The sequence below is a fragment of the Pithys albifrons genome, chromosome 6 (assembly GCF_047495875.1).
Source record: "Pithys albifrons albifrons isolate INPA30051 chromosome 6, PitAlb_v1, whole genome shotgun sequence".
Lineage (NCBI taxonomy): Eukaryota > Metazoa > Chordata > Aves > Passeriformes > Thamnophilidae > Pithys > Pithys albifrons.
Genome location: NC_092463.1, coordinates 51559899 through 51848256, shown reverse-complemented (window position 1 = coordinate 51848256; position 288358 = coordinate 51559899). Strand labels below are relative to the sequence as shown.

Sequence of the window (288358 nt, the reverse complement as noted above, 5' to 3'; positions counted from 1 at the left end):
ATAAGTTGTTTAAGTTCATGTACAAAAATTAAGAGATAATTATATAAAAAAATTGCAAAGTGGCTCAATGCCAACAAGAGAGTCTCCCATCAATCATATGTGATTCTTCCTGATATGTCTCCCTGCCTGGAGAAGCAGCTGTGCTCTACAGCAAGTCCCAACAATTTTCAAAATCTGACTTCTGCAGACACAAGAAGAGGGTCTGAAAATATAACCAGTTAGACCATTGTGATTTTGTTCACTGTTATATGGCAATAGAAGTAGCAGGATTCTTGCATTTTAGAAAACTCAAATATAACAGTTGCACAAGTCCAATCCTACAGAAACCAAAGTATTTGCATGATATAAATGATGGCTATATTTGGCCTCATTATCTCAACTATGCTTCATCCAAGATGTATTTCAACAAACCGACCCCGTGATCACTCTACAGTCAGTGGCGAAACTTTCAATTATTTCAATGACAATAACAACCACAGTTTCACACAAGGGTAATAGTACTTGTGTGTAAAAACTGGAAACAAATATTACCATCACTAGATTCTCTAACATCACAAGGATTTAGCAAACATATACAAATGCAAAACCAAAAAAATCATAGGCAGAACACTTCATTCAAATACATACAAAGTCCTCTGTGATTACAGCACACAAATTACTGCCATGCTGTTACTAAGCTTGACTGGAAGATATTTAAATTAAAAGTCAAATTTTAACATTGCAGAAACAAATCAATCAATGCTTCAAACTTCAATTGACTTACTTGATGAAATCAAGCAACTGTGGGAGAAGTGTTCTGTGTGATCTGCTCTTTAATTTTTTTAGATTCTTTACTCTAAATGTGGCCTGTCCAAATTCCTCCAGTAGGAAAGTTTTCTAAAAGAACAGACCCCTCTTGAGCCATTGCAGACTAAATGTGGAAAATAAATAACACTGCTATACACCTGAACCCAAAATGTAGGATATATTCATGTCATAGGAGAATTACACACTAACAGCACACTGTGAAAACGGAGCATGCTGTGAAAATATCAAGCTACTTGAACAAAACCACTATTATTCATAATACAGTTTTTCCACTTTGGAAACATATCTTGGCACCCTCTCTATTAGGCCCAAGTAGTCTGAGTTTCAGATACTCCTGCAGAGAAGCTAAGTGGGTTTTACTCAGCTGCATGCAAAGAAATATTCAGTTACTTCTTTTGTGTGTCTGAAAATAACTTGTCCACTCCAATAAAAAGTATGCTGCTAGAGAGGTTGATAATTAAGCCTTTGGAGTTTACCATCCATTAAAACTTGATGATCCCACCCAAAGCGCTTCATCATCAGAACCATCTGGTGTTCTTTCTGCACAATTACCAAAATACAGAACATATTTTGACTTGGCACTTGCATTTGGTAGACACTTTAGTCATTTTATAAGCAACAAGGCAGCATCTTGCCAAAGCACGGCCTCAAAAGGAAATTCCAACACACCAGAATCTGACTTTTATCCTAAGAAGTTCTATCAGGATAGAAAGAAGGAATGTCTTCACTTTCAGCTAATGTCCTCATCTTCACATAAAAGATACCTCTTACCAAATTCATTGTTCTATGTTACCTTTATATGTTGATTATTCAAAGCATTATCTGGCAGATTAGGGGTAAAGTGAACTTCCTCCAGTTTGAAAATCAGGTTCTTTGAAGAAGCCTGGCTCTGAAATCCAGCTAATGAACCATCACAAATTGAATTATTAGAAGTGAAAGGAATCAAAGGCATTTCAAAATAACACTCTGAAGAACAATATCAAGAATATTTCACCTAAGGTTCTCCCTCCAGTACCTGCACATATTGTATGAGCACAGCTCGAAATGTTGGAAAGTTTGAAAGACAATGGGAATATGGACTACTCTTGAATGACATGAGACCTCTTTTTTGCTGATAGTTTCCAAGACCTATATAAAAGAAAACACAATGACAGCATGGAACATACTTCCAAGAGCACGAACAAAAGTCTTTTGCAGATTGCCTTTACTTCACTTATTTTAGTCATTTCTGTCAGAAAGATCGTGACAAAAGGTGGAAATTCTCATGAGGTAACAAATGTTGTTCTCAGCTTTCTCAGGACAGTATGCATAGCATGAAAAAAAAAACCAACAAAAAAACCAAAAACAGAGAGCTCAGTTGAAGTTATTTTCAAATCTAGATATTTCAGCTACTTTTAGGAAATCTGAGGATAGGTCTACATTTAATGTTCCTCACCTATGAGCATTGCATATGCAAGGACACAAAACAATGCAAACCTATTGGAACATATACTCTAAGGTATTCACTTTATATATTATCCTAAGTTGAAACAAATGCTTCTTTTAAAGGCTTTTATTTTTTGAATATACATATTATTAACCTGGTTGGTGTCAAAATGGGTAAAATGCTTCCCAATTGGTGAAAATATAGCAAAAAACAACAAGCAAGTGTTTTTTAAAATAGTGCAGCATAGAAATGCATCCCAAGTGACAATTACAAGTTCCACAGCAAACAAATAAGCTGCTGCACTCCATACGGCAGGAAAACCACAAAAATATATAAACAAGAAGTCATGGGTTTTCAAATCAAATGATTGGACCACAACATGGATTTGTACCCATCAAAACTTTCACACATACAAATTAGACAGACAGAAAACCCCAGAAATAACAGATAAAAGATAATTGATTGCTAATTGACAGGTAAAGGGATAACAGATTGAATTATTTTGGACACAGAGAACTGAACAAAAAATTACAAAAAAATAGTAAGAAAGTTATATAAGGCATTTGGATGGAAATTAAAGAAGCTACTATTAAAAGTTATATTGCAAGGTTAGTCCCTCAACTAAACAACATTTTGAAGAAACAGGTCTAATGAAATTATAGTAGCAAAAAGCAAAGAAGAGGTGGATAAAATAAGTAATCACACAAAAATATATCTGCACAACAGTAAAAGGCAGTGGAACTAATGAAAGTGAGAAATTAGAAACAGTCAATTTGGCAAAGAGTTCTATGAGGGCACATGGCAATCTGAGGCATCACAATCACATTCATCCTTATTAGACAAGCTATCAGATAGACAAAATGTAATATATGAGGAAGTAAATAAACATTTGACTACACAGAATGTCATTCTCATTGGGTGACACTCCAAATAGTATATATCTCCCTGTTGGCAAAAATAAATTGCACATTACATCCTTATTTTTATACAGGATCTCGGAGCAGATTTCCTAATATCGGAGATTAAAACAAACAAACAAACAAACAAACAAACTGGTTTATTTATTTCCCCCAGCTTTTTCCCCCTTTAATTTTACCATAGCTAACAATACTCTAACAAGTAGCAAATTGCCATCAAGTCATAGTCTCATATTTTTGGAGACTCAGCCTGGCTTTCTTAAGTCTCTACCAACAAGTGAAAAGAACAAAAGTATTTACTTTCAGGAAGGTTCATCAGATTACTACCACCTTAAAAAAGCATTATTGGGTGGCTCTGTTGTTTCAACTACTGTCAGCAGTGATGTGTGACAACCACAATGTGATGATAATGTATAAACCCCAAAAGGAACAATCAAATCAAAATACATAACAATTAAGAGAGAAATTGCTCAACTTACACCTTAGAATCTTGAGCAACTGCTACAACATCAGAAAAGCTTTGACAGGGAAAGATGTTGGTGCTTTCAGGGCAGTGGAATAAATATTTTGTTTTAAATTTCACAGCATCTAGAAAAGGCCAAACACAATGGAGCAGATTCACTAATATGTTACTTCAGTTTTATTATTTCTCAGATACAGTGGAGCCTCATTTGTTTTGGTACAAAGTAATTAAATATAATGTCCACATTAAAAAAGAGGCATCCTAACATCTCCATCTCACTTTAAAAATTAAAAAAGTATATATGCTAGGTCCATGCTTTATTTTTTCTAATAAAAGTAGCAGTTTAACATTTATAAAGTGACATATTCTAGTATATTTTTGATGCAAATTCTGTACAAGCAATGATATGAGATAGTAGTAGACCTAAATTCCTTGAACACATCAAGAGTGAGTTGCTAGCTTTAAAAAAAAAGGCTTTTTTTGCAAAGCAGATGAGCTTGTCATGAGCCCAGAGCACAGTTGTTTCCACAACTGCACTCTAATGCAAGTGAGAAGGTGGTGGATATAAACAGAGCAAGATATTTCATCTGGTCCTATTCTTACCTACCCAAACAGGAACAAGCCCAGCTGAGATTTCCCCAGTCCTTCCCATGCACAAATACATGCATTTCTATATGTTTTAGCCTTCACAGCTGTGAATCAGAAACCAGGATCAGAGCAGAAATAACTACAGTCTGCTTTTCACAGAAACGCAGTTTTCTTGTTATGCCTTGCTATAGTTATCTACTTTGTGATGTTATTCTTGTCACATCCTAAAAATCTGCATCACTTTTTTTTCCACTTCAGTATGAATTCTGCCTTTATCTGTAAACCAGGAGTTCCCACAGAAGCCGCAGTGGTTGCACACTAGTGTACCAGGAAAAAACAGAACTTCCACTTCCAGCTAATCATATCCTAGATATCAACATACTATTATAGTAATATAATACACACAGTTTATGTTGTGATTTAAGAAGTAAAATTAATCATATGTAAAATTAGGTCATTCAAGAAATAATTGCCAAATAAGTTGGAATTAGAGCTGTATATGAATCATTCGATGCTTCCACTTGCATCAGTGAACTGGAAAAGCTCAGTAAACCAGCAAGGCTTAGGTATGGAAGCTGACACTTGAGCAGCATCCACAATACCCTCTCCTTAAAACAATTAAAACTGTCCTGCCATTTAATGGCTAGGAACAGAGAAGAAGCAAAGAGAAAAAAAAAAAAGGAATGAAAGGACAAGGAAATAAATCATTAAAAGTATAGCCCATAGGAATCATATTTGTTAGGGTCTGTTCAAAAATTATTCCATACTTTTCAACTCTGAATGCATCTTAAGTTCCTCCTTGACTAATAATTAAGTATAATACAAAATTAAACACAAGAAAACACCTTTTCTAAATTCTAAAAAAACCCCTGAAGTCTTCTAATAACAAAATATGCGATTCTCAACTTCCTGTATACTTATTAGGGAGCATTTCTATCACTCTGTCTGAAAAATGCCTGTACTGAACTAAATATGCTATTTTTCACTGAACGCCATGTAGATATTTTCCTGGAATTTAGAACTGCAAGTCAGTCCCATGACAAATTAATCTGAAATATCATCAATTGATCCATATATGATCAGGTTACAGCCAGGCATATTAGTCTTAGCAAATTATTGTGTTGCTGATGTTCTGGCATCAGCAGTCTTTAGCTTATTTTTCTAGCTACTTGGTTGTCAGTTAGAATGAAATTTTCATTGGTTCTTTTGATGAACAGCAGGTATAAAAGCTGAGCTATATCATCTATGACAGGCCAACTGCTTTTGGGGCTATTATTTTAGTTAACAGACAATAAAACTTCAAATTATAAAACATGTTTATACACATATATTTACATTCACAGCTAGACAGATATGCACAAAATACTCCTGAATTGAGAGATATTCAAGAAAAATGAGAACATGATTGTTTACCCCTTTTCAACTTTTAAAATCCTAAGGGAATATATAAGTTCAAGGTGGTGGGTGGTGGGGGAGGGGAAGGAGAGGTGAAAGGAGTGGTTTTGTCCCTTTTTTTTCCTCTCTCCTTTTTATTAACAGAAATTTTGTCATATCAAAATGGTTTTGGCCAGACTGCTGCATTAAAAATGCCCTTTTGACTTTTCAATACTGCTTCTAATACAGAACAAATATGATAGGATGAACAGGACTCTGTACCCGTGAAAAGGAGAAGACAATGCAGAGAATCAGGGACGTGGGGAATCCTGAATATGCAAAAAGAAAAAAAAAGCCAAGTCTTTCAAGGAATAGAAAGCTGACATGAGATTATACATAAATGAACTAAACTGCAGCAGCTATTTAAAAGTACTTAAGGTAAACCTACTCTTAAAGTAGGTACTAATTATGAAAGCCTCCATTTTGAGATGACCCTGATTTTCCTGAAGATGGTACCAAAACAGATTCAACAGAGTCTCAATTCTAACCCTAAAAACAAAAGCACACACAGCTGCTTTTGCATCAAAAATGCTGACATTTCGTAGCCTATAAACTGCTGGAAATATATTGAACAATTTCCCTGAACTTGTAAGCTAGATAATACGTATAAGGAACAATCAACCACTATCAAATGAATTCATGTATGCATTTTTAACATAGCTTTAAAGAGAGAAAAATGTAACCTCTTACAAAGAGTGGGGAAAAAACATATAGCTGACACTAAAGTAAATAGCATGGTTATGTAAGAAGCCTAAGAAATAGCAACAGGCAACAGGCCTGTTTCAGGCCCTTGACAAAGGTTTTCACCCTCTAAAAAGGAATGGAAATTCCCAAATTCAGGCAGAGACTAAATATATTCTATATATCTTTTTACAGATGCAGATATGTGGAATAAAGTACCTAAATATCTCTTTAATTATGGAGGAGAGAGCAAAGGGTACTTGACAAATTGGAAAAAATCAAAATCTTATTGAAAACCCTGTTCTTAGTGGAAATCTGGACTAGCCAGATGCTGCTGCATAAATGGATTAGCTGTTTGTTTATGCTACACAGTTTGGGATGGTCTGGCAGAGTAACAGGGTTGGTAGGGCCACAGACCTGAGGAGAGGTCATTGGTGAGGACCAACACCTTTGGTACCTGGAAAAGCATTAGAGCTTCTATATAGGCTGCAAGAGACAGTAGAAACATACCACAGCACATCCTCCAATTCTGTTCTTGCCAGGAATGTCATGGAAATTCATTTGCACAGTTCCTGGCAAGTCTACTCTTATTTGCAAAGCAAATCTGTACCAGTGTTGCTTCTGGGAAGAGTCAGAATTCATGCAGGTGAAGAATTTGACTTTCCACCCTTAAATGCATGCAGCTGGATTTGCACCAGTGAGGTGCCTGAATGAATCACTCACCAAAACAAGCTTAAGCAGCAAGTCTGTTGCCTCACCTATATGCAAACGCAGATGAGAAGTATCCACACATGTGGGAGATGCATCAGAACTCTAAGCTAACACTTTCACAAGGCACCTCTGGTTTTGTTTAGTCTTACCTAAAGCTGTACCACAACTGTCACTTAATGCCTAATTTGTAAAAGACTTCTGAAACACCCTTAATTTACACAGCACATCATGAGTACTCAAATAACCAGGGAAAAAATATTTTCACAGTAAAAGACCAGTAATATCAGACAAAGTGATGCCTCAAATCAAAACATTGATCCTTACTATTTCAGTCCAATAAAATTAAAGACTAAATGGCTGATAGCAGTCAAATACAGGAGTGCTTTATTTTCAGACTTAAAGCATGCAAAATTTCTCTACCATAAAAACTGCAAGTAGAACATTTGTGAATTATGAAGGTCCTTCCTTTTTAAACAAATTTAGAAAATGTAATCATCCTTCACAGGTGAGATATTCTGTTTATTCTATGGAGAATCATTTCAGTCTAAATTAAACTCTTCAAATGGTTTTGATGATTGCTGCAATAAGGACACAACAGGGAAAAGATCTGGGAAGAGAATAACACATCTTAGATGAATGGCTGACAGAAATATTTCTAATATATGAAAACCACTGGTGTTTTTTTAACCAAATATCAGTATTATTTTTTCAAAGCATAAATGCTACTTAATCAGTTCTAAATAAAAATGTCAATTTGTACTCTCCTCTTTAATTATCTTTAAAATGTACTGAGTATATCTAAGAAAAATTAAACATACAGGTCTTTCCAGTATTCAAAAAACCCTACTAGTGCTACAAAGACACCTTCTAGATATCAGTGTCAGAAAACTCTGCCCATTCACCATTTAAAATATGAGGCCCTTTCAGGTCTCTTGACCTTGAGTGACTAGATACAGGGTAAAAATAGATAGTTTGTTAACAATCTAAAATATGAATCCTAAAATATGAATACAGATTGTTTAGAATTTAAGCAACTCAAAATCTAAATTAGAGTTTTGTAAGATAAGTAATGAAAAAAATCAAGTATGTTAAAAGCACAACAGAAATATCTTGCATTCTCTGTTTATGCTGACCTTAACCTCAAACCTTACAGAGATAACATAATCAAATAAATGCTCATAAAAAACTTGTGGAAAGGATTATTTCATATGTTCCTCTCTTCCAGGCTGTCTCTAAATTCATAGCTGTTTAACAGTGTGATTAACACCACTACTGCCAGCAGTCATGGAAAACTCAAATATGAAGTCACAGAGCTACACAATTACTGAAACACAAGTGCAAGACATCCGACTAGTTCATGGCTTAAATTATCTCAACAGCAAAGATTTTTTTTAACAGAAATCTCAAAAGAATAGCCAAGAATACTGACATCCAGGTGACTTAAAAACAGATGTGTGAAGCACCCTATAATCTGCCTTTTCAACCTATAACTTGACTATCCTGCTGCTAACACTCTTATTACCAAGGAAGACTCAGTGATCCTTTTACGTACTGCTCAAGGTGAACTGTGCTAAAATTCTGTTTGTTAAGTATCTTCTGCAAGAATCATTTGTCTTCCTTGGCAATGTACCTCCTGGTTTCTTGTATACACCAAGCAGTCAACAAATGGACTGAAGAAGATAGAGAAGGCCAACACAGGCTCATTTCACCTCCCTGGAGAATGTTTCCATAGAGACTCTTTACAAAAGCCAATGCAGCTCCAGGCTGCACCACTTGCACTCTTTAGCCCACTCACTAATGAAGAAGCCTCACTGAAACCAAACTGTTCTTGCTATTGAAGTTGAAAAAGGCACACTGACAAAGATCATATCCATAAATGGTTTCTGCATAGCGACACTCAATCTGCTGCTGGAGGTCCTGAGAGCTTTGCCATGTTTATGGACAAGATTTGAGATTTATTGTACAGTGTGGTCCCTGTCCTTTTCTTTGCAGTAAAATAGTGGGGAACGCAAGGTACGAGCTCACTGGCAAACTCAGAACAGAAGAGCTGAACTGCAGCTTAGGGTTAGATCCTTAAGGCAAGAGAAGGAACTACGGAAATGGACCTGGGATGTTGCTCTTGCTAGTGAGTCAGTTTGCAGCATGGAGCTTTTGGGAGACAAGAAGTTCAACCTACATAAGGGTCACAGGTCTAAAGTTACCATTGTACATAATTAGGAAATAAGAAGCTTATATACATACCCTCATAATTAAGGGCTTGTTCCAAACCCTGTTTAAGTCAATAGGAATCTTTTTATTGACTTCAAAGGGGCTTTTGATCAAGCCCTGCCTACTTAGTAGGATACCTCTCTCACCATGTCATAACTTAGCAGTTGCCATCAGGAGGCACTCAAACTGACAGTCTCGTGGCTTAACTATAAATGTGCCGCTGAAAGGACACTTTCACTTAAGGACTTTTGATCCCATTTTGTAACTTCAGCCAACTGCTCATCTTCAGGACCTGGGACATTTACTTCGTAAAAAGAGAAAACATCACTGATATGGCTTGGGGGAAAGGATGGTACTGAGGGACCTCCTGTGTTCACTGGAGGTTCACTGGGTCTGGTTTTTGTTAATGCATGTACAGACACAGACTATTGCCACAGAATGCAGAATTTACACACACATTTCTCAATCCAAACAAAAGAAAGGGAGAATGAGAAAGCTCCCTCTAATACATGAAAGACATTATTTCTATACTTCCCTGACCATTAGACAGCATTACATAATAATCATTTATAAAGTTTCATATTTCTGTACATATATTAATTCTGAAAATGCATACCGTGTGTCCACACTGTAACTTGTCACTGACAGACATTGTGGAAATCCCCCTTATTTCATGGATCATTGATCCAATGTGTAAATCCTTCTTAGCTTGCAAGTCATTGACCAGATAACCCATAAGGGCTCCAAAGGGAAAGAGCCTTTCTGGTCTGTTAAGCAAATTCAGCAGTAGCACATGTACTTCAAACCCACATATGAAAACCTCTTTGAAATTAGGGTCCTGATCCTGCAAACCCTTATCTATAACCTAGAAGTTATCTCAATACAAGTCTGATGCACTTATCAGGCACCCTCAAAAAAAGAACATTGTACTATTTGTGTTAAATATTTGTATACAAAATCAAGATCTGAATATAATTAGAAAAATAATGTCTAGAATAATTCAGCCTTTTAATATTTTACACTCAGAATAATTAAATGCTAGGTACTACATGAAAGGGAGGAGGGGTGGGGGTGGGGGGGAAGAATAGTAATTTTTTTAATTAAAAAGTGGGAAAACTTGCATCTATATATAATGACTTTTTTAATTTGTATACTCTCCTAAGTTTCAAAAGAGCTAACTGGACTTTCCCACCATCTTTGATGCTATAAATCACAGATTTTAAGCCAATTCTGCAGATTTACAGCTGTAATCTAGCAGCTGAATTTCTTTAAAAACATATCTCCTAGAATAAAGACAATATTCTTACAATAATATTTTGCCTTTTAAGTATTTTGTTAGATAACTTATATTTTTTCCTAATTTCAGTTCTGAGGAAAATACAAATTCAAAGTACAGAAACACAAATGAAGTTTTCTGTGGTGCTGGTACACTGCTATTTTCCAGATCACCCTAACATGAGGTAACTATTATCGATTATGAAAGTACAACAGGTGGGTCACATGAAAGGTCACATTAGTTTTGTTCACAGGGCCAAACAGAAGGTTTTCATTATCCTTAATAAAAACAGAAGCAAGTAATAAAATATATCATTGCAATAACATATCTCTCCATTCATATGCAATAACCTCATACATTAGATTCTACCATTTCAAAATACTGCTGTTGGCTCCAGAAGCATGATTATTTCTGCGGTTGCTACTTATAAAAATAATATTATAAATCATAGTTTGACCTGCAAATTTCCACACTGTTCTTTTGAACCACTTTTTGAAATGTTTTTCTGGACAAACCTTGTCAAAGCATGAGCTCACTTAGAAATATTAAGTAATTTAAATGGTCAATAAGGCAGCAAAGATTTTTAGTAATTCCTGTCAATAGTGTAATAGCAAAACATGGTACCTAAAAGTAGTCAAGCACTTTGTTCAAATTCTCATGGTAAGTTGTAGTGGAGTCATAACTCAGACGTAGTGTAAAAAAGTCAAAGCATATGAGACCCTTTCACAGCAGACTTCAGGATAAACTGATTGAGCAGCTCACACACACATGTATGTACACACACACACCTATGTGCTCCCATCAGTGCACCAGCATGGACAACAAAGATTTATGGTTTAAAGTGAATGTGATATATTCATGCACCTACTGAAAGCATGTTTTATTTTTGTCACTTTCAACATGAATTCCAGAAGGCCTGTATTTAAAAAGGCATCAGTTTGTCACTTTCAGCATCTATTTCAGAGAAATAATTAATACTTTCTGTTTCTTTACAGGTGTATGTATATATTTAACTCAAATTTTACTTTATTTTAAATGATGCCTAAGTATTTCTAGGCTGAATGATGAGCAGTACATTGGCCTTTCTCTCCTGCTTTTTCTTAATAAACTATTCTCCAATGCCTTCTTGTGCTGCTATGTCCACTTCATGACAAATATACCTGCATATTACAAAGAATTGAAACCAATAAAGTCTAACAGAAACTTGTATTTGCCTAAAACATTATTTCCCAAAATAGGCATCAGCAATAACAGTCCAGGGCCTTTCCACTGATTCTGTAGCAACAAAGGGACAGCCTGTTCTTGAAAGCAGTAACTTGTTATCAGAGACCAACATGTGTTATTGGAAACAGCAAATGTATAGAACAATGTATAGATATCTGCAAACGCAAAATACCCTTGGGAGAATGACTTTTGTTCCAAAAAAGCAGACTTCTTATCAGTCTGTCACCTGACCATACAAAGCTCATCGTGGGGCATGTTGTGTCTGCACAGTGCCCGGCATTCCGACGGCGTCCCCACAGCCTCCCAGTCCCACCAGTTCCAGAACAATGCTTTTCTTTTCACAGCCACACCTGCTGCCACTTCTGACCAGCTATTCTGTCACGTGCTTCCTTAAGAGGTTTCAAAGTCTTACACACGATTTGAAAATACAGAGTTGCAACTACCCGCTATTTCACACCTTATTTCTCCCCCCTCACAGCTTGATGTGCTAATATTAAAAATCCTAGAACATAAATCAGTAAGTGTATTTCCACAATGGGCAGGGCAAGGGTGTAGACCATCTCAAGCATTTTAGGTCAGGAAAAAAGTTTCTTTAGTTACCATCCATCTGATAAAGACACACACTGTGTGGTATTCCTCAGTTTACAGGGTATGCCAAAACCTTTATCTAGAAAGTGCCAGAGTAAAAGTAGTGGCAGGTAAATAATTTAGTCATTAAAAACATGCATCTTGAAAGCATAGTTTAACCAAACAGAACATGTTTTATTCTCTTTCTGCTTAAGCTAAGAATTCCAAGGGGTTACTGGAATTATTCCAATCAATTTAGATAACCAAATTTGTATTTCAGTTTTTGCTTGCCTTTCTGTGTGTACTGTACTGAAAGCAGTTTTCAAAAGGAAATATAATTACAAAAAAAATAACCTCCTCTGATTGTCTCTCTGAACTTTAGAATAAATTATTACTTTTTGAGAAATCATCTAAAAGTAACACCTATAAAGTGATAAAAAGACTTTTTGCCTCCCATATCCTAGGGAAGTGTAAAGTCAAGTGAATCCAATCTAAAACTTGCTATGTAGCTGACATTTTGTAGAGAAAACTTACTGTAAAAATGAAAACATTGGAGAAAAATTTTCAATGACGATAACATGATTTATATGATTTACAAAAGGTCAATCATTTCTACACAGTGTTTTTAAATATTTACAATATTTACAATTCAGTCATTCCTACATCTTTCATGGTATCAGCACACTAAATTGAATAATTATCTCCACCAGGGTTCATATCAAATCATTACCTATGTTGCAGTTAAAATGGGAGCCTCTGTATAAACAACATACAGTCAGGGACAGTCCCACCTGCACAAGGAACACTCCCCTGAGAATCCATGAGTGAGCAGCTTTGTTACAAGTGCACAGTGAATTAAAGATCCTGCTGTGGTAAGGCTGGCACCCATGGGAGCTGTTTCTAAAATATACCTGGTAAAAGCAGCTGAAACAGAAGGACCTTAAGCAAGACTCCTAAATTCATATTGTGGCCACCAAGTCAAAGGTGGGTTGATTTTGAAAGACATTTGGCAAACACCTATGATGCTGGGGCAAACAACTTTCAGAAGACTACCACATCTACACTTTAGAGTGTTAGAGTGAATCAGAATTCTAACTTTAGACATGCCTACTCTGGAAACATTATCCCAGCGTCCATGGGATCATGCATTTGGTCAAAAGTTGGGCTTCATGTTCTTGCAGGTCTTTTGCAACCTTAATGATTCTATGACTTCAGTAAGACTTCCCTAATCAGCATTTTAAGCCTGTGATTCTTTTCCACCCTGAGACCTTCCCTGATCAATATGTATCATGGCAGCCTCATTTCTGCTACCATTCCAACCTTCCCTAATCTCATACAGGAGTTTACACACCCCTGTACTTAGCATGTTTCCGATCTGACACTAACTGGGGTTTTTGGTTCACCTTTGAAAGCTATTGTCTAACAACAAACATAGCATTTCCCTCAGGTTCACACAAATATGCATGCACTCATGCAGATATTTTTTAATGCATATGTACTATTTACCCCTTTGTAGGGAGAAAGGCCAACTCCCTCCAAAAACACATGAGAACAGATGACAGACACCTGTTGCATTCAGTCCTTCTGTAGTATATAATATATAGACTGAAGTGCTTCTTTATTGTTCCTATTTGTCTGCCTCACGACACACTGAGAGCTACAGGCATGAATGGTTAGCTTCGGAAATAAACATTGTTTTTCATCTAACAAAGGGAACTGGCAGTTTTCACAAAGGTCGTGAAAGTCTGGAAGGAAGCCAATGCATTCTGTATTTCAAAATTGCAAAGCCCATCTCATAACTGTATCCTCCTCCCTCTCACTTAAGTGTTCTTATTAGGTCTTAAATGTGTTTCTACAAAAGCAATGAAAGTATACGTTAACACAACTTTGTTCAGCCGGAAAAGCCACATATTAACAATGAGACCAAATCAGAAGCTTAACCTTTTGATTTTATTTGTGTGATTAACCTACAGTGTCTATAACCTTGATAGCATAGCAGTCATATACTATTAATTAATTCCACTAATTCAGGTAGCCTACCCACTGACTTGAGGAAATTTCTGACTTTGGTCAGTATAAGAAATTATATTACATCCTGTGGATGATGAAAAAAAGGAAGGAAAAACCTTTGTACCTACCAAATTGAGCTGTTGTGATTTCAAATCAGTTGTTTTGCACGTACGGATATAATGACAGGAAAAAAAGTAATTATAATTAGGTGTCTATTTTGATTTTTCTCTTCATAGTATCCGTACTGAATGTCATTTGATTTTAACAAACTCTGAAGTCATTTCAGGCAGGCACTGTATACTCTTGCTGCTATGGGTATACTTAGAGTCTCTAGTTTATTTCTATAAAATTTTCATATGCAAATATTTAAACATTTTTATTATTAAAAAGAAAAAAAATAAAGCAAACTTAAAAAACATGGTGATAATCCAGAAAGGCAAAATAAAAGGTCACTGATCTGAGCAATATATTAACAACTGTTTTTGAGGTAAAGAAAAAAAAAGAAAATAAAGAAAAAGGCAGGGTGGAAGAAAACCAGGAATGAGTGAGACAGCTCAATTAACAACCTGATTTTTTAATTTGAGCTACACTACAACAGAACACCTAAAAAAAGTCTTGTTTGACTTTGATGGGACTCCATAATGTGCCTGAGAGCCCATAACATTCTCAAGGAATGAGTCCTTCATTTTCAACTTATGTGTTCATTTCCATGACTAAGATACCCATTTTGATATCCTTACTTGCCTGGAAATTTTCACTAACATCAACTTCATTTTCAGCAATAAAACTACTCTCACACTACTGTTAAAAAGAAACTGATAAATCAGATAAAATGATAAATCTTGTCAGGGAATATGTACACCACATCACTTCAGAAATCTAGTGTAAATGCCTACATGAGTAGCTAGGGCTTTCCATACAGTTACCAATGACATAAAAGCAACATGAATAAGAGGCCTTTCTCTACTCTGCATAAAAGAGTTTGAAGTGAGACAAACTCTGTGCACTACACAGAGAACACTTTCATTCATGAGGCAACAAGGCTTCTCCAGGATAAAAAAAAATTACCTCAGGTTAAACAAATGGAATATTTATACAAAAAGCAAATCTAGAACAAATTAACAGATTTCAGGACATGTCTAAGAATTAAACTTCAGAAGGAGTTAGTCTTAGTAGTTTCTGCAAGTTTTAAATACAGATCCTTACCACAGGATGTTCCAATTATTACTGAAGATTCATCACTGGAAAAAAAGTTAGGTAAAGTAAATTAATTGATTATTGATTAAATACATTCTGATAATAAATCCATTAATATAAGGAATGTTTTCCCACAGACAGCAGTTAAAGTTAAAAAAAAAATCCGTGGAATATTTAATAATATACTAAAGGTGATTTTAAAAAATATGTTAATTTTGGTATTGCAATAATGAAGAAACATTTGTATTAATAGTTGTAGAATATTTAAAAACTTCCATTTATTATAGTAACAAAAAGGGGGGGGGGCATGGGAGGGGGACACAAACGTTTCTTTAGCAATAGTATTGCAATAGTATCCAAATAGTAAAAAAGTAGTAGGCCATCTTGTTGGAAATAAAAGCTATTTTCAATTCCGTATGCATACAAAATGCCATAATTTGTAATCTGTACCAGGCTTTCTGATAGCTTTGTCCAGAAATTAATCCAAAACTTTCAGAGGTAATAGCTCTGAAGGGAGTACTGGAGTTTCTTCTGTGGTCCAAATCACATTCAACACTTCTGTGCCTGCATTCTTCACAAAACCAGAAAACTATACAACATAACCTGAGTTATCTGTAATTAATCCTTCTTTATGTAGATCTGAAAATTAAAATTAGGATGACAGTATTAGCTTTATATCAAGGCCAGTTGTAAATGACACCACCTTCTAAGTAGATGCTGTTCACAAAAAGCTGTTTCAGAAACACAGGTTTAGAAATTGGGCATTTTATTAAAAAAAAAGTTATCGTGTCAAGATATAACCTTACTCCCTATTCCTCTGCTCTGTTTGTTCAAGTTAAAGACTTTGCTTGTGTTTACTTTTGTACTCTATCATAATCTCTCTTTAAAATACATAGTGTCAGAAATTTCCTAATCCATGAGAGACTTCCAGGGCAGTAATAGTGCATCTTAAAGTGACGAGCTTGCATTTATTGAAAAGTATTTCCACCACAGTTTTGCTTCCCATCCCACCTACAGTCTGATATCACCTTCATTTGTTTTTCCACACCAAACCAATCATTTCCTAAACGCGATGCCTCATTTTTTTTACAGGCAGTTTCCAAGAGTCTCCAGCATGGAATGAGCTGTGAAACTGCACTGAAGACTCAGAGCCAATGCCTTAGCAACTGGATGTTCTCTGCTTTTTGACCTCACAGAAGTAAGCTTCTACCTTATGCTTTCTGAATGACTAAATGTTTTTAGATGAGAAATAGTGAGCAGAAACTTACAACCATTCTTTTTAAGTTTATGTCCTATAATGGTCTCTTTACCAAAGACAGATTATCTGACCAACATGTTTCCTCTTTCATTTGTCTGGCCTATTCTAACAAAGAAAATAAAGCTGGCATAGTTAAGTGTTTTTTTGCTCTCCCTGTTTGGACACTGCCTACCCCTGTCCAAGAGAAAAAGTAGTTAGAGTAATCCTAACCTACTTTTCTCCACTACTCTGGCACATGGGCACCAACTAAAATATTGAATGTATGACTTAAACAGGAGGTGCCTCATTCAACATCAACGACAACCTCCCATCAGGCAAAACCTAAAAGTTGTGCATGTCCTAAAAAAAATTTTTTTAACAAAATTGTTTTTAATATAAGTAAGCATGTTAATTGAGGTAAAATGAACAATACTGAAATTGTTTGAAGATGGAATTAAATTTAATGAAATTCACAAACAGACCCCTTTTATAAAGTAACAACAGTTTTTTGAACATTAAAGAGAAACTCATTATATCAAGACAACTCCAATGTAAAAGGCAACCCGACTTCAATCACTGCATATCTGCATGTTAATGAACTTGCTGTGTGCAGCAGGGACTGAACTAAGTAATGGGAAGACTGTCTTAAGGCATACAGTACACTGCAAAAAAAAAAAAAACACGCCACCTTTAATCAATGAAACGCCTTTTCATTCGTACCTTAATAGCAGCTGAAATGATTTCAAACATAACACAAAGGGAAGATGATACTCAGTAAAGGTTTCTTTAAGACATAACATTTCTTGCACATTCTTGCAGCATTCACATGCTGTCAGCATCACTGTGGCAAAGACTTTCAAGTTTCAGCAGACAGATACCGCCTAGTACAAAGTCTTTGTCATAATAATTTCATTGCAGCCCCCTGATCAAACATCTAGACAAATCTGAGACTGAAAACTGAGAGCTAACCAGTGACCTTTGATTAGAACCACAAGCACCGGTTTTAATAAAATGCCTCATTCATTGCCTTCCACTGCCAACAAGGAAGGTGTGTTTGAGCCTGAAAAATGTAGTCAATATACCATTTACACCCATATAATGATTCCTATTATTCACAGTTAGAATTTGTTACTGTAGCAAGTGAAACACAGACATCTTAAAATAGCTAAATGAAAACACATTGACAACATTCTACCTTTAAAATATATTCAGGAGCCTGCCTCTGCCTTTCTGTTGCCTGCTGCCGGCTTTCATGTCTTGCTGATTGTATTGTAATAGGTTTGGCTTTCCCCCCCCCCCACATATCTCCATTTACCCAATGTTTGGTTTGTTACTATTTTTCAGAAATCTATGACTGTTGGCAAAGTCCACTTTTAAGGGGCCTTTAAATTTGTACTTCACTTAAGAAACAGTGCCCCATTCAAATATAAGTTTATAAAGCTGCCTTTTTGTATATTATACATTAATATTTATATATTAAATTTTGAAAATGCGACACATTTTTGGAGCTGAACTTCCTACCTAACTTTGAGGGAAGGTTGTAAAAAGACTTGGCAAACTTTGCAGTTGTTCAACACATATTTTTGCTCAAAAACATCCAAGTTGCTGGCCTCTAATACAGAAGTTCAAGGAAATACAATTAAAATCCATTTCACATATTTGTGCTTTAGCATATCAGACAAGAGGACAGAAAGGGGGTCTTATCACATTTATTTCCCACTTGAAAAGCGAAAGTCTTAAGAAGGGTAATAAATATTCAAATGACTTTGCACCACTGAGCTACCATATCAAGCTAATGATCTGTAGTCTGGAGCTCTATAAAAAGAAAGCTTACTGCCTGCCGTCACCTAGAGGTGTTGCTGTAAACACTGTGGGGGGATATTCTCCTCTCAGTGTGTGTGCATGTAACTACACTTAATGTTGTTTTCAAGACAGAATATATTGCTGAGTCGTAAAACAGAAAGACAGGATGAAACAAATGCAGAAAAAATGCAAAGACAAAATGAATTAAAAAAAAGTTTCTGGAAATTTAGCTTAACTTCTTTCTTCACCATGCTCTGAAGGAGTGGGTTTGTATTTCAGGCCTCACTTGTCTAGCCACAAATAGGAGAGATACAGTTGTTCAGTCATACATATGATGGAAGCTCATGGCTAGTTAACTAAGAGCAAGATGGGTGAACTCCATGGCCTGTCAGAGCCTGCTATAATCTTAAATCCACTGTAACAGAACTACTGATGTTCCAAAGTTGAATGATCCACTGCATGAGAGAACAGCACTCTTCAGGCAGGAAGAAAACAGGAATAAATGACAGATTTGTTATGAACAGTCTACATCCCTGCTAGAGCATGGATCAAACAGGCATATGCTCCATCAAAAGCCATGGAGAAAAGGCAGCTCCCAGCTCCAAGTACCTAAAGAAGTATTTCTAACCACATATGTAATGTTATAAAAAGTCTTATCTTTATTAGAAAAAATTGTGTAAGAAAGAAAGAGAGATGGTCTGCAATTAAAGCACAGGCCAGGAAATGAGCCATATCTTCCAAGTTTGAATTCTGGCTAGGACACAAACCATCTTAAAACCTTCCTGCTTCAGTTTCCCAACTGGAAAAGTGAGAATAAACATACTTGCCTACATTATTTCTCACTCAAGAGTAGAGGACAAATTAAACTCAAGAGTACTAGTATCTTGTCTATTCAAAATCTCCAATGTCCTTTATCACCTCTAAATAAACATAAAAGACAAATTGCCAGTGTGCATCTTCTGTCTGGTATGCAGTCACTTTCTATCATGCAATAGAGTTTAATAACAGTTATGTAGGTTATTGAGAGAGACTGAAAGAAAACTGCATGGAAAAGACATAGAATCAAAAGTAAAGTTCCTCCAAGGTTCATATTTATTTTCTTCTGAGTCTTACTCTTATAAAAGCACTAACCTTCTTCTAAACCTGGAGGAAAATGCTTGTCATCAGAATCCCTCAGGTGCCTCTCACCAAAGCCAGCAGGGCTTTAAATGACAAGTAACCTGGAACTGGATAGAAAGAGAGGGTGAAAGAGTTTGTCTCTCTCCCAACACAGTGATCTAAGCCAGGCTTTTTCTTTCTCTGCTTTTTGTTCTTATAGGTTGTATGGCAATCTATGATGGCCTAAAGGTAGCTAATGCCACCTTCTTGTATAATATACATAGTAAGCAGTCCTTTGCCAGTTCTTTGGACTTTTAAATCAGTTGGAAGAGGCAAAGTTCTATTCAGTTATAAAAATAATGTATTATCAGAGACCAACTTTTGACCTATCATGACTCCATCAGGGCTGAACTAATCAAGTTTACTCAACAGCCATTCAAAGTCTAAGACCTGAATCAGCCACAGTGTCTCCCTTACCTGGATACAGGGAAAGGTCCCTTGGTGCTGACAGATGGTGTACATAGGATTTCACAGTGTCCTTCCAGGATCTGCGTACAATATCTCCAGCATTGCTGACATCTCCAAAAAAGGGGACCCTTAATTGGTCACTCTTTATAGACTTCTCATTTCTGGGAAACAGCTCTGAAAGCCAAACTGCGAGAAAGGGAGGCCTGACACTGAACATGTGTGAGATGCTCAACAAGAACAAGACACTAAGACAGCTAAGTCTTCTGTCGCACCTAAATATCATTTTGAAAGGGGGAGGGGGGAGGGGGGGGGGGAAGGGAAGGGAAAAAAAAGACCCTTGTTGTTGTCTTTTATTTGAAGGGTAAAAATAGCACCCCAATAGCACCCCAAAAGAGACCTTCTGAACTGCCTAAGCACACAAATCTAGCTCATGCACAACAGGCATGTAAAACACTTTGCAACAACAGAATCAGGCTCAAGGAATTTGATTCTGTTTACACTCTAGACCTAAATGATCCCTGAATATACAATACAGGTTTAACATCCTGATTCATTATCTGTTTACCAAAGAAAAACTGAATGGCTGAGAAGAAACTTTATCACGTTCTACTGATGTTCTCCTCATTGTATTTATACATTTTGGGGCGGTACCATGTGTGCTGGTTTAAAGGTAAACCAGCAGGAGAAATGGACCCACCACAAGACAGATTATAAGTCAGAGTTACAATTTAATGAAAGATATTACCATAAATACACTGACACAAAGAGAAATTGCTTTCAACTCACAAACTCTAGCAGTACAACCCAGTGTCCTGGGGCACAAACTCAAAGGGGTTTGTTAGCCCTTGTGCTGAGACCCGCATGGTTCCCCCAAGTCCAAAGCAAAAGGAAGTGAGAAACCTGTTGGTGCAGGTGATGGCTGTAGTCTGGTCGAGAGTGGCGGTCATAGTCTAGTCAAGAGCAGTGATCTCCTCCTGTTGAGGTCCTGCTGCTCCTCTGGATCCAACAAGTGGTTCCTGAGATCTTCTTAACCACCACTTATGTATCCTCAGGGAGCACCCAGTCCCTCCCCCAGAGCAGGGACTCACACAATGGGTGATTAACTCTGGGAGTCATGGGGTGTCCCTGAACTGTTGATGGCCCATTAGCAGCCACCTCCCCGCAGGCTGGGTGTGAAGGTGCTAATGACTCCCTGGACAGCTACTGCTAATGGTCCATTGTCCTTGGGAAATGAATAGAGGGAGTAGAATACACAGCTTTGATCACCCCCACACAGTGATAGCTGGTCCCACCTGCTGAACTAGGACACCGTGGTGTAAAGGAGAGCACTTTGGACTCTGAATCCCAAGGACCTGAGTTCGAGTCTCAGTGGGGACCATCCCCTGGCAGTTCAATGCCTCCCTGCCATCCCATCCTGTCACATCTCAGATGCTGAGCAGGGTCAGCCCCAGTTAGTACCGGGTGCTGTAGACAGTCCCAAGGACTTCACTGTCACTGTCCAAGCTTGCTCAGCCGTGGCAGATGGACCTCAGGAGTTAAAGGGTGGGGCCAGTTCTGCGCACACTGTGCCTCACCTAAAAAATCCACTGCGCGGGCTGGAAGGGCACACCCACGTGGGGAGAGCCCTTCCCAAATCTTCACTTATGAATTCTGGCCATACAAATTTATACATTTTAAACATGCAAGAAGAGACAAAGACAACTTCTCAGAAGTGCTTTAAGTGCTGTGGAGTCTAACAAAAGCCAGAAAAATCTGAAGCTATCTATCTGAAACTGCCAGGGGATACTGTCTCTGTGTGTATATCCTACACCTTTAATGACTAGGCAAATTTCTTGCATTCTAAAACAGAAAAAGCTAGATGGACTGACCTATATCAGAAGACTAAATTTCCTACTTTTTGTTATATGGATTCCATGCAATCATGGATTTTAAACATATTTTAAATTTAGAATAGAATTAGCCTTCGTTTCCCCTAGGTAATTTAAAAATTGTTTAATGTCCATTCGCACACTAGACATTTTTACAAGTTTTCCCTTTAAGATAACCAAATATAATTACCGGTGTAATACAATATAATACTACTGTTTGTTTCTTTCCTGGAACTGCCTGAAATTACATGACTATTGCCACCAAAATGGAGCAAAACAGACTGTTAAGCATTAGCTCTAAGTTAAGTGGTAACATGATCTATTTAGTGGCACACTTATCAAGTCAGTTCTACTGCTGTTTATTTAAATAGAAATTGAAATATTAGCTGTTCAAGAAACTCCAGGCATTCTGTGCAGGAAATTGAGAGCACTCTAGATTTTCCAGTAAGTAGAGAATTTTTGACAAGCCTTCCCTAAACAGTTTCCTATTCTGAAGTACAGTAACATCTCTAATAGTCAAGGGGAAAAAAATCATAACAAAGCTGCAGGAAGAAAGATGTAGTCAGGATAGACACAGTGCAGACACATTCATGTAATGATGCTTACCAGGGTAACAGTCCTTAGGCTCTGACATTACAGGCTAAGTGAAAGGAGACTCTGTCCAAAATCATCAAATAGTCAGATGGATTCCTGATAGTACATATGGTTGGCTAAAAACTTGTTTTAAAAGGTTTACATCATACCTTTCAATTCATGGAAGAAAGGAAGAAAAATATAGCTACAATCTCATGCTCTTGAGGGCATTAGAACTATCCAACAAATACTTTAGCCAGCTAACCAGATTTTGTCATGTAGCTTTGTAATCACTTAAAAAATTCTCTCTACTACCCATATTTTCATTCTTTATATATAGTTTCAATGTTGTGATTTGAGATTATAGAGCTGAAGGATAATTTTGCATTCCACTGTTGCCACCTGTCAGTGGGTATTTCCTAAGGGTAGTGCCACTATTCCCAGAGCTTCCCACATCCACATAAAGGGTTCACTTTTCATTCTAAACTATCTGGCTCTGAATGTGCAGCCATAGAGATTTTGATTTGCTGATAAGAGTGTTGCAATGCAGGAAAACCAAAGGAGAAGACAAGCAATGTTATCTAAACAAACTAAAATCATTATGCCTGATCAAAGCTACCATACAGCTAGTTTTGGTCAATCAGTATAGCAAAACAGCATATTTTCTACTGAAAGCTTTTAGTGAGGAGAACAGCTCCAAAATAATTAAATCACCTGAGCAAGAACCTAATAATTGTACACAAAGACCTCCAAATCACAGAGAGAAAGAGAGAGAGAATAAGGGAGAAAGAAAGAAGAAAAAAAGGATTGAAAGGAGAAAAGGAAAGAAAAGAGGAAGGAAAGTAGAAAGAAAAGGAAGGGAGGAAGAAGAAAGGAAAGAAAAGAGGAAGGAAAGTAGAAAGAAAAGGAAGGGAGGAAGAAGAAAGGAAAGAAAGGAGGAAGGAAAGGGAGAAAGGGAGAGACAAAGAGGGAAGGGAAGGGAAGGGAAGGGAAGGGAAGGGAAGGGAAGGGAAGGGAAGGGAAGGGAAGGGAAGGGAAGGGAAGGGAAGGGAAGGGAAGGGAAGGGAAGGGAAGGGAAGGGAAGGGAAAGGAAGGGAAGGGAAGGGAAGGGAAGGGAAGGGAAGGGAAGGGAAGGGAAGGGAAGGGAAGGGAAGGGAAGGGAAGGGAAGGGAAGGGAAGGGAAGGGAAGGGAAGGGAAGGGAAGGGAAGGGAAGGGAAGGGAAGGGAAGGGAAGGGAAGGGAAGGGAAGGGAAGGGAAGGGAAGGGAAGGGAAGGGAAGGGAAGGGAAGGGAAGGGAAGGGAAGGGAAGGGAAGGGAAGGGAAGGGAAGGGAAGGGAAGGGAAGGGAAGGGAGGGAAGGGAGGGGAAAGGCAGGAAGGAGGAAAAGAAAGAAAAAGGAAAAGAAAGAAAAAGGAAAAGAAAGAAAAAGGAAAAGAAAGAAAAAGGAAAAGAAAGAAAAAGGAAAAGAAAGAAAAAGGAAAAGAAAGAAGGAAAATCGCACTACAAAGAAAGAGGTGTATTCTTTATGTAATTTTTCTCAAGTATGGAAGTATTAAATATATAGCAAAATTTACACTGGTGTCCCGTGTGTTGTGACTAAACAGTATTGTTCGACTTCTTAGTTGGGGCGGGTGGGGGTGGGGAGGGGGCCTTACTGGCAAAATACTACTCTATTGTACACATTTTCATTTTTAATAGATGATTCACTTGCTTGATCCTAAATGGAACAAATGCCTTAGTAACGTAATCAAAAATATGCAGGCATGTGTTTCCAAAATTAATTTTGATATTTCCTGTCACTGAACTTGCCTCATCAGAGCATAATAGCAATTTTATAGTTGTAGCAATGCTGATTTCACCGCATAAGAATCTACAGGAACATTTGAAGTTGTGCATGTTCAAGTTTGTTTTTTTTTTATCCTGAATAGCTACATAGACAGTAAATTTCAAATGCCTATCATCTTCCCTTTAAGTCACACAGAAACTGGATTCAGAATTTCCAAAAGACAATAGTTGAAATTGCAATTTATGCATAGGCACAGCGTCTCTCTTACAAAAAAAATGCACGCCTAAGTAATCACTAGTAAGCCTTTGCTCACCATTTAAATTGCTTTCTTACTATTTAAAAGGTACATTTTGATCCTTATAAGTAATTAGTTGATCAGTAAAAAAAGATTTTGGGCTATCACAATAATTGTTCAAGGGTTAATCTACATAAGCACTGCAGGGGCTATATTGAACACTTATTTTATAAAAGACCTTTTCCTCCTGTTTCACACAACACTTTTCAGAAAATAAGCAGTTGCACAAAAATGTTAACATATGGCAGTATTTTTGGAACTGCTGTAGAAATTAAAGGCAATAAAATTGCCTTGGACAAGAAAGGACAAATAGGCCAAAACAAATAATTATTCTTGCAGCTTTCTTAAACCATTAACTCCATTTTATATGCAGTTTCCAATCTCTCATATTGAATCTGATCATATATATTTCATTCCATTCTTAAAAATTTCAGTAGACAACTTCAGTGCTAACCTACAACTGCCCTGTCAGACAATCTTTGATGTCACAGCATAATAGCTCCTGAAAGAACAGCGCTAATACTAATGTAACATGAAACCAGGGCCCTGCAGTGGGGCTGTCTGCTGTCAGGAACAAACAGTTTCACTGCTGTTCCCCAGAAGTGACAAGATTGAGAACTAACAGGGCAGCACCTCCTTAGTGCTACAGGAGACCTGTGCACCACAGTCATTGACAAATACAATTTCTTAAATATGACACCACTACTAAAAACTTTTAAAAATAAATAAATAAAACCACTAAATAAAAATGCCCTGCGTTGCAGTCATAGTTCATATGAGATGTGCTCTTCATCTGTTGTAAATACAATGGTTCTTATGTGAAGAAAAATTCTTTTCTAAAAATTCCTATTTTGCTTGATATGACTTTTGGAGTTCTGGTTGAAATTTTAAATTTGAAAGTATTGCTGGTTGGCCTTCAGCAGAAAACACAAGATACTTTTCTCTATAGCTAACACAGGTGCTTACAGGCCTGCCTATGAACTTATTATCAGATTTTGACTAATGAAAACCACTGCACCTGGCAAAAAGCATTGGAAATATTGGATTCCAAAATCTTAAATATCCCCTGTTCCGAATGTTTCTGAATGTCACTTGCTCAGTGCCCCTTTCAACAAAGCTAAAGGGTCCCATGGGAGAGATGAGATACTCACAGAATCAGGTCCCATACGTCTCTGCTTTGTGTTCCATATTTTCACCTTTTTCAAAACATTTTTAAGATTCATGTGTAACACTGCTTTAGGTCAAAATATATTATTATACATGAGTACCAAGCTCCCATGGAAATCAGTTCCATTGCTGGATTTATTTTTCTCTCTTGGAAAGCTGACTAGTCTATTTTATAAACTAGCAATAGCTGTATTTTTAAAGTTTATAAAACCTGGCCTCTGGCTAACTTGTAAACATAGGATATATTATCCTTTTGTTTGTAAAGCTTAATCCTACAACTGTCAAGCTGAATAAACCTTTGGAATAACAGTAAAAATACCCCCCCCCAAAAAAAAAAAAAAAGAAATAGTCATCACTAACAGAAAATTGAACTCAGATTGAGATAAAAATGTCGGTGGTACATTTTTTTATGTATTTGGCACTACTCACAGAACAGGGAACATTTTTATCATTCAAACTTCTTAAAAGCATTCTTGGACCATCTGATTTTGAAAATCATAAAGTGATATTTTTTTTAAAAGTATGTATGCTTCACCATCCTCCTTCAATGAATCTCTGGTAGCTGGCAAAAAATAAGTCATAGTAGTTTAATCATGTAGGACCTTACTGACACTGAATTGGAAATTAGATTCTTCTGGTAGATTTGGAGCACAAGTCCATACAGCAGCACTAAAAGCTATCTGCTCATATCTTTGCAACTCTCATCATTTGTTCCCAGAATATACTTAACATGATAACCATGGTGCAAACACTGAGTTAGATACATTCTTTATACCTTGTAGTCTAAGCAGATTACACAAGAGGAAAGAAGGGTAGTGCGCGTAAAGTAACATGTTAGTAATCATAGTCTGTGGCAGCATCAAAACAATAGATAATGCCAAATTCTCCTCCCTTGCCCTAAGTACTGGCGCCCACTGCTCCCTGAGCTCCATCAGAGGCGTATGTCTTTCCTCCTCTTATGAATGCAATCAGAACTGTTTAAGAAGCCACTGCTCTCACTACTAGAACTCACTGTCCCCCCACTTAGACACTGTATAGTTTGAGCTATGGTTTCAACTAACTCCCTTTGCCACACAGTGACATTACATTTGAAGCATTCAGAGTCATTTACTGCACCTCAGTTAAGAGACAGGAAAGAGGAGCAAAACGTATGATTTCTTCTGTCCCTCCAGCTAGACGTGCAACAACATGCCTGTCTACACTCTAATCTAGGCTATATAAATACTTTACCTCAGCTATTTTAAAGACAGAGCATAAAAAGAAAGACAAACAGTCAAGATTTAAGCTAGCACTTAACTGTACCCCTATTCCATCTCAGTGGAAGCAGTAAAAACTCTAACAGAGACAATGAAAGTCTCTTTCCTCAGTGGTTTGAAAAGACCAAACTTTGTTCTTGCTGAGGAGAAATGGCATCCATTACCTTTGCTTGAGACATCTAGGATTTTCCTCAAGCATTTTTTTTTCAATTCAGTTTGTTCACTTGATCCTTTGTGATGTTTCTCAGGAATTTAGAGGTTGATGGACAAATATTTATTTAAAATTAATATATAATTGACAATAATCATACAATAACAGAAAAAGATTCTCTGGCTTCTGTAACACTACTGAAATAGTGCCAAGATTATGCTTTGTAGCAGAACAGGTGAGAGAAGGAGGAAAACAATTAGAGCCATTACCTTATGTGGCCAAGACATTTTGAGTCAAGACCAAATATCTGACAGGACTGCTTAGAGATTTCAGTTCAGATAAGTCCACTGTTAATTATTATATGAAGAACATTCTTTCAGAAAGAAGGGGGGGAAAGTGGTAGAAAGCAGAGAGAACTTGGAAACAGAATAAGTCAATATAAACAAATATAATTTATTTTCAGAATTTTATATACTATCTGTAGACAAGCATTATTAATTTCTGCAGATAACATAGTTCAAACAAGGAAGAAATAAAATCTGGGTCAAATGTTGGTCTCCTGATCAAAAATCTTAGCAATTTCACATTAAACATAAGTTGATTATAAAGAACATATTTATTTAGCATTAGCAATTACGTAAAATGAGCCATTCCCTCTAGAGCTTATCCATAGCCCTCTAGACAAAACAAGCCCCAGAAGTTTTTAATCCTGACCATGTTGCGGGCTGACCATTAAACAAGGGAGCAGGTCAGTGGGGAAATTCATAAGCCAAAATAATATATAAACCACCACTAGTGAATAAGGATTCAGTCCTCCAAAGTGCTAAGCACATTGGCCCCAATCCAATAAAGTACTTAAATACATGCTGAATTTTAAGCACATACATAGTCTCATTCCCACTGAGATTATTCATGGGCTTTAAAGCTCACCATGTGCTTATATAGTCTTTTGAACCAGGACCAGAGCATTTGGTACCTTCCAGGACTTGAACCCAGAGTGTTATGAGCTGGACCTGAAAGAGTTCAGGCAAGTGATTTTTCTTCCTACCTTAGTCAATAAATCTGAATTTTATTCAAAAGGTGTGAAGCATTCAGGAATTATGAGTTCAGATTTTTGACACTCAAACAAAAAAAAAAAATTTCCCTAGGTCTAGACAAAGGAACAAAGCCCAACAATTCCTCTGCTGAGAAGACACGTGCTGCTGAGTTCAGTTGTAAGAATCATCATTGCCTGAATTATTGGAAATAAATGCCAACTACCCAATTCATTATTGCTATTTATTTTAATACAACCATTGTGACAAGAGACAAACTCTGCTTCACACATCGGATCGTACTCGTTACGGCTCCAACACCAGAGAACAAGCAGCTTGTGACTGTCAACGGCTTCTAGAAAATGAGATTCTCTTTACCCATCCATTGACTTCACCACAGCTCTAAAATTCACCAAGAGAAGAGTGAGGCACAAACGTGACACTGAGCATGCTTTTGGACAGGCAAAATAGCAGAAAAGCAAAATGCAAATAAATTTATTTTGCACATCAAACAAATCATGGCTAATATTAAACAGCCTTTTATCTGTGTGCAAAAGAGGTTGTTTGTTTTATGTTTTGCCCCTTTTTTTTTCCCTTTTCAGGGACCTATTCATTAAAAAAAAGGGCAAAAAAAGAAGAAAAAAGACCTGGTATACCAAATGTTTTTAAACACAAGCAAAGTCATTTCATGAGAATCTTAACTTTTAAAAAGCCTCATAAATACTGACACATTAATCAAGTGAATACTTGCACAGAGAAACTTAGAATAGAAAGAACCACATGCACCTTGATGTCAGAAACATGATTTGAAACAAAGTGTGAAAGGCTATTTTCTGCAGTGGCTGCTGTGCCTCATTTGGACAACTGTATTACACTGTGCCACAGAAATTAAATAGTGAACATGCATAACCAGTCATAAAGTGATCCTAAAATAATCAGACAGTTGGCTACCATGACCTAGAGGCTTTAACTAGGTGGAACACTGCTGTGGAGATCCATTTGCTGGTCTACAGCATTCACCAAGAAAAAGCCTTAACATGCACCATGGTGTATTTTTACATGCTCTAAATTCCAATGAAGCCACAGTAATGAATGACCTTCCTAACCTTGGATACACTTAGCAGAAACATCGAGGATATATGGATCCTTCCCTGGAAGTTTCAATGGCTCAATGCCTTTTATGATAAAGCTTCACATTTGTTTTATTTTTTGGACTGGCTCCCTACTTGTTACCTCTGTGACACAACTAACAGGCCAGCCCGCATCTCAGCTACTGAAACATGGTGCAGCAAGTCTAGTCTCCAGCCTAACACACACAAGCTGGAAGGCTGCAGGCCATGGTGTAGTTCTTCTGAAAGAACTGTCTATCACACAAAGTCCAAAAAGCCTTCTTGCTAAAAGTACAAGAACCGCACAACTTTCCAGAAAGCTGAGAACACAGGAAAACTACTTTTCCCTTTTACATAACACAATATTCATAGTTCTGAAGGTTGTACATCCCAGCTATCAACAGCTGTTCAATTACGCCCCCTCTAAGTTCAATTAATATCCATTTGACTCTGAGTGACAAAAATGCTGATTTTGATATCTCATCCTCAGTTCTTGGAAAGTGGAAGAGTGTAAGTGGAGAAGAAGAATAAAGTCATTAGGTATGTCTTGAAAGGCTGCATCCACTAAGCTGATTTGCCCACACACATCCTAGGATTTTTTCCTGTCTCTCTGCTCCTCATTGTATCCCGTTTCTTTCTTTTGCCCCTCTTGCTTCCCCTCTCATTCAAGTATTCTCTCTTGATTCCTATGCCCAGAAAATGACTACTTCAAGTTCTAAAGTACCTATTTCTTTTCTGCTTTGCTTTTAGCTAATTTCAGACCTTCATAGACAGCAAGATCAAAAGGACATAAAATACAATTTCATTTTCCATCAAAAATTCAGATCACAAATTTGTGTCCAAGTGTATTGAGATTGCTAATTTACACTGATCACCTAGAATCTCAATCCCTTCAACAATAGTTGCTATCCATCACATGCTAGAACAATCAGTAAAACACAAAAATATTTCAGATTCATGCTAAGCATTCATGGGCTGACCATATAAATAATATTTATGTACACTTTTTGAAAAAGACTAAAATGACCAAACTGATCCAGTTAAACTTTCCCCTACTTTTTATCAGACAGCAAAGACAGGTAACTTGTAAACCAAAGAATTTGTCGTTACTATTCAATTATACCATGCACTCACTCTTCCCTCTCATCTTTGTCCTTTCATATCCCTTCCCCTCCTCTTCCTCTTCGTTTTTTCATCCCTTCTTTTCTCCCACACAGTTTCAAGAAGGCCCAATTCAGCACAGTGTGGCATTAGCAGAGACCAGAGACAGCAGCCATTCCAGCTACAACAGTGAGTGGATTTAAACAAAAAATCAAGCGACACCTTTAAAGTTTGGGAGAGCTGTTTAAATTGAATATGTAATAACTCTACTGAGGATTTGGACTTCAGCTACACTCAATAGGGGTGCTTCATTACCTACTTGTGGGAATGTCACTTGTCTGTGATGAGGTCACAGCCTCCTGGCGGTAAATTCCGTATGTGCTGTTTAGCCCGGTCAGCTGAACACAAACTAGCAGATGCCACACTGATTTGCATCCAGTTGCTATTGATACTAAAGAGACAATATGTGAAAGACAGGAAGTACCATGTGGGAGCCACACTTCAACAGAGTGAGGGGAAATGAGCATTCACCTTCTTTATCTAATCATCTCATGCTGAATTACTGAAATAGAAAGTCTTCCACAACAGGAATACAGCAAAAAAGCAATTTGGGGCTGTATTTGTCTGTTACTGGTTTATCAGTTATCCTAGGCATTTCTGTGCTGCTTTGACTGAGCCAGGGCAGAGAGAGGGGATCCGTCAGAAGTAGAATCTGTACCTGCTTATGCTTTGAAGTTTGCACTTCTATTAGAAATCACCCATAAAAATGATTCAGCAAAACAGTTTCCTCCTGTTCCTTTTGGGTTTGGTTATGTTACACTCACATTGCAGAAAATTGAATTCAACCCATCCAAGGGAGGACTTCATAAATTAAAAACTCTAGCTAATTCTCAGTAATTACTCTTTAGGTACCTTTTAGCTCTCCTATCCACATTTTCTCTTTCCCTGAAAAGACCATATAACACCCACAGCATTCAAAGTCTTTCACTTTACACCATCAAGATGACTTTGTGCTTGCAATTTGATCCCGTTCCATCAGAGAGTTGTGCAATGCTGTTTTCAAATCAACTGTTTGTGGGCACACCCATTCATCCCACGAAAAACGTGGCAGCATAGCTGCACTAAAATACACATCAGTAGTAGCTCCATTATCACTGCTACTTAGAGTTTTTGTTACATTCTTAAACGTTACCAATTGAATCTCTCTTCTTTAGAGGTGATGGAGAAGCTAAAATGATGAGACTTTTCACTGACCGAAGGAAAAAAGGAATCACAAGGAAAGACTGTGTAGACCAGCCAGGAAAGAAAAGCCTTTTGGCTTTCACCAAAGGTTGAGGAAATGTCTATGAAGCAGGGAACAAGTGCCCACTGCACTGCTTGAATATGCAATAGACACGGCCTCCTGAAGTTTAGGTTAAATGTTTTTGGTAAGCACAGAGACACACCTGAACTGACTCCACCACATCTCTGTGAGTTCGTATATAGAGGCAGAAAGAATGAAAAGTCAGAGGGATTCCTTTGCCTACTGTGGGCTACCTGAAACTTGCCATTCCCCAGGAGCATCATGCATATGGTGCAGAAGCCTGAAGGTATGATAACACATAAACTAACACATCCCAAGACTGTGTCAGTCCTTCTTGAAGCGTAAAGGGAGCCTGTGATTTATTCACCTGCAGCATTAATACAGCCCTGAAGCAGAAAGGCTAATAACATCAACTCTCCAAGTCTAAAGTAGTCAGATGCCAGAATGGCAAATATTAGCACATTCTTCCACCTTAAGGCAGCAAATTGGTTGTCTCCTCAATACTTCAAACCCAGGCAGATCTTCTAGCACAAAAACATTTCTTTTTTTTTTCTCTGACAGATATGCTGACAGATTTGTAACTTGTGGTATTCTAAAAGTGATCACAATACATAAATACCACCATTTAGAAAAGAACAATAGATTTGCTGCACTACTGCTCAGTAGAAATGAGAATGTGCTTAGTCTTGATCCTTTCTCTAGAGCATTAATTGGCAATACCTTTCTTTCCCTCTATTTCACATTTTTCCGTCCCACTACACTTCTCTAAACTGATTCCTCACAGTCCTTGTAGCCATCTTCCCATCCCAACACAAGTCAACTACTTTCCAGCTCATGAAATCAATATGAAAATCTCTTCATATTGAACTTGTTTTGGAATAAATGAAGATTATATTGTTACTGCCAAAGAGAAATACCACAGGTACCATAATTTCTATGTGGAAGGATCAGGTAGCATAACAGGAGCTAGAGCCTATAGAAGGCAACCAGAAAGCATGAAAGGGTTTTCCTAGAATTCATCTTTGACCTTTTGGGCAAACAATGAGACTAGATAGCACAATGTGAGGATCTATACATGTAAACCAGAGATGAATACTAAATTTCAATTGTGGGAACTACCATAACAAAATTACTACTAAAAACATGTTGAAACACATCTACTTGGGTACAAAAAAAAAATTTCACTTGCACATCTACATATATTTGCACTAAAGATTGAATAACATACATCCTCACTCCAGTGGTCTACATGAATTGAATTCCTTTGAAGAGGAAAATTATGAAAGGACCTGCAAGAAGATAATATGCCCTCAGCTATTGAAAATGACAGAAAAAAAAAAAGAAAGAAAAAAGGGGAGACACACAGCCGCAGTCTCCACCATTACAGGCAGCCAGCAGTCAGAATCCCCCGATGCTGCATATACTGTACCAGAAGACCTGCTGGAATATCACATATGGAGAGATAGTTGAGCTAACACATGGTTTATATGAAATGAGTTCCTGTTAATTTCATCCTAAAGGCATAAGAAACACCACATGGGCAAACCTGATTCCACACTAACTGACAACAAATTATTCTCCAGAGACAAATCCAAGGTAAACAGGGCCTTAACATGCAACCCCACTCCTCACATAGTCAGAAAGGTCTTTCTATTGAACCCTAAAGGAACTGCATTGTGGTCTAAGGAATGTGTTTGTGGCTAGAGTAAAAAGGCACCCTTCCACTGAAACAAAGAGAGTTAGACTGTCTCATACCAGCCGAGAAACTGTCAAATATATCAAATTATATCAAAATATTCCTCTGTAATACTTCAACATTCAAATACCATATATATCAAATCCTTCAAAATGTTCAACAGTAAGCCAGTCAGACATACAGCATCCTTCTTATCCAGAATGCTCCCAAAATCTGAGTCGCTATTTAGTTACATCTATTACTTCAACAGGTGAATTTGGTCCTTCTGAGGTAGAATGCTGTGAGTGTCCTTAGCACACTACCATGCTGAGGAAAGGAAGTGAGGATTAACTGAGCCAGCTAAAAGTATAAGAAGAATGTAGACAGGCAACTACATCCTATCTCAGCTGGAATTAGGCCATGACACTGAGGTTAACCCCCCCGACTTGTGCAGAAATACCACAGGTTTTTACTAACCACAAATGGTCAGGAGCTCAGTGGAACAAACCCATCCACAGTAATAATACAGATGTGCAAAGCATGCAAAACAGTCTCTGGAAGGGTGGTATTCCAGCTCAAAGTACCCACAGACACATACATCAATCATCTAAAACTGGACAAAATGAAACAAGATTGCAAGATTGCCACAACACAACACTTTCAGAGCACAGACATCTGTTTGAATATGAAGACTTCCTAAAAGCTTCACCTCGGTAGCTCTGGAGCATTAATGGATAGAGCCTCTGTAGAACGAGTATCTGTGAGTAATGAGGAAACTTGCAGCACTGGCTGCCTCCCCCACACTGGGACACTGACCAATATAGCTTGTGAAATAAACAATTCAACAGCAGCCCTTCCAGCACAGCTCCTCACCAGGGTGATCCACTCAGAAATTAAAATCGCATTTATTCCAGAACAGAGTTTCCAGGTAGGGAGCACCCTGCAGTATTTTATGTCAATTTTCCCACAATGGTAGGTCCTTTGAGTAATATATTAATTCTCTTTATGTTGTGTAACAGTTACTTGAAATTAGTAAACATACATTGTTTCATTAAAAATATTATGTTCCAGCACATGCATTTAATTTGCCATAAAGTATGGTATGTAAGAAACCACACAATCTTCCACAAATCTAAAAAGATATTAGCATTTTTGTTTCTAATACAAGATGTTTTATGTAAGTAGTAAAATTTCAGTGGTATATGGAAGGGGTCTTAGAGAAATACACAACAAAATACGACTATAAACAAGCCATCATTCTGGTAAGAGGAAATACAAACAACCAGAATAAAAATAGTTGATGCACAAAAGCCATAATGAGAGGGTTGCTCAAAAAATAACTTCTACTTTGAATGGTTTGGATGAAATACAAATTATCCACAGAAAAGTGTGGACTGGCATAAATGTTTGCTCAAAATTATAAGTATATTTCTAGAAGTATGCAAGAGACAACCGCCTGCATGCTGCACAAGGTCCCAACAACGCTCTGCGTAAGTGCTAGTGCACAGAGTCCAAACCACTGCATTTTAATTACTATGCAGTCTCAGATATATTGCCTTTGATATGGAAATGTTCTTGTTCTCTCATCTTCACATACGGTCTCATGCACAGAAATCTTTATCTGATTCATAAAAAATAAACTAGAATCCAATCTCAACACCTGACCTCAGTGCTTAGAAGTTTTTTACTAAGCATGGTGTCACTATAAAAAGAATGGGTAATACTGGTGTAAAGTTAGATATTTGGAGCAATGATATGAAGGATTTGCAGTTAGGAATCAAATCAATACTGCACCTCTGAGGTTTTAGTTTCCTGTTGCCTTATGTCAGTCTAACAGTGACTGGAGAAACAATTGACTACACCTTTCTGTCTAGCTCAAGAAGAAAGAAAAAATAGTTAAATGACATCCTGCCTCACCATCGATAGAAAAGACACAACCCAGCCACTTGCTGTATGAACTATGTTCTTGCTAACATCAAACTTTCTACCTTTCTTTTTTTAATTTGGGTGTAACATTCTTGTGCATATTTTAAAGGTATGCACTACAAATTTCACACAGGAAAAAGCACATTTCCCAAGCTTTACTCCAGCAAACAGGTAAAATAAACATAAAAATACTCCAAATTCACATCCATTACTTTCCCATACCTTTCATTAATATGCTGCTTGTAAGAAGGCTAAAACATTTTGCTTCAACAAATTCTACCAGTCGCTCAGAAAAAACATTAAATATTCAGACCTATTTAGATAATTGTACTAGCTCTATAGAATTACATTCTCTTTTTCTAAAGAATATGATCTGTGTAACCTCTCTATAGACTATAATGACCCATCTGTAAATCATTTTGTTGCAGGTTATCTGTTTTTTATCACTGCTAGTACCTGCCTGTCCCTGATATGATACCCTTAAACACATTAACTTGAGGGAATGTTTTGCCTGACTTCAAAAAAACATCAATTGATTCATTCTCTACCATAAATGAATTAGTCTGATTAACCTAGTTTAACAATGTACTTACTTTTACATTACGCTTTCCAATTCACAAAGTTCAAGAAATATTTGATTGAACTCATTTCTAAAAAGTGATTTTCAAACTTGGGACACTGGGTTTTTTCTTTGTAATTTAAGAAGACAAAACAGTAAACATAAAACTGATATGAGTATTTTAAAACATACAAGAGAAGTAGAGAAATGTCTATGTACCAATTCTTGTTTCTTTAAGAGAAAATCCATTTTTCAAGTTCCTGTTTTACTAATTGAAAGAGAATTATTTAAAACTTCACTGAATACTTGAATATACGATGGGTATCTGTAGCAGTTTCTCGACTGCCAAAGAACTCTAGACATTCGGAAAGACAGTAAACTAAAAATTGGCAGGAAATCTCTTACAATGATGTCACAAATATTTGTTGTTGCCACAGAATAATGTTTTAAAAGAACACCTACTTCTGTGCTGAAAAGGCTTTGGGAACACGTAATTATCCAGTTTTATCACTGTAGAAATCGACTGCTTTCCAGCAAATACTTCTATCAGATCTCTCTCTTCTTGCAGAACTAATTCTAAATAAATAGACACATATTTCATACAGACATTGCACCAGTCCAGTACACAACCTTACTAATTATAGGATTTTATCATATTTGGTGGTTTTCATAATATGATGACATGGCCTGCAGAGACAGATGTACAGATACATACTGTGGGAGAATGGAGAATTGTGAGTCTAAAAAATTCTGAACGGCTCATAGAAAACAACAGAAAATTCAGTTTCTGTGGTTTGGTAACAAGGCCTCTAAAGTTCCCATTCTTGCTTTTCTACCTGAGGAAAACCAGAAAAGGATATAAACAAGAATTACACAAAAAGACACTGAAAGAGATTAATAGAAATCATCTTACTACAGCACAAGCCTGAAACACGCATCTCTGTGTTTTGCTGCTACTTGATGAATAATCTCTATGTGAACTACCAAATACCTCACACAGCAGTACTTTTTTTGCAGGTTCTGACACCATGCAGAAATGTTTCAAGGCTCTGGCTCTGCGATTTATTGTATTAAGTGAAATGTTTTAAAAATATGTCGTTGTATCACTGCAGTTGACATACTCATATATACACAAATATCCCTATTTACATAAGTTTTGAAAAGTTTAGTCATTACACACAGCCTTTGCCAAACCAGCCTGCTCATCTCTAGAATGACACTATGGAAAAGAGAAATATACAGAACCCCATCGTATGGGGAGGAAAGAAAAGTGCATCGTGGTTTCTCTTTCCAACTTTTTTCCTGGTAGTTAAGTAAGTAAATAAATAAATAAATAGACAGAGCCTTTTAAGTGTGATCTATATACTTCTAACAGGGAAATCAACCCAAGTGTAAAAAGATTAATGGATATGCTTCCTGAAGTGGTATCTCCCAAGGTGATCATAGTGTTTAGCAGATAAAAGATGACTAAAGAAACTTTCTAAGCCTACTGAGAAAAAACAATGTAATTGTTTTTGCTATTGCCATGCAAAGCTCTGACCTTACTACCACAAGATATTTCAAGTCCTCTAAGAACTGCAGAGATACATGGATACTGTCAACTATAAATATGATCAAAGATGCAAAAAACGTGCTCAAAGAGACAGGGGTTTTTTCCCTGTTGAGCAAAAGAAGTTCATCTGGAAGTGACCACAAACAGTTGTTGGCCACATATTAAAAACCACTAGAGAGAGAACAAACACTGCCAGTTCCCACTTGTGAACAAAATCAAACTGACAAGTGAAGGCAACTAACTTTGGACATGGGATATCATTTTCTACAAGTCAGGCACTAGTGGCCTTATAAATGAAACTGATGGACTCCACTTTGTTTCTCTTCTCACTTTCACCGGTGTGTAAATGCAAAAAGGAAAAAACCGAAGCAGTTACATAAGTTGAGAACCGGGAACGCGCAGGGAGAGACAGCCATCTGTCTCGCTCCCTTTATGCTGTGTTATACACATGGCACTGACTTGCACCCTGCGATCTAGCAGAGAAGGGAACCGAGCGAGGGCTGAGAAGGGCCAGCTCAGGCTCCCAGCAGCACCGAGACGGAGCACTGAGCTGAAAGGAGGAGGGAGAAAATAATACGTTTAGCAGAGGATGCGAGACTGCCGACCAAAGGGCCTCTTACGCGCTCATCGCTGAATGAATTAAAGTTCTCGGAGAGGAGGTCGGGGACACCGAAACGAGCGACACAAGTGTGACAGGAGGGAAGGAGCCAGGAGCCGTCAGCCGGTGGACAGGGGCAGACGTCAGCGGCCCCGGGGCGGGCGGGGGGTCCCGGCGGCGGCCGCTCCTGCCCCGCGGGGCCCCGGCTGTCCCCGCCCGCCGCGGGCACGGGGGCGCTCCGGCGGCGCGGCGGGGACTCAGCCCGGCCCCGGGGGGTGCCTGCGGGGCCGGGGCGCTGCAGCCCGGGGTGCTCGGCAACCCCGGCGGCGGCAGCAGGACGCGCACCCGGCCAGGGCAGGGCAGGGCTGGGCCGGGCCGCCCCCGCCGGGCCCCGGCCCCCGCAGCCCCCCCGCCCCGGCGGCGGCCCGGGAAGCGGCCTGGAGAGCGGCGCTGGGAGCGATGCCCAGGGCTCACCTTCCCCTCCCCCCGGAGAAGCGCGCTTCAAAATGGTTTTGCAGGCGAGGCTGGCCAGGCTGCGCTCGGTGCAGGGCTTCCAAGAGCAGTGCCTGAGTTGGTTTCCGTATATTCTTTGGCTTTTAATAGCTAGCAGAGGAAAAAAAGAAAGCATTATTGTTTTCTTTCTTTCCTTCTCTCATTGCCTATTCTAAATTTGACTCCAAAGTTTAAGCAGTTGAATTGGCTAATTCTGAATACAGTCTATTGAGAGACCAGACACAGCAGTATATCCCTGTATAGCAATAGATACAATGTGCTGAATTGGCAGTCTAATTATAAATGTGGCATTTGGACCTCCTTTCAGACCCAGTGCCACCTTACCTTATGAGGGAACTTCAACTACAGCAACTGTTCAAAACAAAATGCCATTACAGGATCAGCTTCACCCAACAGTGGAACCAGCCAGGGGATTGTTTTACAAACAGCCTTTCTCACTTAATACAAGAATGTATTATAAGAAAAAGTTATGGATAGTGCAGAGTCTGAAGAAAACGCATAAGTAGTTTCTGCCAGGTGTTGAGCTACTTCAAACTGCAGCATACTCCAAATGACCTCATTATTTTCTTTTAAATGTACTCACAATAAATAATTATTTCTTAGTTTTACTAGAATGAGCTGCTAGGTACGCTTGCTGTTTATATTCCGAGAGTAGTGTGTATGTAACATCGTGAGCACAGAAACACGCGAAATATCCTGGCTCGGAACAAAAACCTGCAACAGGATCTTGCCAAAGAATCATGGGGTGCTGAAAAAAAGTTTTTAAAGGGTCTTTTCCAGGGAAATATTTGTATATAATGGCAGGCTACATGCACATATCTCACATTCATTCTTATTATTTACTTTATGGTATTATAATGGCTTAATTAAATGAGTGGGCACAAGCACGTCAATAAAACAAGTCAAGTCAAGTCGAAGTCTCAAAACAGGTTTCAAAATTGCTCCATTACACGAATACAGAAAGGGAAATTCGTTAATTTTTGGACTTCAAACTCTGTTTGAGGACTGGCTAGAACTGTTCTGTCCTCACGATCCGTACTGAAGATGGAAATAGCAAAAATCTTAAAATGAGGGTAAAAGAAACCAGTAGGAACAAAGTGCCGCTCGTATGCCGAAGGCTATTTAATTTGCTTAATAAACATATACCTTATCTACAAACAGCAGGCGAAGATATATTACTTTATCACAGAAAGTTTCACCCCCTATGTTTTTGGGAAACACCCCTAGGACAGCACTAATCTGCCGTCCCCAGGTTCCCACCGGGCTGCCTTTCTCTACGCCCCCCCCCCCCCCCCCCCTCAACCGTCACTCAGACACAACACTAATTGTCCTTTCACGGTGCCACTTTCACTCCTTCCCGTCCTTTCAAAACAACAAAACCGCAGCAAACCCCACGGTGAGATGGCCCGCAGGAAGCAGAGACAGCGCTCGGCTGGACAGGAGGGCTGGCTCTGACTGACCTCCGGGCCCTGCCCGGCCTCGCAGCCCCGCGGGCTCGCTGCTCAGGGGCTCCCCGGCTCGGGGACACGCTCTGTCAGCTCAGCTGGTAATGCACGCGTGGAAGTACCTGCTCACATCCCGCCTATCACGTATCTACACCCAGCCACGACCCCGCCGCCGGTACACGCGTGCATGCATAACACGAGCGGGCAGCGGCGGTGCCCGCTCCTCCCCGGAGCAGGGCAAGCAGCAGAGGCACACTCATTAGCTCCCACTGATGATTCCTTTCAGTATCATGAATGGAACAATTGTCAAAAACTGCGGGAAAAAAAAAGAAAGCCCCGAGACTATTATATACAGACACAGCTTGTGTGCACGCATGTGACAGTTGCAGGCAACCCAGATTTGGTCATAAACTCTTCAACAATATCCGAGATAAAACATCAAATTGCTTATTCGGTTAAAGAGGTTTCTTATCCCCAATCAAAAAAATAAACACCTTCGAAGGTAGTGAAACCCAGGAAAAGAACCAGCTCTCCACCAGGCACACCTTGCCTCACTCGTATACTGCAGCACCTCCTGCAAACAGCTGCGATGGCTTGTTGCAACTGCCACTATTTTATTTTAAAAGAAGAATAACAGTAATAATAGTAAGTTAAATACTTCCTGAAAACTTACTTTGCATTTACTTTAGGCACTATTCTTTTTTTCAGCTCGCAAAGGAAGCCGTTTTGTCCAGGTTAGGTATTGTCTACTTATGGATCAGCCCCTGGCTAAGGGTTTATTTTAATTTATGGCTTATGCATTCTTTTAAGGTCGATTTGCATGACCTCCGGCAAAGAGCTAAGGCAGCAAGAAATCCCAAGTCGACTGTTGCCACAAAGCGGCAAGCATCTCCCCTTCCCCGGGTGTAAACAGAGCTCTCTGATGATGGACTGCTCTATTCCTCCCTTCTTGTGTATCACAAATTAGGGTGCGATATCAATTTTAAAGTTTTCAGTATAACTTTATCCAAAGGCTCTGCTGGGAGAGATAAGGCGGCGGCGCAGCGCGGCGGCTCCTTCGGACAGCGCCGCGCCGTGGCCGATCCCGGCATTGCTGGCGCCGCTCCCGCAGCTTTGTGTTCCTCCCCGCACTCGTTCCTGGCCAACTTCAAGGCACTCACCCACCTCAAACTTAGCGGAGAACCTACAAGCACCACTAAACTCCCTTCGCCTTTCTCCGTCCCGCGTCTTTTGGGGTTACCCGCCAGGAGAAACCCACGCGAGCACTTCGGAGCAATGACAGCAGCGCTCCCCTCCCGAAGATTTATTTCGGATTTTATTTTTCCTCTCTTTCTCCCTCTCGTGTTAGTTCCTTACGTACAATATCTTCCCGCACCATGTGTTCGCCTGCCGTGGGTGATCTTAAAATACAACGTTGATCTGTCACTACATTTTAAAATAAACTCTACTCGGGAAGGATGAGAAAGTGTTGTGATTTCAAGGAACTGGGGTCCCTCAACGTCTCGGAAACCTCGGGATTCAAACAGCCCCGGAAACTCACACAGGGACGAGACTATAACTACTTTTCCCTAAAGGGAAAAAAAATAGGAAAACAACACCACAACACCCTCGTGATATAAAAGTAATAATCGTGCAGGGGGAGGCGGGGGGGGAAGGGGTGAATTCAGTAATGTTAAAAGCTAAACAACAGATCTATCTCCGGACGCTGCTGCTTCACTCAATTGCAACTAATAACCCATTAAAGACAGCGCGTGGGGAACCGGATTCTCTCCTGCAAAGCGACATAAATCCAGCGAAAACCCATTAAACCACCGCCACCGCCACCAAGCCACGCAGCACTACACACCACAGCAAACAACAGGTATACAACACAATAGGGCTGGTTTTCCTGGTTACCTCCTCGGGATCCAGTGTGGCACAAAGCACTGGGAGAGCCTCCTTTTTTTTTTTTTTGCAACGCGCTTCGGTAATTTTCATTAAAAAAAAAAGGGGGAAGGAGGTGAAGGGGGGGAGGGGGGAAGAAGAATAAATGGGTAGTAATTCGGTAAAATAAAATAAAATAAAATAAAATAAAATAAAATAAAATAAAATAAAATAACTAGAGTCTGCTGGTGTTTCTCCGGGCCATGGATGTGCAGGATCCCGATCGTTAGAAGTTTGCGGATGGGTTGCCTGGAGATTTGGTTACAATCGGGTTCATTTTTTTTTCCCCTCCTGAAACAAGTGAAGGCGATGGTTACTGCTGTCAATCTTGGCAATCAATGTGAGCGGCCATGTCGTAAGTATTCAAAGCATTTCCCGTCGTGCAACATCAGAAAGTGAGTGGCCAGGGCATTGATCTGAGGAAGGCAAAAGGAGGCAGGGCTCCCCCGCCCAGACAGCACAGGCAAGATGAGACAACACAGGGAGAGAGAGGAGGGAGAGGGGAAGGGAGAGAGAGAGAGGCTGGGAGCGAGCGGGGAGAGCAACAACTGCGGAGAAAGTGAGCACAAAACAGAAAGTGAAATCGGCGCGGGCTGCCAGCCGCATCCCCGCGCAGCTATCACCACTCACAGGGCCATTAGACACATGAAACCCTACACCGCTCTCCTCTCGCTAATGACCACTGATTGCCCGGAGTGGTGAGGAAAGGTACTAGAAAGTTGCCGGGGAGGGGGTGCGAGGGCGGGGCGGGGGCCGGAAAAGGAGGAGGGGGAGCGGGGACGTCCCAGGGGAGCCGGTTCGCGGGGCCGGGGCGGCGCGGAGGGGCCGGCGTGTGACACGGTGCCGGCCCGCCCTCCTCTCTCCCGCCCCCGCACTGCACCGGGTGCGTGGGGAGGCACGCGATGAGAGTCCTGCCGGGCTCCGGCTCACGGGTTACTATAAAAAATAATAAATTTAACAAAAAAAAGGCTGGAGAAAGACGATGTGGAGGAGGAAGGAAGGGCTGGCGGAGTGGGGAGGGAGCGGGGACGAGAGGGAAGCACTTAGCAAGCGCTTACTGACAGCTGATAAATGAGACTCTGAAGAGCCCGATCCCACAGCCCGGCCGCGGGGAAAAATAGGTGAAATGGAAAGTATAATTTGCTCTAGAGATAGAAGTCCAGATACAGGGACCCGGGGGAGAAGAAGGGGAGAGGAGGCAGGAGAAGGCACTCAGAGTCCACAAACTATTTAGTGATGCGTCCAGGAGAAAGGTTAAACCTGAGCGCAGTGAAAAGGGAAAGACAGGTATGGCCGGAGAGCTAAAACTGATTTAGGACGGACTCGAAATGAAGTTGGGATTCTCGTGGCGACGACGAGAGATTTTAGCAGCAGCAATATATAAATATCCCTCTCTCTGCCTACCAAAAGGCAACAGATAGGGACTGGAATATCAGCTTGAATACCAATTTAGGAATTCACGCGCCTTTGGAAGTGCTAATTGGGGAGGGGGTAGATCTGGGAAAAAGAAGGGAAAACTGTAAAGAGCTGAGGAGAAAATCAACCAGTGGCAGAGTACTGCAAACCCAAGAAAGTCTCTCTGCTGTAGTTTTGCATTCCAAAGGTAAACATAAAAGAGTCTTTCAAACTGTCAGGGGCCCGCAGATCAGGTGGGCAAACAGCGCTGCAGAGCTAACGTCTCCCTCTTTTGATATTATTCACACCTAGGCTAAACTGTTGTTAAGATGGGAGTGCGGAAAGCAACCTCAAGCCCACAAAATGAGAGAGAGAAGTTGTTGATTCATCTCTGTATTTTTGGCACTTTCTCCCCGTTTTCCAGAAGGCGCCTGGAACAGTTAGTAACAGACAAACTTTTTAATTTTAAAATAGCTTCATAACTTATAGAGGCCAAAAAGACGAGGAGAAAGCCTGATTTTGCTTTCCTCCTCTCTCACGTAGAAATTGGTGGAGTAGGTTAGACCCAGAAGCACACTCAGCCCCACTGCAAATGAACCTTGCTTCATTAGGACATGATGAAAATTGAGTATTAACGGGATGGCACAGGACAGATCTGGCCTGGCCCTATTTCATTTTGTTAACAAGCTGTAAAACTCGACACACTACTGGAGTCATGCATGTTGCATCCTCTACCTTTGCTCTCCGAGGTGCTATCGTCCCTCTCGAGTCGAGTCCAGGAAAAATGAGTTTTAAGTCAGAACCTCTTGGAATAAGGGACCTATTTTGTACAGTATTTTTGGGAATTACACTACAATAAAAGGAGTAACCTTAAGTGCTATTCGGCAAGTAGAAAACACCTTGAAATAGAACTTTATAATTATCTAGTAAAGCTTTATGATCTAATTAGCTGGATGAGAGCATAGTAGCTCATTTCCACTCATTCTTTCAATTTCAATAAAAGAAACCTTTAAAAATGAAATTCAGAGACGGGAGAAATTGTATGATTGTAAATACTGAGTCTGTACTCATCTGCATTTAGCTGATTCAAAGTATTCACCTTACTCCAGTTATCCGGTGTATGGATTTAACAGCAGTAAATAGCTGCCTTTCCAAATACTGCTATGTCCTTTTTAATCTCTAATTATAGGAATTTCCGTAATTGATCACTAACGCTTTCCTTGTAACACCTTTAAACCTGCTGCAAGTAAAGGAAACACCTTGACTTTTTGCATAACTAGTAGCTTTGGTGCGAAAAAAAAAATTAGTTCTGTTAAAAAAGTGATGTAAATCAGAATATAGGGACGAACTATCCTGCCTTAGTTGGCAACTCCAGCGATTTGTTGCTGGAAGTTTTTTTTCTTTCAAGAAACAAACAGAAAGAAAAAAAAATCAACCACGCCTCAAATGTAGCGTTCTCCTTATTAAATTACCAAGCGGTAATGGGACAAGAGATAATTAAGGCAGCGGATAAATCTAACTGTCCACCTAGCTCCACATCGGGGGAGCATCCCACTACAATCCCGAAAATCCACTGCAGGGAATGACACTGGGCTGGGGCAGGACACCGCAGGGATGCAGCCACGCTCCCAGGCGGAGTGCAAGGAACGCTCTCCAGCTTGTTGCTTCCCCTGTGTGATCAATTAAGTTACAGATGTAACTCAGAGTGCCGGAGAGCGACAACTTCTCGGCAGCAGGAAAAGAGGATTCCTTGGGCATTGTATGCAAATGTCCGTGTGTGTGTGTGCGCTGCACGGGGATAACTGGTTCCCTCTTTGCATAAGTGAACACCCGCCGTGTACATCCGTACACACGTGCCGAGAAACAAGAAAACACTTTTAGTGTTACCCCACGTTTAGAAACCGCGTTTGAAATTACTTCCCTTGCTTTGGCTTCATTAAGGCTAAAGCCAGGCAGCGCAGGCAGATGTTGAGGGATGCTGACCTGCTGGTGGTCCCTGCAGAGGGAAGGGACCGGAGGCGCTCAGATCACGTCGGGGCACTTACCTGTTCACAGCTGTCATTGCATTTTGAACCGTCTATCTCATTAAATACGTTAAAGCAAAGCAATATTCAACAAGCGAAGCAACCTGTCTGTGTGCTAAGTTGTACATAGCGCATCTTTAACATTAGAAGCAAACCTGCAGCTCCTGTAGAGTTGGCGGAAGGGTCTCAGAAGTTTTTGATTCAAAGGGCAAGTAATTCCACTTTAACTTCTAAACTCCCCTCTCCCTCCAATTAATCCCGGACAATTAAGAGGCATGTTTATAAATTCCCTGTGCGGACACTCTCCGACAATGAAGGCTTTTTATAGGCTCGCTAAAGATGTTCAGATAAACTTTTGTAAAATAATCAAGAGCATCTGAGAGAAAGCTAAAGGAAATGAAGCTAAAGCCTAATCATCCGATTGGGAGAAAGTTTTGTTAGAGTAGATAGAAGCATATTACTTCAAGCACGTTACTTCAGAAGCAAACGCATCAGCTGATACGAGTTCTGCTAGAACCTCTGGCGATCTCCTCAAAATTTAAGGAACGTTTGTATTTTGTAACACTTTAAGCTAAAGACTGAAAACAGAAACTCTGAATTCCTTACAGCGTCATCTGCCAACAAAATGTATTGTCTTGGCAGAAGAGGATCAAGGAGATTTTAATTTCATTTTAAACTATGCATCGTCTTGATAGTGAAGGAAACAGCCACAGCAACAATCCCCCCCACTCCACTCCCTTAAAAAAAAAAAAACTACCACGGGGTGGGGGAGAAGAGAGTACTGGAAAAACCACATAAACTTTTACAAAGAAAATAAAAGCAAGTTCGACATGAAAACCCCTTCCTGTCTCGGAAAGTTCATTTTAAAGGTCCCCTCTGTAAATCTAAAGTGCAAACACCAGGCTAAGGTAGTGAGTGGCAGGAATTTGCATGCTGATAAGAGAAGGCTGTTGTACTTACAGTGACAGAGGGCAGGCTGCGGAAGAAAAGCTGTTTGTGTTAGCCTGAGAGTCACCCACGGCTGCAATGAGAGGAGAAGAGAGGAGTGGGAGTGCCAAGCTGGATACACCTTCACCGCATCTCATCACATCTGCCAGCCTCTCTCTCCCTCTCTCTTTCATTTCCACATTCCCTTTGTTCCTGAAAAAAAAAATCTACACGTCACATCAGTCCCCAGATGCAGTCTACACCAAAGAAAAAAAATGAATAATTCAATCAAACTGTGCATAGTCTCTAAGGCAATAAATCTATTGCACTTAAAGAAACGAAGAGTAATTACCGCTATAGAATTAGAATAAGGCCAGAGCGCGCAGGGATCCCAGGGTCTGTAAACTCCATGGTCAAATAAAGTTTCATTTATTTAATCCTTTGACAACCCCAATGTAAACTAAAGGGGAGGATCAGAAGTTATTCCGGCTGGGTTTGAGAATGCTTGAAGTGAATGTTATAAAAGGAGAGCGCCCGTGATCTGTGACAAACACAATACAAGGGAGTAGAAGTGTTTCACTGCATCACCTCCAGGGTCCGTTCCCCCCTCCCTAATGAAGAGCAGACCACACTCCCACTTCCACTGGCTCCTGCTGCTCGCTGCAAGTGCAGCGGGGATTGCTGGCAGCCAGCAGCCGCCTTACCTGCTCCCGAGCGCCAGTACAGCCTGAGAAAAACTCAGGGGAACCGGCAAATTTGTTCCACGCTCTGGCGGAGAGAAGCCATGAGGGATTTGCACCGGCACGCACTGAATCGGAACGCCGTCCCTGACTCGTGGAGTGTGCGGGGCTGAGACTGGGGACTGCCCGCCAGGGGAGGGGGGAGCCCGCCGGGAGCGGAGCCCGGAGGGGCGGGCGGCGGCGGCGCTGCTGGAGCGCGGTGACAGACCGGCCGGGGCGGGATGGAGGGATCCACGCTTCTCCCGCTCCTGCCACTAAGGCTGCTCCCTCGGCTCAGAGGTAAGATGACTCTACATTGTGTTTGTCCTCCTCGGGTAACCCAGGTCCCAGGGGCACGCTGCTGTGCTAACGAAGGCGGTGGCTCGGGGCTGTGGCTCAGATTCTCGTACCCAAACCAAGCTGCAGCCTAACGCTGCTTAACCCTCTACATTACATGCTTTGCAAACTTCTCCTGGGGCGCTGAGGGAGGAGAGAGACGTGGAGAGGGAGGGGAAAAAACAACCCCAGGTGAGACCGTGTTCTTCAGATGCTGCAGCCCCTCGCTTCGACCCATCCGGTCTCTGTGACGGCCGGGAAGGCTGGAACACCTTCCGCCGGAGCAGAGCACTGCGCACCTCCTGTCCTGGCCGCGCCGTAGCAGGCGCTTTGATTTATCCAAAACATCAACGGGACTGTTATTCTAGTAAAGGTAAACCGGAGCGCGCTCCCTGCTCCCCGCGCCTGTGCGCGGGGTTAACGCGCCACCATGAGGCGGGCGTGGGCCCCGCACCGAGCGGCCCCCGCGCTCCCGGAGCGCATCCCGCAACCAAACACGCGGCGGGAGTGGGAGCAGAAGCAGACACCGCCGCGGGGAGCCAGCAGCCCCCGGGACTCCGGGGCCAGCGCACGCCGCTCCCTTCCGCCCGCTCTCACGGGCCGGAGAGAGACGGGGAGAATTTAAGGAGAATTTAAAGAGATGGGAAGACACAAGGCGAAAGCCCATCCACCAGTGTTTCCCTTAGCCACCTGCCCCGACACTCTCTCCCTCCTTCCCCTGGCTCACCGGCGCTGGGCGCTCCCCGCGGGATTGGGGGGTGAGCAGGGCAGCGCGCACCCCGGCCAGCTCCTGCCGCCGCCGGCTCCGCTCCCTGTGAAACGCCGCCGCCCCCCTGCTGGAAGACAGTGCCCCCTCGAAGCGTGTGCCAAGGAGCACTGCTTGCTCATTTGCCGATTCTATGCCTCCTTCCCCGGCCAAAACCAGGCCAGTTGCACTGGCCGGTCTTTCCTAGAGGATTTTGCTTCTCAAGTTTTTTAAGGTGATTTCTAGTTTGAGCCTAGGGTTTGAGTTGTGTTTTTAATAGAAGGGGAATGGAGGGGACGGGGGACGGAAAGTGAAAGAAAAAGGGCTAGACTGTTACAACAGTACCTGGGGTGACACTGCTAAAAGTTGTGATTGAGGTTCGGCACGATAACTTTCTTAGGCACGCTTCAGGCACATGAAAGCTATAGAAACGGATCTGCTTTAGGAAGCAGATTCTGATACATAAGGGCACAAGACATCACAGCACAGTGCAGTTCTTAACTCTACTCGCACAAACAGCCTTAACCCGGAAGGGAGCGGGGTCCTCTTGTGGATCTTTTAGCAGCTGGTGCGATGGATGCTCTCCCGCAGCCACCAGAAAGCATCCATCCTGTCAGGGCACCCTGGCACCCAGAAAAGCATTAACTGCACTGGCAAGGTTGGAGTCACCTAACTCTTAGCTACAAAGTTGCACTGGCCAAGTAAGCTCCACAAATGAATTATGAGAACTCTAATAAAAAATTAGCAATTACATTGAGCTGAGATTAGAAATCACAGTAAGATCAGATACCTGATGCTTTGAAGGTATAGAGTAAAAGTGGAAAAACAGTAGCATGACCGTGGAAGGTGCAAACACTTCCACTGAAATACATTTGCTCCGCCTATTCTGGGTATTCCACCTAACTGCTGGATTTGCCTATTTGCCATCTTATTATTCTACTCCCATCTCTGTACAACAGGATGAACGTTAACATATAAAACCCATGAACATATTTAAAAATGAGTCAAGATTAACAGTGATTTTAAATGTACTTTTTTAAAAGCAACCCAAAGCCTGAAAGAGATGTTTAAAGCAATCATCACAGTCATACTATGGCATCTCTTCCTTGACCATACACCTGTGTGACCTCAGGTATTATACCAATATTCCCAGCTTCAGATAAGGAAGGACAGGAAAATTCACTGGCATAACTATACCCACATGCAGAGTTGAGAGAGGACACTTGCTAGAGGACCCCCTTACAGCTCTTTTTTATATTACAGCCCAGAGTAAGCTGTAGGTCAGTAGTATGAACATGAAACTTTCAGAATATTTTCCCCTAGAATCTCAATCACAGAAAAACCTTTGCTAAACATGAGGACTGCAAATCCCTGTGAATTTTTGTAAGGGTTTATCAGGATACCATAGTGCTTTTATTTTTTCACTAGCAATGTCCCATTCTCTCAGCTCATGCTAGAATTCAACAGAGCATGTATAGGCTTTATACTGTAGCACTGTATTTATTCCATCAGTTTATTTGTGCTCACAGTCCCCTCCAAAAAAAAAAAAAACAACAGCAAAGCATGATTTTCAAAGTCGCTGACTGAACTATTGTGCTACAAACGAGATACTGTGTTAAAAAAACCACAAACAAAAAGCTCAAACAAAACTCAAAACAAAAAAACACCAAAAAACACCAACCCTGAAGGTAAGAATAAATAAAAATAAACAAAGCTGCCTTTGATGTGAGGACTGGCCCACACTGCAAATAAATGCATTGCCACTAAGCCGCATACACATGCCACATAAACAGAAATAAAAGGAAACCTTGAGATAGGCCAATGTATGTTATATTACTACCACTGTCCACTTATAAATTGAATTGGTTTCAAGGTGTTCCTGTGAATTTGTGATAATATGGCCTAATCTTGTAGGCTTGTGGCACTGTCAGTTGATTCACCCAGAAGCTCAAGTCCTGTGCATGTAAAGGGCATGTTTCTTATTAAGAGAATCAAAATGATGATGCCAGAAAGGATTAACAGTTTAGAAAATATCAAGACAAAAGGTTAAAATGTCTACAAAGAAATTTGGGGGTCCAATGTTGTATCAGACTGTCCAATTTTAACTGGAGCTTATAAATATCATGGCATATTGCATGGGTAGCATGGCCGTCTCCTTCCTCCTTCCCTCTACGGGCACTTTACATTTTTTAACCCAAATATGCAGTAGTAACTTCTTGCAACAAAGTTGACTAAAAAGCAAATCACTATATAAATCTTTCAAAACATCTTTAAATATAACTTACTAAACCAGGAATATTGGGTAGAAACTGCTGAAAGTATCCATGCTATTAAAAACTAAAATGCGACATGATCTCAACATATATGATCATTCAACTATATCAAAAGTTTTTCCAGTGTAATATCAAATTTAATACTAAATTGAAGGAAATGTGATATGTCTCTTTCGGAATCTTCCTTAGACAAATGACTCAGAGATCAAGGTGTTTTATTTCCTATTCGAATCAATGATCAATAAGTCTTATACATGAAAATCACAGATTTTGAATAGAAAACACACTCTTTTAATAAGTGCAAGTTAGACTGAGTAAAATTACTATGTTTGGAGAGCAAAGTTCACTATTTTTTAAGTCATTCCAATCTATATAATTATGAAGTAACTTGAATAAGGCATCTTACGTTGGTCCTAAATTTTTTACTCAAGTAAAACACTGATTCCAATGTGAGTGTTGCCTGAGTAATAGAGTTCCCTGTCAAACTGTTAAAATCAGCTAACTTCTAAAGGCCTGCAGATTGATGGAATAGCATGATTAAACTAAAGGAATGTATTCAATATGGGGAAAAAAATTCAAGTTACCAGGCAAAGCTTTTTCACATTTACAATAAAAGAAGGCAGTAATAGAAATAGATATTTGTAGGGGGGTTTATAATTCTGTGCATGGTCATGCAGACTCTGAAGCTTGTGACTTCATTTATGTAAGTCATGGCAGTGAATTATGTCACAAGCTTTTGAGGTTTAGCATCTAGGACTATAGAAATAGGAATAAATTTGCTTTAAATAGTTCACTAACAAGACTTTTTAAATCAACTGCAGTGGATTACACTGTAAGTGTTATTTTGGAACATCATATTTAAAAGTTTGCGAGTGATTATATACATTCCCTTTGTTTTGAGTGAAGAAGCTCTTCATCAACATTACAAAGAAGAGTTAGATTTTAAAAATGTTCTCACAAAAAATCAAAGTTCCTTCACAAAAAGCCAACATCAGACAAATGAAAGACACCAGTGTACACCTTTTTCTATTTTTTAATGAAGTATTCAAAGTTAATTCTAATAAGAATATTAAGTAGATAAATGTTAAATCTACTCATTGGTATTAACATATTTGAAACAGTAGTTTATAAATTTTTGAGAGCATCAGCATCATGATATGGTTGTCATAGAAACTGCAACAATATGTCATTTCAATTAATTTTATATGCAGCAATGCTGAGGTCCATATAACAATTCTTTTAGGAACTTCCAGAAGTAAATATTTAAAAGCAGGAATAAAAACATTAATAGGTAATGGTACACTTCAATTATTATTCAATTAACAAAACAAGGAGAAATCTAAATTATTCTAAAATAATAACTGTGCTGGAGAAGCTAGTTAAGCAGACTTTGACCTTAAAACACCAAAATTAAAAGATGAAAGCTACAGAAACAGTCAAACTTAAGTTTGAAAAAAAAAACCTATGTAAAAAAAGATTTATTCCTGTTCAAGAAATATAAAACATGAAATATTTTTAAATCATGAATGTTCCATTTGTGTGTGCAAGAAGCAAAAAGTCAAATGTTACAAATCCAAGACCATAATACAAGATTTTAAAAAAAGCTTTAAAGGTAGGAAATGTAACATGAATAGATTTATTTTTCCTGTATAATGCAGCTACTGTGTGTTATGAATGCTGCCTTAAGTAAATCATTGCCAGACACAGACACACTCAACTGACATTAATGACTTGATTTTTTAGAACAGAAAACTTAACAAAATAAAGGCAGTGGTTTTTAAAAAATAATAATTGTATTGTAGCAGTGTGAAATTTATTTTCTTTATTTTCTTTTTTAGCTCTTATAGAACAGTATGAACATATACTCTCATTTTCTTATTGCATACATATGATACAATACCTAACCTGATAGTTTATACTATATTATGAAAGAAAACACTGAGCAGACAGTAATGAGAAAAAAATGTAGAATTTCAACACATTTTACACAGCAATCAATAAATACATAGTATATTTTGTTTAAATTTACTGAGTTGCCACACAGACTAGAATGTGCAAGACCTTTCAAACTGAGACATGAAACAAGCTGTTTGTAAGTAAATAAAAACTATCAATATTAAAATCAAAACAAAACAAAAAGGGAAAGGAGAAAAGAAGTAAGCCCACAGCCTACAGAAGCTATCTGCAGTGGAAAAGGAGAAGCATCTAGAGCTCTCCTTTCTGATAGGATTAAGGAGTGCTACAAAAGAAGCATTTAAATCTCTAGTTTTTCTTGACAATTAACAATGAAAAGCAGATGTTTACAAAGCTATTTTACATGCTCGTTTATAAGATGCTAAAAGATGGTTTGTGGATGGTAAGAAGGAAGAGCTGGATAGCTGCTTGTCTGGTGTATATTTAAAAGCATTTTCATTGGCTCAGTTATTGTTAATAATGAAAGAAACACTTTGTGCTGTATAGCTGTGACTATAGAAAACTGACATCATAAAGTCCTCACCAAACTCTTAAGATGCAATTTACAAAGATAATAATAACACAGAATTATTTCACTTCTCTGAATGCTACACATTTGCATACCAGGACTGTGTACAATATACTCATAATGCACATTCATAACAACAAGGACTTCTTAACATTGCAACAGCACAAGATCTGTGCATTACAAATCTACAGTTCCAAGTTTTCCTTTTTGGTGGGAAACCATTTCTATAAACCAGATGCTCTGCAGCTACACAGAGTAAGCCCATGTTCAGCTCTACACCTTTATTGAATGGGATCATATCAAGATAATTACAGAACACTGTAAGCTATCAACAATATTAATAAATTCCCTCAGAAACATGCCCAATTAACTTTTCACACAAATTTAAGCAGAAGTCTGATCTCTAACTGTGAGTCAGGAGATGTGGGTTCTATTCCTGGCTATGCTACAAACCTACAGAGTGTTTTTGAACAAGTCACTTACACCAAGTCACTTGAGTAGAAGAAATGCTAAGAATGCATGCCTGGAGCTCAATTTAGACAGATCCATATCTGCGTATATCGGATGCGTGTGAGTGGGGTCATGTCTCTAAAATCCTGGGGCCTATACTTTTTGTACTTTTCACCTTTTTATTGTATTTCTCTGCATGGAGGGAGACTGTTGGGGGACTTCATTCCTGAAAGATTCCTATCAATTATATTTATGGGTAACAAGATTACCATTAAAAGCCCCAGCCCTCAAGAAGACTCATGCGCACATTTCATTTCACACATTTGTAGTAGTCCAATTTACTCTAATAGAATTACTCACTCTCTATAATTTTAGGCATCTAAACTTCTGCAGTATCAGGAACTAAGTTAATGGAATAGATAATGTGTAGAAATACTCATACAAGTTAGTAATGAGGCTCAGCCTTCACGCTGTTAAAGTCCTGCATCACATTCGATAGAAGGATTTTTTTAAATATTGCTATTACAATGTTCTGCTACAAGTAAGAGGATGCATATATGACTTGACATTAAAAATTTCTATCCTATCATATGTACGTTTTCAAAACAAACAAAAGTCTCTTTGCAACATGCAAAATAATTCCAAAACCTGCAGTTCGAATCATAGAAATTACTCATAAATCAACTATGTGTTGCCACTGTGCAAGCTGGTTTTACTCTTTGCCTTAGCCACTGAATAAACTCTAACTTTTGTTAATGCTTATGTTATTCCTACTACTTCTTCAGTTGCAAATGAATATATTACACTAAAGTACAAAAATATTTAAATTATATTAGTTTGCCAAGTTTCATTTCCTTGATGGTCTCTTCTGCAACTCAGACTTCCCATCTATGGGATACTCTCTTGGACTAAAATTGCTCTATATACATAATGATATGCAAAGTAGGTCAAGTTTCTAACGTGCAGCTACAGCCACACTTAATTTCACCCAAATGGATACTGCTCACATGGTGAAAACTAAACAAGCATAGAAATGTTTATAGAATTGGGGCTGAAAGTAGCAAACAGTTTTCCTGCCTTGGATGGATTTTTACCATAACACAAATTATTTACACAGAAATCTAGCAGCAAGGGATAATTGAAAATATTTTGTCTACCTTTCAACAAAACACCATGGGGAAAAATACCTTTCCAGCAGCTGCTATTGGTAGGGCAGAAAGGGACAAAAGAAGGAAACAGCCTCTCCCTCTGTCAGTAAGAGCTCGCACTGGTGTCGCACTAATGCCAAGTACCAAACTAGCCAATACAACGCAGCTCACAATTGCTGACTTTTTCTAGTACCACATTCCACAGCCTAGAGACACAAAAGGTATCCTCCCTTCTCCCTCCCCTCCTTCCCACAGAAATTATGCTCCTGGCTGGGTCCTTGACTGCTGGCCTGCCACAACCACAGGGGAGGGGACACAATTTGCCTCTGTCTCAGTATTCTGCCGTTATTTTAATTTGATGGCATTTTAATAATATGGAATGGTTAGATTTCTCCGACTGCCATTTTTCTTCTTTTCTGGTTTGAACATTTCTTTCAATCAGCTTTCTAATTTAGGCAATAGAAAGGTATGCCCAAGCATTTATAGGGTGGGGGGGGTTTAAGTTAACTTAGGAAATGTTTACAGTGTTCATCAAAGGATCCCAAGTCTCTGGAAGTTGGAATTAAAAAGGAAAAATATGTTAACCAAAAAGAGAGCACTTTAGAATCAGTATGGTCACACACACACCCCAAATGTCCAACTCATGATCAGCAGGCAATCATTTCTTTAGTATGGCAATTTTCCACTTAAGCACTGAAACCTCAACCTCAATTGTAAAGCAGTGTTCAAGGGGTCATAGTTTCTGCCTTTGCTTTTCTTGTCCTTTGTAGAACTTAGAGTTGCAAAGGAAATTGGTCATGTTATGGTTTGTAATGTACAAAAGTGGGTTGAGTGTGGAATTAGCAATGTATTAGATTTGAATGCATGCATCTATTGTAGCCACACATTAAGAACCTTTTATAGAACATCCTCTGCAGCCTTGTGTTCAGCACAGGTAGCAATTCCTGAAAAACAGCACAAAATTCTCTGACAAAATTCCTAAGGTTCTGGGTCAAAGCAGGTGAAACAAGCATTTGTCAAGGCCTATTTAATGAAAGACTGAGATAGAAAAATACTAAAATATGTGCTTTAAGTGTAATACACTATATAGAATCCTTTCTTCAATACTAAAAAATGCAGCTCTCTACTGGAGAGTATTTGGCAGACTTGTTTTTCAGGAGTGAGATTCAAACTTTTCAAAGCCCTTACATGAGGAACGTGCTTCTTTTTGCTAAAAAAACCTCTAATGAATGATACAAATCCCTTGATTTAGAGAAAAGCTTTATTTTGTGATGAATATTAAGAGATTTTACTATTGATATTTTCACATTAGTATACATTATTTATCTCCACAGGGTGGCAAAAAAGAGAAAATTGCAAAGGCTTACTGGGTGGCAGGAAGTGGGATTCACTATAATCAACAGCAGCAGGGGATTCTTTGAGGTTGTGTTGCAAGATATATTCAAGATTTTAGCAGAAAGAAAATAATTGTATTTAATATTGTGCTGGTGGGAAATAGCAAATGTTCAATCTTTTCCAGCTTTTATACTTACATTCAGATTTCAACTCTTGCCCTTTAGATGCAGAGATACAACTCCTTAAAATCTGTTTTTCTGGGAGTTAATTATTATTATTTTTAAGCCTGATTATGTGAAGGATGTCCTGTTATTAGCCAGCGAAAGTTTTATGCTGTTTGCAAATTTTACTTCGAAAATATACTAAGGTTTCATGAACTTACTCAGTGGACAAAATAAAGAGCTCTATGTTAAATAAGCAAGCTATTACCAAAACAGAGTTTCTAGCATTGTTTTATTTTAGATTTTTTTAAAGGTAAAGCTCAAAAATTATATATTTTCTCAAATGTTTGCTTAAAATTTCATTCTGTTTCAAATCACTACATTTCTTAGAAATTCAGAACTTCTATAAAATGAGAGTAGTTCTGTCTGTGTAAAGAGTAACTGCTAATTTGATGAAATATTTGCAGTTAATACAAAAAAGTTGACAGTCATATAAAGATTCTCCACACTTAAAGGGGATAAAAATTTGTGCATATGATAATTGAGCCTCAATGTTAGTTTATATCTCATATAAGTTCAGGAAATTAAAAGTAGCTGTCTAGTGTAAGCTAATTGTGCAGAATTCCTTTATAATCAAATGCATACATTCAGAGAGGTATCACCATAGCATGTTTCAACATTGCTCTGTTTGCCCATGAATAACTGAAGTAGAAGAGAAACCAGCACTGAGGAGTCTGCCCCTTTCTCCTAACTTAAAAAGGACGTAGAAACTATTAATTTGTGCTAGATACCTATATTTTAGAGGCTAAGGCAAGTGAGATGACTTCTATCTTGCACAATTACTGCAACCCTTGTCCAATCTTACCATTTGTCATTCCCTGCTTTGTGTTACTCCAGAACGGGCATCTTGGGGCAGATCATCATCTATGTAAAAGGCTAAAGGAACAGTGATCTTTTACACCATATACAGATCCAATTATTCCTCACCTGTGAATTTAGTTGCACACCTCAGTCAACCATGTAAAATTATTTTTCAATGAAAATCTGTTAAAGTCATATTTTTTTCATAACCTTGTTGCTTTATTAATTTTCTATGTAAATACAAATGGAAGTATGTGTATATATTTGTAAAAACACACCATAGACTTCTGGGATATGAAAGATACCATATCTGGACTTCATATTGACATGGGCTTAGAGGTGTCTACCAGAAGACTTAAACTGGGAGTTATGTGTGGGAGGAGGAGGTAGACAATCTTGCATTCAAGAACAGTCTTGTTAAAAGTCATGTGAAGGCTAAACATTTGTAAAACATTACAGTTGTAAAATGCAATATATATACTTCACAATCTGCAATTCCATGGTTATTTTACATGGCTTAATGACTGGCATTTACTTCTTTTTATTTTTTAAAAAATATTTACTTTTCTTGCTCCAGCCTCACTGCCAGCAGTGACATTACATGGCTACATATTCAGTCAGCTGAAGAAATTGCTGTGGTTTTGGGGAGTAGGGAGAGGGGATCTGTTGTTATGTGGAATAGCACAGCTACACAAAAACTAGTGCTGGCACCAGAGGGAAGAGCAGTGAGTGAATGGGTGCTGGTATGGACATCAGTTTAGAGAAAGAGTGGAACTACAGCCTGAGGGTGAGGTCTTATGGCACCTCAAACCAACAAGCGTTCAGGCCGAGAGAACCTCACCTCATGCCCTTTCTCTACCAGCTAAGGCCTTCTATTCTTTCCCTTGCATCAGCACTAACACCCACACAAGCGTGCCGGAGCCAGCCCGAGGAGGTTGCTTGTCTGTAACCCAACCCCACAAAAGTATAAAAAAAGGAACAACGAAACAAAAAAACTTTTCAGCCAGATCTGCTCCAAGGAGCAATCCAAAGAATGATCAGACAAACACTAGTGCCAGCACAGTGTAGAAGGTGGAAACACAGAGCCAGAGGCAATAGAGGAGAGGACAAGGCAGCCCAAACTTAGATCAACTCCAGCTGTGATGGACCCAGAGTCAGAGCCAGCCTGACCGCTTACAAGCCTCCTAAAACCCATTCACTTTCTTTGAAAACACTAAGATAGAATGTGTAAGTATACAGAGTTGAAATTACAAAGACACCAAAGAAATAAAATCAGGATGCTTACTCAAATGAAGCGAGAGAAAAGCCTCAAGGTCTTAAAGCTATCTAGCAGTGTTTCTGTAGGGTGTAACAGGCAAGGACAAATCATTCCTGAGATGACATTGGGGAGCAAATTTCTCCTTTCTAACCCTTCATTGTGTAGATTTGGACTAAGAGGAAGACATTAGCAGTGGCTTCAATAAGTATTACCCACAGTTTAGGGAACTCCATATCATCATCACTATAAAACACATTATTCTACATATTATGCTTTGCAATGCAATTAGTACAGAGACAAGAAGATAAGGCAGCTTGAGAAGGATTGGAAAAGACTGAAACCATGAACACTAGAGCTAGTATTTAGAAATAATCAACAGTGCAGAAGACAGTACTTCTTTTTGCCATACAAGTACCTAAATTCTGCCACCCCACACCCATAAAAATATGAATACTTTGTTACTGGAGGATATATTAATTTTTGGAACAGAATTAACCTGGCATAAGTTTGTAAGGGCAACTATGTAGACATGATGAACTGTTGAAAAACTGACTTCAAAAGAAAGGAGAAAAATATTTAGGAGATTAAAAAAATCAACAAAAAAAGATTTCTAATATTACAGTCACACTGTAAATAAAAGGAGCAAAGTCTAATATGTTGACTATAGTAATAATGTTAAGAAAAAACCCCATCTCTGTAAAAGAAATGGCAGGAAAATGGCAAGCAAAAGCTGCAGGGAAGCTATAAAGGATTGGCATATCAATTCCTGAAAGCAAATAGGCTACTTGCAAGTACATATATAAATAGATAATAGTTAGTAGGTTTAGTTTTCCATTGCAACTTCTATTAGTTGGAAGGAAGATAAAATCTATCACTGATTTAGGGGAAAATACCTAAAACAGTATTAGAAAGGTTTATACTGACCATCTGACTTGCCAGGAAGGCCCAGAATGAAGGACCGACTAACAGACAGGTCTTTGAAACTAAGATAAATCAGTATTTACAGGTAATTTGTGCTGTTGTAGTATCTTTGTGTCTTCTGCTGATAACTGAGGAAATTTTTGTAAATTATATGAAGACACAAAAAAGATTTCCAAAAGTTATGTTAAAGGTTAACACAAATATTGGCTTACATGATGGGATAGAAATGCCTGCTTCTGGAGGACAGCAGTGGAGACCATTGAGGAAAGAGTGTGAAGGATTCTTCCTTACAGAGGAAAATGCTGGAAAACAGCTAACACAGGAATTCAAATGAGAGGAAACAAGAAAAAGTACTTTACATGCAAACAATACATTTTCAGATTTGGAGAATTATTTCTAGAAATCAAAGTTACTCAGAAATACAAGTTTCACGTGGGATTGTAAGTTCATTCTATGTACAGATATTGAGGAGAGGGAAGGTAAGGACCTCGATTTCTGAAGCTTTGATAATTGGCCTGCCCTGGCTGAGATAATAAAACCCAAGTTTAGGGAGTTTGTCAGAAACAAGACAGTCTTTTAATTTTTATAAAAAAACCCAAAAATACTACCACCCAGCAAAACAAAACACAGCAAAGCACAGTTTCTTCTTAACTGCAAAAAGGTAGTAAAACACGTGAATAAGAATATAAGGACCACAGAATGTCTTTCCTATCTACAGTTCTTTAACCTAGAAGTCAAAACCCTTGTCCAATCCAGTCATCACAGAGAGGAATCCTCAGGTTTTAAGCAATAGTCTTTTTAATATATATGTGTGGGTTTACAACTGCATACCTTTGAGTGAAGCCTGAAACTGCTGTCATCAGAGCAGATGATACAGGTGGTGTTTTGCAGATACTCCATGCTGTGTACCACAGGATTGTTCCTCACAATCAAATTATGATATAAATACAGAAAACATTACAATAATACAATTATGAAGTAACCACCTTAATTTACTAGATGACCTGTAGTACTCCAAAACAGTAACACATTCCTTACTTAAAATCTAAAGGATTATTACAAGTGGGCAGAGACCACTGGTCTCTTTTTGTAATGAGTTCATGATATCAAATATCGTCTTTATTGAGTGTTGGTCAGTGGGAGAATTCATGGATAATCAGTGATCTTTTAAAATCTACTGGATTGTCATTCGCTTCCTGTAATACCTTAAGAATTATATCCTTGCCTGATTAGATGTTTTGGTACCATAAAAAGGAAGTAATAAAAAGAACTCAAAACACAGTGAATTTGAGATTTCCAAATGCATATCAGTGCAGGAAATACAAATTGCTTTATTTTAGTATTAGAAAAACTGTAAAGTATATAACCAACATGCCAGGACACTAGAAACTAAGGTTGCCTTTTTTTTTTTCAACAGAGTGAACTCATCTTCAACTCACCCAAAATCTTAGCTCTCCTGTGGAAAGACAGATGAAAGGTTAAATCCTTCGACAACAGAGATAAATTCAAAGATAAATCCCATCCTAAATTGTCATCAGAATTACAGATCAACCCATTAAAATGCAAGAATATAACTGGGTGGCTTATAGGCAGTGTGTAAATTGAAAACTCCTCTGCCCTGAAGGTTAATCTTTTATGCACACTGTCCCGTACTAGGACATCTTTTTCAGCACAACTATTAAAAGTACCTGCAAGTATACATACATTCTGCCTGCTTCTCAGGAATTATAAGTTTGAAAAATTGATGAGAAGAATTCTTAATTAAATTACTAATAGTTGCAGACTGTCTCTTGCAACTTTCTTACAATTTTAAAGTTATTTTTAAAACACAATAGTTACCTATTTACACATTGAAAAATTGTATTTTAAAATGGAAATAGTTTTGATTCTAAACTACTACTCATAACATACAAAAGTAACAGATATTCATAATTCCACTAGGCACTGTATTGTATTAGCCTTTACCAAGAAAAACATATTCAAGTAATTTTTTTTAACTGAAAGTTTATGAACTAAAGTTGAAAAGGTGATCTATACGTAAACAATTTCACTATCAGTGACTTCCCTCTTGCTTCCAAGTATCTGCTGAACACAGACATCATTAAAGTGAATTTCAATAAAAAGGTTGTGCCACAATATTTGCCTTTCATGTTGCAGTTTTAATTTCACACACTTCCAAATAACTAATCAGTAACCTTAATTAAGAATTCCTTACCTTCTTTCACAACTAAAAAAATATAAAGAGCCTAAAATAATTGTTCTTTTAATATCATGAATATTAATTTCATTCATAAGAAAATGAACTTAACTATATTGCTGTTCAAGAACACCAAAACCCCCATCAAAGATAAAAATAGCTGTTATCTGTATGTTAACTTGATTATGTATGTAAAATATTATGTTATTGCTGTTCAATTGTTCAGCGTTCAGAATCCACTTTCATCACACCGACATAATAAATTCAGACACTTTTAGCTGTGAGACAAAATTACAAAAGGCTAGAAAGCCCAACCCACACCTGCATCCCATTCTACCAGGTAACACTCATAGACCGAGGATGCACAGTAAAAGGGAGATTCTGTCCTGAAAAGTGCAAAGTTATACGGACATAAGAAGCAGAAGGCGTGAGGAAAGACTAATGCCTAAATAAAGGTATGGAATGTGGGGCAAACGGAAGGTAAGCAAATGGCTCATGGTCACACAGGACGACTGTGGCAGAGCCAGAAATTACACCAGATCTCACATTGTCTTCTAACACATGAGTATTCTTGCCTGCATATGTATAGCTTTGCTTGCCTTTCTGCAGGTCTAAGTCTTATTAGAATTCAGACTGAGATAAGCAATATATATTCAAGATGTCTACTCCCTTCTTCAAATTAAAACCTGACCATTGACAGGCTAACCAGGAAGTTCTAAGCACAAGCTGTCAAGACAACAAGATCTCTCATTTGCTACTACTCCTAGTAAGAAAGCTACTTGTTCTTTCACTCAGTGTGTATGGCTGAAAACTTAGAGTAACCAATTTTTGTCAGTGAGTAGAAGAAGAAAATACAACCTGAAAGTTTCCTTGACATCTTAAAATGGAAATGACATAATTATGTCAAGGGAAATTAATTGCTAGCATTAATCCCATGTCCTCATTGCATTCCTAATTCTTAGTTCACACATTTACCTAACAAGAAATACATAGCACCCACTACATCTAATCCCACTGCATTATAATAATTGTATGACAGCGCACACACATTTGCATTCTTAACTGGTTATATATATGTATGTATGTTCATATTCATAGAGACACAGGAAGAAAAATACATATATAGAATATACACATTGAAGATTATACTTCCTGAAGAAATAAAAAAAAAAAAGGGAAGAAAAATACTTGCTTGACCACACTCATTACCTGTTAGTGAGTTGTTAATTATGACTTAGGAAAATGCAGTCACAAATTTTACTATAGTTTTTTTTTCCAAGAAAAACCTTTGTTGAGCAGATTTCCAGAAATAAAAACTAAATATTTTCCTTTTATCTGAATATTAGATATATCATTTCATTTAAGTGTCTTAACATGTTTAATCTCAAAAATAGTGCCAGCATAAGTAAAGCCAATTCACAGCATTCTAACACTTACAAGTGAAATTAGTGTCTGTTATAAAAAGAAGCTAATAGGTGCCAGCACAGCAGAAAAAAAAAATTGTGTTCCTCATGGTCTTGCTGACACAGCTCTTCCTATGTCAGATTGTGCAATGCTCTCTTTCACTGGCTATCTCTCCAATCCTAATCCTTGCCTCTATGACAGAAGCTACAAGGTTTTGTGGCAGTCAAATCAAATTTGATAAGTAGTTCAGATGCACATGCAGAGAAGTCAAAAGACTCATGGAAACTGGGAAATCAAAGCCCCCTTCAAGACCCAGCACTGGACTTTAACACAACCTCAGACAAAGCTCCCTTTCACACCTCTGTGTTGCCATCTTTGACCAACACCTTTGTCCTGCTTCAAACATGCACAGGTATCACCATGACAGTCATCCAGCTGCTGTTAAGGCAGGGTATTCACAAACTGGTAGTGTTAAATAATGGCAATACTGTTTGGTAGATATGTTAAACAAGATAAACGATTTATTCTGTTATGATCCATATAGATGCACTAGAGCCACCAAAGCCCTGAGAGAATTCTGCAGCACAGTACAGGCTTTCTCCTGACAGGTAAATTCAGAACAATCTTTCAACAAGAGGTAAGATTTTATTATAGGTGTAACCTGTTCTTTTTCTTCTGCTGTATTTCTACAGGCATATATGCCCACCTTTCTACTTTAACTATCACCAAATTATATGTTTTGTTGTTTTGTCCAGCAGAGATTTTGCCATTGTTACTGTTGTTGCCTAAGGACACCAACCAGAACAATAAACAGTTCCAAATACATTCCCCTCACACAGCCTTGTACCTGCGAAAAACTTACTGCAGAAGTCTGATCACATATGGAATGTGTTTGAACTTTTTTAGTCCTTAAACCAGAAAGTTTTCATTTATCCTGACAGAAACATGAGGAAGCTAGATATAAAACTTTCTTTAATTTTTGTTTTTTAAAAAGGCCCATCACTGTAAACAGAACTAAATGTTGTGTTCCTCAATGGCACTCAAGGAGAACACTTTGAATGAACAGAAAGTACACCTACGAAACAAAATGCATACACTTGTCAAACAGAAGTAATATTATAACAGCAAATCCAGGGCTGTTCCTGTTTACCTTCACTAGTCCACAGTTCCAATTTACATTAACTAGATTGCTGCCACAGGTAAGTCTCATTGCATTTGACATAAAAATTAACAGAAGACTAATTTTAGGATTATAAACATTCTTCTATAAGTATCTATATCACACTGGAGTTTTTTTCAGTTTGCGAAACATTTTCCTCCTCACTATCAAGTAGAAAAGAGACATTGAATATCTAAGTTCCTCTTCAAAAGTCTATTTCCCCCACATTTCTCTGTTTAAGGACAGCTGGCCATCAGTAGGGAACAGAGAATTGAAATTGTTAAAATAATTGACAGGACACTCTCCTGACTCCAAAACATTTTCTTGAAAGGGTGTCTCCTAAATGAAATATCAGAGCTTTTCCCTGAGTTTATAACACGTGTGATACAGTCCCATGGTTTGTTCATTAGAATAATTTTCCCTCCCTTCTTTTTTATGTCATTAGCACATATTTGGATCTATTCCCTTTCTTCTCTCACAGAATATATGGTACAAGTTTATCCAATAAACATTTTATGGTAAAAGATTATCCAGTAAACACTTTATCAAATATTCCAAGAATAAGTTATGTAGCTCACAAAGCACCCAAATAAATGGCTATTATATTGAAGCATTCAGCATCTTTAACACTTCACAGCAAATCAAAGTTGTTCAAGTTGTAAGATGTGGTCCATCTCAAACACAACTGCTTCAACAGCATGTCTTCAGTGTGGTTTTCAGACTCACCAAGCAAAGACTCCTGGAAGACATGAGTTCTTTGGAAGAGCAGCATTGCCCATTATGAAATATTTTTCAAATCCCAACCCCTAGCACAGTCTTATTGTACCTTTAAAATTACATACACTTTTCAAAAATAATAAAACACATCTTGTAATAGCCCACTGAGTGCTGCCAGTATGCAATCACCACTGTACCTACAGAAAAACAGTGATGCAAAATGGGGACTTGGTTTACCACACACACAAAGAACGTCTGTCACATAACTGCAAGGAAAAACTCTGGCCTCTCAGGTCCTTATGCCTTAACCAGTCGACCAACATAAACACACACACCCTGCTCCTTAATAATTATTTCCTAAGAAATAAATGTAGCATAGTTGCAAAACTATAGCAAAGATAGAATGAAATAACTCTTCAGCCATCTGTACTTGCAGATATAAACAGTACAGAGATAATAATCCACCTGGAGTTTTCAGAAGGTTTTCATGTCAATGCTGTTCAAACACATCCTGTAAAATGTTGAGTCTATAATCCCTCAATATGTGACAGATAAAGGATTTCTTATTGAGTTGAGGTCAGGTTTTCAGCATAGTGAAACTCATGCAAACGTAAGGCTTTTTTTGTTGTTTCTTTTCCTTTGTCTGGCTACTGTCTTTTCACTTTTAAACATGCAATCTGTGATCCACGAGACTTAGGAAAAAGTCCAAAACTGTTTTCCTTGTAATTCAGTACATCCAGATAAAACCGTGCTAGAAGGTTATTATTGATTCCTTGTTTGCTCATGCTATACTTGCAATCTATTATATGTAATCCCTGGATACTCTGAAGAATCACAGCTAAAATTAAAGAACCTTTGTTTGAACTTAATGTTTTGGTGAGTAAAAGACATCTGCTAATAGAAGACAAGCTTAGAAAAAACCCACAGAGAACTGCCCTTCCTTACCACTACTTTTGCAAACTAGCACAGAAAAACCATGCTAAGTAACCTCAACAAATAGGTTCAGGTGCCTAAGATTAACATTCACAGTGTTTTCCTGGGACATATCTTGCCCTCCTTAACACAGACAGTGTTGCATCATTAACTCATTAAGTTTATTTAAAAACCGATCACCCTATTTGCGTGATAGGCTGCAACTAACAGCCTGTTTTGTAAACTAAGCAAGTTTACTCTTGGTCTGTGTTCATGCAATGCTTAACATTTGTCTACATACAAAAGTTATGCTTAATTACACTGATTTAATTTAATCAACTCAATCCCTGTACTGAGATCAGAAGGTTGCTTTCTACATATGAAGTTCCTCATTGGGGAAGATGGACACGACCCTTCTATACTACTATAGTTGCATCCACATCTTGGTTACACCTGCACAATTATTTAAGTAAAACATAATGTGCGTATCTGAAGTACTTACACCCCTTTAGAACCTGTGTCTAGAACCAAACAGACATCTGGAAGAGTAAATGTCCCCTAGAAATTTTGCTATGAGATTTTATTAGGAATTAAAATACTCTTTATTGTTGTGTATTACTTGAGAGCTGATGGAAGTCTCTAGCTGAGTACTGGCAGAACCAACCTCCCGAATTTCTGTGGCATCTCCATGTGTTGCAATTTTCATGGCAAATAATCCTTAACTTTGGATGTTTTTAAATAGTATTCAGGATGCATTTCTATTTGTTGCTTAGAAAACTGAAAGACTGAAGATACAAGATCACCTGAGGCAACAAATCCTAGTAAATATTTGAACTTTCAGACACTGTTGAAAATGCTTCAGAATTTCTTTCAACTTAGGATGAGGGGGTTTTAGTAGATTGCAAAATGTAATGGCTCTTTGCTACATAGTAGCATTGAACCATAAAATCAATGTGAAACAATAATTTGAAATTTTCTTAATGGAAATACCTAATAGGATACTTCAATCACTGATGACATTGCTGTTTTTATAACTGAGCAGGGAACTTTTCCAGACACTAGGAACACAGGAAAAATAAAATTTAGGTATTGCAAAGCTCTAGAATATGTATTTTCATTAATGGAATTTCAACAGTTATAAAATGTTTTAATAAACAAATTGCTCTGTAAGCAGTGGAAATGTTCATAGCGTGGCTTCCATCTGATTTGTGCTGCTCCACACTCACGTAGGTCCCACCACAGTAATGGCCATTTGCTGGATGTACACCCTGTGGGCTCTCCCTCCACTTGTCCCTGACCACAGGCAACACCACGAGCTCTGGTTCCCGTTAGTGCCTCCCCAGGGAATGCAGAAAGGTGTCTGGATAGGAGCTAGGCAAAATGCATCATACAATTCATACAGCAGGGAGGACAAGCTGCCTGGCTGGCTATAGATAGTGCTGCGTTCACTCTGCAGCAGTATCTGGATCACTCTCTTTCCCTACCTAGTCACTTTTTTTTTTCTGAAGCTCACAGATACTTGAAACACTTCAGACAGTGTCCCACTATCAAATTCTTATCAAATCTGTCATCATTTTCTGAGATACAGACTGGCACAGTCATTGCAGATATGTATCTATCAGAAATCACACTGAAATACACTAGATGATGAGAATGAACTTATCTAATTTTTTATGGAGGTAAATGGTTGTTCTGTTTTTCTGCTCTCAGACTCCTAAACACTGTCCCGCTGTGACTGGATAACACAAGAGGTCTCATATTGCACAATGATAGCCGATAGTAGAATGCTCTACCCACAGATTTGTTAAATTCCACCATCATCAATGTTTCTAAGCAATCCTCTACTTCAATAGTATAAAAAAATTACTAACTACATGAGTATAATGACAGAAACATTTTAAATGCCAACAGGCTGTAAAAGCAGTATGTTATATACTCAGAATACTTGGCAAAAGGTTGCGGAATGTATGAATTTTCAGTGTTGGATAAATAACATCATTTGCATGTGGAAAATTTTAGGTATACTATTATTTCCTCACAAGATGCCTGCATATTCAGAGAAACAAAAACACAACAAAAAGACATATACATATATACACACACACACACACACACATATATGCAAATGAGGGTGCACGCAAAAGACTATTTGCTGTTACTCAGGTATCATATAGAGAGAGTATAGATGCATATTCACTTACAAATTAAGTATGAAATTCAGTGGAAGGCAATGAAAATAGAGATGGAGCATTTAGACTTCTCACTCAAATTTCTGTTATCGCAGGTAAAGCAAAAATAGTCTGAAATGGCCAAAACTGTCTTCAACAAACACATATTTTTTAAACTAGATAGATGAAAGATACACATAGCCTAAAAATTTTCATGTTATAAATCACTTCAGAAATAATGATGGATTTATAGCACCCTCTCAATAGTGCAGACAAGTACTACTCTAATCCAAACCACTGGGACCAGGCAGGTTGCATGATACACCCTCCCTCCAGATTATGTATCCAAGTATCAGCACTGAAAGTTATTAGCAAGACATAAAGCATTTGGATCTGTAGTATATTTACTATTGTTCATATTTAAAATGTTGTTTTAAGTATTTGGTAACTTTCTGAAGTTTTATTAAGGAACATTTATGGGTTATTAAATCACTCCCCATCCTGCTGCTCTACAGGACTCTGCTGTGTTGCCTTCCCCACTCCACATGCTCTTAAAGGCTTGGGTGGCCTAACAGAGTCTGTGGCTGCTCTTGGACTTCCTTTTCTAGATATATTTACCTTACTCCTACCATTTCATATGGAATTATTTGTTAGTTTCAGTGCCATTCCTTCCTCCACTTTCCGGTTATTTAAATTTCATTGTTCACATTAATTTTGTGTCTTCATGGAGGGATAAAGAAATTGAAGAACTGATTCCAAATGTAAATTCCTATGCTTCCATCTCTTTCTGAGAATCCTCTAGATTGGCAGGCACATTCTGAAAAGCGCAATGATAGATTCCTTTGTATAGTGATTTCTCTTCAGATCCCACAAATAAGCACCAAATCAAATTCTCAACTAATATGGAATTTCAGCTTAGATGGTTACAAATTAATCAGAAAGGGTGTATGTTAGTTTAAACAAATTACACACATTTTCCATTTTTGGTCTGTAGCATAAGAAATTAGATAGTTAATTTTAAATGCAAAACTTTGTACAGCATGCAAATCATGTCTGTATGTCAAAGTAAAATAACAAACCTAATGAGGAATGTTAAAAAAGCAAGACCCATTAGTTTAAAGATACATGGAAGCAGCCCAAGATGACAAACATGCATAAAATTCAAAACATGATGGAAAAGGGAACAGGCACTGAACCACATAAATCAGTGTTTTGAATTCTATTTCTCTGTGGGTATAATTGTACCTTAGTTTCTTATAATGATTTATTGAGGTAAATAGTCTGTATGGTTTAACAGCTACAGCTTCAAAGTGTCAGGCACAGACTCTCCTTTATTCATGAGGCAGCTGAGTATTGGGATGTGAATCAGCTTCTGTATTCTGGGACTTGGCAAAGTTTGTTTTTAAGGTCCTTATAAAGGATTCATGTTGATGCAGCTATTCAAATGTGAAAAACACTGTGCTGTAATGGATGAAATAGAAAAGCTTTACAGTAATTCTGGAGGAAAAAAAGTAAAAATACTGAAATAAACCATTCAGAATTACCTTCAGCAAGAGAAAGGAACATCCCAGAGCTAATTTTAATACATTCTATCTTTTTGGGAAACACTGAAAAAAACTAATTTCTTGATAAAGTACAAAAGTGTAATGGCATTTCAGAATTTAATTGTAAGTTAAAATAAAGTACAGAAGAAGAAATGGTAGAAGTTTAAGCTGTGATATTCGCATTTTGGGTTGATTGCCAAACCACACGTTCTATTGCTCTCAGACCAGGATAAACCAACCATTAACTAATCAAAAGAATCATTATCCATGAAAGCTATGATGGCATTTTAACAGTTCTTAATCTATTAATAAGAAAGAATAATTTGCAAAATATATTCCCTCTTCTGTTTACATTCATAGGGCCATTCTTAGCAGAAATTATATGTAGGCTCCCATGGTGTAGAAACCCTATGAAAGCCATGAAAATTCACTAAGCTTCCTTAAGTCCTGTGCCAAGATATTCAGCAGGAACTTTGGTTGTTGCCAAGAAACACGTGTGTCTCAGATACAGAAGCTCTGCATGTACCAGTATTTCAACATTCCTGGAGAGAAATGTGACCCCTTGATGCATACACTGGTTTGCTGGCATGCTCGCATTCCTCCCCATCTGTCAGAGTGGCATGCTGCCTTCTCACAAGGTGGGATGCCAGTTTTGGAGCACAGGTGCCAACCAAATATAGGTTCGGACTAATATTCTGCAAAATGTGGCAAATGACATTTCACCTGCAAGAGGACCATCCTACCTCTGACACATGCCAAATTAGGATTGCATGCTTCGTTAGCAAAGGGGGTCATCAGCTGAAAATCATAGGCAGAACCAGGACTGCTGGCTTTCTGAACAATGTCTCCTAGCTGTGAGTCTTCAGCACTGAGGTTTAATCTACAATATGCCAAATTTTCCTAACATTGAAGCCATACAGCCCTTTTGAACTAGTTGCAGCAGACCATGGACAGAGATCTGTTGAATTCATTCTCCCAGACTCATTTCTGACAAATTCCAAGGTTCTTAAAAATGGTAAATGAATTAGCACTGGGGGAAAGAAATAAATAAAGATTTGTGTTACCTCTAAGAGGTGTTTGCTAATACCACAAAGAAAACCACCTTCACTGCGACTGAAAAAAACAACAACAAAAAAAAAAAACAAAAAAAACCAAAACAAAAAAAAACCAAACCAAAGCTAATTATACAATACTAAAATTCTTAAATTCTATAAAATATTTTATTATAAAGATTGACAGTTTTCAGTTTGAGAATTTATGGACATATGAAAGCTCACTAGTCATGAACAGCCATTATACAAATATCATTCAACATACAATGACAACACTGGATAATATTAAATAGTACCCTCAGAAAAAAGTATGTTTTGAACTCTTTCATTAATGAAAATATTCCACACTATACTAATCCAACAAGAAATAGTCAGCTGATCAATAAACAGAATAACCACAAAGTAGTGTTGGTTTTGCTTCCAAATTAGCGCAGCCTACTTCATTTATAAATGTACAAAGCAAAAATGAAGCATTGCTAGTCTGAAAAAATCATCTGCTTTCAGGAAACAATTTGCGATCCTTTCTTTGGTAATTTACTATCATTTATGTAATTTATTTATCTCAGGATGCACCTGATATATCATCAGCTTTAGGTGATTTTGTTAAACTAGCTATCCAAAAATGAGTCATATTATGCATTGTTCTGCATTATTTAGGCTATTCAGAAAGCATGCCACTGCTATTCCCAAATGACAAACTCAAAACTATTAATTCATACAAACACAAAATTATAACTCAATACATTAAATTCTGTAATTATAACTTAATACATTAAGATCCAAAGTCCTGCATCTGAGGTGGAATAACCCCATGTAACAGCACAGGCTGGGGGCCAACTGGCTAGAAAGCCTATTTGCAAGAAAAAAACCTCGAGGTCCCTGTGGATAAGCTGATCGTGAGCCAGCAGTGTGCCCTGGCAGCAAAGGCAGCCAACAGCATCCCAGGCTGTTGTAACAGGAGCACTGCCGGCAGATTGAGGGACCTGGTAATTTCCCTCTTTCTGGCATTTGTGAGACTGCATCAGGAGCAGTCTCCAGCTCTGGTCTTCCCGGGACAAGACAGATACTGAAACAGTGCAGCAGGACAACCAGGAGGCTGTAGCATGTTACACAAAATACACAAGAAGATGAGAGAGGCTGGAGAACAGTGGGTGAAGGTAAGAGCTCACTGCTGCCTGCAACTGCCTAAAAAGAGGGTGTAGGGAAAATGGAACAAGGCTCCTCGCAGAGGTGCACAGGGACATAACAAGAGGTGATGGATACAAGCTGAACTATAGGAAATTCCAATTCAACATAAGGAAAAAAACATTACCTTGAGGGTGGCCAAACACTGGGCTAGGTTGCCAAGAAACACAACAGCATCCTTGGAAATAGTCCAGCTTGACTGGAGATGGCCCTGTGCAACCTGCTCTAATTTGACCTGCACCGAGCAAGAGGTAGGACTGCATTACACTGGGCGATCTTTTCCCATCTACATATTTCCATGATATACATGCTATGATTTTGTATGAAATACATATCAGTATTAACAATGCCATATACAGGAACATTTATTTTCAAATACCACACTCAAGGCAATCACTAAAATATTTAGGGACAGCATACAGCCTTACATTTGCTTTTCTCACCTTTTCTTTTGACACAGTCTTCAGTCTTTTCTATAGAACTTATGTCTAGTAAATTAACAGCAATAGACATGGCATTTATACTATGCCTTCCCACTTTAGATCCCAAATGCTTTAGAAATAATGCATTACTTAACGTAGAAAGGCACCTGTATATGCCCCCAAGAATACAAGTAAAGTGGCATAAAGTCATATTTTCTTTCTGGCACCCTGTGCCTGTATGTCACAACCACGGTCCTAATGTAAAGGAGATTGTCCTGCCTCTAAACAGGATACCACAATTCCATGACAGTTTCATGCCTATCATAAATATTACCATATTAAGAAGCCATGATCTCTCATGACTAGGTTAATTTATTTAAAATTTATTATTTCAGACTATTAAAAAGATCCTGATGCTTGGGCTACAAATTTACATGCTCTAAGTCAAAATGTACATAAATTGCTGTGGTATTGCACCTGCAAGTCAATGTCATTTACTATAAGAGAATGAATACCAAAATGCTAAAGTCAACTTTAGTGTAGGCAGAGGGCACAGTAGGTTCTTGGCAATGCTGCCAGATATTTTATAGTTTATTAATACAGTGTAGAGCTTGAAAAGATCACTAGATTAATTTTAAAGACTTGATGTAAGAAATAAGATGTTGATGTGTTAAACAGGTAGAAGAAGGTAAATAATTTCTCTTTAATTTTTGTGCTTCTTGCAGTACTTAAAGCCAATAGGCTAAGAATAAAACAGAGTAAATAACACAAGTCCAGCATAGGGAGAAAGCAAATATGTATTTGCATGTCCTTTGTACAGTAGAGATCTTCCAGTAGCTAAAAGGAGAAAAATCAGCATTGCCAAGCAGAAACACTGCCCTATGTTTTAAGAACCACAAGTCACCAGAACACATACAAACTGGCTACAGTGGACCTGACTCATCTTCTATAGGCTCCTGTAAATAAAAGGGGTAATGAGTGATCACATATTTGGAACATACACTGTCAGGACACAAATTAATGAAAATGTTTTTGCAGCAGGAGAAATCTGATGCAGTGGCAGCAGATTGTATTGTGACATAGCTCTATCAGGAAGATGCAGATATGGTCAGGAAAGCAAAATTTTCATCAGTCCTCAAAGTTTATTTGAACACTGGGTGCATATGAAAAGTCTATGTGCTCCACTGATGATGAAAGTGGAGGATAAACATTTTTTTTTTCAAAAAGGACACTGACTTGGGAGCTATGCAGATATATCAGAGCTTTAGCACACCTATTTTTTTCACACTTTTAAAATCTTTCTCTAAACATATTGGATAAAGTGAAACCAGCAGTATAAAGATATCTTGTTCTATTTCTTTTTCCTTTCAATGGACCACTTCCACAAATGTTACTGAAGTTCCTAGGGAGGAGTAACTAATACAATCCTATACAGAAGGAGGAGAACACACAGAGTTAGAATTTTTCTCATACTACTTATATTTCCTTCTACTTTCTATGTGTTCATGCAGTAAAAGAGTTATATGAAGACAAAAATTCTGTTTATAGACAATTTTTTGCTTTCACAGCACCACATGACTCAAAAAAGGACTATGTGAATTTTGGTCAAACTTTTTCAGCAGAGCATTACTCGAGAAGGCATGCTAAGGAGGGGTTTGTCCACACCATTTTTTAAATTACCCAACAGGTAATTTCTTAGGAGAAAGAGATAGAAATATTAAGATTCTCTTTTCCTTAAAGTATTCTGCTTTACTACTGATGGATGAAACAGTGTACCAAAGGAAACAGAAGACACACCCAAGGAAGGAACTACAGTCTTTGCTCCCTAAACAAACACAATTCATTTTGATAATACTGAAGGTTTTTCCACATATTCAGACTCACAGTAGAATAATTGGATGTGGCAGATATTTTCTTTGAAATGTTGTGTCTTCATTAGTGCTTCTATGGGCTAGCAAGCACAAAAGAAAAAGAAAAACAGTGATATATTTAAAGCTATACCTTCATTGCAATAAAAATGGTTTTTACTCAGGTACAATATTTGAGCAGTGTGCTATGTGCAGTGGTAAATGAAAAGGCCTAGTCAGTCTAATGTAATGTAAAATATTAAGGAAGCAAAGTGCTGTATTTCCTTATCTTGGTATAGCTGGTTCACATCAACTCCAAGTAAGAGATATATCACTGGCCTTGACTGGCTACACTAATATAAATACTACCTGGGGCCTGTCTGCACTAGGACTGTACCTAAACTGTGTCTTAAAAATGTGTCTTAACATACCTTTTATGATGTTAAAAAATGGGAATATTTTTAAAATCTATGTAGAAACCTAATACACACAGGGATACTAAAAATGTGCACAGTGCAAGGTTCAAGGACATAATCTCTCCATTCTTTGTTTTCTTCCTTTGTTATACTGAAGCAACAATTCTTTTTTCTATGGTATTGAATAATGGCCTGTTCTGCTAGACCAGAAATAAAAGTAAGTGAAGACAGTCTTTGTATTGATGTGCTGCCTGTCTTGTTTATGATAGAAACTATTTTGGTTTTAGATGGGAAACATTCTAAGAAAAGCTTTTACAACAGGTTCAGAAATATAAAAGCCATTTCAGGATGAGGACCTCTTTATCTTTTATTTTGTTAGTCCTTGAAAGGGCTTTTTAAATGTTAACAGCTACGACTGCCTTCCCCTAACTGATGCTCCTTTCTCAGCAATCCTGCTATTGGCATCTCTTTGTTTGCTCTTAGCTTGTCTCTCCTTCTTCTCAACCTCTTAAAACAAAACTTAGCCAAGAGCTTGGAATTGAACTTTTGGCAGACATCATGCCACTAAAACACATCAAATAACTGTGTTGCACAAGTGAGATTTCAATAAGAGTTTCTTTCCTCGCTTTCAGTGATATACAGAATATTTTCCACTCCTCTCTGTGGCAACCTCTATATATTGCAGTGACAACTACTAAGTAAAGCTGCTCAGAAAACAGGAAGCATTTTCAGTTAAAATATGCTGAAAGAGATGAAACAGTTTTGAAATGCTAGGATAATGTCCTGTTTCTGTCTAATACAAAATAGAGCTTTCTGCCTAGAACAAATTTAATTTAAACTCTGCACTTAAAGTAGGTGTATGTGTACATACATACCTTTTTTTTCTTTCCAAGCTAAAAAGAAATCATTAGTTTCCTTGTTAAGCTTTCCTACAGACAGATACTGGCAGCATTCCCTGTCTCACAGTGATAGCTAATTCGAATATGAGAAGTTCATTAGTAACAATTAAACATTCTACAGCACTTGAGAAGAGGTTGATCCTACTTTTTTATGCCAATGTCAGTGAGCACATTATAAATTACAGCAGTCCAATTATTCTATAGCTAATATTTAGCACTTCTAGATTGCTTTGAACACACACTCTGCAACTGTTAATTAATTCTTAATGCTCAGGTGTAGTTATATTATCCTAATTTCACAGATAAAGCAGAAAGGTGAGATAATTTGCCAAAAGCCATTTAGTCTATGGTAGAACCAGAACTAAACAGGAGAAGATTCAAGTCTGTATCAATGACTTCCAAGACCTGACTGACCAGTATCTTGGTCACTGTGTGATAGGTTTTTTTACCGCACCTTAGTCAATCACTGCATGGCAAAGATATCCTTTTCATACTACAGTATAAAAAATTCTTTTGGCTGTCAGACTGGTTCTACTTTAATCTACGCTACCTCTATCTACACAAAGTTTAAAAAAAAAAAAAAGAAATTGTGAAGATTTTACATCAGGTTCTTCAAACATGAAACTGATTCTGCAAGATCTAGTTAAGCCTCATCATTCCCATCTTCAGCTTTCCTAAGCTGTTGTCTGCCCAAAAGTTTTTATAATGTAGACTGATGAGGTTCAAATGTTGAAATTGGACTGGGGCAATATTTCCTGTAACACAGCTGGTGTGCACCTACCCTCCACCCACTAAGATGATTCCCATCCACAGACTGGAACTCACTACAGAAACAGAAATATATTGGAAAATCTAAAAGAGTACAATTGTACATGACAGCGAATAATATTGTTGCCTTACTAGTCATTTCACCTCATCTCACTCTCACCTTATTGCCTCTGTTAATGTTTAACAAGAAACCTCAACATTCCTCCCTATTATGTTTTAGCTACACTGATGGTTATTTATTTACTTGAGATCTGATTTCTGGATTGTAACTAGTTTCTGCTTCATGACAAAATCTCACCTGCTGTAAACTGAATATTAACTTCAGGACAGTCTCTTCAAAGGGACTATGTCAAAGAAATGTGGAAAACTCACAGAAATATTGCCCAGGATCCCTACCTATCGTTTTTGTGTTCTAAAACAGTCTCAGGAATTGGAGGAAACAGGTTTCTTCTTAGAAACCCAACCTCTCTTGTTCTCCTGCAAATTACTGCATTTCTCAGCGGCTCAAAAAATACAGCAAATATAACATCGGATTTCAGCATAACAGGATTTTAATAACTCCTTTCTTATGATTTACTAGTGCTACTGGAATTATATAAAGCTCATGAGTCACACATCCTCAGAATTATCTGTAATATCTCCATAAAGATAAGTGAAACCTTTACATAACCACTCTGCTACTGAGAGAATCTGCATTTTTGTTAGCAGTCAGATCTCTCCATTCTTAAGCTACTCCACAAGCAGATGACTTTCATCTAATGTTGAAGATGTATTTGTTTAGTAAGGTACCTCTTGTCTGCAAAACCAGAGCATTTTAAACAAGTAGGCAATAAATTAAGGGGGAAAAATTTGTAAAAGATTCTCATTGAAATATCAGCAGCACATCATTATTCAAAATGTAAACAAAAGCAAAATTACCAAACCATTAGTCAGACATATAAACATTCGTTCATTTCAGTCATCCTCAAAAAGACTCGAATTTAACAGTAAGCCACAACTAAGACACAATTATAATAGCTGATTTAGAGTTTAATAGTCTTCTTTTCCACTTTTTTTTTTTTCCCAAAGACAAACCTTCTCTGTTTGTTCCATAAGGGAAAGGTAGCCATGAAGTAAAAAATTCGTATTTTTTGTAATTAAGGAACTGGTCTTTAGGCATAATAGTACAGAAGGTCTAATAACATCTTAAAAAAAATTGAAAGGTACAATTTCACTGGTTTTAGATTACCATAATGCCTATTAAGTTAACAGACTAAAAATACGAGTGAGATACTACTGAAAAATCAAGGTTTTTTTATTTGTAAAATAATGTAATTTTCTTCCTTTTTTAATCAATTTTACTCTTCCTTTTAGAAATACTTTTTAAATTATGAAATTTAAATTAATTCATTATTACAGTCTCTATATAATAGCTTGTGAATTTAAATACATGAAATGGGGTTAAATGGTAAGTACACAATTGTCTCAGATTAATTCTCCCTTCTGCTTTTTATCATTGTCAAACAATAACCATAGAAGCTGCAGAAAGCAAATCTCACAACTGTGCCTTTCTCTTTGGTTTTGCATACTCAAGCAGTGCCATATATGTAAATATGAAATAAAACATCACTATCATAGTGCTATTGTGTATGAATAAGTGTTGAAAATAATTATATTCTACATATCATATCAATCACATAATATCATATCATATATGTTTGAATTGGAATGGACCTTAAAGCTCATCTCATTCTGATGCCCCAGCCATGAGCAAGGACCCCTTTCACTGGACGAGGTTTCTCCAAGTCCCATCCAGCCTGGCTTCGAACATTTCCAGGGATGGGGCATCCACACCTTCTCTGGGCAACCCGTTCCCGTGCACCACCCTCACAGTAAAGAATTTCTTCCTAACATCCAATCTAAAACTGCCTGCTTTGAGTTTGAAGCCATTCCCCCTTGTCCTCTCACTACATGCCCTTGTAGAAAATCTCTTTTCATCTTTCCTGTCAGCCCCCTGTAGGTAGCAGAAGGCTCTCTAAGCTCCCCCCAGATCCTCTTCTCCAGGTGGAACAGCCCCAGCTCTCTTAGCCTGTCTTCATAGGAGAGACACTCCAGCCCTCTGATCATCTCCATGATGCTCCTCTGCACTCACTCTAACAGGTCGACAGGTCCCCATGTTGGGGGTCACAGAGCTGGATGGAGCACTTCAGGTGGGGTCTCACAAAAGCAGAGTAGAGGGGCAGAATTACCTTCTGTGACATGCTGGACACATTGCTTATTGATGCAGTCCAGGATGTGTTTGGCTCTCTGGGCTGCAAATGCACATTGCCAGTGAATGTGAATTTTCTCTTCCACCAACACTCCCAGCTCGTAGTTCTCAGGGCTGCTCTCACTACCTTTTCTGCCCAGCCTGCATTTGTGCTTGGGATTGCCCCAACTCAGGTGCAGGACCTTACACTTGGCCTTGTTGAACTTGATTTGGTTCACACAGGCCCACTTCTCCACCTTGTCAGGGTCCCTCTGGATAGCATCACTTCCCTCCAGTGTGTCAGCCACACCACACAGCTGGTTGTCATCTGTAAACCTGCTGAGGGTGCTCTAAATCCCAATGTCCATATCACCAACAAAGATGTTAAACAGCAACAGTCCCAGTATGGACCTCTGAGGAAATCTTTAACTGTGAATCTGTCTACCCAAGACATCTCTACATTATTAGATCTGCTGAATTTTTTGTGCTTAGGGTGCTGCACACACACACACAGAGGGCACTGCACACACACACAGGGTGCTGCACACACGGGGCACTGCACGCACAAACACAGGGAACACACACACGCAGGGCACTGCACACTCACACAGGGCACTGGACACACACAGAGCACTGCACACACACACGGGGCGCTGCACACACACACACGGGGTGCACACACACACACAGGTGATTGCACACACACCCAGGGCACTGCACACACACACGGGGCGCTGCACACACACACAGGGCGCTGCACACACACACAGGGCGCTGCACACACACACACAGGTGATTGCACACACACACACAGGTGTTGTACACACACCCAGGGCGCTGCACACACACCCAGGGCGCTGCACACACACACAGGGCGCTGCACACACACACACAGGGCGCTGCACACACACACACAGGGCGCTGCACACACACACACAGGTGATTGCACACACACACACAGGTGATTGCACACACACCCAGGGCGCTGCACACACACCCAGGGCGCTGCACACACACACACAGGGCGCTGCACACACACACACAGGGCACTGCACACACACACACAGGGCACTGCACACACGCGCACACACCCAGGGCACTGCACACACGCGCACACACCCAGGGCACTGCACACACACACGGGGTGCACACACACACACAGGTGATTGCACACACACGCAGGGCACTGCACACACACACAGGGCGCTGCACACACACACAGGGCGCTGCACACACACACAGGGCGCTGCACACACACACAGGGCGCTGCACACACGCACACACACACAGGGCACTGCACACACGCACACACACACAGGGCACTGCACGCACACACGAGGCGCCGCTCGGGGCACACGCTGCCTCTCTCCGCGCGAGGGCAGGGCCGGCGGCCGCGGGAAGCGGGCTGGGTCCGCGGCGAGCCCAGCGGCAGAGAAGCCGCCACCACCACCCCGGCCCCCCGCTCCGTGCGCAGAGAAGGCCGCGCCAGCAGAAGGCAGGTAACTGCCGAGGACAGGGAGGGACGTGCCGGTCCCGGCCCCGCCCCGCGGGCAGTCCCGCCCGCCCCCGCTGCTGCCGTAGAACTACCGGTCCCGGCGCACCCCGGGCCGCGCTCCGCCCCTCGGGGGCGTGGCTCCGGCAGGAAGCGGCAGCGGGGCCCGGTCACCGAGCCGCCACCATGAGCTCGGCCAGGGAGTCCCAGAGCCACCACGGCCTGAAGCGAGCGGCCTCCCCCGATGTAACCGGGCGCAGGGCGGCGGCGCGGTGGGAGGGGGAAGGCGGGAGGCGGTGAAGGGAGCGGAGCGGCGGCGGAACCCCCGGCGGGGCGCGGGGAGGCCGCGGCCGCCCAGGCGGGCCTGCGGCGGGGCGGAGGGGCCGCTCGGGCGGGCGGGCGCAGTGAGCGTGTGCTCCCGCAGGGCTCCAGCAGCTGGGAGGCGGCGGATCTCGGCAACGAGGAGCGGAAGCAGAAGTTCCTGCGGCTGATGGGCGCCGCGAAGGTGAGGCCGCCCCGTCCCCATCTCCCCCCATCCCAGCCCCGCGGGCACACTGCGGCCGCTCTGTTCGCGATGGGCCGCTGTGCGCCCCCACGGAAACGACAGAGTCGGGAGTAATTTGGTTTTGGGGCTCTCCTCTCGGGAGGGTTTGGGGTTCACAGCTGTTGTGTCATCAGCGATGTGACACACAACGTCGCTCTGAGTCCCTGCGCTGCGGCTTCATCCCCACCCTAAATCTCTGTGCTCTCAGACCTGCTCGTAAAAGTATCTCTGGACGCGCCTTAGAGAGTCCTTGTTACAAACTAACAAACCTATGTATTAGGTCTGTAAAATTCTCTTTCACTGGAAAAAAAACTTTTTAAAAAATGGTAGGTGATAGACAAAACCAGTAAAGTAGTAAATCTTCTTATCAATCCAGGAAATATTTGTAAAGAGAAAATGTTCCAAAGTTATATTTCTGTTCAGCGTGCTGCTGAAACTGCTGTAAAACTAGTAAAATATAGTAATGCTTTGTTTATATATAAAATGTTGATTTAGTATTGCTATTACCCCAAAGAAAGATATTTTCATTTGCACTACCTTATTTTGCTTGAATACAGTAATTTTTTAGGGTAAAATACTTTACTGTATTCCAGAGGTAAAAGTTAATATATTCTAGTAGATAGGGATACAAATGCCCTATTAAAGCATCCCTCTACCACTGATCTTAATGTCTGCTTGGGTACTTAATGCTGCTTGCTGTGTAATGCCAGTTCTTGCCTGTTGGGACACACTTGCTCATGAGCAACTACTGAGCCAATAAATTAAGGAGCACTGTGAAATTCTTACCTGATTCTGTGACCAGTCTAAACGTGGGATCATCATAAGATGGACAGTCTGAACTCTTGCGGAGTGCCAGAGAAAGGGCAGATTGTCAGAACCTACATATGCATTTGTCCAGCATCATGTAGTATTGTTTTCATATCAGTGGCAAGAAAGAGAATAAAATAGAACCAGCTTTGAGGGCTGGGAAGAGCAAAGAGTATCTAGTTGTTGGGGTTTCTTTTTCAGAAAATTCAGCAAAAGAAAGATGAAATGAGTTCACCAAGAGGCAGCAGCTGTTAGCCAGTAAAACTTACGGTCCTACAGTTGGTTGTCAGGGTGTGACAGCAAACCTTATCCATGGAAGATTCCAGGATGTTGGCAGAGCTGTCAATGCACCCTAAAGCTCCAAAACAAACTGCCTTTTCTTTTAGAAAGAACATACTGGCCGCCTTGTTATCGGAGACCACAGATCAACCTCTCACTTCAGGACAGGTCAGTTTATCCAAAAGCTGATACAAAGTCAGAAATCTAACCTTTAATTAGGAACCTGCCAGTACTTTGAGTAGATACTGCAGGGAGGGATTTCAGGTTTCGTGGCTGCAGCAGAAGATGGGTCAGGCTATGGAGTTGTAGAGGTTCCTAATTTTTCTTGTTGGATTACTGACTGCACTTGCCTTCTGAAGTCCAGGTTCAGCCAAGTACCTGATGGTCAGGTACACTTGTGTACAAAAGCCCTGGAAGTCAGGGCCTATAGGTCTTCAGTGTTATTTTTCTGTCAAAATAAGTTTTATTGCTCTTGGCATCTAGCAGTGTTACACTTCTTTGCTGCCAGGTATGGATATTCAAGCCTCAGAACTGTAGTGCATGGAAAAGAACAGGGTTGATTTCTCCCCCACCTGGTTACCTATTGAACAAAAAGATCTCTGCCCTAAAGCAATGAGGTAAAAGCTGAAAAGGGTCGTCTTGGCAATCAGCAATAACTGCATGGCAGGTATGACCGTGGTACCTTCGTATTGTGCTTGCTTAGGTAGGTCAAAGTGCATTACACCAAGCTGGGTTAGACTGCACTGCCTGAGAGAAGCTTTGATAAAGTCGTGTGGAAAAGCAGCTCTCACTGTTCCAGAAATCTTTTCCTGATACACTTCATTGATCATTTTTCTGTTGATGAAAAGTTGTCTGTGGACCTGAGGATTGGTTCCAGGTTCTGCTGTTACCTCTCAGAGTGACTGCAAATCACTTCCTCATACCTGAATTTCTTCAAAAGGAGATGATGCTTCTAAGGAGTCGAGTCTACCGCTTTGTTATTAGCATAAATTAAAGTGCTGCATTTTACACCAGAAAAAGAGAACAATTTTCTTAACACTGCTTTGTCCAACATACAGTTATTGCCCTTTTACAACATACAGCTCTAACTTCCAAATGAGGAACTATGAATTTGCAATACAACCTTTCAGCTTCACAGAGATACAGATTAGAAACTACAGTGTTGAAGCCTGTTGGAGAGATTAAGATTCCTACATTTTAAAGGAACAGAGGATTCTTAACTATTGTAGACCATGTTTTCCCCAGTGAAAATGATTATGTGTTTACTTCCAAACAAGTAAGTTAAGGGCATGTACAAGTGGCTCATGAAAATTAGTGTTTCTGCTAATTCCTTAAGAAGGAAGAATGCAAACCTGTAATAACTGCACCTGGTAATTCAGGATGCATGAAACAGTTTCAGATACAGCTCTATAAACAAGAGTGGTAGTATTGTTCGACGTTCTGATGCTATATATGAATCATGACTTAATCACAGTAATCCCGTGTCATGTAGTGAAGGTCAGAAACTTTCTCCTTGCTGTGACGTGTTGCAGTATTGGCAGGAAGCACAAAGAATTCATGCTGAGTTACATTGTTTAGTGGGACATAACACGGTGGGTAGTACAACTGAACACATCAGGTCTTGGGAACTTACCAGCTCATTTTTCTATCAAAACAGTTCTGCTTGCACACTTGATACAATTACTTATAAGTCTGATGGTTTGTACACAGTAATACTCTCAATCCGGTAGATTTAGATGTTAAACTTTTTGACTTTGAAATTGTGGCTTCATGTAATTTGATGTCTTTGTTAATTTGAATGAACCATAACTAAAGTACCCTGGACAATGCAGGGGAAGAAGACAAGAAAATGAATGAAGAATTGGAGACTCAGTACCAACAAAGCATGGACAGCACGATGTCTGGGCGGAACCGGCGCCACTGCGGACTTGGTTTCAGTGAGGTACTAATTTTATTTCCGTAATTACTTGGCTTTCGCTTTACTAAGACAAGATGATAATTGGTTTAAAAATCCAATCATCACAACTAGTGGCAAACTTCACTGTTTGGGTTCAAGGACAAACTTACTGCAGGCACTTGTCTCCTGTTCACATACACTGTGGTGGCCATTTGGATGCCTGGAAGGGATTGACTCTTCTCATTGTTGTGATAAGTGGTATGACATGCTTAATGCTCCGTAATAGTCAAGACTGATTAGAGCAGAAAGTGACAATATATTAAATCAGGGCGTTGCCAAGGAACACATAAGTACATAGGGTAGCCATCTGCATTGTTGCTGGAAGGTAACTATTTCAGCTTCTTGTTGTGGGGAGGCACATACCTCTCTGTGGTCCTCAAAAGTCCATGGCTACAGAGGGTCAGACTTGCTGTCCAGAGTCCTGCAGTGAGCTGACACTTGCCTAGTCTCGTACTCACAAGGAATTCCATAGGAATGATCTGGAAGAGTAGCATGACAAAATCAAGAGAATCAGATTATTAGAAACATGGCTCCATCTGCCAATTTTTGCTAACTCTTAGCACCAGTAACAGCATGAAGACGTAGCTGATGTTGACAGAGTGAGTAAAACCACCTGTGCAGTGCTGGAAATTCTTAGTGTTAGGGCCAGGAAGGCTTTGCTCTTTCAGACCATGAACAAAATGCCATTTTGGATTGTTCTTGTTAGCAGTATCATTGGATTACTTCAGTATTCCTTATGCTGCAGTTTGGTAAACTTACTTTGAAAGATCAGTGACAAATGTGAATTCTTGATGGTCTGGTTGTTAGTTCCATTGTGTAACACTCCATGACAAATACTCCCGTGTCACATACTGTGTGCACCAAAGTACAGAATTACTGAACTGATGTGATCTGAAACTTTTCAGATTCAGTGAATGGTGTCTTTAGCATTTCTGCTGTAATTAAATAACCCAGTGGCTGATGAAACCATTGATATCATGATTGGTATGGTTAACCACCTCAGGGGAGTTGCTCTCTGTCTAATACTTTGTGTATTACAGGCCTGTGTTTATCAACATAGCCCCTTTTAGTACCAAAATAAAAGGAGCCCTTAAGCAAAACATTCTCATTGGGAAATCTTAAAGGCTGCAATGGAGTTGCCAGGAAATAATGTTTTACCTGTCTTATAATCTGAACTTGTAGTTTCAAGATGAAGAACAAGAAGAGGCAGGTGGACACTCCTCTGACGAGAGTTCAGAGGACTCTGAAAGTGGCTCTGACTCGGAGCAGGAGGAGTCTGCAGAGGAGCTACAAGCTGCTGAGAAACATGATGAAGCTGAGGTTCCAGAAAACAAAAAAGAAGCAAAAAGCAACTATAAAATGATGTTTGTGAAAGCCAGTGGTTCATAACTGCAGATGTAACAGCTTTGTATTTAAAGTACAGCCTTATTGTTACAGTGCAAAGTGGAGGACTGCTACAGCACAAATCTTTCTATCTTGATTTTAAAAAGACCCCATTAGATGACAAAAAGTAGTATTTGCTTTCTGTTGCCATGGATAACATTTTTATGGGCACAGTGATATTACTGGTTTTTGTAAAGTGTTCTAAAATCCTGGATGCAGAAATAAAGTTTTGTTCCTGCCCAATCTCTGCAATGTTATCTAAACTATCCCATCCCTTATTCCATGCCAGATGAGGAAGCTTCATGTTAGTGGTTTATTTAGTACCCCAGTCTTGAATTTTTAACTCTTAAAATTACATGTGAATTACGTGACGTTGCATTAGTTGTGAAATACCAATATCAGCATTATTCTGTGATGTACTAGAGCTTTAAACAATTATTTTGTCTATAGATGCTAGTGTTGACAGGGCTGAGAGGAGAAATCGCTCACTTCTGTGATAGTATTAAATCACTGTATCCATCTGAAGTCCTACAGCAGTTGCATGGAGAAGGTGTTTTAGAAAAGTATAATACAACAGAAGGCTCTTAATTACTTCTATGGCTTTCTAATGAGGGGAATAAGCTGTATTTTTTTCTACCTTTCAGTAGAAAAGAATGATTTTTAAATTACTGGTTCCTGGTTATAGCACTGAGCTGTTATTAAAAAATAACTCCTCCCGAAGAAACAAGTTTACTTTGAAAGAGAAAGTCTACTTTGATAATGAAAAGGATATACAAATCATTTAGCTTTTTTTAAATACAGAATAAAAAGTTAAGTACATGCGGCCTTCTTCCGTTTCTCCCCGTACCTGTATCACTTGGAGCTTTGAGTTGCTTATCACAAGGTTGTACCCCTCAAGTCGATATTCTTACAAAGCCAGGAGTTCCAGTAACTCCTTCCAGCAAGAATTTAATGCATCCATTCCTCTGCAAATTCATTGCATTCAAGTAATGAACAAAGTGTGTTTTTAGACTTTGTTTCCTCTTAGTACATTACACAGATCACCTGCCTCTCCTTGCTGGGAGAACAGGACATCTGCTCTGTACCTCTAGTACAGCCACGTTCAGCCACAGCAGTGTTTCAAGGAACACTCCAGATGCTTGTGGAGACTTCCATTACTGTGTACAATTTCTGACATGCAGACATTTTCCAGCCAGTTGGCTGACAGGAAAGCAGCAGTATGTACTATAATCATGTAGTTTATTGAATGTAAACACTGCAGCATCAGTTTTTGGGGGAGGACTTGGAATAAGTTACATGATGAAAAAAATAAAATATTGTAAATAAAAACTGATTGTAGATTTTTATTAATGTTTTACTATATTTGCATTTAATACTAATTTTTTTAGTCATTCAATTTTAAGAACGTTATGGCAGCCCTGATGGTCAGTCATTTGTACTTGATTTATGTGGATTGTTTTGTTTTCCCAGTGGTGTGAGCTGCTAATACATAGATAGATTGAGGTTGCATGTTGATGGTGAAGATAGAAAACCTCACTATGACTTAGCAAAGCTGTTCTGTCTCTAGGAAAACAAGTGAGGCCCTCCCCAAGAGATCAACTAATTACTTGCCTAATAGACCCATGCCAGATTTTTCCTATTTAGACATTGGAGCTACACTTGCACCAGCATTTCACCGTTAATTTGTTTTACTTGTGGCTGCCACTTACTGCCTTGCTGCATATACACTTTTATCTCTCTGCCTTCTCTGACCCAGCACTGCTGCTCTCACCACCTTGCCCTCTGCAGCTCTCTGGGCTTTCCCACCAGCATGCAGCCAAGCAGAGACTCCTGTTCAGAAGGTGATGGAAGCCACTGCTGCAGACCCACTCTGCCAGGCAGAGGGTCCTGCTGCTTTCCCACTAGCCCCAGAGGCAGGACAGGGTAAAACCGTACCTGAGGGCTTTTCTCCAAAGTGCAAGTGATCTCGAAAGACCCAGGAAAACAGATCCTCAAGGTCTCTGTCAGCAGACAGAATGAGGGGCTCTTCCACTCAGCCTCCTGCCTCGTAAACCAGATTTGACCATCAACATACATGGTTAAAAACATAAACTGAACTTAAAACTATTCCAGTCACAGCTCTGACCAGAAAAAAAAATCAACTTGCATTCCCTAAAAGTATGACACCTAATATGTCAGTGAGGTTTTGTGTAACGCATCTACGATACTGACCTAAGCCTCACCTGCTCAAAATAGAAGAGTTCTCACAATCGCATCTGTTTCTGTCTAACGTTTATAAACATACTAAGAACTTGCAGAACCACCTATGAAGTAGCCTAAGAAGCTTCTCCATATACACCAAGAAAGGCTGCTTTAGCTCAGTGTAGTTTATGCAGTTAATGTTTCAATTCAGGAGTCATGCTAAAACTATCAGCAGTAGCGGCATGGATAGTAACAGGAGGATTTCAGCTCTGATCAGAGAAAGAAAACAGGAAAAATCAGGGTTGGTGTCTTGGTTGACTCTGGTCACCCCTTTTTCAGGTTGGTATGGAAGGAGCTCCCAAAGATGACAGCACAACATATAAGCAGACACTGAATCATAAAAAGAGCAACTGCATTTGTCTATTCAAACAACATTTGGTCACTGAAATTCCTTAAAGACCAGCTTATTTCCATCTCAATAGAAAGGCAGAAGTCTGCCAGTTCTCTTACATGTCTTCAGAAACTACAGATTGAAATTAGATCACCGATGGTTGTCACAGAACAACCATCACATCTGGGAAGTTTTCGTCTGTTTCTAAACCACACTGAAAATTTACCTACACAAAGGGCAAAGCAGGCGCATTATCAGCTCTTGGCCTTGGAAGATGTGAAACACCTGAACAATGCTGAAAGCACTGGTGTGCCTGTTCTCCATTTGATCTGAAACACAGAACCCCTCAAGATGAGCTCCATCACAGCCCCACTGCCCGCAAGGTCCTGCAGTCACAAAAGGGAGTTCTTCTAGGCCAGGTAAAAAGAGATCCTCAACATCCTAAAGGAATTCTCTGAAGCCAAGAAAACCAGATCTGCAAGTTGCCCTGTAGTTTTCTGCAACTGCTTTACACTTTAGTCTCCCTTTCTTCCTGAAGAGGAGGCTGACAACTTGATTCCTGAAAGCACAATTTATAGGCCAGCTTCAAAGCTATAGGTCCTTCTAAGGCTCTGGTTGGGGAATTCACATCAAAGACAATGTACACATGTTGTTCTGATGCCAGAGAGGACGGTTGGTAGAAATCTCTGTGGATTTGCTACAGTCCCCAGTACAGGGATTAAATTATGCACTGAAGCTTCCTCTGTAAACTGCAGGAGACAAAGAATAAGTGGCAGTGCAGTACCTCATAATCAAAGCCTGGCACAGTTCTTTGCAACAGTCTCTTGGAAGCTGTCAGGGGATTAAGAGAAGGGACATGTGTCAAGGTACCTTCACTGAAGGGACAAAGCGGAAGTTGGTTTTGTTTGCTTTTAAGCTTGCCACCTCAACTGCACTTTCCTTGAGAAAAGTGTCTTAGTACACAGGTATACAGCATCACAATGGGAGATAAGGGTTTCCATAGTTTTTGCCCAGCATTAAAGAAACACAACATTTGCTGATTTAATCCAATTTGAGTTAGTTTTGATGTGCAGGACCAGAATGAGATCACACTGTCAGTTTGTGCTATTATCTATCCAAATCCAGTACCATAAACGGTGGCCATAGGAGGATCCAGTTGCAAAAAAACAAACAAAAAAAACCCCAAACAAACCAAGACTGAAAAGGAACACACATCAGAAGAAGGGGGTTGTATCATCAGTCAAGCAATACAGGGACTCATATATTTCAAAACCAAAAAAAAACCCAGCCAAAACCCAACCAAACAAAACACACCCCAACCCCCCCCAACTTCCTTCCTTTTTTAACTTTTTCAAGGCTGCCCACCTTGACCTACAGGGAAATTCTCTCAACTGTTACCATAAGTGTTCTCATCGTAAGTATATTGAGCTATATTAAAAACCTCAGATAATCTCAACTGACATCTTTTCACCCTCGTATTTATTGCTAAAGCTTTAAAACAAATGCAAGTGAAGCTCTTGATCTTTGACTGGTTGGAGTCAAGTCTCCTTCCCGTTACAGCCACTAAAATCTAGTAACTGGGACCTGTTTGTAAGGATGCAGAAACAGAACACCTCTTTCCAAAACATCTTTTTTGTTTTGTTTTTGTAAAAAAGATTTCTTAACATAAAATATCAATACTAGACACAAAAAATAAAATTTCCTCAGTAGTCAGCTGCTGGAGCCACTACCCATATCCTGAATGAAATCTGTATATAAAATCATTTGCTAAGTAACTTTTAAACTGGATTCAGTGGAGACACCTGAAGAGTCCTCAGGCATATAGAAGGCTTTGAGAATGCCAGAAGACACAGCTACACTCACAAGATATTTCCCTCTTCCCTCTGAGCCTCTCAACTCAAAGTGAGGAGAGCAGCCAGTGCTGGTATTTATCCCAGCAATGGTCCCTCAGCTGTTGCCAGAAGGAAGAATGGGATCAACATGTGTGTGTGTGTGTGCATTCTCACCCTTCAACACACAGACACTACATCTGTGTTGGGCAGCAGACAAAATTCTGTTCTATAATGGGAAAAGATGCTCAAAGGCATAACACAGAAGCAACAAGGCAGAGACTGAATTGTTCATCATGAATGAAGCTGTCAGGAAAGCCACCAATAGAAGGGACAGACAGGATTAGCAGTGAATTCTCTGATGCAAGTTTTGTCCCCCAGAGGGGTACATCTCAATATAACAAAACATCACCAGCTACTTAATTTCATTAGGGTTACATCTTGCATAAGCCATTGGCCAGGGTAGCAAAAAAGTCTTGTGTCTGAAGAGAGGAACCAGAAAATGTTAAGGTTTTCCCAATTGTGGCTGTCAAGTAAGTCAAGCAAGTCCAAACCACCCAGAATGTAACAGAATTGAGGCCAGAGACCACAGCAGGGCACACAACACTCCATCCTGCACTAGTACATCACCATTGCTGAGAGAGAAACACAAACTCGGGCCAGGCTGTGTGCTGGGGAAGACCAGCCCTTTCCATTACTGACTCTGGGGCAAACTGTTTTTACAGAGAAAAGGAGTTTTGCTCATACCAGCCATTCTTAGCTGCAATAAGCTTAAAGAACAGAGCATTACAGCTGAGAGTAGAAAAGACAATTGTCCTGTTACCAAAACGTCATGTGATTCTCTCCTTTACCCACTGCCACCATCAATGCCCTACTCTCTTGATTATTCATAAGGTATTTTTTGTACTGGACTTTCATTCTTATTTGCCAGTTATTTCTTTTTCTTGCCTTCCCTGCTACAATTTAGGCCAAGTCCTTTTGTTAAAGCATTTTGCTTCTGTCCAAGTCTACATATTCAGGCTCCTCCAAACTTTTTACTACCTCTCACACCAAACCACAAGGCTGTTCTCCATCCTCAACATTATTTTCTACAAACTCGCTACACACCACTCACCTTTGTTTTCCTAATCTTTTCCTTCCTTTAGTTATTCCTTATGCTACAGCTCCTGGTAAAATGCTTCTTCTAGTGAATTACAAGAAAACATCATTGTCCTTCAAGGTTACATCTGGTAATACTATTTTATCAGTAACTGCTCCAAAAATGCTAATTTTCAGTGTTTTCTCTGGAGGCTGTTTCATACTCTCTGAAAGGTAACCAGGAGCACTGACAAGTAACAAGTAAACAGTGCCCAAATGTGCACATATGCAGTACTTTCTGGTTTTCTTTATAATTGGCACTTGAAGTTAGTCTGCCATCTCCCAGCCATTTCATGGCAGGCTTTATAATTTTACCTTCCTCTTAGGTTTACCTGTAGTTTAACATTCAAAGTGTGGTTGTTGCACAGAATACCTCAACAGACTTGTATTAAAAATGCTCTTTAAAATTCCAAAGCTTTGAACTAAAGAAAATATCTTGAGAAGTTTTCACGGAAAGTTCATCGTGGTTGGTTCAATTCAGCTATAGTTAGATGCACCTTTTCAAATAATGGAAAAAAATGTAAAGGGGTCAGACCAAATCAATACAGTTGTTCAAACAGTTGTTCAAACAGAATTTCAGGCACTGTGATGTGGGTATTTTTTGTGCTCTTTCTTTGTACTGCTTCACTATGAAGAAAGGTTGCTTTTGCTAGTAGAGCAATAAGAATCTTAGCCTTTTGAATACAGCCAAATAACCAATGGGAATGTTTACCAGGTGTGGAAAATATAGCAATTTTTTAATGTTTTTCTTGTGCATGGCTTTGTTCATTTTATAACTGTGCAATGCACAGGCACACAGACACACGCCGGCACAAGGGAACACTTTAAAATACACACAGACATAAATCAGAGGGGGAACATCACATCATGTCTTCTCTATCTTCTAAGTTTTGACACCAAGTAGATCTGGTCTTTGCTTCACATAACATCCAGAAGTTAATTGCTAAGGCATATGGGAAGTAGATGATTTTATAGAGGGGAACAGACACTGATATAAAATACATACACATATATTTGAAGATCTGGGAATGAGAGGAGTAAATGGTGCAAGTGGAAAAACAATGTGTGTAGAGTACCAGAACATTCTGCAAGTGCTCTGCTTTCTCAAAACACCAAGCCATTCCTCCAAAGGCTATGGGGTACCCAAGATCACCTAGCTGGGCTTTAATAACTTTTTGAAATAGCAGCACACAAGTTTAGTACCGTCCTTCAGTGGCTTTTCATTCCACACATAAGAAACTTCCAGAGTAGAATCTCTTAATGCAGTTTCCTGAAAAATCTTTTTATCTAGTTTTGCGGGTTTGGGGCGGGGTTTGGTTGGTTCAGTTTTGTTGTTCTTTTTTTTGCCCAACTGTTCCAAAGTAGCCTGGATGCCTCTAAGTACTGCTACTTGCCCAGTCCTTCAAAAAAAAACAGCTTAATACAGATGTGCAAAGACAAACAGCTCTACAGCTCAGTGGGGTTTCCAGCAACCTGGCAGCGCATACGAACTTAAAACAGTAGTGAAAAACAGGGGTGGGAGACATTATGCAAGTCCGAAAAGGTGACAGAGGTGCTACTTACAAGTATCAGGCTGTACATACTTTTATAAATGCAGTCGGGCAATAAAATTTTACTAACTTCAGCTGAAGAAATTGAAAACAGATGTATAAGGAAAGAAGTAATTCTGTGTAATTTTGGCTTGGTATAACGTTACAAAACACTAAATAAAAAACAGTGCATTTAGAACAACTGATACTGCCTTCTATTAAGTGAGTATATTAGTCCCAAACACTTCACTGCTTGATAGACGGGAAAAAAAGCCACTTTCTGACCAAAAATTATATTGATCTGCAAGTAGACATACTCTTCTTCTAGTTTTAATAGGAAAGTAGCATGTAACACCTAGAAAAGAACATTTTGATTAAAAGAAACGGAATTGAAAAAGCAAATTGATCCAAACCAAACCCTATCTGCATAGGAAAACTAGCCAATACTATTAAAAACTACGCCCATCCCTACAAAAATGGCCACTAGAACAGCATTTCACATATTCAGTTAAAAGTTTTGGGATAAAAATTGCCTCGACAATTTTTTTGCAAATATGGGATTAACTATGGATGCAGACCAAAATCTTTAGAAAGACTGGTTTTAGTGAAAACAATAATGATATAATTATCTTGGACAAAATCCTTTTCTTCCACAAAAGCTCAAATGAGCAGATTTTGTGTGCGTGATCAAAGGAAAGAAAATAAACATCACCCACAACCTACAGAGCAGCAGCACCTGCACTCCTTTTCCTTCATTCCTTGGGCAGCAGATGGAATCTGGAGTCAAGGAAGGGATGCAGCAGCCCCAGACCTCAAATTCTGGCCACACACACTTCCATCCTGCATGACAAAGCTCCTGCAGAAAGAATGCCATCTCACTGAACCATAAACACATGTTCAAAGGCTCCTTTGTGCACCTGAGAAACAGGAGGAGCTCATCCCAAGCAGCTCAGCTCTGAATTTCTGCCACTTGCATTGAAAGGCAAGGACTTACAGCCCCAAATGTTCGCCCTCGAGTTGGCAAAGTCAGCACTAAGCCACAGAACACTTCTAACCTGGTTCTTTACGTTTTCTTCCAGAAATTATTTTTCAGAAGAATTAAAAACATTTCCAGGGGTCTCCATCAAACTGACAAAACGTGAGGGAACTGTTGAAAATAAGACATTGCCAGTGAACTGCACCGAAATCTGCTTTGGCATGCGCCCCTCCTCACTCCTCCCTTTGACCAATGTCCCATTCACACACAGTGCACCTGTGATGCCCTCTAGTTGGTTTTTGGGTTGTTTTCAAATTGAAGTTACTTTTGGTACTTTATAAGGGCTAAAAATGTGCCAAACACCTGTATTTATGAAATTCAAAGGGCAGTATTGGAGTTATTACATTTTAGGCACAACCCTGAAAAATTTTGCTATTCAAGAAAAAAAGACAGATTTAATCAAATCCTAAGAAAACATTTCTATAAAAAAATTAAAAGCATTCATGTAGAGGGAACTTGATACAAAACCCAGCGAAATAAGTACAAAAAAGCAAAATGTGGTATGAGCACAGATGACGCCAGATTTCCAATTATCTGAACACTGATAAGAGAGCAGACAAGACAGAGGCAATAGGAGGAAGTTATGTTAATATTTTAATCTGTACATATACCATTTTCCAAACTGTTACATTTTATTTAAATTAATGTTTTCTTGCAAAATATTCATTTATGCTTTCAAAACTTTTTATAAAGGCAAAAATAAATCATTATTTTGGCAAAAGGTTTTGAAGTTGATACTGGCAGTATTGAGGTAAAATAGATTGCATTAGCTAAATATATACTTTTAAGAATATTTCTGAGTAGAGTGTTAATATAATATGATTTGTCTTAAAGTCTGAAATGCAAAGGTCAATTTCAACGGGTTTTTAGCTATCACTTGAATACAGGAAATAAAAAGTTAGTGGTTTCACAAAATACTGCAAAGGAATTTTTCAGTTATTTCTCATCCAGAGCTGAACTCAGCTACTAATTACATAATATTGGGACATTTTTGCATGCCTTGCATTCAATACATACACAGAGTTTTCTTCAAGTATAGTTGCAACAATTCATTTAATCTTATTTTCTTCTTATGTAACTACCTCACCCTTTGCTCTATGCACAAGGTACAACACTGAATTTCAAAATTTGGCAGAGTTAAGCACCAGGTGAACATACATATGAAACTAGCAGGTGCCACATTACATTAGTTTCGCTGTTTCCAGGATAAATACTAGTCAATAGATAATATTGTAAGGTTTATTTTAAAAAATCAAAGGAAAAATATGTATTTACTAATAAAATGACATACGATTTTTTTATTGCTTACTTCATGTATTTAATTAAAAGTCATCTTTCACATCTCAATTAAAAAAAATTGTTAGCTGTTTGTTACAGAGGGGGCAGCACTACTGTCAAAGGCAACATAGCAAATTGTGTATTGATACCAGAAAGTTAATCATGTCGAATCAAAAAAGGAAATGGGATTTAAAACTGGCTTTCCTTATGGCTTTCTTGGGAAATTTAAGCTATACAGCAGCTACTAATATTTGGAAATTCAAGCTAAAAGTTTTTGCAATGTATTATTTAATGGGCAAAAGGGTGGGTGATTAACTCTACAAAAATATTCAACTCAAAACATCCTTTCACCAAACCTGTCACCAGCATTAGCTCTACCCATACCCTATGAACGTGCTTCTGGGTTTGTTCAAATGTATGTTGTTTTTTTTTCTACAAAACTTTACAAGGTGCATCTGAGCCTGAGGGGGAAGTAACAGTGTCTTTTAGAATCTATGCAAGTAGTGTCTTTTAAAATGAATTCAGCCTTTGATTTAAAAAAAAATCTAAAATACATTGTTCTAAAAATACATTGTCAGTATTTTACAGAGTTTATTAAAAGTGCTGTTTATCCATATAAAAAGTGTGAACTAAACTGAATAAAAAATGGTTTGCAGTTCTCTTCATTTCCATAGAAAATCCCCCTATTATCCTCTGAATGTATTTCCAGAAGAATGTGTCATCACCCGATGAGTATCTTCACAGAAAGCTCGTGAAGAATCTCCTCTGTCTTCCATGCAGTCTCGCTAGGTGGGATTTGCCTCCAGTCTTATGTCAGTGCTCACTTACTGCTTTGGCTAGTATGAAGCAAAACAAAACATGGTTAAATACTGAAATGAGTAAACAATGCCAAGCAGTAAGCAACTTCTAGAACATTTGGGTTTTTTAAGCCTTTTGCAGCTTGGCAGAATAAAGAATTCATACAGACACGTTAAACAAACAATTATCTCATGATACCACTGATGCTCAAACTCCTGTGTCCCCTGCATGGTGCTGGTTATCACAGTTATTTTATTTTTCTGAAGAAAATGTACATTTATACATACATATATATACATATATATACATATGTACATAACTATGTACATAACTATGTGTGTATATTTGTATAGACCTGTGATACATGTATTTCTTTCTAAGTCAATCTGGACAGAATGGTTGGGGTAGGAAGGGACTTCTGCCCAAGTCCCCTGCTCAAATCCAATATTCTGGCAGTATACAATTATTCTTCTGAGTTCTTGAGACCACACACAGATATCCTCTTCACATGCAAAGGTCTCACATGATAGCAATAATCAACTAGCATGCTCCTGGATACAGAAGAGTCAAGTCCTATTGAGACACAGCAAAGATGGTAGAATCTGGTACTCAGAAAGATAAACTGAACCAGGAAAACAAAGAGTCCTTTCTATCAAGCTCTGCAGATGGTCCTAATATCTATACATCTCTTGATATAAATTCATCATTTTTCACAGGTCTTGTAGAAGACAAGTCACTGCCCATTTGGGCTTTTCTGGTATGTAGTAATTTCTGTTTACATTTTAACTTTTTGAATAGATGTTTGACTAAGACTATTGGCAATTAAAACAAAGGTATCTAAAGATCAATGTTCTTTGAGTTACTTAATCCTCTTTACTATTTCATCTGTTTTACCTTTTTCTTCAATTTCAGGCAATAAGATTAGGCCAAAGGACAACAGAAAGGTAAGAAAAATATCAAAGGGAACTATGGATGCATAGGAAGTGTCTTAACTAGGAGCACACTTAGCAGTCACATGTAATGTTTACACTTTCCTATTTCAAATAGAGAAAGCTCTGCAAATCCTACCAGGAAGAGAAACAAATAAAGACATATCTTTATAAAGACAATGAAAAGTAAAGTGGTAAAATAACCTAATCAGAGACAAAAATAATCTTCTGTTAACGCGATTCAATGAAAAACACAACAAAGGCAAGACCATAGGCAAGATTGTAGACTTAGTTACAGAGGGCCAAATTTTCAGCTTCCCTCAGCCAGCTCATGTGTAAGACAAAGCCCACAAACGAATCCCCTGCTTATCCAACTGCGCACTTTGGATTCCCTCGAGCAGCAACTGTATGTGCCACACACAGGCAAAACCATCTGTGCACTCCTGCAGTGGCCACAGGAGCACACTACAGTGGCCACTGGCATACAAAGGCTGCTGAAAATCTGTCCCCTGCTACTGAGAGTACAGATATCTCCTTCCTTCACCACAGTGAGATTATGGAAGCACCTTATCCGCAGAGCAACAGAAGTTACCTGAAGACTCTGGAAGCCCACGTTAGCTCATTAGAAGCAGTATTTACAGGAATGAAAGGTTTTGGAAAAGTAGCTGCATGTTTTCATCTGGATCCCATTTGGGTTTAGTAAAGACGTTAAAATTCAGCAAGCCACAGCACAGGCACAACGGCAAATCAGACATGTCAAGAGCAGTTAGTTCTTACTTTTAAGGTGTTTAAACAAATGTGTAGTGAAATCCATTGCTTAAGGGGGATTGAGGTGGCTGTGGCACAGAAGGTGAGGGTGCTTTAGGTGGATAGGTCAACTGCTGAGCTAGAAGGGATCACATACAGGAATTAGGCTGCACAATCAAACATTCATATTATAAATGGAATGACCTTAATTTTCTACCACATAAATAGGAAACCTGATTAATAATACAATGAGGTGCCACTCTATTTTAGTCACACAGAACACAGTCTAAATGACAACATTTCTTTCTACCTGCTGTTTTTTTCTACTTGTTGCATGAATTACACAAATAAACATTCCTGTTTGGATGGGAATATGGAAAACCCCACCTAAAATAAAGTTTCACTGGATCATTATTAAGGCACACAACACTGATATACCTTCATCAACCCTGCCTTTAAAACTGCAGTTCTGGACCTACACCTATATTTGCTAATTTGATTTCAAGACTTCACTGAGGCTTCATTATATGCTAATGAGCAGAAACAAAATAATGTAGAGAAAAATAATTTTTAAAAAATTATATATGCATGTAAACATTTTGCTAAGTACAGTGCATGATACAGTAAGTAAATTTTCATATCTCATCTTCAAAATACAGACAAAGAACACAAGGATTAAAACTATGCTTGTTTATAAATCAGGGTAATTGTATAGTATTAGAAGACAACAACCATAAAACTGAAGGGATTGAAACAATCCAATATTCTGCTTATACATTTTGGATGGCTGAAGATAGACGTAATTCCAAAGCACACAAATCAGGAAATGACTTCTTTATACTCTTGCATTTGACTTTAATCTTCCAGATTCCTGGCATGATTTCCATTTAGAAGGTTGATTTCTTACTAGGAACAGAGGAACTCTAAAATGCTGCATTTCAAGGATTAGATAAGCGTACAATTTATTTTAAAAGATTTATATTAGCATAGTATCTTAACATAACTGCTTCCCCCTGAAAAATGGGAAAAGTTAAGCTTCACAGGCTTTTTCATGAGCAAATTTTTTGAAAACATCTAGATAATTAGTTTGGGATTTTTAGATATGGTCTTCTTCATCACCAAGGAGCAATTAACAACCCACACTTAAAAAATCAAACTGCAGAATTAAGAATGTGAAGGAATCTGTAATACGAGACTAAATGAGAAAGTACAATCAGCTGTGTGGCTTGTCAAATGCTTTTCTTTTTAATCACCTTAGATAATCAGAAAATCATCATCATCATGGCCACGCTTTGTGAACAAAGATTTGGGAAGGGCTCCACCCACGTGGTTGTGCCCTTTGAGCCTGCACAGTGTATTTTTTAGGTGAGGCACAGTGTGTGCAGAACTGGCCCCTGCCTTTAACTCTCAAGGTTCATCTGCCATGGCCGAGCGAGATTGGACGGTGACAGTGAAGTCCTCAGGACTAGAACCTACAGCCTCCGGTATTACCAGGAGGTCTCCCATCCAAGTACTGACTGGGCCTGACCCTGCTGAGCTTCCGAGATCTTACAGGATCGGGCGTCAGGGTGACATTTAACTGCCTATCATCAGTTCTAATGGTGTCCACTTCATCAGAAAATAGTCCATACCTAAAAAACCTGAACTCTTTTCTGGTTCGTATATGTTCTATCAAAACCAAACCATTTTAGCTTTTTTTTTCCTTTTTTTTTCTTTTTTAATACTATGAAAGGTTGATTGCTGCTTTTAATGAAGTAATAACTGAAATCAAAGCAAGACACGTTTCAAGTGAGTTTTTGAGATACAAGTGTAGCGAGGAAAACTGCACGGACATACAGGTTTGGAATTCCTTAAAAACCTTATTCCTTGGCTACTGTGTTAGGATTTCTTTAAGTGTCTGAATGACAAAGGAGGCAGCTGCTATACTTCATAAGATAATTAAACTAAAAATTAACTCATAACTGACTGCAAATTCTCTGAAGAAGCATTTAATAAACATTTTAGTGCCAACTACACATTTTAATTCCCTCTTTGAGGAAAACTGAAGAGTTAAGATTCCTGTGGTTATGTGTAACTAAAAATATGTGATGGTCACTTTTGAAAAATTATAAGTTAAAAAAATTAAAATATAAATTAAAAAATATAGTAACAAAACCACTTCTACATTCACTATACAATATTTAAAAAACTATTTCAGTTCTATACCGTTGCTACAAGTTCAGGCGCACCCAGAAGGAAGTTAACTGGCCCCATGAAGATCTTTGAGTAGGGCAGGCACTCTGCTCTTGTACTGACGCAGAGGAATAATTTCAACTATGGACTGCATTCTTCTGGGCTGATCTTAGCTTTAGTATGACCTTTTCCCAGCAGAAGCTAGAACTCATGTGGCAAAATGCTGCACTGGCTCATACCTCACAAAATGCAAAGTCCCACTCCATAACCAAAGCACCAGAATCCCTGTTACAAGGAGCTGGGACCAGACTGCCTGTGGAGAGACCTTTTGATACACTGATGGCTTGAAGGTCCACAAGGTTATTCCTTTATATGCTCCCATGGTTTTACAATTCTGGTTTTTTTGGTTGGTTAGTTTGGTTTTATAATATCTTGTCTCCTCAGTGAATCATTTTATCACTGCCAATCAGTTAAATTACCCACAGAAACTCTCTCAGGTCTCAAGATTCCTTTCCCCTCAAAATCCCATTCCCCTCAGGTTTAACTGGCACTACATCCCTGAGCATACAGCCACATTCAATCAGCAGTCTGTTACTGCAGATGTATATTATGCATCTGGATATTGGAATAATCTGTCTTTAATGGGAAGGTCTTGAGGACTGCTGTGGCAAGTGCCATAAGTTTAAACTGACAACTTCAGATGAGAAATGTGCACATTTTTTCTCCATCATAGTTGAAGTTTCCATTATTTCCATTCTCCACTGGAACAGTGAATGGTACAAGTTATAAATGGCCAGTCACATACTTGCTGGAGTCACTGCTGCATGGACTACTGTGTGATACAAATCTCTTGACATTTCTTATTTATTTCTACTATAAAGCAATCAAGAGTGAAATTATCACTTTTAGTAACATATTGCAGAGGATCTATGAATTTCTAGGCATCAAGCAGAATTCATGCACAACTGTCCTGCTCTGACCTCTAATCTTGGTCACCAGACAGAAACATGCCAATCTCTGTTTTACAAGGTCTTTTTCAGCCTGTTGTCACACAGGTTAAGCTGCAAGTGATTGTACTCTCATCTCAATCACTGGACTAGGGAATCTTTCTGTTTAAAAAAAATAGTTAAAATCCTTTTTTAAAATTTTTAAGTCACAAATCAATTGACTTTAAAAATTAATATAGAAATATCTGATTTAATACAATTATAGAGAATTTGGTTAAAATGTTTATTTTTTAGCACTATTAGTTAGAGCAAGTTTCCAAGTTCTAAACTTACTGATCATACTATTTTGCCCCCTTCATGCAGTCTACTGGGAGCCAAATACTCAATGTAAATTGTTAGTCTCTCTGCATTTGTTACCACTACACACCTTTCACTATTTTGAATATGAATTACTGAAACTTTCTCTTATGCCAGGAGTTCACCAACAACCTCACACAACTTTAGAAGCTGATAAGAAATAGCTGTTATTTTGTAAATAACTAAGCATTACCTGCTACCTCCTTGCTCCTCTGAGAGGCTTCAGAAGCCAAAGCGTATGATATGGTAATGATGCGCTCCTGCTCTTGCAGCTGTGAATCTAAATCAATCGAGTTGTGTTTGTCCTGGGCTACAGTAGGCTGTAGATTGTGCATACTAGTGAGAAAGTGAAAAACAACATTAACATTTGCAAACATAAAGAATCCACCACACAGATAAGAACAAGCTTGAATTCATACAGCAGTTTTCAGATCTCATCTATCAAGCTCCGTATTTTATTGCTGTTCTTTAAAGCACTGTTGATATTACATGCAAATGACTACAGCATAAAAAGAAAAATGACACAGCCATTACATGTTCAATCACAATTTCTGCAAATCCTTAAGTACATCTGAAAGCCCTTTGTTGGAAATTGGCTGTTTACACAAAAGCACTACAAAAAAAGCTATTTATTTGAAGTTGCTAGTAAAATCTCTTGCTAGTGCTCAGACAAAAATATAACCTGGTAGCCCTGAGGCACAGCCTCTTCAATTGTCTTCCACAGACAGCAGATATTTGACATATAAAATTCTTGAAACAGAATGTTTCAGCTGACTCTACATTAGCTGTAAGTAGCCAAAAGTGTTCTTTCACAACTCCAGCTCTCTGGAGACAAGACACTTGCTCTCACGCTGACTTTTCTTCTGCTTTTGGCCAGATTTATGCCTTTCCCTCCTCCTCACTTTGATCTACAAGTTGCTTAGTAAGGACTCTACTATTTTTGGATTCTCTGAACAAGGTAACAGCAATATACAAAATTTTAACTTGCTTTAAGTATACTGCATAAATTCTGAGTTCATTTTCTAAAAGCTAGAAGTACATTTAGATAATTCATAGGAATTAAGATTGTTGTGTGAAGTTAGTTTTCAGTATTTAACATGAGCCCCTATGTAGGATTTGGGGGAAAAAACCCCAAACCTGACCTTGATTTAGTAAGAATATTCTTTATCTTTTCTGCTTTACGCTGCCTTGCTGCCAGTTCTTCTGTAGAAAGAGGCTCTTCTGGCTCCAGTTCAACATAACGTTCTGGAATTACAACCTTCTCAGGTTTTGACAACTGTGGAAAGAAAGCAAGTGTCAAGTTTTTGATAACAAAGACCTAAAAAGGAGTGAGATAAATTCTCCTCAATGGGAGAACACAGCAAAAAGAATAAAGCATGGATTTTCACAGTCAGTACATGTACTTGCTGCTAAACACTCCCTCTGGATATGAGCTGATGCCTTTTTAATTCTCTTTTCCCTCTGATTTGTTTTACTTTAGAAGGTGGATCGAACAAATATTAAAGAGGATTACAAAAGAAATCAGAATCAACAGCGAATCTTTCTTCAGCTCAGGCTCAGAGTCTAAAGCAGGGCTCTGCCTAAAGCTCTTACAGTAAAAAGAAACAACCACTACAAGACTGACTGAACAACTTGAGATGTTAATGTCATGGTATTTATGTCATGCCAGCAAGAACCTCCTACAACTGAAAGGAAATATCACCTAAAGTTTTAATGTAGGGTATCATTCTTTTGAGATTGCATAATCTTCTGTGAGCAGTGGAAGTAAAAAATGGCAAACAGAAATACACTACATTGTGCAATTGTAACACATTGCATAGATGTACTTCTGCAGACTGAAAATTTCACTATGATTGCACAAAAGCTAGCAACAAATTTTTGTTCAGATCAATTACTTTGTGGGAAATTTTCCATCCCCAGAGGAGACCTAAATCACCCAACGAAAATACAGATTACAAACAGACTTTCAAAACCAATCCTTATGATATGGAACAGATTGCTTTTGAAAAACAAAAATAAAGGATGTGCAAATGAGAAGAAATAAGTAAAGGGGAACTATTTTTTTCCTTCTCATTGATTTTTGTTAAAACACTCACGAGGCATTGAGTTTTGAAAATTCAAATTTTTCAATAAAAATACTCCTACATTTTTTCATCACTGAACTTAATTCACATTTATTCAATGGATTATGTAAAGTGGCCTGACCTAACCCACAGGTTACTGATTAGGCTCAGTAATTAACAGGCAATCATAGGCCAAAAGCATACAATACAGCCACTGGCACTCGTAACCATATTGAAATCACAGCCTCAAATTTTTATACTTCCTTCTCAGGAAGGCCCAAGCCAGTTTCCTGAAAAATTCTCATGTTTCCACCACACTTTCTTACTTTGAAACCCAACTCCTCTCTGAAGCTATCTATCTATTTATCTATCTGGTTTTTTTTTAATGTATATCTCTATCTCCATACTATAACTAACCAAAACCAGCTTATCCCACCATTTTCAGAATAACAAACCCAGTTATCATGTGAACAGCAGATCTTATTTATCTTAGAGACACAACTGAGTACATTTCCTTCTGAGGCACTGAAGTACCTGAAGTACAGAAGTGCCTGGAAGGTGAAGAGGATGGGTATATGAAAGGGAAAAGGACAAAAAGACCAAGGTGGATGGGGTTCTGAGCAACCTGGTCCAGTGGGAGGTGTCCCTGCCCATGGCAGAAGGGTTGGAACTAGATGATCTTTAAGGTCTCTTTGAACCGAAACCATTCTATGATTACAGCCTGGGTAAGCTGAGAAAGAAGCTTTACACTCTGAGCTTCAGACCTGCTTCAGTTACTCTGAAGTAGGACAGAAATGCCTATGAGCAAAAATAGTTCCTATCCAAGGCTTAAAGGAAGTACAGAGTGATACCCATAGCCCTGGGAGCCTTTGGGAAAAGAAAAATTAATAGCAGAGTGCAAAAAGGAAAGGAAATGGAAGTATTTTTCCTGCTTCCAAAGTTTACAAAAACACTGCTATTGCTGTAAGAATCATACAAAGATTAACTGGAAGATACATTCATTCATAGAAATCAACACATAATGGCTCACAGAGTAAACCTTTTACAAACACCTCTCTATGCAAAACTATACACAGCTTTCAGAAGAGTAGAAGTGCTTACTAGTCTAATTATCATTAATAAATTTAGGGATTTGCCATCTACCATGGCAGTTAACACAACCTTTTCAAACCTTTCCACTTGCTATATTCTTTCTTTCCCACCAGATGGCTCAATCGCATTTCAAACTAACATTTTATTCATTACTGAAGCTGAAAAAAGACCTGATGCCCAGAACACCAAACCCAAGTAATTCCAAAAGCTGACAGAAAGGTGTTTTCTGCTAAAGCCCAGCTAAAGCAGTGCTCCCTCTTTGCTGCCACCTTTTGCCAGTCAAAATGAAGAGGAGTAAGGTAGCTCTGGGGAACTAACTTCTTTTGGTTCCTCTTTCTCATTTTCAAGTACTCTTCATGTTGTCTTCTCATCTGTTTTCCCCAATTTATATAACTTTTCCTAACTTAATCCCTTTTTCCTTTAAAAAGCCTGATACATATATACATATATACACACACACACACGCACACATATATATATATTTCAAACAGTAGAGCCAACTTTTCTATTTCTTCTCTCCACTAGAACACAATACGAACACAAACCTTAGAGATTGTATGTTCCAGGTCATAAATTTTCAACACCCAAAAGACTCAGTTTATTCAAACTTCAGATAACTTTTGAAAGAGAAGATGAGAACTCACTACCTAAAACATAGAAAGGTTAATATTTCAGGGCACAGAATAGGAGGTAAAAAATGATGAGTGTTACCTCTCTGCTGATATCTAAATCATAGTCTTGAGGCTCCAGGTCTGTCTCTGTCACTGCTACTGGTTGAACTTTTAACCATTCATTTTCAACTTTCTCTTCTCCGCGAATTGCCCTCTCAAGTAACTGCAAATCAAACTCTTGCTCTCGTTTCCACTGGTAATAGACACAGAACAATTAACAGCATTCAGCCATACTGCCAAATTCACCATATAGCAATGTACATTAACTACTGCAAATGCTACGCTGCTGAAAGGATATGCAGAGCAAACTCCACAAGAGAAAGAATATAAAACTGTGTTCCTTGGCACATATGGTTGGAAGTTTTGATCCCTACTTGTGTTGTATGAAATTCAGACTATTGTTTAATTTTACAAGTAATGTTCAGCAGCATTAGATTTTAAGAACTGTATTACCACAATTTCACATTTGCTGATCAACATCGAACTAGCTACACACAAACACCATTGGAAGCACAGGTGTTAATACCAGTGAGACTACTGACTGACAGAGTAGCCCTAGGCATTCTATGGAGGCAGTGCTGTGTGGTTTTGAATCACTAAACAGAAAGTGTATTTACATTGCAGGTTGAGTGGTTGAGAATCACAACTTGAAAATTTTATGTACCTTTTTAGAATAGCATCTGCTATTTAAAGTTGATAATACCTTACATATTGGCATTAACTTGTCTTGAATTAAAAAAATATTTAATTTCTAAGCTCTTCTGACTTTATTAAAAGCAGAATCTAGCTACCTGCAAAAATCTTTCACACAGTCTTTATAAGGTGAATATTTAACAATATCTATTAGAAATATTCAATACTTATCAATATGAAGTATTTAAATTAAACAACCTTATTTAGAGTTCTCAAATCTCTTCACAGTAGCCCCTTCTAACTATACACAATACAGCTGCATATAAACTCACACTTAAGGACACTACCAACACCTTTTTCTTCAAAAAATTAAGTTAAATTGTAGCACCATTCCATCCAGTAGATCTGAGTAACTTTACCACACACACCATTAAAAGCAGTGGGGAAAAAGAAGGGACAAAAAGAACAACAGCAAAAAAATTATCTTCTCAAATGTTTGAGGCATCAGTATGACAACGTGCCACTTTTATGTTTCTTAAAAATATCTCCAGTACTTCTCGTACAAATCTTTGCCTTGTTTTGGTCGAAGTTTGAACTCTATGTGAAGTCCTCACATGTCATGCTACTCTCTTTAATAAATCTAACTGAAACCTATTCATGCACAAGCTCTCAGTATTCACTCAGAAGATAAGTATCTCCCATGTATATTAAAAATGTTAAATAGCTAAAAGGCAATAATATCTCAAAAATTAGGATGTTTCTTTACAGAATTCAAAAGAGAAAAAAAAATGTTTTCTCATGATTACTCCAAACTCCTTCTACTCATATTCGAACCAGGCCTGATTGACATAGTATATTTTAAATACAGAGTATAATTTTCAAATTAGGTAAGAATAACATCAAACCATTCTTACGAAGCAGTATTTTTATTGGCTTTGATGTTGCAACTTTTACATTAAAAAGGCATTGTAAATAACAAATGAATTCAGGTACTGTGATCAATACTTAAAATCTCATACTACACTTGAGAACTGACCAATTAAAAATTAGAACTACATATACAATTTACCTTTAAAGCAAATGTTACATACTGAGAAGCACTTGAATTCTACATTTAAGTGTTTGCCATTTTGGCTGCTGAATAATTACAATGCTGTAAATAATTGTGCTATCAAACATGCTTTTGCATATCAAAGCCCTATAAGTACAAGAGATGACCTCTACAAAACATTACTAGGGCTGAAAAACTCTGTTTTATTTCTTTACAGCAAGAAAAAGACCAAGATGGCAGCTAAATTTGAAGCATTTGCCACAAATGTTAATAATGAGTGTTACGAAAATGTTTAAATTCGATTTGTGTATGTTACGTGAGTCAGGAAACATAAGAAGCCCAGATTTATTTCTTCTAATTAAAATATGAAAATAACAGTGATCATATGTACTACAGTTCCCAAACATTATGTACTGTCTTTAAAAAATTTGTGAATGCAAAACAGAAGACAAAACAGATGAATGTCTCCAAGCAGTGCACTCGTATTTACTGGGAAAGTAAATACAAACAACTAGTTGTAAATTAGTGCTACAGAACAGTGGGAATGAAAAGCTGAATATTATAAGGTTTTTTTAATGCCAGCAATTGACACACATGTACTAAATGCAATTAAGCCTGGTAAAAATTGAGTAGTCCAGTTAGAAATTTTAAAGTAACTACAAAATCCTGCAAATTAAAAACAAGCAAACAAAAAAAAAGAGGCATTAGGTATGATGAGTGACAAACCTAAAGCAAGAGATCTTGTGCAATGAATTAGGTAAAACAATGTGATCATTCTAAAGCTCTAGTGGACCAAATAAAAAAAATTAAAAGACCACAGCATAAGTGCAATTACAGTACAATCTTGGTTTAGCACCAAGTGAGCAACTGGGTAACTTCACCAATTAGAATTGCTTTGGTTAGTATCCAAAATGTATCATTATAAACTTATTATCTGTACAGCATTTATTCTCATAATGCAACAAAAATAGTTTTCTTTAGCAGCTTAAATTTGAGCCTTATTAGAATATTCCACATTTTGAGCTTTAAAGAAGAATTTGCATCAATTAAAACAAATTAGCTCTTACATAAATTCCTAATCAGCATGATTAGCTTTTAAAACTGGTTATCCATTTATCATCTTTTCAAAAAAAACCAACCACCACCTTGGTCTGATATTACCATGACTATCTTACAGACTAATTCACGAATTAAAAAGAAAAATACCCATGGTGAATAAGAACATTCTAAAAGGCCCATTCCATTATGAAGCACTTTTAAAACTGTACACGCTTCTTACACTTTCTAAATACAATTCCAAGAAAAAAAGAACTCATGGCTCTGAAATCACCCCAATAAACTGCCATCTCTACTCATAACTCTAACCTCTGACCAACTTACCTGCTGAACCTGCTACATTTACCATAAATAGGAGTTAAAAGGATTACCTGCTACTCACACTCTCTGAACGCATACCGAACACTAATTTAATTGGACTAGGAGCATCACACACACTCAAGTGAAAGTGCTTGTCAGGAAAAAAGAAGAAATCCAAAGATATTTTTAGTTTAGTCCTTTTAAGGCATATCTAACATACTGAGCCTACGTCTGCAGAAACAGGCCTGATGAAAGCCCGAGATGAAACAGACTGTCTTTCTCCTTGGCTAAGAGTCCTCTTGCGTTCCCGTACTAGTGCCTTCTGATGTCGCTTCATTCTTTCTAGTTGTTCCTCTGCACTCATCTTGCCTCTTTGGTGGTCTCCAGAGTATAAACGTTCCAAGGCACTCTTTGGTCTCTCCTGTAGAAGTCACAAGGAACACAAAACACATGTTATAATTAATACTTTAGAAAAGTATACAAAAAATGAACTCTTTCTCCTACCTTATTACTAAATTTGATTCCATTACTTTCATGTTTATTTGCATATTTTGACTCTCTATTTTCTGTTAGCAGACTTTTAGTTCTAAACCTTGTTTTATAAATCTATTTGAAATGCAGTGAGTTGTTTGTTTTCCGATTCATTAAAGAAAGTGAAAAATTGGAGATCTCATTAGATCACAGCTTCAGGTCCTCTCCCCTGTTACCCCAGTCCCACTCCCTGCTATGCAAAATATATTTTGGGCTTTACTGTTTTCAACAGTTCAGACATTTGCATTCACATGTTTATTTAAAACTTACCTTGGACCTATCCCTTTGAAGTGTTGCAAATGATGAAATGGTAGATGACTGGTGCAATCTGGAAGTTGATCCAGACAAACCTTTATAAGGAAAAAGAGAATGCCTTAAAACAAAATGACGGACAAAATAAGACTAGCATCACGTATTTTTTTTGTATTATCATAATGTTTCCATGACATTCTGGTAACTATTTTAGCTCACATTTAACATTTGGCAGTTCAGAAGATCATGAGAGGCATGAAATTTCATTTCAGCCAAACAATGTGTTTCAGGTCACTACTGATCAAAATTCAGAAAGATCCACAATAATTTAGAAGCCTGTATTAAATGAGGGATAGGGTGGAATCAGCTGAACCATAGCAGATAAACTGTACAAGTAATCACATCTATGAAGAAAATAAAACCTTAACATTCACAGTTAGAAGGGAAAGAAATAAGAAGAGAATGGCTCAGAAATTACTTAGTTTTGCCCAAGTATCATCTCTACCCTCATTTGTGAAACAGTTACAGAACTACAGCACAGAGAGAATGGAGTGTCAAGTCAGATGTACTGTCTGGGGGCATTAAACTCATATTCTTTATCGGTTACATTTCAATGGCAAGAGAAGTGTTTTAAAAAGAGTTTGTAAATAATCACACAGAAATTTTGAGGAAAAATAACTCTGAATAAAAGAGTTTTTAACAGCTAATTCCATGATTTGCTATGGGGTTTTTTAAGCCTTATAAATTAGGTTGCTTTGCAAGAGGCTGGTTGTCTGTAACAGCACCATTAAAATGCACAAAATCTCGAGACTTTCACAGCACTGTATAGTTAATCTAAAAATAGTTATCTGATTATAAAGATCATCTCCAGAACATTCTAGGAGAAAAAACCTCCCATACTGATAGTACTGCTAAAAATCAACTACAGAAATTCCTGTCTTACCACGGGTAGGTAATGTCTGGTATCCACAATCAGGGCTTATTAAAGTACTGGAAGGATGGCTGAGGTCACCCCCTATCATTGCTAGTTCTGGTTCACTCACATATGAACGCAGTTCCACCTATACAAAAAAAAACACTCATCAGCTCAAATGAAATCACAGATAGCAAGTCTTAATCTCATAACAAATCCTAAAGCTTTGTTTCTGGATTACTAAATTTTTCTCTGCCATTATTATATGGCATAGATCTTTCCTTGTCATTATCATCTCTCTGCCATTATATATCATTATTACCAGACTTAAAGATCCATATATTTTACAGACAATAATATCTTTTATTATAGGTTCACATATCTATAAAGTGCAGATGTACAGGAGTATGAGTGCTCACCCTGTAATCTCCATTTACATACTGTCCTAGCTCTCTGTCTCTCTTTCTCTCATCTGACTGACGTTTCAGGCCCCGCACTGATGTGTGTCTGATGACAGTGGCTTCTCTCGGGAGAGGTGGAACAGCTGGTGGCTGATCATCAGGACTGTACAGCTGAGGGAGAGGAGGTCTGGGTGGTGCTTCATCTTCCTGGTAACATGAAAAGTGCAGGTATTTGGCAAACAGCCTGAAAACAGTCTAGCATAAACTGGAAGTTTGTTGCATTAGATGTTATTTGTGACTGCTTTAGCATGCTCTCCTCTGTCCACACCAGGAGCTTGAGGCTTTAAAACCCAAATGAGACCCAAGAAATCAGCCACAAAGCATTCCCAACAAAGTCTGTGAATTAATAAGTTGTAAAACAGTACATGGTCACTGCACATAAGTTCCAGGTTACACATATGTATTCTGCTTTAAGTACTACTGCTCAGATTCAATACAAACATCCCAAGTGCCTCCCTGTTGTGCCTCCACACTGTGTGCACTTCCTAATCATGATACTTTCACTGCCAGAAGGAAATGGACACACTGGTGAATGAAACTCTAAAGAGCAGTACTTACAACCTTTGGCTTGAGCTTAACTGGTGACTGAAGAGGTGGCTCGATTTTTTTCAGCTGCTGTGCTTGGTGCTGTGTTCTGGTCTGGAAATAAGGCTGTGGATACAGCCTAACCTCCAGAGGAGATTTAACTGGACTGCGTGGAGGGCTCTGCAGAACTGGAGGTTTGCTCTCCGCAGGTGCAAGGGAAGTTGGTAAGGAAGGCACTGAAGACTGAGAAAACGAAGGCACTGTTTTCCTCTCTAGGTGAAAAACAGACAAACATGTTAGGTGTTGTTTCCTATTAATGATGTTCATAAGAAAAGCAATGAACATCCCTAGACATCATAAGCAGTACAAGGACTGTACACATTGCTCTGAACACAAAAGGGGGGTTTCAGACCTTAAAAAATACTTGTTCATTACATTGTAACAGAAGTGGAAAACATTTTTTGAGGAGGGGCTAGGAAGTCTTTCAGGCCAAAAATAAAATCCCACAGTTTAACATCATCCAGTGAAATTACTTGTACAGCACAGTGGGAGGGAAGGAAGGAAAAGCCTGAGAGTCACATGAAATCAGTTCACAGGCTGTATGTGGCCACAGATTCCTTAAGATCCCTACAGATCTAGACAAGGCAAGGCACTCATAGCCATACTGTAAATAAACCAGTTTATCTCTATATGCAAAAGGTGAGCAAAGATACTTTAAATATAGAGTGGATTTACAGTAGCCATTATCAGTCTCTTGCTATCCCAATGTGTTAGGTCTTTTCTTTGAAACATAATAAAGCAATTGAAATGCAGACCACACACACCTGCCCTTCCTCACTTCCATAGCTGATGATGTTGCTCTTCTCACCAAACACCTGCCTGAAGAGGGAGGTGGAAGGCAACTGCAGTAAGGGCAGTTGAGCATCATCCAAGGGGAAGTGAAGAAAAAACAAAACAAAACAAAAAAAAACAGAGGAAAAACCCAGAGAGGAACTGCTGGACAGAATACAGAACACATACTGTGCTGGTATGAGCCTGGCATGTGACAGAAACTCTTTCTGCAATTTCAAGAACTCAGCCCATTATTGTTATTGTTGTTCTTTCATTGGTTGTTACATTTCACTGCCATCGGTATGTGAAAACAAACAACAAAAAACCTTTTTGTCACTTCAAGCAAAAGAGCGCCAAATTAATGTGTTCAGACAGTAGAGATTTCTGACACATCCAAAAGCAGAATTAACTGGATTTTCTGAAGAACAAACTTCCAGATGATTTACAGAGATCCAAAGATTCAGTTGAATTTGTATATTTCTTCTTTTTTCATCATATTGTCTTTACCTGGATTCTTAATAGAGTCTACTATGGTTTTGTAGTTTGCTTTATTTGCACTCAAGCCAGCTGTAACATCTTCAATTCTCCACAAGTCTTTCTGTATTTGTGTTTTCTCCTGGTGTTTGTAGTAAAAGAAAAAAGAAAGGAAAGAAAAATAAATTATATCTCATTTTTAATTTATTATGGATTTATCCTCCTTTTGATATCACACCCAAACCAGTGTTTCAGAACTTACATGAAAACTTGGGAGTCTAGAAATGAGTTAATAATTATTTTAAAATAATAATAAAAACTCCCAAATCCAACACAACCCAACTTACCCTGCTCAAAAAATTTACTAGAGCATTTTCTGAGTCTTGGAAGACTTCCTGTAGAACACTGGGGAAAAGAGACACCTCTACATTTTTTTCTACAATATTATTCAGGCTACAAAAATCTAGCTTAATGTTCTACATAAAATAAGCTAACAGAAACTTTTCATTTGAACTTTGTTCTTAAATCCTATATCTGACACATTTAAGACTGCTACAGCAACCTTACAAAACTCAATACATTTAGGGGAAATGTACAATATTAAAAAAGCAAAAAATTAGTATAGTCTCCCTGAATTCTGATGTGAACTTCCTAATGCCTTTTAGTGGATGAAACACAAAACCCAAACAAACTCAGAAGCGCTGACAATTTTAATTTCTCTTTATATTTGGGCTGTGAGGCCTACCGGACATAATGTATTATAGGTTGAAACAATATATTGCTGCTATTACAGGATTTGATCTCATTTGCATTCTAATTGCTTTACCAAGGCTTTCCAGGAGAAAAGAAAGGGAAACTTTGTCTACAGTCTGGTTTCTGCCTTTGACTGTTATCTCGCAGGCAGAGGCATCGGCTACTGAAGTCACTACCTCAGTCATTCCAATCATCATAAATAGTTATTGCCATCTAATTAATCAAAGCCTGGTAATTCTGCCTTCAAAAATTTGCATCAAGAATAAACATTGTAAAGCCAATACTATCAAGGAAAGCAGAAGTCAGTGAAATACTTTAGTTAAGAATTGCTTACGAATTGCTCAAAAACTCTAGACATCCATCACTTGCCATGAGCTACAAAATAGCTACTAATTAATCCTATAAGCCTGAAAGTGAAAAGAACTTCAGTAAAAGCTGTTACACCTCATAGAACTAGGGAAAGCATATAAATTGCTTTCCACTTTCTGTCTTAGATCAGGAAATATGTTCAGCCAGGTTACAGATCAGCAAACAGGGTGCCAAGAACACAAACATTTAAATGATGGAGAACGTTATTTGCCTGTAGTAAACTCACTCGATAGATGAGACATATCTTGAAAGATTGTCAGGATACAAACTATAAATTTGCACATTTCATTTCATTTTTCTGAGATTAATCATACTACAAGGAACCAAATGATGGATTTACAATAATCAAGTCTCAGAACAGCTGAAAAAACCACTACATGTACCTAAGATCCTGCTTCTGAAACCACACAGAAAACACTTCATTAGCAACATAGAAAAGCCAGATCTTTTAATATTGTTTCTTCCCATACCCTAAATATTGACAAAGAAAAAATTTTAGATCTAAAATGGACTAGGTCTGAACAATAGGCAGATGAATTAATTTTAAAACTATGAAAGTCAAGATTGCTGTTTACAAAAGGGTATAAATATACTTAATGGGCCAGCATGAAAAAGTAACTTGGACAGAGAATTCAATTTCTCTAACTTCCTTCACACAAAAATGTAATTTAGAATGACTTAAAAAAAACAGAAGAGAAACACTTACAAACTATGAAGTTATCATTGATAAAATAGCCCATCTAAGTTAAATTCAGCATGCCCAGATCCTCCCCAATCCATAAGCAAAAGACAAAGAAGTCACACTCTTAAAAGTAGGATTTACTATGACTGAGCTGCTTGAAACATTCAGGTTTTGACCTCTTAATTAATGCTATATAGAAACAACATTGGTGGTTTCCTACAGCAACTTGAGCCTGCAAATGTACTGAATTTTTAATAATATTCCATGAAGACTGCCTTTTTCTAAAATGCCGTATGTGCATGAATTTAGTGCTATTGGAAAACACTAGATAAACAATCTTCAGTCTATATACCCTTGGGCAGAGATCATAAAAGTTTTAACTATTATGGGTACTTCAAGTGAGACTTCTTTGAAGGAATATAGTTTGAAGTATTTGCTACTTCCCAAAAACATCAGTTCCCCTTAGTAACTTCAAAATAGGTATTCAGAAGCATTTTTTTTAAATCTAAGACAAATGTATCCATGGATACTAATACATACATATATATATATGTGTGTGTATGTAAATATATACATACAGACCAGACAATGTGCTTACGTCTCTGTATTTATAATTATGCACATATGTGATATGAGACTATAATGAAACTGAATTAACATTTTTTCCTATGCAAACCTATTCCCTTCCTTATATATTGGTGAATCCCACGCCACACACACTATTTTAAGCATGCTCAATTCTCAACTGGAAACTGTTAAAGGAGTCTAACAAAGTATATTTTGTTTAAACCTGTACTATTCCTTAGTTAAACAAAGTAACTTAATACAGGGACCATTTAATTCTAAAATCCCCCTGGGATTCTTTTGAAAGATGTGTTCTACAGCTGAGCTTAAATACGTAATACTGTGGCTTCAGAAACTGAATCACTTTTCCAACCCCCAGAATTAAAAGTAAATGAAAGTGGACTTCGAAGATTGATGCAATCAAAAAAGTTTTACAACTCTTGCTTTGATACAAAACATTTATCCATTAGTGGTGAAAATAAACAGGTTTCAATATCTGATCAGTATTTATTGCAAATAAATGAATTAAAAAATTTTAACTAGCGTGTTCTTTAGGTCCAGAATATTTGGAAAAGCAGACCAAAATTTGAACAAAATGTATAGATTATCTTTGTTCCCTGTGTTCCGTTCTGTATAAACAAAGGAAAAACAATTCAGTCTCTATTCCTTGCTCTAAGAATAAAGTCACCAGTTCTAAGCAGGTACGTAGAAATAATCTGGTATGCCACATCCAGTTCAGCAAAGAGAATAACTCAGCTTCAAACAAAGCTTCTTTTTAAGATTCAAAACTGAATAATTGATTTAAAACTGAGATGCCTTTCAATTACTGATGGCTGTTAAAACACTTATTCCACTTCACAAAACAATCTGCAGAGATAAATCTTCCCCAAATAGAAGAACATGACAAAGAACAAGTAATGACGATAATAATCCAGTGACTGATGATCTTAAAAATGGATAAAACCAACAATGTCAGTTCAAATAAATGGAAGACGAAGAAGTCCTGCATAGTCTTATAAATTAAATACGTTATCAATGTCAAGATGTCAGCATGTAATAAAAATGTAATAAAATAATGACAAATTTGCATAGACAACTTATGAGAAACTGCCACGTGTGCTGCATGACACCCTGAGCGGCCAGGCTGCTGCAGGGGCTGAACTCTGTCAGCTAAACAACACGAAAGCTGAATGCAATGCAAAAATTGCAGTTTTCTCTTAGGAGATGACAGCTTCAAGTTCAGACAAAATCATCTCATAAGTGTTTACCGTGACTGCAAACAGACTCACCTGAGATACCAATGAACTGTTCATCTGTTCCTGTAAGGCTTTTTTCAATTGGCTTACATCCTTTTCTAATTTCAGATACTCATTCCAGGCATTTTCCATTTCCTATTAACAGAGGGAATACTTTAATACAATATTATGACAAACTTGAAAATCATTCTATCCATTCTCTAATGCAACACCAAAGTGTTTTGAAGTTAGCGCTGATCTATTATAAAAAGAAGTAAAAAAAATGCATTTTGTAGGCTATATTGCTGCTTAGAGTTGATCATACACTTCAAAATGCTTTATAGCTTGCAAGATGAAATCAAAAATTCCTAGTTAAAAAACTCTGGCCAATTTCTTCACACAAAACCATTTCTTAAATATAAAATTGGCATGTAGTAGAATCTGAACTATGACTAATAGAATCTGAACCATTTGCTATGAGGGAATTGAGTCTATTGCAGTTCCATTTCCTTTTACTTTACTCCTCTATTTAGCACAAATTTATAATTAAAAACCAGTCACCTACATCAGAACTCATATTTTGAAACAGAAAGCAGGTTATCCTTCAACAGTTCTACAGACTATTTTACAAAGTGAGTAAAGCAGTAGACACCTGGAACAAGGCTATCCAATCATCCTTACTATACTTAACGTTATTTCAAGCATCCATAGCATCACAGTCAGCCCTTTTGACCCAAAACTGAGAAAAATCAAGTGTCTGGTGCATTTCTATGTAAGAGATTACGGAATAGGCTTTTTCTTTGAATTTTAGAAAAGAGAACACTTGGGAGTTGAGGGGAAGAAATAATGGAGATCTACGAAACCATGAGTGCCATGGAAAGAGCAGAAAAGTGACTGTTCCCTATCTTTTCTCATACAAGAATAAGGGTCTATCACATTAAACATTCAAAACAAATAAAAGAAAGGGGTTGTCAATGCAGTGGGGAAAAGATCTGTGCAACACCTTGCCAATCGATATTTTGGATACAGGAGGTTCATAGAATTTAAAGGGGTAGTATATAGGTTCTTGCATATGAGATCTCCTGAGGAATACAAAATAGACAAAAAACCCCAAAAAACCCAATCTCGGGAGTTCTCTGAGCCAAAAATAGTTAGAATATGGATTGGTTGTAACAGGAAATACTACCCACTTCTCCTGTCCTTACTCTTCCTTAAGCATCTGCTTATGCCACTGCTGAAGCCAGAACCCTGGACTGGAAGGTGCCCTGCACTGGACTACTACAGCCCTTATTACAATGACTTGCTATTTATGCCCACAATTACATTTTAAATGCTGACTGTGAAAATCATGTTTTCTATAGGCACAAACCATTGCATCTATTCATTTATATAATACTGGTGTTTTGATGACCAGATCTTACTATAGGAAAGGCGTTCATGCAATTCTAGAAACACTCTTACAAAGACAATAGTCCCATATTCATTAAAAGGTAGAAATAACAAAGGGAATACACATCACCTGGGTTTAATATACATACTTTCATTTCCAATTCTTAGCAATAATTTATTAATAAACTGTAACATTAAATAGCATTTTAATTTTATTGAGTCATAATATCAATAGTAGATTTTGACTGAAATATCAGTAGACTTTCCCAATTCCATTTGCCCTGGAAAAATATGGAACCATCTTTTTATTTTCAAAGGACTAGCTGAAAAATTTGCAATTTAAGCCCACACATAAAATAAAAAGACATAAAAAAAAAAATTGAGTCATCCTTTTTTGTTGGGGCAGGGAGCACTGAAAAGGAAAGCTGGAGAGGTTGTTTAATTTTTTTTATCTCGTTTAGTATCCTGCATCTTAAGCAAAACAGTTCAGAACAGGACTTAGCTCTCCTATTCAATGTACAATACAGTTTTGCTCTAACTGGTATTTTAATTACGGTTTTTTGAACAAACCAGAAACACATACCGTTGAAACTTTGGATATTTCAGCCCGAATACGTATAAGATCCTCTTGCAAAAGTCTCTGCTGGTAAGATATTTTTTCTGTATGTTGTGGCTGGTCTTTGTATTGATCCATCTGCCTGTGTAAAACCTCCAAAACAGACTCCAGCTGATCCTAGCAAAGAAGATGGCAGTAAGTTTACAAGATTTACATGGAATTTTATGCACCTACCTGTAGTAATATGAAAGGTGTTTTCCATCCCTCTAGTTTCCCTATAAGCCAATAGAGGTTAGGACTGGCCTCCTCTTTTGGAGATTAGGATGTAAACAAAGAAGTGCAAGAGCCTTAGTTACCTATTGTAACAAAAAATTTCTGATATTTTCCATTAATTCTTTCCATTAATCTTTTCCATTAAGTAGCCAAAACCACGGAAAACACAATGAACTGAGAAGGGAATTTTTCTGTTTATACTCTGTAAAAAACTGTAATTTACAGCTTCAGAAAAATTCCCTTAATCAGGAAAGAACTGTGACAAGCCCTACCACAGTCCAGCATGATCTGTTAAGGACAGGTTCTCATTCACTGTTATAGCTGAATTAGCCATGAGAGGGATTAAAATTTGGTCCAAAATATGAAGCAGGCCCGATTCATTTAGTCAGGAGTAAATAACACTGGATCAGTTTCGCACAGTAGCTCTTCTGAAGGATCCACAGTACTTTTATTTTAGAATAGATTTTTTTCTGAACCATCTCCATTTACTGACAGCTATAGCTCACAGACAGTGAAGCAGATGGGTTTAAAACATTCATTTTCAAAAACATGTTTCCTAAGAATTGGTAATCAATCCTAAAATAAAGCCCACTTTTTTTTTCACACAGAAGTTTATACACATGTCCAAAGAAAATTACTACAGTGCAGGAAGTACCCAATAGTTCGATTTTTCCTTGTAATTTCATATTTTATGATTAGATAAAAGCTGTTGCTTTATTTTTAATCGACTTACTTTATTCTCTTTAAGGGCTCTTATTTTGTCCTCCAAGTCCTGCAGAATTCTGTCCTGCTCACAGAAAATGCTTAGCTTCACCTGGAAATTAAATAGTATACATATATAATGTTAGAGTTTAAAAGCCAAGCAGGAAAGTATCCATTTCTAATGTTTTCACAGAATCACAGAATCTACTAGGTTGGAAAAGACCTCTGACATCACTGAGTCCAACCTTTGAGTCCAACCTATGACCTCACACCACCCTGCCTACCAGACCATAGCACTAAGTGCTACATCCAGTCTCTTCCTAAACATCTCCAGGGACAGTTACTCCACCACTTCCCTAGGCACTCCATTCCAATGCCCAATTATTTTCTCAATAAAGAACATCTTCCTAATGTCCAACCCAAAGGTCCCTTGGCACAGCTTAAGACTGCGTCCTCTTGTCCTACTGCTGGTTACCTCAGAGAAGAGACTGATACCCACCTGGGTAAAACCTCCTTTACTCCAAAGAGTATAATAATGAACATGTAACTGCACAACAGAAATTGCTAAATCAATGCAAGAGCTGCTGAGCTGATGTTTGGTACTTACATCAATATCACTTTCTGCAATCTTGACAGGTTTTGTACTTCTTTCTTTTAAAGTGTCACGTCCTGTCACCTAAGAGGAATGGATTTTTAAAATGTAAGAAATTTATTGCAAACTAAACCCTAATTATGCTTCGGCAATGAAAAGTTTTGTTAAATATTCACAGTTACTGACATAAACGAATAAAATTTGGGTTCAAGTATTTTCAAATCTGGCTTTAGTTTTTGAAAAGTGTTAACAGAAAGGATTATTAATCATATTAGGCTATTTAACTTAGTTAGGAACTCCTAGTAGTCTAGAATTCTGTACAAAGCAGCATAATCCCACCTGTCTATGGTTACAAAGATCACTTTTCTGCAAAACCTAGCAGTTTTAACAGTTCAGCTATAATAGCTTTCTTGAAGCCAAAGGACTTGAATAGTTCCTTTAAATGCATGGTCGCAAGGACAGCGGCATTCACTAATGACTAAAAATACAACTTTTAGCAAGTATTTCATTTTACAAAGGATAGTATCTTCCTCAGCACTGGGTAAATTTTATTAAAGACAGACTGTTACAAAAATGGAATTAATTATTTTATTTGTATCTATTTCCTATGGTGGAATTAAATGTAATTAATCTATTTTGATGTGTTTATAATGTACCAAATCTCTCACACCATAAATCACCAGTTTCATTTCTGGTTGAGCAGATTATCTTCTCATATAACACAGTTTTTAAATCAGTATAGGAATGATACTATATTATTCTGCCAACCTTCACAGCAACCTTAAAATGAAGGCATGTCTACCTCTGTACAAAGTTTATTATTTCCACTGTCTACATGTGAATAATTTTTTTGTGAATAAATGAGGTTAAAAAAACAGCAATATAATACAGCTCATTAATCATACATTTTTTAAAGCCTGAAAATCTAATGATTCAATATTACTAGATTAGAAAAGTTTTCAAGATTCATTAACACAATTACTTTCTTAGCAAAGACCTGCTGTCTAGCAGTACCCATATACAGCATTTTCCTATATTCACAGTCAAGAGTTTATGAAGAAAAATTCACCTAACTATTATCTTCAATAATAAAGGAGAAAAGGTTTTAATACAAGAGCAGAAGTTGTTGGCTTTTTTGGTGGAGTAAGAGGGCTAGAAGATGTAGTTCACTTTTTTACCAACTGACTGTCAATCTCCACACTTGAAGCTGCATAGTTGACTTATTAACCTAAGAGTCACCTACAGAATCATGATAGCTTTTTAGAAGTAATTAAATTTTAATCTTACTGTAGATAAATCTTAGATATAACCTCATTTTGTCATTCAAGATGTTATATGAAATTGGACATTCTACACATGGTGTTTTCAATTAACAAAGTAGATCTAAAACAAAAGAGTCTGGTCAACATTTATGTTTATTGTCTTCTCTCCTCCAGTGGCAGGCTCCATTCTAAGATTTATCCTGTACCTTTATGCGGTGAAATGTTACTTCCCCACCACCAAAATCAAAAGCACTTATTGCCTCTCAAAACTTCCAATTTTGTGATATTTTCTTTTTCAACAATTACGTATTTTAGAGAAGAAAAATCCTTTCTTTCAAAGGTATTAATGGAATTATTTAAATGATAAACATATATATATATAAAATAGTAACAATGAATTAAATATGACTATAAAATACTTGCATATCAAAGTAATAATTTTGCATATTACCTGCAAGCTAGGAGAATGCAAAAGCCTTTTTCAAAGCAATGGAATTAACATAAAAATGAAACTACAGATTTTGGGGATACTTTAAATTATATAATCAGAACTGTAAGGAATTTGCTAATTATCAAGCAGTGAACATGAGAACATAATGAAAATCTAGCATGCTTTCACATTTTCAAAATTTCACATAGGAGTGACTACTTGCTACAATAATTTTCAAAACATGATAAAATTAACCCAAACACTGAGGTCAGCCACAGTTTTGCATACAGACTTCAAAAGGGGGGGAAAAAAGGGAAAAAAAAAAGAGGAAAGAAAAAAAGTCTTACAGAAAGCACTACTACCATAAGACACCTGTAAAAGCCAGAACACTGACTGCTACTTTAAAAAGCAATGGGATGAGCACATTTCAGATGCAAGCAGTCTTACATGTATACTGGATAGTAACCCTTGTGCTGAGTTCTTTAGCACTTTGTATATCATGTTGATCAGAGGTCCATTATTTTCTATCTGTTTCAAACAAAAGTTTAGTAACAGCTTGTTACAGACATCAAGATTTAACCCCCCAAAACTTACAACTCAAAACTCCACAAGCAGCTGTAATCACATGCTCTTGCATCAGGCTGATCCTCGGGGTTTATGGTCTACACAATCTGCCACAACAGAAGCTTCACTTGGATATTCACCTATTGTTGCATGCTGAGGTTGATTCTTCATACAACAATAAGACTTTTCTACTTTTTCAAAACACACATACAAACACACAGCACAAACCAGGATTTGCTGAGTCTTGCCCAGTCGTGGTTTCAAGAGTGTTGGGAATTACACCCCAGTATTTTCTGTCATGCAATAAGCAGTGACACTTGCACCGAAAACTCTAGATTAATAATTAGAGCAATCCAGCTAAAACCTCAGAGAAAAATGTTATTTCAATCACTTTTATCCTGCTTCCCATAACAAATACCTGCTGTGCACTGCATCCTTCATTACCTATGTGACAGAAACTTGCGATAAAAACCTCTTTCAACTGTAGCAGAAACCAAACAGCTTCAGACATCAGCCTGACTGCAGAAGACTGAAGCAGGACCACTGAGGGGGCTCCAGATTTGCTTCAATTGGTTGCACAGTTTATACTTAGTGACAGAAATTGTCCTAGATTTCCCCATTTTGTATAGCCTGTCCGGGAATGTTTGTAAATGAATGTTTGTAAAGTATTGTTCTAATGTGAGGATGGCCATCCATCCATCCCTCCTGTAGCCTTCCTGAACTTCATTTCATAGCCATAAAAAGGGATACTTCCTTCAATATTTGTGTTTTACTTTCTTTGTAAAATCATCTTAGAAGCCTCCAGGTAAACTGAGTTTTTCTTTCCTTTGCTCTTCCTTTCTGCTTTTCTAATACAAGGTCTGTCCACTTTAGAGATTAAAAAAACCCAACTGTAGAAATACAGTTGTGGAAATCTGTTTGCGGAGGAAGCTTAATTATGCCACAGCATATAAATATACCATTTCTTCCATGTTCCACATGCTTTTATTTCATGAGTTAAAGAAGAATACAAGGTCAGGAAAACAATTTGCAGGGAAAAAACGTCCATAATCTAAGGACAATATCATCAAAAGAAATCTCCATAATGCATGGTATTTGGCACATTCAAAATTATTAATAATTTTTCCCCACAGTGTGAGCAAACAGTCTTTAGACCTCTTTCTTTCATGCTAGAACTCTCTTGCATGTAAGAGAAAACTACTGGAATGCATTAATATCCATCCTAGAGCATTTTTATTTCATTTATACTTATGTTATAACAATGCACTATAATGTTGAAAACTATAATCTTAACATAAAAATCAGTTCCTGCATAGTATTTTAAAACTCTTAAATAGTAAAAAATAGGCTCATAAACATGTGAGCCTGAACAAATCACTAAATGCTGTGCATCCACTTACTCTAATCAGTTTTAGTAATACGGCAAGCATTGTGCAGTTTAATTGCTTAATCAAAATTTACATGTTGAATAGTTGTTTTTTAAAACTTCTAAGAAGAGAGAACTTCAGAAATAATGGATTTAAAGAAAATGAAAAAGTTTTACTCCAGTTCCAAAATCTTCAGTCCTATTTGCAATTTTTTAATCAGAGTGAGTCTCACTCAAAGTCCAGTGAAGTCAAAAGAGAGACTCAAACTAAGGCTTTCTATCTAAGCCTTCATTGTCTTAAATGGAAAGTACCACCTACATGAACTGTGAATTTGCCATATTTCACCATTACTAAAAATATATAATTTGCTTAGCTTCATACAGTGCACTCTTCCCTTTTCCTCATACTGCAAAAAAACCCCACGTCTCTGCATCTTGTGGCAACCAACACTAAAAAAGACACCTTCTTAAGTGTCACAGGGTCTCTTTAATCTCTCAGAAACCTGACAGGAATTTTTACATTTCCAGACCACTAAGAAGGTTACTAAGAAATGCCCATTTTGAAAAATTACATCATTCCTATGGAAATACACTTGACATTTTGACTGTCAAGACTCGGAAAAGGGAACCAACGCAAGCATTAAGTTTCTTTTCACAGAAGGATCAGGTGCTCCCATACATTTTTCTTTCCGGCTGCTTTCATTAGGTGCTACACAGGCTGCAAGAAGGCATGAAGGCAGCTCCTGGGAGACCAAAGAGCCCTTCATGTCCCAGGGTGCAACAAATTAATCCGGACAGAATCCACTAAAACATTAAAAATCTTTCCTAATAATTTTGCTAAGCATACCACATTTTCAGAGGCTTGAACTGTGGTCACCTTAACTGTGAAAACAGTGTTCTATAATGGACAAAACAGTGTGTTTATTAATAATTTTTCAACTTGTAGGACTTCTGAAATTGTAATTTGTCATAAAATTCAGCTGTTTGGGATGCACTTACACTTGGCAAAGCCATGAACAAAACAAGGACAAGACCTAAAATGAAATGTGTCCAATCAATTTTAAATTTATGTATTAATGATTCCAACAGCTTACATACTTGATCACTTAGACTATACCATCTATATTATATGATAAACATTAAATCTTTATATATGTATCACACTATATAGATGTATAATATGTATTACTAATATTTTCCATTTATATATTTGCTTATGTATTTAGTAATTAAAACATCAGATAAAGTAGAATACGCATCCTCATGGGTGCAGTCAACTCACGAGCTGCACATATGCAATGCCCCAGAGCATCAGCTACATGCATGCAAGCAATATGGAGAAGAAGGTGTCAAATTTCCCTCCATCTTAACTTTTAGGAACACCATATGATTTATGTATGGTGAGACATCCTACACACCACAGAAAGTGGTAGACTACTTTGGTAAACAAAATGATTATACCTTTTTGGTGGTTTTTTTCCCCTTCAAAACCTGATATTAAGAAGCCTAGATTTGCTTTCAAATTGCCAACCATCAAGTGCATCAGATACAGAAGTAATTTAGTTTAGACTGATGATATGATGCTCAATATATATGTTTGGTTTTTTTTAAAGAATACCTCGAATGTTACTTGTTCAGATTATACCTGTGGATGGAAGGATGAATGGGTACGTTTGAAATCTCTTAGCTGCAATAGCATGAAAACAATGACAGGTGCTAATTAATCAACACATTTTCAGAAGAGCACAAGGTATTGTAAACATGACATATTATAAACAAGGAAAAGGCCAGATAAGAATATTTAAAGGGAAAAAGCCGGATTAAAAGAATGTGTATTTTAACTTAGAGGTGTTGACTTCATATAGGTTCTAATGCTACAGCACAGAAATATTTTGAATCTGGGTTTTTATTTGATTTCCCTAACCCCACACATCATTCATCTGTAGTCCCAGTAACCCAAATTCATTTTCTGAGTTTGTACTTTTAATCAGATAGACACTACTGAAAAGACAATATTCTAAGCACAACAGTGAGGCAGAAAACACAACTTCTGTCTCTGACTAGTAGGTGACTTGAAAACTGCAGGTGCAAAGATGATACACAAAAGACAACTGGGCTGGAAAAAAAAAAGGCGAATTACTCCTGTAAAATCTTACCTTTAGATCCAAATACTCCAGATCCTTTTTCAACTGTACATAAGTGTCATCAGCCTTCACGTAAGTGCATAGGAGAAAAACACAATGCAATGTATTTTAATTTTTGAAACAATTTCAGGGTACATGTATTGGTTATATATAAGAAAATAGATGAAAGGGGGAACAAAATAGCAGAGTAGGAAGTACATAAAAAAGCACGTTTGCTCCACCAACATATTGGTATTTACAGCTGAAAAATGGGCAAAATACTTTGCAAGAATATTACTGCCTCATACTCACCCTCCCATATACAGATTTTTGTTTTCCACCTCTAATGAGACACAGAACTACCTGAAACAATACATTTTTAAAAAAGCGTATTTTCAAGATCAATTTCTACTGAATATTCCTTCACTGAAAAAGTTATGGTGGTGTCCTCCATGCCTCTTTGGGAGAAGAAGAGAAGACTTATACCAAATAATGACAGATGCAACTAGAAGCCATCATGTAATAAATCATTAGAATAATTTTGATTACAATTCATACACATTTTAAAATATTAATTCCTTTCCTCAGGGAAACTGTGAAATAAGTTTTGTGAATAAAATACTGAAAAATATCTCATATGATCAGAGAATCCATTTTGTCTTTCAAGTAATAGCATTCAACTCAATCTTTCTTTTCATTGGCTCACCTGTAATTTTTATCAGCTTAATTTTAATAGTTACATTGATCTACAAACTTCTTCATTACAGTTGCTCCAAGAAAAGCATGCACAGAAGTCATAACAAAGTTATTTCTCCTCTTTCAAAAGGAGTATTTGCTATACAGAATAAAAAAAAGTTTAACTATTGCAAATGTGCTTTGTAGTCAGATAAAATGCCCCAGACTTCCTAGAATTTTAACTGCTATTTTGACAGGATTTTATATCCTGGGTACATTAAACTTCAGAATAAAAGAAAAACACAACTATACCTTTTCTCAAGTTTTGAGCCAATGAGAATGTGTAGTTAAAAAAGAAAAGAAAAACCCTTTATGCCATAAAGTCAATAGGTCACACTTGCATTTCTTTAGAGATGTTCACTTACAATTCCTGTCCAATCAGCTTGTAAGGCTGGCTGAGGACTTGACTAGAAAGTCTGCCCATTTTTGGAGAAATCCTTGTTATTATTGCCCATCTTAGTGCAATTGTTCTGTAGGTGAGGTTAAGTCGGGAAATGAAACATTTTCAAATTCAAAAAAATTCCTTTAGCTTTGGGCCAAAGCCTTCACCAATTCCAAGAAGTCACCACCTTTTATTCCCAAATGGCTCCATTTCTTAGGCTCTAACAGGAACCAGAGAGTACTATATTTCTGTTCAATCTTATATTTACAAGTTTCGTAACACCAGTGCAATCAAGAGCACTGTTTATGATCCAAGATGCCCTTGAGCTTTTATGAACTAGTGTTCACCTGCAGAACTGACACAGTTACAAGCTCATATGAATGTACGAACTGGCTGATGCATTTCAATTTGCAGGAGATGCAGCACATGTGGCACAGGGAGCCAATCCCATCATGAAAGCAGCACAAAGAAATGGTTTTGCTTTAGAATATACTTAGTATTTTAACCCACATTTCTGAAGATGCAGCATTTTCAGAAATAGTATAAGAAGGAAGTAGACATAACACTTTAAAACATATGCACTGGTGCTGTATAACTTAAAACGCTCATCTTTTATAGCAAATACAGTAAGCAAAGAAAAACCACAAACAATCTGGGAACTGTAGAATACCAAAGAATGGGCAAGAAAGCACAGACTCAAGCATGCCACTAATGAAGCATCTGCAGAGTCACAAAATGTCATAGGCACAGATGAGCCACGCAGCAGCTGACCTGATAGGTGGAATTAGTTGGCAAGTGCTGCAGTAATTGTGCGATTGTGTAATTTCTTATACTAGCCAACTTAGCCTGATGTCTCCTTAATCGAATGAGAAGCAATGTTAGCTCTTCGGGCTGCAGGTATTTAGACACATTGTAAAGAGGAAATTAGCAGTCTTCAGGGAGAGTAACTATAATTACATTTTTCACCTCAGTGCCCAGAAAGCAGTTACTTGACATGATTAAGCAATTATTTAATTAAGTCTGCATTTGGTCAAATAAACATAATAAAGGTTGAATCCTGTAATAATAGACAGCTCAACCCTGCTCATGCTGCAGATAACAGCAAAACTCCTATGGGCTTTACTGAGAGTTGGTCAAGATTAAGTTCTCATTCGAGTTACTTATGTTTTAACTAATAAAGTTAAGATTAAAGAGTATTGAGCAGGATTTAAAAACTTAATACCATGAGGACACAAAAGGAAGAGTAGGTGTGCTCTCTACTTACCGACTTGCCGTGCAGACTTGGCGCGCTCACAGTGTGTGTCATGTAGCCCATGGCAGGCATAGAGCGCCGGTCCAGGTGGGTTGAGCTCTGTAAGAAGCCACAGCCAGGACCGTAAGGATTGTGTTGAGTGACAGGTAGAATGCACTTGAGGGGAAACTCAGTGTGCACCTCTGCCACAGATTTTCTATGTGAATTCCCAGGGTGCTTAGATCAGGGTGACATTCACAGGCCAGCCCAAACCTTTGATCATTACATAAAACTTATGAATCAACCAATGAAAATTCAGCACCTGTGACACCAGGCACATCAGTGGATTCTGGCAGTACGAGACGCTTCAGCAGAACATGCAAAGTGGCTTCCAGAAAATAAAAAAAAAAAATTCATAAACCTCTCCCCTCATCCTAATGTTTCCCAGAAAAAGGTTGGTTGGTTTAAGCCCTCCGACAGCAGGCTTGTTGTATTCCATACAGCAACAACTGTGAATGCTCTTTTTTAGCCAGGGAACACTAAGTTACTGACATGACTGACACCTTGTGGCAATGGCTTCCAGTAATACCAAGGGCTTTTTCAACAATCATATTTTATCCGTCCCTTTCTGCTTACAATACGAAAATCTTCTGCACACCCATTCTTTCATCTTTCTCTTAAACCCAAACTTTTACAGCTTTTTTCAAGGCAGACTAAATGTCTCATGATTTACTTTAAGTCCTGTCTCTGAATTTCACTGAATGCTATTTTGTTTTTCCTTTTTTCCATTTTTTTTTAGTGTAACTGGATGGAATTTAATAAAGCATTACAAGGAGTGTGGAGTATCATAGACTTCTGCAGGCATACAGATTTAAACATAAAATGACACTGTGTGTGTGCTTACATACAAAAACACAAGCCTTTTCCTCTAGAAACTTTTACAGAAGTTCTAAAGAAAAGTTTTAATTATGAGGAAAACTGTTTCCCTATAATGGTAAAGTCATAAAAAGAGCTTTATTTTATCAGTAAAATTTCTACAGCTACATTGCACAGGAAGGGGAAAAACTGCTGTACATGCCTTCATAAGGGATATAATGCACCTTCCACCCCATATAGGAGAAACCTATATGGGGTAGAATACAACCAGGAGTTAAAAAAATATTAACTTCCAGTGCTGCACATCGCTACACTATGCCATCCTCTGACAGAACATTATATACCTATAAATGCTGAAAGACACAAACAGCTATACCACACTTACACTAGGAAAAAAACCTTAACTGCAGCCTGAAGTCACGGTTCTGAATTCACACTGGGTATCGGAATTTACAAGTCTCTCTCTTTGCAAATACTTTTCCCATCAGAGTCCACAGCTGAGGTCAAAGAATTAGGTGAATACAGAGACTCACTACCAACTATTCCAGTGTAAGAGCTACCAGGACAAGTCGATCTTTCATTGATTCAATCACGAACTTCCCCAGGGAGAGCCACGTGGAGTACCAAACAGAGAAACCTCTGCCACCTCTGGACAACAGGGTACAACAGTCCCTACAAAAAAACCTCACACTGAAATTATGGAGAAGGTTGAAGTTTGAGACCAGCACTATTTGATTTTGGTTAGTCTAATGACAAACACTCTGCAATGGACCTAAACTATCAAATGCATGAAAACTAAATGTGTTTTTTGCCATAACTAAAAACTGCATTAGCTGTAAGACTAACTACAATAGCAAAATACAAAGGGAAAGCAGGCATGGCAAACACTTAAAGCTATAAGCATAAATAAATAATCAAGGAACAATTCATCCTGCTGAGTTTTTATTCTTGCCTACCTCCTCTATATATTAAAATACCATTTGTGTATTTTATACATGTAAACATATGCTTTTGAGTTTTTGAATAAAAATATTCCAAATCAATGTGATGTGCCACCAATTTTCCTTTCCTAACCAACAAAAATTAGTAAATGTGAAATGACCAGAACAAATGGAGCTTGATGAGAAAATTATTCATTGAATTAATTTTCACAACTTACACAATCTTCCATACACAAGAAAGGATGCAATAAAACATGACTAAATAGATTATCCATGTGTGACACCATATGTAAAATAGTTTGAAATCAGTTATATGTATACAAACCTTTGCAGCATGATTTCGTATCTTCCTGGGTGATCCAGCAAAAGGAACATCTACAGTTTGTCTCTCATCAGATGGTTTAACTGTAAGTCTTTCTGCAGGAGTATGTGGTCTCCTTGGGAGAAAGTTTTTTGGAGGTCCAGGTGGAGGAATATCAGATGGAGAGGGTGGAACAGATATTGATCGTGGAACATCTAATGAACTTTTTGACTTACCACGATCAATAAAGTCTGAAGAACTTACATAAAGCGGGGCAGTGGGACTGCCATGTTTAAATTGCTGTCTCTGCTGCCACTCATACAGCTGCCAAACAGTTCCATCCTTATTTGCTTTCCTTTCCTCCTGGGACATCTTCAAGTGGCTAACACGATCTTGTGCATATTTGTAGTCACTCGGCAAATTGCGGTTTGGTGGTGGTGAGCTCCCTGAAGGCTGCCTGGTATTCTTTGGCAAAGTGTGATAGGTTTCAGGAAAAGGAGGATTGGGACCCTGACGTGTAAGAGTCTGATCAGAAGTGAGGCTGCAAAGGAAAGAGAAGAAAAGAGTGAATTTTAACATACATTGATAAGCAGGAGAGACTGATAAAAAAGAATCTCTAATGATATATGCATAGGAGCTACAAGACATAACATAGAACAGTAATTTTAAAAGAATTCACAGAAATATTATCAAAGTAGTATCAATGAAAACTACCCTGCACAAAAACATACATTGTATAAATACAGGCTTTTAGTGACTCAACTAGGATGAACTACTAGAAATAAACTTAAGGGAGGGTAGCATTTACTTAGACTAAAAAGAAAGCCAAGAACATGAAGAAAGGAATTACTGTTATATTTAAAGGGTAAATCCATAAATAAAAACACTCCTTTTCACCAAAAAGCCAGTTCACCACTAGGTGGTGCAGTTTACGAAAACAAAGGCATGCTCATTATAAAAAAATCATCTTAAAGTGAAAGAAGAAATCTCACCACAGTCACAGAATATCTCAGAAATTTTTTGTTCATATGAATGAAACAAAAAACAGATAAAAAAACTGCTCCAAGTCCCTAGATCTGTATGATTTACTTTCACATAATGCTACTGCTTCTACTGTTTTATCAACACAAAGCTTTTTACAAGTCACTAATAAACTAGAAAATAAAAAGAGGTGTAATGATCCTGGCTTTAGTACTACACTCCTAATATACTAAAACTGTAGAAACTAAATATTTGAGTAGCTAAAGGGTTAAGAGAGAATTGGCAAAAGCTTTGACAAACTGCAGTTGACAAACTGCAGTTAGCTCCCTTCCCCACTTTGAATCAAAATCCTTCCGTAGCCTCGTGCATAACAACCTGCCTATCCAATTTCTGATTCTCCAGTCAAACATCTGGGGGATTTGTACCTGCAGTCATTCACCCACTGATTCAGAATCTCCAACCAGAAAACCATTCTGCTAGACTTGCTGCAGACCATCAATACAGAAAAAATAAACAACAAAAAACCCCCACAAATGAAGAAACTCCCGAGCATGTGCACCATTCCACTCAATAGGCTCCACTCTCTACATGAGAGGAAGACCTCATAGTTTGGAAAATACAGGAATTCCACATGAAGGAAAGGGCAGGATGGAAAAGAATATCTTCGCTCAGCATCCAAGAATAACAGAAGCAGGGGAGAAAGAGTTGCTACCAGTAACTGGTGATCAGTAGATGCCTTGGTCTCTTTTTACTAGAAGGATTTAGCACTTTTGGGCTGTCTTGAAATACAGATGCTCTTGTGAGGATCTGTAATTCCTCATGCCAGCAGGCAGAATAACTGCCCTGTGCTGCATAGGGGATTACAAATCTGTAAAAGCTCTGCTCTTTCGTACCACAGAACCCTGATGTTACCTTGAATTTCACAATGAAGGTTAAATTAGGCAGGTAGCATGAACAAAGACAACTCAAAAATCAGCATACAGTGGTCATGTAACCTCTTTTAATCGTGTAATTCACTGCATCATGAGTACTTTGTATGTTCTGTACTTTGCTGACGATTTTTTTCCACAGGAAAATCATGTGGTAGAAAGTAGGTACAAGTGTATTTTCCCTAGATAGGAAAAGAACTGAGAAAGCTTGGAGTGGATAATGCATTGAAAGGACACTGAGGCAAGCATGAAGCTAGGACAGATCCCTCTGGTGATTTCGCTGTGGAAAAACAGGGAAAGGGGCTTGACCGCTCCCATACTTCAACCTAGTGGAGACCTCATGAAGGCATAAGCAAACTATTGAATGTTGTAAACCATCTGTGTGTGATTATTTTTCACTTAGACATGAAAGGGTAAAGTATTGAGATCAGCTGGAATTAAAGGTAGCCAATGCAGTCACCAGGGCTAGCAGCTTTAGGAGCAAAGCCAGCCTGAAAACAAAAACCCCGTGAGCTTTGCTGGGGGCAGGGGAAATCATGTCCTTCTTCTAGAAAATGATGGACCTGTCTGTTTGGATGAAAGCAGTACTTGGAGCATCTGGGAAGGGCCAGCTTCATGCAATACTTCAGCCAGCTAGACAAAAGAACAAAGCTGCATGTGCAGTACAGGAAAAGTCATATCCAGAGCTAAACTTCAGAGGCAACTGCCTGCTTACAGGCAGGTTGTGTTTTATCAGTTAATGAAGCAGGGATAAGCCTCACGCTGAGATGACAAGCTTTGAGCTGGTGGCATCTCTAACACACAAGGTTTCAGTCCCTTAGAAATAATGTGCATTATATAAAAATAGGCACCAATTAATTTCTAGAAACAGAACAATGTCTCGAATGACTCCAGTTAGTCCACAACGGATTATGAGCACTTGCTTTCTCAGGGATTAAGAGTAAAAATGAGCAAATGCAGCTGTTCTTGAGAATCTCCCTGTCTTGAATGATGAAGTATAAAGAATGTAAAAAGGAAAGCTGACATTGAAGAGAGAATAAATGGCCTGATGCCATATTATATGATTACTGGCCATGAAAATCATTTGGGGTCTGCAATGGGAAGTGACCACACAGAAGATATTGTAAGAAGAGAAGACAAACATTCAAAAGAAAACAAGTACTATTATTAGAAACACTATGCCCATTCATGGAAATGCAGAGAAGCTAACAAAGACAAGTAATGTTTCTTCCTTAGGCAAATCAGGAAGGAACAAAGTTCTGCACAACAAGAAATGTTTTAACACTGTATTTGCAAGGAAAGAAATTTCTCAACATGACTGCATTTAGTTGGAGAATATTAAGCCTCACCAAGTTTAAATATTCTTTAAAGTGCAAATAAACTGCTAGAAATAGCAGATTCTCAACAATCATGCATTGACTATGACAATGCCTGCACTATGTCAATGCAGGCATTGGAACCAGATCAAACCCCAGTCATTTCTGAACAGCTACTGTTAGGTGGTCCTGACCTTTAAGTACTTAAAATCTCCTGAAAGCCTCCTTTCAAACTGTCTTTCAGTTCTCAAAATCTCTCTCAAAGGCTAGCATGAACTTTAACCAAAGCAGGTATACCCCTCTGCTGAGAACAGAGTGGGATTAGATGACCACATTGAATGTCACTGCAGTGCAGGTGAGAGTTCACTAAGAGAGGTGGATCTCCAAAGTGACAGCTAACATTTACAACTTAGCAAATAGTTCTGAGTGATTTATAAAAAGGGAAAGTAAAACATCTATTTGAAAGATCTAAAGATCTATGTAAAAGGTACAATCCTGCAAATAATTCTAAGAACAACTGCAGTATTTGTGCAAAGCCTTTAGCTGAAAGGGTTCTTTCTTTTCATAATGAACTTGCTGGCAAGCATTTCAACTGTACACACCTAAGCCAGGAAACAAACTGTACTAATTCTGTGTTCAAAAATTATACAGGCCTTCAGAGGTTCTTTATTTGTAACATTTCAGTTGGAATATCAGTCAACATGTAGCATAAAGAAATCAAGAGGTCCACTAATATTTCCTAAAATCCAAATGGAAGGTCAATCAAATTATCATTTCTAGTTTAAATTGCTATATCCTGTAATCAAGGAGATATTTGACAACTATCAAGCCACTCCTATCCATCAGTTAACTAAACTACAACAACCTCAGCAAGCTGAGAGAAGGTGCCATTTAGAAGATCTATTAATCTTCAGGAAGGTAACATACCATTTTTTCTGCACACAAAAAATATAATGGCATTTGCAGGGAAATACAAAGAAAACAAGGTCAACTGGGCTAGAATAGAACTTTGTTATATATATATGTATACATATATATACACTTAGTTTCACTGAATATTTAGCAGCTCCAGCTGAGGTAGCCAATTTTATCTTGAACAAGACCTGGCACCTGCAACAACATTATCTTAACATTACACCTGATACACACCTAAAGTTAATTTACTGGGAAGAATAATTAGGAAGAAAACAATACTCGGTTAGCTATCAGTCATGCCTATCACTGCCAATACTTAGGACATAAAAAACACCAACAGAAGGTTTTCTAAACATTAGGGAATTAGGTCAATAGTTTCTTGGTTTTTTTCTGACAAATACATCCATGTGTGTAATAAGAACTAACACGACAAGTACTTTTATCATTAAATCATGTTCTTTTGGGAAGCACTGATTGATATCCAAGCCAAAAAGATGCAAGTTAATGGACACTAGCAGTACAGAACAACACTAAGTAATACCAAAAAGGAAGAAAGCTTCTTCAAGGGTAATTCCAAAGATAAAAGAGTAAAAGAATGGACTTCTACACAAAATTAGCAAGCCTTAAATTTCCTGCTGACTCTAAACTGATGAACATTAGTTTCAATAAGCATTAAAAAATGCCAGAAATATTTTCCCCCTCCAAAAACCCACATGCCAATGACTGTGTATATTAGAATTAGATTTTAGCAAATTTATACAACACCGATTCAGTAGATTAAGCATATTTGAAAAATCCTCACAACTGGCATCAAGCTCAACTGTCTTTCCTGCCACTTGACACAAGGTGACACTCTGAATAGATGCATAGACACATCACTTCATTTTTTCAACTGGTACTTAATCTGACTGCACACTTCAAAAGTAAAGCAATTATGGGATTTTCAAACTACAAAAGCATTCCAGTGTGCATTTCTCCTATTGGTATAATTTCTGTAGTTTTCAGGGACCGAAAAGGGAAAAGAGAATCCTGGAGACCATGGGAACAACCTAGAATCTCTGCATTAACTAAATGAATATATGGAGACCTTTCAAAACGTGATGCACACACTGTGACTTTGAATGCAGTGATCTGATACAGAGGACTGAATGTTTGGAACAGAAGGGAGAAGAAAAGTAATCCGCATCCTCTACTTTTAAGTGGAAAACAATTTGTACTGTGCAGTTGTTATGAAGAAGAGGTAACAGAGAGTTGCACTTTCCGCCTCTTCAAAATTTAGGCAGATTTTAAGAAGTTTTAAGTATGCACAGTAATTAAAAACAGTAAAAAAAAAGCTACACCACAAAAAATGCAGCATGCTAATCTCACTTATTCTGTTTGCAGTATTGTGACAACATTAAAGACATTTGACTAGCCAACCTCATAGTGACTGTCCCATAAGATAAATGCCTGGAAAATACCATTCTGCACTGAAGGAGAAAGTAAGTTTTCTTATATACTGCCTCTGTAAAGTATCATTCTGATTTGCACCAAAGATATTACTAACGCATGTTTTCCTTTAACTTAAGAAAATGCCAGCTGGCAATCTATTTAAAGATGGGCCTGTTACTAACCTTTTTGTGTCTCCTTTTTGGACTTTTACCCAGTGTTCCACTTGAGCCATGTTGCTTTTTCTTTGAAATTGCTTATCTGGATTTGTTCTGGGAACAAACCCTCTTTTATAGGAGCCAGTACCATTCTGTTCCACGAGGCCAGCACTCACACTTAATGAACTAGGAAGGGTTCCATTCTTCTCAGCTGGCTGAGGCTGAGCTGCTTGGGACCAGGATGCATTGGATGCATTTGTTAAGTCTGGAAATAATGAGTCAGCTTCTGTTAATGCATGCTTAGCCTTTCCCTTTTTAGTTTCCAGAGTTCCTTTTCTGTGGATATAATGCTCCTCCCCCTCCTTTTCTCTTCTTATCTCTTCACGCTTATCATATCCAAATATTTCAGCTGATTTTTGATAACTTTCTTTTGTATCTGTAATCTCTGTCTTCACACACTCCTTACAGGCATCCACATGATTGACTTGGGGAACAGCTTGTTGATCCACTTTTTCAGTTTCCCTGAAAATAAAATACATACCAGTAATGAACACAGCTTAATTGTGAAAAGTTGATGTGGTCTCATTACTCTTTCAGAAAGGATACCCACAAAAGCACCTTCTGCAGTCTGATATATTTGACATGGTAAGATAGATATGCTCAGCAAAACTCAGCTGTTAATTCAGTTAGACAAAAGTTACCTTCACAGTGCTGTCAAGGAAGCAGAAATTATTCATATGCTTCTGTAAAAATGACTGAAAATACTAATATTGTATGAAAGAAATGTTCAAGTTGTGTACAAAAAGATGTAAAAGTCTTCCTACCCTAGGACACACTGAAAGCCAAAAAAAAACCAAAACCAAACTGTCAACTGCCCACTGCAAAGTAAAAAAAATTCTTTCACGTCTTTGTAGATGCCTTAGTGACTAGTTATTTCCGGCCAAGAGAACAGAGCAACACCTACATCTGAGTCAGTACTATTGTCCAGGGAATTTCTAACAGGAGGGCTACTTCCAAAAAAAAAAAAATTTAAAAATCTCCGTTGCTCCTAACACATGCTGTAGGGCACAACAGCTTATTTACTTAAGTGCCTAAATAGTTCAAAAATTCCATACCAGAAATCTTGATATTAAACTCTGAGCACACTATAAAATGTCTAAGGTTCCTAAAAGTTTCACATTGCTTTTGACATATGACATAGCTTCATCTGCAATTTTCTTCATGTCCTTATAGCAATAACCTTTTTTTCTCTCACAATTCAGTGGGGTATCATTGATCTAGTGCCATGATCTAGCAATCCAAGTGAGATTGGATTAAGGGTTGGACTTGATGATCTCAGAGGTCTCTTCCAACACAACTGATTCTATGATCTCAGAGCAGCACTTCATCTTCTCTGAAACTAAGCTTCTTTGTACCTTTAGAGAAGGTAAATTCTGAGTAACTGTCACAACACAATAGTTTTCTCTTCAGTCTACTTAGAAATTCATAGTCTGCTTAGGAGAGAGAGAACACTGGATCAATATTTCTAATGTGCCAGACTTCCCCAATTATTCCTGCCCTTATAAAGACGACACAGAAAAATCCACGCACCAGCTTATATGTTACTTGAAATTTCAGTTACATCCAGAAGGTCTTAATATAGGATGCAAAGCTCTGGAAGAGATGTTGATCTTTTGCTTATATTTGATTGGCCAGAAGAAAGTGGTAGTGCAAGATTATTTGAGAAACTACACCATGACATTTTAATCCTCACAGCCCCAGTAGTTAAAGGCAAGGCAGTCTCACAATACATTCTTCTTTCACAGGAAGTTAAAGGGGAAGAATCACACTCCAAAGTCAAAACATCAAGAAGGCTACATCAATTTTAAGAAAATGAAAAAACTGAAAGCAGACTTTGGCACAGTTGAATTTGTTTATAGTAAGTTCATACCTGCACGAATTCGTTAATATCCGTTAACTCTCTGCACTTACGATTTTCCCATCTTTTCTCCTTAACAGCACTTTAATCCTAGTTGTAAACAGTCATTTCAAATAACTTATTACACTTCTGTCCTTTCTCTTTTACTTATCTCTCCTAAAAGCTAATTGGCTGGCACAGGCGTAGGAATTTGCTCATAGAAACTGTAACTTTTTAACTACAATTATCTAAAATATTATATATATATATATACACACACATAAATTAACCCACGTCACTAAATGTGGGCACATAATTTGCATGTATATACAAATACTGAACACCAGGTTTTCCTAATTAGCATCAGTTAAATTTGCAGCAGAATGTGAATGAAAAATAAATTCTTTAAAGTGGGAATGAGTTTCATGAACATATTTACAACTAACAGCTTCGGAAAGCACCACTGATGTGATTTATTTAACATACGTTTAATTTAAAAAGCTAACAGCTTCTGTGTAGAACTTGCCTCTTCAATGAAGAGCGTGTTTGCATAAGAGCAGCTTGGTTCATAGCACGGATCCAACCATTCATATCCTCCTGGGTATCAGCACTGAAGTAGTACGTCCTCATCCCTGAATGCTCTGCCTGAGAGCCAATAACAGAATTCTTATTATAAATATATGCCCGCATACCTGTATGAACAGCCTGGGACAAAAAAAAAAGAGAAATAAAAGTCAGAACAGCTCTTTTAATTTTTTTTTCCCCAAAAAAATGTACTTTCAAAAAACCTTTCAAGATTCCTTGACTGCTTCTTGAATTTTGGGCGAATTATCACACTGCCACAATGGGCTATAGTGCAGCAAATTCAAATGGCACTCTGATATTTACTGAAATTCCTCTGCCTCCTTCTAGAACTATGAAGCTAAAAGTGCAGTGATTCTGTTTTTCATAGCTGGAAATTTCAGCTTTTCATTTTCTTTTAATTGATACATTTTGCTTGCCATAAATACTATACTAAATGGGTTTAAGAAATTCTCAATGAGACATGCATAAGCAAGTTAATTTACCCAGCTCATTTAATAAAGCAATTTATTCAGACAAAACACAGACAAAAATCTCATAACTTAAGCAATTAAAATGCTTATTTAAGAATTGATTATAATGCCTGTTAAGATCTTTTAGTTACAGCATGCACTTGAATGCGTAGTAGCTGCAAAATCACAAGACTTACTGATAAACTTAGTAATACTAATGGAATTATCACAGCACAGAAATTATTGACTAGTATCTCTGAACACAAAAATACTCAATGAAATTCCGCAACAAACTAAAGGTTTTTGGCAATTCCTCTATAAATATATTCAATGTTCAAACATATTCAATATAAAATTTCGTTGTAACTCTAGGCTAGTTGAATGTAATCAAATCTCATCCACATTTGCATTTGCCACAGTATAGATATTACTAAGTCATTATCAGTCCTGAAACACTATATTTCCTCAAAGTTACTTTACAGATGTGCTTCATATTAGTAGAGATAAATCTGCCTCCTTACTTTCCAAAAAAACTGAAAACAGTATACTCTGCTTGAAAGCTCTTTTATGGTATTAAAATGAAATTAGGAATTTGAACTTCTTTTTATAAAACTAAACCTGCTATCATACAAAAACTAATAGCATGAAACACTGATGAGACAGGGTTTTTTAAAAAAGAGAAAAATTATATCAACTTTTGAATTTGGCTAAGTCTTCTTTTAGCTGTCAAATATATTTTGCAAACCTTCCCTAAATAATTGGTCTCTTTATATTGATGAAATCTTCTCCCCTTCATTATTCCAAATTGAATAAACAAATCACTCTACAATCACAGATGGCTTCATAAACACAACAATAGTTTTGACAAAACCCAGGCAGCCCTTCTCAAATGTTATAATTTCAGTTATTTACCCTGAATTTCCCAAATGACCATAATCTTAGAGACTTGTATCAACAACTTGAAAGAGCAAAACACGTGCTTGCTATTACAGTGCTTTTAAATTCTGTGGAAAATTTACTCCCTTTCTATTGCAGCCTGTTCTCCTACATGAGTAAAACGTGGCCCTTCCCTTCTGTGCCCCAGACAAGGAAGCCTGAGTTTGCTTTGAAAACGGGAGACAAGTATAACAGTCAGCTAGAAAGAGAAGGAGGAAGAGAAGGAAGAGGAGGAAAAGGCTGCACACAGAAGTCCAAGATTCTCTCCTGCCCCAAAGAGTCTATGCTTCCCAACAGCGTTGGCTGATAAGGGAATACAAGGTGATTTCTTCTCCCTTCCTACCATTAGCTACCTACCTGAATACAGGAAAACAGGACTTCCATACATTAAACAGTAGCTCTGATCAATCACATATTTAGGAACCAAAAGACTTTGTTCATCTTTGCCTGGTTGAGTTCTTTGAGCTTTCCTTGTTTTTGAGGGTTGTTGTTTGGGTTTTTTTTTCTAATTTTGAGGCCATTAAAATTCTCAAAGCAAATATGATTTAGAAACATTAATTCATTTCAATTTATGTTTAGCATCCAGTGTACGAAGAGATCAAAAACTGGCAGGTTCAGATATAAAGGAAAACAGATTTTAATGCAAGACATTAGGACTATATTGCTCCTTCAGAGACCATGCTGAGCACACAGAAGATGTTAAAATTCACAAGTTAAGGGACTCCTGTAGAAAAGCAGACTATGTATGTCCCCATTGCAGATGGTGCAGTAGGATCCAGACATTCACTGCTTATACACTTGCCAAAAAACCCAGAATCTTGGGTAACTATCTGCAGCTGTGTAGCATATCAAGAAATTAATTTAACAACTGTCTTAATTGACCTGTACATTCAAATCAACATACCCCATTTGCATTTTAGGTTCTCTTTCAGCTGTGCATGCTAAACACAGCTGAAAGCACTGCCTAAGAGGCTCTAGGTGAAAACAGTATAAAAATGCTGTGTTGCACCATTCTCCCTTGAGACACTGAAGCTACTACAGCCATAAACATTCACAGCTTCAGAAGGGATAACGGTGTGCAATAATCAACAAACACAACATTCAGAAGTTTGTAATATATAACACTGGTTAAAGGAAAATTCAGATTTATTTCAGTTATTTATTAGTAGCGTGTCTTATATGTAACAAACCCACTTTGTGCCAATAGCCCGTAGCTGTTACTGCTAGCAGACAGAAGCTAGCAAAGGTCTTTTGGTTTTGGAGGTTTTTTAAAGCAAAAGCCATTAGAATGACTACAGCATACTAAAAAGCTTAAAACACAGCACATGTGCACACATATGCCATACACACAACAGGGAAAAAATAATATTGGTACCTATTCATGCATTCAGATGCCTTAATGTAGATAGATTGAGAAGAAAAGCAGTCTCTCTCCCATAGTGCACAGTAGGAGAAATGGACAGTAAACCCCAAGAGCACATCAACAGGACAAGACAAGGACAAAAAGTTAAACAAGTCAAAATCATTAAAAGATTCATGGTTCCAATACTTAACAAGAAACTATACTAAAAGTAACTAATGTCTACAGCAGGTATGTTCACCTCCACTTGTTCAAAATTCCTAGGAGAGAAGAAGCAACCATTCATAGGACAAAGGGATGGGGAAGGGGAGAGTTTTCTAATAACTGTAGTCTTTCAAAGTTAGTTCTCTCAATAACCTATAACACACAGGAAATCCTCCCTTCTCCTGAAGTTTGATGTTTATGAACCATTTATGAGCAAAAATTGAAATAATATTCTGAGCTTTCACTACAAACTCAACAACAGCATACTACAATCTAACTTGTCTTTCACCCTCAAATAATATTGAGCTTTTTATGGACTTACAGAAACTTGAACTCTGTTCTCTTCCGAATTCTAAAATAGCCCCTCTCAAATTTATAGCCCTTGGCATTTCTTCTGACTCCCCAGAGCCAGAGAAGTTGTATAAGCAATATGGGAGCCTAAGGAAGTAACACTGACTCAGAGAATATAATGGAACAAACTATGTGGTTTTGGGGTTTGTTTTTTTCTGGTGGTTTGGTTTTGTTGGTTTTTTTTTTTAAGAAAACCACTGAGGTCAAAGAAACAGATATGAAGCTTGCCATGGTCTGGTCCTAGCAGGTCTAAACAATGAACAAATAATTCCATGAGTAAGACTCAGAGTGTCAATAATAAAAAAATTTTTAAAACCAAGCTGCATTAGCCTCCTCTGGAAGCAATGATTTGGCCTGGCTTCCAAGGTTCAGAATGTTCTATATCCTCATACTGAAAAGGTGAATCTCTGAAAAGATTTATTTAAAATTAGTATCAAAATACAAAGTAGTGATTTGTGTCTCCAACGCTACTTCCTACCTCTTAAAAGAACACCAGAGCATTGACTTTATCTGGTAGCAAGATACGCACATAGATACAAATATATACTCACATGCATTGTCTTTGCATGAAGTTTTCTTGATTTCTTTACAGCAAACATAGGTAGACCTTCCCAATTTCTCAAATTTTCAGATTCATATAAATATGCTTACTTTTGGTATTCTCTCATATTTTGACACATGTAAGATCGAATAAAAATAATTTTCGAAATTGAGGACAACGAGGCTTCTAAAGAGACTGAGGACATGAACCTTCATAAATTGACACCATCGACATTTAAAACTATTGTAGTACTAAAACACAGTTAATTCTCTGAAAATCACAAGGAGTATTTCTAGCTATATATTAATGTTGTGTAAGCCTTTTCACATTAAAATCTAAACACTGGATTTGTTCTTACATTTCCATCAACCAAAAATTATTGTACTTTAAAATACAGCAATTAGATTAAATAAATATCTTTAGGATATTAGCCACTGAACTAAATAGGTAGTAAGGATTCTGAGTTTTAGGTTGTCACACAGCTTAGTGACAGTAGCTTACAGCCAGTCACAGCACTTGGCTTGGGACAAATAAACAACGTGAAAAAATTGTCAAGATACTTAAAAGCAGAGTTTCTAAACAAAACCATTTAACACACATACTGCCACACTTCAAAGTAGGGGTTTGACTGTGTTTGAAAAGCCTGTATCCAGTTCTGCAGGCATATGATTGTTAAACACCCAAAGAGACACAAAAGCTTAAAGCTGGGTGGGCCTCAGGAGGTGATGAAAGGAAAAGGCATTTGAGAATTCCTGCAGCACACATTTTAACAGTCAGCAGGGTTTAACACAGATCCTAGTTAACACGTATTTTACAAACCTCCTTCCAACCGAATCATATGCTATGTAAATTTCCTTCCTCCAGTTTTACAAACAAAAATGTTGATTTTTTTTTTTACAGTTTTACTGTTTCCCTTGCTTGAAAACTCATTGTCACTTAAAACAGCCACTTAAAATGGGACCCAATTATCTCTACTGTAACGGAAGATTTACAACAATATGCATAAAGGACAGCCCAATGTAAAAAGTGACACGGTACATTCTCCCACTCATTCAGGTCTTAAATGCAAAAAAGTCTTACTTTTATTTTGGGCTTAAGCTCCTTGTGTGTTCTATTTCTGGCTGCGCTACATTGCGAGACAGAATGTCCATCTATGCTCTGGGTATCGAAGTGTACTGAAGAGATTAGATAAGGTAATGGCTGGTGAGTCATGGAATGCCAGTACACTCATGCTCCTGCTGCTGTGTGCCCACAGCCGACTCCGTGGCCACTGAATGACAGTGTTGGATAAGGGCCATCCATACCACAGGAATCTCACCGAATCGTTCTACTGCCCTAGGAGTTGGTTCTAAATAAAATAAAAATGCAGCATCCAGCCTGCAGTCAATCATCAAACACCTAAAGTAGAGTTAAAATTGGCCTGATAAACTAATACATGAAATTCGTTTTTTTTTCTTACACGGATTTCTAGCATAAACCTTCTTTTGCTACCAACACCCTATTTCTATCTCTATCAACCTTCTAGTAATGAGCCTGTGTTGAGTGTCTCAGGTTACTGGCTCATGCTGATTTTCAGAAACAGACTCAGACTGAAAACCTGGCAGAGCTCATACACGTATGATATCCTAAAAGGAACAGGGAAAGCCTTCATTTGCTTCTGAAAATGATTAACCATGATCACACCATGGATTCTGCTCCACAGGAAAGGTGAGCCACAACTTGGCCAGTGGTGACTTAAGAGCATGTGCATAAACATCATTTCAGTAAAACAAAAAGCAGGGAAGCCTACAACAGTTCATTGAGTTCTTCTCTTTCAGTATGTGCTTCTTCCTAGAAAAGGCTCTAGAAGAGGAGGGCTTTATGAATCACACTCAGTAAATACTGGAGTGGAATGCTTTTTCTTAAACAAAGGTTCCTTTGTAGCTTGCCTTGCTATCTCATGTTCAACATAATTGAAAAAGTACAATAAACATTTCTACAAAGTGTACTGGGCCTTTTTAAACACATTTCCCAAGCTAGTATTTGTTTAATAAATTTCAAACCATTACCTACTTGAACATAGAACCAAAAGTAATAAAAGGCAGTCTCAATTTGAAAACAAAACCAAAATCAAAATATAAGAGAAAATCTAGTCTGAGCTGTTCTTCATAATTTTAGCACAGAAAATTGTTAAACAAAGTTTCCTGCTTAGATCTCCTAAAGTATGATTGATCAAAACCTGATTCGTAAATTACTTTTTTAAAGTACATAGCTCCCTTGCTTGACAGAAAAACAAGTTCTGCTCCAAATACTGGTGGACTTTAAATCTGCTACAGGCACAAAAGTTTCTAAACTTTGTCTAAGTGGTGCAGCTCAGATAATCATTTGGAGTCAGGTTTTTACACTGTCAAGAAGCAATTTATGTTTTATTTTGCATTTGTGGGTTTTTATAACAAAAAATGTAGTTGTATAATTTACACTTCTGTTCTTTTAGTAGAAGAACAAAACACAAAATCAATTTCAAACTATCAAACAAGAACTTTTTCCTTTAAAAAGTCCAAGCCACTTAGGATGCCTATAGCTCCCTTCTCAAAAAAAGGAGAGAAAAATTAGTTACTCTTTATCCCTTTGAAATGAAGAAAATAAACACCAATAGCTATAGTATTGTCATTTTCTACCTGTGAGAACCAAGCTGATTCCTTTAACAAACCACAACAAAACCAGACAGACATCAGTCCATTATGAGATCAAGTACTCTATAAAATAAATGAGAAAACTCTTCTTTCAATTTGTAAACAGTACTGGAACAACTTATCAATACTAATTTCTGATTTTAGAAACAGGATCTTTACTCACAAACACTTCATTAAGCTCTAAAAGACACAAAGTAACAGACACAAACGTCAATTCATAAGCAACAAAAAAGTGCTATGTCACGTTTGAACAAGCAGTCAATAAGCCTGTCTATTTTTTAAAAATAGTAACAAACAGAATAGGAAAAGAGATGATGTTTCTGCCTACAGCAGCAGCATTGCTAATGCAAAAAAACTATGATAAACCTGCTAAACTGTACCTTAAAAGAAAATTTGCGGTTTATACGATCTTCAGGTCCAACTGGAGATATTACATAACTAGGCAATGGTATGCTCCCCAGAACAGATTCTTCTCTGCTGTCTGTGGAATAAGAAAAGTAGAATTTAATTCACTGCACTGTTCAGTAGGCTAACAATACATTCTCCTTTATGGACTCACAGACAACAGGTGTTCAGCAGAAAGAAGAGCAGTTCAGACTCGATATAAGAGAATGAATTTTCTCCACAAGGACAGAGCAGCAGGGGAACAGGCCAACCAGGAAGGCTGTGCCATCTCCATCCTTGGAGGTTTTCAATGCCTGACTACACTAAGCCCTGAACAACCAGGACTGAGACTCCATTCCTGAATCTGCTTTCACCAGGCAGGGGACGAGACATTTCATGAAGTCCCTTCTGACCCGAACTCACTTATGACTCAATACCAATAGCACACACACAAAAAAGTTTTATTTTTAAAGAAAGAAGACTGAATATTTTTAAAATCAGTTTGGTTTTTTACTGAGGTTTTTACTTTTTTGGGGGATGGGTGGATGTTGGTTTTTTAGGTTCAGCCAGAAGAATACACTTCAAGAACAAAGCTTATTGTGGCAAGTGAACTGTGACAGACTGGATGACATGATGGACCTTCCATTTAGTATTGCTCATGTAGGCTAATTGCTATAATTAGGAAACCTCTATTACTGCTGCCTCTAAGTGATTATCAGCAGAAATGTAGTACTTAGGAATATACATTCCAAGTTTCATATTCTATAATCCTTTCAATATTCAAATGCAATATTTGAAATTTGAAAATAGCCTTATGTAATACCATTATTCCTAGTTTGGCCTAAAGATCACATCTAACCTTTTTTTGGCAGAATTACTGGATTCATAAGTTCTCACTCTTACATTGTCACTTGATTAAAGCTGAATCAATGCCCTGATCTGGCATAGCAAGGTCTAGAAGCAAATAGTTAACACAATATAGACCACAGATGTGATAAATCTTATATTGCAATCAAGTGTTCTGCACTCTAAACCTTGGCAAACATCAAAGAGAAGTTAATTGACAAAACATCATACAACATCTCCTGCTTCCCCTACTCTGGCCCAAAGTTTGCTGTGCATTATAAACATATGGACAAGCAATTGTTTCAGTATTCATCTTCCCAGAATACCTAACTATAGCTAAAGACTTCAATTAGTTCATGAATTAAGTGAGATTTGTACAGGTGAACTGTTACAGACTAACTCAAAAAACCTAGTATCTACTCACCTTTGTAGTAAAACAAGCAATAATCAGCAAGCACAAACCATCGTCTTTTCCATAATCGCATTCCGGAGCTATCCTGAAATGCAAGAAATGCAATACATTTTTCATTTAATAAAAGTTAATAGCTTATCATACAATGCTGATCCAGTGAGTAGTTTACCAGAAGTTTACGCAAATATGATTATTAATTGCAAAACAAGTGGTTTGTATTTTAGCAAAACATTATGTATTAAGAAAGATAAGAGGCAAAACACCCAGATATAAAATAATGAGGGCAGAATATTCAAACTGCTAATTTTCATTAAGTAATTAAACTTGCATCCCTAAGAGCATTCAGATTAACCTCATCTACAACCAATGCATATTTTATCTACACCGATTCTTACAATGAAGAAACAAAATATGCTTCTGGATGAGCCAAACTCCAACAAAAATTGCTTGCAGACCAAGACAAAAATCCCCACACAGCTGTGACATATGACATCAGATTTCAGGCAATGATCTCCTATAATTCTACAGTGAATCTCCTTATCTTACCCATGCCTAAAACATAATTTAATAAAACATTCCTTAGAAAATAAAACAGGGTGCATAACATGCAAATTTTAATGATGTGTAATACACATGCCTGTGGAAATATCTGTATCTTTGTATCTATAAATCAATATCACCTTGTCAAAATGAGTAATATTTGCATTGAAATTAATTTTAGAAGCTTCTAAAATTGCCAGACTGTAACCTAAGCAAGTAGAATTTATTCAGCTCAGGCAGGCTTTGATAAGACCAGCAGCATAGAAAGCATCTTCAGGCTTTAAGAACCTGCAAGCAGAGGTAAGGACACAGAAGGAAACAGGATATGTGATACTGCTCTAGCTATTTCCCTCCTCCTTTCTGCAGTCAAATTAAGCATGCAAGGGTTTTCTTCCCTTCCCATTTTGATGCTACAGTGTTGTCAACACATACTGTGTTTGAGTTCCGATTCTGTCCTAGAAACTACAGGACTTGGGTAGTGCATATCAACAGAGCTGAGACCAGAACACAGCAGAACTACAAGCCCTCTATGCAGGAGGAAGTGAACAACTGCCAGTAACTTGACTTTTCTGTACATGTAGAATCATAATTGTGAGCCTCAGAGCCCAGCTTTCTCCAACTCATCTGTAAACCTTCCTGCTGGATCCCTGGTGATAATCTGGTGGATGCCAAATTAGAAGCAGGGAAGTATTTTCATACAACAAACAGCTTTATTTACTTATTGCACTCAAGGATGTGCTTCTGTCAGGCTGAAGAGTTCAAGATGTAGCAGCTGCAGAATTGTGTTCATTGGGTGAAATTCTATAACCCAGCCTTTGCTGGATACTGGTCTTGGTGACAGCAGTGAGTGGTGAATGGGTCCCTGTTTCCCATAATTTTCTCTCTCCTGCTTTTGAAGAACAAAAGGCATATGAGTTGAAATCAACCCTTGATCAGGACATAATGGCATAAGCAAGCAGATGGAGTACGTAAACCTTGGTTTACACACTTGCTGAGTGTGAATTCCTCATTACAGAAGCTTGTGGGAGTATCCAATACTGCCCTCTGTCACCAACACTTGAGCTGCTTTTTTCCAATTACGTGGAAGGCACTTGCTTTTACTTGATGATTGTACTGAAGTATACAAACAGAAACTGGTGATCACACGCATACCTGTTTGTGTAGCCAGCCTCTTACTATAACAGGAACATTGGGATTTCTCCTGATGGCTTGTTCCCTCTTTCCAAAGCTATGAACTTTGCTTCCAGACTTCACAACCTGTAAAGTGTAACGTAGCAGTGGTTTTTAAACAGTACTGACACTCACTTCATATTACAAATAATCTCACTGCAATAACTCATACTTCATTAAACATTAACAAAGTATTCATAGCATTTTCAAGAGCAAGTAAACAGGCAATGATATTTACAACACAGCAAAGTCCATCTTCCACTTTCATCAACATATTAGCGCCAGGATGGTCTGCCAGCTGCCAGCTGAACAGCAGCAGCACTGGTGTGTCAAGTCAGAAAGGTAGAACTATGGAAGTTACAGTGTGTCTGGGAAGTACTTTTGAAAGCTGCATGCATATCTCTCTGCAACGCAGTACAAGTCTCTTACACGCACAGGACTTTGTGCAGATGAATCCAACTCTTGCTCTTCTTTCTTTGTTGGGGTTTTTATTAGTTTTTTTGGTTGATTTTATTTTTCCTTCCTGTTTAAATTCAAACAACATTGATAGCTTAATAAAATGGTTGGACTTCAACCCTGCAAACAAAAGACAGTGATGCTGGGGAAGAGACCCAGACAGCGGTAAATGGAAATTACAAGGACTAGGTAATGATTTGTGTGTTACCAAAACCTCACTTTTGACTCACATGGGCAAAACTATTTCAAAAACAAACAAGGAAAGCCCATCCATCTGTGAAAAAGCAAGACTCTCTAGATGAATAATTTGCCTGTTCTTTTCCTACCTCCGCACGGTTTGCTCTTCCAATTGCTTTAGGAACCTGAGATGCACAAACCACCCTTACAGCTGTGCCTGGCTTCTCCATGAAAAGAACTGTCCAGATTCCTTCCTTCAGTGACTCCCTTTTTAATCCCTTATCTAAGGTCATCAGGTTACAGATGCTCTGTGAGCAGTAGAAAAACAGCAGTTCTGGAAACAAGTATATTTGTCATGCACAAGGGATAACATCAGAAAAATATCTGAACATACTACTCCTGCCAGTCAAGCAACACCTGTACTAGAAGACAGCATTTATAATAACTTATTCCAGCAATATATGATAACTTTAAATGGATTCTGTTAATTCTGAGGCCAAGCTTTACCAACATGCACTAAATTTCCTGTCTTAGTGAAGAGTTAAGATAATAGTTATAAACAGTATTAAAAAAATGCCCTTCTTTGGTGCTATACCATGTAAAACAGCAACACAGATTTAACACTTGTAAGGAGCTATCAAAGGTCAGATTTTACGAGGTAGTTTCCCTGAGCTATGTTCTCCAGCAAGCAGCATGCTGCTTCCAGCTCTGCTGAGTCGTCAGGTGAGCTGCATGTCACAGTCATTTCAGTGAAACGCCCTGACATTTAGATGATGGGAAGAATGCCAAGTATGGGCTTTTCCCCAGGAGTGACACCTCACCAGACACCTTAGTGAGAGCCTGCACAAGACTTGCCCATGTCCCAAGGCAGCACAGGTGATCACCTGAGCAGACAGCTGTCTAGGGCTGGCACAAACCCAATAGGGCAGGGCATAAACAGCAACAGGTTTCCAAGCAGGTGCCCCTGACACCCAGGTGCCAAGAATCAGCTCACAGTAAAAGTCAGGTGAGGATGGTACTGCCAAGATCTCTCAGCCTGTTTCTCTTCCATACCTGTGCCAAGGCACTCAGCTAACAGGCTGCAGAGCATCAGCTTTGGGCAAACACAGTGTGTTGACTAGGGCTACAAAAACCTCTCTGGATACTCACTCACAGAATACAGGCAGCAAGTCTGACAGAAAACAAAGGAAGAAATAAGATGTTAGGCATTTTGTGCTTGCTACTGAAAATCTTTCAAAAGATAACTTGCAAATTTGTGTTCAAATACCACTTTAAATAAGCACACAAAGGTGGATCACAAGGACAGCCATGCTCTGGATGATCATAAGATGGCCAAGCCATATGTGGGGCTTTTTAAAGAAAAATAACAAGTAAACATTTCAGTCGAGTTTTAAAGAATTGTTGACAAAAGTTAAGATGCAACAGTTACATTACAAGGGTGATGAAAACAATGAGGTGCAAATTGCTTAAAGCTCTGAAAGTCAAAAATTTACACTTTGCACCTGAACAGAAATCAATTTTCAAAATGTCAGGAATTTAGTTTCCTAATTTTTCTTTCTCATAGTTGCTCTTGGAAGGGTGGATGAACTGAGAAACAGTTAAAGTACAGCTGATATAGCCTTATGGCAGCATTTAAATTTGATCCCTTATCAGTGGCCAAGCACTCAGTCTCTGATCTTACTCAATTTCTATTACATAGGAGCAGGAAACATTTTCCCAATGCTGTGCATTGTGTATCAATACAATACCCATCATGGCAACAAAATTATTCTTCTATGGTGCTTTATGTAACTAAAATTCTCATATAATCTTCAGTATTTATCATCTCATTCTGCTCTGGAATAAAACAAAGCATAACAGACACGCTATGTCACACCTTGCCTTCACTGGCTAAATTAGTTTAAAAGAAAAGGTATTATTTTTAAAACTCTTTGTCTGTGTTGCAGTACTCTTCACCTAACTTAAAATATTCTGATATCATTGTCATGTGTTGAAAAAGGCAGGTCAGCACAGCTGTTTGTGTCACTGAAGACACAGAAGTAACTTTATACTTCAGTGCATTTATTATGCTGACTTGTTTGTGAATGACTCAAGTTTTCACAAAAAAACCCAAAATGTCAAGAGCCAAAATTTTCAAATCCCTTTTCATCACTGCCTCATCATCTTCCTTACAGTAGCCTCTAGCTGAGAAGCAAAGTCGCTGACATAAAATGTAATTCTTTTTAAACTGGACAATCAAAAAAAATTGTAGACAGACTTTTCTTTGGGACAGATTTTCTAATATATGCAAATATATACACATAAGAGAACATGTAGCTTTCAATCTGGAGGGAAGTAAAAACCAAGAAACCAACATAAAAACAGAACAATTCACAAAACCCCACCTGTTTAAGTCATGAACTCCTTCATTCAAAAAAACTCAATGTTTCACTTAGAAATGAACTCATGAATCCTTTCAGTATCTCTAAGAAAATTATACAAAATCCTTATTATTCAGAGAGGAAAAACAGAAACTCTCAGAAAATCTTGCTTTTAATTTTGTGCATTCATATACACTGGCTGTGAATTAAACACTGTTTTCTACACTCCAGCTCCAGACAGTCCCACACTGCTGGCAGCATCACATACCTGTCACCACTGCCTGTTCCTCTCAGCTACCAGGCTCATTCTTTACTTGCTGTATTCCCCACCAGTTTATCCTGGGAAAGGACCAGCAGCTACCAGTGTCATCAACAACTTAATTACTTCTCTTACATGAAAATCCATCCAACATCTCAAAATGTAGACAGTAATAAATGCATTACGCTACTCTCCTTACATTTTTGAGCTGGCCAGAGTCCTGTGTAGCACAGTAACATTTACAAACTTCCATTCACTATGTCAGATGCATTAACAGACTAAATTCCAAAAGTACCTTACTTTTGAACTAAAACAGATCTTTATACCTCCATATGCTTAATTTTTAATCAATATAAATCACTTTTAATATGGTTAATCCTGTAATTGAATTGGCTATGAACAAGCAGATCTCTGGGACTGAGAACGACTGCCATTTATCAATGTGCTCTTTAGCTTCTCATTCCCTCAACTCCATACCCCTCAATTGGCAAAAAGCAGAGTGGACTGCACTGCTCTGAATTCTTCAGATGACTTACTCAGACAGTTCCTCCATTAAAATGCCGGGCTCACCCCAACAACCTGTGTGTATTTCTGCAAAACTGCCCATCTCAGGTGTCTTACAGAGCAAAGGAAATTACATATTTACATGCACATCAATGAAACATAATGGTATTTTTTGTAAATACAAGCCTCATTTTGGCTTTTTCTTCTTTTTCTTTTCAACATGTAGACTGTACAACTGACACTGCTGGAAAGAAATTGTGAAATTCTTTTTTCAAAAAATCAGTTCAAGCTCAGACCTGAACACTGCAACAAGAAAGCCAGAAGTCTTCCTCTCTCTTGAAATGAGAATGACAAATCTTCTGTACATTTGGCAGCTTACCTTCCTCTTAGCTGTCAACTTTCTGCAAGAGTCAAGTGGAAAGCCATGTGCCTGCTTGTGTGCTTTCTGATTTGGTACTACTTCAATGTGCATGGCTCTGTATAAAAAATCAGTTTGAATTTGGCCAGGATACCAACATTATGGATACAGCATTCTGTCATCCATTTGCAGGACAAAATTATGAAAGCATATCATAAAAGATAATACTTAGCCCTAGGTAGGTAGAGACCTTTACCACAAATGTGTCTATGGCTTCATTGAGTGTGCCTCATGTTTGCAACTGGGACCTCACTCTGGGAACTCAAGAGAATGATTATGGAATTCACGGAAGAAAACATTTAGAAATAAATAAGAGGACCTTAAAATCCACGCTCCTGCCAAAAGTCAACCTCAAAATCAAGGACACAAGTTATTAATTTTACAGCCTTTGTTCTCACTGATAGTTCATTTGAATTAATTTTTGTGTTAGGCTGTGAAGGAATTCAACAGATTTTCTGGCTCTACAGAACCAGAGGAGTGATGTCAAGCCTGGAAACACATGCAATGATGAAACAAAGCACATGTAAGAAAAATGTTCGTTCCCTGTTTCGATTAAAACTCCAGTATTTATTAAGGGCCTGCAGCAGGATGGATCTTATAAAAACAAACCTGGTAGAGATGGAAAGCACAGGAAAAACCTCTGTGAAAGCTCTATTCTAAGTCTAAAGCTGCCATGTATGAAAAAATACCACACCTGAGAGCCTGCCAGAAGCATGTGTAGCCACACTTACACTGGACTGCAACCAGAATAGAAGCAGAGACCAAAACCAGACAAACTGAAGGTTTGGGAGGACACTCTGGATATTCTCCAAGCTGTGATAAAAAAGCATTACCCTCACCTCTAGCTGTGCAGTTCTGACATCCCCAGTGAATTAAGCCTCTAGCATGTAAGCTGTATCCAGTCACCATTTTTGATCTCTCATTAGATCAGTGCAAGCATGTTTCAAAGGCAAGAGAGGAGAGGGTCACAGAGGATACACACTTTTTGGCAGCAGTGTGATCACAGGTAAATTAGAGCCAGCTGTGCCAGTGGAGAATTCCCCTGCTGAAAGCAGAGTCATCAGGTTCCCAGTAAGTCTGATGTTTTCAGGAGCTAAAAAATGAACCTTCTGCCACTAATGCTTCTAAGGCTCAAAAAAAAAAAATCAGAGTAAGGAGGATAAATATAGTAAACACAAATGCTGAGGTACTTTGGTAAGTTCAAATGTTAGAATACTAAAAAGAAATGTATTAAGTACTTCAGGTAACCTATCAAGCTTACTCTTTTCAGTGACAAATTCATCTAGCACTTTAAAGATCCAGAGAAGAGCAACGGGGCTGGTGAAAGGACTTGAGCACAAGTCCTATGAGGAAAGGCTGAGGGACCTGGGGTTGTTTAGTCCGAAGAAGAGGAGGCTCGGGGGAGACCTTATCACTCTCTACAACCACCTGAAAGGATGTTGTAGCCAGGTGGGGATTGGTCTCTTCTCTCAGGCAACCAATAGTAGGACAAGAGGGCATGGGCTTAAGCTCTACCAGGGGAGGTTTAGGTTGGGCATCAGGAAGAAGTTCTTTACAGAGAGAGTGGTCAGGCATTGGAATGGCCAGCCCAGGGAGGTGGTAGATTCTCCGACCCTGGAGGTTTTTAAGGTAAGACTGGACGTGGCACTGAGTGCCATGATCTAGTAATCAAAGTGGGGTTGGATTAAGGGTTGGACTTGATGATCTCAGAGGTCTCTTCCAACCCAACTGATTCTATGATTCTATTCTTGAGATCTGACACACAACAGCCTTTTGTGCTGATGCAGTAACTTACACACTTTGGATCTAAAAAAAACATTTTAAAAATATAGTTTTTATCTTTCCATGAAAGTGTTTCATCTTCTCCAATACTCACCCAACCATATCAAAACATTAGAAAAAGATTTCATGTATTCAACAGAAATATCTTTGCAACCAGTTCACCAAAGTCCTTTCTTTAACTCAATTATATAAGAGGCTGCTCACTTTTGCATTTTAAAAAAACCAAGAAGTTTAAGAACTGCAGGCAAAGTTAAGAAATATATCTCATCTCTGCTAATTTTTCCAGTATTGTGGGCTTTTTTCCTTTTATCCACCCACTACCATTCTCACTCTACTATAATTTATTGTAAGGTCAAAGAAGCACTTCACATACAGCATTTCATTATATTTTGGGCAATAATAAACACAGGCCCTTTGACAATGACAAAGAATGGACTTTTCTATTATTAAACATTTTGTGTGTAAACTTTGGTGCCTGCACTGTTTGTGCATTGCAGTGAGGGCAGAAAAGGATTTAAGTTGATATTAAGAGGAGAAACAGCAGTAAGGTTTCATGGAAAATAAGAATCACATATAGAATCCCTGGTAGTCTGCAACACTTGTTGCCACATACATTGGACTATCAAAAAACATGTTGAAATACTGGTATTACATATACCTACCTCCATTCATAAGAAGACTCTCAAACTTTCCATGTCACAATAATCACTACTTTTTCAAAATACATTCAACAATATCGTGTGGGAACAGTGCTTCTAAAAGTGCTTTAACACTGTAGTGCTGTTACAGTTGTATACAGTGTTGTAAAAAGATTTTTGCTTGAGTACAAGATATTGCCTCTTCTTTGAGGTCCTACTAGACTTCTAGGCAAACCCATGGCCATATTAAAATCAGCACTAGAAGAGTATTGGATTTAAAGTGAGTGAACTCTAATCAACACGCTGAAACAATAGCTTTTTCTTTTACCTTAGAGCCAGGTTTTGTATCAACAGCAGATGTAGTTACTGCAGTGGATGTTTCACTGACCATGCTTGAAGGTCTTTGGTTTATTTGTTGCTTGGACATAGATGAATTCCGCCTAGAACACAAACAAAACCAGATAATCTAAAGCACATTGTTTCCAACAGTCAGCTTTGCCTTTTTATATTCAAGATTCACAGTGTGCAGAAATGAATGACGGGCCAGTTAAGTATTTCCCATGAATCTGCAACTTCCTTTGCACCACTCCTCTTATTTTGATTTCAGATCCTTCCAAGCAGATGCTGCCAGTGACTTCTGATGACTGGTATCTGTCTAAATATCAGAAGGAAAAAACCTGCCAAATGTCTGCAAACCAAACAGAGAATCAAGATATAATAAACAGCACTCAGAGAAGGTAAGGCTAATACAGAGAAACTAAACTGCCCAGTTTAGAAACTTGGCTGCAAACAAGTGAAGGAGCAAATACTGGAAAAGGAAAGACAGGAATCAGCACTTTGCAGTAACAGGCTTCTTACTTAAAATTAAAGTGAGTCCAGCCTACCATTAGATCTTTTAACTTAATGTTAGATCTTTGAATCTGCCCAAAATATGATTCATACCATAATATGAATTATTAAAACACCTTTTTAGTGAAATGGTGCAATTCATAGCAGATATTGTTAGACATATTTAACTTCTGAGTCATAGTAAGATTCCAGAAATCTTGATAACTAGCTCAGATACTCATTTAAAGCATAGGTGAGGTCAATCCTAACAGAAGAACCTGTTTAACAACTAAGAGTTCAGTACAGCTGCCAGATGAAGAAATGAGAGGATAAATGCAAGGGCAAAATCTTGCTGAATCCCATACATAAGCTGTGAAGAGAAGCCTCAGCAACCAAGCTTGACACCAACTTGTGAATTAAAACCACAGGTGGCATTTTCAAAAATCATTAAAAACATAATTTAACAAACTGTATTTCAGAAAGAAATAGCAATACAGTCACATCAGAAAACAAAATAAAATAATTAACAATCCATGGTTTTTCTTCTTCCATCTCAGTAAGTCACCAAAGTCAGTTATTTAAAAAACAAACAAACAAAAACCAAAACCAACCAACCAAACAAAAAACACATAGAAGCCACACCAAATACGGCTGTTGCTAGGACTGAAATTCAGTCCAGTTCTGAACACAACAGAGAACAGAGTAATTCTGAGCAGTTATCACTCACAAGAACAGAGAAGAATTTGTGGCTGTAGCAGCTCAACACAAGGTTTAACTGATGACAAGGTGTTTCCCGTCACTGCCTGCCTAAGCTATTCCTGTCTTGCTCCCTTCCCACTTTATAAACTTTCAAAACAGGTAGAAAGTGCAGACATATAACGTGCCTGCATCTTACTTGCCTTGTCCTGATATCGACTTATCAAAACACTTCCATTTCCCTGCTCAAGGCAACTAATCCAAAGCAGGTATTTCAGTGAGGGAGAGACACTAACAGAGATGTGAGTGTCTTCTAAATTGCTTCCTCAAAATGGAAAGTATTAGATTTTGTATCATTAAGAAAGCCACTAGAAATGATTCGCAAAAGCGTGACTCCAAAACACATCTAAGGAAAGTGTTTGGCTTTAGACAACACAAAATTTCCCTTCTTTCCTTGAGGTTTAGATTCTCTACAAAGTCCCCACCACAAACTATTGAGTGTTATACTGCAGGACAGTCACACGTTGTTACCCAGGTACTTACTGGGTTGAGGAGGGAGGAAAGGAGGAGGTGGAGAGAGCACATAACACACATACTCAGAAAATCTGCTGGCTTTCCATGTTATAGATAATCTAATTGCATTATGTTTCTTTCTTCTTACAGAGTAGCTATTTCAGAGAGCTAACTTTCCCAGGAAAGAGAAAAAATAAAAATAAAATTTAAATTTCAACAAATTTGAATTAATTTTTCCAATAAGAAAGAAAGAGGAATAATACCAGAGGAATGGTTTTAATTTAAAAATTCAACTCTGATTGAACAGATTAAAAAAATAGAACTACAGGGGAAGATAAGCTTTATGTGTTTATTAAATCATTACTATTAGAAAATCATAATGCAATACAGAATGATAAGCATGTAATTTCTAAGCATTTGTTATGTGGTCATATAGTGATTTCTCTTCCACTTGCTACTGAAAGTGATCACTGTCAATAAACCAAGCTTTCCTTTTCTAGTAGTACAAAATTAAGGATGAACTTCAAATTCATAAGCAGAAAAATGCCTTTTCAAAAATGTGAGGTTGTTGCCATGGAAAAACTAAAACAGCCAGGAAAAGAGACATTTGGTCCATTGAAAGAGAAAATATTATTCTTGTAAAAAAATTCTTTGTCAGCAAACACTGGTGATCCAAACTTGCTGTACCTGACAAGTAAGAGAAAAAAACCAAACAATACTGAAAATTAATTTCCATATTTGTATATAGTGTTTCAAGGACACATTAGATTTGTTATATGAAATAAGAACATAACAAAACTCAGGTATTCAAGTTTCTTAATAGCTAATTAATATTCTCAGTCTGTTTTTAAAAGCATATGCAAATAGGCAGAATATGAAGAATTACATGAAACATCCTGGCATGTTAATGGACTTAATGCTGGCCTAAAAGTATTTACAGATTCAACTATAAAGTGGCTACATCATTAATGGTGAGTTCAGAAACATTAGTTCAATATCACTACTACCAAAGTTGTTTGATAATATCTGTTATCCAAGATACCCCATTCTGTCTCCACAGTGATGTTTTTTGACTATTTTCATGCTACTTTTCTTACTGCCTCCCCCAGATGTGTGCATACACACAGAATTGTAGTATATACATTAGGAGTCCCAGTACAGCGTAAATACTTTTAAGTACTTGAAAATAACATTCTATATAGTATCTCCTGTCAAGCAACTAACTTCTCTACTTATAAAGAGCTAGTATGTCTAGAGAAATCACATTTACCATCTAGAAGAATTATAAAGGCAATATTTGGGTTATTAAAAAAGAAAAACAACACTGAACAACAACAATAAAAAAACGATGCCACCAGCAACCCGTATTGACAATCCAGTACTCGTGAGAGAACACATTCCTTTGCTCTAAAGGATCATAAAGATCAGTTGACATTCATACTAGCAACTTAAAAAGTTTATTTTGCTCGCTCACATATGATGCAATAACATCAAGTCAATCTAGTTTTAATACTAATATATCTCCTAATCAGCTAGATTAAAAAATAACTGTCCCAGTATTTCTATATATGTAAACATGGCAGACATTATTTCAGGGTTGTTTGGGTTTCTTCTTTTCTCTGCACCTGATATTTTTGCTGCTATAGTAACCAAATCCAATAGATAAAATAAGAGCTTTCTATCCACAGGTGATACAAAGGCTTTATGAGCCACACAAAAACAGGGAAGAAAGAGGATAACACTTACTGTATTAAGCACACTACATTTTTCCCCCTATATGTCTACATTTATGTTCAAGTCCAATCTTTAAGTATAAAGTGCTATCTTCTTGTTTGCAAACACACTACTTTGCCAAATATATCATATAGATCTTAATAGACAATTACTAGTGCTTAACACAGATACAATTAGGTAACATGGCTGCATGTGCCTGATTCTTCCTTTCTGTATACAACACTTAAAGAACTGTCATTTAAAGAAAGATGAGAGAGGAAACTAAGCATTACATACATCTACCCTAAGAAATTCTATCATAGAGTTTTCAGAGAAATACATGTGTAACAATGTGGTTAACTAAATCTAATATCTGTCTGGCAGCTTTATCATTAATTCTCAGTTGTCCATTGGTTATTTAGGAAATGTCCCTTTGTGGATTAAGGGTTAATTAGGAACATGAAGGTACAGCACAGAAATCAAGAGGCAGTTGTAAAAAGGAGGGAGGATACTAGAGAGGCTTCCCATGCAGCAAGATACATTACTTAGAGGTCATCCTAAAAACTGTGAGGTGACCAAGTCAATAGAGGAAAAAAATTACTCTGGATAAAAACTGAAATGTTGGCAGGAATAGATAAAAAAATAATCTTCAGATATGAGTAACCAAGTGGTAAGATGCCAAACTGAATTCAGTGTCAACAACAGAAAAGTAATTCAGAGGAGGAAGAAATGAAAACATCTCTGCAGCTTTTATCACTCAAAACACTGGCAAGGAAACAATATTTTTAAATCTAAACACAAGAAGTAGCAGCAGTCAAAGTATGTTAAGTATTATTAGTAAAGGCATAGAGAAGGAAAAGTAAAATTACATTATTATAACAAACAATAAGCTCATATGCTGAATACTGCATTCACCTATAATCAATCACTTCATCAGGAAAAAAAAATCTAAAAGTGACATACAGAAAAGCTGGCTCTCAAGCAGAGTTAGTGAAAGGTACAGAACACATATCCCTCACACAAAGGGACCAAACCTGCTAAGCCTCGAAAAACAATAAGAGGTAGGGATTTCACAGTGGTCCCAGCTAGTAATATGTTAGGAAATAAAGAATCACTACTAAAAAAAAAAATCTAAATAGGAACACCTTTAGGGAGAAGGAATAGCATAAGGATCAAAGATAACAATTCAAAAGTTACCAGTTCCAGTTCCAGTGGAGCTGAGGAAATCAGATTTCAGCTTAAAATTGATGTGATATTGTTTAAACGCCTTGGGAAAAGGCTAGTGAAATAGTCTCAGCCTTCTACTGAAAGTAACCAGTTCTCATTTGATCAAGTGAAGCAAGGGCATGGGGTTCACAACTGAGTCACAGTCAAGCTAGGATTACATCATTTGTTGACATCATTTTCCAAAATTTATTTTCAAATCTTCTTGCCAGAACACTGCTTCCAGGATGAAGAATGGCCAGAGCAGTGCCTACATTCATCATTTCTAGATGACTGTAAATTACTTATCTGATGTTAAATTTGTCCTTTTAAATAGATATATTTGCTGTAGCCTGAACAAGTTTGTGCCTATGTCTCCTCCACTAGCTCCCAGTCAGTATCTGGTGACAACTCCTGGCTTTGACCCTAATCTTAAATTAAAATCAATGCATCAGTAATAAATCATGTCATAACAGTACTGAAGAACAAATCACCTTTTATGAAACCCTTAAAAGTGCTACTACTTCAGACAGGATTCTTCAGCTACAGAAAAAAGTACTCTTGGTCAAGGGATCCCACAATGGAAAGGTGCTACAGACTACGCCAATCCAGAGACTTCCTTTCTGACTGAGTCCTGTTTGTGGAAGTTACTTCATCACATGATATGATCTACAACACTGATTCCAAACTAATACATGATCAACAACACTGATTCTAAGAAACCCCTGATGCCTGAGGGAAAAGAATGGAAATGTGGCATAGCCCCATGAAAATCCCTAGGCCTAAAGACAGGTAGGTGCTGGCAGCTCCTTTGATTTCAGCAGACATATCCACATGTGTCAACAGCATCATTTGACAGCAACTCAGATATGACTGTGATGAACAGCATCTGTGTTAAACTGCCACTGTTGCACAGAAGTGGTATGAAAGTAAGGAAACCAGAGCATCCCACACATTTGAAAAAGATTTTTAAAGCAATTTTAACTGACAGATTAAAACCATCTAATTTCAAAAACACTGTAGGTACTTCAGGTCAATAACAAAGCTTAGAAAAATGTTCTTGCACAGACTGTTTCCTGAGCAGTCAGTACAAACACATGCTCTTCTATATATCCCTCCAGCCATCCTCTCTTCCTTTAGAATAAAAACCACCTCTCTCTGTTAATTCTACTACAGTGTAGATTTCTCCTGGTTTTGACACCATCTCAGTGCGAGTACCTGAAGTCTATAGATGTCTGTTCATCCGACTGCCCTCCAAATAAGCACCCTCATTTCTCTTCCAAATAATTCGCTAACATACTTTAAAGATCACTAAAATTATGTGCCACCAACAAGCAGTTCTTCCAATTCTGCTTTTAATATTTTATCTGTGACCATGACTACGAAACCAAACACAGCCTAGGAGTGTGACTAACCCAGGCAGTCACTTCAAGGGCTTGTATCCAAACACCTATTTTCCAGTACACGTGTACAGATTTATATTAAATTTGACTGAACCTTTAGAACAGATGAATTAAAAATAAATTAATGGATGGAAGATGGAACACAGATGCACAGTGGTTACTGTCCATGCTGTCTTTCAGATCTACTCCATTGCAACATACCTCACTAAAAGAGCTGAAGAAGACTGTTAGCATAAATGTAATGAGACAAAACCCTCTGAGCAGCAAGTCACCTTTACGCCATAGAACAGTTGAGATGACTTCCAGCTCAGTAGCCATCCCACAGACTTCATACTTAATCACAGGCCTCACCCACAGTGTTCTATTTCATGGCAGTTCTCAGCAGGCACCTTAACACAGGACTGGCCCTTGTTTTTGCATTAGATTTGGGGGAGGGCAGCTGTCAAGTTGGGGGTTTTGTTGGGGTTTTGTTGCTAATGTTGGTTTTGGTTGGTTTGTCTTTTAAACTATTTGAGAACTCCTTCTCGAGGCTGTATCAGAACCTCTGAGCTCTACAGTCATGCTCCACCTCTTTCCTCTCCAAGTCCACAGTAAAAGACACTGCCGGCAAGGGCTCAGTCTCCTGGAAGTCTTGCATGGCCCTTCTCTGTGCCTCATTTTTCTTAATGCTATAAACTGCTTTGAACTAAATGTAAAGCAAATTAAATGCCAGAGAGTTTGAAGTGTGAAGTGTTCAGAATCACGTGGGCAGCCATAGAACCCGCCCCTCTCCAGACCACCACAGTATGACGCCCAACCTCCGTGATAAATGAGGGGCTAAAGGCTGCTCAAACAGTGTTGGAAGAGGAAAAGCTACTTGGTGATGCCCTGTTCTTTTTGCCTTTGGAGTGATTATAGAAATAATGTAGAACTTTCTGCTTGATTCTGTCTCCTCTGTCTAGGTAAGATACCATTACAGTCATTCCACTACAGAAGGGATGCCAGGAGTAATCTAGTGTGGAGCAAGGATAGTTCAAAGTAGTTAAACCCTACAATGAAACAGGGCAGTCTAATCCAACACTAGAGACATGCCCAAATTCACCAGTTTGAACACATGCACTTCTTTTCTTTTCTTTTTTTTTTTTTAATTCAGAGAATCAAGATAAAATAAGCTGGAAACTAATACATTCAACACCATTTCTCTAGAATAAAGAAGAACATGTAATAAATGAAAAACATCTTAAATATAAAAAGCCCCAAAGAAATACAATGGGAACTTGTCCTATTTTTTTGCATTTCAGTTTCAGTACAACCTTTTAGTTTGTTTTAACACGTTTCATTTATGTTCTGTATATCTGACACTCATTTAAGGCCAAACCATCATTGTTTAAGTATCCTATATATATTGCCTTGTTTGATTGTTTACTTTTGGGTTTGTTTGGATTTTTTAGAAGATTTGATAAAGATTTTCTCGTAAGCCCTAGCATGGAACAGTGCTACAATCAAAACCACACTATCACAACGAGAAGTAAAAAATTTTAAGCATAAATCTCAATGACACTTTTGCTACAATATCAGAACTGTCAATAATCTAAAATTCTAATCTACTGTAGGTTAATGTGTTACTCTTTTAGATCTCTTGACATGGGTATAAAACTACTTACTCTTCTCGCAAAATAAATTCAATATTTTCTGGAGAAACCTGTCCTGTCACAGGATGTCTAAATGACGTGGTCTGCTGATTATGGCTGAAAGGAAAAAAAAAGAAACAAGAAAAAAGGAAATTAATATTGCTAAACTCAGTAAAGTATGACCTCTAAAAGGCAGAACTATTTATATTGATGCTTTACTGCTCTACTACAGAAATGAAACACATTTCTGAGGTACTTTTCAAGTCTGAAATGTTTTCAGCTCCTTTCTGTTCTTGTTGACTTTGCCAATGGTCCCCTGCACCATTTAATTATTAAACAAGTTAATGTTTTAAAAGTAAACTAGTTGCAATCCTTAGTTAGGGAGACACATTTGAATTTAGGATGATTTACATCTCATTGTTACCAGATTATTTAAGTAACATAACATATAAATTAGTGATTTATGTTTCTGTAAATTTCACAGAATAGAACCACTAAAACAACTTGAAATGCTGCTAGACAACCTTTCACACAATTTGTATTATTTAGTGAGATCACAGAGAGAGACTATGTGGAAGCCGTTTCTTGCCTTCCCCCTCCCCCCCCAGTATGATATTTCTCCAATGATTTTTCTTTACACCTTCATGCAGAGGATCATATAAAACCTTAGCTGTTAAGATGCATGGGCGATATAAAACAACATAATGTAGTATTTTATCTAAGTTGAATTAAAATCAGGATTTTCCGTCAACTTTCCGCTCAGAGTACTATTCAGGTGTTTGGATACCCTCTGTGATTATATTGCTATTCATTACAGATAAATATTTTATCTACCTGTATAACTGTACTCACATAATGCAAAAATATGGAGTAAAAAAGCTTGTTTCAGTATAAACTGGTAGTCTTTCCTCCTTTACAAAATCAGTTATCTCAATTAACTGTACAGAAAACATAAGACAATTTCTCTAGTCTTATACATACTAAACCCTTTATTCTTCTGTCCAAAGAAATGACTCTATAAGAATCACAAATTTTATAGAAATAAGAAATTGAAGATCTTACTTTAGAATTAGAAAGGCTGTGGCTAACATGCTGTTAGCCTTACAACTAGAGAGGGTAGTGAACCAAGGGCTCACTTATTTAAGATTCTGAACTTTTCTGGCTGGATTTATGAACAATTTTTAGATAAATATCCAAAACTAGAATTCCGACCAAAGCTAGCAAAATAGTAATACACAGTGAGCATAGTCAGAAAACAAAAATAATAAGGCATTTAAAAGAATTATATCTGAAAGAGCCAAAAATGAAAACTTTATCAATTTTTTTTGTTTAAAGACTTGGAGCTTTTCCTTTCATATTGCCCAAGTCTATAAAGAATATAAAGTCTAAAGTTTCAAGTCTATAAAGAAATATTCCAGAGTAATGAAATTCCTAAGAGGTAACACTCTTTCTGATGAGTAAAGGACAGCTAAAAATCAAACAGTTCATGCAGCCACAACATTCCAATGTAAATAGCTCAGAACATGCCTTGATTTATAAAAACAAACCAAAACCAAGCAAACCAAAACCAACCAACCAAATAACCAAAAAATCCCCAACAACAACAAAAATCCCACAAATTGTTAGGACACTAAGTCCCACTTGGGCCATGAACAGCAGAGGATGTGTGGTGTATTATCAACTTCTCACCCCATTTCCAAGTATGGCTTGTTACAGAAAGTCACATCTAAGGAACCCATATAATAACATGTCCAATGATAAGCTGAGAGCTCTAACAATTTATGTAACACCAAAAGGACTTTTTCCAGCCTCACCTGTTACAAATAATCTCCCCCTAAAGCCATTGGAAACTGTCAACAGGATATTTGGCCATCAACTACTCCACAGCACCAGCAACAGCATTTGTTCCCTAGGCTGGTGAGAACCAACCTCTCCTACAGCTGAGGATTAATAAAGGACCTTTGCTGTTTCTAACTCCTCAGTTTTCCCCAGGAACTCAGAGATCCAGAGAAAGCACTTCCACTGAGCACACAGTGCTAACATCAATAAAGCAGCCAAGATCTTTTTCCTCACAAAACCACTAAGGAGTATTGTTTTCTGAAGAACAGTTTTTATGTGAGTTTGTATTTTCATTTTGGGTCTATAACTAAAAAGAGGGATAGAAACTTGGAGACGTTTTCAAAGAAAATAATAAAGAACTTGTAACACTAACAATTAAACTCCATGTTTTTCACACAGTCCAGTTTAAAGCTGAAAGTCTTTCCTTTCAAATCAGACCTGAAGCAATCTGTTTAACCTTTGATGCTTAGGTTAGGACTGCTAACAAAACAAAGGCAGATACTTTGTTAACTTAGAAAAATCAAAGTAGCTCACCAGCTATATTCTCCAGGGGCAGATAAACTGCCAACAAGCTCTCCTTTGCAGGATTTTAGTCATTAATAACTCACTCTACAATTAAGACTAAGAAAAAAAGGACTATATCCCAGAAAGGCCATAGGGTTATTTAAGAAGTGAAGTTTCCCATTATACTGCACTAGCACATATACAAATGAAATAAATTCATCAGGTCTTCTAAAGGTGAATTAGTCCTCTTGTTGTAACTTAAGAGCATGTACATTACTTACTAACAATAAAAGTTTCATATATAAAGTAAACACATCTTAAACATCTGAGAAAATGTATTTTGGGACAAGTTTTGCATGTCAAATACTAAGAGCAGAAAACCAGAGAGATGGCTGTGTTACTGTATAAAATGCAGATGGTAATTTCACAGACAAGGAGAAGGAATATAAAAACAAGACTTCCCGCAAATCTGCAGATTCAGTAAGTAGGACCTGAGTGGGAAGAGAGAAGTGAAACCCCTGCCACTAACAATTAGTTTTGCAGAACACAGTGGTTTATTTGAATTTGAAAAGTGAGCATTTAAGTGTTTTGCCTCCCAGGACTCATTAAGAATAAGCGATACTATTCAAAACAACCTATACAACAGATGGCTAATGCCTTGCAACAAGGAATTAGATAGCAGGGAGGTTTTTGTTCACCATGAGAGCAGTCAAACATTGGAAGAGGTTGCCTAGCAAAGCTGTGGAATCTCCATCCTTGGAAACATGCAAAATGTGGCCGGCCAAGGCTCTGAGCAACCAATCAACTCTATAAGCTGGTTCCGACTTTGAAGCTGGCATGGCTCTGAACAGGATGGGCTGGATCTGATGGGGTACAGAGGTTCCTTCCCATATGGATTATTCTGTTCTATCACTCTCTGCTGCTCTTGTCATCTTTCTCCACAAACATAATTTAATTCTTACAATATCTTTGAAGCTTTCACAGTACTTAGATATTTATTCCAAGACTAGTAGCAGGGCCTTTTTATTAGAATGAGAGAAATTAAATCATTAAATTTTTAGATTATGATTTTTTGTTGTTGCTTTCATGTTTTTTAAACCTTTTCTTAAAAGTGATATCTGTTTACTAAACACTGATTAACAATAAACTTCACCAGTGACAGTGATATAGCAAACTTGTTACAGAGCAAGTTTTCCTTCCTTTCCAAGCACTGACTGAGAAAATATCTGACAGTTGTTCTTCAGACACATCAGCTAATCAAGCCTCACAGTGGTTAATCACCTGTATTTCCTCCAAATAGCAACTGTTGAATGTTTTCCTATTGTCAGAAATCCACCAAGTATAACAGGCACAATAAACGTGCCTTAATAAAAGGACATGATATGCTGCTCCATTCCTCATACCCCTCTTATTCTACTTTTTATCACAAGCGAAAGACGTAATAGCCCCCAACAAAACTGGGAAAGGCTTATGAAGATGCTTCACTGTGTGAATTCTGAATGCTTTACAACTTGTATAATACCACACATTTGAAATGCCAAACTAACTTTTATAGAGACATTATAAATTTTCTGTGTGAGAAAAGATGACATTTTTTCCTAGCAACCATCATTGCATTCTAATAGTTCTGTATTATTCTGATTTTGAACAAATACTCATCAACAGAGCCACCAAACCAAACCAATATAAAAACATGAAAAATTCACACAAAAATGGCATTCATTAGCATCTACCACTACCTGCATCATTAAATTAGACTACAGACTGTGAGAAGTAATTCTCAATTTCCAAGTTACAGAACACTGTGTTCCAAGGCTTGCTATTGGTTTGTAGCAGTTAAGACTTATAGTCTTCATAACTGAATCACAGTTTAAACACAGTTTCTCTGTAATCAGATACCTCTACACAAATTCTATTATTTGACAGCGTGTGCACGCAACATTTACCAACATAAGAACTGGCGGTCATCCACTGTTTTAAGACAGATGTACTAAAGCAGTTTAGACTCAAGACTTTCAAGATGTAACCAAAATGAACACACCTGGCTACCCCTGAGTCCCTTGTGTAGTCACACTGCTTGAACAGCTATTGTCGCTTCTAAGCTGGCCCTGGATTCAGGGCTGGGGGTGGAACCAGGTAACAGACAACTTACAAACTGGAAGTTCTTATGCTCCTGTTGGGGGGGTCAGAGTGCAGACACACAGACATCTACATCCTTTAATAGCGCCTGACTGCTCACCATCCAAATGCCACCTAAAACATTGCCCAGATGTTCATTACACAAGTCCATGAATTTAACATTGCCTATCATTTGTTTGCACTAAACTAACGTATAGTAGGGTGAAATTTAACTGATTTAAATCCAAGAAAACCACACAATTACAATCCAGTCTCCAATTCTATACTATAATTGACACAGATGGGCACTTTGGCTTGCATGGATACTTTTGCAGACCTCATAATTAGCATGACTTCAGTTCATTTTGTATTTGAGTCAAAGTCAAGTTCTAATTATTAATTTTTGAACATGACTGATGCTGATGACCTTTCATTTGAAGTCAAGCAAGCTTATAGACTGCCTGTAGAGAGTAATTTAAATGCCCAGACAGATGACCCTTGAAATGTGTGAATCAGTTACTGATTGACACTAAATCACATTAACAACAAATTTATAAGTTGTGAGAAAAATTCATGCTGTCCTTGGACAGACTGTCCTATAAATTATTACAAGCCATTTCTACAATATTTATTTTCCACGTACACTTACCTGCAAGACTAGATAAGCCTAAACACATTTACGTTGAATACCCCAAATGGTGATAGTTACAGGTGAGCACCCACACTTGTATGGGAGTTTCTGGTGTGGGTGCAGCTGACAGAAGAACTCATGCAGGAAAGAACCGCTGCTCAGCCAGCAAGTTGTTACTCAGAGCAGGACAAAGTGCTTGTGTCCAAGCAGGCAAACAGCCAGGCATTGTTTGCTCTATTTCATAATGTATTTCTGAAATACACCAGTAGCTTCAAAATAAGTTTCAGCACTGCCTTCTGATTAGTTTTTGGATATTAACTTTTAGAATGGGTCAGAACAAGTATCAATAAATAGTCCAAGAAAAACAGTGTCCTCAAAGCTCTGCAAGTAATATTTCTGGAAGAAAAATGCAGTGTAATACATTGCACATGCAAAAGCATCCACTACACGCTGCATGCACACAAAACTTCACCTTTTCATACTGAACGCTATTCACAGTTTAAAACAGTAGAAGTGTCTCCTCAGAGTAAAATCCTTGCTCCACTGTAATCAGTCGCTAGGAGACTTCCATGAAGTCCAAATTTCATGCCCTCATTAGTTTAATCAGCATCTTAACCTAGGAACTGGTGCATAAGAATCCCAGAAAAAGAGTGATTCTCTCAAATCTTACAGTCCCCTGAGAATTAGCAAATGTTTAATTGTTTAGTCAGAATACAATTCTGTAACTATCCTGAGCTGATATGTCTGCAACTACCATCTGTCAACACAAGAGTCTGTGCTTATAAAGACTGATAAAGGAGACAAGTTGCCCTGACATCAGATTTGATCATATTTGCACTTCTCCCAAAAGCATGCAGACAAGAAGAAAATGTTTTGTTACTGTTTGAAATTAATAATAAACTGACTGTCACACTCTCATGTAGTGTCGTCCATCTACCCAGTTTGCCAATTATGAGTTTAAAAAGGAACTGCAAGTTTCTTTGGAATTGAAACAAGTCTTTTTTCCTGTCTTAATAAACTACCAAAGATAATTTATACCATCCAATGGTAGTATCAGATTTTGTTAATGAACATGCTTTTAAAAACAGATCTAATAAAACAACGGTCAGCTAATATGGAAAATGCCACAGAATCACAACCAGTATTTTCAGTCATTAAAAGTACTGATAAGAGGATGAATACACTATCATCACAGGATCAACACAGATTTCCACAAGTAATACAGGCTGAATTCATCTGCTGATTCTCAAATCCCTTTGATGCATATCATGAAACACTATCAGGATTTTATTAACTCACAAAAAAACCACACTCAGGGAACTTGAAATTAAGGGGGAAAAGCATGTCAGAGTCTTGAAGATAAGCAATTCTTTAGAAACAAGCAATTAGATTCTTTGCCTTACTTTTGCAGTTTTAGAAAAATTACAGTCCCTGTCTTCAAAATCAAAAATGGAATTAAAAAATTCCCTGATAACAGCCAACTAAAATTAGAAAGGTAAAAGACTCAGTTATTGTATCACATCATCTTAATTCAGGCTTGAAACTCACTTAAGACTGTTCCTTTCTCTCCCACTAAAATATTTGAAGGTAGACAGACCATTCTTCATAAACTCCCAAAACAAAATGCAGTACCTTCAAAACTATTTATCTAAATTGATTTGGAACTTCACTATCTAACAAAAACAATCTTGACTGTTAGTGACAACAAAATGTCACTAATGTTGCAAAGCGAACAGCAGGCCCCGTAGGTTGCACACTCCTCACATGAGCATCTAAGCCAAAACTTGAAAGTCTGAAATGGCAACAGGAGTAGACCCAACAGTTAAATACATGTACTGGTGACTTATACATACATATATTTGTATACATACATATATACATGTATGTGTGTATCTGGGATATACACATACATCCTTCTCGTCTCCAATGCTGGCACAGACATTTCTGCAATGATGTAAAACACTTGGGATGCCACAGGATTAAATGGTTGGGATGAATGGTCCCAGCAGTCCCATAGATGCAGAAACTCCTCAGAGCGATGTATTCTGATGGAGTCTTTCGTGGAGAAGGCAAGTACTTTTTTTTTAATCAAAGATTTGGGGAAGTATGGAGGTGTGTGCTTGTTTGTTTTTCCACTGGAGGTCATTGGTGTTACAGGAAAGCAGCACCTTAACTTTTTCCACTACTCAGTTCTGCCCGACATCTGGAGCAGCATTTGCTCACAACCTTCCACAAAGAAGAAAAAATGCACCCATATTATAGGAGCAGGGCTGCACAACAGTTCTACAAAAAATGCTGCCATAAACAAATCCTGACACAAGGAAACAGCACCTAGAGAGCAACACGTGACATTATTTCTTTCTTCTGTACCTGGTGCACGAACTAAATTAATGTATTAATTTTCTAATAAAAAGGAAGTGGTGATACCATTAAGTAAAATATGATTAAAACAGTCTGGGTAAAAGCAGCACTCTTATATTCCAACATCAGCCACAGTTTAAAGAGCTTAGTGAGGAAGTCACCCAATAAGCCTTGCCACGTAAGTACACTCTTTTGGAAGAGGTATTTAAGAGAAGACTTACACAAAAATATTATACATCCAAGTTGTAAGCCATAACAAAACTGGTTAAGATAGAGGTTGTGTTCCCAACCATAGCATCTAAATATGCCAAAGCAGGCTGAAACCTCTCACTAGTCCTATTTGAACATATTTTATTTTGATGTGAAGACTCACATAACAGACAACACAATCCACATTGTTCTAAATATGAAAGCAAAAACAAGTTTTCCAGCATCCAGTTTTCATTTAAGTAGCAAGCCATAAAGTGTAGAAAGCTGAGACAATTTAATACAACAAGTACAAAAACTGAATAAAACAGATTTTGAAACTCTATTCCGCTGTCACATAAGACAATATAACTCCAAAACAGAGATCAATTTTAACTTAAGAGAAACACACCTCTGATTTATTATTTATAGAATTTAATGCATAATATGAAAAAAGTGATTATCAGAGGGCAATACTGCAGACTGAGACCTTGCTGGGCTGCTGTGTGCACCCTCAGACAATGGGGAAACACACTGCCCTTTTCCCCTCTCCATAAAATTGAAATGCTTTATCTTTACAACCTATACCATGGGAATGGAGTTTTAATCAAATACTGTCTCTTTACAAAGTCACAAGTGTCCAGAATGGAACTGAAGAATTATAGCTGGTATCCATCAAGCTGTCTCAGGACTACAATGTAGAATACTGAATCCAATTTTGGACCTTCTCATACAGAAAAGGCATCAACAACTTAAGTGAGCTCAGTAGAGGGGCACCAAAATGGTCAGAAGCACCTGCTGTGTGAGGAGAGGCTGAGGGAGCTGGCCATGCTCAGACTGAGGGTGCCCTTCCCTCCTGCCAGGCCACCACCAGGAAGGCTCTCCACAGTGGTGCGTGATGGGAGTACAAGAGAGCAGGCATAAAATGAAACATGAGATTTTCAAACTGCTTGTAGGAGAAGCCTTTTCACCTTGAGGATCCAAATACTGTTTCTGACTGTAATGATACAAACCTCATTCCCTTTAGACACCAGGGTAAAGGATATACAAGGATATTAGCATTGTATTTACTGAAGCAACATTTAATATGAAGAAACCACAATTCCCACAGAGCACACCTATTCTTGTGGGTTGGCTGTTAATGTTTATTGGGACATATATTAATAAAAGTTGCCTCACTAGTAGCAACTGTTCCAGCCTATCTTGTGGTTAATTCTGAAACACTTCAAACTCTATTCATCTGCAGTTTATGCCAAAAAAAATTACAGCAACAAAGTTATTTCCTTTGGTTTGTGTAATTCTTGACTGTTTTAAAGGAGTTCCTCCTTCCCCAATCTCTCAGCAAACTCCGTAGAATAAAATGTAATGCAGCTCCTCCAAATTTAAATGCATTTGTAAAATATTTTTTCATATCAAATCTGAAGTATTAAATGGACTACAGTATTTCTGAAGGGCACTTAATATCAAGCTTTATCGGAGATTAGTAATTTAAGATCACCTTGCCTAGACCAATAAGTATAAATTAATGGAGCTTTTCAGATGGACTCTTCAGAGCTGTGAATTATAGTTACTGGTTACTTTTCTTTCCAAAGCAGCCCAGCACCTAAAGCACCGAAACACTGACAGGTTCAAAAGCCATGACAGCAGCATCCCTTCATAAAACGCTGCTGTAAATCACACAGAGTCAAATTTACACTCCACAGTTAGAACCAAGAAGAGCAGGCCCATTAATGAGGGGCAGCTCTTACACTGGGGCACTGGGAACTGTTCCTACCAGCACTTCACTATCCCTCCTTTCTGGGCCTTTCTTCCCACGTGCACACAGTGCAGACCTCAGACACACAGGCTCAAATCCTGGCCCCGCAGCAGCTCTGCACGACACCTGCACACAGATCCCTACCAGCCAGGAGGAAAACCCCAGCATATCGGAGCAGCCACTGCCATTAAATAAAACTTTCAAGATTACAGAAAGGGTTATCTGCACTGTCAGAGATGAGTACCTCTTAAAAACAATTCTTTTCAGTCACATTAATCAATACAGTACGATGAAATTATGGTGTATTAATCACACTCTTTAATACCTCATATAAAACAGTTCTGAGACAAAAAGTTATAAAGCAGATAAACCTTTTGTAAGATGTTATTTACTCAAATGTTTCCATGATACAAGTTACCCCACTGTGCAGTGAGAAACCCACTATGATTCACAGCCTAAAAACCAATTTCAGATGAGTATTTTAGGGATTGGAACTGTAAAACAGACATGGAAGAGGATCTTTTTAGATAATGCACAGTTTATAAATTTTCTGGAAATGTCTTAAATTCAACAAAAAGCTCTCCAGCTAACAAAAAAAAAAGCAGTAGGTATTTACAGTACTATGTAAATACGTAGCTATATCAATATATAGCTAACTGAAGTTGACAACTTCAGACTGACTTTCCCAAAGAAATAACCTAATACCAACTCGTCCTTATAGAGATGAAGAAATACTAAGTGGCCCCAAGTCAGACAAGCACACAAACTCCTCAGACGTTTCCCCAGCAATCAGAGAAATGTTGCTGTAGAATTAAAGTATTCTTTTTGGCATCTACAGAATGGAATATATGTTAAAATATACATAATACTACTAGACAGCATTTATACAAATAAGAAAATATCATTAATATATTAATAATTTCAAAATTCTACTAAATTCCAATCTCTAAAACATCTCTGCTTTAATCCTCATTATTTTACTCAATGCAGAAAGCCAGGCAAACTGCTTTGAAAATTAACTGATTTTGTGTGTGTAATTCCAGAATTTTCTTTGCTAAACACAAAGACAACTATTTTCAGTTATCCAATGTCTCCTCTCCAACCTCCAACTCCTCAGTATGTAATCAAAGCATGTCAAGTCACAATATAATCCACAGCAATGGGTTAATAACAATTTATATTACTGGCCTAAGTTATGCTGAGTTTAGTGTATTGGATTTCTAAGTACGTGAACCAAACACAAATCAAACTTTAGAAAACACTCATATAATCACATTTTGTGTTAAATTTCTTGAGTCAACACACTGCACTATCAGAAGCTGAAAATTTGAGAATTAAACATTAAAATAAAATATAGACAGCTGGGACAAGAGTGGCACTGAAAACTACCCAGCCACAGAAGAAACATTTGCATTTTCTTAATGTCACTAAGTAGACACATTAACAATGACCAAACATCTGCTCAGAAGATGTCCACACCACATACATCTGATGTCAATATACAGATCTAGTGGCTAAGGAGAATAGCACAAGGAATGTATAACAAAACACATCTTTACTCTTCTTGTGTCCAAAATTGCTTTAGCTAGCAAACATATTTTTAAGACTAATTTGTTGTTTGCTGTGAAGTAGTTCAGAGGTTTTATTTATATTAACAAACATCAATATGCATTGTTGAATAGCACGCAGTCTTCTGGGGACAGCATGCAGATTCACAATGGGTTCTGAATGACACTCAGAAACCCATTATCCCACTGGAAAAGATGAACACTTCCTTAAACATGAAGAGTGTTATTATTTTTTAAAGTAACTGGGAAGATGAAGCAATGACCACCTTTCACAATAAGCCTAGAAGTCAACAGCCAACATAGATGAAATCAGACTCCTTTGTCTGAGGGAGCAAGGCTGCAGCAAAGCCCATCCAAAAGACAGCTCTTAGTCCATCACTTTGTGTAGTAGAGCTATCAGCTACATTCCTTCTGGGCCACTTGAGCAGCATGTTATGGCTTCTTTGCCTGGTTCTTGTCCTGTATCTCCACTCTGCAGAAGCCCCAGCAGAGCCCTCCCTTCTCACCGAAGTGAAGCCGGTGCAGATAACACCTCCATGAGTACAACAGCGTGGCTTCTGCTGCTACTTTACTGCCAGGGCTCTCACAGCCTACACAGCTACACAACAGAGTACCAGAGAAACATGCTCTTAAACCAGAGCTCGGTCAGAGGATCTGCAGCAACACTCACCTCTCACCTTCATAACACACCTAGTTCTCTGACATCCCTTCAAGCTGCCCTGTGAGGACAGTCCCATGCCAGTTTACCTTCTGACCTCAAAGCATCACCACTGTTTGTTGCTGTCACAGAACAGGACCAGAGCAGAGCACGGGCACCGCTGCAGGATAGCTCCAATCTGCCTGTCTCACTGCTCAGCTTTGCCCGTCAGCGGTGCACAGGCAAGGGCAGCGCTGAAGCAAGAGAATCTGGCACCAGGCAAGCTCCCACGTTGCTGACAAGGCCTGGGGTGAGAATGGGGAGCGCTGGCAGGATTACAGATTGAAAGAAATTCCAAAAACTTCTTCAGATCCTGCATTAAGTCCTTTCAATGCCAAGAAAGTCTCTATCAAGCATGTGACTGAAACTTGGCAGCTGTGAAGGTGAAGTAACTTCACATGAAATAATATTTGTTCTTGAGGTAATTATTTAACAGTACATACGATGACAGAATGTCTTTGAAAAATGTGCATCTTTTACTTACAGAAAACTTTGCAATATCTTGAAAATACAAGTATTAAATAGTCCTTCACTATTCAGCAATTAAGAGGTTTTCCCCTTCAGATACCACAAGATCAAGAGTAAAGTGCTCCAAAGCATATGACTGAGCAGAGCCAGACTAAGAGCTAGACACTCCAGATAAGTTCAGATCAACACTATAGTATAAGGGGTTTTATTCAATGCTACTTTTTAAAATGCAAAGAACTCCAAGAACAACATGATGAATATTTATATGCATATATACTTTATCAAAAGGATTATAGGCAGCACAATGCCTTTTCGTGCTTTCAGTGCTTCCGTTATATTTTAAATTACTAAATATAGAAAATATACAATGTTTTAAAAAATGCTTAAATAAATGTTTAATCTAGCAATATAATTATTTGCAAAAGAAGATTTAGTTATTCCAGGTTTGTTTTCTTGTCTCCTTGTTTCAATTTTGTTTTACACACCTTTTCTGGGACAATCTGATTACAGAAAGTCAAAATTTTCAAAGAGGAAATGCAGTAAGTAACTGGACAAACCCTGTATCAGTTCCTTCTGAAAATGTCTTATGTCCTGAATATAAAAACTGAATTTCAGATTAATTTCAGTTTCTCCCTATCATCTATTAGAACTGTTGGAACTAATCAAGATCACAAATCATTTCTCTGAACATTTGCTGTCTCTAAAACATAAATTTGAATTCATGGAATAATGGATTTTAATTATTTCAGATACCGGACTGGAACTTGGAAATGTGTCTTTGCAAAGAAATGGTTTTCTCCCACAAGAAAAGCAAAAGAAGTGGGTAGATTTCAAAACCGGAATTTTTTTCTGCATCACTGACAGATAAAAAAAGTTAATCATTTTGGCACTACTGCCTTGGGATTTGGGAGATCAGGATTCAGGTCTTGGCTCTGAAGCAGATTTCTTGTACAACTCTGTCAAGTCACCCTATTTTTATAATATCACCATTTTATTAACCCTTAAGACTTTCAAAAGCAAGAAAAGGTGCATACAAATTTAGTCTTTATTTACAGCTTTCAGAGTGCTACTGCAGCACATACAAGCAAAAACATTCATTGTTTTTTAACAGTAGAAAGGACTACTTTGACCTTTCCAAAGAATTCCATCAAAGCTGGGAAGCGAGAACAGGCTGGAATTCCTGAATTTGGATAAACAAGACACATTGCTTTCAAGATTAACTGTTTACAGAGTTACAGAAAATCTCTTCCAATGCACAGAACTTTGTTCTTTCAAATATTCGTATCCAACATAAAATTGTCTTTATTCTAAAGACATTTTGGCAACATCAATGCTCTTTTCACTTCCAAGACTTAAGTGTATGGATGTGGGAAGAAGGTGGTTGCCTTTTATATTAGTATACTTTTTCCACAGCTGTGAGTTAACACACTGTAAAACAGGATATGATTCTGCAGAAATATAATGAACCTTAATGCATTACAATACCCAGACAGTAAGTTCGGCAAAATTATTTGGTGGGATTAAATTGCCAGTGCAGTTCTTCAAAACTGAATCAATCAAAGCCACATGAAAAGTTGCATCTGCAAATCTAAGTCTTCCCTCTGAGGTGAACTTTCCAATACTACTCAATCAAAAGCTTTCTTCTCAGTTACTTACTTTATAGTTGCTATCAACTTAATTCACCCAGGTACAACTCCTAAATAACTGCACTGAAACATCAAAGTTCAGCCTAACATGCCCCAGAATACATTTGCTTCTGTAGTGTCACATACTGTCATCCTATTACTGTTCTCTGAAAACAATCTAAAAACCTAAACCTAAGTTAGTGATGCTAATACAACAGATCAAAATACCAAAGTGAGGAGTGGCAATATCCATTCATCCAAAGTACAACACTAGAAAGACACAACTACATTGTAACACATTTTACTGTCAAATCTGCATGAAAGGAAGGAAAATGTCCCACTTCTGAATAAGATGATGCTCCCTAGGAAAAATAAAATAAATCAATTATTCTTATCTTGTATTATACAAACTCTGTTTTCTATCCGGCATTTTGGGGCCCTCATGAGACAGATTTATATATGCATATATATGTGTGTGTGGGTGGGTGTGTATGTGTGTGTATATATATACACACACACATAGACCACAACTTTAAGATTTAATGCTTCTGAATTTAACTACTATCAGTGACCTCACAAATTCTGCAAAGACTATGTGCATATTTTACATCCTTCTGATGTGAACAGGTTGCAGAATAAAACAGTGTATTCTTAAGACATTAATTAAAAACAGCTCAAACTTTTTGGCACCTCAAAATGCCTGGGGTTCTGGATTCCATGCATAGCTGTTTTCATTCTCAAATACTTCCCGTTAACATGAACGTAAACTTTAGATGCATCAGAGCTAGAAAATAGACACAAAAGCTATTTTGATGATGCATTAAAAAATTGGAATTGAGTTACTATGGGAATTAAAAAACCACTAGAGTTCTACTTGGAAATAGACAGTTACAGTTTTGTTTTAAATAACATCATCTAAAGAAAACAAACAATGTAACTGACTGAAGTGCCAAGAGGAATGTTTGTGGCTAGTCAGCATGCCATGTAGGGAAGAACAACAAAAATAAGAAATCAGTCAGGTATTTTGCTGTGAATTGGGAGACCCCCTCCCTGCATTTTGTATTGAAGATCAGTGGAAGAAACAAGTAAAAAAAAAAAAGAATTTTGACAGCAGGACCACGAATCATGTAATTTTTCTTAATAGTCTTCACCACATGTTTATCCACAGGAAGAAAAAAAGACAGGTGGTCTTACGTGGTCTTACCCCACCCACAAAATCACATATGTAAGGACTGTGGTCCCATTTTGAAGGTATTACCTGCTACAGTTAAGTGCAGATTGTTAGGAGGAGAAAAGAAATTATCCATATCCGTGACATATAAGACTGACTATTTTTGGAATAAGGAACATTCATCTAATGCCAAGTGGCACATATCAAAGACATATACAAGATGCCAAATTTCTAACTGCTTATCAACAGAAGAGAAGCAAACAAGATTTCTTTCATTAAATCATTAATAAGCCAGGCAACAAACAAATACAAGGGAATAATTGAACTTTTCCAAGGACTGCCCTGTAAGTTGCATTAATAGTTTATACAACCTGACCTCCTTACATGCTTGTAGAATTGACATGTCTATGCATTTGGTAGAATAGGTAAAGAGGTCACTTGAAATACCAGAAGTATGTATTACCTCTATTGTCACCTTACATAATAACTGTTAAAAAGTTAGTGTAGATCACAAACTACCTTGATCCGTAATTACAGAATTACATGGTTTCAGCATCAGTGCAACTCACTACTTTTCATCTGGATTCTACTAAAACTGCATTCAGCCAAAGTAAGGGGATTCATACCTGAGAAGTAATGTCACTCCAGTGTAATTATCACAGAACCATAGAAAGGGTTGGGTTCAAAGGAACGTTAAAGTTCATCTTGTTCCAGCCCCTCTGCCACAGGCAGGAACACCTTTCACTACACCAGGTTGCTCAGAGCCCCACCAGCCTAGCCTTGAACACTGTCAGGGATGAGGCATCCACAACTTCACTGGACAACCTATTCCAGTGTCTCATTACCTTCACAGTAAGAATTTCATCCTAACGTCAAACCTAAAACTACCATCTTTCAGTTTAAAACCATTGCCCCACATCCTATCACTGCACTCACTGGATATTGAGTCCATCCCCATCTTTCCTATAAGCTCCCTTCAAGTACTCAGAGGCTGCAATAAGGTCTCCCTGGAGCCTTCCCTTCTCCAGACTGACAACATCAACTCTCTCAGCCTGTCCTCGTGAGGGAGGTGCTCCAGCCCTCTGATCATCTTCATGGCCTTCCTCTGGTCCCACTTGAGGAGGTCTATGTTTTTCTTAATGCTGAGAACCCCAGAGCTGGATGCAGTGCTCCAGGTGGGGAGCTCAGTCACCACAGCAGAGGGGAACAATCACCTCCCTCAACCTGCTAACTGCAATTTACCCACTGAAATTCCACAAAGTTGATCTAAATTGTATTGTGACCAGTGTTTGTTTAACACAGTCTGCACATATGCTTACCAATGACAACTATATTCTGCATTGCTCAAGACCTCCTATGCATCATGAAAGTATGAAGCATTATGCATAGTTCATAAAGTAGGTGTTCCACAAATTCTTCTCAGAAAATTTGCAAGGCAGAAAAAATTTTAAAGTTCATCTGCTCTTTTTGTGATACTATCCTCCAGTGGGAACAGCTGAGTAATGATGCAAGAGTGGGGATGCAAGAGCAACAAGAAATAATACACGCAAGGAAGCAAGGGAAGGACATGTGCAGGGTACTAAAATGAAGAACGCCCACCACAAAATGAATTCTACACAGCTGCCACTGCAGAAGACAAAAAGGTTCATCAGAGTTCTGGTTCTATTACAGGAAAACTGCCATTACAGCTCAGAAACCAACCAGTATTTAAAACCTTCTTATGAGTGACAGGACTAGCATAAGAACTGTGTCCTTCAACAGGCACATGATACTGCAACACACAGAGCTCAGGTCACAGGACTTTCCCTCAGGCAAACAAAATTCCAGCAACTAAAGAAAGTCATATAAGCATTGCAGGGATTTTCATTGCTTCCTAATTCTCTACAACTGGGATATTCTCTTCTGTTCCTTGAGCTCCCAACTGTTCCCTGGGGCTGGACGTACAGGTAGTTCCAGTTCTTCAAAGAATTACCTGTCCTCTTCTTCACACAACAACTAATGCGCAACAATATTATAATCACATTATAACCATATAGGTTATATTAATGTATAATTATACAACTCTTACAATCAAGGTTACTATATATTCATAAATATATTCAAAGTATTAAGTGACCTATGAGACAGCAAATTAAGGAGACATTTTAAAATGCAGATATTCAGAACACTGAATGTGGGGCATCAGCAGCAGCAGTTGTATCTACAAATTAAATCTCAACGGCATCAATTAGCAGATTTCTCAGGAAATAATTAAAATGGGATTCTCAATTCAGTCTACACAACATCACTTTTATTGCAACCTCCATAATACAGGAGTCTCTTCGAAAACTTTTCATTTTAAATTTTCTCAGGGCCTGTATTTACAGTATTATTTTGTAAATATTTTTCAGACTCCTATGTTCAAATATTGTAACAATACTGTGCATGCATTGCTTGAGGCTCTTCAACGCCAAATCACCCTAAACTATTCACTTTCCAGCAGGATTTTCCTTATGCTCCACTTTTAGTCCAAACAGCACATCGTACCACTGTGGTCACTATAGAAATCCTGAACTAGAAGCACAGACAGCAGAGACATATTTTATCTTCCAAAATCCACCTGAAGTTTAAGACACAACCATCTCAAGCTTTCTTAAGAGTATTTTCCACTTATTTTTCACACATCATTCATGGACAACTATGAGGTCTCTTCAACAAGGTGGCACCAAAATGTACAGAGTGAAATAGAAGGTAAGCCCTTGAGTTACAAAATACCATTACTTTGGCACACTTTCTCTTCCTCATTCTATTTTCTTTATCTCTATCAGAAATACCATTTTCCATAGTAAGCTGTATCCACTCACAAACATTTTCTTGTTACTGTAAAGTCAGAATTACCAAAGAGAAAAAACAGTACTACAGATCTCTCTATTTTCCTTCTGGACTTTCTAAGAACAGATTTCAATAGCTAATACTTCTAAAAAGCATGAATAACATTTATTACAACTAAATCTATATAATTTACTTAAACATCAAAAACCTGAAGTATATTAGGTAACACTTCCTGGTCATAAGTTAAGAATTACTCCAATGCAGGTAGTAAAGTACAAATTAAGGTAGAACTTGTAAGATGCCAATTTTTCTTGACTTGTGCATGCTTTTGTCCACCTAATATTTTGGTAATTAAGTGTCTAATCACATTATTTGAACAGGCTAGAAGCAGATTTCCTGCAGAGGACTAAGAAATGAAGTGTAAGTTATAGGCGCTTATTAGCATTTTCCAATGTGAAACACAGTTACTTTACACAAAAGGCAAAGATCCCGTTGTTTGCTGACCGGATCACAAAAGTTTCACTTCATATCGCATATGTTCACCATATAAAAAGAAACTATTTTGGAATACTTTTATTTATTTTTCTTTAAATGAGAAACTTCTATGTGCATTCTTGTCTCTGTATGTATGTATGGCTTGTCTTCATGAAAGAAGATTTGGGAAGGGCTCTCCCCATGTGGGTGTGCCCTTCCAGCCTGCACAGTGGATTTTTTAAGTGAGGCTCAGCGTGCACAGAACTGGCCCCACAAGAAGTCCTGAGGTTCATCTGTCACGGCCGAGCGAGCTTGGACTGTAACAGTGAAGTCCTTGGGACTAGAACCTACAGCCCCCGGTATTCCCAGGAGGTCTCCCATCCAAGTAGTGACCAGGGCTGACCCTGCTGAGCTTCTGAGATCTGAAGGGATTGGGCATCAGGGTCGCATTTAACTGCCCTTCTCTGTATGCAAGAGCAGAACAAGCTATTGTGTTTTCTGAACCAGTATTCTGTATATGATTTGAATGAAAATGCCTAGAAATTACTCATCACCTTAAAAACTCCCTTAATGGAAAGTAATTATAATGGGCACTAGACTATAGTACCAGAGGTATTTTTGCTAGCAAGAAAATAAAACACACATGTACAAAACAGTTTAACACAAACGAACAAAATAATGTTTAAATAGTTAACCAGAAATTGCATTATCTTCAATAGGAAGGAAGAATATCTGCAGTGACAAAAGCTGCAAGCTTCAAGGAACAGCAAGACTTCTACAACACAGTAATGCCCTTTGCATAGTTGAGACATAGAAGTGGTATCACCTGGAACTCTAAATTATAGCACTGGTAATATCTAAATAATTTCATAGACATACACCACATATACCAAAAATTTTCAGGTTTCATCCATAAAGATGAAAACTGAAAAAAAATGAGATGCCATTTTTCTACTAAAATGTAAAATTTGATTAAAGACATGCTTAATTTACAAACTTCAAATGGGACAACTAACAGTGCTTGAAGAATTAAGATTAGTGGACACAAAGCAGGACATCTTGTTTTGTAAGGAAAGGATTCTTATGCACCATTTATTCAAAAAGACATCTCAAGAATCATTACTCACAGAATGATTTAAAACAGAGAGTGGTAATCTTGGAAAGAGTAAGTCTACTTAGAGAATATATAGAAAACAATGATACTTAAAGCTTATGATGGAGTGAAAAAACACTTCAGTGCTCTCTATGTAACGTATTTAACCTCATTTTTAAACAGTGCTTTTCATGTAAGAACATGTTACAAATGACCGAGCTCATAAAATTAAGAACCAGAAGCAAACAGAAAAAAAAATAATTTGAACCTCCTCAGTTTACTCCTTAGCAAATAAAATCAAATTCTATCAGGGTTTACCAAGCACCATTCAGATCTAGGATATTTCATCACCTCTGAGAAAAAATTGACCAATTTGGTCAAATTCACAGTTATGAAAAAAATTTCTTTGCATAGTTTCAACAGTTTTTCTCCACACACACAGTAGTCCTTCAGCTCCATAATTGTTTCAGTGACAGTTTGCAGAAAGTAAGGTTTAAAGGTCTCCTGAACTTCAATGTGGTCGAGACCAAAAATGAAAATTATTCCCCTAAAAATATATTTACTTTTATAAATCCGTAGAAAAATATATAAATGCAAAACATGTGCATTTCTGAGCACTTGAGGTTTTCACTTTGAGACTCTAGACACTTCCAGAGATAGACAGATTTCCTGAAGATTAAAATTCTTACAGTTCACAAAGTAGATCTTTTGAATATTTAGAAGCAGCATGTAGATTCTTATTATAATGTGCTCATGTAATAAAGGTATCAAATAATACCAGTTAGCATCCAAGAGAAACCTTTGATTCAGCTTATTATCAGAAAGCTGATGTATCAGTAAGCTACTATAAATTAATTCATGTTTACCAGCAGTCAAAATAACATGAACTCAGGCAGCCGTGTGAATGCATAATAATGACCTTCAGAAATTAAAATATTGCACCTGAAACAACTCTCAGAACTGAAGGAATTATCTTATATTTGAAGAAACCCAGGTGCACGTGTAACTGGATTACCGTTGCATACAGTGTCTTGAGACAAACACACGCTTCAGTACAGCACTACCTAATGCACATCACTAACACCCTTATACCTTGTAAATCTCACTTTCCTCATTGTTCTTAAAATCATAGAATTTTTAGGGGTAAAAGCACTGCGGAGACTGTAAAATCAAAAATGCAGAACTTCCCTTGCTGAGTGTATAACTTCCACTACTCAGAAATGGGATCCATAGCAAACTTTTCAGCTCTGAAAAGCAAGTCGAACTCTAAACTGACTTTTCCAATAATTTCCAAAAAGTAATTTATAAAAACTTTTGTAGATGTAACAACATTTTTATAATCCAATAGTATTTTTTTCACAAATGATTTAACTTAACACCTGAAACACACAACAAATCATCACAAAGCAGTAAATTCATTATATATACAGACTGTACAGGGTACTGCAAAGTCCAACCAGCTCCATCAGATACAGATCCTGTGAATTTGGCCCTTCTCATGAGACTATGGGGAGAAACAGCAATTAGTAGTGATATTTCACATGACTCTTAAAAAGAACCTTCTGAACCATCACTTGGACACTTTCTTTACACAAAAACACAAAGTTAAAACAAGATGTTTTGAAAGCTCAGTAAAGATATCCTATTTTATCCTGAAATCCTTTCTGAAAAAGTGCAAATGTTCATAATGGAGCTCTCAGTAGCAATTACTCGCTTTGAAGTTGTCACTCAACTGTCACGATGACAACAAAAACCTTTTCACGCCTAGAGAAAGACAATAGGAATTTTAATTACTGAAATTCTTTCTGCTGACAGTGAGCGAAACTAAATTCCATTCTCTAACAAAAAAAAATTAATTGCAAGAATAATAATATTATTTTTCTTTCCCCTTGAACATCCTGCTCTTCATATTTATTTCCTCACATCTAGATTTCACATTTGCTCTTTATCAAATACTTTGGTGAATATCATTTTTAGGATGACTGGCAGAGTAAGTTTTGTAAGTCACCCAAGAAGCAAATCTCAGGGACTGATTTGCCCAAATCAGTATCACCACAGATTGCTTACCTGCACAGAAGTGAAGGAAAAGCTGAGGGTAATCTCGTGGCTTTTCTAGTCTTGAGGGGAAATTAAAACAATTACAAATGCTGCTGTGGGCTTTTAAAATAGTATTTTAGATACTGCTAAGAAAAAATAATTAAAAGCCATCATGTTTTGGATCCTGAAGGTTCTTAAACATAAATCCCTACCTTGACAGGCCTATTCGTTACTCACAGCTTGCATGAACAATCCTGGTGATTAGAAAATATTTTCAGTTCCCTGAGACAAACACACAAGGGGACAAAAAACAGAGCACTTGGTATTAATTTTTCTCCAGCCTACCACAAAGCACTACAGCAATTACTTGTATAACCACATAGCAGTGCTTTCTCCAACAAGCTGGCAAATGGATACAGCTTGATAATCTCCTAATTTGCTGTTATTTGTAGCTTTTCATATAGTAGAGCCCACCATCGGACAATAATATTTAAAGTACATTTTGAACACCAATAAAGTAGGAAAGGACAAAAACTGGAGTTGACTGTTCTCAGAAAAATAAATGCATCTTCTTCCACCAATAAAGTGTCCTGCTGTGAAGAGTTAGCGCTGAATTACTGAACATCAGGTTAGATCACATAACAAAGAAAAAAATTACTTCTTGGCCTATATCCACCATAGCGTGTCCTATCAGGAAAAATAAAAAAGAAACTCCTATGATGCAAGAATATACAAATAAAGATAAAAATGCAAAATGGTGAAAAACCTAATATTTTTACAGCTTTCAGAGTAATCACTTTGCTTTAGAAATATTTTAATACACAAATAAGGGATATGAACCAACTGGAAATGTGGTTAGATTGCCATGGAAAAGAAAACACATTTTCTTCTGATATTAAGGACATTTGTTAATACCACAAAAAACAAACAAACTGGATCACTAGGCATGTAAGTTTTGATAATGTAAACACATTCATACAGAACACGTGCTAACCTAATCGGAAGGTGTTGTTAGGATTCTTCCTCTTGTGTTTTTTTAATCACATATTTTAAGTGAACAGCTGCATTCACAAAGATTCTTAAGTACTCATGGATGTCAAAAAGCCACTCCATTATACACTAATACACATATTTACAGATACAGAAATCTGTGTGATCTTCATAGAATATGTGAATACACAACATTTTCAATCCCAACTTGAAATATACAGAAGAATAATGTAAGAAGAATAAACAGCAACAGCTGTTTACAAAAAAAAAAAAAAGGTGATGAGTTAGACACAAGGAGTGACATTGAATTCACATTCTCCAGGACCTGAAGCATTCAAAGCAACAGAAGAAAAAGACAAAGGAACCAAGAAAATATATTTATTCTGATGTTACAGGATGTCCTGAATAGGAGAGATGGATTCAATCTAGAAAAGCTCTCCCGGTGAAAGATTTCTAAAACAAATATTCAAAAAGGACACTTGGAAAGCATCAATACTGAAAAGTTATGAGGAGAATACAAGTTCAATACAATGAGAAAAAGTAACTTTTTTACTGACCAGTAAGATCTTGACATGACTGAGAAGGCAGTATTATATGAAGAACTGTGATTTAATTATTGATCCCTTGAAAATAAAAGAGATTGCAGAAACTCGAAATTTTGAGAGGAGGCATAAAATTAAGCCTTCAAAGAATTTATATCTGAACCAAAGATACAGTTTCACTAATACCACAAATAGTAGCAAAAGCACTGCACTGAAGCCAAGTACTTCACACACACTGCAGAAGCCTCCAATCTGTCTAGAGATAATGTTTTCACAGGAAGTGATCTAAACCATGAAGTCTTTAAAAGAACACAGATGGCTAAAAAGGAACAGTGTATGTTAAATAGTCTGTGGATGTTAGTTATAGTACATAAAAGATTTCTCATCTTAGTATTTATTTTCCTATGCAGTTCAGTGGTTTGGTTTGTCATTTTTCTCTAAATCAAGGGCATTGTTTTTTATTGTCATCCACAACTCCTTATGTCACTCAATCAACTAGCAAAGGACAAAAAGTAGAGTTGACTATTCTCAGAAAATACATACACATTTTTCTACAAAAAAAAGACTGTCTTTCATGAAGAGTTAGCATTGAACTGCTTATTACTCCAAGGACAAGAAGGGATAGGGAGTCAAAGCCCTTTATTTCTGCATATTGTTCCAAATCATGACCAAGCAAAAGTGATGATCACCTTTCTGAAATGCACCATTTAACAACAGCAGACTTATTCGCACAACGTAGCAAGTTACACAGGCAAAATGTTCTAAATCAGCACAAAAAAAATCTGGCATTTGTAATGATTAGAAAAATCAACTAAATATGGATCTGTATCAACAATGACCTGCAGTTGCTTTATGTGAACCATCACACCACAGAAGGAATGATTAAAATCAGCAGAGGCTTTATCATCAACATAGATTTAAATCAGATTTTTCACAGAAACCAAACAAGTGAAAAGGAGGTTGCAAGCAGGTAGGGGTTGGCATCTTCTCCCAGGCAACCAGACACAGGATGAGACAACAGTCTTCAGCTGCACCACATGAGCTTAGGTTGGACACGAGGAGGAATTTGTTCACAGAATGGGGGATAAGACATTGGAATGGGCTGTCCAGATAGGTGGAGAAGTCACTGACACTGGAGGTGTTTAAGAAAAGACTGGATAAGGTACTTTGTGCCATGGTCTAGTTGACATGGGGGCATCAGGTCATACTTTGATCTCAATGATTTCAAAAGTCTTTTCCAACCTAATTGATTCTGTGACCTATAAGTACTATAGGAATTATTTACATCAATATCCTGAATCCAGACTGGGTTGATAAAGACAGTAAACTACTAACACATAGTGCCCAAACACAGGTTTTTATGAAATATTAAAGTAATTAATCCTTATCACAAAAACTTCAATTGGTATTAACTGCCAGTATCACTTGAGAAATCCAAGTCTTTTCAAGAAGTGTCAGAATCAGCTATTTGTCTTACAGCTGATCCCTCCTAACTGTGCTTATTAGGAGGAAACACAGACATTACTTGTGCTACAGTGTACGTAATCTGCTAATACGCAGTGGATTTCACTTCAACAACAAGTAAGATTTTCTACTGCAGCAAAGATCAGAATTTAAGATAATTTTGTGACAGTGGTTTTAGAGTTACATCTTCAGAAATAACCGTTAAAATGATAATAAAAATAGAAGTTTTATACACATTCATATAATATCTCATTTTTAGCTGTATTTTCCTTTTTGCATTAAAATTTGTTTGTACATTATTTAAAACTTAACCAATATCGCAAGGCAGGTGAGAAGTGATCTTAGCTCCACAGAGTTTTACTATGCCCTTAATTAACTAAAAATGAAGCATCCCTGAAAGTCACATCTAAAAATAAAGGAATAAACTTTCATCCTGCCAGCTACCTAATTATTAGCTTTAATCATTCCAAACGTTTTCCTGGCTACCTTTAGCATTTTGACTTACATCTCAATCATATCCCCATCTACATAATACATAAAAGGGATAAGAACGATTCTGTTACTGCAGTCATTGGCTTCCCTCCATTCTGGGAAACTGACTTCATCTATTAGCAACAACTAATTACATTTGTGCTCTACAACACTTTTATGTTGGATTCCTTATATTTTAAAATTTATTGATAAAATTATGAAGCAATGGAAGCCAGTATCGACTATCAACATGAACTCATAATATTAAGCTAAAACCAAAAGAGCCAGTAAGGGATTCCAAATTCATTTATTTAATTATAAAGCTCTCATGTTCGGCAAATCATCAAATACTGCAAATGCTTCAGTTTGTACGATGCACAGAAGCCTTTAACTTCTGTTTTATGAGGAAGAAGAACACTGATTTCACTAGCAGAAAGAAATGACTCAGAAACAACAGCTACAAGGTACCAACAGTATTAATCACATTAATCAAGGTATCTATTTATAGCAAGGCTACTGAAATCATTTCAATCATTATCTCATTTTCCTGAAGGATCTTAAATATAAAGAACTTCCAAATTCACAAACACTGGAGTACATGTCATAAAAGACAAATAACATATTAGGAGCAAAGTATGCACATTAGATTTTAAAGGTTGCAAAATGTCAGCAAGTTGTATAAATTTAAGGAAAGCAAGTTCCAAGTTAAAATTATAACTGAGTTCCAAGTTAAAATTATAACTGTCTTTTTCAAAGTGGCAAATAAAAACACTTCCCATTATGTTGTATACTTAGAACTTTTAATATTTACAGAAATATTCATTCATTTACACCACAAATTATTGGCCTCAAAAGTGTCTTCTGACATACTAGCTGTCATTTCACATGTAAACATTCTTTTGGCTCTACATTCACAGTAAATCATAGTTTAAAATCTTTTGCTCTTCACAAATCAAACAACAGAACAAATCCTTGAGGAATTCACCTGAAAATACTCCTAGAGAGTTCCTAGTCATTACTCAGTGACCACACATCCATCAGATTAGATTCCCACATCATTTCATGCTGGCATCAAACACAAATAGGCAGCAGACAGATGACACATTCTTTGAAACATACCTGCAGGGCACTGGTACTTTACAAACAAAAGTGTGTTGTATCTTACAAAAATAAGACTAAATTACTAACATTTCATTTAAGAAAACCCCATACTATCAAAACAAGCAGAGTAAATCAAAGAAGAGCAGCAGAAGACCAAACTGGATGGGAAGTAGGATAGCAGAGATAGTCAGAACACAGGGAAACAACCTTCATCTCTTCTTCAAGCACTACTGCTTCTGCTCTCACTGCTTTGGCAGCATTTTGCCAGAGTGCAAGAGGACACCTGTTTAGGCAAAGACCAAATTACCAATCTCATCTGACCAAGGTAACGGAACTAAAGGATTTTTTGGTGACAATGTTAATTGATGTCCATGCAGCAGCTTTACAGTTGTCTGACATGAAGATTGCAGAGTCACCTCTCTCCTACAGGTATCTCCCAGTTCTGCTTTCTGCCCTTTCTTTATCACCAAGGAAAACCTCCTCAGCTTCTGTGTATGTGAGAATTCTCCCCAGAACACAGCAATATAAGCAAGTGAACACATCATGACACAAGCCCTATCATGATAACTCTGGATCCAGACTAAATAAAGCTGAAAGAAAGCCACAGATGCCATTTGGAAAAAAATTATGATGTTTTGAGCTCAAAAAGATGGCCTTAGTACTGAGTACTCGTGGCTGTTTGCACAGCTCAAAGCATTAAAAATAAATACTGTCATGTATCAGAAGGCTGACAGGAGTATAACAGCTTAGTAAAAAAGCAACTCTTACACTCAAACTAGTTTCTGCAGATTCTTAAGGGACAATTCATGTCATGTAAGTTTATGAATTTGCTCTAAAGTAGTTTTTCTTTCCACTGCCTAGAAAGGGTATCTTCCTTTGATAAACTAATTCAGTGATCTGAGCTACATTTCTAAACCTGAACCACAATCTCTTGCACAATAGTTGGTGCCTCCAGCTGGGCTCCAGTCAAGATTGGCAGTATTTCATCAGAGTTCTACGAAGTATACAGGCATATATGGCTTTGAGCCGACACACATGTCCCAACACTTACAGATCTCCACTTCCAAATCAGTGCACTTAACAATGATCAGCAGATTAAGAATGATCACTCCACCAAAAAAGTTCTGGCTAGTATTCAAGCAGGGCTTAATCTGCTATATGGGACGTAAGGAGAAGCTGAACAAACTGTCAAGACAAACACGCAGCATGAGGGTATTCACAACTGGAAAAACAGACAAGGAAGAGGTAATAGTTCAAAAATAACAGGGCAGAGAATGGATTCACACACTGGGACACAACCACTTAACAGAATTAATTAACAGCATTGCTTCAAAGAACTTCAGCTCAAACACTTATTGCAGTTCCTGACCCATCCAGTACTCAAGTAGAAAAGAATAAATGCTGCCATTGATTCTGTAACACATCCAAATCCTAAAAATTTAGTCATAATACAAAAACCAGAGATTATGGGAGTATGTTTGTGAACTTTTACAAACCATATTCTACTCAAGTTTGAACTGATGCTGGAAAAGAGTAGAAAACAGTTCAGAAGACTGTTTTAATACACACCAATACTCATAAACTACACAGGAACTTTCTTTGAAATCACTGCATTGAGTAGACTGTGCAAACTTTCTAAGTACAAACATTCAATGCCTTGGTTGTTACAAAAGTTTCGTTTTAAAACATGTAAGATTATGACATTTAAGCAACTGAGGTTTTCAGAACCACTTGTGCTTAAAAATAAGGGGCTTATCTTTAGGAGCTTTTGGTATCTGAAATACAGCAAATCATGACACAGCAGGGTAAGAGTGGGCAGAAAAGAGTACAGAAAGAAAGCACAATGGATTGAAATAAGGGCCATGGTGCTGAGCAATAGACAAGTTTACATTAGCAAATCCACTGCACATTTGCCTACTGTTTTCAGCACATGGAAATAAGGCAGGCCCAGCAGACAGCAGCAATAAATCCATAAAAGAAAAACACTTGTGCCAGGGAACATAAAAGACTCTTAGTAGGCATTAATAGATCCATGCTGCTTCTCTTTAATTGTAACAATTCTGAATTGAGAACTGAGATTTTAGTATAACTAGTAGACACAGGCTGCATATTAAATATGCTGCATTTTATCCATCTATGGTAACACAGTGCAGGGAGAAAATAAACCTGCCTGTAAGATTTCCCCATGAATAGCTGAAATCAGAATGAACACTTCATTGCATCTCTCCACATTCAAAAGCTATACAAACACTTCCTGCTGTCCTTCAGATATCAAAGGACAGCTCAGAAAAGCTGGAGTTAAAACAACAGAAGTGCCTTGTGGACACACATGAAAATCATTCTAATTAAAAGCCAGCTGACTGACAACATACACATACATTTCTCTCACCAATACACACATGCCGACTTGTCATTAGTAGGAACAATTTACAGCAGAGAAACTTTTATGAACAATGTTTCTGGATCTGTGAAATCACCTCAAACCTCACCTTCCCCAACACAAGCCAAAGGCACAATTTAAAGATTCCACAATTATGGGTAATGCTCTAAGTTTGTCTTTTACTTCCTTCAGGCAACCATGTCTTTGTTTTTTAAGAGCAATGGAAAAGACAAAGCAGCCGCAGGAAAACAAAGGGAAACAGTCTAGCTTTTACCTGAAAGAGGGTAGGAGGAGGGAAGGGAAATCACTAACAGCCAAAATAGGCTGAGAAAGACCAATTACATTTTCAGAAAAATAATGGGTAAATATTTAGTCTTATGCACCAAAGGTTACAAACTCTATAAAGCAGAGCAAATTTCAAATCTAGAAATCTTACCTGGTAATCAGCAGACACGCATGAACCAAGTAATTTTTAATACATCCACATCTGAACAGACTTAAGCAGAGGGAGTAACCTTGTAAGAAACCAGAGTGGGGACAGAGCTAATGACATGTCTTAAAGCAAGAAAGGCAAGCTTGAACTTGATGCAGTTTAACAAGAGAGCCAAGAAACAGATTTTTGAAATGGATGATGTAGTTAAAGAAGCAGTTAAAATGTGGATTACTTGAATGGGACTAAGGAAGAGGAGGGGAAGTGCTGCAGAGCTCTGAGAAAGTTACAATAGCCCTGTAGGGAGACAAGGCCTTTAACAGGAGGTTCTGCAATGCCAAAGCAAAAATGGGCAGGTCTTCAACACTTCAGGGAAAGGGGCAGTAATGCACAGGCACGGTTGAAATTTGAAGAGTAAAAGAAAACAGCAGAGATGCTGCCCCACTTCAAGAGAGGGCAGCAGCCACACAGAAGAGAGAACTCACACCAGTAATGTCACAGCAAGCAAAACTTAAAGGTACAACATCCAAGAGTTTCCAAGGAAAGAGACTAACATGCAACAATATCTGAAAATGGCACGGGTCCTAATTTCTGAGAAAGGGCTCTGTATCACCTGATTTGTCACTTGGGGCAAGTCGTATCAGAGCCAGACCTGCCAGGGAACCAGCATGGTTATGTAGTGCCCTGGCACCCTCCCCACATGAGGTCATAATCTCAGCCATTACAGTCCTCTCCACTGTAATTGTTTGCTTCAGCAGATGATTATTCCTCACCCAAAGTCATGAGTAAATGAAACCTCTTGCAGGAGCTGAAAACCTGATGTAAATTTTGAAAAGGCGAGCACCATCAGCAATTATCTGCATTGCAGTCATCTCAGCAATGTACAGAGGCATTTAAATGTCGACAGGATACACAGCCTCTTTCAGATAAGTGTCTTTAATTTAAGATAGTTCTCTTCAGCATGTGACAAAGAAGTAGCCTTTTTTTTGCAAGAAGTCTAAAATGGAACATATATGCATCCATATACCAAGTGCTAAATTTTATGCTCCTTTTCTGCAGGAAGTTGTCCTTCAAATGCATTGTAGGACTCATGAAACTGGATTAACAATGTCATAAATCATACACCTGCCAAAATAACAGCATAAAAAGTGAGACCAAATATAACCTACATCTGATTTGAATAGATACTATCTATATTTAACAATTTGTTATAACTCAAATATTAGCAGACACTTATTCAAATTTCAACATAAATCACCACACCAGTTTTAATTTTCCTATAGTTAATTGTTTTAAAAACAACTTTTGAGCTTTTGTAATGCTCTCATTTATGATTTAATAAGTTTTGAATTTGCATAAAGAAGAAACTTGCAAATTTAATCCCTACAAATATTCAGCCAGCACTTCAACTTTTTTTCTTCAAACCAAACTGGAACAAATTCCTCGTTTACATTTCTCAAATTATCAACTAAATGTTTCACAAACCAGGACTGTTTCCAGGACCATCCTTTAAACTGTAGGATGTATTTTAAGTTCTTGTTTCCTTTAGGTGCAACAGAAAGAACAGTATTTCTCTCTAGGCTCCATTTCTAAGACTCAAACTCAGTTTCCATATTAAATTTAAAAACCACTGTATTAGGAGTATAAAGTGACAGCATTACAGGGGGATTTTGTGACCTATGTTTTACTGCAAACCTGCACTCACTCAATACATCAAGTAAATTTCAGAAAACCTGTGGACACATCTCTGTAAGGATTTTTAAAAAGAACCAAGAGGTATCCAGTCACCTTACTCTCTAAGAGAAGCAATAAGTCTAAATCTTGAAAGCACAGTACCAAACTAAGAACTATGATAATTCATTAACTTAATGCTATAAGTAGATTCGTCAACTGATGCAGCAGAAATGAAACTGAAAGAAGAGAAAAACCAAACAGAATTTTGAACTATCATCATTCAGGAAACCAAGTTAATGTATATTTATACCAACAGATGAATTTTGTTTTGGAACACACGTACACAAATTCCCCTAAAACAACAGAAATAATGTACAGAGTCCAAAAATAATGAAACAAACTGCCCCTTCATGCTGAAATCCTCAGAATAACGAAAATACAAAATATTTTACATCTGAATGTGTAGTTACAGTAGTTGTTTTCCTTTTTTTATAATGAATATTAGAAAATAGCAGTTAAGAAAAAAGCAACACAGAACATGCTATAACTGGTTCAAGAGCCAAATATTGGTCATTAGAAGACCTACATCTACATTTCTGTAAGAGCCTGAAATACCAGATAGTAATTGGTAAACAAGAAAAAATATTCAAAGTTTCAGTCAGAATTAATTAGAAAAGTAAGTAGTCCACATCCCAGAGACTGCTGTGCACCATACACAGCTTATACTTTTGTCTCCTTTTAAGGACACTTAATAGATAACATTATCATAATACTTTCATTTTTCCTCAGTTTCCTCTTTTCTGATAGAATGATTTATAATGAATTGTTGCCATCAGCCACCCATTCATCTGATTACACCCTTTCCAGCGAGTGGAACCTGAGCCACACTCCGAAGGTGGACAGAGACCTGACAAGCCAGGAGGGAACTTGGGATAAGCAAGTCAGAAGCAACACACATGCCTATAGAAGGCAATACCCAATATAACTCACCACACCATAGGCAAGTTTCACCAGGGCTCAGTTCAACACTGGGACAGCACCAGCACACTTGCAGCTTCACACCTGGACCTGCAGATCACCAGGGAGCCACGTGCAGGATTGTGCTCATCTACCAGTAACTCTCAGAGCTGAGGCTTTTCATTTCCAGTTCAGATATGACAAAACAGGGAAGATTTAAAGAAACAAAGAAGTGAACCAAATAGAATGAGGAAGAAAGGAGGCTTGGGGGGAAGGCAAGAAGCAGGAGATCAGGAAGAGTGAAGAGACACATCATATCGGAAGCATTTTGTAAGAAAAGCATTTTTACCACGTCCACTCTTTCAAGGAAGCAACTGAGGAAAGTCATGAAGGAACCACAACACCAGCCCACCCCTCAATCAACATCTCTCACTCACCATTTCCTACTTCTGTCCTCTAGACAAAATTTAGAGATGATGATCTTGCAACCTTCCTCATCTTCAGTAGTTTTCCTATCATTTTGCCTTCTCAGAGAGCTGTCTGTACTTAAGATTTATTCCCTGCAAGCTAAACTCTTTTTCAAGTTCAATCTTGCTTAATGAGTTACTTTTTATTATGGAAAGCTTTTAAATGCGTTGTTTGTTCTGTCAAGCCCAAATAACTGCTGACATTCTAATCATGAGGCCTTTGGAAAAAAAACGTTTTGCTTAAAAGTAATCTTTTCATTTACCTATAAAGCAATTATATATACCATGTTTAAATCACTTCAATAGAAAAATAGCCTGCCCACACTTTAAATACTGCAGAGGATAAAATACATAGAACTGTCTTCTTCATATTTTAATTATTCCCTCTCTTACTGAAATCTGAATTTAATATATTCTTACAGCACCAGCTTCCTTTAGTAATTCTTCCCAAGTCCTGAAGAAGGAATTAGCCTTCTAAACTGCAGAGACCAATTTCCTTCAAATATAAAGCTCCATTATGTCATAGGCATATATAAAAAATAGAAATTATATGGAAAAACAGCTTCTAAGGGCAGCTTGAATTTAGCACACCATGATCTTGCATACATTTTGTCAATTTTGTCAAAAACTGCCTTGCCCTTTCTCCTCCTCTCCACAGGGGAAAGAGAATAGTTCTGAACCAAAAAACATAAAATACAGGAAGTTTTTCTCAATTGATAAAGTTATTCCAAGAAAAAGGAAACTTTAAATCCCTATCACACACCTGCATACTGCTGAGTATTCAGAACAGCAATATTAAACAGTTACCCAGGACTTTGGCTAACACTACCAAACAAGCAAATACTGTAATATATTTTTTGCTATTCTTCATTGCAATTTGCGTGGGCACATTATTTCTCAAAGATTTTAGTTTAGCTGAACTTGTCAGATTACGCTCCAAAGAAAACTCAGTAATTTGGTTTCTTTAAAAGCATTCACTGTCTTCTAACATTCTTAGCATGGAGGTGATTAAGATTTATTCTTCTGTCCCAAATACAGCAGCTTTTTTTCTTAATTTAAGAAATGCATCTTAATAGAAGAGCAGCATTTAAAGCCAGCAGTGGCTCTCTCCTCAAGAGAAAAGCAATGGCTGAGTGCTGCAAAATCTCTTTTCTTTCCACAGATAAGCCCTGCCCGCTTGTTGCTTACTTGCAGTTATAATAAATACCTTATGATATTGCAATGACTGGGTGGGATTTGCATTACTGCATTTGGAACCAACTGCACAGATGCAACTGACTCATCTTGAATTCACAAATTACAAGTTTTCAGTATCACCAACTGGATAGCCCCTTTTTTCCCTTTTATTAGGAGACAGAAAATGTAAAACAGCATGTATGATTCCAAGGAAGCCTTCATCTGAACAGCAGACTTTCATTGTGAACACCATTCCCATCAACCTTGCTAGGAGAAGAAAATCCAGTATTACAAAGGGATACAGAAGGTTCTGATAATGGTTAGGTCAAAGGACTATGACAGCCCTGATAAATGCTGAAAACTGTTTTGCTACCTCGAATGTAACTACTGAAAATGGTAAAATCATTCAACTATGCAGAAAACACCACGTCTTTACCCTTATGCATTTGTGCTAGAAGCAAGACGATTCTTTCTAAAGAGGAATCTTCTTATGAAGAGTATCACAGTCCACCAGCAAAACTCCAACTACATCACAGCAACACCAGTTCTTGCCCCATAGCTGAGAAAGGGTTGGGTTTTGTATTACCTCACATCTCCATGTGAGGAAAGAGATGTAACTCCATCTACTCAAAAAACATCCGCCTACTCAAAATTGGGTTTGAATTTATGTTTTTGAGGCAAACAAAAACGACGACTGTTTTCTAAAATGGCTACAAGCTGCTAATATTCCAGTGGAGCTAAATGTTCTGGCTTCCCTCATCAAACATAGCTAGGATACTTCATGTCTTCTCTTTGCCAAAGAGATATTCACAAGACTGCTCTTTCTGTCTGGCACCCTAAAGCAATGAGAGACAGCAAATGTTCTTACAATAAAGGTCTCTTGCCATACCAGGGTAACCAGGGAAAAGACAAGTGTGTAGCCTTTGTTCTTAATCTCTACTGATTAAATTTATGAAAATCAAACATTATCAAAGACTTTTGAACAGACTTCCTTTTACACCGTATGATATACAAAAAACACCAACACTGCAACATTAATGCAGGTGAAAAAATGCAGGTGAACTGGTTGATGCCATTCTAGGCACCAGGATGGCACATGGCAGGTTAACTCGCATTCTTTGACTACCATTCAAAGTTTAACAGCCAATACTAATTTTACATTTGCTGTTGCCTATGTTAAGTAGATGAATTACAGATGGTGATATTTGCTTCGAATTTCTGTATTAAATACAAAAATCCGTAAGAGCAAAGATGATAAATTACAAGAAAGGGTTTTTCAATCACATGGAGCATTTTCTACAAGTAATATCTAGATCAGATCTCTTATGATGAGCTTTAATAAAAGAAACAATAAGGTATTTTTTATCACACTCAAAATAAATTATATTGATCTGCTAGTTTTGTTCAAATATAGAAATGTTCCCAAGAAACACCAACTGTGCAGTACATGGATACAAAAAACGAATTACAATATGGCTCAAAACCACAGTCCCTGAGTTGAACTTCCGACTTACACAATGCCATAATCCACAGTCAAGCAATAGGCCATGCCACCCTGAGTGAACTAGTTTTGGAGACTGTATCTTGGTCATCTCCAAGACAAAAATTACCTGAGCAATCTCAGAAAACCATAAATGAACAAAACACTGACTGTGCACTCCTCCAGAACAGGCTGCCATCAATACTTCAGACCTCATTTCCACAAATTCACTGTTTCAAAACTATTACTCCTTATGGGTAACAAAACACAATCCATTCCAAACACCATGCACTCCCAGTGCCAACTCTGATCCCTAGAAAATGAATCTTTTCTACAACAAAAAGGCAAAAAAGTTTCCTGAAGACAGAGTTTTTCCAGAACTCTGACCATGACTTATGCCATGCCAATCCCAAACCACAATAGGTTAATATCTCTGCCAAGATACAAATTGAGCATAATGTATACTAACCTTCCCACACATAGAGATCAGAAACCAATTATGATAAACAACAGACCCACAGCCTATATATTTTACTGGAAAAAGTTCACTCATAAGAATAGGACAACGGGAGTGGAATGAAAACTCTAATTCAGTCCTGTCTCTGTAAAGTATTCCTCACACAAAAATGAATGTATGTTCCTATTCTGAGTGAAAATTCTGCACTGAGAATGAGCTCTAAAACGGCTGCAGGAATACTAAATGTACATTGTTATCAGTGGTTGTACATAATGTAAAGAATTTTCCTTTTTAGATACTAAAACAAAAAGAGTTGCAAAGTTGAATGACTTAATCATGAAATTAAGTAAGTCCACCCCAACTTTACATACATAAAACGGGGTTTTAAATAAGCTCAGCTGCATATCAGAGAAACTAATTATCTTATCCGAAAATTATTAAACATAGGCTTCATTGAAATGCTGAATAACTATTTAAAAACATGTGAAACCCAGCAAGGAGAGAATTAAAACCAAAATGCAGATAAGCCACAGGGATCCAAAAGTTCATGAACTTCAATATCTCCCTTATCACAGCAGGAAGGCGAGGACTTGAAACCTGCTCATGAGACCTTCATTCTGTCCAGAAGGTCACTGTGGAAACCTGGGAGTTGGTTGGTCACTCTGCTCATGGTCATCTCAAGGAGCAGGACTGAAAAGCTGTGTGTTTGACTAACCTAACACACCGGTGGGAAGAGAAGGCCTTTACACCAACTGCCCTTTACTGAATTTCTGCTGTCTATAATTTTCAGCTTATTCATGAGCAGAAAAAAAAATGTAAGGTCAGGAAAAAACAAAAGGAAAAAAAGAGAAAAGCTACTAAACTTCAGCATCCACCAAAGTTAGGCCAAAGGACAAACAACCATGAGGAATCACTGTGGTTGAACTCTAAATGGCCAACGCTGGTTTCAATAAAACCTTGCTGGTACCTTTGAGCAGACAGGCTTGGTAGTGCTACAGAGATACAAATATGTAAATAAATGCAGGAATTTATTTCAAGATAACAAAAACGTGTTTAGATTAACATAGTGCAGAACCACTTTTGTTTCTACTCAGAAGTGACTATCACTGCAGCCTTACAAAACTAACCCATACCACTGTCTATGCTGCAGTTCATGAAGTTTATTTGTCAGGTTCATTCTAGATCTGAGAACATTAATAATTAACTTATTCCCTTATCCCTCTCTTCATGTGTGTTACAGGAAGATGAGTAACAGTACGAAACTCCTGTCCTAACTGATTTTCCCCTCCCTCTGTTATTGTTGCTGCATGAGAGGCAGGGACTTCAGATTTAGACACAATAAACAGAGATTACATTCCTGAATAAAGGTGTGCCAGAAACCTGAGCTCTTTCAGCCACAGAAATACTGTAACACATTCCCTCTAATTATTATGCAATATTACAGTCTTCTACAGCAGGAACAGCAATTTCATGGTTAGAACCCAATTCATTCACTAGAAAACTGTTATAGAGCACTTTCGGAAGGAAGGATTTTTAATAGAACAGGACTGTTGAGTCAAAAAGATGAAACACTAAGAAGCTTGTAATAAGTAATAAATAATAACTCTAAATAATAAATACCTGTAAAACAGTAATAAGATTTACCACAACACTGGCATTAATCATTCTTTGCACATGTTCACATTTTGTGTGAATTCTCTTAAAAGCATAATGACAGTAAGTGCTTTTGTTTATTTACCTTAATTATGCACAAAAATACTTAAAACTATTAATGTTTTAGAAATCTGTATAATTTCCATTTCTCAGCAGTAGATATCTGGTTCCTAATGAATGACTGAAATGTCTGAATACATGAGTCACTTAAAAAAATCTCCAAGGTTACAACTTCATTTTTCCAGTTAGAAAAACTCTCAAAATATTTAGTATGTTTAGAAATAAAAAACATTTGCTTTAAATAAATGTGAACTTAATTATAAGGTCAGGTACAAAGCATTCTAAAACTGTACTTACGCTTTTCAGTTCCTTAATTCTCCAATTTCATAATCTTTTTCAGAGAACAATGATATGGAAACAAAAAATCTGTTAACACAAGCATCATGCTACAGCTCTGTAGAAAAGAGCATTAAAGATAAAACTTAAAACACGATATACCTGCATGACACCTGGTAGAATGGATATCCTGGTAGAGGAACAGAGTTTGAAAATCCAGACTGACTCGACATTGCCTTCAGGTACTGTAGTCATTTAAAGCGCTTCTATATTCCATATGTTAATTCCTTACAAAAAAATATGTACGTACATATCCATCTGTACCTTTGTTGAAATCTAACTAAAAAGGAACAAGTGCATATTCGAAGGTCTTGAAGATTCTGCCTGCATTTCAAACTGCTTCCTCAGTAGTGAAATTCCTAAAAGCCAACACCCTCATGACATCACGTACTACAAAATCATAAGCACGCAATTATTTCAGCAAAGCAAGGGCAGCCCGTTGATTTTGACTCGCCATAAAGCCCTGCACTGCATTCTTCCTGAAAGCACAGTGCCTTTCAGGCTGGCGAGAGGCAGGGACCTGCTGCCTTGAACAGCAGCCCTGCTTTGGCAGGCAGCCAGCAACCAGCAGAACTTATTGCCAATGCCGCAAATCCCTCCGATCAGCTAATGAAGAGCCAGACTGCAGGTGAAACATGGTTTTAGCCCATTACAAGAATTTCTTTGAAAATGAATGAGATCCATGACCTTGAATGCAGTGACAAAAACAGCATTTACAATTTTCAGTTAAATGTACACTGCACACTATTTATGAGCAACATCAGATTGCATTGCACATCGCAGCAATGCAAAAAATTATACTGAGCTTCCCCTGCTAAAAAAGAATCCTCTCATGCTACACCCTCAACTATGGGAAAGCAAGAGGGAAGGAGAGGAGATGGAATCTTAAACCACAATACTTAAGCTACTGAATATAGAAATAAAATTATGTGCATGCATACCTGTAATATTTTACTACTGCTTAAATCAAAGAAATATCAAAAGCGAGATTTCTTTTGATATACAGTACAATGGTAAGTTATGTGAAAGTTTATTTGGGCATGCCTTCTTCAGGAGAGAAAAAGACTACTGGATAGCAGGAAGAGGTGAGTAGTCCCAGCATAGCCCAGTGGCATGACTGATGTCAGACAGACTTAAATGATTATCTACCTACACTACTCAAAGAAGATGCACAGTGCCCTCACATGAAGATTTGCTTAGTTTAAGAAAAATATTAAATAAAAGAGATTTTTTTAATTATTTCATAACTTATGCTACCTGCTCTGGAAAATATTAAAATATTAATATCTTTACCTCATGACATACTATTTACTCTCACATTATTTTAATTTGGTCTCTCAGTTTTGGAAAAATAATGAATTGGTTTCACCTGGTTTATCCCAACTTTATAATCGTCATCTCAGTCATCAGAAAAACAGTACAAAACTTTGTCACTATCCTAGGTATCTTTTAAGTCTGATTTAAAAAAAATGGGAGCCTGTTCCTGTATCTTACACATAAATATAAAACTGAACCTATATCAGTAAAATGTTTAGTTTCTTGTTTGTGTAACTCAAGTGCTTTTACAGTGCTTTAAATAGCACCACTGTGCTATTTTACATCGTCTATTACTTGTCAAGGTGTAAAAAAGACCAGCGTATTTGTGAAATGCGGTAACATTTCAAATGGAGCTCCAACAGTTGGGGGGGGAAGGGTGTGGAACCCACAAAACACTCACAGGCTACACAGTAAGTGCTTGGACCTCAAAAAAAAATGGCAGTGCTTATTAATTAGCTATGCACAGTGTCATACACTGAGCTCACTCAACTGTTCCCACCTGCTCCAGCTTGGGGAATCACAGGCCATTTCTCACAACAAAAAAACCCATATACCTGCATACAGAATAATATGTGGATGCTAGATAGGGCACCAATTTCTGATATCCTATAAAAATGCCAGGATAACAGAAAGAAGAGCACAGATTTCCCAGAGAAGTATTTTTTTTATTTGTTCAACAGATACGTCTGGAAAAACAAAGAAGCTTCTGGGTACATCATTTTGCATAAATTTTAATCTCTCTCCTGGCTGTAAAGAAAAAGCTTGAAAAGGCAATTCAAGCACAAATAATGTTGCAGTATCAGCTGAATTTTTACCAACAGACTTGAGAAAGCATAATCTCCCTCATGTTTAGTATGGAGCACGAACGCCAAAGCTCAAGGCTCTCAAAAACCATATGGTTAACAATAAAAAAATTGTATGCATATGAGAAGAGAAAACTCTACCAGGCCTGTCCAAGTCATCTTCACCTACTGCCTAATCAGGGATGTTCAGATAAGTGCTATCAGCCTTCATGCCTGTGGCCACAGCTGCTGAGGGACATGCCAGTCATTCTTCCACACTGCTGTGGCTGGCCCTGAGGAGTCACCTTGTGTGCACATGCCTAAAGCACTTACACATTTATTCTGTATATTTACTCAATTTTTATTTAGTCTTCTGAACACTGATAATGACAGCATTAGCATATTTATGAAGTAACTCTCCTCTCAGAATAATTCTTCTAAGTCCCAAACCAGGAATTTAGGATGTTTCCACTGGATTTGCCAGCTGAAAAGAATGTTAGTGTCAAGTCATAAGATTACAGGCTTAGAATCCAGGAGTCTTAGAGGCTGCTAGTGGCTTGCCATGCCATTTTGCAAAAATCACATAGTCCCTTAATGCCTGGCTTATCCACATAATAATACTGGCTGACAGCAAAGGAATGATGGAAGGTTAAATTATTTTTTTTTGTATTGAAATCCTCTGATTAAAGATTTATGAAGGGATAAAACAGCAGTAGCATTTGAGGGAAAAGATGTGTGGGAATATTCAGAATGCAGCTTTCTTTTTGTCTTCTGCTCCTAGTTCTAACACAACAGAAGCATTACTGCTCAGAAATTTAAATTTAAATATAAAAGCCATTTAAATTTTAAAATGTGGTGGAAAGTGCAGTTTTTAAATGGGTGGATGGCATTACATAGCATTTAAAGATGGGGTAAGGGAGATGACAATAGGCAGACAAAAACTGTATTTAAGATGATCTTTACAGAAGCACAATCCTTCATTGGTAGGCATCAAACCAGCTCAGTCATTCAGAAACAGGAGGGGAAAGTGTGGCTTAAGACAGAAAAAGGGGAAAGAAAATCTGGGAAGGACCAAAGCACACAATGAAACCCAACCTTTACCAAGGGCCCCTTTTGTTTCTTTCCACACACAGGCTGGAAGACAGAACAGAACCACTTCTGGGATCCACACGTACTTGCCAAACACCACCTCCACTGAAAGAGACAAGTGGGTTTCATTCCAACTGCAGTCACGTCTGTTTGTATTTTACTTCTGTGTTTTGGAGCCAACAAACTCACTTAAAAATAACCACATTAGTATAGTTTGGCACAGCATTCCATTAATACTCATTACTTTGCTGGAACAAAATTAAACAAAGAAAGTGAGTTTGAGGCACAAATACTGTGTGTTCCAGAATTTACAGTGATCTTAATACTGAAGGAAGTGACCTGTTAGAGTACTTACTGCTGCTACTTGAAAAGGTATGAAATACTTAACTGAGATCTAACTGCACTTCAAAAGCAAGGACAGGTTGAAAGACTGGAGAAGAATAAGTTCATGACCACTTCCAGGTATTTCAAGCAAGTTGCATCCTTGGTAAACTAATGGAAAATCTGTTTAAACTAAAAAGTCAGGCTGAAGGAGAAATAGAAATTAACTGCATTACCAGAATCTAAATCAACTTCATTAAATCTAGAACTGAGAGCAGGCACATTGTAGACAATAATGTGATGATATATCAAAATGCATATAAAATGTTTAGTATTCATAAAGACAGAATTAAGTGTCATGGAGAAATTATTGTAACATCAATATCATAAATCAGTAATTTACTCCCATACAAAGTGTTATATTTGATATTTTCACTGCCTGTTATATTAGTGTCTAATATATTAGATACTAAAATAGAAGGCAAAATATTACAAGAAACCTAGAAAAAAAAGGATATGGAGTTTGAAAATGACATGGAGTTTGTATTACTTACAAAGAAAATACTAGAAAGATATTCACTACAATGAACAGTACTTAGAAGACATAATGGAAAATCTTTTCCTCCATTCTGTACAAAACATAAGAATAATGAAATATTCAACAATACTGAAGAATAATGGCAAATTTGAAACTGAAGAAGGACACAGCCAGTGAAAATTCAAAATTCATAAAGAGTTAAAGACAAATTGGATATTTATATAGGGGAAAAACAGAAACAAACAAAACACACGCACACGCCAAACAAATAAATACTGTAGAAGCGGTAACTGGATGGAAAGAGGACTTCTAAACAACAGCAGTACTTGGGAGGAAAAAACGATGTGAGAAACCCATCTAACCATGTCTTTCACTCTCTTCTGAGGTGCCTAGTGGGTTAAATGATAATGCATAATCTCTGCTGCGCTCCTAAACTTCTTGGTCAAACAACTTAACTAAGATTTATTTTATCAGCCTAGTTTCCCAAGAAAGCTGAAGTGATCATTGTCACATAAGCAGATACTGAATAAACAGGTTAATTGGTATTTTCAGGTAGGCTACGTAATGAAAAATCAAGAAAAGTGACCATCACTGAAAAAAAATAGGCAGGAAATGAAGATGTCTTATTCTGACTTCAATTAAACTGGGTTCTCCAAAGCAAAACACCCATCTACCTTCTCCCCCTCTCCTACTCCACCTTCCTGTCTTTAAAGTTTCTTACTTAGATGGCCTCCTATTACCTGATTGCTCTACTCACCTTTCAGTAGCTTTCCACTTCTCCAGCCCCTTTTTCCCTCCTCCTGTTAAGGCAGCTTTCTTGTCATATATATATCTATATCTATACACACACACACACATATATATACATATATATATATACATGCATATATATATATATACACACATATATATCTATGGCACTATCCCAGTAGGCCTATTACAAGCTTGTCCAGCTTGTCTAACACATTTATCTAGCCCGGAGATAGTTACTTGTAACCCATTCTCATCCCCCATCAGCTTTATAGTATTCCCAGCAAGATCTTTAAAAAGACCTAAACATCCCAAAGAGCAAACAACACTTGATTAAACAACTAAGTGTTGCACACTTCACAAAGACACTTGAGCTTCCCCACCTTTCCTCCTAAAGCACACCTAGTGATTCTGACACAACACTGATTCAAAGGGCAAGATTCAAAAAAAAAAAAGGGCAAGCAATAATTCCCACTTAGTTGGTCAAGCCTGCCTGTTTCTTACCTACTTTTAGAAGGCAACTGAGTGTAAAGCTACCCTCTGAAACTGAATATTGGAGCATGATGTTGGGATCCCGTACGATAAAGCTGAACTACGGGAAAGAGAGAGGTACCTTTTCCATGGGCTTGGTGGGATAGGACACGGGGTAACACTTTTAAACTGAGGGAGGGCAGGTTTAATTTAGGTATTAGGAAGAAATTTTTACTGGAATAGGTTGCCCAGAGAAGTTGTGGATGACCCATCCCTGGAAGTTTCCAAGACCAGGCTGGATGGGGCTCTGAGCAAACTGGTTGTAGTGGAAGGTGCCCCTACCCAAAGCAGAGGGGCTGGAACAAGATGAACTTTTGGATCCCTTCCAGCCAAAGACACTCAGATTCAGAAATATGTGAAATTTCCTTCGGAAGGAGTTTGAAACTTCCAGTTAGGCCCTATGTTAGCCATTGAAAGGCTGGATAGGTTAGATGAAGTCGTCCTGGGAAAATTATTTAAGAAAAAAAAAAACACCAAACAAACAAAAAACAGAAAAGAGAAATATCTGCTCTTTCCTTGGTATCTAGGTATGAGATTTGAACTCAACTGGTTAATACCACATACTAGCACCAGAAACAACATACAGGTTTTAAGACTTTTTAAACACTATATAATGCTCCCTCAGCTATCATTTGAAGTGTGTCTCTGTTCCTGGCATCAGAGGTCGAGCTTAGCACCCTCTACAGAACAAAGCCACGGCTCAGACTTCCTGTACACCTTTTGAGAGAATTCACTTTGGGATACAAATCACAGGACAAGTATTTACAAACTAGCTACTATAGGTCACTCTTTCCTTCACTTTAGGTACGCCTCTCAGTGGCAAAATGCTTGCATTCTTACTTTTAAAAGGAAAGTGCATTCCCAAAACTCATTTTCCAGATATGAAAACATGTAGCATTTATATAGGACCTGGCTTTCTCAAGTTGCAAAATGTTTTCTTTGAAGAACCTCACATACCATATGAAATTCTTCAGAAAGACATCTTTTGCAAGGCAAAATGCCAACACGCTCTTCTCTGTGACAATGCAGGCTGACAAGACTGATAGAACTCCATACAGCAGAAATAATAAGGCCCTTGAAGTATAAAGTACCTGAAATTTAAGGAATTTATTTCCATTAAGAACTTGTCCTTCAAGGAATAGTAAAGTAAAAGTAACGACATGACATAGCAGAAGGTTATATTTTAGATACAGACACATATCTGCAACCAGAAGCTTTATCTCAAGATCACAGAATCATTAAGCTTGGAAAAGACTTCCAAGATGGAGTCCAACCTTCAAATGACCACCAATCTTGTCAACTAAAGCAGAGCACAAAGTGACACACAAGGAGCCCAGAACTGGACACAGTATTCGAGGTGCAGCCTCACCAGTGCAGAGTACAGTGGGATAACAACTTCCCAGATGCCACATATGAAGCAAACAAGTCTGCTTCGTTCTATGCTCCTCTTTAGAGACAGAAATCGCAGAGAGACATCAGCAGCACTGACTTAAAACTAGTTGTCCTCTAAACAGACCCCATCTTCCATGTGTTCTGAACATCATTCCAGGAATCGGTCATTAAAACATACAATAAAAAGTTAAACACTATTTGACAAAATGAACTTCTAAAGACATTGGATCTGGGAAAATTTCATAACGAAAACTTTATTTTGGAGATTTAAAAAAACAAATCTGGATTGAGCCTGTCTGTCAAGAGTGTGAAGCTAGATTTTAAGAATTCCTATACCTGAAAAAAACATCTAAGAATTCATAGTGGAGTTACTTGGACTTACATGTCTGCTTGGTACCTTAGCCATTCCAGACATTCTTACTTGCATTAAGAAATAACATTTTTAGTGTCTTTGTATCTACTCTGGAACAAAAGGGCAAAAGTTATTAAATTCTCATCTAAACAAGATTTATTTTTAGCCAAAACATACAACTGTTCCTAGCAACTCTGTTAGTAGAAAGGCTGTAAAAGATGCTCAAAGTCCAACACCAGTGCCCTGACTGGCAAGGCAATCTAAAAAGCACCACGCAAAAGCCATTCCAGCTACCAGGAGTTACAGGGCAGCCTGAACAGCCTCCACTCATCTGATGCATTATAATGCTACATCAAGTCAAAAATCACAGCTTAAATACTAATCACACATCCCATTAGTACTTGAAAGCACACCTACCTAGCCCTTGTGCTCAAACCAGAGGTGACACCTCCCTCCCTTGCCTCTTTCACTCTTCCTGGAAGTTGCCACTCCCCATTTATATGAGGCTGAAGATTCCATTCCTTCTACTCCCCTCTGGGTACTCAAGAGACAGTACCCTTGTTCAGGCTTCACATATTAATACTGCCATCATCCCTCCGCCATAACATCCCACGGTATCAGGTTTCAGTACATTATTCTGTAACAACAACCAACACAGAGCTGGAGGACCAAATGGAGGTATGTACCAGCAGCAACTTAGCCCTGTTCACAGAAGGACCCTTCATGCCAAAGTGTCTCCTCAGGATTTAGCTGGAACACTGTTGTTTTACTGTGCCTCAAAGCAAAAGGAGGTTTGCTGTTGTGTATAAAACCTGTATCACTAAAGAGCCCAAACAGAAGGTCTCGTGTCTAGAAACACTCAACTCCTGTGCAACTCTGAGCAATAGTGTTTTTTACACTGCAACTTCCCTGTTCCTCACTCACTGCACCCTCAAAGACTTTTGAATGAAAACCAGAACTCAGTTTCTGTTTTCACCTACAGTGTTTAATTTTTTGTTTTATTCTGAATGTAGAAGGCTGGATGGGTCACTAAGCAATTGTGAGCTAAAGCTCAAAGACCAAAATAAACTATTTCGAAGAGCATGAAGCCGTAATGTCTAACTTATTTGACAAACTTATTTCAGTTACTCTGTAGGTAGCTTTTGCCACCAGATGTTTGAACAGTCAGCTGTGAATTCTCAACGGCTCTCACACATACTGTGCAACAGCAAACATGGGAAGAAATCACACTAGAACTGATATTAATAAACTGCAGGCTGGATCTAGATGTGAGATTTGAACCAAGGCATGTTTCTTTACTGTTTAGCAAGTGTTCAGGCAGAAGCTAAACAAGTCTTCACTGTGGCCAAAGGTTCTCAAATGATTCATAAGTAACTGAACACAGTTGGCACCCTGCCCATCACAGAGATAACCCTGCCCTGTCGAACTAGAGCAGCGAACTCCTCTCCCTGCAAACCTAAAGCCACAATGAGGTTGCTATGTAACCATGTACTATTTTCCCAACCAGGCCATTCTGCCCTACAGATGGCTAACACAGTCTGTAACAACTTGCAGAATGAACCAGAAAAATTCTCATCAACAGTAAAACATCAGGATGTCCTCTGGGGCAAAGAGGAATGCCTGAGCTGTAAATTAACCTACTGCAAATCATGAAACATCACAGACATAAAGCTGTTGACCATGACCTAGACAAGAAAGGGGGAAGGACTCTCCTTACGACCTTGACTTCCTTTCCAACTGTAATTCCAGTTGAAACAATGAGCCTCAAAAAACCTGCAACTGGAAAATAACTTCCAGGATTCACCTGATTACTACCGACAGTCTGAGGTACACAGACATTGGCTATTCTGTACCTGTGCACATAAAGTCTGGACTGCAGGTCTTTGAATTCTAACCTACGTAAACTCTGAGGGATGATCTCCACCTTAACACTACTAGGAAATGTTAGCCTCCACTACCACCTTCACACTCTATCATCCCCATGACCTTTATTCAGGAAACAAAGTCAAAGTATTATCTGGCCACACAGTCATCACTGGCAGTCCATCACCCGCCAGGAGAAGGTACAGGGGAGACTGTTCTTCCAGGAAAACAAGAGGTTCACAGGCCACAGCACAGACTGCAGAAGTGAGCATCAATGCCACAGCATTCCAGTTTCTGTGGGCCTGGCACTGCCCTCATACTGGCTTTAGAAGGAGATGACTAAAGAACTAAACAATTCTTCCCCCAAGTTTCACAACATACGGAATCACAAGGGCTGCCACCCACTCACACTGAGCTCAGGCTGGACATATCAGTCTGGTGGAGAAAGGCTGCAAAATTCCCATACCTGAAATCCAGTGCCATCAGAACTGAAAGGCTGAACCCACACCAGCATCACCACTGGCCAGAAGGAGATTTCCAAGACAAATCAAGCAAAACCCTCCAAAAACTCCAAAAACACTACAGAAGGCCAAGCCAAACCATAATCCCACCTTAGTTCTTCACAAAAGGAAGTTCATCAACTTGACCCATCTATACAAGACTTTTCCAAGCAATTCTACAGAGCAAAGATTTTTAAGGTCTGTACCAGGTACTGACCTTCTTAAAAGACCATTTTGGAGTGATAAGTCTATTTTCTGCTTACTGCATTTGTAAACATAAGATTGTAAGTCTTGTCTGCTGTAGAATCAGCAGGTATTACACATTTCAGCTCAAAGATAATGTTAGAATCAAATCACATTCTCTCACTCTATGAAATAACTAGATACCCTTAAATCTGAAAATACTTTTATAAAAACAGCATTCATGGAAACACCATTTATTTGTTTGTTTGTTTATTTTTTTCAAAAAGCACAGAGGCTGAAATGGGATTAAGCTACTTTATCCTACTTAAAAAATAATTATACTGGATAGACAAATACTTCCTCCCAAGTGACATGAAAAAATTGAACAGAAAATTAACTAAAATGATTGAATAAAGAAAAATAAAACCTGAGCCAAATAAACTTTAAAGGAATTAACTTTCACTAAAAAAAAAAAACAGGAAATCTAGCATTTCACTGAGCATGGATGCATGTAAATTGGACTGAGTGAATTAATTCGAACAGTCACCTCAAACATATGCAGAAGCCAGAATGCTGGTATTGGAAGCAATTTTTAAAATTACTTTGAATTTAGAAAGCAAGGTTACTCTCTATCATGACACAAATAAGTATTAATTTATGTGAGCTACCAGAATATAGCAAATTTCTCACTCCAACAGACACAATTTATTAATATAAACTAAGCAGATGCCTATTTAATGGCATCCAAACTTCAGCTTCCTGGCCCTTGATGAAGCTCTAGAGTATGTAATATAATTCTTACAGGATTACAAATACTGAAGGGTGAATCTATTTTTGAGGTTCAGGATAAATCAAAGCCTTCTACACAAGAGTACCATCACACAGTGTCCTTTTTAGCCCCGACACATTTTATGTTAACAGCCCTGATAAATTCTTATCTGTAATAACAACCTACTGAAGATTCATACTAGCAAACAAACTGTACCTACAACACCTTGCAAATTGTGCAAATTGCGTATCAGAAGACAGAAAAGTGTTACAGTTACAGGTAAATGAAACACTGTCATTCCACTTTAAAGTTGGCAATTTGATGTGCCTCAAACAAACAGAAGTAAAAAGAAATTGCAGGGCATACAAACTACTGAGGTCAGGGCGATAAATGAAACCACTTCCAAAATAAGCCTTCCTAATTAAGGTTTCTAAACCAGAGCTGGCTTGCATTCAGTTAATACCTCCATTACAAGTAATCTGAAATATTCTTGATAAAATATTTTTAGCATCAACTCCAGCATATTAAAATCAGTTGAAGGTCATTACGAGAATGAAAAATAATAATGCTCACAACTCAGGAAAAATATTGAATTCACCCCTAAAACAACACAGAAATATTTTGAAAACATACTTAAATCAGTTCAAGATTGTTTGTTTATAATTATCAACTTAACCTAACTGTGCATTAGAAAAAGAAACAACGTATCTGTCCATTCTTGGATGACATGAACTGAATTCTATTTAGCCGCCCCTAAAGGCACCTCTGGACTACGAATAACACTGAGTGTTTTTTGTTAAGACAGAAACATTGCATACATAGGTTTAATCAACTTTCTGTCATCCCAGCCTCCCTGAAGAAATATTTAATTTGTTTAATTAGACAGATGGCACTTTTTATTACACTTGTATTTGCACTTAAGAAATTTAATTTAATTAAGGAAAACTTTTTTGTCAGGTCAATTCATGTGCCACTACATGATGATCCAGCACCATAAACTATAGTAGAATTAAATCTATTCTCTGAAGTGTAAATATTTCATACTTTTTAAGCAGTGAACCACTTAAACTCTTCATTCTGTATTGGTGTAAGCTTTATTTAATTACTGCTGGTATTTCCTTTCGTGTGTCACATTAACCTCAGAAAAAAATAATGCTAAGGTATCCTTTCTATTCTGTTACAATCTTATTATTTCCATAATTATACCCAGTTTTGAAATAGAAGAAATTAAACGTAACCGTGAAACGATGCAATACACAACACACGTTTGATTCACAGTCACACTGTAAAGAACTGAATGGACTGCACAAAATTCTAAAAGAAAAAGGAGATTTTCAGAAATAATAAAACGAAATACCTAAAAGCATCAGGAATGGCAAGGTAACAGGAGCCACGTGCTTTCAAGGACATGAGATGCATTTCCATCCAAAACAGAGCAGACAAACAGGACACCCCTCAAAATATACACTTACCCACAGATACACACACATAAAAATCACTAATTGTACTCTGATTAATCTTCTGAAGTCTGTGAAGTGATTCATGTTTCCAACATCCAACCACCTAACCTCAGGTGCTTGCCAAAAGTGAAGGGCTTTTTTATTTTATTCTCCCCCTAAGAACTATGAGGATAAAAATATGAAGGGTACAGACTCAATCTTGGACAACAAAACCTGTGACTCAGCATTATAAGAAACAGCCAAAGTAAGGAATGATTTCATTTGCAACTGAACTTTGGATTGCTACAGCAATTTCATTACTTTGGAAGTTAGTAGAAAAACTTCCACTCTGCATCCCTCATACTAAAATCCATTTAAACACTTTTGAAATAATGCAAATATTTATTTTCTTGGCTAAGAATTAATCATCAATTTGAATGCGAAGTGTATAAAGACCAAGAAACAACCCTAACTTTCTCATCAGAATCAATCACAAATCTGGAATGTAAGTACTGAGAGAAAGGCAGGAATATCCAACATTCACTGCACTAATTACTGAAGATAATAGGAATCAACTTTCAGGCAGGTATTCTAATCACAAAGCAAACTTTGCAAAATATATTATTAAATAAACAGTGCATATTTAAAATTACAGGACAGAAAACTCTTTAGTTAGCAAGAGATCAGTACAAAATCCTCATATTACCTCAGGCATTTAGTACATTAAACACAGGAAAAATATAGAGCTTCAAATGAAACATTACAAGCTTTCTTTCTTTCTTTTTGTTTTTGCAAGGAGTGAACACTGATACATACCTAAGATAATAGTTTTTCATAACATTGCTTATAGACCATCAGCTGCAGTCAGCCATTAACAGTTCCCATAATTAAGCCTGAAGCATTCATAAGCATTCAAAGTGAAGCACAGTTATTAAAAAGTACCAAGCTTGCCCTCTCTCCATTTGCTAAAAAACACAAAAAAACCCAAAAGCCAAAAAACCCCAAAACAACAATGCCTTCACTCCTCTCTTTCTGTCCAGGGAAAGAAAGGGGGAGGGAAGAAGATTAGAGCAGAACACCCCGCCTACCTCACTGCCGTCATTTCCTCCCAACAGGTCACCCACACACAGAAAAAGGACAAAAACTGGTTCTATATTGGTTTCAGTGCTTCAGACTGGCTTAAGAGAAACAAACCATAATTACCTCTTTTTATGCAACTTTTGTTAGTTGATTTTACACTGATGTTAAAATCAGCTGGAGATGCCCTACCATGACCACATCCACTCAGAGTCATCATTCTTTCACACTTCAAGAGAAAGGCAATAAATTTAAATACCAAATATCAAGAAAGCATAATTATTATATTAAATCCCAGGTATGTTCTAAACCCAGCAAATTGATGTTTAAATGATGCATAATTTCAATTAGCTTCCAACATTAGTCCTTGGCCACACAACTTCTGTAGCAGACGTGACAGCAGCTTTGCCTTCTGGGTTTCCTCCCATCTAGAACAAATTAATCAGCTTATTATATAAAGCCAAATTAAATATAATCTTTCAGGAAAATATCCCTCTTCAGATTAATTACTCCAAGCAAAGCACAAACAGCATGATTTTAATGCAAATTCTTATAAGGAGGACTTTTGGGATGGGGGGATTAAATCTGCAAATTTCTCTGCAGAGGTAGGAATTAAAAATCTCTGCAGTTTTGTGAGATATTAAATTTATTAAAAGAGTGTTGACATATTCCATGACTCCTACTTCAAAGTAATTAAATTATAGGGAATTATTATGTTTTGTTTTAAAACTCCTTCCAAACACTGCCTATCACAAAATGACTTCTGGACCAATTACTTCGATAAATTTAAAATTTTTCTGTGACAAACATCCATACAAACCAATCAGAAAACTCAGTGTTCTTGGTAACTAAACTTTGTCTCAACAATAGGCTGTGTTAAAACAATTATATAACATGTTATGGTAATTTAAGTAGGTCACAATGTTTCTTTTAGATTTGCCTTAAAGCTCTTCCTAATAAATCTAGTTGCAAGAGACATGTTTGCCTTATTTTCCCTAAAAAGTTATTAATTTAAAATTAAATATTAGGCAACCCACAGTTTTTGAGAGACTCAGCATGTTCTCTGCCACTTATATCCAAGTATATGTATTTTACATTAATTCTGTTTGTAAATACACAGAGAAGCCTTTGTCAAAATACCATCACTTAAACTACGTGGGTGAAATTCTCTCCACATTTGGGAGGAGGGAGTGTCATTTGTCACTAAGCTCCTGTGACTTTATTCTTGTCAGTGAATGGCTCTTTGCAGGTCCTGCAATCTTCTCTGTTATTTGTATTATGGCTGTGCTCAAAGGAGCAGCACACAAGGCACGACACAAAATCTCAAGAGGTACATCTTTACAGTTTAAACATATATTAGATATTTACATACAGTATTCATTTAAAAGTAAAAATGTTTTGCCTGAAATCAAATGCAATGCAAACAATAAAAGGCAAAACTACCACACTTGTCTTACACCGGGACATAAGTTTAACAATAAGATAAAATAAAATAAAAATCTGCAAACCTTGTTTCTTTTCCCTTTAACCAAACATATGTGTGAGAAATTAAACCTTTTTCTAAACTTTTATTTCACTCATCACCACAGGATCAAAACATTCAAAGTTTGGAAATACTCTCATTACTCCTTATTTACCTTATAAATGAGATATGAAAATACATGCAAAGAAGTGCCTGTAGGAGTAAATGCCATACAAGTATTTCCAATAAAACCTACCAGAGGATCAGATCTAGCAAGTAAGTGACAATCCATCCTAACTTAACATTTGCTTTTACTACTTTACATTTAATTGCAGGTATTTACAAAGTCTAAAAGAAAACCATTGATCTCTCCTTACTATAGAAAATTATAACCTGGAAATTTAACATCAGTTAGTCACCAGTAAGTTATTTTTGCATTCAAATAGTATTTATATAATGTTACATCAGTAAACATGTCTCAGACAGCACTTCCTGGGGCTGCATTAGACCAGAAACAAGCACATACAAGAGCAACATCAAGAAGAAGCTGTTGCAGCTCAGCTGCAACTTTCACTCTGCAGCTTTATACAAATGTAACATAATTACTCACATAACCTGACACCAGTTCCCACATCGCTCATTCCCACAACCCACGTGTGGCAGAAGGGGATGAATGTGTCCCTGCAGTACTACACGTAATTGCTGAAACCCCAATATCCCATTCTTCCAACAACTTTTCAGGACCAGCCATAAATGCCTTCTCCAGACTGAGCTACCACTAAAATCAGTGCTTACAAATCCTGGCTGCAAAGAGTGGTTTTGCCTCTAGGGATATTTTAAAAATATTCCTTAGCAGATATGTTGATTAGATTGCTCTATCCAACTATTTTGGATATTTGAAGAACCACTTCTCAGGTTCCCCCAGTTCTCCCTAACACAACTTCACCTTCTTGGTGACTCGCTCTTTTTCTCCTGCTCCATTTTGCAACATTTCTTGTTACCTCCCCAATACTTCAGCTAAGGCTTCTGTCACTGACACCTTCCAATTTTAGGAACTGTCTATAACATGAGATCTTCTTATCATATTCAGGCATTCACAAACCAGAATTTTTTTTATTCATACAAGACTAAAATATCCTGGCCATTCCTAGAGGAAGTATTACTTCTCAAACTGTTGCAAGTTTTATATTGGCTCTGTGGAAAATGCTAACTTTCATATCTTTATCGCTCTTTTAAAATCAGAACTGCCTCATATCAAGAAGTACGCAACTTTTGACATGCTAATTTTAAATTTTAGAAGAAAATAGTTGATGGATTTACTAAGAAAAAAGAGAAAAATGAAAAGAAAACCAAACAAAACCCCCAAACAAAACAAAAACAAGCATACATGAAAAAGAACCACCTCTTTTCCCCACAGTATTTAAACAAACTTCTGTTCTCAAATGTACTTCATGATTACCCTATTATACCTTAATAGTTTTTTCTCTTAAAAAAAGAGGAGGCGAAGACATTGCTCTTTACATTATTGATGAAAAAGGAAATACTAAGCATAAAATGAGATACAATTTTCAAACTTCCTACAGATTACTACAATAAAGTTAATAGATGGGAATCAAACTATGGGATCTGATGGCCTTTGAAGAGAAGAGAACAAGATTACACTTAAGATACTTGTGACGATTTCTGGACCTGTCTTCCAGCTTTATATATCATCTAAACTGCAACAGACATGGGATGTATCAATATGCTAAACAGCTTTTCTGCATAGAGAAATACTTTGAAGCCCCGTGAAGCTGTGCAAACAGCTTTCATAAGATTTAACCTTTTGGAACCAAAAGAATAATTCTATAAGCTCAAAATAGAATCTTAATGGCTCTACAAGTATTTAAAGACACCAAAAAAAACCCCCTCCATTGGATTTCTGTTAACCAAGAAAACACTTCCCCTCATGCATGACCATATTTGGTACTATAGAGAAATGAAGAGCTGCAATACCAGACTATGTGAAACTACTACCCTCTAACACCATACATCAGATACTTCAAATTCTGGTTTATTCTTGATTTAATCTCCTAAAATGTCAAAGCCAATCCCAGGTTAGTTGCGTTCCAAGGATTACTTCTGCCATCTAAGACAGGGAAAAAGCACTGCAATTCAACTGCAGAAGCTTTGAAGCATTTGCCCAGCCTAAACCTACACCATAAGCCTCACATCATGTGTTATTCTAGAAGATTTTCCTTCTACACTGCATGCTAAAAGCAGCATAATAAGGATCTAGAAGAATACAGAAAATGTTCTGTGGTTTTTAATTGAAAATGTCAGAAGTTAAGTACAGTGCAAGTTTCACTGGCTTTCTTCACCAAAAAATATTATAAGCACAGAAACTTGAACACCAGATCTACCCAGACTGACTTCTATACTTCATCTTATTTCCAAATGCTTGTGTTTGGAAAATTTTTAAATTTTTTTTTTACTAATTTAATTATCCACAATATGCTCTTAATTCCCTAGGCTTACTGGAAAACATATAAAAGGAACTTCAACAGTCTTAACTGAGAATCATTTAAATGAAGAACAAGTACCACACTGCAGAAGCAGCTACTTGTAATAAAATTTCCTCATGATGGCAGCATAAACCATCCTGATGAGGTGCTAAACAACAACACACATTCCTACTCATGCAAAACAGTGAGATCTCAACTGCTCTAGAAATAGTGTTCACTGCTTTTATTTTTTTCCCTCCACATTGCCATTTCTACACTACATTTCAGCCTTCGTATTTAGCCTCCAAAATTCCATAGGAGTAATATTCTACTTCACACATACAATTTATCAAGACAGAAGAGGTACTACCCTACAGAGAATTTTGGAAAAGTGGTAAATTATCAAGCTTCCCCATATGTTCCATTAAATTTTGTATAATTTTTACATTCTATTTTTAAAAGTCTCCAACTGCATAATCTACACATTTGTGTGAATCGCTAAGTCAAGGTTTCAAACAAGGTCTACGAAGTTCCTCTGAAGAATGATCGTCCATCAAGTTCTGTTTGTTTTTAGTCTTTCTGCATTAGAAGGAGGTCAATACCATGACTTTGAAGACCCCACTGTTTTCTTGGATGTAACAGTGGCTACAAAACTGGCCAGAAGGATTTTGAAAATCTTGTGTGTACAAATCACTAAGATCTATAGCCAGTTGTATTTTTTTCTAAGGTATGAATTTCACTGAGTTCAACATCTGTCTAGATTTCAGCCTATAAACAAATTACACCAATTAAGTCCATGTTGATTAAGAATAGGTTTGAGATTAAAAATATCACCAAGCTTGGAAAGACTTTGTTTAGAAGCCATTACTAGTGCAAATCACTCTTCAGACCACACTGCAAGTGAGGCTTTGCTGAGGCTTCTACGTCCAAAAGCTCGTTGCTTCACACTTCTAAAGGTCAGCCAATGTTCCCCTTAGATCAGGCACTATAAGTGTACATGCAGTTATTCCTTAACGCAGGTCTATCAAAAAATCTTAGCTTTTAAACCATACAGTAGAGTATAAAGTAACCCAGATCACTGAGACAGCAGGTTAGGAAGAAAAAACAGACAAAGTTATGCTTGGGCTGACACTAAAGTCATGGATGAGAAAAGATTGACTAGTAAGAATGAGTGACCCTCTCAATCTTCAGCTCAGCTGCAAGTTTCATATCTGCCTACAGCCTTTAAAAGTGCACTAAGCCCTGACTTGTTTCTTAGAACACCTACACAGAATTTAAACATTAGAAGTATATCTTGATTTATTTCATCTTCATGTTACTGACTAGCTGTGCTTATATATTCCTAAAAAACCCAGCAATTTGCAGGTTTACACTATCTCTTATTAAGTGCTTAAAGGAAGCAATCCTGACACTCCTTCAAAATGAAGATAAACTACCACTCACTCTATTTCTAGAAGATAATAAAGACTGAAAGAATAAACATTCATAAGGGAAGGAAAAATACAAAAAAAAAAAACAGTCTGCTTTAGACAAAACAGAAGCTAGGAGAAAGATAAATTAAATGTATTTCTAACCCATGAAACACAGGATGGATGTAAAAATTCTAGAAGTTTAACTAACAGCACATGCTTCAATCCTACAGCCCATACGACTTGGCAGTTCAGGAGACTTGGAATTCCTGGACAGAGGAAACAAACATGCTCATAACAGCCAAAAGCAGCAGTGAAGTTTTTCTGGCTGTAGCTGAGCTTTTCCTTAACTATCTCTTTTCATGTCTTGGCAGTTTTATCTCCACTATGGTAAGGAGGGTGGTTAACCCTAATTTTCTCAAATCCCACTCAGATTACACTGACTGAAAAGACTGACCATATCTTAATTTGAGGGTTTACAATAAGAAGATTAAAACTAACCAGGAGCATCCTTGTTTTTAAGCATTAGAGTCACTGCACAGCAAACAGGTACCACATGAGAGAAAAAGCAGCTTTCTAATAACAGCCCTCCACCCAAACATTTATGGTTTCTAAGAGAATTATTATTTCTCCAGAAACCTCCCATTTTCTTCTCCATACACCTTTACAGTAGATCTATTCTGGCCAAGACAGCAACAGAGTTTTGCCACATTTCCACTGCTAACAGGATTTTTCAAATGAGCAGCAAAGCCTGGGAACAGCTGGAACTTCAGAAGAGGATTGCCTGATTACCAGTAGCAAGAAACAGAATAGAGGAAGCCAAGCAAAAAGCCAAGTCCTCTGAGCAAAATAACAGCTACTAGGTTTGAAAATCACAGCCTAAAAGCAAGACTCTGCTGCTGCTATGTGTGTATTATTATATAACAACAACAACAAAATAATGAGTCCTAGATAAATTTACAGTTTTTTGTTCCTTTACATAACATTAGTTTAACTCAAGAAACATGACGATGTCAACTGAGTTATATGAAAGAATTACCTTAGACGTAATTAGAAACCACCACCATTTTCATCAAGGCACTTCAAAATTGTAATGAAATATTCATGGATGTATTGTGACAGAAGAGCCTACACACAATTTAAAAAGAAGCAAGAGGAATTGTACAACAGCCAATCAACTAAAAAAGAAAAAAAAAATCCAGTAAAAAAAGTGTATTTGGCAGGACAAACTTTCCCTCCTAAATTAGTTTTCCTCTAATCTTCTCTCTCATTGTTAGAAGCTATCAAAAAATACTAACTTTTACACAGATATAACTGTTTAATAAATAGTGCATAAAGAATTTCTTTTCATTTTCAAGAAAAAACATATCCAGGAAACGATTAGTCAAACAACTTTGAGTAAAATAAAGTTTTAAAAAGCAAGAGAAATAGGGCATTCAGAAGGAGATCCAAAGCATGACTTAACAACTGAAAGTACAGAAATGCAAAGATAATGCATAATGTATGTCTGACAGTAAACTGATCAGTAAGCAGGAGGCACCGTGGCATAAGACACCAGTGTAATGTGGCAGTGAAAAAGACAAAATTCAATGTCAGGATACATCATGACAGGGCTTTCCAGAAGAACCAGGGAAACATTCCACATAGCCTTTAACTTCCAGTGAGTCTTTATCAAGAATATCATGCACCATTCTCAATAATCCAGATTTAGAAAACATCAAATAGGTGCATGTAAAAAGGACTTTCTGCATCTGGGAAAGAGAACAGGACACATCAAGTAGTCTGTCATTTGTAGCAAGCTGGGGCACATGTACTTTGGAAAAATGCAGCAGGAGCAGAGAAACTTGAGCTAAAGAAGCCAAGGCAGTGTCTGAACCAGACTGACTGAAGGAGGGACACTGGGAGACACCTGACAGCCCAGGCACACATCCTGCAGACATGACGACACTGCTGCTGCCTGAGAACTAACGCTCCTAGCTTGTGGTACACAGGTATGTGAGCTGGGCCCTGTGTTCAATCCACTGCACAGAGAGGACAGGCATTAACATGAAATCTATTCAACCCTTTATTTTGTATGGGTTTAGTTTAAAACAAACAAACCAAAACAGTTAACAGGGAAGGGAAAGCTGTCTTCATCAAAAACCAGGAGTGGTAGGAGACCATCAGATACCAGACTGCCAGGAGTTAATACAAGCCAGAACTTAAAATAGAGTTGCCTAAACGTCTTTATTTCTAACACAATCTTAGAAGTACAGGAAAAAAAGGACGATAAACCCCCTCAAAGCAACATAAAACCAGATGCAATTAATCAGTCCATGTGGAAATCAGAAGACATGACTGAGTCAATACCTGCTTGCAGACACCAACCTATTGTTTGCAAAAATTAGAAACAAAATTCACATATTTACTAGCATTCCATAACACTGTTCATGCAAAAGAATGCATGGCTGTTCGCAAATATTCTGGATTCTACTATATGTCTAAAGCCATGAAACTTCTCCAATTGTGCCAACATCTACTTGCAAGCTTCAAAACTTCTGAATCAAAAATACTCAGTAGAAGTCTTTGACCTGTAATGTACTAGAAGGTAATCTGCTACTAGTTAAGATACTATACAAACTAACACTCCAGTCTACTCTTCCTGTTTCCTTAAACTGCCCTTTAAATAAACAGTAAGAGCTATCAAGCACTATGGTAGAGCAGAGGTGTAAATTCTTAAACTTCAAGTCACATTTTAGTTTGCTGAAAAAATACAGTTTTGCCATGTCACGAAGGCATTACATTATGTAGCACTTAACAACTGCTTCATCACCGAAAATAAAACTCTACGTCTACAGCAGTCTTTACTCACACAGAAAGCACTAACTGGGCAATGCATGTTTCTTGGATCAAGAGTTCAACATCTGTCCAGCTGGATGTGTCAGCCAAACTTTCTTTTTTTAATTAACATAAAAATTCACCAAGTGCTAATCATGTTCCATCTGTGGTGTCTTCAGTCCAGCAAAGGAATCGGATCTGAATTCCGGCTTCTGTCAATCTGGTTCCAGCAACAGTACTGGAATCTCCTCCTTCCTCCCTTCCAACCAGACAAATGACAAGGGCATCAGCTCAGTATTTTCTTCTGGCTGGAAAAGTAGGTCCTCAACCTTCACAGAGAATTTCATTAAGAATCTACCTTCCTCTGAAATGATTCCAGAATGTCAGGAACCCCAGACTACTCTGGAATCATTAGATTATCCCAAAAATAGAAACCCATTTTGTTGCCCAGCCTGTTGAGACAAGAATGCTAAAAGCTTCAAATGATCAAACTAAATCTACAGAAAGATACTCCTGCTTCATTCATAAAAGGACAACTAGCAATACCCAAAATCTTGCCCAAATTAGTTTGAGGAAGACTTTGGAGTATAAGCCCTATCCTTTCCCAGTGAAGAACCACAGACACAAAGAAAAGCCTAGACTAGAGGACATTTCAGGTAATCATCTGGAACAACCATTTGCTAAAAGTGAGGCTTTAGATGATCCAGTGTCATCCAAACTGAGTCTTGAATACCTCCAGCAAAGGAAATTCCATCCCTCCTCTAGGCACCCTACTCCAATGTTTAATTGTTCTCAAAATGAAGAATCCCCTTTCCCAGCTGATCAAGGATGACAGTGAAGGCCTGTGAATGGCAGACTTGGATGGCAGAGAGAAGTGCCTACACAGCCCCTTCAAGCCCCAAAGCACAGAAGCACAATCCTTGATATGCACGGGTTTTCTTAAGCATGCATCTGTCAAAAGTGGGGAAAAAGAGGATGGATTTGCTAAGCTCTTACCCATGCTGGAAATACATACTATGTTAAATGAAACATTCATATATTTTTGATCAATACAACATAAGTAATAGACTTGGCCTTAGAACAGCTGACAGGAACAATCCCACTGGAATAGACTTGGCTGAGAGGCACTCGCTCATTAGCACTTCAGCAAGAGGAGTCACAGAGCGGCATTAGTCAGGGAGATACACACTTCCAACATTCTGGGCCAGCCTTGCCTTCAATCCAACAAAAAGCTTTTGGCAGGCATTTAAGAGCTGCCGTTTGCAAATGGAGGTGATATTTGGCATCTTTACTTAGACCCAACCTCCTGGTATCACATAATGACTTAAGAATGAGTGCTTTTATCTTATAAAGACGTTCTTACTATTCACATTTCCAGAGAAAAAAAACAGACCCTGAAGAGGCTCCGAAAACAGATATCAGTATCTGTATACTACATAAGTATAGATTCCAGACATTCTAGTGTACTCCACAGATTAATTATAATAAGGTCCACAAATACACTATTTTAAAAATCCTTTTAATGTATTTTACTCAGAAGTTGCTCCTAACTCTTACACTCTAACCATTTCCCTTGAGCATTCATCTTCACTCAACAACAAAAATTCAAAATTTGACCTTACAGAGACTGTGGCTCAAAGAATTTAAGTAAAGCAAGAAAAAGTACAATTCTTTGACTTTACTGTTTATCAACTGCCACATCTATCCTCCATTTCTATTCCTGTAATTTACTAAATGTCCTTTTAAAAATAATCATGCCACGTAAACTGTAGGCATAAGCAATGCACAAAAACATCCATTCAAATAAATTCCACAAAGAAACAAAGGCTTTTGGGTAATCTTCTCATAAAGCTCTTGTAGTCCTTCACAGTGAAGGTCAAAATACACACATTAAAGCATACAGTTGAGCCAAGCACAGCAAAGTCTTACAGGAGAATCAGAGCAAGACAACTGCAGATGCCTGCACTGACATTTCTAAATTGACTGCAACTGGTTTGAAGTTTTGCTAAAGAATCACTGACAGTAATGGAGTTTTTCAGTAACAGTGGTTTGATTGGAAAAAAAAAGAAGTTTTTTTGAAAACAAATACTTACCTACAAATATTTTAGCTCATACACAGAAAAGCACAATAAACAATGAAGATTTCAACAAATCTCTCATAATGCTCGAAACCATTCTTTGAACACATACATCAATTTAAAAAACGTATGCAACAAGCACTGTCTAATTTACAAAGTTCCATAGTTGTACTATATTATTTAAGCAAACTGAGCCAGAATAGATAAGCACTTAGTGCACTAGTGCAATAAGATGCTAAAATAAGATGCTAAAATTCAGGCTGTCTTTAGGAGTGCTTTACCATACTTTCTTACAGCCATTCTTCACAGCACAGAACTAAAGAGGACACCAATGCAAAAACTGACCAAAAGCCAAGCTTAATACACCCTCTAAATCTACTATAAAACACAGTTTTAAACAATACTAGACTGGAACCTACATAGAGCTGCCATTTGGAGAGCTCTTGATAGGTTACAGAAACACACTGACAGAAAGGTGCTGACAGAAACCTCATGATGTCCAGCAAAGGCAGATGCAGGCTCGTGCACCTGGCTGGGAATATGCCCATGCAGCAAAGGTTGGAGACCAACAGACTAGGAAACAGCTTTTTACAAAGGGCTCCTATGGGTCTTTGTGAAGAATTTGAACACAATTCATTTATTTATTACACCATTTTCATTCTAGGTCTTGACCACTCATCACAACAGGGTAATGCAGAAAACAAACAAGACAGAATCTACAACATGAGGCCATTATACACCCTTAAGTTTCCTAGAACAAGCAGTGCCAGGAAAGCAGGGGTCAGGAAGAGATAGTTTTTCTCTGAAAACCAAGAACTAGCATATCACAACAAGCCGGTTCCCTAATAAGGACTGACGTGCTTTTGCAGAAAAGCACGGGCTGACAAAAACAATTATGGAAGCCTCGACATATTTTGCCTTTAACAAGTTTCAGCTTCTGCAGTTTCCAAAAAGACCCTGCTCACACACTGAGTTCTTTTCGTCCTTCAGCTGCACTCTCCAGAAACAGAAAATTACACTATTTATGTTCACTGTCTGAGAGAGGTGTAAACACTCAGCTCTATGAAGTCTGAAGATATGTAACTTATTTCTGTTTCAAAAATATGTAACAGTCCTCTAAAAGGCTTGAATAAGTTTTTTTCAAATTACATTTTATTTCAGTATTTGTGCTTTCCCAGTGCCTCAGGAATACTCACAAACTTAGATATGGCCATACACCATTGTATTCTAAAATTCATCAAGAAATTTTCTTAGCTTAAACCCATCTTCTTTAAAGCATACTTTTAAACATCAGTTTTTATATTCTTCCTGCCTGGCAACTGAGAAGATAGATTTTGTCTAAATTTCACTATCTTGTTTGCTTCTGCAATTTTATTAAATTCTTTTGGAACCATTTTGTAGCATTGAAAATTGTAGCCCTTCATCGAAACAGAGACACCTAAAACAATCACCATCGTGCATGAACTACAGTCTGGTATCTCCAGTGAAGAAGAAATGCAGAGAATCAAGGGTGTCACAGGCAGATTTTATAGAAAATCCATCATTCCTATGATTTTTTTTCCACATTAGACAGTATTACGTTATTTAGAAATGGTGACATGACAACTGATACACTGGAGGTTAAATTTGGAATTATTTCTCCCTGATTACATGCCATAAATCACCATCACATTCTAACCACACATTTCTTTCTGGAGATAAAAGGTTACTGTTGACAACTCTTCCCCTCCCAAAACCCAAACTTTGTCTAATAGAACTCCTTGGACTTCATAAATATTTTGGTAAGATTTGTTACAAAACAAACAACAAAACAAAACACCAAAACCCAATTCACAATTCCTCTGCTATTTGTTGGATTTCATTATGAAATATAAGAAGGACAAGATTCAAATTCACCATCTCAAGTTAAAAATAAGAGTTTGCTTTGCCATCTGCAGAAACTATTTTGCACATAGTCAATACCACAAAGATCAATAAACCAAATAATGGATTTCCTTCACACCATATTAACATAAAAAGCAGACATTAGAAGACTGTAGATTAGCTGCAGTTTTCAACATAAGCATTTGAAAAACAATAAACGATTTATCTTATTTATTGCAATGAATCGTTTCCATTTGCTCACCAGGAACTGCACATGGACAGGTAATCCTTCCGCCTTCTGGAATACATGTAAGTGTGCTTCCTGTAATTTGGTTTAAGCCTCAAATGTTTCAAGAACACTCTCCAGCAGCACAATCCTAGTCCCTAAATTGTCAATAAATGCTTTCTGTATAACTGCAGGGAAGGCATGCCATCTTTGAGGAAGGGGTCCCATTGCACCCACCTTTGCAAATCAGCTGGTCTTTCCTGAAGCTGTTAAGCAACACATTTTGTTAAATGTCACACCCTGAGCATTCCATAAGATGGAATGTACATGGTGTCCCCGCAGAAAGCACATCCTCCCACCACAGCTGGAGATTTCAATGTTTCTTTGTATTCCTTGTTTGGAAAAAGGGACAAAAATATCAAGTTGTTTTATAACGTACCAAACAATGGCTTCGTATTTTGCAAAGTTCTTGAAAAGCAAATGGACTCAAGTTCCCCCACTTCACAGAGCAGCAAGACAAACCAAGTGCCATGTCTGCAGGAATGTCTACATCCATAAGTACATATCAGAACATATCAGTGATTCAGCCTGGCTGGCTGTGTATCCTTAGATTCAGGCTCCATAAACAGCACATTAAAGCCTAAACTATGTTAAAAGCATGCTTATCTGCATTCCAAACTTCACAAGACATTCACTGCCTACAAACATTTGTAAAATGCCAATTTTTTTAAAACAAAAGCTTAATGCTCTTCCAATGAAGCTCAAACAAAGGTGTCATTTAGCAAATTGTTAATTTTTCCTATTTATGTCAAAGGATTTTTGGCATTGTAACTTCATTTCAAAGTTCACATGAAGTCCAAGGTAAGTTTTCACAGGTAAAATTATTACCCTTGTTTTTATTTAACTAGAACTATTTTAGTTCTGCCCAATGAGGTGACAGGCATAAAAAACAATGTTAGGTAATTTTCTAATCTTAGAAAATGAATGCGAAAAAAAAAACTAAATTAAAAATATTTCAGATGGAAAAGGTATAAGCCAAACTGTTTAAGGACATCTATGAAATCTCAAGAAACATCAGGTCTCCTGGGCAGTTGAAATCTCTCTGGTGTGCGCTCCTTAATTTCGTTTTGTATAGAGCTAAAGTCCAGCAAAGGTCCCGTTGCTACTGAAAGGAACAGTGCCAGCCACCTCTTGTCCCCCTAGGGCTTCCTCTGCACCAGCAATGGGGTTTGTGCAGCCTTGCAGCGAAGTGAAGGGCAAGTGATTCAGCTCAACCAGTCTCCCACTGGATGTTTCTCAGCTGGATCACAGAAGCAAACTGGAGCACAAGGCTACCAATCAAGTGCTCCAAGACTGCTCAAGAAAGGGATGCAAAGGAAACATGCAGTGGAAATGTTGGCATCCCCTTCACTGGTAGCTCACATTTAGATTAATTTAAGCCCTACAAGAAACTTATTAGCTAGCCAATTTGTGATGTTCTCATCCACAGCCATCAGGATTGGGCTTCACACCTTTTCCTTCTAATGAAAGTGAAGAAGTTGAATTACTTTGCCTCTAATTAAGCCATGCAGTAATCCAAAGATCACCAAAATCAGCAAGCTTAAGATTAGACCTTTAATGACTTAGAGCAGTGAAAGGACATAATTTACTTTTCTTGTTCTTTGTTTCTCAGAAACGCTCAGAAATAGGCGCGTGTTAATTCATTTGACTCTTCCACTCCCACACAAGGGATATAATTAGTCCTCTGTCTGGTGGCAACAACTACAACCAAGCATGTAACATCCTCCTAAAATCAAAGGTTAGGTAAAGGTAGCTAAGCAAATGTTAAAAAAAAAAAGTAAAATAAAATTACTTCCTAACAAAGCAATTCCAAGTTTAAGGAAGCAACAATAATTTTTTAAGGCACTATTTCAAACTGCTCACAATACACAAGGCATATGGCTATGATGGAGTGAGGACAGTGCACTTGAGAAATGGTACAAAACAGAAGACAAAAGTACAAAAATACCCAATGTCAGTTGTTTTTGAAAGTTTTTATTCTTCTCCACATACATTTTATAACCTGAAAAAGGTACACAAACACCTACTGAAGTAAAAAAAAATGGAGAAGAGTTTTTTAAATAATGTAACTTTCAAAATAGGTACTGCAGTACCCTTAATGATTTATTCATGGATTTTCTGACTTTAACAACTCTAGCTCTTTGTCTTTCACTTGGATACTCCTGCTGACAGTATTTTGTTAGCTGTTTGGAATTTGAAAGCTTACAACAGCTATTGTCACAAATGAGAAGCAAAACTAGGGTCTTTGTTGAACAGCTTAATTGTATGCAGGCAGAAAACATTCGAGAGGCAAACTGAACATTGAAAAATGCCAAGATATCTGAATCTGTGTTCACTCTGTTGAAAATCAAAACTTTGATTAATCCCAGAGAATAACTCAACTAAATAAGAAAAATCCAGGAAATGTTACAATACAGAAGCAACTATCCACTCTGAAATAATAAATACTTGTTACTCCATCAATCCCAGACAAGGAGCTGGAAACACTGCCTAGCAAAAGGAGAAACCTCTCCTCATTGGACCCAAACTGACAAGGACAGCAACTGACAGGTAGGTATTAATTTCAGGATCTTTACTGAAACCATTTAAGAAAGTTCTTTACACTGGTGTGTGACTTCTACTCCTGTACCAAACAACCAGTCACCACCCTGATGTCACCCCATTCACTAAAACTCTTTGTGCCTGACCTGTGAGCCAGCTGTTCACCCATGACATGGCATGGCTGTCCAGCTGTATTCTGGATATCGAGCCTAGAAGGACACTGAGAGACAGTATCAAAACCTGTGCTGAAGGCCAAAAAGATTATATTGACTGCCTTTCCTAGGTCAACTAGATGGGTTATCTTGTCCTCAAAGGAAATCAGGTTGGATAAGCAGAACTTTCCTCTCATGAGGCCGTGCTGGCTGTGACCAGTGATTGCATTGTCCTCCAGATGCTTTCCAATATCACCCAGAAATCGTCTCCATAACTTTACCAGGCACTGAAGTGAGACTGACAGGCCTGAGCTTTCCAGGGTCCTCTTCCTTGCCCTTTTTGAAAATCAGAACAACATTTGCCACCTTCCAGTCAGCTGGGACCCCTCCAGATTCCTAAAACCACTCAAAAATCATTGAGAGAGGCTTTGCAATTATGTCAGCCAGCTCTTTGAGGATTCTTGGACAAAGAAGGGAAGGGGGTAGATTATTATTTTTTAATGCTGTTCAGCAAGTGCTATGGCAGCATTTTTTGCAGAGAAAAGTTTTACAGAAATAGGATTACAGAGATACTAAAGAGAATAATCTTTAGATTAGAGCTTTCAGAATCAGATTATATTAAGAATATCCAAGAACATAAAGGAAGTGAACACCATTAGAAACTGAAAACACATTTAAATGGTTATATTGGTATCACAAGAAAGTCTACCCAAGGATCATACATCCACTTTCTAAGACAGAACAGCAGCTTGTGCTGGATCAGCAGGGAGTACAGGAGTCATGTACAGCAGGACTCCGTTTTGGAAAGGATTTAAAAAAGGAAGGCATTGCCAATTGTGTAACTTCCAAATACACATGGGGACAGAAAACTGAACTATAATTTGACTGTTTGATTCTAACTGTAACAAAGTTCACCTAAAAATATTTAAAGGAGTTAATTCAAAGCTTTCATTAAAACAAAAACAGCCAAAAAACCCCCACAACATTTAGTCATCACACTGAAGGAAAAGATGACTAAACATAATTAGTTTGGAATTACATTCTTTAAAACACTATTAATCAAAATATTTCATGTTGAGAAGGAGAAAAGGAACATTAAGGCAGTGAGATGGGGCAATAAGCCAAACAGAAACAAATAGAAAATAACAGGAGGGGAAAGAAACAACAAGAATCTAACATTGAATAACAAATACTCTGCCTCATAAATAAATCTTACCCTATGTATTGCCCACTTCCACTTTATTTCTCCAACAAAGAGATGCGTACAAACATATAACAAGCATGAATGAAAACTGCCCAAAGCTTAGTTAAAAGGAAAAATACTGGTTTTAAGACAGTTTCCTTTCTGACTGTTTTTCCACTTACTGCACCTTTACAAAAATCCAGAATTATATACTGGCAACCACAGGCTTTGCCACAATTTCTACATAGCCTGAAAGCCTAACTCTTTATCAAAACATCTGCCTATTTCACAATACAATATTTTCTATATAGACGGAAATCATGTTTCCTTTATCAAAATATCCTGTTTTAAAATGCAGAACTCTGACAGCCAAGTTTTAATATATTCCCTGGCACACTTGAGAAAAAGTCGAACTGCAGGACAGAAGAAGCGCATGTCAAGAACCTAACAGCATACAAAAATCAATCTGTAGCAAGCCCGGGTTTTAGGAGATTGTAACTACATTAATTTTCAAGACATTTAGTTTTTTCTGTAGACTCATTTGAGTGACCTGTTATTTAGCACATTCCTCCTTTTCGATCCATTAAAATTTCACTTACAAATACTTCTCAAAACTGTCAGTACACGCAGCTTGCTTGAAAGGCTATTGTTAAAAGTTTATGTAAAAGGAAATGATACAGACAGCTACTGTGGATTTACCTCAGCGAACAGAAAGTTTCTGGAAAAAGTCAAGGCATGAGATTTAAAGATGACAGAACAAAACATTTAATTATTTATCATCCAGCAAATCTTCTAAGTATGCTAACTTATTAGTCTGCAAGTACTCTTGAGTTCTTCCAAGTTTTCCTCTATTTCAATTTTTGTCTCCTATCTTCACATCCACTGGCTAATACTCACCATTTATGCATACCTTGGTAGAAAACCCATCAGGATGGATGACGCACATTCTGGCAAAACATCCCATGCAAAGAGGACTCACTGGAGGGAAGGGTCATGGGATCTCAAAAGTGTAGTTCAAAATTTAGGACCTCGGATACAAGAAACACAGGAAGTTCTCAAACAGCCAACTTTGACCTTTAGTCAAAGATAAGCACTTCTGCAATAATTTTAGGAGAGCAATTGACACATCCATAGCTACAGAATTAATAGGAAAAATGCCATAAAACATCCTACTCCTTTGCAGGTAACATTCTCCTGTGTCCTTCCTTCTATATGTAGTCTCAGCCAATAGTGTTCTGACTTTGGGATATTTTTTCCATTCTTGCTGGATTTTCAGCTTTCTTGTCCCAAAAGACTACCACTTCCCAACACAAATCACACTGCTGTTTACACATTCCTACATTTCTTCTGCGTGGCTGGTAAGTACAGTATCTCCACTACTTTTTCAGCTGATTACAACTCAGATAACTGAATGGAATTTATGAGGCACACATAATGAGAGTTAATTATACTCACATGACACAACTGAATTTATGCTTACACAAAATCTCAGCTACTGTAACAATTACACAGACTTAGCAAATCCTCATGCACAGAGCAAAAAGTACACTACAAGAACTTTAAAAGAGGTAAGACAGGACTAACATACACATCAGTACTACCACAAGGTATACTCAATTAAACCATAGTAAGATGGTTTACCTAATCTACCACATAAAATTAAACACGCTTATTTCTACAAAGTCTTGAACGAGATTTAATTATCTGAGCAACAGATATGGTTGTCAGTGTCTTCAGAAAGAAAGAGCAATAACTATTTTCTTACCTTGAGTAGTTTAGATGCACAAACTTTTAAGCACTGACAGAAGCCCTGCTCTAGCAAGATTCAGAATTGTGAACTCATAACCTGTTCTCTAATTTCAAGAATTAGCTTAACTAAAGGCCTAAACAAAGGCCTCAAAAGAGATGACAAGTTTGAACATTAGCTGCTAAAGAAATTTCCTTTTCTAAAAAGACACTCTCAAGGTCACCAGCTGAATCATCACCAAATAACCTTTACATTCACTAACCAAGCCAGACATCATCTGTTCTATTTCAAGATTCCCCCTCACATAATAACCATGAGTCAAACAGGCCAGTAAATGTATCTGCCCACAGCTGTAACAGTGTACACAACTAAAATATAGACAGTACAGACACCTGATTTTATCCCAATAATAATAATGTGGAGATAAAGTAGAAAGCAACCAAATATATGTGCTAAGTAATAGGAAAAACAACTTTTATATGTTTTAACAACTTCATTATTCTCCTATTTATCAAATATTTGTAGGAAAGACCTTATAAACAAACAAAGCTTTAATATATATGGTGTTATTAATTGTTCTGGTTTTGTTCTGTTACTTTCAGAAAAAAATTGCAAGCCATTCATATATCTAAGGGTTACATGCAAAGGTACTTAGTTCCAGTCAAACAGATAATTTTCTCCAGGTTAAAGAAAAATGTCCTCCTTTTTCTTTCTCCTTTTCAAATACCTGGAATGTCCCCTACAGAAGATTTTACAAAAGTACAATGCCTGTGGTGAGGTACCGCGTTCTCTACACCAAACAACAGAATGACAGCACGTGACACGTTCAGAAGTACTGCAAGTATGCACATGTGCATCGTGGCCAAATTAACATTCCTGGGATCTGGTCCTGGCTTTAAACCACAATAAAGACATGCTCCAGTTATATCCTGCAGTGATAAACTTTTTTTTGATCACTACTGTATTTTTTCCACACCAAGTAATACAGTAATCACAGAAGTAAAGTGGGGACTAAAGTTTCCTTGTTTACAGACAAGTATACAGCTGAGTAATCTCCTAACAATTTCTTGGAAAAGTTCATGGCCAAACATTATATATACAGTCACTCACATTCTGTACACATGCCTCCACTAATTCTTTCCCTCTCCTGTTACGAACTGCAAAAAGCAAAAATTTCTTGGGCAGCACATAAACCCATCTTTCACTGTTCTAATGGTACAAAAACACAAAAAGCATTTATGATTAGAAATATTTCAAACAAGTTCTATTCTAAAAAAGTTGTGGTGTATGATCAGAAAAATATTATGAAAAACATCCAGCCTATAAATATAATCTATTCAACAATCAATCATCTTCGCTGAAAATACTATTTTCCAAAGCCTTTCTGAAGGCACTTGAAGTTACAAAGAAGTTGAAAACTGCCATTACATTACACATACAAACAAAAGGAATTGTTGTCTTTTCTGAATAAGGCTGACTGCAAATATTTTACATTACAACGGGCCCTTTATCATACTTTCCAAGAGCTTTGCCTACTTGAAGTAACAATGACGTTTTAATGGAACTTGTCTGGAATCTACTGCTTGATTTAAAGGACAGGTCTCCACTAGAAATATTTACTATAAAAGCAGCATCTTTGTAAAATCTGAATATCCAAAGCAATGTTCCTGACAAGACATTAAATGTTTATTTTCCACAAATCCGGTATGACTCTTACTTCACGTGGATGAACACAAGTTCTGCAGTCCTGGGCTGATGCAAATGTTAACTCCTGTCATTTCTACACATGCATGTGTGGGAAGAGGGAGGGTATGTTTGTTTTCAAATACAGCAACTTGTACTTCCCAGATTGTAGATTAGAAGAGAAGGGGTTTTGAAAAGTGTTTTATTGGCAGTATGTATGAGTTTCAAGCTGTGTATGTATCTGCAGGCAAATACATCTGCTGCATAGGTGTCTCTCTTTGGACTCCTACCTGTTTTCCCTGCAGTTCAACACCAATTTATAGGAGAATTTATGGAGGAAAACTACAGAGATTCCATGAGTAACCCATGCCAAGCCTCAATTAAGACTTCCAAAACAGTAATTACTTGGTGTCAATTATGCCAGTACTTCTTGAATGAGCATGCTTTAAGAATCCAATCAGGGCTAGCCAGTCTGCAAACACTTTATTAGCCTTTAGTCATTCAACAGAATCTCTCTAAAAGCACATATAAACCCAAACCTCCAGCAGCTGTCTACATTTTTCATTATCACCCTTAACACTGTGAAAACAACAGACCTTTAGTTTGGAACTAGTTATTTTTGCATTTCTATACAAAAACACACTGAAAAGGTTTAAAAATAGACATACGTTGAAAGTTTTGCCACCCTAATGTTAATAAACTCTTTCTAATGATTTAAAAACTGTTCCTTAAGAGTAAACAACAGGAGTTACCAGCACATGCACCTTCTCATTGCAAAAAGATTCTAATTCTGTAACAGCCTCAAAAGGAAGTTGTTAGAAGACACAGAAGCACTACAGAACCAAGTTAAACAAGATGTTAAGGTTCTCCTTTCTGTCAGCACGTATTTAATATGCCACTTTCTCTTTCAAAGCACATGCATTACAAGAGAGTTTCAAAACTTCCTTTTTGAAGCCAATAAAGTAGATTTTCTCTTTAAGGAGAAAAAAAATCCTCAAAAATAAAACCAAACCAAGCAATGGAGTAATCCAATTATTGGCAAGCAAGCCACAGAAACAGGCACATCATAACAAAAGCACATACACTCCAGGAAAAATACACAGCACAATAAAAAAAAATTCCCCCCACAAAACTACATCAGCAGAATTCATGATTTTCATAATGAGCCATGCCAAATATAACTGTGCATTATTAAAAATAAGCATACACATTATTTAACTGATGTATAGAAATTACTGGTGCCAACATACCCCTCCACATGAAGTATTGAGAAGGCTTCAGATAACCTTTAATAATCATGCAGAGATGCTGCAGATCCAAATCACAAATGCACAGGCTTCTGTTTTCCTGATGCAAAGCACACCACTAACTTTTAAAGGCACAATTTCAGTACAAATATGATCTATGAACTGGAGAAAAAATTGCCAAGCAACTGAAGTAAATAAAGCTACAGTTATTTCTTCAACTCCAGCTTTTATGGACAGAGATCTGATATTATCTTTGAATTTAATAATGCATAGGTTAGCTATTAAAGTAGTAAGGTTTTTTTAATTCCAAATACAAATATGGTGGTGCAAAAATCACATTAAAAGAATCCAGCCAATTTTTGCTGCAGACAGAATTTTTGTGTCAACATTCCAAATTCTCAATGCTGTTTTTCTAGTATTTGCTAATGTTTTCATCTAAAGTATGGCCCACCAACCCGAGAGCATGAATGATGGTTCACAAGGCTTAAACCACCACGTTTTAAAAAACAAACAAATAAAATCCTACCACAACTATGTTTGTGTTCAGTGAGATTGGAAAGCCCCTGAAGATTAGTTGAGCTGGCATAACAAACCAAACCTGCCAGAACAATTCATCTGGTTTATACGCTCTTCCTTGCAGCCATATTTCCTGAGGAACACTCAAAAATAGATATATTTCAACTTAGATAAACTCTTCTGGCATTTTGCTCCTGCAACTCTCTCCTATGAGTAAAGAGCCCCCTTAACATATGATAGGTTTGGGGATCAAGCTACACAAGGGTATGTACCCTCTCACCTCAGAGCAGCACACGCCGCGGATGCCTCAGTGTTGTTCAGAGGATACGCACTGACAGGCAACAGGCACACGCATGTCCCAGGCACACGATGAAGCAATCCCATGCAGACACCCTTCTGAACAAGGAGGAAGCAACAGGCCCAGGTCTTCTAGGGCTTACTGAAAAAAGCAGTGGCTCATCCCACCACAAAGAGTGGCATCTCTGAATTAAGTGGAAAGTCAAACTTTTTTTCCTTCCATTTACAATATTACTGATCTCCAGGGATAAAATGCAAACTCTATAAAATGTTTGCATGAAGATACCTTGCATTATTTGAAGTACTATATGTTGCTATATTTCTAGTATATTTCCTCTATTTGTATTAGTCTTGTATTACATATAAACAGAAGAAAAGAATACACTATTCTTATGATCACAATCTCCCACATTGAACCATATTATTTTGTTATTTACTTCAATGTCCAACTTAATTCCTAGTAATCAGTGCCAGGCAGATCATTGAAATAAACTTCACCAGACAAAAAAATTCCTAATGCACAGCAATTCTACTTTGAACTCTCAGGCTTTCTACAATTACAAAAATGATTCAACAATCCCATGTTAACTGGGAAAACAAAGATCTAAAACCGCTCTTTCTTAGTTATGAAAGTATGAGGCTTCAAGAAAAGATGCATCAATTCCATTTTTCAAGAAAAATTCATCCAAAGTAAGACACTTAAAAGTAGATTTATCCTTAATAGTTGCAGAGTTGGCACCAAAAATGCCCTCTTGTGGCACAGCAGAACCCTGCAGAGCCTGCCCTCGGGTTTTCCAAATTAAATTTTAGAGCAAGAATGTATGACTCAGGGCTTGTTTTGAAACTGAAATGAGATAAGGAAAGCGTGTAATAAGGTTAAACTGCAGATACTACTCACAGTTGGAATGAATGAATGCATGAAAGCAGCTTCTCTATGTGGTTCCTTCATTTTCTTTTTTTTTTTTTGAGTGTTAGTGTAAATACTGAGAACATCTGGCCCTTCTATAAATCTAAGCATAATCCAATTCCTGGGGAAAGCTGCTCTGGTAACAGAGCACTGTCACTTTGGCAGATTCCTGAAAGGGGAGTCTTCATGCTGCTTGAAAGCTTTTTATTAAAGAATATGTGTAAAATAAAAACTTGACATCAACAACTGGCAACAACTTGCAAGGTTGTCTCACTCTCATCCCCACAGGCTACTAATTCTTGGAGGTAACGCTGACCATGAGAGGAACAATCAACACACAACTACAATCAACACATTTTTCTCCCAGGGAGCAAAGCTAGCACACTACATTTCTTTCTGTTAATATAAATGTGGCTGTGACAGCTTCAACTCCCTTATTTGAAAGCAGCAGCTTTCACACAGGTTTCATTTTTGTTGCCTTTTAGCTCTCGGCCTGCCAAAATGACACTAAAGTAGCAGCTCATTTGCAAGCAAACAAAAAAAAACACTAAGAAAGCCTTTAAACTGAAGTCAAACCTCCACAAGCACTAAAATCCTGATGCCCAGAGAGAAGGGAGGGCATCTCCCATCTCCCTGTCTGCAATACAGGACATTCTTTAACCCATCACTCTTCTGGTTGCATCTGCCAACCCGTGGCAATTTTGGCAGCCTGCCAGTTCTTGAGGACAACCCCTAAGAGCTTGGGTTCTTCTTCATTCTGCTCCTTTCTAAACAGTCTGCTGTGAAAGGTGACACTGGTTTTCCAAAACACAGATCAAATAGGAAGCACTCGTTTGTAAGCACAGGGATGCCATCTTGCAGCTGCCAGTTCATCTGCAGCAGCACAGAACAAGGTCACGTTCACTAAGGCGAGCTCATTCCAAGGGCTCAGATGGAGCTGGCAGTGGCACCCACAGCACTGCACAGCTATTCTAACAGTATTTTTACCTCAGTGAAATAATTAAAAAAAAAAAAGAGAAAAAAACCCCACACAGCCCTTTCACAATCTACTCTCAAGCAAGCACAAAATTTCAGTTGAAATATCAAGGCAACCTTAGAATATAACAATACATTTTAATTATTTGAGTATTTGACACTTTTTCTTTTCACAAATAAGCCATCTGTGTTAGGTTTATATGAAGGCATTTTCAAAGTATTCAAGTTTCAAGAAAAACTTTGTACACCCTTTTCAAGACTTGTTATAAAAACAATGTCTTTTAAATTAAAGTTACTATTTCATCCTTAGTGAAACCGCTACATCATTTCATCTGTAAAAGCATAGGCCTAGACTTACAAAGAAAAAAAATAATTTTTGACAATAGCCACTGAGCTTTTTCTCAAAACTTGGTTTGTACGTAGCTGAGATGCAAGTCTACCCAAGAAGAGTCAGATCCACGCACCATGTTTATAGTGGTCTGGACCCCCCAGATGACAGAACACCTCATGCAATGGTCATGGAAACACACACATCGCTGACACTGAAGTGCACTGTTAGTGCTACTCAGGCAGTTCAGAAACCACACAGGATTATGGTGAGAGAATTTATCAACCCAACATGGCAATATGGGAAAGCAGTAGGATCTGAGATATTTCTGATCATTTTGCTCACTCAGCATTTCCAGCCCAGATTCTCAAAGAGAAGACAATCAAGAGTCAATAAACTGCATTCTTCCACGTGTAACAGTACAACAGCCCTTTTCTTTTTAAGTACAACCAATTTTTTCACACCTTTTGAAAACAACAAATCAGCATTTCCTTCCAGAGTTATCCTAGCTTGGGTCTATTTTCAACATCCCGGTCTTGCTACCTGAAATTTAACTATTAGCCACCGAGTAAAACCAAGACATAGGAAGATCTACAGACCAGCTACCTGGTCAAGATCCCACCCTACTAAGAGCTGCAGTCTTTCATGCAGTTGTACATAGTTCTTCGCCAGTGCCTGTAGAATACACAAAATAGATCTATGTGTGTACACACTCATATAAGAGGAGTGAGGTGGGTTGGGTTGGGGAAGGAGAGAAAGAGAAATCACAGTGTCCTTATTATCTTGTATGGCTCGGCTTTGCGAACAAAGATTTGGGAAGGGCTCTCCCCACGTGGGTGTGCCCTTCCAGCCTGCGCAGCGGATTTTTTAGGTGAGGCACAGCGTGTGCAGAACTGGCCCCACCATTTAAGTCCTCAGGCTCATCTGCCAAGGCCAAGCGAGCTTGGATGGTGACAGTGAAGTCCTCAGGACTAGAACCTACTGCCCCCAGTATTCCCAGGAGGTCTCCCATCCAAGTACTAACCAGGGCTGACCCTGCTGAGCTTCCAAGATCTGATGCGATTGGATGTCAGGGTGGCATTTAACTGCCTCTTTTCCTTATTACCTTAGAATAGTTCTTAAACCACACATAAGTCTGGAAGAAATAAGTCTCTAAGCAGCAGTAGGCACCCTTGCAGGGCTTCCTCTTAACCAGCCTTCCTTGGGCATATCATAGTAACAATTCCTCTCTGCATAACAGCCCAGATCACTGACCTGAGTGCTGCCCCAGGACCTCTGCAGCTCTCTTTGTCTGTCTTGTGATCCTGGAAGGAAATTCTCAATCTCTGTACCCATCCATCCTGACTCAGTAAATCTCCTCTCCAGAGCACCAGCCTACTCATTCAGGCAGAGAACACAATTTCTCAATCCCAACAGGAAGTAACTCCTCATAATCCTCGAGCAGTTGAATGCTAAGAAGGTCTGTCACTTACAACTGCATTTAGTGTATGCATATTTAAACAAACGGTATCGATTACACAGGTCACAAATATCTCACTTCTCTTGAAAGGAGGAGTACTTTCCCATCAGTTACAGTATCTACAGTACCAATTGTGTGGAGAAGGCAAGTATTCGGCTGACAATTGCAGGTCCTTCAGCTGTTTGCAGCTACTCTGAGCAGTTAAGCCAACGTATTTTACAGGATATCCTTATATGAGGCCTCTGTGACATTCAAGGTAAGTTTCTTTAGCAGGCAATCTAAGAAGCCTATAAAAAAAAAATCCACATTATTATTAAGCACCTACTAAGCACTAGCCCATTTGAGTGGGCTGGTCTGCCTTTCGTCCAACCACTCAAACCATTGCTTTCCAAAACAGAAAGTCTTTAGCAACTGTTATTCTTAGTCTTTTTAAAGTTTATTTCCAGAGATGTAAAGAGAAACACTGGAAGGAGTGGGGAGGGGCATATCAACCTAAGAACCAGAAAGCTTTGAGGACATTCCTCTCTTGTAGCATTTCAGATTAAGTACAAACTCCTTCCTCTAATTGTTAGACCTATCGGTAAGAAAGTAGCTCAACTCATTATTAGACACTCTAAAAAATAAAAAAAAAATTAAAACTGCACTTATAAGAGTTACAATCGTCTATTTGAAAATGGAGTTAGTGAAAAGACTCTCCATAATCAATGATAAATGTCCACAATATCAAAATTAAGGAAATTAACAAAAAAACATGTACAAGCTGAAAGTTTACTGCAAATCTTTGACTGACCTTTTAACGGCTCAAACAGCATAAATTCCATCGAAGACTTCTAACAGAATTGCTCCTGCCATTTTTTCCAAAGCTTTTGGAAGAGATACAACCTTTTTTTTTCCTATCATCCAAGAAAAATAAGCAATACAGAAATATTTCCTCAAAGCAATTTATCTTAGTAAGTAGAATATTTATCATTTTGTTTTATGAAGATAGCAAGTGCTCAACTCTCAGATATATTTATCCAGCATGAGACACAAAAAAGCTTCCACTAGACAGTCTTTGACCTGCTTGACCTTCGAGAATATTTTTTGCAGGGGAAGGAGAGAAGTTGTTAGCTGCGTCATTATAAATGTACTTTACCATAAATGCATTTGGACACAAACTGATTAGGTAGAGGGAACAACTTCACTGGCTAAATTTTCCAAGACTAGAGCTCTGCAGCTTTCTTAAAGAATGGAAGATATTTCAAAAGTAATTGTTATCTTAGATGGAATGACATGAAGAAAAAAATTCCCGTAACATTTTTTTACATGTGTTTGGTTTTTTCCTAACAACAGATGAAGTGTAAAGGCTTGTTTTTAATACCTTAATGCAAGACCATTTCAGAAGCTTTTCAAAATGCATCCATACATCATTGTTTCAACACACCACCACACAAACCTTTTCTATCACACTGGAAACTCCACACTTTAACATCACTCTTGTTAATTTAACTTGTCCATAACATATATGATAAAGTAATTCATGTACCTCTAAACTTCATTCAAAAGTTTGCCTAATGCTTTAGCTTCTGAGCAGCCACAGAGAAAATATTTCCTTCCACTACTCAGCTAATTCAGTTAAAAACCAGTTAATAACCAGAAGTGAAGAAAACCTACCTGAAATGCACTTAAACCACTTTTTTCCTTGTGCAATTTATGACCCACTAGGAATAGGATAAAAAATTATATGGGTCTAGATAAATACCAGCTTGAAAACAGAAAAGGAAATCAAGACTTACTTCTTTAAATTATCTGAAACATGCAAAAAAAGTACTGTAAATTTTCAATCCATTTTTATTTCAAACTAGTAAGAGACATTTCATTTTAGCCCACTTCAGAAGTCCACACTGCTGGCAGTTCAAAATGCTTTATCTCTTTTCTAATTTCTAAACACACAGATACATCCAAAAATCCACACTTTAAAGGCTTTCTTATCTACTTAACTACATTTCCAAAATTACTTCACAACTTTCCTTCTCTTTTGCTAGCTTTGATTCTCTTGCTTAGGCAAACTCAGTTTAAACAGTATTTTCACAAACTTCCAATATCTGGGACATGCTTGTAACTATTAGTATTATTAGAACTAGGACCATGGCAGCAGATTCTGTTTGCCCAGCATGTGCAACCAGCCACCCACGGACAAGGTGCTGGGCACTGCACACGCACACAGCGGGGGCATTGCCAACTGGTGCACAGCGAGACCCCTGGAAAACACAGGTTCAGGAACTGCAACTGCTGCTCAGCTGCCATCTCACTCCACAGCCATTCCAAGGGACAGGCACAGCTGAGATCCCACCTTCCACACTGAAAGAAGCACCATAAAGGAGGTGAAGCATCTGCAGCACAAATCTTCCGAGAACAGTGGAGGGACTGGGGGTGTTTAGCCTGGAGGCTCAGGGAGACTTCATCACTCTACAACTACCTGAAAGGAGTACATCGCCAGGTGGGGGTTGGCATCTTCTCCCAGAAACAAGAGGCAATTGCCTCAAGCTGCACCAGGGGAGATCTACATTGGGTATTAGAAAAAGTTACTTCACCAAGAGGTTGTCAAATATTGGAACAGGCTGCCCAGAGAAGTGGTTGAGTCACCCTCCCGGGAGGTGTTTAATTTAATTGGCACTTAAGGCATATGGTTTAATGGTTGACTTGGCAGTGCTGGGTTAACAGTTGGACTTGAGGATCTTAAGGCTCCTTTTAATCTAAGTGATTTCCTACTGTAGTAAGTATATAGGAGTGGATGTTTCCTTGCAGTGCAGAAAACACTAAGCAGAAGGATTATTTAAATCTCATACAAAATTTGAAGATATTTCTCCTGAAATTCTCTGGATCACCTGACAAACCCAACAATATTGTTGTGGCAATACAAATTGCTCAGTAAAGAAGAGGGAAATTACCAGACTTTAAAAATCCCTATTACTTGTAAATCTCTAAGCAAGGATGACTCTGCATCAATACAGCAGCTACTGCACAGCAAATACTGAATATTATGTTTGAATGCCTTAATCATGTCTTTTAGCGTCTTGTGTTCAACCTTGACACTGGATGTTCCTGGTTAGTATTGTTAACTGCAATTTATGTTTCTAACTGCAATGGTTTTTTAATCCTTCAACTCTAATAAAAATGCATAAGCAAAGCCTGAATTTCATGTGCAACGATCACATACTGAATGCTCAGCAATCACACACTACACATGGAAGCATACTGAAAGTCATAAAAGCAAATACTATTTTACGTCGTCGTTGAAGGACTGTCATAGACCTCAGTAATTTCAATTTCCCTTCCATCATTCTGTTGTTTCAGTAGTTCCTTAGACAATTCAGTATTCTCCAAAGGTGTAGAAATGCAAGATTTTCAGACAAGAAGGACTCTGTATGCAGATTTATCCGCTCGCCTTCTCAACCACGTTTGCAGTAAGGGGACTAAAACCAGCCAGTGACACCAAAAAGCATCTCTTACACTGATAACCTCACTCAACTAAAGATTTATCATTTCACATTTCAACTGAAAGAACTAAATACCCTGTTAAATTATTATATCAAATCTCAACTGTATACATGTAATCTGTTCATTAAAAGAATTTCATATGATGATTTACATGGGGACAAGTAAAAATATGCCATTGATTTTTATTTTTTTTCAAATCTAAATGAGTTCAAACTCCAACTTACACAGCTAACCGGAAGAGCAAAAGCAAAGATTTAAAATTGAAAACTGGAAATAATAACATGCACATGCTATTACCACTAGTTGAAATAGTTATAGGCATTCAGGTACTTCTTCGCTAAAAAAAAAAATGCATAAAAGTAGAATGTAAAGAACAGCATTAATCTATGATTTCAAAGGAAGGCAATAAAAACATTTGCTCAAGCCACTTGACAATATAATTGCCTTAATTGGAAAGCAAGCAATAGCTCTGCATTTTAAAAAAATTGCACGTTCACAAATTCTTCACTTTTAGCAAAAATAATTTAAAATTGGGCTGATATTCTGACATGGTAACAATCAATATCAAGTGCTTGACAACTGCAATCTAAGGAAAATGGTTTCTACCACTTTACAGCTAAGTTTTATTAATTTAAATTACTCCAGGCAATTCAACATGATTTTGAACCATGTATTCTGTAGAACTGTCTCCATCTAGATTTTGTCAGTCTTATCTTACCACGCAAGCAGCTAACGTTATAACTCCTGATCTTCAGTAAAAGGTAAAAAAAAGTATTACTAAAGCTGCTTTACCAACCAATGAAAATTATGCATAGTGAATCATGCCCATTAACACTGTTATGTCTGAGATGTTTAAACATTTTGCTGAAACAGATCTAATAGATTTACTATTCCAGGTGTTAGAATAAGCCCCAGCTCTTTTCCTTTGATTCAAAGTAGGCATTGAACTCAGGCACTAAGAGGTTAACCTGCAGAGCACACATTTAAAACACCTAAAAACTGGCTTAAAAAGACAACCATTAAAAAAAATATTACTTTAGCTTTTGGCCTCTGAATTATGCTGCTTGATAAACAAACAGTACCTCTATCTTTTCATTGCTCTCCTTTTTATCAATATCTTAAGTTAATCAAAACATGTCTTTCTTCTGCCTAGGAAAGGGACAAAGAAGTAACAGCAAAAAGCAAAGAAGAGAATAAACATGAAAGTTTAATGAAAGTTGCTATTCACTCATTTTGCTACTTTGAAGATGACTGTGAAACTATGACATTTTGAAACAAATATGCAGCTTGCAAAAGGCAGTAACTCTACATTTTAACAGATGAAATAAACTAGAAAATTAACAGTAGTTTTCCAGCTTAGTCATCTTTTACAATCTGAGTCTACACAGAGCTCCTGGAAAAAAATCACCTGCATGTTCCAGAATCAATGTGCATTTTCAAACTGCTTAGTAGTCTGCTCTTAAACCAGGATATTTGGTCTCTAGGAAGTATATAAAAATATAATAAAAATCCTCACTTGACAAAGAACTGTAAATAAAATTCAGTATTACTCAAAGCTTTGTTTCAGCAATGTATCCAAAGCTCATTTTAAGAGTTTTGGTTGCAGTTTTTACTAAACTTAAGATAAAACCTTTAAAGATACACACAAGCAATAAGGAAAATGGATTTAAGTAGAAAACTTCAGGCAGAAAAGCACATACCTGCTATGTATTGGTAACAAGCTTTTGTACCTGTCCAGACAAGTTGGTGACTTTCTTGCCAAGTACTACATGGCAGACAATCAAAAAAGAAAAGGGTTGGGCACTTAACCAGATTCTTCTTAGATTTTAACATCTTTAATTACAAATCTGTTTTTTAAATTAAAAGTTCTACTTCTAAGGACAACACCTCAGAGCAGACCTTGTAAAACTGCCTAATAATGCTGTAGGGAAAGACAATTAAACTATAAATAAAATGCCCCATTTTCACCATTACCGAACACAAGGTCATAAAGAGAAAATTTTAAAAAGCACATCTAGGAGGCAAAGACAAAACAAATTAGATTTAGCAGTAAATTATAAGGTACAGTCATAGTGGGTAGAATCAGATGATATTAAATAAATGTGACACCACATTATTCAAGCTGGTGTTTGCAGGGATGTAGCACTACAATACTGAAACAGTACACTTAATCTGTACCAGCAAAATGTAAATATTTGAGATGGTGGCAAACTTTGATCAGTAGTGAGGTAAAAACTCATTTTAGTATAATCCATCTGCAGTAAATGGAATGATGGGAAAATGCAGGGTATAGAACACATGAGAAAATCCTGCACCCATGTACCTCACAGTAGTTCTCTTTTTCACTGAAGCACTTGTTAAGATTATTTAGTATTGCCAGATCTGCCTGGAAAATGGTACTTTTTTGTTTCCTCCATTATAAAATACTAAAATGTCTTGAACTATATGTTCACCTGAAGATAGGTAATCTTTTTAATCAGGTCCAGTTGCTGGAGTTTACTACAGATAGATTGAAGAAGCAAGCCTTTCCAACAGAACATGCAGTACTAGTATCAAGATCCTCCTGGCCCAAATACTTGAGACTCTCTTTTTCGGTAGATAATGGGTAACAAATAAAATAAAATTTAAAACGTAGAATAAATTATCTATTTCCTCATCTGATGTGGCAAACATATTGCATACTTGTAAAAGCAGTCTGAAATGTAACACAAGATTATGAAAACTATTTTTAAGACTCTAGCAATACCTACCCAATAAAACTGTATTTATTTTTGATCTTTACACTTTAGACAGTGTTTCAGAAACACTGAAACCCTCCCTGCCATATGCACGTCCCTAAAACATGTGCGTATGTTCACCTGCACAGATTCAATGAATATAGAAGCACTTCTTCAGGAAAGATGCTAAAGGAATGAAGTTTTTCTGATACATAAATGTTCAAAACTCTGGAATGTATACTGAACAAAGTATGGATGCTGACAGCTTTGGAGAATCAGTTCATGCTTTTGTTTCTGAGCTACAACACAAGGAAGCCATACAACCCCAACCAGAACAAAACCACATTCCCATTTCCCAACCAACTGATTTTCAGAAGTGTTCAGCACACAAAAAGAGCATCTCGCTCCACCAAGTGTATGTTATCCTTGCTGGCCTCCTCAGATAGTCAAAATTCAGTTTTCCAATATGTGTGTACCTTGGAATGAAGGCAAATATAGACTAGCTAAATATGCTAACTACTTTTTGGTGCAGCCTTGCTTTAAAAGCAGACAAAAAACAGCAACTCCCCTTATACACTCCTCCATCCCCCAAGGAACACACGCAATACTCCCCTCCATTCATATACATTGCTGAATGAAACCAAACATGGCATTTTCTCTACACACAGTTCCAATCTTACTCTTCCAGGGGGCACTCAAATTCAGGTAGTTTGAAAGCACCCTTCTCCCCCTTTCTGGGAGCTGAACTACAAAGCACTTCTGCTGTCTGCAATTGTCATCAATCCCTGCCTGAGCACAAATCTATCAGCATTTGTATATATGGCCAGGAATTGGGAACAAAGATTTGGGAAGGGCTCTACCCACGTGGGTGTGCCCTTCGAGCCTGTGCAGTGGATTTTCAGCACTTACTTCACTCATTAATGAGTGATCTCTCATTTTAACTGTCATCAAAAAATGACACTTAATGGTTTCCCCAACTGAAATGAAATATGGCTACTGTACCTAACCGGCAGATCCAATATTCCCAGCTCAATTCTGTTCACAATCCAGGAGAAATTAAACAGGCTGCCTGACCAATCCCAGAGCTGAAGAACACAGTAAAGGAAGAGAGACACAAAGAAACTCGTCCAAGCTGTAGTATTTACTTTACCTGTAAATAGTTCTGTTTTCCATAGCCCAAATAGAAGACTTTCTTCCAAGAAAATTAATAAGAAGAACCTGCAGCACATTTTCACGCCCAGCCAGGCAGATTTTCTCCTGCTGCCTCATCTCCTGCCGCCTCATCTCCTGCCAGTAAACCAGTAGAGGCCGCTCAAGACCATGGATCGCTCCCGCAGAACTGCGAGATGGGACAGCTTCCCGACCCTGCCTTTCAACACAACACCCAGTTCTAGCATCTTTCTTCTACTTCTCAATTTCATACCTGCTTTTCCACCTGTACAAGTTACCTCACCGAAGACTTGTCCCCCCAAGGACAACTCCTGACTATAGGTTATCACTGGTTACTAGAATTCAAGTTGCAAGATTTATCCAAACTACACCTTTTACCCATTGCTGGGGAACCAGTCCAGGATTCTTTCCCTAAAAGTTTCCTCATGAGACTCTGTACAGAACACAATGTCCTTTCATTTTGCCAGAGACTATCCTCAAATTTTCTAGAGATGATGTAAATGTATCACTTTTGGTGAAGTTCGCACATGGTTTCAGCTACCTAATTTTTCTTACAATTCAGGAGCTTCCCAAAACTCAAACTGGCCATGCACACCAATGCTAAAGTGCTTCATAGGCCAGCTCCTTAAAGGTGGGGTTCATGTCAGTTCATATACTTCTTATACATTAATTGAGAACTTTTATCCAAGCACAGGTTCAAGAACCCCAAAGGACAATCTATACTGAAGATCTCATTGTAAAGATCATCACTACTCCTTACAGTAGTTAAGTGCTCCAAAATCTTTTACTTCTACAGCAATAGCCACCATGGAAAAGAGAGTAAGGACAAGAAATAAGAATTTGTCTTTACAGCAGGTCATGGAACACATCAGTAAATAGTGCTTTAGTCCACCTAAACAGCCACTAAAAAGAAACAGTTTTCAACATTCTGCCAGGAGTGGGGAACAAAGGAATTTCTGCAGGGCAGACAAAACCTGTTGATTAAATTTATTAATGAGATTATAAAACAGACTTCTCAGATAATCAAAAGGACTGAAGTCAATAATCCAGATGATCTCTTCCCCTTTGGGCTTCTGTGATTAAATAATCATTAACTGGGTATCATCTACAGCCCACACTGGGAGAATCTGAGCTCCAGTATAGTTTTCAGTGACATTGTACCTGTACCTGAATGTACAGGCTTGGCACAGAAGAATCAAAGTCAAAACAGCAGATTTCAGTTTAGTGCGCTTTGCTCTTTTACTATTTCCAAACACTTGAAACACATGCCAGGCATATTTCCTTCACAGAGTACAAGCTAAACATAAAAATTAAAGAATAACAATTGCAAAACAATTACTGACTATTGCTATGAACACACCAATTTCATAGTTTTGTTTCTTGTATATCCACTGTTACCCAAAGAACAGGCCAAGCTGAACTAAAAACTGACTTCAGAAACAAATAAAGGGTTAACTTCAGATATTTAAGAGCTGATTTCTACTTTTCTGTTCCTGATTCTAGGTTACAATTAGAATGCAACATTACCTTTGAGATATGCAACACTACAGCAGCAGTACACAATTTTTACCATACTCAAATACAACCCAGTTAGGTATGTAACGATGGCAGAACTGATCCTTCCACATCAATAGTCGTATTAATCTTTGAAAGCTACAAAGAGGTAATAAAAAAGCATTCCACCCTTTCAAAACTTTCCAACTTCCCCAAGTCTTTTGGATGACCAGAAAAAGGCAATCAAATGGAAACAAAAACCTGACCCATAATGCATACATGCACCGGTTTACCATCAGTCACTACTTTCCTTGCATGTACCCATCTCCTTTTCCAAAGAGAGTCTGCCAACCACATTTAACACTTCACATCAGCAATCCAACTACCAGAAACAAACCGGAGTCAGTGCTGCCAAGTCTCCATTCAATTACACATATGTTCAGCAACAACCTTTCTGTAGTGACTCTCCATAAAGCAGTTGCCCAACAAACACATGACATTTCAAAAACATCAGCAAACAAACAAAAAAAACGAGATGGAAAAGAGTGGTGCAAGATGTACTCAGCATTCCAAGTGAGAAAATGCAACATCCATGATACTTTTAGACAAATAGGTTTTACCAGATCTACTAAATGGATATTCAGAAAATTCAATTCATATATCATTTATTTAATGCTTTATTTAGAGATTTTAGGATAAGAGGCAGCACTACCCTAACAGGTTTTGCCACCATCAAGAAAAGCCAAAGAACAACTGGAACAGAGAAAATCGTTCATGAAGACAGGGATGGGCATAAATGGGAAGAACTGAAATGTAGCTTCCTAATATAAATTGGTCTTTCAAGCAGTAAAGGAAAAGAAAGATCTGCATGTATCAGCATTCACATGTGCTGTCAGTGTGGGCATCTTCCCTAAATGGGCAAACAATCTAAAATGCAGAAAACTGAGGAATTTTTAGAGCTAAAAAAGCACTTCTCTTGTTTTAGAGCCTCACAAAGCTTACTCCAGTGTGCAATTCTGTTCACTCAAATGCAACAAAGATGACTTCATATTGCAAGAGGTGCAGAGAAAACCACAGGATAATCAGAGACAGAGAGCCCTTTTTAAAGGACTGGACAAAGAGCCCAGCTTGCTTAGTTGAGCAAAACAAGGCTAAGAGGGAATGTGATTTCAGACAAGCATCTCAAGTAAATAACCAAAGGGAAAATAGTACCCATTAAACTACAGGATCTGCTTAACTATAGAACAGCATAAAAAAACCATTCTAAACCACAGGACATTATAATTTGGAACGCTTCTATTCAACAGAAGTGAAGTTCTGGAAATTTTCAAACTCCTCTCAGGTGAAAAGGGGAGAAAAGCTTACCTGGGTTTGATATTAAGCTTGACCAGGTTATAAACCTTTGTTTTGTTGTATGATGTTTCAAGTTTGTCCACAGTATTAAAAGAAGCAATAAAGACATGTAAGTAAATGAGCATAGGATTAGTTAAGGTTTTTTAAGTCAGAGAGCTCAAATCCAATGTTTTATCTAATATTTTCACAACTGCTGTACCAGAAATCAGGTATGTAAGTGGAGTTAGACTGCATATATTTAGATTAAATGTTTGATTGAAATTATTTAACATAGAAGCAATCTTTTCATAAAATATAATAAAACCCTATTAATTTCATTAAAGGAACAATACTTAAATTTAAATAGAAACACTACTTGTAAGATACATCAATTAAGTGGCCTGAGTGGAAAACTAAAATAGGGTGTATATTAATAGCGGAAATTATCACAAGATAGAAGAGTTACTTGGAATATTCCTCCCAACACCCTTCAATAAATCGGTAGCCGAGGAGTAAAAACACATTCATGAAATTTCTGTGTATGACTCCAGACTGGAACTATCACCAGTACAAAGAAGACTGGGTAGTTAGCCAGAAGAGTTCATGGGGTTTGTGAGCTGGAATGCCAGAAAAAGGAATTTAATAGCACAACATGTGAAATCATGCGTTTAGGGACCAGTAACCTTTTCTGTAAGCTGAGAACTCATCACGTGGAAGCAACATAGGAGGAATGAACAGGGCAGTGAGGTATGGAAACCATCATCGAAGGATGCTGATGTTTATATGAGCATAAGGAGAGCTCAATGTGTTCAAGGAAGAAAAAATGAGAAATTCCACTTGGCTCAGGAAGCTTCTGAGCTGAAATTAGAGAGGCTAGAGCAGTGCTGGGGGAACTATCACTGCTGAAGAAGTGAGTATCGTATTCAGTATCAGCTGAATCTTTGGTCTGAAGCAGTTCAGTTCAGCAGATTTACATCAAAAAAATTACTGTGCCTCCCCACAAAACTTTGCTTGGCTAAAGATGGTCAAGTTTATCCAACTGCCCTTCTCCATTCCCCATTACATTTCCTACAGCAAATTCCAGCCCAAGCTAAACAAGGCACAAGTTATGACAATGCACTGCATGCAAGTCTAATTTGATGGATCAGAAATTGAAACTTTTGTAACTGCCCGACACACAAGACATGAAATGCTCTTCTAAACAGAGTAACTGGGAAAAGAAATTGACAATGTTTTAGAAGTGCTCTTTTAAGTTTCCGGAAAGGGCAGGTAAACAAATAGATGTGTACCTAAACTTATAAAAAGAAAAGTTTGTGTTGATGTACCCATGCAAACAGTGTTTACACTACATTTACACACTGCACAGTTACCTTATCTTAGTTACGTTGGCCACCTACGTAACCAAAAGAACTTTTATCCCTTTCTTTCAATGTACTGGCCACAGATAAAGGGTGGCAGCTCTAAGTGCTATTCAGCTGTTCTCCAATGCCTTGCTACTACCTCTTGTTCAAGAGTTGAGGACTAAACTAACTGCCCAGCCCAGCACTGCAAAGAATTCTCTAGCTCAGACAGAGAGAGTTTGAATGCCTTTTTATTCCTTCATAGGTGAAAAAGGCCATTTTAGGATCATCTGGAACTTTATTTAACAAACATCCTACCGTGCAAGGCATTTCTGTTGCCTTCAGTCAATTCTTCCTTCCAATTTTCCTGTCAGTTCCTGGCCCAGTATAGTTTGAAAATCTGATCTTCACCAAAAACCTCAAGTTTGGCAAAGGTTTTGGGGAAAGCTATGTAGACATTCCAAAACTCGACAACTGTGACACAGCTGTCAGCAGTTATTGGGGGCTGTACTTGATGACCTGCACTAGCCAGCCCAGTCCTGCACTGAAGCAGTAAGATAACCAGTGTGTTTTGCAACCCTTCTCTGTTATTTCCATTAAATTTGTCAGGCATTCATATTATCAAAGGAAAAATGCAAAGGCATCACAAAATACACTATCTCTATATTCAGGATGTGGCTGAGTTTTTACTTATTTGATTAAATCTCTACTTTCACCTTAGTGTTTATGTTTGTAAAAGGGTTTCATGTGCAATGTTTTAGAGAAGCTCTCTTAAATTATTCTACTTTACTCCAACGTGTTTGCATCTCATGAAAGAAAAGCACCTCCATAAGCACATCTCTGTTTTTTAACTGTTCTCTGAGTAAGAAATCCCACAAGAAAGACCCGACGGCCACCACCAATCCTGGAAAGGCAAGTTCATCTGTTCAGCCTCGTCTCTGGGAAGAAATACTGGAGGAAGCCTTTCACTTGCAAAACTTCCCGGGGCCGCGTCCACAGCCACGAGCCATTTAAAATAACAAAACCACCTTCCACCACGGCCGGCGCTCAACAATGCACCGCTCCACCTGCCACACACCGCACTGTAAATACCGGGAAAAAGGAGGGGGTGAAGCAACACTGGGGGGAAAAAAAAGTAAAAAAAAAAAAAACACAGGAAAAACTGAAGAGCCGCCTCCGAGGAAACCTGTTGCTGAGCACCGCGAGAGCGCGGCTGCGGGGGATCCCTCAATCCGCCGCTCCCGGCAGCCAACTTTGCCCATCGCACCGCGCACCGCGATGTGCGTTTCGCCCGCGCCGGTCCCTGCGGAGCCCCGCGGACATGCGAGCGGCTCAGCCGAGTCCCCGGGGCGCGCCGGGGCCGCGCAGCCAGCGCTCCCCGGCCACGGGCGACCGGCGCGGGGCTCGGAGCGGGTACTCACTCGATGAAGTAGCTGGCGCCCTCCTCCGAGAAGCCCTCCTCCCATCCGCGGGGCAGATCTGCAAGGCATGGGGCAGAGGGAGAAACAGCGGGAAGGAGGGTGAGAACTTCGCCCGCGGTGCCTCCCGGCCGAGGGCAGTGGGGCGAAGAGGGAGCGCCTCCTCGCCGCACCCGGGCACCCACCTGAGCGGATCATGTGGCCGGAGTTGACGGGCTCCCCGGTGCGAGGATGCAGCCAAGTGGTGGTGCGGGTCAGGTCACTGGGAGGGAGAAGCGGAAAACATGCACCTGTTAGTGCCGGCGTGCGGCCACCCGGACGAGAGCAGGGCCGCCCTCCCCCCGCAGCCTCCCGCGGCGCCCCCTTACTCGATGAAGAAGACGCGCCCGTCCCTGCAGACGCCGTAGGACCAGTGCTCAGGTAGGGTGTCCCGCCCCACCGCCGCCGCCATGTTCGCCGTGCGCGCCGCCGGCCGGGGCGGGGGTACGGGCGGCTGGTGCTCGGCGCCCAGCGCCCGGCTCTGCTCGGCAGCGCCACCGCGGCCGGCGCGGCGCGGGCGGGGGGCGACGCCTCCCGCCCCTCGGGAGGCCGCGGGCACGGCGGCAGCAGCGGGAGCTCTGCGGCGGCGCCGGCCGGCTTTGTCCTTCGCTGCCCCGCGCCCGCCCCCCGGCCCCGCGTGCGCCCGTCGCCCCGGCACGGCCGGGCAGGCGCAGCTGCCCCGCGGCCACCGCCGCCTCGGCAGCGAGCGGGTGCTGGGGGGCAGGAGTGGCCCCGGGGCGGGGCGCACATCCCTAAAGCGGAGGCCGGGAGAGCCTCGTGGTCCCGTCCGGCAGCTGCGTCCGGAATGTCCGAGGGGAGAGGGTACAGGTGTGAGCGCACCTGGCTGCCGCCGTGCCCCGCCGTGGGCGCTCGCCAGCGGGGGCAAGTGAGCAGAGACACACAGGCCGCAGGGACTTTGAACCTTGGGCACAGGGGACGGTGGCAGCAAGGGTGAAACATCGCAGAGAGGCAGTAACAGCGAGGCGACCAAGTCGAGCTGTCACCAGTATCGCGAGGGACCTGTGCCGCCCCTGTGTTCATCAATGACCTAGAAAAGGCGGGAGTGGTAACATGAGATAGCCCGCCCGCTCAGTGAGTTGCAGTAAGGCTTTACTGGCTTCCAGCTCTGACCTGTGATACCAGGATCCACAGAGGTGCTGGCGCACGTGGATGCTACAGCCAAGGATAGAAACAAGTGCTCCAGGTAGAGCTAGAGTCACTCACAATGTGGTTTAAGGACAGACTGGATGGGACAGGCAAGGGCTGCTGTGCCACACAGCAGAGCCCTTTAGGCTTCTTCCTCTGGTCCTCTGTTCCAGCAAGCAGAGCCAGGATGGATGCCAGGCGTGGAGTCCTAGCTTGTGCCTTGGCTTCGCCATAGTGATGGTTGCAGCAGGAGAGAAGGATTGGCAAAGCCAAGCGGTTCAGAGCACAGAAATCTCCACCTGCTTCTTTTGTTGAAGGCAGCAGTGGTGGAGCCAGGGATGGCTCTGGGGGGTTCTTGCTGGTCTAATCCTGGGGAGAGAGGATCAAAAAGCCAGGAAGTGGGATGTTTGCTAGCTTGGGGTAGAAGGAGGGTTTTAAGTAGGGGAGAGACAGACTGTAAGGAGGAGTGGGAAAGAGTAGATACGCCTGTCTGGGGACAAGTTAGCAAAGTAAAACAGAGATCAGCTGAGGACATGGCTGTGGGGGAAAGGAAAAACCTGTGCATACAGTGGGGAGAATGAAAGAGGGGAGAGTGCCTCAGTACAAGGAAAATGATAATGTCTGCTTTTTTTCTCTCTCTAACCAAAAATAAATCATCAAAAGAAAGTAGGAGGCAAGAAAAGCAGCATCAGTGGGAAGAGAGAGGACTTTCTCTAACACCAGTTTCAGGCAACATGCAAGTATGGTGCATCAGTATGGCATTATGTAGACCTCCCTTTTTGGCCACTGTTGGAGAAGACAACACTATACTCATGTCATGTTCTAACAACCAAGAATGGTCCATACCGTGAGACACATTGCAGGCTAAATGTTGCAAAGTATTTTGGTTTCAATTATACATGAGAAAGCATAGTCTTGAAATTACAAGAGTTTTGTGAAAGTCTAGCAGAGTCTTAAACCTGCAGAACTATTGCTAAGTTCTCTAGACTAATTTCTCTGACATTGCCCAATCAAAATTCACAGAATTTTAGTTTATCCACAATTATAAAGCAGGAGAATCTTCTAGCCCTTTATCCTAAGTCAGAATCTTGATTAAAACTTCTAATACTAAAACTCTGGTCCTGCTTTTCTTTTAAACTGTATTGGGTTTCTATGGCAAAGTTTTGGTAGTGGGGGAGCTGTGGGAGTGGCTCCTGTAAGAAGTTGCTAAAAGCTTCCCTTATGTCCAACAGAGCCAATGCCAGCAAGTTCCAAGAGAGACTTGCCCCTGTCCAAGGCTGAGCCCTTCAGTGATGGTGGTAGCATTTCTGGGATAACGTATATAAAAAGCAGAAAAAGTTATTGTACTGGAGGAATTGTAGCCAGACGAGAGAGGAGTGAGAATATGTGAGAGAAATAACCCTGCAAGCACCAAGGTCAGTGCAGAAGGAGGAGGAGGTGCTCCAGGTGCCAGAGCAGAGATTCTCCTGCAGCCTGTGGTGCAGACCATGGTGACGCAGCTGTGCCCCTGCAGCCTATGGAAGTCCATAGGAATGCAGAGATCCACCTGCAGCCTGTGGAACACCCCATGCCAGAGCAAATGGATGCATGAAGGAGGCTGTGACCCCATGGGAAGCCCATGCTGGAGCAGGATCCTGGCAGGGACCTGTGGAACCGTAGAGGGAGGAGCCCAGACTGGAGCAGGATTGCTGGCAGGGCTCATGACCGCAGGGGACACACACACTGGAGCTGTCTTTTCCTCAAGGACTGCACCTTGTGGAAGAGACCCACCTCAAGCAGTTCATGAACAACTGCAGCCCATGGGAAGGACTCAGTTGGAACAGTTCATGGAGAACTGTCTTCTGTGGCAGGGACCCCACACTGGAGCAGGAGAGGAGTGTGAGGACTCCTTCCCCTGAGAAGCAGCAGGAGCAATGTGTGATGGAAGGACCACAACCCCCATTCACATCCTCCTGTACTACTGATAGGGAGAAGGTAGAGAATCAGGAATAAAGCTGGAAGAAGGTGAGGTGGGGAAAGGGGTTTCTAAGATTTGATTTTATTGCTCAATATACTATTCTGATGTGATTAGTAATAAATTAATTTCCCCAAGTCAAGTCTCTTTTGCCCATGACAGTAACTGGTGAATGTTCTCTCCCTGTCCTTCTTTTGACCCACAAGCCTTTCATTATGTTTTTTCTCCCCTGTCCATTTGAAGAGGGGTAGTGACAAAGTGGCTTTGCTGGGCACCTGCTGTCCAGACAGCATCAACCCACCACAGAGGTCCTGACAATTTTGAGTCATTTGGGTTAATGTGGTTAGATGTGAGTTACCACAGAACTTGCAATAAGGTCAGTTCTCATGCAATTACAAAGTAAATCAAATACAAGTTTCTTAGTGTCATTGCATGTTTGGGTCTGTGCAGAAGGGATAAGACAAGCTCTTGCTCTGTAAAGATTAATTTGCCTTGATGCTATGAAGCAAGTCTTTCATGGACAATCAACTACATGAACTCATTGAATTTAGCTTGTAACTCCACCACACTTTGACCACTATAGCATCGTGACAAAATAGGCTTCTCCATTTCAAGTGAATAGTAACTTCGTTGAATAAACATTATTGTGTTTCAGATTTCAGGTCCTAAAAGCATCTGTACTGGGTCAAACTAAATGTCTGGTTAGCCTAATATTCCGTCGCACATTCCTACAGGAACAGGTGCCAGGAAAGAGTGCAAGAGCCAGACAAGCATGTACAGCTCCCCAGCTTCTTCCCTTCTCTTAACTTTAGTACCTACACCTAGTGCTTGCCTTCAGAAGCTGTGACCTTAGAAAGCTCTTGAGCAAGATGTTATTTACATATGTAACTCCTGATGGATCTCTTTTGTGAACGTTTCCAAACTACAGCCCACATAACTTCCATCCAGACAGTAGCAGTGTTCCTAATGCTCATTTTATCGGAGCTGTGTATGAAGAATCACCTCCTTTTGTTTGTTTTGAACCTGATCCTATTTCATTGATTCCCCTCTGTTCTTGCAACAAGACAGACAGTGGTGACCTCGTGCAGTCTCCTGCAGAGTCAGCATTCAGTTTAGACCAGGTGGCTCAGGCCTTTGTGAGGCAGGTAAGTGTGTGAAAATGCTCCAAGAACAGAAATTCCACACCCCCCTTAGCAATTTATTCCCATGTTCTTGCAGTGAACATACTTCCATTACATCAGGTTAGAAACTCCCTGTTTCATTGACCGTTGTCATATGACCAAATATTGAGTTGATGCATCAGGGTGCCTGTGGTGTTAGCATATTATCACATACATCTGTTAATTACAGACAAATGCATTACTGAAAAAGCATGTTTTATTACAGTAACTTGCAGAGCTCTATTCTAAAAACAAGATGAAAACTTACTCTAGATTCATACAACTTCACAAGCTGACTTGTGTTGGGCCTATCAGGAGACAGGTTTATGATTTAGATCCCTGGAGGAAGAATGCCTCCAGGCATCATTCATTAATAAAATTACCAGATTCTTCTGATTTTTCCCTTTTTTTTGTTTTTCGGGATCTGTTTCCAGTCCACCCTAGCTGATCTCAAGCCACTTTTCTATTACATATCATTCAGTGCTCTCTAGAGGGATTATGTGGAAGAAGCTATGTGAGGTAAAATTAGAAGTTTAAGGTCACAATATCAGGAACTCAGCTAAAGGTAGTGAAGTATGTTCTTCAACAAAATTAAGGGTCTAATAAAAGCTGTGAGATTTGAGGCTCCCTTTGTTGATAACTGAGTAATTAATTCAAGGAGGCATGATAAGGTCCCTGAAAACTGCAAGTTTGAATCCACATATGGCAGCTTTATAGGAATGTGTTACTAATGTTGCTTGCTCTGTCTGCATCCCGTGGAACACTTTTTTGGATTTTATTAGGGTGTTTTCCCTTGGGAGAGCGGGGATATATTTTAAAGTATGTCAATATCTGTGTCTACACTTTCACAGAAACAATAGAATCACAGAATAGGTTGGATTGGAAGGGCCATTAAAGATCATCTAGTTCCAATCCCCTGCCATGGGCAGGGACACCAGGTTGCTTAGAGTTCCAGCATGGCCTTGGAACACTTCCAGGGATGGGGCATCCACAACTTATCTAGGCAACTTGTTCCAGTGTCTCACCACCCTCACAGTGAAGAATTTCTTCCTTAGAGCTAACCTAAACCTACTTTCTTTCAGTTTAAAACTGTTCCCCTTTTTCCTATGACTGCATGCCTTTGCTGTTTCCAGAATAAAATCACTGAATATGAACATCCTTTCTACCTCATCCCTTTCCTTTCTTTTCAGCTCTTGCCCTTACAGCCCACCTTCACCTTGTCAGTGGCAACATCCAAATCTTCTCATTTCCTCTTTTTTCTATTTTTATTACACACATCACCACCCCTTGCACAACTCAAGTCTGCATGTTTCTCTGCACTTTTTCAGCCTTCATATGCTATAACTTTTCAACAAAACATGGAGTAGGAATCTGCAAATAATACTGAAAACAGTATATAAGAATTTTTAAAAAGTATCATTCCATCAGTCAATATTAGATCCAGTGTCTAGAAGGTTACAGAGTCACAGCTGGATTTCAGGCTGCCATGTACTCTAATGATCTATTTCCTATTTTCCTGAGAATTGAATACAGTCGAATTCGATGATCTTAAAAGCTGCTGCTGTTTCAGGAAACTTAAATGAGGTACAGTACATAGAAAATCTTGCTAGTTATGATTCGTTCATTATGACCTGTACATTTTATAAAGGACCAGCACAACCTATAAAAGGTGCAAGGCCAGCAGAGGCAGAGCGTCTAAGAAGCAATGAATTTCAGTTATTAAATCTTGGTTAAGAAAGCTCATAACCCATAATGCAAAACATGTAATATGCCTTTTAGCATGATTTTCCAGCTCTGCTCAGAACAGCTGAGAATTAAAACCACAAAAGGTTTCATGGTGAGACTGATTAATTTGCAAGACAATTTCAGACCAGTTCATTTTCTGATTATACTGAAATATAGGTTATGCAACTGAATTGTTCTTCAAGATTGCGCAGTGCAATTCCCATCCTGCAGTGGCAAGTGCTTAAGAGACCAGAAATCAATACCCGGATTCTTACAGATAGAAGAATATGTTAATTAGATGTTAGGGGAAATACAAACGAGATCTTGGAGTCATTAGGCAAATCCACATTCCCAGAAAATTTTAAATGCCATTACTCCAAAATGACAATGCTTTTTCAGATGATGGAAGAACTTCACTAAGGAATCACTATGGCATATTTGTTCAAATTGGGGAAAGCATATTTAACTGTTGGATTCCCAAAGAGCGTGGGAAAAAGCCATCTCAGGAGAACAGTATTAAGGATTCCAAAAATAGCACAAGAAAAGTAACAGGTTCCTTTGTCCCTGACTAACTCAAGGAGATACACTGAGGTCCCCAATTCCTGCAAATTTCAACCCACAAAGAGTAGTAGACTTCAGACACTTCCAGGTAGCTTGTCTTCAAAAGGGATTACAGAGAAAAAAGGGAACATATGGAATTGAATACCTAATGTTAGTAATTCAGTACAGAATAAAAATACTAGTATATCACCAAATATAGAAAGGATAAAGGAGCACTATAAAGAAAAGATCAAACATGCAGAAAAATTTGCTCTATTTTCAAGTCTGAAGTCCAAAAGTTGTTTACAACAAGAAGAGGACATATTAAAAATATTAAAGAAAGACCAAATATTACCTTACTGGGTAAGGAAAACAAACAAGATAACAATTATTATTGTATGATTCAAAATTAATATGCAGTTGATGGGATTTAATACATACCAATTAATTTAATTCCATGTTCATCCATGTCAAGGCAAGCAGAAATCAGCTTGATTTATGCAAGTTAAATTTGAAAATAGATGCTACATAAAAATTTTCCAAAATGTAATGAGGAGTAAAGCAGCCTAAGTAGGAATGTCATGGCATTTCCTTCATTACCAATTTTCAAAGGTTGGTCCAGACAAAACTTCTGTCAGGGAGCTACTTATTTTGGTTTAGATCAGGAGCTTTGAAGAGATAATTTCACAGGATCCCTTTTAGCCTAGATTTCTTATGAAAATGAAAGATGAATCAAAATGTTAAGGATTTTAGAAATAGTTGGAATGTCCAAAATTGTCATCCCCTGATATGTACTAAAGAACACCATTTACTCAGTGGCTGACTAGTGCACAGGAAGAATTCATGGCAACCATTTGAATTTAAAGATTTCTGTTATTTACAAGGAGAGGAAGGACAATCCCGGATGTAGTTAAGAAAAATAAGCAACTTGCACCATAGTACTACTAATGTCGTGACTAATTATAGAGTGCATGCTCACTGCTGATCTGGGATGTTTTCAGTTGAATCTCGTAATCCACAGAAGTCGGGAGACCTAGACACAAGGAAGGGTGGCAAGAGTCACAAGGTAAGTACAAAACTTAGGCACACCATCTGCAAGACGTCACCCAGGACAGAATTAATGTATATTAACACAATGCCAAATAAATCTTGAACAGAACAGAAAAAGTATTGTCACCGTTATATTTGGTTTACTTTTTTATAAGTACTGACATTAAATGAAACATCTTTTGCATTTTGTGCAGAAGGCAGTTTATGCTGTGGTGAAAGTGATGGCAAATGTTAAACAAAGTAAGATTTTTAGAGCTTGTTTCCTTTGCAATAAATTGAGAAGTTTCCCTAAATTTCCATGGGGCTGGTGTCAGGCAATAGAATTCTATGAGCACCAGAGGATAATATAGCTGATAATTTAAGAAGGATTAAATAATGGTAAATCTATTGTTGAGGGAACTCCAAATACGGAAAAAGGAATTATTCATTTTCCTGGCCACTGGAAAGAATATAAACAAGTTCAAATTGTATCCACAGTTCCTTTGAGGAAGATACAGAGCATGACATTGTACAAGAATAGTTTTCGGGATCACTGTGTCACTGTGATCTGACTGATGACTGCACAGAGGCATCAGCCGAGACAGTGACACTGCTGAGCAAGACAGATGGGAAAATGACATTGAGAAGGCAACACTTGTGCTGCATAACAAATCCAAACTTCTCCTTCCAAAACACACTGAACTCTCCTAGGAGTAAAAAACTGTTAATTATCTATAGTTAAAAGATTTTCTTTTCCAAACCACTGTGAGTTTTTAAAATTATGCTCACACTGAAAGTACCCTTTGTGGAATCAAGAAGATATCCTCAAAATAATTCTATTTTCCTTACAAATTTCCTTCCTGTTTAAAGACATCCTGCTGGTTTATCTTTTAGATGTACATATCTGAATATATCTAATTATCTCTCTCACCTGCTTATCTAATTGCCCAAAAGAATTATGTTCATAGAATGAAGTTAAGCATGTCCCCTGAAATGCACAAAAATGCATGCAAAAGCAAAAATGAATGAATGCATTTCCTAATTACTAAGTCAATTTTCAATTTCCTGTCACACAAGCTTTTATGATTACTATATTTAACACAATCCTATCACTTCTTCTCTTCATTTTCTCTCTTTTGCATTTCATAAAGTCTAAATAATTTACATATCCAGCACCTAGAATCCTCACACTAATATTTGGTAATCAAAAATTAAATAACAAACAGTCATAATTTTGTCATTACATGCCTTATTATTATAAACAAAGGTGGCAATAGTTAAATTGCCAATGCACAATATTCAGGTTACTTGTAGAAGGGAGAAATACAATAGAACAATTATGTCAAAGGCACTTACACAATCATTTCCTGAAATTTAAGCGATTTTTATAAGGAACATTTGAGGGTATTTTTCTTATTTTTTTGTCAAAGAACACTGTAAGCCTGGCAGCACTGAGAAACCCTCAGTTCTTCAATATTGATATACCTGCGACTCAACATTTGGTTTGTTTTAAAGCAGACACTTGAAGTCGGTTCCATGTTAAGGAACACAAAAAGGGTTACTGTCATTCCAGGGCTATGGACACTGGAGTATGGAGAAGATCCTTTTTTAAGGAACAGGACAAATAGAAAGACAGACTTCACTGACCTTTAAGACTAAAAGCTTCAAAATTTTAAATCTAACTGTTCAATTCTCTGATGTTTTCTCACAAATTATGCATTTGACTTATTTTGCCAACATGAAATACCTCACTTTGGTATTCCCATCAAAAGGGTTTTTTTCCCCAGCTTTGAGTCCACTACCCCATGACTGATATTACCCCTGTATCCAGCCCCTCTTGCAACTGAAGACCCCCGAATTCCCCATCCAGGCTCCTCCTGAAATTTGCTCTTCATTTGCTTTGCAAAACTCAAAACTTCACTTTCAAGTCGCCTTAATAGTAAGACAAACTAACCTGTTCAATAGGATGTTTTCAAATTTGAATAAAAGCAAATTTGATAAAGCTTTTCACTTCATTTTTCTTAATAAACCCATAAAGGATTTGCTGCTTCTTTGTAGATCACTTAACACACATGTAGGCATACTAATAGCAATTCCCACACAAGACTACAGACTAGATTCAATTTTAGCATCTTCTGCCCTGTCTTTCTAGAGATGGTACTTTCTCAGCAGGCTTATAACTCACCAACAAGGTGTCAGCCTTCTTCCTAAATAAGCTTTTGCCAGGCAGAACAATCTCTTCCAGCTTTAGTCTCCAGTTCCTCTTTCAAAGACTTTTACAGGAGAATCTAAGATTTTGATTAACTGCTTGGCTCCAGAAGAAGATAACTGAGGGTTGACGATCCCCCTTGATTTTTCTGGTAACATGAAGTGTATATACCTCATCACAGCTTTTCAGGACCCAACTTCCTTCCAGTTTCTTCCTACTTTCTCTTACAATCCTAGGAAGTGTGCCTTCTCAACAATCCTCTACAGATGTTTCTGCCTCTTCCTGTGCTGGACTTAGGTCCTTCTGTGGTTTTTCAGTCTCCTGCTATGCATCTGTACCCCTTCCACTCCTGGTTTCAATGATTTGCAACAGCAATCAGTCAGTTTCCAAAGGCAATGCAATAAACCATCTGTATGTGAGCATGACATAACCAGTAGCTATAGTAACAGGAAAGCATACTTTAAACAAAAATGAAAAACAAAACAAACAAAAAAATCCAAGGGAAATCGCCCATCTTTTGCTCCATCCCCAAATATTGCATGGCTCCATAAATATCCTCATGTGTTCCTTCACTTAGTTACATCTTCCCCTAGACCAAAACAGAGAGAGAAAGAAAGAAAAGTTTATTTTGCTTGGTTTAAGGAGGAAAAAAAATAATCACACACAACAAAACCAGAAAGAAAAGATTGTCTCTTTCCCAGGAAAAAAAAATCTGTAAGTTGCAGATCCAGGATAGACAAAATTGTCACTATCCCTGTTTTGCCTTATTTGCTGATACAGGATCAGCCTTAGGACCTTCATGGGCTGTGAAATTAATTTCTACTGTTCCCTTTTTATTGTCTTGTTTTCTCAGTAATCTTCCCTTCCTACAATGAACCATCATCATGGCCAGTGTCTCTCAGTTCCAGCTCAGATGTAACAGGACTGAAGAATAGTTATTCTTGCTCCTCAAAAGGTTGGATGGGATGCAGATGTGCAGCTAATGCTTTTGAATTTCAAATTGGTCTTTAGGGCAGCACCATCCAAAGGCTTCAACCACGGCTGAGGCATCTTTGCCTGGCTGCACCATCTTCCACCTGCAATTCCCAAACCCTGGGTGTGCAGGTGAATTCACAGGGCCTTGGCACCCAGCATGGGAGCCAGGCCTGGGGATGAGAATTCAGAGGAGTCTCCCTGCTGTGCTGGACACACACAGCCAACTCCTGTAATGCAGCTCCCATCTCAGGTAGGTCTGTGGATGCAGATCCCCAGGGAGTCCTGGGAGTAGTCTGGAAGGTTAGCAAAGGTTGGACATTTTCCCCAGCATGGCGCTGTGCTGTCTAAAGAGATCTGTTCAGACCCTGAAGCACCAAGGCCATGTGTTGATCCTTGCTACCCAGCTCACTGTTACACAGAGCTGGAGACCAATTTCTAATAATGCAGAACAGCAGAGGTAACTTTAGAAACACAGATATGAAAAGAAGAACCTTCTGCAAGTTCTTGAGAAGAGCTCTTGAATCTGACTGGACCAAGTCAGGATATTAGAGAAAATAAGTGGTTTTTTAAACCATCATATATTCTTCATTCCTCTAGAGCTTGTGTAGGTGGAATTGCACAGAAAAGACCAAAATAGACTTAGGGCCTCAGCTTACTTTACTGCTAAAAAGGTCAGCAGGGTGCAAAACATTGTTCAGTAAATTATAGCACCTGTGTCACACCTTTTCATTCCTGCTTTTTAAAATATGCATGTCAAAATACAGAAACAATACAGACTCAATTCATACCAAAAAAACTTCATTATCTTATATAAATTAAAAGAAACTACGAAGAAATTACCTTCCAAAAATTATTCTTTCTTATTTGACACTTCCTTCCTTGAGGGAGTAGAATTATTCCATATATCTTTTAAATACATACAAATTTGTTACTATTCACAATAAAACACACTTGAAATAGGTTTCCTTTTCATCAATGAAGTAACTAGCCATGCAATTAAGGAGAGAGGATTATGTCTTTCAGCAAGGTATAGCTTGATATTTGTCAAACTGGAATATTATTATGCCTGATTCAATTTTATACATCGACATCATTGTTATTGATTAATGGTTAAAACTCCAAGGCTGTTACAAAACACTATTATAAATAACTTTTATTATTTAGATACATAATGAATGTGATCTCTACAAATGATGAATTATCTCCCACTTTTTAATTAGAGTCCTCTGAAATCAAATTTAAATAGTAGCTAAGCAGATTAAATTCAAAACCAAGAAAAACAGCAAAGCAGTTTGCAAATTGATACATTTATGGGGTTTTTTTTCTCAGCACTGTATAGTTTTTCCATAGATTGTTTTGTAAAGTATCATATTTCTCAATATCTTATTTGATCACTGTAATCTGGATTTACATATTGATTCATTCAGTTTCAATGTCAATCGAATCATGAAAATTTAATAAAAACCAACTCTAGTTGTTCCTGAGGGACTCAGCAATAATTACTCGTATACCATCTCAGTGAAGATGTCTTTAACATGATCTGTTTTTCAAGCATAACAATTGTATGTTTCTTTTGGGCACTGTGTACTTCTCAAAACAGCATTTCGCTCACTGAGATGTTGAAGGCTGCCTTAACAACATATCACACAGGGGCTACACTTGATAAAATTGAAACTATATTCTGTCAACAATAATTATGTGGGTGTTTTGCTCATTTCCTGCTATAGCTGTCCCATGGCAACAGTGTAAAAGCAGCACTCATTTTTTAAATATATAAATTACTCCGATGACACATTTCTGGCTCAGGTTTGGCAAAGGCATGGTGAGAACAAAGACTTTTTTGAGAAACTATCACAACTACTTCCATTATATGCAAATCTGGAGGGAATGTGCTAATTCCAAAGTGGAGGGTGCAGCTTTGCTGTAGTAGTAGCAGTAGTGGCCTGAGGCGTTTCCAGAGATTGATAACAAGGCAGCATTTGCACTTCAGGCCATTCTCTCCACTTTCTGCGGAATTTCACAACAAATGCCTGAACTGAAGGTCATTATTCCACTTAACCCTGCCTTTAGGGTTGTTGCTGCTAAGGCAAATCAGATAAAATCAAGTTGGAATTCCACTTTTTGTCAGAATTATGTCCACCTGGGGTGCTGAAGAAACAGCTGGTGGTATTGATGATTTTGTCATATAAGCTCTGAAACATAATTATTTTGGTACATGGGAAATCAGTTTTGCAATTTTCAGTTTTAACTGTTTTGAGAATATTTACTTTTCTGAGATTATTTTGTGGCTTGTGAATCAAGATGAAAATAAATAGGTATTGTACAGATAGTTCATAAAGCAGTTACAACATGAATTAGGACATGGCAGGTTTTACCCTCAGCTCTCTGAACATCTAAACTCTGATGGAATAAGACCTGGTGGCAGGATCAAGTGCACCTACAACTCCAGCCATTCAAATATTAGCTTAACTGAGAAAATTAGCAAAAATTATACCATTATGGTTATTTTTTCTTATTATGAGCACCACAACTAGACTTGTTTCATTTAAGTTGATACTAATGTAATGAGAAACATCTGGAGATTAACAAAGTGGATCAGATTCAAGATTGATTTTTAGAAGGAACCATTTAATAACCTACCATATGTCCCTGGAAGCATCCTTTCTTTTCATTTTAACATTCTAGAGGGATTTTAAGAACAAAATGTAGCACTAACCTAGTGTAAGATCCATAGATATATGTAAGACACATGTATTTAAGCTCTGTACATAATAGAGTTCAGTGCACAGCTGTTTTGTTCTGGGGGAGAGAAACACAGCTCAAAGTAAGGCAATGTATAATGTCAAGCTGTAGATTGGTATGTTAACAAAGACCAGTGTTCCTGGAATGTCGAGAGTGAATCTTACACTAGCCACATATCAATTGTCTTTTGTGTTGTCACATGGATGTAAAGGAAACCAAGAGTGTTTGCTATCAGCATCTGATTAACCACTGAATTCTAACCATAGCTTTGGAACAAAGAACAATTTCATTTGATGCCAGCCATTGTCTGTAGCAGTGAAACAGCACAGTTTCCATTAGAGTAGGATGAATTTTAGTTCTGATAAGATGTGGGGTTGAAATGTTAACCTAAGCCAAATGAATATTCATATAGGAAAGTGAAAATAGGTGTCAAGGACTTGCTGCACTTAAGTCCTTGGTTACATGAAAACTGTACACCATTCAACAAAACAACAAGGTTTCTAATGTTTACTTTCCCCATATAATTTATTCATCTATTCCAGAGCAGTGTTTTGGGGCTTAATGAGTATTTGTAAAGCTCTGGCTGAAATGCACTCTCTAAATGCAAAACATTATACGATTTACAAAGAATGAAGTCGTGTAGATTACTGGTTCAAAAAAGCCACTAAAGCTCATCAGCATGTGCATTTGAAGGGTGTTTTACTTCACTAGCTAGGAAAGCCCCCTGTTAAGGTCCTGTACAGTTGAAAGGCTAAGTGTGCTTCCTTCTCACTGAATCCACTCCAATATGCAGAGACAAATGAAAGTTGAGGAACTTTGTCTTTTCAGTTATTTCACCCCATTTCACCCTTATTTTTCCCATATGGTGCAATCCTGTATCATATCTCAAAGACTTTCTGGGGGAATACATAAACAATAATAAGTAGCAATTATGCTTTCTTTGGAAACAGCTTTTCTTCATTTCTAAAATATTATAGTTATCCTACTGATTTGGTCCAAATCTCTTCTCTTTCTCCTGTGAGTTCAAGCACTTCCATCACTATCACTAACACCAAGAGGAGAGTGCTGGAACACCAGAAGAATTGACCTCTTTTGGCCCATCTCACCTTGGCATCTTATTCATAGAATCATAGAATGATTTGGGCTAGAAGGGACCTTAAAGATCATCTGGTTCCAACACTCCTGTCATGGACAGGGACACCTTTCACTAGACCAGGTTGCTCAGAACCCCATCCAACCTGGTCTTGAACACTTCAGGGATGGGGTATCCATAACTTCTCTGAGCAACCTGTTCCAGTGCCTCACCACCCTCACAGTGAAGAATTGAAGTCACCTCTTCTTCCTTGAATGGCCATGTGCTTTCTGAAACAGAGACTTCCTATGAGCAAAGTGCCAAACTAGATAATCTCATGCTTCCATGTGCTATCTGCTTGATGATTTGATTCTCTCATGCATTGTTGTAATACAATTGAACCTGTTACAGGTGCTATATGCCTTTTTAACTAGTTAAATGTCTATTGATAAAAATGAGATTTTAAAATGTTAATTTTCTTAAACTGTAATTTTTTTCTTCTTTGTACACTGTGATAGTTGCATTATATCTAATAATAAAAATTCATTTAACACTAATGATGGTAAAAAACAGTTCCTAATTCTAGAGGAAATCCACAACTTCATAAGACCAGGGTTTGCATGAAAAGAGAAAGATCAGGCACAATAAAGATTCTGGAATTAAGGAGTCCTTCTTTCCATGTTGCCCAAACACTTTTGCCTACGTCCTGCTGTGCACAATAAATGAGAAGTCCAGAAAGGCAAAACTTTGGCTTTTAGTATCTCACACCTTTCTGCCCATTAGCTCATCTCTCCCACACCTGTCAATGGTGGCTCTTTCTAGAACAGCTCTTACTTTCCTCATACATATATTGCGTTTTGGGACACAGGTGAGAGTACAGTTTATATGTATCAGTGCCAATGTAAAAACAAAAGATAAAGCTGTCCATGGTTCATGGCAGCCTCATGGGCAGAGAAAGATAGACATTATTGTTACCTTCTTTTTATTAAATTAGCCAATTTGAAAGTTTAACTTCATTTTTCCTCATTAGCCAAGCATAGTAACCAGTTCATCTGAAATATAATCTAATAAGAAGGAGTCAGTGTGGAGACTGCATTCTTTTGGGAAGATAAAACACAGAAGTTGAAAACAAAATTGCCCAGGAGAAACACAACTGAAATTCTAGATTATACCCATTTTCATAGCAGTACTGCAGTACTGTACTGTATATACAGATAATATTTATAGAAACTAACATCTCTCAGAAATAGGCATTACATTAATTAAAGTGTGCTGTAGCCTAAGATTACACTTTATTAATTCCTGTTTGCAAGAAGGTCGTGTCTAATGATTTCCTCTCAGAGTTACTGGTTTTAGTAATTGAACCATTAAAGATTTTAATTCTTGTTCTACTTGTGATGTTAATTCAGATTCTTACAAATGCATGTGCCAATTCCCTGATCTTTGTTCTTTTTAAAGTTTTATCACAGTGGTGTTTTCTTTTTCTCAAGGGAAAACAGCTTCACATACAACATCAGAAATTGTAATTAATTTTGCATCAGTCCAGAATAAAAGTCATGTATCCAGATAACCAGGATACTCCAGTATTACAAATACCCAGGATAAATTACTGCAACAGCCCAATACCATTCTCAATTGCTTTATCACTGCTTTACCACAGTTGGAACAAATATACAATTCCATGTGAATACTTAATGTTGAAACACACTGTAAATGCATATTAAAATATGCATGACATTTTACAGAAAATTGCATTTTCTGAGTATTCCCAATTAATGAGGTGTGAATTAAAAAATAACCACCAGCTTCATTTCAATGCCTTGGGGAGTGGAAACATTCTGACCACTGTCAAGAGAGTGTATTAAAATCTCATTTTTAAAACATTTTGGAATCATGCAGAAACTCTGTAGAGAACATCAGAATGGTTAGATGGACAGGCAGAAATGCAAATACATGTGACCAGTTTATCTGTTTAAATAACAGGCAATGGTTTGTTATGGATCTGTTCAGAACATGTCTGTGTCCAGTATCACTAGCAGCACTAGCACATAACACAGAGTACATTCCACCCTTCTAGGTAATATTAATAACCCTTCTGAGTAATATTAATTAATCATGTTATTGACCTGAGGGGATCAAACCAAAGGGAGTTAACCAATTAAACAAAAGTAGTCAGTGCTGGGGGCGGGGAGGAAAAAACCCCTCAAGTTTCCTTCAAGTTCATTTCATACTGATTTAAGCAAGCTGTATAGTAGGTGTCATGATTAGTTCTTCTAGGTTTACTGATAGGACACCCAAAGTTACATCTAGTCTTGGAAACACTGAAGCACTCACAATCTCAATTGTCTCCCAGCACAGAAAAGGACTATATAACCTAATTCCATTCTCCTACAAGAAAATCAGTGCTTTGCATCTTACAGACCATTTGACCATGACTGGCAGAGGTACATAGTGCACAAGGGAGGAATTACAGAACTCCATACCTATTTCGCACACCCTAAAAGTTACTCATTTAAATTTCCTTTGTGTATTTCGGGCAATCTGCGTACCCATGGGGATTAAAAGCATCTTGTGGTACCAACATGTGCTGTGGTTCTGTGTCCAGGGTTCATTCTTGTGAGTGCTTTTAAAGTTGCAGCCTCCTCAAATTCAAACACAAGCTTAGCTGTCCCTGGTGATTAGTGCAATATATTGCCACAAGAAATGCAAATATCTGTAATCATGTCTCACCAGGGGTCCCTGATGACCTGAGAGCAAAGAGCAGGTGAAAAGTGAGGAAAGGTCTTTCAGGCAATAAGAGAGAGCAGAATGAAAAATACAGCTCCCTCCCTAAAAAACGGATCCAGACAGATTTCCAACGTTCTTTGAATTTTGCTAGTTTTACATGTCCTGAATTTGTTCTAGTTTAAAAATTTTCTTGTTTTGACATTTCCCTAAGCAGGAACGTCATTCCTAGCACCTGCTTTTTGAGCTCCTGCAGGAAAGTGCCAGTGAAAGTAGCTGTCATCTAAGGACGTGGCAAATCAATGTCAGAAAACTTGTTGGTCAACTTCCTGCATTCCTGCTCCCTTCAGAAACAAGCTCAGAAAGGCTTCTTCAAGGAACAAGAAAAATCAGATGCATACCAAAGGTCACAGTCAATGTTTTTTAGAAACTTCTAAGCTTAAGCATCTTTGTTCACATAAAGAAGTACAAATGTTAGTAAATTTCTTTAGCAACTTACTTGGTGAAGTGCCATACTCTTCTTATGGCCACAGGTCTGTTTATTTAAGACAGTCTCAAAAAGTAGATGTATTGTTTTTACCAAGAGCAAGGGCACATGACTGAGGAGGACCTGGTTATGGCAGCAGTGCAATCAACAGCTGAGGCAAGCTAAGGACACAGGTACAGCCTGTTACCAGACCCACATGGTTCAAGTGCCCAGGCCAGCAACACAGATAAAGTGAAAAGATCTGGGGTGTTAAACAGCATCTCCACTTTACCTGTAAGGAAAAAAAAACGTTGCTGTTCTTTCCCCAAGCTTCTTGTGTGGCATTTCTCAGTTCTTGCAGGTGAGCCAGGGTACTCAAATATTTCTCTCTTTCCACCTGCCAGTGACCTAAGTTCTCTGCTCCCTTACCCCCTTCCTTCTTCCCCTAAACAGACCTAAAGTAAATCCTGCCTACAGATTTGACCCATACCTTAGAGCAGCTTCCAAAAACAACACAGTTGCAAAATGTACATTTGTTATCTGCAAATAAGGTAAGACCCAGCGTATCCTACGAGGCTTTGCTAATACATTTTGTCAGATAAGACTGTGAAAAGAAATCCATATCTTATCTTATATCGCTACACTGGCAAAATTACAGAATATTTTATTGGTTTTCAGGGAAGTGGGAAATAAGCCCAGCAGAAAAATCTTCCTTTGTGACATACTGCATCTTCCATATGGCCCTCTGCTATCCTGGCTGCACTAGCACAGACAAACTAATAATACTTAGAAGTGTGAGATATGCAGGTTTTATAACAGCATTCCAGTGGGAGTAATTGCCACCAGTTTTAAGACCAAACTTGGCAGGTTTAGGAAATAAACTGAATGCTGTTGTACCTGTGATAGCAGGAGGCTGGATGTAGTCATCCAAAAGGCCCTATATTTCAGAGTGAAAAAGAAAACGAAGTCACTGAAATCCTGTAAAAAAAAAAAAAAGAGCCAAGCCTCAGAAAAAACAACAGCAGAATGAAGGTAGTTACACATTAGCCAGCACACGTGGCTTCCATGGCTGGAGTGCTGGAGCTCACGAGAGAAGACCATGAGCCAGCGGGGCCAAACCAGTCACTGCCACGTAATATCCCTTTCACAACACAGAATAAAAAAATATTGCAAAAAAAGTGAAAGCCAAAGAAATTTAAAAAGTAGCCTTTCTCCATCCCCACTCAGTTTCCTAGACACATAGAAATCCTGGGAAAAGTGGGAGAAGTGAGATAATACTTTCAGGGATGGCAATGCATCCACAATTCCTAGCAGCTGGCAGACTGAGCAGGTCATTACTTTTGGTGCTGTAGTGACCATGGAGAGACCGTTATTGCACTTAAGGTGTGACTGACAGTGTGCCATGAAAATGTGCTGGGATATGATTCCTATTTGGAAGAGTATCTACCTTTAAAAAGACAAAACAGATACAAAGCAAGAAGAGATGGAAAGTAACTTATCCAAAGGCTGAGTTAACATCCACCACAGCCAAATGAAGTCTCCTGGATGTATGTAAGACCAGCGTCCTGTCTCCCTTCTGTCATACTTTCCTGGCTTTTACCTTATCCTCTTCAAACCAAAACCCAATCAGTGGAAGTCCACCTCAGCCAGACTGTGATGGGTAGCAGGACCCAGGGGTAGTGCAGAACAACACAGAACCTCTGAACCAAGGTACACCATGTGCCTTGTTCTGCAGAGGGTGTAACGTCAACCCAGCCTTTGTAGGAAAATGGTCTGACACCTCCAGGAAAGAGTTAAACAACTCTAACTGTATTCCATAGGCCTGGAGGTGGAAGAGGGAAGAGAACAATATATGAATTCTGTGTAGTAGCAGTTTTCCACATCCTAAAAACCTGTTTGGAGGTTTTTGAAATTCAGCCAAGTGGGGAGAAGCTTCTTGCTTTGAAACAAGCAATATTTCCACTGTTTCCACAGAAGACTGAGCCTTCCTCCTTGATGGCCTTCTGCAACTTGCCTTATCGTTGTCACTGAATAAGATTTCAAATCTCAAGCAGAAGAGAATTAGATGCAACTTTTGTAGCTGTATTAATGTCACCTGAAGTTGCTAGTATCTCTGAAGTGGCAGAACAATATTCCTCTGTGGGTAGGAGAGAAATTTAGCTATAAAAGAATGGATACACTGTGGATTATATGTGAAGTTGGCTTGCACTTTACCAAAATTGCTTTGAAAAACATTCTGATTTACATTCAGTGACAATTTTCATCCGACAGTATCTCTGACATAAATATTTAGTGTTCTCCTGCCAAAAAAAAACATGACAGAAAATTAACATGCAAGGCAGAGAGCAAAAGACCCATTCAAATTCCCTTGGAATTTTCTCTAGGAATCAAAAGCCACTTGGAGTAAACATTTGCCAGCTCAACAACTGAAATGTCCTGTACACATCTCTCTAATAGCCTCTGTAATAATTGACAGAGCACAATACCTAGAAAAGATGCCAGCACATCACAAATATGAGGCTGTTGAGAGGATTAAGCATAATCCTGTCTCACCAATGAATAAAGAAAATAAGAAATGTAACTGTGTTGTGTTGAATAGTAGTGAGTCAAAGATACACTTATGACAAGATTTTGGTAGGTTTTTTTGCCCGACAGAGCTTCACTGAGAAGGTCATGCATGAATTCTGAAAAAAATGGCACTATTACTGAGGAATGCCAGGCAAAGCAGGAAATAATCTTTAATTAATTTGTGAGGAACTTTCCTTTGGCAGGCACAGTCTGCCAAATAAAGACAGAACAGTAGCTTTCTTATTAAGCTGATAAAATCGACCAAAAGTGAAGAAATCTCATAGTCAAAAAGCATTAGAACAATGGATTTTTACTAGGAGACTTAACAGAAATCCACAGGGAATCCTGGCAACACTCACTGGGTTTTTTGTCCTGAAATCAAGCGTATTTCTGACAGAAATGTAAAGAAAAAATCTTTACATTTTCTGCATTTCTGGATTTTGACTCAATATTTGATCCTAAACACAGTAAAATGCAAGTAGATTCAAACTTATTCATTAATTCTAACCATTCAGAGTCCCACACTTTGTTTTTTTCTTGTCGCTATTATTGTCTTTGTAATTCCATTTCCAATGCCACTTCCATCTCCCACCGGTTTGTACAGGTATTAAGAGATATTTTTATCATTACTAAAATGCTGGCAGAACTTGTGATAATAGGCACTTCATAAATGTAAGGTGTTATTTTAGTGAAACTGGGACAAACTGCTCAAACATAATTGGCTAAAATGGAAAAACTGGAGCATCCATAGAAAACTGGGACATGATACATCTGAGGTGCTAATATTTATCCTAATGTGGCAGGTTTGTCTCTGTTCATAGAAGTGAACCCTTTTTAGGGGTATGAGCAAAGGGGCATTAAAAGAATTTCATCTTTATTTGAAAATGCTTCCAGGGAACAGGAAGCAATTCAGCAAATCAATGTGTTTGTTTTTCACATCCACAAGCCAAAATTTAAATCTCACTTAAGCCTAAAGGGAAACAAGTTGGGCAATTTCAGCATAATCCCTTCAGAAATGTATTCTCTTCACATGAACACTGCTCAGCACAGTAGCAGCTCTGTGCAAGAGAAGCCTCACACTGAAACATTAGAACTGCTACAGATGAGGTTAAGAAGGAAAGTCTTTATTGGCAGCCTTTATAATAATATCCTATATAAATTCATAAATAATCTTAGCATACTGACATCCTGGAAAGGAAATGTGGAAAACCTGCCTAGGAGCTGCCTGCATTAATCTTCATTCTATCCTGTACTGGCATTTTTCCCAGTTTCCTATGCCTGAAGTTCACAATGTCTGTTTTAAAAGGAACACACTGACCCTTATAGAGAAGAGCACAGAAAGTCTGATTTGCTACTAGTTTTAATTTTTGCATCTTCTTTCTCTACAGCAAGTAGGTTTTGAAGTGCAGCTTCTAATGAGAAAGTGGGAAATAGGCTTTATGTGAAAAAAAATTTGGCATGCAAATCAGATGACTAAGGAATGTGGATTTATCGCACCACCAGGCCTTATGGAGAGAGAATAAAGTAGCTGTATGCCATGAAGCTAAAGCTCATGGTCCAGCCTCACTAACATGTACCAACACTGGCCAACAGGTTTTTATCTTGGGCTCTGAGCAGCTACACAGGAGCTGGTCCCAGTAAAAGTCACAAGAATGTTTTCAGCCACAGTCTGATACTGCTTGCCCTGACCAACTGGGATTTTGCCTTTGTGAAGTGGATTTGATACAGAGACTCCTAGAACCCCCTCTGATTGAGGAAAGGGAAAGGTGGGACCAGAGCCAGGCTGCTGATAGCTGCAGTGCAGACACACTCATAAAGAAGTTCCTGGAAAAATAAAGTATTGCATGCTGTGAGACAAGGAGGTTCAAGGATTTCTGTACAACAGAACCACTTCACTCATCCAGGAAACTGTCAGAGCAAAATGCTTCTTGTGGACATGCAGATATACTGGCAAAACAAAGCTTATGTTGCCCTCAGAAAAATACCCTCTCTCTCAGTGAAACAAAGTGACTGGATAATAGCTCAAGTTGCCAGTGTACCTATTTCAAACATGGACCTCAACCATCACTTTAGGAGCCCACAGTTCATCCCTTTTCTCAACAGAGCATGAACACACAATCAAACCTCATTATATAGGTCTGACTTGTCTGCATCTATGAGAAATCAAAAGAGTCCTGGCACCTGAGTTTGGGAGGAGACTGCTCTGGGATCACTGTCCTAATGCTGTCAAGTGTAAAGTCCCCAGCTGGCCCGCTGCTGAAGTCTCCTAGAACCTGTGCAGTGTTGAGTTTTCTACCAGCATGTGCACCCCTTGCAGAGGTTAGTGCAACACATTTAAAGGACACTGACAGGACAGGAGCAACACTGGCTTCTCTCCAGTAAATGTAGTGGAAGACAGGCAGGCAGGCAGACTGACTTCGTCTTCTTGAAACCTCTCTCAAAGGGAACAGGGCTTGCTGAGGTGTCCTGTCAAGAAGATGTAATTGTCATATTCTCAAACTGAAGAGACTGTGTCTCCATGTCTGAGAAAGACATAACACAAACTCTGGGTTGGGAGTATGTGCATAAATCTGCAGGGTCAATTGACATTGTCAACCATGTCTATCAATAAACCTTCTCTGACTATCCTAAAATGTCCTTCCAAAATCTTACTTTCTACTTAACAGTGACCGTGTGAATTTATTTTGGGTTATCGGGCACCTTCTGAGATGAATACATAGTTTCCATACTAATCGGCTCCAAGGTTAGCAGAGGATCCTGCCTGCTGCTCTTGCTTATGTCAGCTAATTTACTGAAATTATGTTAGTTTACCTGCTGACCTAAATGAGACACATTCAGGGTATTCTCCAATAATCCATGACACTAGCCGCTGGGAAAATCTTAAGCAGAAGGAGAAAAGACTAATACTTTCTAAAGCTTTGCTAAGAAAAGCTCCCCTTGCAGCAAGGCTGTTACCCTATAGCTCCTGTCATAATACAGCACATACTGTGCTAATGGGGGCACAACATTTGCACTTATTCTAGGTCAAGTTTCATACACTTCCAGCACAGTTACTGTGGTTTTAGGCTGGGAAAAGTGAAAGAAGAGTTTATCCATCTGTGAGGATGTGAGGACAATGAGAGATGACCACTGAAATTAAATACAATGCACATTTTTTTGTACTGGAGATCAAGAATACCTTTGTTTCTAACATTTTGAAGTTTTCCCTCTGATGCATGTTCATAATTTCCACTGATATCTATAATGCAATCCATGCCCCAATTCCCATTATCCTGGCACACTGCTCTCAGTGACAAGGGACAGAGAGGACAAAGACAACCATAAAAGTGTTGTTATTAAGGCAGGTAAAACTTCCCAGAAGAGTAAGTCTTAAAATATGTTAGATAAATGGACACAAAAACACCTGAAATTGCCTTTATTACTCAACTAAAAGGACATCTAGGAAAAAATAGGTATTTCCACTGCCCTTGACAAGAGGTGCAGCCTGTATTTGCTCCCTGAACACATGCATTCACAGCTTTCCCTCAGTTTTATGCAAACACTGCTCTCTGGTCTAGTGAAAGTTTCACCCCCTATGGCTGATGCAATTTGCAGTTTGGCTTTATCAGCTGTGCATTTTAAAGTGCAACATACCACAGCCAGGCCGCTCCTTGCTCATTAAACCTCTCCTGCTCCTCCCACCTCACCCTGGATCTGCTGCACAAAGCACAAGCAGCTAGAACAGGTTCAGTGCCCTGTCATGGAGAACTCTGTGCCGAGGGTATTTGCCTGCGAAGCCCAACATCCGCTTCATGCCCCAGGTGTTATGAAATAAAGAGATCGCAGCCCAGCACATATCCCTGTATTTCAGACATTGTTTTGAGATTAAATACAAAACACAGTATTACCAACTCTGCATATCCCTGTATCTTCAAGCTTGGGTCAGTCCCTAAAACCAACAGTAGTTTAGAAATCTTTTTGTTAAAAAAGTAAATAAAAAAAATATAGCATTCTCTATTTTCTGGGCTTTCTGTTTTCCAGCCTTAGGTTCACACTCCTGAGATCCTAATCATCCTTGGGAAAACTGGAAGCATTTCATTTTCAGACAAATTCTGGCAATCTGGCCTAACTCCATGACTCAAGGCCACTAAAAAATAGGAATGAGGGGCATGGAGCAGAGTATGAAATACATAATAAAGCATGAAAGCTACCAATATCCAATTCAGGTTTGGATTCCACAAAGGTAACAGCCAAAATAAGTCTGTTTCTAAAAACTATTCTAACACAGCAGAAAGCGAAGTTTAATAAAACCCCTCAGGTCTGCAGTTTACTTGCAGATGTTCTGGCAGAGGATAGCCCAGGCACAGATCTTTACTTCATCTGTCATTTGACATTTTTTGGAACAACTGTGTTAATGAAGGACTGAAATGTTGCAGCAGTGAAATTTCAAAGTCTGGGAATGGAAAGCAAGGGCAAAGAAGCACATACAGAGGGAACTTCATGAAAGAGCTGCCAAACACAAGCAGAATATCTCCAGAGTTCATTTCACTCTACTTTCATCCCAACCATGCAGCAAATATAAACCAGAGGAAGGATATCTTATGATTCAACACTGGCCTGGAACATTTGAGTTCAGTTCTCCAATATTTCATAAAGTTTCAGATTCAGTTGTCATCTTACAAATATACAAAGGAAAATAATGTTTCCTTTCTTGCACTCTTGTTCTGTCCTTTTTCTTCATATTGTGAATCTGCCTCTTAATTGATATGAGCTACTTAAAAAAAGGAAGCTCTGATTTCAGCAGGGGCCTGTAGCTGCTGTAACAGCAAATCATAATCTGAACCAAATCCCACCTCAAACCTTTGCAAAAGTTCATCCCTGGATCTGCCTTTAGGAGCAGGAACACTACTGCTGTAAACAGACTTTAAGCCAGGTTGTGAGCAGATATCCTGCAGTTCTTACTCTAGCAACCTCTAGCTTTTTGACTAAAATACTTAAAGAATGCAAAAATACAGAGAAAAATAAATCATGCTGCCTGAAATTCTACTCACCCTCCCCTCAAATCTGATGCCTTTTATTCTGAAATGGAAAAATGGCAAAAGTAACAATGAAAGGGTGATTATTAATCTTTGATCCTGAGTCACCTTCTCTTACAGAGCCCCATTCTTCAGCTCAGGAAGTGTGATACAGAAGCACTCCCACAGCCTGATTAAAGGTCCAGGTATGGGGTGACACAATGGACAAAGAGAGCAGCAGAGTTTCAGAGAGCAATGTGTATTTAATGTCTGACTAAAGGCAAGTACGATAAAGAACAAAATAATGAACATTCCTAATGATTACCATAAGTGCGAAACTGCCACAGAACTGCTTGAAGTAATTGTGGTAAGAAACTGAGTTGCTTTTTAAGAAAGAAGTGACCAAATCTGTTTTCCAGAGTGTTAGCCTGGGTGATTACAAAACAGAACTTGCTGAGAATGCCAAGCTGTTGGAAAATGGCAGCATGCCCTCCTCAGCTGAAAACAGCAAAATGGACCTAGGTTTTACTGGCTCACCCAGAAGCTAAGGAATTAGAACTGAACACAACCCAGGTGAGGAAGCTAGCAGCTGGGATTTCAGGTTTGTCAGCAAAGAGATGCCTCAGAGAAAGGTCAGAGGTTACACCTGGAGATTTAGAAAATGACAAAGTTCAGAGAGGCATCAAACCCATCTGGTCACTCAGAAAGCAAACTGTCATTAAATTCAGTTTTGATAAAAATAACTTGACTTGAGATGCAAAATTCATTACTTCCTAAGGAAGATGCTTAGTCCAGGTCTCCCTTTATTTCTTCTTATCCTAACTTTAAAAAATAAAAGGAAATATTAAAAAAAAGTAAATCAAACTCTGTATTTTTAAAAGACTCCTCAAACAAAGCAGCTGTTGCAGGAGCCCCACAGGACCCCAGGTGACTGAGATAGCACCCCACCTGCAAGCTCTTACCACCACTCCCTGTAAAAATTACCTTAATGGCAACAACTTTTCTACAAGGGGATTGCAGCTCTCTGAAAAGCATTGAAACTGCAGATGACAACAAAACTGCCTCTCTTTGAGAGCAGGCAGGCCGGGGAGAGCAGCAGCTTCACAGCCAGCCCACTTTGGGAATGGCATCCAAGTCCCGCCGCCCCGCATTGGGCAGGAGCCTCTCTTTTCACCAACACAATGGAGGACGTGTGAGCATGAAATCCACTGTGAGCACTGTTGACTCCACAAAGCTGAGTGTAAAGACTGCTTTGGCTTGGCCACCACGAGGAGCTGCATTTTCATGTTCACAATGTCAGAAAATACCATCCCCCTCCCCCCCCCCCCCGTACCATTCACAGGATTTTTATGTTCTAAGTCACCTTAGGAATCCAGCTTAAAAACTTGATTCTCACTATCACTCGTGTTTATAGAGTTTCCAAAAGGGAAACAGCTATAAATATTATGGGAAATCAGTAACTTTACTGTTAATCTACAAGTCCCTCAAGACCTCTGTATCCTTGGACAGATACAAAAAAGCAACTTTCTGCTCTAAAGTCATACTTTACAATTGTATGTAACACTACTACATTATTGGTAATAATCTGGCAAGAACTGGCAAAACATTAGGATTAATTAAACATCTCATATATATTTTACTAGATCTAATAGCAATACAGGACGTATCAAGAACTCTGCTCAGTTTATCAGCTGATAAGCAACTTTATAACCAATCTAAACATAAAGGCATAACCTAAACATAAAGGGTTACTTACTCTGTCAAAAGAATTGTTGGAGGGTTTTTTAATATCTTAAAGAAATTTTGATTAAACAAAATACAAATTTAATAACAGAAACTAATAAAATAATATGCAGTTTTCATTTAAACCTGGATTTAGCCAAAGGTATTCTGAGAAGTCCTTAAAATATGAAAGTATATTGGTTTTTATCAATTATTATGTGGGCCATCGCACTGACATGTATGAGTAGGAGAAGAAAAGATTTGTGACCTTGTTTCTGCATGTACCTGTGAAAAAATTCCCAAACAATCTCTGCTGTGAGGGTTCATGAAAAGCCATAGATCTATAAAGCTCTGGAAGCCCTTTGTCTCATCTTGCTGCATATTAGGTATATATTTCACATCCAAATATGACATACAGCAATAAACAGCCAGTGCAGTTTATGCCCTGTGTGACTCACAGATTATGGTCAAATACACTGTTTCACAAAAGGGGCGTCAAGGACACTCGTCAATGTTCTAGAAAATTGCAGAACTATCTCTGATAATTCAGACACTGTAAAATCCCCACGCATTTTGTATCATCCTTACTTAAAGAGCTGAAGACAGTAATAGCTACCAAAGATGAAGAACAGATATTTCAGTATGGTGGTTCTGCATTATGTTATTCTTAACATTTTCTATTTTTTAGTTTCTAAAAAAGCTGCTGCATCCATCTACTGTACTGGAAAATTCAGTGGGATGAATGGTTCTAAACTTAGGATGCAGGACACTGCAGCTGTGATAACATTTCGGAAGTGGAAGGCATAGTGGGTACATGACATATTTAGATAAGACAACTATTTTTAGTCAAAATGAAGCTCAGTTTTGGCTACTTTAGCAAGTGCACTAATGTGGCTAATCAGTTCAGATACACTTTATTCCTGCTCTCATTCTCACCCATAAGATATTGCACACTGCAACCCCTTCTCCCTATTTATCTTCTGAAAAATAATAGGTAAAGCAGGAGAAAAGTAATCATAAATTTGTCACAAAGCATTTCTACTACTCCTTCTTAAGCATACAGTAGCAGATCTTTGGAGATAGGCCAGTGACCTGTCTAGCCCACTATACCCTGATATAGTACAGCCATGCTCTCCCATAATTTTCTCTTCTCACCCAGCTGCTTTGTTGGTCTCCCCCAAATGGAACAAATTGTCTGCTGATCCATTTCTGCTAAGTTCAGCATTTTGTTGTACCAGGAGATAATGCAGTAATGCAGTCTACTATATCTCTCCAAGCCTAAAAAGTTGCTGCCTGACTGGATCATCTTTCATCTCTTTTTTTTCCCACTATCAACTTCTCCCCGTTTACATCCTTTCCTCCTTTAAACACATCTTGTCTTCAAAGTAATTCATCCTGCTTTCTTAGGCCTGAGCCTGACTTGTGTAAGATCTCATTTTGACACATACTTGCCTTGTCATTTTTAGATAGCAAGTTTTCTATCACATGGAAACAGATCATTCACAGCAGCAATTAAAGTGGCAGTTTTAAAATCAGAGTCTAGGCTTTCAAATCAGGAATTATCAGGCACATGCTTTAAAAAATTTACTGTTGACTTTTGTTGATAGAAATAGATTTTTAATATATTTCAGTAAAAATTATCAAGACTGAGGTTATTTTTTGTAATATTGAGAGATTTTCATTAAGAAGCTGCGTAGAAACTAAGGTTAACTATTTCCAAACTAATCCATACAAATTTCTCCAAATAAAAATATAATTTGTCTTTTTTTGTTTGTTTGTTTGTTTAGGAGAAATCAGCAGTAATATGTTTCAAGTACTGCTACAGCTCTTGTCTCCAGCCAGGAAACTGTAGGGAGCGGTGAATCTACTGGGCACAGTCCTAATGTTTCATTTGATTGGGTTTTGGGCACCTGCAACAGAGCAGTAGTTTTGTGCTTCTCCAAGAACACACAGCTCAGAAGACTGAATTACATTTTCAAAAATGAAGCAAACACTGGGTGCTAATGAGCCCAACCCAGGACACAGTATCCACAGAGATCTCCCAGTCTGTGACCACACAGAACTGGCAGCCAGCTTTGAAAAATGATAAAATAGCCTGGGTTGGAAGTGACCTTAAAGATTATGTAGTTCCAAGCCCCTGCTGTGGGCAGGGACACCTTTCTTTAGATGGAGTTGCTCAGAGCTCCCTCCAGCTTGGTCTTGAACACTTCCAGGGATAAGGCATCCACAGCTTCTCTAAGCAACCTGTTCCAGTGCCTCACCATGCTCACAGTAAGGACGTTTTTCCTAATATCTAATCTAAACCTATTCTCTTTCAGTTTCCAGCCATTCCCCCTTGTCCTGTCACTACATGCTCCTGTAAAAAGTGTCTCTCCATCTTTCCTGTAGGGTCCCTTAACATACTGCAAGGTCACCCCAAAGCCTTCTCTTTTCCAGGCTGAACAATCCCAATTCTCTCACCCTTTCCTCTTAGGAGAGGTCCTTTATCTCTCTAATCATCTTGTTTGCCTTCTCTGTACTCGCTCCAACAGGTCGATGTCCTTCCTGTGCTGGAGACCCCAGACATGGACACAGACTCCAGGTGGGTTCTCACCAGATCTCCCTTGATCCGCTAGTCACATTGATTTCTGTGCAGTCTGGATAAAAGCATGGAGAAACTTCACCTTTCAGTGCACTCAGTGGAAGCTGTGCATCCTGCAGATCTGAGGAGCTGGCTGTACCCTACACAAATATTCACACATCACCAGATTACACTTTCAGGGATAACAATGAAACAGCACTCGTTTAAACACTGGAAAATATGGGAACAAAGATGTTTAGATTTTCAGCAGAGTGATTAAATTTGTATAAACTCCTTGAAAATTTCCAAGGATTCCACAGTTATATCAATGATGTCTCTAAGAAACTTAAATCTCAATATCAGAAATTAGGCATCATTCATTATTTTTATCCCTCAATCCTGCTGTGCTCCCAGAAGATTTGTTGCGCTGTATTTGAATTTCTTTTGCAGTACTTCAGTGTATATTTTGATGGAAGAATTCCACTACCCGAGGCACACTTTCCCAGCTTATTACACCAACACTGCTCTCTTGTGGCAGACACTTATTGATCTGCACTCTACATATAACTTATCTAATACAATCCAGTTGGCAAAGGGTATATACAAAGCAAACCACCAATCAAAATGGATTTTTGATGGATAAAAGAGACAAAAACAACAACAGATCATTAAGTTTGCCTTCTTGGACATAAAATATTCAGGTGTTTATTCTCATACCTCTGTCAATGCCAAGACTTTGCACAGAAAGCATTGCTATTGCAATTCTCTTTTCCAACCTGTTCTGCTGAGATGTATTTATCAGACCAAGCCCAGCAACCATTCTGTGTATTTTCAAATACCTTTCACAAATTCAAATCTGCTCCTCAAAATGAAAAACCATTGTTTCTGTCTTTTAACTCATACAGATACCAGATGATTTTAATTCATCATTTATAAAAAAATTACTGTTTCTCTGGCATGATTCATGTTAGCAAGCTAGTGAAGATAATAAACTGCTAAATGCATTCATTTTCTTAATTTAAGGAGTGCAATGAGGACAAAAATTCAATAAGCAGGAGGCCAAGTGACTACAAATTTGCCTACAAATTGGAAAGTGAATCCCAGAGCGCAGTTCACAGTTAGGTAACTAAAGTGCCTAAGTCGCCAGCAGTTTTAATAGATTTTTTTTTAATCTTCTTGGGCTCTGAAAATATCATATCACTGATGCCCTACTGGTGCAATTCTTCCCTGGATAAACATCAACCAGTGGATTTGCTACCTTTTTTTTTCAGATTAAAAATGAAAAAAAGATAAAACTTCTTTTTCTTCACCATGGTAGGAAAGACAAACCATTAAAAGGACAAATACCCTTTGGACAGGCATGCACAAGTACACACAGCACACAAGTCTGACACTTGCAATGATATAGCTGTGATCAGAAGACACTCAAAACAGACACACAGTGTTAGTGACACTTCACCACAACAAGCTTGTGCCACTAAAATTAATCAGTAATAAAGGGCCACAGTGACAAATCAGCAGAATTAAGACAATCCACAATGTGGAAAAAAACCTCAGCTACATGTACGTACCTGAGTGTACTCATTGGATCATTACTGGGTTGTTTTCTAATGCAATTCAACACATTCAGGTACAGACCAGAACTGAGTAGGTGGGATCACTAATGGAAACAGGTGGTGGATTTTTACCAAGTAACAGCTTGCCCTTTTCCTCCTCTGATTTTTCCTTCCTTGATGCACAATTTGACTTGCAGAACTCAAAGCTGCTTTATATTTGCTAGCAGAAATCAGAGGCCTTTACATGCAAATCTCCCACTCTGGCCCACAGACACTGTGTCACTCCAGCCTCAGACACAGGGATTGCTCTTCCAGTTCTCACACCCTTTATCATCTCACCATATCTGTAGGAAGGATTGCATATGCTGCACCTTTTACAAACAAGTTAATAGAAGGTTTTCCCCAGGCAGTCCCTAGGAATCAAACCTTTCTGTCCACCCAGCTGTTTCAAAAAGGCCATGACAGCAATGATGGCACTTGTTTGTCCTTCCTGTAACTTCTGCTCTGTATGTGAACACTGCACAAACACTCCTGCCAAGGCCAAGAAGCGCAACTGAAGTCCCCAGCCCTCACAGCTACTGGAGGGGACTGAAGAGCCAGGGAACCCACTTGCCAAATACTCCTGTGACTTCCCCTAAGGAAAGGCTAGCAGTATCACCGCTGCTCTGAAGCTCCAAGAGGGTGATGCAGAGCTAAAGAACAGTAAGAGTTTCTCTGGTGGAAACCCTGCCCTCTTCCAACACACACAGCTTTTTAAAATTACTACATAAAGATGAAAATCCTTAAAAAAGGGTCCCAGGCTAAGGCTGATTTTGCTTTGTCAGTGACAACCCACCATATGACAGAACACAGGCATCCGGTGTTCCACTCAATTGTCATGTTTTGATTGCATCTGTCACACACTGGTAGATCTTCAGGTTGAGGGATATGATGAGCATTTAGTTTTCCTTTCTTACAGCTTCATACTGTATGCCTGTGCAGGAATGAACTTGTCAACCCAGATGCAAAATGAATGAATGGCTTTTAATCACTTTGATAATGTTAACGTTATTGCTTTGACAGAATAGCAGCAGATATAGTTTGCTGATTCAGCCACTTGTATAACGATCTAATGGGCTTTTCTGGCTAATGCCATGCTCTAAAAATATGCACTAGACTAATAGATGAGCCGCTGCTATACTGAAAAACAGGCTCATTAAGACAATTCCTCTGAAAAGTGGCATTTTTATGACAAGATACTGAAGCATTTAATTACCCTCTATCCTGACAGAGCTGAGAGAAATTAATTAAAGAGAAAAAAAACCCTGTGCAGCAATGTAGCAGATCTTGAGGTAGAAAGAGATGCCAACAGTCAGTAGCATAAAGGGAAATTTGAGAACTGTGAGGCTGTTTCCCCAAAGGAAACAGTCTGTTGATAGGCCACAGATTGCCCTGCATTTACACTGAACAGAAGGGCAGTTTCCGAGAAGGGGCTTGTCATTACAGTGCAATCAATTTTCCCTGCTGTGGTCTGTGCCGGGGGAGTATCAGCTGCTCTTAAAGGACAGTGAAGTTGGAGGTTTGGGAGCGCAGAAAAGACTTCAGTGATATTTGAGGTAAGGGACTTGTTTCCACTGCAGCGTTAGCTTGGATTATCCATCCTTAAGCTCATTCCCTGCTCCCCAAGCGAGTATGCAAGGAAAGCTAGAGGCTCTGCTCAGGCTGCACCGAGCAGCGCCGTGACTCGCCCCAAGGTTCCAGCAGCACTGGCACATGGGATAGTTGTGCCGGGAAGCAGCCCTGAGTGACTCCCAGTGCAACCCTGCCGCCAGCTGTGCTGGCAGAACCCGGGTGAAGCACTGTAGCATCAGCACAGATGGCATTAGCTCAGCGTTGTTGCTCGCCCTGCCATCAAACACAAAAACAAACCTTATGCAATCCCTGTCGCTTTTGGGGCAGAGATCTGCTCCTGTCTTTGCTCCACTTCTTTTCAGAGCTGTTTGTGCAGTGATATGAGAAAACAAATCAGAGAAAACACTTGAATTTTTTTCTTTTTAAATCAACACAATAAAGCCCCTACTTGTTTTATGATTTTTTTTTCCTTCTCAAACTCTATAGTCTCTCACTCCAGCCCACCATCCTGCCACAGCAATACCCTTGCCAACACCCAGAGAAGGGCCCAGGGGTAGAAGAGGGCCCTGAGGAGACTGATAAATCCTGCTTAAGCATGCTGGTATCACATGAGAAATCCACAGCCTGTGTTATCCCCACTGTAGCACTAAGCAAGCCTCAATGCACATTTCCTTACAAAGAGTTAACACTTAATCAGGCTAAAGACTTTTGCATGTGAGTGCAGGTTAAGTCAGAGCACTGCAGTGGTGAAGATAGGCCCACAGTGATCTATGAGTGGAGCAGATGGAGTTTTCCCCATCCATCAAGAGCAGCTTCACTGGCCACTAAGAATTCATCAGCTGTTTAGTGCAGCATCCTTTAGATCTTGCCTTTACAGCAAGTTCAAGATTTAAAAGAACCATGGGCTGTGGTCTGTGTGCCACACATGGTCTGGGCCTCCAGCCCACAGTCCTTTCCAGCAGCTCTCATTCCTCTTCTATCACAGACACACGTGGGTGACACAGCAGGGAGAAGAGTCTTACAGAATAAATGGAATCTCAGCTGCCCAAGTGGCCTGTGCCAGCTTGTCCAATAATGAAACAGGTCTGATTTTTCTAACCCTGTTCCTTTTGTTATTTCACTGTTGGATCTCTGTTCCAAGTCATCAATGTGTACCTGGCTTCAAACCCCACTGACAAGTGCAGCATTGCCAGGGCTGTCACTCTGAGCAGCCCTCTAACATGGCCAGGAAAGCACACATCCTGCAGAGTCAGAGATTTGCTTTATCAAAAGCAGTGAAGCATGTTAATTCTCTCTCTGTGTGTTTGTGTAAAAAATGATTTTTTTAAATTTCTTTTTTTAATTTTGGCACAAAAGCACAACCACAGAAACCTGTTTATTTCAATCCTTTGGAGAATTTTCTTTGTTTTAAGGAGCACAGTCCCAGCAAACAGATATCCAAGAACCTCTCTTCTAGCTCCAAGCAAAAGCTGAATCAAAGCCACAGCATTAGAGGGCACACTGATATTAGTATCAATAGGAGATGCACAGGGTAACAGAACACTACAAATACTTCAACCAAGGGCACATCTAAGCTCCCTGCCATCCCACCAGATGTACCTGATGTGCACATGTCTCTAGTGAGGAACTTACAAACAGCCAGTGAGGAACAGGGCACACATCCATGACTGATGCGTTCTGCTCTGGGAAGACCTGTGGAAAGCAGGTCATTGGCTGCATGGGTGAATATGCTGCTAAAAAGATCAGGAAGCAATGAGCTAGATGGTCCCCCTAGAGCTTCCTTGCCTTTGGCTGTCACTGGGAAGTTGGCATGAGCGCGTCCCTGCTCGCTCTCATCCTACTGCCAGTGGAGCGGAGTAGCCCCACACCTGCTGTGCATTACTGTCTGCCTGGGAAAGGTGACCCTTTCTGGCAGGAGAGAGGCTGCAGCAGTTCCCTCTTTGCAAGAGCCACTCTTCACTAGCATAATCAACACCTCTGTCCAAGGTGTACAACATTTTTATTACTGCAGTTAACAAAAAGAAGCAGCTGTTCAAACAATATATAGTGAGGAAATACACTCAACTATAACATGTTCAGCACATCTCTTCCCTCCATCATACAGGGTAAAAGAAGGACTGAAAACAGCTGAGTGGACATAAAGAATTCACAAATGCCTTATTAATAAGTGTGTTGGATCTAATGATCTGTGAAACTGAAATGAGATTATTTGGATTATCTCATTAAACAAGAATAATAGCAATAGTAACTGGGTAGTAATTAGGAGTGGGCCAATCCAAGGACAAACTAAATAATAAGGCCAAAAGACTCGTAATTAACACTCTGCATGTTTGTGTCTGTATTTCTACACCCAGAATTTATGAAGAAATGAAAAATAGTGGCTACCCAAACAGCCTGATTTTAACAACCAGAAAGGAAGCCGCTGTCTACCCACACCTGCATGGAGCATTCAGTCTGAAAACTAAACAATGATTAAATGGTGCTATCTGGGCACAGCCAGCCCCGAGGAAACAAAAACATGTAGCCAAAATGTTAAACTATTTTCAAAAGCTCAGCAATTAACAACCAGCTCCGGGCAAACCTTCAAGGGAAGGGCAGAACAGAAACAATCCATAATCTCAGCCTTTCCCTTTAACATTCAGCCAATCACAACCTGCCAACAAGAGCATGGCTTCTCCTCAAAGCTTGAGAGCAATTCCTGAATGGGTTCAGTGCATAACTGAAAGTGAAACACCACATGAATTTTACCTTTAGGCCTTGTTATATGTAAGTATCCAGAAGCTCTTTGGCTCAGGCCAAAGAACAGGACACCCCTGCAGACAGACAGGAACGGATGGGGCATGAGGGATTAACCGTGACAGAATCAGCCTGAGTGGCATTAGGTCAAAAGGTCTCTGGTGTTGAAGCCTGAAGTAATTACTGTTGTGCAAAACCTACTGCTTCCCTTGGCTCCCTAAGTACTCCTTACTTAAAAGGAAAAGCAGGCAACATAACATACAGTGCAGTACCAAAAGGCTTTCCCAGGGAAATGGGTAAATGAATCTAAAAAGTTAAGACAAAGTGCGCAAGGCCTTGACACACAGCACTGTCCTCTCGTGAGTTTCCTAAGGCAGCATGATCCAGCTGCTCTTAATGCACTGGAGTTAGTGAGGCTGCACCACAGCCCAACCACACACCATGGACTGCATTAACCGAAGGAATTTAAACATCAGGATACAAAGCATTTATTTCCCTTTTAAGACTTTGCTTCCACATACTAAATTATTAAGATTAGCAAAGAAAGAAAAACAAAAGGGTAATTGAAGGAAGATACTCTGAAGAAAAATATCTTTCCTACTGGAGTTATTGTATCAAGAACAGAAACTGCAGCCCTACCTGACACACTCATCATTCTCCATAGAGAATAGTGCACTTCCAATCTTGCTTTTGTAGCAAGCTTGAACTATAAAAGAACTATGTTTTCATTTTAAATTACTTTTAAAAGTGACAATTGCTCAATAGTTATTTGAAAGATCAAAAGAAAAGAAAAAAAAAAAGCAAGCCAAATTTATCCTTCAATTACCCTGAAGGGTAAAGAGGCAGAGCTACTTCTAACACATGAAAAGCACTCAAATTCAAGACTGAGAGAGGAAACATTTGAACAAACAAAAAAAGGGAAAAACTATACTAAGAAGTTTAATGTCCCTCTGAGAGGAACTATGACACTGCTACACATAAAATTAATTATCCTGATTTTCTGGTGTTTGATTTGCCCCTCATGGGAGTGCTTGGACTGTGGCCTGCATCCACACAGGCCAGACCAAGACAATATCTTTGTGACACAGCTCCTTTCTTTTGGCTTTTCCCCTTTTTATCACAGACCTATGTGGGTCACATAGCAAGGAGGGGAAGAGAGTCTCCCAGAAAAGGCATTGGTGGCAGCAGCCTCCTGCTACCAGGACCACAAAAGCTCATCTCATGCACAGTTTCTCAGACTTGTTGGGTTGGTGACACCATCCAAGCATGGAGGGAAAGCTGCTGACATGCCAAGTCTCTTCCAGCACAGAGTGAGCAGCATGACCCACACACCCACTCATTTCTGTGCTGCCTTGAGCCAGCTGTCAGGCAAAGCTAAACCTGCAGTCGGCATGAGAGCAAAGAGCATTTAACAGATAGCTGTGCACTGAGAGACATTTTCTTCTGCCTCCCTCTTCCACACTACCTCTATCCTCATGTCAGATCTTGTGTCTGCAGACTAAGCTGTAATAGTAGCTCTAGACTAGATTGCAGCTTCAGCAGCAACAGGCTGCTACACCAACTCTGCTCAAAGGGTAAACTGCATAGCTTACAGAGAGAACTTTAGCATCCTACTCACTGACGAGGGGTGCTAAAGGTGTCAGTGGCAGGAGGGGACGATTAGATGACAGAAGACAGCCATGCACCTCATGAACAGGGAATATATCCAAAGTGCACAGGTTCTTCATGAGATCTTCATCCTTAGAGCAAGTTGAAGCCTAAATCAACACACGTGAAGCGTAGCTCTTCTCAAGCCATGGAATTGGGGAAGGTTTCCAGCACCAGGAACCCACGTGAAAGGAGGTAGCTGGATGGCAACCCATTCCCCTGCTTGGGAAGCAGAGGCAAAAAAATGCATGGTAAGTCTGTTTCCCCTTCCTCCTTCAGAGACAGACACAGATGCCTGCAATTTGCTGTGTCCTGCATCAAAATGTATAGCAGCAGGGGAAACATCTTGGCAATGAGGAATAAATGCCTGCAACTTGAATGGGTGGAAGGTTTCTGTTTAACCCAGGTCTTAACTTGTATCTTGAATGGACTCCAGCAAGTGAAACTGAACCTGAATAGGCCATTGTGTGTGTGTATGATGTGGGGGCCAGTGTGTGCCCAGGGGCAGTGCAGCAATCAGATGGGTCCCCTTTTGTGCCCTCTGGGAAGAGTGGATATGGAGCCAGTACCACTATTTCTAGCAAAGGCTTTTAGCCTGGGAAGGAGGTGTCTTCAGCATGTCACCAGGATATACTGGTTTGGAGGGGAAGTGATCAAAGAGACAGCACTCAGACTACCCCAGCTGTATCTATATGGCACAGATCAGAGAAAATTAAAAATATCAGACATCAGGGCTCCAGGCACTTGAACATACTCCCTGATGAGTTTCTGTGTTTTAATAAGTGCAGGAGTACATCGGGACTAGGAGCAGGAAAAAAAAAGCCACTGCTTGAAATACGCAGCACAATCTAAACCATAGTCTGTGTATGGTTTTCTGGACACAAAAATGTGGAGTCACGCTACTGCTGCAAACCTCCAGACAAATAGACCTTAACAGTTCTTCACAGCATCCATATCTTCCCACGAAAAATACACAGCAAAAGGGAATTTCCTACTATCTCCCAGCTCAAAGGAGAGGAAATATTAAGACCAAAATATACCAATGGCCAGCTCTTTTACACATATTGTGTGCTTGTCTGGTGCTGATAGGACTTTCTTTCACTTCTATTATCTTTTCAACACAAATGTTTAAAGTCAGGATGCTTGAAGGAAGGCTTATTACTCAGGGTATTGTGCCTAATGAAAGTTTTGCTTTTTAAGACTGGTTGACACACATGCAACATGTTCCACTCTTTTTTTTAAGCAAAAAATTGTTGTAAATTTTTACGAGTCTGGGAGATGGAGCTCTGTGCAATGCACAAAGTATCCCTTGTCAAGGTTCTCATGCAGGCTGCTGAACCAAATCCAGTCACACACCTCTAAAACCTGTGTAAACACCTCTCTAAATCAGCACTTCAGCACATATCCTTTACTTCAGTGTTGACTCTTGTATGACCTAACCCTGCAGCTTTCCAAGACTGCTGCTTAGTTCCTTGTGCTTCTGGAGTGAGCCACTGCAAAAGGATCAGACTGGAGATCAATACATGTGCTGTAATAGCAAGTACCACTCGGCAAGCCTCAGGTTCACCATCCCAAATGCTGTTTTGCTTGACCTTCACTACAGAGTAAGTGATGGGGCAGAAACCACTCCAGTTTAACCTGGTTGTTGGTCACATGGTGCACACCAGAGAGAAATAAAAACATGAGTGTGTACGCAACAGTGAAAGGAATGATCTCAGTCTAAACTGCAAGCTACATTAACAGTACTAAACTGCTGTGTGCCATGGGATTATCCATCATTGTGATGAACTGGAGGCAAAGCCTGTGTTTTGTTAAACCATATTTATCATCGGTGTCTGCAGTATGACATTTCCGATTACAGCTGCTTTCAGAGGAGCTTTTCAATTTTGTTGGGGAGACAAATCTAATTGCTGTTTAATACCAAACAACACTGCAACAGGACATGATTGCTTTGCTTAAATAACATTGTTTCATTAAACCGCTCAGATTTGACCCCATTAGTTGGATCTTTGGATCAGACCAGAAGCAAGGCTGACAGGAATCCTTCTATGAAATAGAATTTCTTACCCAACTAATTTGTGATGCTCAGAGTTTTATTACACAGCCACAGAAGATACTGGTATTTGTTAGAGGGGGAGACACAATTTCCAGAGATCACTGAAACATGGGCTTTACCTATGTTTTAAGGAAAATCCTATATATATTTGGCAGTTTAATCGAGGGAATTATTGTGCAGGATTTTACCACAGAACTTGTAAGTGAAGAAGTTTCAAAACTGAGAAGTGACAGTGTTCCAACTGTACAACAGGACCAAGCTCCCAAATTTTCCTCTTTTTATGACCTCCTTTCCTGTATCTAAAGTTGTCATACACAGAAAGATGAGCTAACAACAGGAGATCACATCTCAATCTGC

The 288358-nt window shown here is 38.2% G+C and overlaps 2 protein-coding genes across 7 annotated transcripts; one reads left to right on the top strand and one right to left on the bottom strand.

Moving 5' to 3' along the window:
* The first annotated feature begins 79517 nt into the window (after positions 1–79517).
* On the top strand, positions 79518–85181 carry C6H11orf58 (chromosome 6 C11orf58 homolog). Its single transcript, XM_071558896.1, has 5 exons — positions 79518–79638; positions 79817–79897; positions 81130–81190; positions 82855–82964; positions 84162–85181. Exons 1-5 carry the CDS (start codon positions 79579–79581, stop codon positions 84366–84368), a joined length of 519 nt encoding a protein of 172 aa, XP_071414997.1. The 5' UTR covers positions 79518–79578; the 3' UTR covers positions 84369–85181.
* A 7863-nt stretch (positions 85182–93044) lies between these two features.
* On the bottom strand, positions 93045–249406 carry PLEKHA7 (pleckstrin homology domain containing A7). 6 transcript variants are annotated; one of them, XM_071558890.1, is made up of 28 exons: positions 249139–249406; positions 248956–249032; positions 248774–248831; positions 160540–160623; positions 152869–152980; positions 145929–146033; positions 144249–144321; positions 142975–143075; positions 136023–136201; positions 133627–134121; positions 127897–128413; positions 125788–125874; positions 123440–123493; positions 117677–117745; positions 117101–117181; positions 116122–116271; positions 114204–114305; positions 110580–110688; positions 109275–109513; positions 108675–108863; positions 108286–108403; positions 107361–107440; positions 106780–106980; positions 103560–103712; positions 100836–100969; positions 99887–100029; positions 96248–96356; positions 93045–94579 (listed from the first exon to the last, which is right to left on the bottom strand). In XM_071558890.1, exons 1-27 carry the CDS (start codon positions 249219–249221, stop codon positions 96259–96261), a joined length of 3891 nt encoding a protein of 1296 aa, XP_071414991.1. In that variant the 5' UTR covers positions 249222–249406; the 3' UTR covers positions 93045–94579; positions 96248–96258. The 6 variants fall into 6 exon arrangements, with proteins under 6 accessions (XP_071414991.1, XP_071414992.1, XP_071414993.1 ...); XM_071558891.1 differs by lacking the exon at positions 96248–96356; XM_071558892.1 differs by lacking the exon at positions 160540–160623.
* Positions 249407–288358: the final 38952 nt, after the last annotated feature.

Coding starts and splice junctions, on each gene's coding strand:
- PLEKHA7 (XM_071558890.1), bottom strand. CDS start 249,221: ATGGCGGCGGCGGTGGGGCGGGACACCCTACCTGAGCACTGGTCCTAC. Junction 116,272..117,100: donor GAGCCCTTAAAGAGAATAAA/GTAAGTCGATTA, acceptor CTTCTTTGCTAG/GATCAGCTGGAGTCTGTTTT. Junction 103,713..106,779: donor TTTCTGCAGACGTAGGCTCA/GTATGTTAGATA, acceptor GTCTATTACCAG/TGGAAACGAGAGCAAGAGTT.
- C6H11orf58 (XM_071558896.1), top strand. CDS start 79,579: ATGAGCTCGGCCAGGGAGTCCCAGAGCCACCACGGCCTGAAGCGAGCG. Junction 79,639..79,816: donor AGCGAGCGGCCTCCCCCGAT/GTAACCGGGCGC, acceptor GTGCTCCCGCAG/GGCTCCAGCAGCTGGGAGGC. Junction 81,191..82,854: donor AACCTCTCACTTCAGGACAG/GTCAGTTTATCC, acceptor TGGACAATGCAG/GGGAAGAAGACAAGAAAATG.